A 246548-nucleotide genomic window follows, 5' to 3' on the forward strand; every position below is an offset into this window, starting at 1 on the left:
AAATACCTTAAATGCTGGAAATAAATGTAAACTAATCAATAAGCTTCAAGACTTTGGCCTCAGTACCTCTTTGTGCATTTAGATCCTTGATTTTGCAGCAACACACACAAAATGCTGGAGTTACTCAGCAGGCCAGGCAGCATATATGGAACAAAGTATGGTCGATATTTTGGGCCAAGTCCTGCCAAAGGGTCTCGGCCTGAAATGTCGACTATACTTTTTTCCCATATATTCTGCCTGACCTGCTAAGTTACTCTTGCGTTTTGTGTGTGTTGCTTGGATTTCCAGCATCTACAGATTTTCTCTTGTTTTAGATCCTTGATTTCTTCACTTGCAGACCCCAGTCATTTCGGATTGGGAACAACATCTCCATGATCTTCATCAGCACTGATGCATCAAAAGTCTGTGTGCTTGGACCCCTGCTCTACTCACTTTGCACTTATGTCTGTGTGGCTATGCACAGCTCCAATGCCATACTTAAGTTTGCTGATGACACCACCGTCATAGGGCAAATCAAAGGTGGTGACAAATCAGCATATAGAAGGGAGATTGAAAATCTGGCTGAGTGGTGCCACAATAACTACCTCTTACTCAATGTCATCAAGACCAAGGAGCTGATTATTGACTTCAGAAGGAGGAAATCAAAGGTCCATGAGCCAGTCCTCATCCAAGGGTCAGCAATTTAAATTCCTCGGTGTTATTATCTGGGAGAACCTGTCTTGGACCCAGCATGTAAGTGCAATTATGAAGAAGTTATGGCAATGTCTCTACTTCCTTAGGAGTTTGCTAAGATTTGGTACCCAAAACTTGACAGACTTCTACAGATGTGCGGTGGAGAGTATATCACAGCCTGGTCTGGAAACACTAATGCCCTTGAACAAAAAGTCCTACAAATATATAGTGGATATGGCCAAGTCCATCATGGGTGAAGCCCTCCCCACCATTGAACACATATACACAGAGCATTGTTGCAGGAAAGCACTTAGGACATGTTCTCTTCTCACTTCTGTCATCAGGTAGAAGGTACAGGGGCCCAGGACCCATGCTACCAATTTCAGGAACAGTTATTACCCCTCAACCATCAGGTTCTCAAACCAAAGGGGATAACTTCACTTTCCCCATCATTGAAATGTTCCCATAACCTATGGACTCACCTTCAAGGACTCTTCATCTCACGCTCTCGATATTTATTGCCTATTTATTTATTATTATAATTTCTTTCTTTTTGTATTTTGCACAGTCTGATATTTTGCACACTGGTTGAATGCCCAAGTTAGCCCAGTCTCTCATTGATTCTAAAGTAAGCATGCAGGTACAGCAGGCAGTGAAGAAAGCTAATGGCATGCTGGCCTTCATAACAAGGAGAATTGAGTATAGGAGCAAAGAGGACTTTCTGCATTTGTACAGGGCCCTGTTGAGACCACACCTGGAATATTGTGTACAGTTTTGGTCTCCAAATTTGAGGAAGGACATTCTAGCTATTGAGGGAGTGCAACGTAAGTTCACGAGGTTAATTCCTGGGATGGCGGGACTGTCATATGTTGAAAGATTGGAGCGACTGGGGTTGTATACACTGGAATTTAGAAGGATGAGAGGGGATCTGATTGAAACATATAAGATTATTAAGGGATTGGACATACTAGAGGCAGGAAACATGTTCCCGATGTTGGGGGAGTCCAGAACCAGAGGCCACAGTTTAAGAATAAGGGGTAGACAATTTAGAACGGAGTTAAGGAAAAGCTTTTTCACCCAGAGGGTTGTGGTTCTGTGGAATGCTCTGCCTCAGAGGACAGTGGACGCCAATTATCTGGATTCTTTCAAAAAAGAGGTAGAGCTCTTAAAAATAGCGGTGTGAAGGGATATGGGGAGAAGGCAGGAAAAGGGTATTGATTGTGGATGATCAGCCATGATCACAGTGAATGGTGGTGCTGGCTCGAAGGGCTGAATGGCCTACTCCTGCACCTATTGTCTATTGTCTATTGTCTATTATGGTTATTATTCCATTATGGAATACCCGCAAGAAAATGTTTATGGTGACATATATGTGCTTTGATAATAAATTTACTTTGAACTTTGTACTAACATTACAAGGACTTTAAGAGTGGCAAACAATGGAATACTTGGCACCACCTTGCTGAAATGGGACTTAATCACCATTCAATATGATCAGTTTGATCTTCTGCGATACCATCTCTCCCTATATTTATGTATATTGTGACTAGAAATTTATCTCAGATGTATTCAGTGACTCGGCTGATGCAGATTTCTGAGGAGAATTTCACAGCCTCAATACAATCTGAACAAAAATCTCAGATTTAAATGTCTTATCCTATATCCTAAGATTGTGCCATAACCACCCCCCATCCCAAGCAGAAAAAAAAACATCTTCCCTCCATTCAGCCTGTCAGAATTTTGTACATATGTTGCACCTCACTCTGACCATGCCTTAGCCCACCTCCCATTCTTTCTCCCTTGTACCCTACTATTTGCTTCCTTTCTTTCTTTCTTTTTGAAGGTTGTCACGGCTAGGATCTCTGACAATTCCTTATCATCTCAGATGTGGACTATCAGACTGATTTCTGACTGAAGCTCTACTGTGTTTTAGAACATCAAAAGAAATACAGTAGAGACTTTGCATTTTAGTCGGGATTTGGCTTTTTGCCTCATTCATTGTTGTGGGATGAAGTCAAGAATGTTCACATCAAAGAGGTACTGTTTCCTCCAGCATGCGTTGACTGTGTCTAAGTCCCTGATTAAGCTGACCTTTATCTTTGCCTAGTGTTGGAGTGGAGCCGTGGATATTTGGGCCTAAGAAAGGCCATTGTAAGAGTGAAAAGGCAATTCCATGTGAAGTTAGATGCATGATGGCAGTGACAGAGTTTGCATGCCATCATTTCCCATAAGGCAAAACCTAACAGCATAATTGGCTGTGATGCTTCACTCTCCTAACAATTCTCTACCTTTCTGACTTCTGGAGAACTTTCTGACTGTTTGCATCACCATCTGGTACCCAGGCTCCAATATAATGAGATGGCAAAGAGTTCATGGGTACATGCCTCTCCATCCTTGAGGGCACCTTCAAAAGGCAGTAAGTGCATCAAGAAGGCATCATCCATCATTACGTATCTTCACATTCCAGGACATGCCCTCTTCCTGTTACTACCATCAGGGAGGAGGTACAGGAGCACAACACTCAGCACACTCAACATTTTAGGAGCAGCTTTTTTTCCCTTTGCCATTAAATTTCTGAACAGAAAATGAATTCATGAACTCTGCCTAACTATTCCTCTTTTACACTATTTATTTCACTTATTGCAACTCTTTGTAATATTTATGTCTGGCATCGTACACAAAAACAACAAATTACAGGATGTATGTCGGTAATAATAAAGCTGACTTTTATTCCAATAGCATTGAAGAATGAGTGCCTGTATGAATGCCAGAGAATGGTTCATCTTCCAGGACTCTTTTAGTGATGATCCCTTGTTTAGGCTGGCAGTTTCCTGTGGGTTCCCTGCCTGCAGGTACCTGTAGATCACTACCATCGTGCCAGTGCCGAAGCATTCCACTGCCATGGGCCTGAATGACTTACATCCAGTTGCACTCACCCCCATCATTGCAAAGTGCTTTGAGAGACTTGTTTTATCACATCTGAATTCCTGTCTGCCCACTACCCTGGACCACCATCAATTTGCCTATTGCACCAACAGGTCAATAGAGGACGCCATCTCCAAGGCACTTCACTCTGCCTTGACCCACCTGGACAGCTCCAACTCTTATGTCAGAATGCTGATCATTGACTTCAGTTTGGCATTCAATACTGTGATCCCCTCCAAGCTGATCGCCAAACTTGGTATCAGCTCATCCCTCTGCAATTGGACCTTGGACTTTCTGACTAACAGACCCTAATTGGTTAAGTTAGACAACCTCTCCTCCACTCCCACCCTGAACACAGGAGTGCCTCAAGGCTGTGTGCTGAGCCCTCTTCTGTACTCCCTTTTCACCTATGAGTGCATTCCTGTACATGGTTCTAACTCCATAATCAAATTCGCAGACGACACCACAATGGTTAGCCTGATCAGAGGGGATGACGAGACGGCCTACAGGGACAAGGTCAGCACCTGGCCGCATGGTGTGCCGACAGCAACCTGGCCCCTAACACCCAGAAGACCAAGGAGATCATTGTGGACTTCAGGCATGCTAGGAGTCACACTCACGTCCCCATCTACATCAACGGAGCTGTAGTGGATCGTGTATCAGGCTTCAAATTTCTTGGTGTCCACATTTCCGAGGATCTCACCTGGTCCCTGAACTCCTCCATCCTGATCAAAAAGGCACAACAGCGCCTTTATTTCCTGCGGAGCATCAGGAAAGCTCACCTCTGTCTCAGGATACTGACGGACTTTTACACTGTACCATTGAGAGCATACTCACCAACTGCATCTCAGCGTGGTATGACAATTGTCCCATATCGGACTGCAAAGCACTCCAGCGTGTGGTGAAAACTGCACAGGGGATTATCGGCACCCAATTGCCCACCATTGAGAATATCTACCAACAACACTGCCTGGGCAGGGTGAAAAGCATTATCAAGGATGCACCTCACCCTAACCATGGACTTTTTACTCTCCTACAAGCCGGTAGGTGCTAAGGAGCCTCCGCTCCTGCATCAGCAGGCACAGGAAGAGCTCCTTCCCTGAGGCTATGACCCTGCTGAACCTCACATCATAGTGCTAAGCACTATTACATCCATATTGTACTTTTATATTTGTGTGCTGTAGCACTTAATTTTATTCGCAGTTATTTTGTAAATAACACTATTCTTTGCATTTCTGGTCAGGTGCTAACTGCATTTCATTGGTTTTATATCTGTACTCGGCACAATGACAATAAAGTTGAATCTAATGTAATCTAACTTTCATTTTCCTTGAGGAATGGTAAAGCTTTCAGTTTTTGGTTAAGTATGCCCTTGAACTTCTGTTTATTCTCATCAGACCAGTTCTAGTTCTTCTTGATAACATAGCATAAAATGTCTTAATTGATGCCAGTTATGGAGGGCTTCAGAGCAGTCCATAATATGTGGATGACCTGTGACTCCAGTTGGCTGGGAATTGACAGCCTTTCTGTAGCATCCTTCTGAGAACAGCTGCCTTTGTTGATAGCTGTCATAAACATTCTTGCAACAATATTTCTGCTGACACAAATATTTTACAGCCAGGGTGATGGAGTAGATTAGATTAGATGGTGATTACTCCATTGATAATCACTGATTGTCATGGCATTCATGATGCGAATATCTTTATAGTGTTACGTACCCCGTAACTGGGTTGCCAAACCAGCAGAAATGGATCACTCAGTTGGAGTCTGGATTACTAGATCTAAGGAAGTTTTATTAAAGAAACAAGCAACACAGTAATCGAAAGGATAATAAATGCAACAGTTCAGCAATGATAAACACATATGTGCACAGAATTAAGATAACTGGATCAATCAAGCTCTATTGTTGTCTAGGGGTAAATGACCAATTTCAAAGTGACACAAAGTCCAGTTCAATTTAGTTCAGTTCGCAGTAATCGTTGCCATGGCGATGGACAATGTGGGGGGAGGGAGAGAGAGAACAAGAACGAATGATCATTCAAAACGGCTTCCACTCACAGACCTGCGATATTGCTCACAAGCAGCTTTCGGGAGAGTCCTTTGTGATGTCACCTGAGGTCATCGACTGTGACCCCTCCTCCAGATGCGGTCGATCCTCTGCAGTGAACCTGGCACCCAAGTGAGGGTGGACACACACCGGGTTCCCGCTGATCGTACCTTTCCACCCTGTGCGTTTAAGGCTTGGTTCCGCCACCAGCCTTCCAAAACGACTCCCGCTGACTTGCGGGGGGGCACCACTTCCAGGGTCTCGTTACCTCGGGGTGTCGTGTGTGTCCTGCCTTAGCGAACCTGTCCCTTTTTATCCCCCTGCTGGAGTATCGCCTGTCCATCACTTCAAACAGTTCAGGGTTCAAAGGGGGAGCCGCTCTAGACAGCTCTCTCTCCCGTCCCTTCATTACACATCTCCAGATCGCCTGTCCATCACTTCAAACAGTTCAGGGTTCAAAGGGGGAGCCGATCTTGACAATACCCAGACTGATGTCTCCTTCATTAACATCTCCAAATGCTGCTTCATTGTGTTCCTTATCTCTCCCTCCCCTGAGGACAGGTGGCAGACCAACTGCTGATGCCACTGGTGATAGCCCAGGCCAGCAAACATCTTAATTTATGTGTATTCTCATCACAATAGTCACTGACTTAGTCAAGGCTATGCTTTGATATCTTTGTTCCTCCATGAAACAGGGTGTTTGTAATTCTAATACCATGCTCCAAGCATTTGAGTTATCCTTATTTACAGTTTCTTTGCCAATCATTCTCAGACCTTGGTGGCCATCACCCACATGCACAAACGTCGTCACAGGAGGCTATGCTTACAGCCTCCAGATTCTGATTTTGCCAATACACGTAGCAGCTAGCTTTGTCTGTGTGCCTCTCTACATTTCTGAGCCTGGCTACACCTCTAACTCCTTGTTCCAGCCTTGTTTGTCCCGCACTCCAATCTCCGACCCTGACCATAACACTGCGCGTATTCTCGACCCATCACTCTGGCCTTACACTTTGATCCCGACTCTGGCCTACTCTGACATGCACCTAAACCGCAGGGCCTTCTACACACATGGTCCAAGCTCCTGATGCCCTATCTTGAATATACTCATTCGTTGAGCCTTCACAGCCTTAGTAGGGGAGAGTGCTAACGATTTAGTACTGTCCCTGTCTGTGCCCTTACTCTGAATCTGTGATGCTTGGTTCTGTGTACAGAAGCCAGAAGAAATAGGAATTCTACATCTCCACTCTGAATGTTGTGTGTGTTCATCGTGTCGCAGATTTGGAATAGAATATATTTTAATCATATCTGAATTACTTCATGAACAATATTTAGATCTTATGTCAGCAGGTTTTGTTTGGAAAGATAGTAATTATATCTTTGAGTAAATTATTTACTATCCTTCTGAATTGTTGTAATAACTTACCAAAAGAAAAGGCTAGGGTTAAAGTAACATTATTGAACCATAAAGTTGTTATTAGAGGAAAGGCCGTTGGACTATAGCTCTCATATTGTTAGTACTGCAGATTCTTTGTCCGAAACATGCCATAAATGTAAATTCACTGTACGAAGGCCAAAATGCTGGAAACTAAATTTTAATGCATCCATATAATTCAAAATACCTGGAGTATTGTGTGCAGTTTTGGTCCCCTAATCTGAGGAAAGACATCTTTGCCATAGAGGGAGTACAAAGAAGGTTCACCAGATTGATTCCTGGGATGGCAGGTCTTTCATATGAAGAAAGACTGGATGAACTGGGCTTGTACTCGTTGGAATTTAGAAGATTGAGGGGGGATCTGATTGAAACGTATAAGATCCTAAAGGGATTGGACAGGCTAGATGCGGGAAGATTGTTCCCGATGTTGGGGAGGTCCAGAACGAGGGGTCACAGTTTGAGGATAGAGGGGAAGCCTTTTAGGACCGAGATTAGGAAAAACTTCTTCACACAGAGAGTGGTGAATCTGTGGAATTCTCTGCCACAGCAAACTGTTGAGGCCAGTTCATTAGCTATGTTTAAAAGGAAGTTAGATATGGCCCTTGTGGCTACAGGGGTCAGGGGGTATGGAGGGAAGGCTGGGTTCTGAGTTGGATGATCAGCCATGATCATAATAAATGGCGGTGCAGGCTCGAAGGGCCGAATGGCCTACTCCTGCACCTATTTTCTATGTTTCTATGTTTCTAAAAGCTAGGTTGCTAATGCACTTGCTGTCTACAATAAAATGAAAAACTTCTGAATTGTTTTCCTTTAGTTTAGTTTCTTGTTCACAAATTGTGACACATTAGTGATGTACTACTTTGATTTTCAGATAAATTTTATTATTCTTGCACCAGTAAAACAAACATTTTTTCAGATCAAAGACATTTATCGTGATATGTTGATGTTATGTTTCAGTTGTACGAGATATTATTGAACATTTGAAGGATGTTACCATGACTTGAAGGACTGAGTTATGGAGAAAGGTTAAGCAAAGTTGGATTTTATCATTGAAGCACAGGAAAATGAGGGGTGGTTTTATAGAGGTGCATTAAATTACAAACAGCATTGATAAAGTGCAGAGCTTTTTACAGGGGTTGGGAAATCAAAAACTAGGGGTGATTGTTTATTAAAATATGAATACTTGGTGATTATTTCGAGATGTATTTTGAACAAAAGTATATTGGATTTTTTAATATCCTGCAGCAATAAAATAAAGAAGGAAACATATAACATGTTTATGCACTCAAACATCCTTGGAGCTTCTAAACAAACTGCAGGAGCAATTGCCCAGAACTGTTTCAAGAATGAGAGGTTTCAGCTTTAAGGTTGGATTGGAGAGGCTGGCAAATTTCAACTTGCAGCAATGAAAGTTGAGAGAAGGTTCGAAGTATACTGAGAAGTTTAAATATAGTACATGGAGGGAAATGGTCACGTCCCCATCTACATCAACGGAACTGTAGTGGCGTGTATCAAACTTCAAATTCCTTGGTGTTCACATTTCCGAGCATCTCACCTCATCTCTGAACTCTTCCATCCTGATCAAAAAGGGGCAACAGCGCTTTTATTTCCTGCAGAGCATGAAGAAAGCTCACCTCTGTCCCAGGATACTGACAGACTTTTACCGTTGTATCATTGAGAGCATACTCACCAACTGCATCTCAGTGTGGTATGGCAATTGTCCGATATCGGACCGCAAAGCACTCCAGCATGTGGTGAAAACTGCCCAGCGGATTATCGGCACCCAATTGCCCACCATTGAGAACATCTACCATAAACGCTGCCTGGGCGGGGCGAAAAGCATTATCAGGGATGCCTCTCACTCTAACCATGGACTTTTTACTCTCCTTCCATCCAGTAGGTGCTACAGGAGCCTCCACTCCTGCACCAGCAGGCACAGGAAGATCTTCTTCCCTGAGGCTGTGATCCTGCTCAACCTCACATCACAGCACTAAGCAGTATTGCATCCGTATTATACTGTCTCAGTACTTCTATATTTGTGTGCTGTAGCACTTTTTTTATTCGCAGTTATTTTGTAAATAACACTATCCTTTGCATTTCTGGTCAGATGCTAAATGCATTTCATTGGCTTTGTATCTGTACTTGGCACAATGACAATAAAGTTGAATCTAATCTAATCTAATCTAATTAGTCAATACTTCAGAGATCAAGGGATCATATTCAAAGTGATGGACAAAACTGGAATCCACTGCCCATAAAAACATAGTCAATCAAGGGTGTTAAAAGGGAATGTAGTAGCAGTAGGTGTAAGATTTCCTGGGCAAAGCACGAAGAACAGGGACTAGAAAATGTCTGGTTCTCCAAGGAGCAGACGAGGACTCAACTGGCTATTACAATTTCTTGATAAATTGTTGAAGTTTCTATGGTGGGGAAGAATATTTCAATATCCTTATATTGTGAAAATATATTCTGTATACTATAAGAGAACATAGATAAAGAAATCTGTTTAAAACATGACTAACAAAAAACAACCTGAAATCAAAATGTAAATACTGCAAGATCTTTAAGGTGGGAAACAATGGAATATTTAACACCATATTGATGAATTGAAAAACAGGGACTTCAGCTGATATTTACTGAAAAGGATTTTTTTTTACTCCTAAAGACAAATATGTCAATAGTGTTCTGTGTTTTGGGATGGAGAGTTGAAGCTGTTTGTCCCAGTGCTATTAAAGCTTGATTGTGTATTCGAGTAGTGTAAAGGTCGCATGAAGATTATCTATTCCACAGGCAGAGTTGTTGAGACATCAGGCTGGATCATTTTTGCTGGTGGAATCTACCCCTTGATGATAGCATTTGTCTTCTAGTGTGCCTTTTCAAAAGGTTGTCGTGCTCAATGAGCAGTCAATCTCCTACCAATCAGTGGATGGCAATGTCTGTATCATGGCTTGAGACCACGGGCTTGAAAGCAGAGCAATATTCAGTCCATTCTCATGAATCTGAACAGATCTGACCATGAAAACACTCATGTCCTAGGTCCCAGTCTTCATACTGAGGAGTACAAGTTACTGCTGTGTAATTTAATGAACAATGACAACTGCAGACATGCTACCAAAAATTTGAACTTTGGTCTTTGTTCACTGGAAAGGAGGCTTATAGTGACCAGACTCTGCTACATGGACATTCATGAGTGTGCACAAGTACTTGTCAGCTCACACACAAGACAAAATGGTGTGTGCCTCAACCATTAACACCTCACTGGCCACTTATTCTCCTTCGATCCTTGTTGTTGAGTGTTGCTGACTCTTGGTGACCCTATGGATAGTGTAGTTGACCATGGGGTTTTCGTGGCAAGTTACGGAAGTAGATTGCCGGGCCTTCTATGTAGATACTGCTGCTACCCAAGATGGGACTTGGCCGGGTTTGGACTCAGCACCATCTGCCTCCAAGTCCAGTGCTGACGCGACTGCACCACCAGTTCTTACACCATTGAATCTCCGTCTATCACCACTCACAGAAACATTAAAATAGAAGCAGGAGAAAGGCACAATCCTTCAGGCCTGCATCACTATTCAATATAATCACGTTGATCTTCTATCGAAATACCATATTCATGCACTCTCCCTCTAATTACTGATACCTTTTGTGTCCAGAGATCTATCTCAAGTAGATCCAATGATTTGAACAATACAGCAGAATACGACAGGTTCACCACACTCTTCCCCTTATCACAGTTCTAAATGTCTTATTCAGTATCCCAAGACTGTGTCCTCTCCCACAACCCCCAAACCCAAGCAGGGAAACCCTGTCAGAATTTTGTATGTTGCACCCCAGTCCATCTCTCTCTCGTTTATACACACACACACACACACACACACACACACACACAACCCCCCCCCCCAAACAAAAGACAGGAGAAATATCAACTCTCTATCCGCATTCAAAATTTTGTATGTTTTCATCATGTAGCAGATATGGAAATGAATACATTTTAGTCACATCTGAATTACTTCGTGAGCAATATTCAAGTCTTACAGTCAGCAGATCATAAGCTGTATGTCAGCAGGTTTTCTTTGGAGAGATAGAAACTGCTTTCCTGAGTGAATTATTCACTATTCTTCTGAATTGTTTTAATAATTTACCAGCCAAAGGCTGAGAATACAATAACATTCTTGAACCATGAAGCTGTTATTAGAAGAATAGTTGTTGAAATATTGCTCTCTTATCGCTGGCACTGCAGATTTATGAACCAAAAATGTCAAAGTTAAATTAACTATACAAAGTTTATGATATTGAAAACTACATATTAATATGCCCATGTAACTCAACCGCCAAACAACTAACACATTTGCTGTCCACAAAATGAACGCTACTGGATTCTTAACCTTTTGTTTAGTAATTTTGTTGACACGTTGTGACACATCGGTGGTAAGATACACTACCTTCCTAGTCAAATAGTTTTTATTGTTCTTTCACCACTTAAACAACTCTTTCTTCTTCCAGATCAAAGAGGTTCCTTCTAAAAATGGTAAGTGTTATGATACCTTATCCTACTTCTTTGCAACTTATTCAAGAACATGTTGCCTTTTTAATATTTAATGTATTCATTTCTAATCCATTAATCAGAATATGAAACAGATGCTGAGGATTTGAGAGAGGACATCCCACAAATAAATGCAAGTAAGTTTTAAAAATTAGTACATCTTCGAGCATTTTTCAAGTTATGCATTTTAAATTTACTGAAAATATCCTGCTGAATTACTCTGGATTATTGTAAGTTGTATGTTCTGTTTCTTCGTGTGTCATACTTGTTCAGCATGCAGACTGTCTTATAATATGTTTTTCATATTATGTTTCTGATAGAGTCCCAGAGATTTTTGTTTCAAGGAGACATTGCAGTGGTTGTAAGTATAACAGACATTAAGTTGATTCATAATTGATTCATTTCTATTTCCATGCTTTCATCTTGCATGGACTATTGATTTCCTCAATCCATTACAGCAAGAAAGGAATGCCATTAAAAATACAACAATGAGATGGAGATTCCCTATTCCGTATATTCTGACGGATAGCCTTGGTAACATTTTGTTTATAAAATTATTGAATAATCTGAAGGTACTCAAGCTCTATGGTTAATGTCTTCATTCAAGCATATTATTGTGTCATCATTATCTTGATGCTGTACATCGTTCGAAACATGACACTTTGAAATGTTATATTGACAACTTTAATGACTTATATAGGATAAGCTATTTGAAATCAAAAGTCAAATATTGTTAAATCAACAGATGAACAGTGCATCTTTTAATTTTATGGTCATTTAACATTTATATATTCGATGTTGTTTACTGTAAGCATTTATAGTGGAATAATTGTTTGACCTAGAATGAAAAGGAACTACTAGAGTACATGCCTTAGATTAGTGGGCAATCATTTGGGTTTATTAACTGCATTTAGTTACATTGAATGATAGGATTACAACCAATCAAGCATAATATACTCATTTGAAAATTCTCCATGCTATTTTCAGGAAAGTTATTTTTTTACACGTACAACAAAACAGAGGGAGGCACACACTTTACTTTCAAAGCCTAAGTTCATCAAGTGCTGATTTTCTTTTTGTCTGATCAGATTTCCATCATGCACATGTCTATTCATTTTTTTTAGGGCTAGTATTCCTTACTAGAAGGACAGATAATCCATTGTAAGTTTGAAAACATTTGCTAATTATTAGCAACATCTATAAAAGTTATTCTAGAAATATTCCAAGAAATCTAAAGCATATGGACTTCATAATTAAAAATCAAAAATTTGGAGTCTCAACAAGAATAAAACAACACCAAAGTTTCAGTTCAGAACAATGTATCACTGCGTGGATGCTACCTGGCCTACAAGCATTTCCACCATTTATTTTGCATTCAAATTTCAGCCAGGATTCTGCATGCAGTCTCAAAAGAAAATCAGATCAAATTCAGAACATTTTTAAATAGTTGAAAACACTAAAACAAACATAAATAATTAACAAAAGAGCAGTTTACCTTATCCTTATGCTTTTCCCTAAGAGAATCAGAATCATAAACACAAGATATTCTGCAGAAGCTGGAAATCTTGAGCAACACACACAAAATGCTGGTCATTTTGCTGACTTCAGCAAATCAGGTGGTACCTATGGAGAGGAATAAACTTGATCTCCCAATGGATTCCCATTTTAATTTGATCTCGCGCCCCCGTTCCGACATGTCTGTTCATGGCCTCCTCTACTGCCATGATGAGACCAAAGTCAAGTTTGAGGAGCAAAACCTCATATTCTGCTTGGGAAGCTTCAACTGGATGGCACCAACATTGATTTTTCTAACTTCCAATCATTTCTCCCCCCTCCCTCCTTCTGTCTTTTTCCATTCCCCACTCTGGTCCCTCTCACCGCTTCACTTCTCCACACCTGCCCATCACTTCCCTCTGATTCCCCTCCTTCTTCCCTTTCTTCCATGGTCCATGGAACTCTCCTGTTAAATTTCTTCTTCTTCAGTCTTTACCTCTATCACCTATTCCCTCTTAGCTTCTTATTTTATCCCCCCTCCCCCACCTGTCCACCTTCCCACTCCCCGGGTCTCATCTATCAACTGTCAGCTTATTCATCTGCCACTCCTTCCACTTTCTTATTCTGGCTTCTGTTCCCTTCCTTTCTAGTTCTGATGAAGGGTACTGGCCTGAAATATCAACTGTTTATTCCCCTCTGTAAATGCGGCCCAGCCTGCTGAGTTCTGTGTGTGTTGCTCAGAATCAGAATCAGATTTATTATCACTGAAATATGCATTAAAATTTGTTTTCTGGCAGCAGTTCACTGAAAGACATAGGAACATAGAAACATAGAAAATCTACAGCATAATACAGCCCCTTCAGCCCACAAAGCTGTGCCGAACATGTCCTTACCTTAGAAATTACCTAGGGTTACCCATAGCCCTCTATTTTTCTGAGCTCCATATACCTGTCCAGGAGCCTCTTAAAAGATCCTATTGTATCCACCTCCACCACGGTTGCTGGCAGCCCATTCCACACACTCAGCACCCTCTGCATAAAAAACTTACCCCTGACATCTCCTCTGTACCTAATTCCAAGCACCTTAAATCTGTGCCCTCTCATGCTAGCCATTCCAGCCCTGGGAAAAAGCCTCTGACTATCCACATGATCAATGCCTCTCGACATCTTATGCACCTCCATCAGGTCACCTCTCATCCTCCGTTACTCCAAGGAGAAAAGGCCGAGTTCACTAAACCTATTCTCATAAGGCATGCTCTCCAATCCAGGCAACATCCTTGTAAATCTCCTCTGCACCCTTTCTATGGTTTCCACATCCTCCCTATAGTGAGGTGTCCAGAACTGAGCACAGTTCTCCAAGTGGGGTCTGACCAGGGTCTTAGATAGCTGCAACATTATCTCTCGGCTCCTGAACTCAATCCCATAAGACGTAAAGAAGTACTAGAGGAAGGCCTCCGTCGGTCACAGTTGACCATCAATATTGCATCCTAGCTGTCTAGATACACAAGCCTGGGTGGTATGATATGGAGAGCAAGCTTCCCCTCTCCACACATCTGATGAACCCAAAGGAACGGCAGAGACTGAGACGGTCTGATACCAGCAGTGCCGCAGGAGTTGTCAGTCAGCATTGAACTCAACGTAGGACTGCCTTAGGGACTTCAGCTCCAGATTTTTCCCCTGGGGTTTACTCCTGAAGCCTTCCCCATGAGTGGGTATAGCTGCAAGGCTGCGGAGGTTTGAGATCAGAGTTTTCCTTCTTCTGGACGAGCTGCCAGCTGAGGCTGACGAGCCATATCTGCCGGAAGCAAATGATTTTAAGGCACCAGTAACCTGCCTTTGCCCCTTCTCCTGTCTGTAGAAGTGGTTCCACCGGACTTAGTAGCTAAGCCACACGTGAAGGCCAGGAGCTGGATATGGGTGTCAGAGGCTATTTGAAGCACTTGCCACTGGGAGCATTTAATAGGGAGTGGGAGCTTGTCCCCATTACCACCCCTGGCAATAACAACCTTAAGGAACCAGAAGTACTAGAAGTTACAATAAAAATATAAATAAAAAGTGGAGAAGAGGAATAGCTAGGTAACTTTCATGAGTTCAAGGACCATTCAGAAATCTGATGACAGAGAGGAAGAAACTGTTCCTAACAGTATTAGTGTGGGTCTCAAGCTCCTGTATCTCCTCCCTGATAGACCATGAGTGGAGCAGAATAACACAATTTGGCCATCAAGTCTTCTCCTGCCTTCTCCCCATAACTTTTGATCCCCTAATCAATCAAGAACCTATCAACCTCCTCTTTAAATATACTCAGTGACTTGGACTCCACAGCCACCTGTAGCAATGAGCTCCACAGATTTACTACCCTCTGGCTAAAGCAATCCCTCCTCATCTCTGTTCTAAATGGGACGCCCCTCTGGTCTGAGCCTGTGCTCTCTGTCCCTAGACTCACTCACTATATGAAACATCTTCCCTACATCCTCTCTATCTTGATCATTCAATATTTGATATGTTTTGATGAGATCCCTCCTCATTCTTCTAACTCCAGTGAGTATAGGCCCAGAGCCATCAAATACTCCTTATATATTAACCCTTTCATTCTCAGAATTATTCTTGTGAACCTCTTCATGAACCTCTCCAATGTCAGCACATCCTTTCTCAGATAAAGTGCCCTAAATTGTTCACAATACTGTTCACAAAGTGCAGCCTAGCAAATGCCTTACAAAGTCTCACCATTACATCCTTGCTGTTATATTCTAGTCCTCTTAAAATGAATGCTAACATTGCATTTGCCCTCCTTACCACTGACTCAATGTTTAGGGAATGCTGCGCGAGGACTCCCAAGTCCCCTTGCACCTCTAAGGCTCCCTTTACTCCTACACTTTGCCTCCTGTTTGTCAGCCAATTTTCCATCCATGCTAGTATCTTTCCAGTAATACCATAGGCTGTTATCCTGTTAATTAGCCTCATGTTCAGCACCTTGTCAAAGCCCTTCTGAAAATTAGTCAAATCTGAGAGTCAATGGATAAGTAAGCACCTGCCTGTTATTTGCCTTTGTCCATCCTGCCTGTTATTTCCTCAAAGAATTCCAACAGATTTGTCAGGCAAGATTTCCCCTAAAAGAAACCACACTGACTTCAGCATATTTTATCATGTGCCTCCTACTACCTCAAAACCTCATCTTTAATAATGAACTCCAACATCTTCCCAACTGCTGAAGTCAGACTAGCTGGCCTATAATTTTCTTTCTTCTGCCTTCATAAAGAGTGGTGTGACATTTGCAATATTTCAGCCCTGCTGAACCATTCCAGAATCTAGTAATTCTTGAAAAATCATTACTAATGCCTCCACTATCTCTTTCAGAAGACTGGGTTTTAGTCCATCTAGTCTAGGTGATTTACCTTCCTTCAGACCTTTCAGATTCCCAAGTACCTTCTCCTTAGTAAAAGCAACAATATTTACTTGAGCCCCCGACATTCTTGAATTTCTTGCATTCTGCTAGTGTCCTCCATAGTGAAGACTGACACAAAATACTCAAGTTTTTCTGCCATTTCTTTGTCTCCCATTACTGCCTCAGCAGTATCATTTTGCAGCAGTCCAATATCCACTCTTGCCTCTTTGTTACTCTCATTTGAAAAAGCTTTTGGTATCCTCTTTTATATTATTGACTAGCTTCCCTTCATAGTTCATCTTTTCTCTCCTTATGGCTTTTTTTTGGTTTTTAAAAGCTTCCCAATCCCCTAACTTTCCACTAATTTTTGCTAAATTCTATGCCCCCTCGTTTGCTTTTGTGCTGTCTTTGACTTCCCTTGTCAGCCTCCTTCTGTTAAAATGCTTCTTCATCTTTGGGATGTATCTATCCTGCACCTTCTGAATTGCCTCTGGAAACTCCAGTCACTGTTGTTCTGCTGTCATCCCCGCTAGTGTCTCCTTCCAATCAACTTTAGTCAGCTTCTCTCTCATGCCTCTGTAATTCGCTTTACTCCACTGTAATACTGATACAGCTGACTTTATCTTTCCCTCTCAAACTGTGGGGTGAATTCTAACATGTTATGATCACTGCTTCCAAAGAGTTATTTTACGTTAAGCTACCAAATCAAATTTGGTTTATTACACAATACCCAATCAAGAATTGCCTTTCACACTAGTGGGCTGAACCACAAGTTGTTCTAAAATGCCATCTCATTGGCATTCTACAAATTCCCTCTGAAGCATCTTCAATAACTCCAAAAGACTGAGGTTAGGTAAAATCCCGAAAGGCTTTTATTCGCTGTACAATACGACCTCCATGGTGAGTGTCTGCCCCCGGACTGAGGGGGAGGGGCAAGGCAAAATCACCTTTATACAGGAATCTGTGGGAGGAGCCACAGGGGCAGTCAGCAGAGGGTGTCCAGACAGTTAACCCAGTTACAACACCCTCTCTTGGAATCCAGCACCAACTTGATTTTAGTAATGTACCAGCATATTGAAAATCCCTCATTACTATCATAATATTGACCCTTTACATACCTTTTGTATCTCCCATTGTAATTTGTATGCCACATGTTGGCTGCTATTTGGAGGCCTGTAAATCAGGCTCTTCTACACTTGCAGTTTCTCTACTCACGAGGATTCAACACTTTCAGATCCTATGTCACCTCTTTCTAAGGATTTGATGACATTTTTTACCTACAGAGCCACACCACTCCCTCTGCCCACCTACCTGTCCTTTTGATATAAAGTGTATTCTTGGATCCAGCTATGATCTTCTTTCAGCCACGACTCAGTGATGCCCACAACATCATACCTGCAATGTTTAATTTTAATTGATAATCTAACTGATAGTAGCAGAGGGAAGAGGGAATGTCCCAGTGGGTGAGGGTGAGGCTCAGTAAGCTTCTTTTCAGTGGCTGGGCTGCCTGCAGAGCCCAGTCCCAGAGCACAAGCAGGAATATGTTGAAAGTGGAAAAATGTCAGAGAGTTTATTTCAGCATATGCTCAGGAATCAAAAGGCACATGCCAACTGCTAGGAAAATACAGCAAAATTTTGCTCAAGATCTCATAGGCATACCATTATGCATTTTCAGGTACATTTTACATAGCTTTTAACCTCTACAAACTGAGAGATTCATAGTTCTTCATTTGGGAAATGTAATTAGTGTTGTTTTATTGTGTAAAATTATTTCAAATGAATTGTTTCAGTTTTGATTTTCAGAGCTAAATGCCAAGGGTGTCATCTTACATGCGTTTGAGCAGTATCGTTTAAAGTCATGCATTGATTTTAAACCATATGAAGGAGAGACAACTTTTCTATCTTTTAAAAAGTTAGATGGGTATGTATAAAATCAAACAATTGTACTACTTTATGAAAGTAAATAAAAAAATTTATGTACTTTATATACAATGACAAATTTATTTTGTGCACTATTAAATTGCAGATGGGAATGTTGTGCAAAATACTTGGTATTTTGCACAACAGAGATGCAAACATTATTTCTCCCATTAGTAACGCTGGAAATATGACAGATCCATAGTGTAAATTTTAAATTTCTAGCATCTGCAGCATTCCCTTGATCCTCATTGTCTTTTCCCTTAATTTAGGCCATAAGACCATAAGATATAGGAGCAGAATTGAGCCCTTAGGTGCATCAAGTCTGCTCCGCCATTTCATCATGGCTGATCTATTTCCCTCTCAGCACCAATCTTCTGCCTTCTCCCCATATCCCTACTTTCTTTGACCAATCAGGATTCTATCAACCTCTCTCTAAAATATACCCAGTGACTTGGCCTCCGCAGCCACCTGTGGTAATGAATTCCACAGATTCACCATTCTCTGGCTGAAGAAATTCCTTCTTATCTCCATTCTAAATGGACGTCCCTCTATTGTGAGACTGTCCCCTTTGGTCATAGGAAATATCCTCACTACATCCACTCAATTGAGGCTTTTCAACATTTGATAGGCTTCAATGATTTTGTCCCTCATTCTTCCGTATTCCAGTAAGTACAGGCCCAGAACCATCAAACCCTTCTCATATGACAAGCTTTTAAATCCTGAAATCATTTTCATGCATCTCCTTTTAATCCTCTCCTATATCAGCATATCCTTTCTTAAATAAGGAGCCCAAAACTGCTCACAATACTCCAAGAGAGGCATTGTCACTGCCTTATAAAGCCTCAACATTACATCCTTGCTTTTATATCCTATTGCTCTCAAAATGACTGCTAACATTGTATTTGCATTCCTCACCACTGACTCAACCTGCAAATTAAACTTTTGGGAATCCCAAGTCTGTCTGCACCTCAGAGTTTTGAATTTTCTCTCCATTTAGAAAATAGTCTATACTATTACTTCTTCCACCTAAGTGCATGGCCGTACACTTCTTGGAACTGTATTCCTTCTGCTACTTCTTCGCCCATTGTCCAAATCTTTCTGTAGCCTCCGTTTCCTCAACAGTACCTGCCCCTCCATCTGTCTTCATATCATCTGCAGACTTGGCCACAAAACTATCAATTCTGTCATCCAGGTCATTGACATATGACATAAACACAGACCCCTGTGGAACACCATGAGTCTGAAACTACATGCTTAACACTCAACTCCAATATCTTCTGAACCTTGGAGGTCAGACTAACTGGCCTATAAAATTCCTTTCTTCTGTCACTCTCCCTTCTTGAAGAGTGGAGTGACATTTGCAATCTCCAGAACCATGGCAGACTCTACAATTCTTAAAGATCAATACTTCCACAATCTCTACAGCCACCTCTTTCAAAACCCTGGTGTGTAGTCCATCTGGTCCAGGAGACTTATCTCCCCTCAGACCTTTCAGTTTCCCAAGCACCTTTTCCCTAATAATGGCAACTTCACTTCCTTCTTCCTCCTGACACTCTCAAACTGCTAGTATCTTCCACAGTGAACGCTGATGCAAAATACTTACTCAGTTCATCCACCATTTCCACATCCCCCGTTACTACATGTCCAGCATCATTTTTTAGCGGTACGATCTCCGCTCTCACCTCTCTTTTATACTTTATGTATTTGAAAAAATGATTGGTATCCTCTTCAATATTATTGGCTAGCTTGCCTTCATATTCTCTCTTTCTTCTTTATGAACTTTTTAGTTGTTATCTGTTGGTTTTCAAAAGCTTCCCAATTCTTTAACTTCCCACTAACCTTTGCTCTATTATATGCCCTCTCTTTGGCTTAGTATTACAATGAAATAAAGGGAATTACAGAGGCATGAGAGAGGAGCTTGCCCCAGTAGATTGGAGGAGGATGCTGGCAGGGATGGCAGCAGAGCAGAGATGGCTAAAGTTTCTGGGAATAGTTCACAAGGTGCAGGATAGGTATGACCCACAGAAGTAGTTTTCAAATGGCAGGGGTTGGCAACTATGGCTGACAAGGGTAGTTAAAGACCGCATAAAAGCCAAGGAATGGGCATACGAGGTAGCAAAAGTGAGTGGGAAGTTGGACCACTGTAAAATGATGCTGGCGAGGTAGTAATGGGGGACAAAGAAATGGCAGATATTCTTCATGGGTACTTTGCATCTGTCTTCATTGTGGAAGGCACTAGCAGTGTGCCAGTGGTCCGTGTGCCACAGTGGGTGCTGGGAACGGACCCAAATGTGAGACACAGACACTGAAGTACAAGGACAGGACTTGACTAGAGTAGGGATGTGACAGGATACAGACAAGGAGCAGGGACAAGAACGCAGACTTGGGCTAGGGCATGGACAAGACAGGGAACCCAGACAAGGAACAATGCACTAGGAGCCTGGGCTTGGACTATGAGCCAGAGACTGTACAAGGACCCAGAACCTGTGTCTTACCTTGGGTTCGGGCCCCAGAACCAGGTAAGGACATGACATGACTACAGGACAGGACGTGGCTGGGGTCTAGAGGCTTGGCTTCTTGGAGCTTGGCTTGGGGTCTTCGAGGCTTGGGTTTTTGGAGCAACTCCTGGGCAGGACGTGGAACTTCCCCCCATGGAGGCAAGGACAGCGAGGGATGGACCCAACTGCAGGGTAACGGCAAACAACCTGCTTACCCGACAGAGGCAAGGAACAGGAAGGGACAGGATCAACCGCAGGGTAACAGCAATCATCCTGGCTTACCCGATGGAGGCAAGGACAGGAAAGGAGCTCAATCCGGGGTGGCTCTGAGTCTCAGGGCAGCCAGAAACCTTAGCTGGCTACAGAAACAGCCAAGGCCATACCAGGATGACTGCTCCAATGAGTGGCAACAAGGCTCCATGAAGCAGTGGTCCTCCAACCAGGCCTAGAGATCACAAATGGTTTCACTAACCTTCCATCAGCAGGTTGCTCCAAGGGGGACTGACAAGACAAACCAGCAGCACACACTCCTTCTTCTTCTTTTTTGTTTTATGGTGGTTGGTAACCAGTTTTCAGGTGCATTACCGCCACCTGCTAAACTTCTTATGTTCCAACCAAATATGTCCTGGAGTTCTCTACTTTAGACAATCTAGTTCAGCCTGCAGTTCTCTATCAGCATCACTCTGTAGCTGTAATTCCTCGTGAATGCTTAATGCGCTCATTAGATAATGCCGCAAACTACTATTCTTCCCTAATTTTGTCACATTTTTTCGTGTAATTGCAGTACCTCAATTACAATGATTTCATCTACATCACCTGTAAGACTAAAATCGTCTTGTTAAAGAGTAGTAATTATTGCACGTTATACTTTTAAAATTGCTGTTTTTCCAAGTCTATCTGCTTTTTTTCAGGTTTTCCTTTTCTTGGATCGTAGCCTGCAGTTGTTTACTGAGACCTCGGAGCTTTTTTCATTTGCTTCCAAGTTTTCATTTTATAATCTGAATATAGATAATTCTACATTCTACGAAGGGGAAATCATGCTTGACTGATCTTCTGGAATTTTTTGAGCATGTAACTATGAAAATGGACAAGGGAGAGCCAGTGGATGTAGTGTACCTGGACTTTCAGAAAGCCTTTGATAAAGTCCCACATAGGAGATTAGTGGGCAAAATTAGGGCACATGGTATTGGGGGCAGAGTACTGACATGGATTGAAAATTGGCTGGCTGACAGGAAACAAAGAGTAGCGATTAACGGCTCCCTTTCGGAATGGCAGGCGGTGACCAGTGGGGTACCGCAGGGTTCAGTGCTGGGACCGCAGCTGTTTACAATATATATTAATGATTTAGATGAGGGAATTAAAAGTAACATTAGCAAATTTGCCAATGGCACAAAGCTGGGTGGCAGTGTGAAATGTGAGGAGGATGTTATGAGAATGCAGGGTGACTTGGACAGGCTGGGTGAGTGGGCAGATGTAGTTTAATGTGGATAAATGTGAGGTTATCCACTTTGTTGGTAAGAACAGGAAGGCAGATTATTATCTAATGGAATCAAGTTAGGAAAAGGGGAAGTACAACAAGATCTAGGTGTTCTTGGACATCAGTCACTGAAAGCAAGCATGCAAGTACAGCAGGCTGTGAAGAAAGCTAATGACATGCTGGCCTTCATAACAAGGGGAATTGAGTATAAAAGCAAAGAGGTCCTTCTGCAGCTGTACAGGGCCCTGGTGAGACCACACCTGGAGTACTGTGTGCAGTTTTGGTCTCCAAATTTGAGGAAGGACATTCTTGCTATTGAGGGAATGCAGCATGGGTTCACAAGATTAATTCCCGGGATGGCAGGACTGTCATATGTCGAAAGATTGGAGCGACTGGGCTTGTATACTCCAGAATTTAGAAGGCTGAGAGGGGATCTGATTGAAACATATTATTAAGTGATTGGACACGCTGCAGGCAGGAAGCATGTTCCCGCTGATGGGGGAGTCTAGAACCAGAGGCCACAGTTTAAGAATAAGGGGTAAGCCATTTAGAACGGAGTTGAGGAAAAACTTTTTCACCCAGAGAGTGGTGGATATATAGAATGCTCTGCCCCAGAAGGCTGTGGAGGCTAAGTCTCTGGATGCTTTCAAGAAAGAGATGGATAGAGCTCTTAAAGATAGTGGAATCAAAGGTAATGGGGATAAGGCAGGAACTGGATACTGATTGTGGATGATCAGCCATGATCAGAGTGAATGGCAGTGCTGGCTCGAAGGGCCTAATGGCCTACTCCTGCACCTATTGTCTATAATGCACTTTGCAACAAATTCCTTTTCCTTTTGTATCCTTGTGATAATTTCCTCGATTTTCCAATCTCTTTCCAACTCACCGTTGTTCTTGTTGGGCACTTCTATTTGTTGTTGGAGTTCCGCACATTTACCCTGGGCTTCAACCATAAAATCTGAGGATTTTCCTTAAGTTCTGAAACATTTCTTAAATTCTTGACCATTTGAGATAAATATACTGCTATTAAGATTCCATCTCCCCTTCCTGTGAACTGTTGGATTCTTCATTCAGCGTTTCTTTGACTTCTTCCCACCTAATCCCTTTAATACCAAGATACTTTTCTGCAGACTTGACGATAATTTTAATTTTCTCAGTTCTTTTACTTGTTTGCACTGAACAATTAATTGCATCCACCATAAAAAGCACAAACTCCTTTCTACTCATTAATAGTGTATCCTTATTTTTCATATTACAGCTCTCACAATTCACCAGTTTATTATTCCCTGTATTTGTTTGCTTGACAGCCTTTTTTCCATCAACTTCTTTCACTACCTCTGCATAACTGATTCCTTGAGTTACTTTTACATATTGTATCTCAGCCGCCTTCTTGCTATAAATGCACCCTCGATAAGCTGCGCTGTGTTCCTCGCCACAATTGCAGCATTTCAGCCTAGCTCCCGCTTCACATTTCCCATATTCACGTTCTCCAGCACATCTCCCACATCGTTGTTTTCCTCTGCAGACCACTGCAATGTGCCCGAATTTCTGACGGTTATAGCATCTTAAAGGCGGTGGTATATATATTCTAACCACATAACACATATACCCTAAGTAAACATTAGTCAGCAATCTCTCTTCATCAAAGTTAATCATTACCGATAAACTATCACACTTTTTCCCATTTCTTGTAACTTTCAAACGTTTGGCCTCAATAATTTTTGCTTCTTTTATGTTCTGTTTAATCTCATCCATAGTAACTTCTGTTGATATCCCCGAAATAACTCCTCTAGTCCACTTTCTATTGTTGGTTATTGAGCATTGTACTTCTTTGCCATCTATTTTACTTAATCTTATCACTTTGCCTTGCTGAGAACTATCCCGACAAATCACTAATAACGATCCATTTCGTAAAATCTTTGTTCCTTTAATCTTGCCTAGAATTTTGTTGAGCATCTTCATCAAACAAATCAGGTTCCAATCACCAAATAACACCCCATCTTCACTTAGTTTTATAATTGCTTTAATTTCATCTTCTTTCCATTGTTTTGCTGTCCTGTTTTGATCATCCACTGATTCCTCAGAGTTTGATATCCCATACCTCTGCTTTCTTTTCTACCTCTTTCCATTCTGTTCCTCTTTCCCACCGATCTCCAACTCTAGTTCACTTCCACTCTCGCCAAAAACTTCCTTCAACAGCTTGGTTCTTTCCTTGATGTTCTCTCTCTCTGCCATTTTCCAGTCACAACTCAACTCAACTCAACTACAGTTCACCCCTCACCCCTCACCCCTCACCCCTCACCCCTCACCCCTCACCCCTGCCTCTATCCCCACAAAACCTGGATCAGCCCTTCCAAAAACACAGCCCACACTCAATCCCCAAGGCTACTTATATTCTAAGCTCCAAGATGGGAATCAGGTGCCTATGCTTAACTCAATCAAAAAAAGGGACAGCTGGAAGACCTGGAGTCCTGAGTCCATGGACCGGACCGGACCATGAACCAGAATGTGGACTTCATGGACTGGACCATGACACTGTGAGTGTCAGGGAGCAGGAGGGAGTGCCATTGCAATTACAAAGGAAAAAGTACTAGGCATGCTCAAAGGTCTAGCAGTGACTAGTGGGGTACCGCAAGGCTCAGTGCTGGGACCCCAGTTGTTTACAATATATATTAATGACTTAGACGAAGGAATTAAATGCAGCATCTCCAAGTTTGGGGATGACACGAAGCTGGGCGGCAGTGTTAGCTGTGAGGAGGATGCTAAGGGGATGCAGGGTGACTTGGATAGGTTAGGTGAGTGGGCAAATACATGCCAGATGCAATTTAATGTGGATGAATGTGAGGTTATCCACTTTGGTGGCAAGAACAGGAAAACAGATTATTATCTGAATGGTGGCCGATTAGGAAAAGGGGAGGTGCAACGAGACCTGGGTGTCATTGTACACCAGTCATTGAAAGTGGGCATGCAGGTACAGCAGGCGGTGAAAAAGGCGAATGGTGTGCTGGCATTCATAGCGAGAGGATTCGAGTACAGGAGCAGGGAGGTTCTACTGCAGTTGTACAAGGCCTTGGTGAGACTACACCTGGAGTATTGTGTGCAGTTTTGGTCCCCTAATCTGAGGAAAGACATTCTTGCCATAGAGGGAGTACAAAGAAGGTTCACCAGATTGATTCCTGGGATGGCAGGACTTTCATATGAAGAAAGACTGGATTGAATAGGCTTATGCTCGCTGGAATTTAGAAGATTGAGCGGGGACCTGATTGAAATGTATAAAATTCTAAAGAGATTGGATAGGCTAGGTGCAGGAAGATTGTTCCCGATGTTGGGGAAGTCCAGAACGAGTGGTCACAGTTTAAGGATAAAGGGGAAGCCTTTTAGGACTGAGATGAGGAAAAACTTCTTCACACGAGAGCGGTGAATCTGTGGAATTCTCTGCCACAGGAAACAGTTGAGGCCAGTTCATTGGTTATATTTAAGAGGGAGTTAGATATGGCCCTTGTGACTAAAGGGATCGGGGGTATGGAGAGAAGGCAGGTACAGGGTTCTGAGTTGGATGATCAGCCATGATCATACTGAATGGCGGTGCAGGCTTGAAGGGCCGAATGGCCTACTCCATCTATTTTCTATGTTTCTATGTCTTAAGGTGGATAAGTCACCTGGACCATATGGACTACATCCCAGAGTCCTGAGAGAGATTGCTGAAGAGATAATGGATGCATTGTTCATAATCTTTCAAGAATCACTTGATTCCAACATAGTCCCAGAGGACTGGAAAATTGCAAATGTCACTCTGCTCTTTAAGAAGGGAGGAAGGCAAAAGAAAGGAAATTACAGGCCAGTTAGCCTAACCTCAGTGTTTGGGAAAGTGTTCATTATTAAGGATGAGGTTTTGGAGACTAATGATAAAATAAGTCAAAGTCAGCATGGTTTTTGTGAAGGGAAATCTTGCCTGACAAATCTGTTTGAGTTCTTTGAGGAAGTAACAAAGGAGAGGCGATGGATGCCATTTACTTGGATTTTCAGAAGGCATTTGATAATGTGCCACAAATGAGACTGCTTAACAAGATAAAATCCTATGGCATTTCAGGAAAGATACATGGATAGACGGGAAGGAAGCAGTGAATGGGAATAATGGGGGCCTTTTCTGGTTGGCTGCCAGTGTCTACTGATGTTCCTCAGGCGTAGGTATTGGGACCGCTACTTTTCACATTGTTTGTCAGTAATTTAGATAATGGAATTGATGGCTTTGTGGCAAAGTTTGCAGATGATTCAAAGATAGGTGGAGGGGTAGGGAGTGCTGAGGAAGCAATGCAATTGCAGCAGGATTTAGACAAATTGGAAGAATGGCAAAAAGGTGGCAGATGGAATACAGTGTTGGGAAATGTATGATAATGCATTTTGGTAAAAGGAATAATAGTGTCTTTTGTTATCTAAATGGGGAGAAAATTCAAACATCAGAGGTGCAAAGGGACTTAGGGACTTGTGCAAGTCAAGTCCAATTTATTTATAAAGCACATTTAAAAACAACCCATGTTGACCAAAGTGCTGTACAAACCATATCAGGTAGCTAAAATCACATATACAAAAAACACAGATATAAACAACAAGGCACACAGCTTATAGGCACAAAATAAACAACACGTGAGCGTAGGCACAAGCCAAAAATCAGCCACATCAGGAAGATTCAAATGTTAGATCTGATAGGGAGGGGAATGCTGTTCCACAGTCTAGAGGCTACAACAGCAAAGGCGTGGTCACCCCGAACTTAAACTTAGATCGCAGGACAGCCAGGAGCCCGAAGTCTGCCAACCTAAGGGACCTGGAATTAGAATAAGGTGTTAGAAGGTCTGTGATATAGGAGGGGGCCAGCCCATTTAGGGCTTTATAGACAAAGAGGAGAACCTTAAAATTAATTCTAAACCGTACTGGTAGCCAGTAGAGAGAGGCCAGGATAAAAGTAATATGGTCCCTCTTCCGGGCACCTGCCAGGAGCCTGGCTGCAGCATTCTGGACCAGTTGCAGGTGGGACAGGGACGAAGGTTAATTTGCATGTTGAGTAAAGAAGGCAAATATAATATTGGTATTTATTTCAAGGGGAATAGAATATAAAAGCAAGGAGATAATTTTGAGGCTTTAGAAGACACTGGTCAGGCCACACTTGGAGTATTACCAACAGTTTTGGGCCCCGTTTCTTAGAAAGGATGTGTTGTTATTGGTGAGAGTCCAGAGGAGGTTCATGAGGATGGTTCCGAGAATGAGGGGTTACCTTATGAGGAGCATTTAGTAGCTTTTGGCCTGTACTCACTGGAATTCAGCAGGATGTAGGGGCGATCTCATTGAAGCCTACTGAAGGTTGAAAGGACTAGATGAGGCGGATGTGGAGAGGATGTTTCCTACGGTGAGGGTATCCAGAACTAGAGGGCACAGCCTTAAAATTGAGGGGCAACCTTTTAGAGGTAAGGAGGAATTGTTTTTAGCCAGAGAGTAGTGAATCTGTGGAATGCTCTGCCACAGACTACGGTGGAGGCCCAAGTTCATGGGTATATTTAAAGTAGAAGTTGATAGTTTCCTGATTGATCAGGGCATCAAAGAATATGGTGAGGTATATGGGGTTGAGAAAGATCTGGGATCAGCCATGATGGAACGGCATAGCACACTCGATGGGCTGAATGTCTTATGTCTTGTGGTTTTCGGGACTTCTCTTGTAGCCTTGGTTGCATCATCCTATCTTTCAAATATTTCTTCTTCTTTGGGATGTATCTATCCTGTGTCTTCTGAATACCTCCCAGACACTCCAACCATTACTGCTCTGCCATCATCCCTGCTAGTGTCCCCTTCCAATCAACTTCTCTCATGCCTTTGTAATTCTCTTTACTCCATTGTACTGATACTGATACATCTGATTTTAGCTTCTCCTTCTCAGAATTCACCCTGCAATACATCATATTGTGATCACTGTCTTTTACGAGTTCCTTTACCTTAAGCTTTGTAATCAATTCTGCTTCATTGTGCAACACCCAATCCCAGAATAGCTGCTCTAAAAAGCTATCTCATGAGCATTCCAGGAATTCACCCTCTTGGGATTCAGCACTGACCTAATTTTTCTAGTCTACCTGCATATTGAAATCACCCATGACTATCGTAATGTTGTCCTTTTGACATGCATTTTCTATCTCCCATTGTAATTTGTAGACTATTTCTTTACTACTGTTCGGACTTAGAAACATAGAAACATAGAAAATAGGTGCAGGAGTAGGCCATTTGGCCCTTCGAGCCTGCACCGCCATTCAGTATGATCATGGCTGATCATCCAACTCAGAACCCTGCACCAAACTTCCCTCCATACCCCCTGATCCCTTTAGCCACAAGGGCCATATCTAACTCCCTCTTAAATATAGTCAATGAACTGGCCTCAACTGTTTCCTGTGGCAGAGAATTCCACAGATTCACCACTCTCTGTGTGAAGAAGTTTTTCCTAATCTTGGTCCTAAAAGGCTTCCCCTTTATCCTCAAACTGGGACCCCTCGTTCTGGACTTCCCCAACATTGGGAACAATCTTCCTACATATACCCTGTCCAATCCCTTTAGGATTTTATACGTTTCAATCAGATCCCCCCTCAATCTTTTAAATTCCAACGAGTATAAGCCCAGTTCATCCAGTCTTTCATCATATGAAAGTCCTGCTATCCCAGGAAACAATCTGGTGAACCTTATTTGTACTCCCTCTATGGCAAGGATGTCTTTCCTCAGATTAGGGGACCAAAACTGCACATAATACTCCAGGTGTGGTCTCACCAAGGCCTTGTACAACTGCAGTAGTACCTCCCTGCTCCTGTACTCGAATCCTCTTGCTATAAATGCCAGCATACCATCCTTTTTCACCGCCTGCTGTACCTGCATGCCAACTTTCAATGACTGGTGTATAATGACACCCAGGTCTCGTTGCACCTCCCCTTTTCCTAATCGGCCACCATTCAGATAATAATCTGTTTTCCTGTTTTTGCCACCAAAGTGGATAACTTCACATTTATCCACATTAAATTGCATCTGCCATGAATTCGTCCACTCACCTAACCTATCCAAGTCACCCTGCATCCTCTTAGCATCCTCCTCACAGCTAACACTGCCGCCCAGCTTCATGTCATCTGCAAACTTGGAGATGCTGCATTTAATTCCCTCATCCAAGTCATTAATATATATTGTAAACAACTGGGGTCCCAGCACTGAGCCTTGCGGTACCCCACTAGTCACTGCCTGCCATTCTCAAAAGGTCCCGTTTATTCCCACTCTTTGCTTCCTGTCTGCCAACCAATTCTCTATCCACATCAATACCTTACCCCCAATACCGTGTGCTTTAAGTTTGCACACTAATCTCCTGTGTGGGACCTTGTCAAAAGCCATTTGAAAATCCAAATATACCACATCCACTGGTTCTCCCCTATCCACTCTACTAGTTACATCCTCAAAAAATTCTATGAGATTCGTCAGACATGATTTTCCTTTCACAAATCCATGCTGACTTTGTCCGATGATTTCACCGCTTTCCAAATGTGCTGTTATCACATCTTTGATAACTGACTCTAGCAGTTTCCTCACCACCGATGTTAGGCTAACCGGTCTATAATTCCCTGGTTTCTCTCTCCCTCCTTTTTTAAAAAGTGGGGTTACATTAGCCACCCTCCAATCCTCAAGAACTAGTCCAGAATCTAAAGAGTTTTGAAAAATTATCACTAATGCATCCATTATTTCTTGGGCTACTTCCTTAAGCCCTCTGGGATGCAGACCATCTGGCCCTGGGGATTTATCTGCCTTTAATCCCTTCAGTTTACCTAACACCACTTCCCTACTAACATGTATTTCCCTCAGTTCCTCCATCTCACTGGACCCTCTGTCCCCTACTATTTCCAGAAGATTATTTATGTCCTCCTTAGTGAAGACAGAACCAAAGTAATTATTCAATTGGTCTGCCATGTCCTTGCTCCCCATAATCAATTCACCTGTTTCTGTCTGTAGGGGACCTACATTTGTCTTAACCAATCTTTTTCTTTTCACATATCTATAAAAGCTTTTACAGTCAGTTTTTATGTTCCCTGCCAGTTTTCTCCCATGATCTTTTTTCTCCTTCCTAATTAAGCCCTTTGTCCTCCTCTGCTGAACGCTGAATTTCTCCCAGTCCTCAGGTGAGCCACTTTTTCTGGCTAATTTGTATGCGTCTTCTTTGGAATTGATACTATCCCTAATTTCCCTTGTCAGCCGCGGGTGCACTACCTTCCTTGATTTATTCTTTTGCCAAACTGGGATGAACAATTGTTGTAGTTCATCCATGCGATCTTTAAATGCTTGCCATTGCATATCCACCGTCAACCCTTTAAGTGTCATTTGCCAGTCTATCTTAGCTAATTCACGTCTCATACCTTCAAAGTTACCCCTCTTTAAGTTCAGAACCTTTGTTTCTGAATTAACTATGTCACTCTCCATTTTAATGAAGAATTCCACCATATTATGGTCACTCTTACCCAAGGGGCCTCTCACGACAAGATTGCTAATTAACCCTTCCTCATTGCTCAATACCCAGTCTAGAATAGCCTGCTCTCTAGTTGGTTCCTCGACATGTTGGTTCAAAAACCATCCCGCATACATTCCAAGAAATCCTCTTCTTCAGCACCCTTACCAATTTGGTTCACCCAATCTACGTGTAGATTGAAGTCACCCATTATAACTGCTGTTCCGTTATTGCACACATTTCTAATTTCCTGTTTAATACCATCCCCAACCTCACTACTACTGTTAGGTGGCCTGTACACAACTTCCACCAGCGTTTTCTGCCCCTTAGTGTTAAGCAGCTCTACCCATATCGATTCCACATCTTCCCGGCTTATGTCCTTCCTTTCTATTGCGTTAATCTCCTCTCTAACCAGCAACGCCACCCACCTCCTTTTCTTTCATGTCTATCGCTCCTGAATATTGAATATCCCTGAATGTTGAACTCCCATCCTTGGTCACCCTGGAGCCATGTCTCTGTGATCCCAACTATATCATATTCATTAATAACAATCTGCACTTTTAATTCATCCACCTTGTTACGAATGCTCCTTGCATTGACACACAAAGCCTTCAGGCGTGCTTTTACAACTCTCTTAGCCCTTATACGATTATGTTGAAAAATGGCCCTTTTTGATGCTTGCCCTGGATTTGTCGGCCTGCCACTTTTACTTTTCACCTTACTACTTCTTGCTTCTACCCTCATTTTACACCCCTCTGTCTCTCTGCACTGGTTCCCATCCCCCTGTTGTGAACTAACCTCCTCTCACTTAGCCTCTTTAATTTGATTCCCACCCCCCAACCATTCTAGTTTAAAGTCATCTCAGTAGCCCTCGCTAATCTCCCTGCCAGGATATTGTTCCCCCTAGGATTCAAGTGTAACCTGTCCTTTTTGTACAGGTCACGCCTGCTCCAAAGGAGTCCCAATGATCCAAAAACTTGAATCCCTGCCCCCCTGCTCCAATCCTTCAGCCACGCATTTATCCTCCACCTCATTGCATTCCTACTCTCACTGTCGCGTGGCACAGGCAGTAATCCCGAGATTACTATCTTTGCGGTCCTTTTTCTCAACTCCCTTCCTAGCTCCCTATATTCTCCTTTCAGGACCTCTTCCCTTTTCCTACCTATGTCATTGGTACCTATATGTACCACGACCTCTGGCTCCTCACCCTCCCACTTCAGGATATCTTGGACACGATCAGAAATATCCCAGACCCTGGCACCAGGGAGGCAAACTACCATCCGGGTCTCTGGACTGCGTCCACAGAATCGCCTATCTGACCCCCTTACTATCGAGTCCCCTATCACAACTGCCCTCCTCTTCCTTTCCCTACCCTTCTGAGCTACAGGGTCGGACTCTGTGCTGGAGGCACGGCCACTGTCGCTTCCCCCGGGTAAGCTGTCCCCCCCCCAAACAGGAGTACCTATTGTCAAGGGACACAGCCACCGGGGTAGTCTCTATTACCTGACTCTTCCCCTTCCCCCTCCTAACCGTGACCCACTGTGACTTCTATATATAACACCCATCAGGGTCTTTTTACCCTTCCAGATTCTAAGCTCTACCCACAACAAACCTATGTCACCCCTTTCTAACAATTTGCTTTCATTTTTTGCCAACAGAATTACTCCATCCCTCAGGCTACCTGCCTGCCCTTTCGATGCAATGTGGATCCTTGGACATTAAGCTCCCAACTATAGTCTTCTTTCACCCATGATTCAATGATACCCACGGCATCATACCTGCCAATCTGTAACTGTGCTACAAGTTTATCTACCTTATTCTGTATACTGTGTGCATTCGAATATAACACCTTCAGTCCTGTATTCATCACCTTTTTCAGTTTGTCCCCCCTTTACATTACAACTCATCCCATTGACCACAATTTTGCCTTAAAATCAGCCAGTCCTTTCTAACAGTCTCACGACACACTGCATTTATTTGTACACTAACTACCCCAGCCTCAGCTCTATCACTCTGGTTGCCATTCTCCTGCCAAATTAGTTTAAACCCTCCTGAACAGCTCTAGCAAACCTGACCGCATGGATATTGGTCCCCCTTGGGATCAGGTGTAACCCATCGCGCTTATGCAGGTTGTACCCTCCCCAGAAGGAATCCCAATGATCCAGAAAAATGAATCTCTGCCAAAGGCACCAGTTCCTCAGCCAGGCATTTATCTGCAATATCATCCTGTTATCTTCACAAGGTTGCATTCTTAATTATCCTAAATTTAAATTACTGCATGTTTATCTCTCAGGAACAGACCCTTCAACTAGTATAGTGCTAATCACACTGAAATTCTCTTCTCAACCACTTAAATCTAGTCTATGTATCTAACTCTTTGTGTCACCTTTTCTAACTTTTTTAAATGATTAGTTGTTAGGAGATATATGAGTTACATTTCTTCTTACTGCTCTCTATGCTTTGATGAGCTTTCTATGTTAAAGTTGGCATATAACAAAAGAATTCTGTTGAAATTGCTGAAAAGAAACAACAACTTACTTTTAAACTTTTTATCTAAATGTTAGGGAAAAGCTGATTTACTCTTTGGAAAACCTCTGGGAAATATTTGAGGTATCATGTTATGGAGAAAGGGGATGGGCTCTGAGAGAGAAATAGAAAGATCTGACATACCACCACTATTAATATCACTCAGTCTCTCCTGGCCTACAGCAAGTCTCAGACCTTTCCTTAATTTTCCTTATCCTCATTTTTTCCATATCCTCATTTTTTCCATAACATAAGGTATAATGTGGTTTGTAACATGATTTGCCTACACCAAGATCTGGAAGAAGATCCCTGTACTCCACTTCAAGCTTGGAGGTTCTTCTTTTTAACATTGTATAGTATATATTGTCAGTCAAATGAAGTATGTGAGCTATAGCTGAGTTTCTGGCTGTTCTGATGGTACCTGGAAAGAATCCTTGCATATTTCTGCAAGTCATTTTAATCATGAATTTGGTGTGCAAACTATTTATGAATGACATAACAACAACCAAAAAATTTGATCTTATTTTAATATTGGCATTATATGGAAATATGTTTTGTACATTGCTACAGTGACCATATTTCAAAAATAGCTACTAGATTCTTAGCTATATTTTTTTCTTTGTATGTAATTGTCGAAATACTGTCTTCATTGAACAGGTGCTGGTCTTTTGTTGGTGATAATCAGAATGGCCAAGATTTGTCCATTGGTACATGGTGTGACACAAAAGCTGTTGTTGAGCATGAAATTCTGCATGCACTGGGATTTTACCACGAGCAATCAAGAACAGACCGTGATGACTACATTAATATTTGGTGGAATGAAATTATTCCTGGTAAGAATTCAAATTAACAATCTCATAGATATATTGCTCCAGTTGAGCAGATTGAGACAAATTTGAAGGGATCTGGAATTGATGCTGTCTGTGCGGAGTTTGCATGATTTCTCCATGAACACATGGGCTTCCTCCCACATGGTAAAAACTTGCTGGTAAAGTAATTAGCTCATTCCAATGACTTCTGAGTGTAGGGTGGAGGCAAAAAGAATCAAAGGACAAATGATGAGCATGTGTATGGGGAATACGTATCAGGAAAATAGAGAGGAGATGGGACTATTGGGATAACTATACTGGGAGCCAATGGGCCAAATGGCATCCTTCAGTATCAATTTATACTTAATATATCAAAGTTCTTTTCAAATGATCCTTTAATACCTGAAAATTGTAAGAGAAGAATTGAATTGCTTGGTTGCTGGTATAATGACTAAGGTGTTGTTTCAACAAAATTGTAATCTAATGAAATAAATTTGACTTCTAATCTAATTTTGAAATAAATTGTCCTTCACTGCAGCTGAATGTCAAATGTTGTTCTCTTATTCAGGTGAAGAGCATAATTTTGTTGAGTATGCTGATGACTACATTACTGACCAGAATACCCCATATGATTATGAATCTCTGATGCATTATGCACCATTCTCCTTCAACAAAAACAATAGTGTGCGAACCATCACTGCAAAGATACCAGCATTTAATGACATTATTGGACAGCGATTAGACTTCAGTGCTCTTGATCTGCTAAGGTTAAATCGAATGTATAATTGCAGTAAGTTCAGTTTTTATTTTTCCATTTATGATAGTGGCCTCTTCTGGAGGTTCAGTATTGATTAATTAAATTGATTTTTACTTAAACATTTTTGTAGCTTCCACTCTCACACTGTTGGACCAATGTGCATTTGAGTTCAATAACATCTGTGGCATGATCCAGGGAGAACAGGATGCTACCGACTGGGTTCATGTGAAGAGCAGTCCTGGAAATGAAGATCATACTACAAGCGGAAAATGCAGAGGTGAGAGTGAACCATCAAGTTCTTTCAATTTCCCATGATCACCTAATCCACCATTCCGATCCTTGAGCTTGTTCTGTCATCTGGGAAGATCACGGCTGACCTGGATTTACCTGCCTTGTTTGCATAACCTCAAATAAACTTAACTAAAGAAGTCTCAGTTGTGTCTTATCAGATTGGCCTACTCCTCAAAAGTAGTTTAAGAAAGAGTTTTAGATTTATGATACCTTTAGTGTGATGAAGAGCTTTCTGATATTACAACCAAGTAGGCGAACTTTCATTTCTTCTTAGTTCTGGATTTCTTGGTGGAAACCTCAATATCTCTTTACCTGTACTATAAAAAATCCTTTAATTGCCTAGACATTTTATCTATGAATGCATTTTACTTTGAGAACTATGGTTGCATATTAGTTATAATTTTAATTATTTGATACTGAACACATTACAACAATCACAGAGATAAAGGCTGAATTTTGTAAAACATGGATTTGGTTCAATGTGAAGCCATCATTATGATTGTGCCCATACACCAAAATGATAAGGTTGTGTCAAATTATCTTGCATGATTACAAATGACATCTAGACCAGATATGAATAGAAGATAGAGAAAATCCAGAATACTGATAAATAAGTATTTTGTCAATTATAGATAAAAAGGTTAGCAAAAGACTAAAGAATTGTTCTATGTTAAAATAAAAACTATGAAAGTTCTGAAATAGAAACATAGAAACATAGAAAATAGGTGCAGGAGTAGGCCATTCGGCCCTTCGAGCCTGCACCGCCATTTATTATGATCATGGCTGATCATCCAACTCAGAACCCAGCCTTCCCTCCATACCCCCTGACCCCTGTAGCCACAAGGGCCATATCTAACTTCCTCTTAAACACAGCCAATGAACCGGCCTCAACAGTTTGCTGTGGCAGAGAATTCCACAGATTCACCACTCTCTGTGTGAAGAAGTTTTTCCTAATCTCGGTCCTAAAAGGCTTCCCCTCTATCCTCAAACTGTGACCCCTCGTTCTGGACCTCCCCAACATCGGGAACAATCTTCCCGCATCTAGCCTGTCCAATCCCTTTAGGATCTTATACGTTTCAATCAGATCCCCCCTCAATCTTCTAAATTCCAACGAGTACAAGCCCAGTTCATCCAGTCTTTCTTCATATGAAAGACCTGCCATCCCAGGAATCAATCTGGTGAACCTTCTTTGTACTCCCTCTATGGCAAAGATGTCTTTCCTCAGATTAGGGGACCAAAACTGCACACAATACTCCAGGTGTGGTCTCACCAAGGCCTTGTACAACTGCAGTAGTACCTCCCTGCTCCTGTACTCGAATCCTCTCGCTATAAATGCCAGCATACCGTTCGCCTTTTTCACCGCCTGCTGTACCTGCATGCCCACTTTCAATGACTGGTGTATAATGACACCCAGGTCTCGTTGCACCTCCCCTTTTCCTAATCGGCCACCATTCAGATAATAATCTGTTTTCCTATTTTTGCCACCAAAGTGGATAACTTCACATTTATCCACATTAAATTGCATCTGCCATGAGTTTGCCCACTCACCCAACCTATCCAAGTCACCCTGCATCCTCTTAGCATCCTCCTCACTGCTAACACTGCCACCCAGCTTCGTGTCATCCGCAAACTTGGAGATGCTGCATTTAATTCCCTCATCCAAGTCATTAATATATATTGTAAACAACTGGGGTCCCAGCACTGAGCCTTGCGGTACCCCACTAGTCACCGCCTGCCATTCTGAAAAGGTCCCGTTTATTCCCACTTTTTGCTTCCTGTCTGCTAACCAATTCTCCACCCACACCAATACCTTACCCCCAATACCGTGTGCTTTAAGTTTGCACACTAATCTCCTGTGTGGGACCTTGTCAAAAGCCTTTTGAAAATCCAAATATACCACATCCACTGGTTCTCCCCTATCCACTCTACTAGTTACATCCTCAAAAAATTCTATGAGATTCGTCAGACATGATTTTCCTTTCACAAATCCATGCTGACTTTGTCCGATCATTTCACCGCTTTCCAAATGTGCTGTTATCGCATCCTTGATAACTGACTCCAGCAGTTTCCCCACCACCGACGTTAGGCTAACCGGCCTATAATTCCCCGGTTTCTCTCTCCCTCCTTTTTTAAAAAGTGGGGTTACATTAGCCACCCTCCAATCCTCAGGAACTAGTCCAGAATCTAACGAGTTTTGAAAAATTATCACTAATGCATCCACTATTTCTTGGGCTACTTCCTTAAGCACTCTGGGATGCAGACCATCTGGCCCTGGGGATTTATCTGCCTTCAATCCCTTCAATTTACCTAACACCACTTCCCTACTAACATGTATTTCACTCAGTTCCTCCATCTCACTGGACCCTCTGTCCCTTACTATTTCTGGAAGATTATTTATGTCCTCCTTAGTGAAGACAGAACCAAAGTAATTATTCAATTGGTCTGCCATGTCCTTGCTCCCCATAATCAATTCACCTGTTTCTGTCTGCAGGGGACCTACATTTGTCTTTATCAGTCTTTTCCTTTTTACATATCTATAAAAGCTTTTACAGTCCGTTTTTATGTTCTCTGCCAGTTTTCTCTCATAATCTTTTTTCCCCTTCCTAATTAAGCCCTTTGTCCTCCTCTGCTGAACTCTGAATTTCTCCCAGTCCTCAGGTGAGCCACTTTCTCTGGCTAATTTGTATGCTACTTCTTTGGAATTGATACTATCCCTAATTTCTCTTGTCAGCCACGGGTGCACTACCTTCCTTGATTTATTCTTTTGCCAAACTGGGATGAACAATTGTTGTAGTTCATCCATGCAACCTTTAAATGCCTGCCATTGCATATCCACCGTCAATCCTTTAAGTGTCATTTGCCAGTCTATCTTAGCTAATTCACGACTCATACCTTCAAAGTTACCCCTCTTTAAGTTCAGAACCTTTGTTTCTGAATTAACTATGTCACTCTCCATGTTAATGAAGAATTCCACCATATTATGGTCACTCTTACCCAAGGGGCCTCTCACGACAAGATCGCTAATTAACCCTTCCTCATTGCTCAAAACCCAGTCCAGAATAGCCTGCTCTCTAGTCGGTTCCTCGACATGTTGGTTCAAAAAACCATCCCGCATACATTCCAAGAAATCCTCTTCCTCAGCACCTTTACCAATTTGGTTCACCCAGTCTACATGTAGATTGAAGTCACCCATTATAACTGCTGTTCCTTTATTGCACACATTTCTAATTTCCTGTTTAATACCATCTCCGACCTCACTACTACTGTTAGGTGGCCTGTACACAACTCCCACCAGCGTCTTCTGCCCCTTAGTGTTACGCAGCTCTACCCATATCGATTCCACATCTTCCCGGCTTATGTCCTTCCTTTCTATTGCGTTAATCTCTTCTTTAACCAGCAACGCCACCCCACCTCCCCTTCCTTCATGTCTATCCCTCCTGAATATTGAATATCCTTGAATGTTGAGCTCCCATCCCTGGTCACCCTGGAGCCATGTCTCTGTGATCCCAACTATATCATAATCATTAATAACAATCTGCACTTTCAATTCATCCACCTTATTACGAATGCTCCTTGCATTGACACATAAAGCCTTCAGGCGCTCTTTTACAACTCTCTTAGCCCTTTTTAATGCTTGCCCTGGATTTGTCGGCCTGCCACTTTTACTTTTCCCCTTTGTACTTTTTGCTTCTACGCTCACTTTACACCCCTCTGTCTCTCTGCACTGGTTCCCATCCCTCTGTTGTGAACTAACCTCCTCACACCTAGCCTCTTTAATTTGATTCCCACCCCCCAACCATTCTAGTTTAAAGTCACCTCAGTAGCCCGCGCTAATCTCCCTGCCAGGATATTGGTCCCCCTAGGATTTAAGTGTAACCCGTCCTTTTTGTACAGGTCACGCCTGCACCAATAGAGGTCCCAATGATCCAAAAACTTGAATCCCTGCCCCCTGCTCCAATCCCTCAGCCACGCATTTATCCTCCACCTCATCGCATTCCTACTCTCACTGTCGCGTGGCACAGGCAGTAATCCCGAAATGTGGTTGTATTTTCAACCACTTATAATTAAAGTAAAACAAAAATAGTTTACTCATTAACTTTGTTGAATTATGTTAATCTTTTAAAAGATCCTTGAACCTTGTACTTACAAGTCAGCATTTTATTTGGTTCATCCTCCCAAACATCAGATCTCTGAACCTCACATGGGGAAGACTGGGTCATTGATATACTTTGTCAACAATATAAAGACTACCTGGATGGTTTTTTATTTTTAATGATGAGCTGAGGGTATTGGGTTAACTCTGTTTAATTGCTGACTTATTTTAAATGGACATCAATTAGAAGAAAAATCTTTTATCTATTTTGTGAGTACATCTGTGAGCCTATACACTCAGCACTATTGGAAAGTGTACTGAACATTCTGGGGTAAATCTTATGATGGCAAATTCCTGTGTTCACCAGTTGCAGGACATTTGGAGCACACAGTTTATTCCAGTTGCTGCTGAGTTCCAATTGGAGATGACTTCCAGCAGATTAGAGAAACAGGTCATTTCTGACCAGGGGTCGATGTTGGGGCTGCTTCTTTTTACAATGTATATCGATGATTTAGATTATGGATTAAATGGTTTTGTGGCTAAGTTTGCGGATGACACCAAGACAGGTGGAGGAGCAGGAAGTGTTGAAGAAACAGAAAGGTTGCAGAGAGCCTTGGTCAGTTTAGGAGAGTGGGCAAAGAAATGGCAGATGAGATACAATGTTGAGAAATGTACAGTTGTACATTTTGGAAGAAGAAATAATTGGGCAGATTATTATTTAGATAGGGAGAAAATTCAAAAATCAGAAGTGCAAGGGGACTTAGGGGTCCTCGTGCAGCATACCCTAAAGGTTAACCACCAAGTTGGATTGGCGGTAAGGAAAGCGAATGCTATGTTGGCATTCATTTCAAGAGGAATAGTGTATAAGAGTAAGGAGGTGTTGATGAGGCTCTATGGGGCATTGGTGAGACCCATTTGGAATACTGTGTGCAGTTTTGGGCACCCTACCTCAGAAGGGATATACTGATGTTGGAGAGAGTTCAGAGAAGATTTACAAGGATGATTCCTGGAATGCAGGGGCTAACATATGAGGACTGTTTGTCGGCTCTTGGACTGCATTCATTCGAGTATAGAAGAATCAAAGGGGATCTCACAGAAACATTTCGAATGTTGAAAGAGTTGGACAGAGTAGATGTGGAAAAGCTGTTTCTCTTGGTGGGTGAGTCCAGAACAAGAGGCCACAGTCTTAGAATTAGAAGGTACCCAGTTAAAACAGAGATGAGGAGAAATTTTTTTAGCCAATGGTCGTGGATTTGTGGAATTCATTGCCACATATGGCTGTGGAGGCCCGATCATTGAGGGTGTTTAAGGAGGAGATTGATAGGTATCTAATTAGTCAGGGTATCAAGGGATATGGGGAAAAATCTGGAAATTGGAACTAGATGGGAGAATAGTTTAGCGCATGGGGGAGTTGCGGAACAGACCCGATGGGCCGAATGGCCTACTTCTGCTCCTTTGTCTTGTGATCTTGTGATCTTGTGATCTTGTGACCTTAAGTGGCTGGCCTTACTCCCAAATAGCCAGTGAGCTGACCCCATATCCTGGGTCTGAAGCTTGTCACTTTCTGACTTAGAATTGTATTTTCTGTTGATTGATTTCCTGCTGAAGTGATTTTTTTTATTTGAAAGAAAAATAGTGAAGTTGTAATGTATTGCATAGTTGTCCTTTCATTATACATAATTCATGTGTCCTCTTTGGACCCTTTCTTACTTGGAGACAATCATATAACCATTTAACCATATAACAATTACAGCATGGAAACAGGCCATCTCGGCCCTTCTAGGCTGTGTCGAACGCTTACTCTCACCTAGTCCCATCTACCTGTACTCAGCCCATAACCCTCCATTCCTTCCCTGTCCATATACCTATCCGACTTTTTTTTTAAATGACAAAATTGAACCTGCCTCTACCACTTCCACTGGAAGCTCATTCCACACAGCTACCACTCCCTGAGTAGAGAAGTTTCCCCTCGAGTTACCCCTAAACTTTTACCCTTTAACTCTCAACTCATGTCCTCTTGTTTGAACTCCCCTACTCTCAATGGTAAAAGCCTATCCACGTCAACTCTATCTATCCCCCATCATAATTTTAAATACCTCTATCAAGTTCCCCCTTAACCTTCTATGCTCCAAAGGATAAAGACCTAACTTGTTCAACCTTTCACTGTAACTTAGGTGCTGAAACCCAGGTAACATTCTAGTAAATCTCCTCTATTTTGTTGACATCTTTCCTATAATTCAGTGACCAGAACTGTACACAATACTCCAATTTTGGCCTCACCAATGCCTTGTACGATTTTAACATTACATCCCAACTCCTATACTCAATGCTCTGATTTATGAAGGCCAGCATACCAAAAGCTTTCTTCACCACCCTATCCAAAATGAGATTCCACCCTCAGGGAACTATGCACTATTATTTCTAGATCCCTCTGTTCTACTGCATTCCTCAGTGCCCTACCATTTACCATGTATGTCCTATTTTGATTAGTCCTACCAAAATGTAGCACCTCACACTTATAAAGAATATTTGTGACATTGACTAAGCTTGAATCTGCTGCTGAGTTAGTCGATTTGTTCCAATTTTACTGAAGGATCTGAGGTATTCTTTTAACTGAGTACTCAGCATTTGGCGAGGTGCAAAGGCAGGACATGAAGAATAAATCCCGGAGCTGCATGAAGTTTGAGCCCAGATAGCCCAGGTCAAGCCAGGAGCAGCACAGTGAAGGCCAAATGGACAGATTGAGGTTACAGTCCATGAGCCAGTAGGGTTGGTCAGTACCATCTGAGGGGAATAATGCTCATAGTGATTTTTGACAAGGTATACATCTCTGGAGTTAGGAAATATGCACCAGTGGTAGCTATATTACTTCAAACAAGTAATCAGTTTTTGTATATAGTCATAGTCATAGTCATATTTTATTGATCCCGGGGGAAATTGGTTTTCATTACAGTTGCAGCATAAATAATAAATAGTAATAAAACCATAAATAGTTAAATAGTAATATGTAAATTATGCCAGTAAATTATGAAATAAGTCCAGGACCAGCCTATTGGCTCAGGGTGTCTGACCCTCCAAGGGAGGAGTTGTAAAGTTAGATGGCCACAGGCAGGAATAACTTCCTATGATGCTCTGTGTTGCATCTTGGAGGAATGAGTCTCTGGCTGATATATATTCCATATTAACATCAGTACAGCAGAAAATGTTACCCCACCCCCCAAAAGGTAAAAAACCTCATAGAAACATAGAAACATAGAAACATAGAAAATAGGTGCAGGAGTAGGCCATTCGGCCCTTCGAGCCTGCGCCGCCATTTATTATGATCATGGCTGATCATCCAACTCAGAACCCCGCCCCAGCCTTCCCTCCATACCCCCTGACCCCCGTAGCCACAAGGGCCATATCTAACTCCCTCTTAAATATAGCCAATGAACTGGCCTCAACAGTTTCCCGTGGCAGAGAATTCCACAGATTCACCACTCTCTGTGTGAAGAAGTTTTTCCTAATCTTGGTCCTAAAAGGCTTCCCCTCTATCCTCAAACTGTGACCCCTCGTTCTGGACTTCCCCAACATCGGGAACAATCTTCCTGCATCTAGCCTGTCCAATCCCTTTAGGATCTTATACGTTTCAATCAGATCCCCCCTCAATCTTCTAAATTCCAACGAGTACAAGCCCAGTTCATCCAGTCTTTCTTCATACGAAAGTCCTGCCATCCCAGGAATCAATCTGGTGAACCTTCTTTGTACTCCCTCTATGGCAAAGATGTCTTTCCTCAGATTAGGGGACCAAAACTGCACACAATACTCCAGGTGTGGTCTCACCAAGGCCTTGTACAACTGCAGTAGTACCTCCCTGCTCCTGTACTCGAATCCTCTCGCTATAAATGCCAGCATACCGTTCGCCTTTTTCACCGCCTGCTGTACCTGCATGCCCACTTTCAATGACTGGTGTATAATGACACCCAGGTCTCGTTGCACCTCCCCTTTTCCTAATCGGCCACCATTCAGATAATAATCTGTTTTCCTATTTTTGCCACCAAAGTGGATAACTTCACATTTATCCACATTAAATTGCATCTGCCATGAGTTTGCCCACTCACCCAACCTATCCAAGTCACCCTGCATCCTCTTAGCATCCTCCTCACTGCTAACACTGCCACCCAGCTTCGTGTCATCCGCAAACTTGGAGATGCTGCATTTAATTCCCTCATCCAAGTCATTAATATATATTGTAAACAACTGGGGTCCCAGCACTGAGCCTTGCGGTACCCCACTAGTCACCGCCTGCCATTCTGAAAAGGTCCCGTTTATTCCCACTCTTTGCTTCCTGTCTGCTAACCAATTCTCCACCCACACCAATACCTTACCCCCAATACCGTGTGCTTTAAGTTTGCACACTAATCTCCTGTGTGGGACCTTGTCAAAAGCCTTTTGAAAATCCAAATATACCACATCCACTGGTTCTCCCCTATCCACTCTACTAGTTACATCCTCAAAAAATTCTATGAGATTCGTCAGACATGATTTTCCTTTCACAAATCCATGCTGACTTTGTCCGATCATTTCACCGCTTTCCAAATGTGCTGTTATCACATCCTTGATAACTGACTCCAGCAGTTTCCCCACCACCGACGTTAGGCTAACCGGCCTATAATTCCCCGGTTTCTGTCTCCCTCCTTTTTTAAAAAGTGGGGTTACATTAGCCACCCTCCAATCCTCAGGAACTAGTCCAGAATCTAATGAGTTTTGAAAAATTAACACTAATGCATCCACTATTTCTTGGGCTACTTCCTTAAGCACTCTAGGATGCAGACCATCTGGCCCTGGGGATTTATCTGCCTTCAATCCCTTCAATTTACCTAACACCACTTCCCTACTAACATGTATTTCACTCAGTTCCTCCATCTCACTGGACCCTCTGTCCCTTACTATTTCTGGAAGATTATTTATGTCCTCCTTAGTGAAGACAGAACCAAAGTAATTATTCAATTGGTCTGCCATGTCCTTGCTCCCCATAATCAATTCACCTGTTTCTGTCTGCAGGGGACCTACATTTGTCTTTACCAGTCTTTTCCTTTTTACATATCTATAAAAGCTTTTACAGTCCGTTTTTATGTTCCCCGCCAGTTTTCTCTCATAATCTTTTTTCCCCTTCCTAATTAAGCCTTTTGTCTTCCTCTGCTGAACTCTGAATTTCTCCCAGTCCTCAGGTGAGCCACTTTCTCTGGCTAATTTGTATGCTACTTCTTTGGAATTGATACTATCCCTAATTTCTCTTGTCAGCCACGGGTGCACTACCTTCCTTGATTTATTCTTTTGCCAAACTGGGATGAACAATTGTTGTAGTTCATCCATGCAACCTTTAAATGCTTGCCATTGCATATCCACCGTCAATCCTTTAAGTGTCATTTGCCAGTCTATCTTAGCTAATTCACGTCTCATACCTTCAAAGTTACCCCTCTTTAAGTTCAGAACCTTTGTTTCTGAATTAACTATGTCACTCTCCATATTAATGAAGAATTCCACCATATTATGGTCACTCTTACCCAATGGGCCTCTCACGACAAGATCGCTAATTAACCCTTCTTCATTGCTCAAAACCCAGTCCAGAATAGCCTGCTCTCTAGTTGGTTCCTCGACATGTTGGTTCAAAAAACCATCCTGCATACATTCCAAGAAATCCTCTTCCTCAGCACCTTTACCAATTTGGTTCACCCAGTCTACATGTTGTTACGTACCCCGTAACTGGGTTGCCAAACCAGCAGAAATGGATCACTCAGTTGGAGTCTGGAGTACTAGAACTAAGAAAGTTTTATTAAAGAAACAAGCAACACAGTAATCGACAGGATAATAAATGCAACAGTTCAGCGATGATAAACACACATGTGCACAGAATTAAGATAACAGCATCAATCAAGCTCTATCGTTGTCTAGGGGTAAATGACCAAATTTCAACGTGACTCAAAGTTCAGTTCGCAGTAATCGTTGCCATGGCGATGGACAACGTGGGGGAAGAGAGAGATAGAACAGGAACAACTGATCATTCAGAACGGCTTCACTCACAGACCGGCGATATTGCTCACAAGCAACTTTTGGGCGCGTCCTTGGTGATGTCACCTGAGGTCACCGACTGTGACCCCTCCTCCAGATGCGGTCGATCCTCTGCAGTGAACCCGGCACCCAGGCAAGGGCGGACACACACCGGGTTCCCGCTGATCATACCTTTCCACCCTGGTCGTTGTCTGCTACTTCTCACCCACTCGTGAGAGGCGCACCGCTTCCAGGGTCTCGTTACCTCGTGGTGTCGTGTGTGTCCTGCCTCAGTGAACCTGTCCCTTTTTATCCCCCTGCTGGGGTATCGCCCGTCCATCACTTCAAACAGTTCAAGGTTCAAAGGGGGGAGCCGCTCCAGACAGCTCTCTCTCCCCCACGTCCCTTCATTACACATCTCCAGACGCTACTCCATTGTTCCTTATCTCTCCTTCCCCTGAGGGCAGGTGGCAGACCAACTGCTGATGCCACTGATGCTAGCCCAGGCCAGCAAACATCTTAATTTTATGTGTATTCTCGTCACAATGTAGATTGAAGTCACCCATTATAACTGCTGTTCCTTTATTGCACACATTTCTAATTTCCTGTTTAATACCATCTCCGACCTCACTACTACTGTTAGGTGACCTGTACACAACTCCCACCAGCGTCTTCTGCCCCTTAGTGTTACGCAGCTCTACCCATATTGATTCCACATCTTCCCGGCTTATGTCCTTCCTTTCTATTGCGTTAATCTCTTCTTTAACCAGCAACGTCACCCCACCTCCCCTTCCTTCATGTCTATCCCTCCTGAATATTGAATATCCCTGAACGTTGAGCTCCCATCCCTGGTCACCCTGGAGCCATGTCTCTGTGATCCCAACTATATCATAATCATTAATAACAATCTGCACTTTCAATTCATCCACCTTATTACGAATGCTCCTTGCATTGACACATAAAGCCTTCAGGCGCTCTTTTACAACTCTCTTAGCCCTTATACAATTATGTTGAAAAGTGGCCCTTTTTAATGCTTGCCCTGGGTTTGTCGGCCTGCCACGTTTACTTTTCTCATTTGGAGAGATTTCTGGAGTTTTATCCATGTCATGATATTTTTCATATTGTATCAAATCAAAACTATCTTAAGTTTTTGTCATAGCATATAGAATTACAGTACAATAACTCAAATGTGGTGTTCCACACGGCCATAACCTAGGCCCCATTTGGTTGTAAAATGAATATATTTAATTAAAGACTGCTTTCCATACTTTGTTTTCCATATTTTCATAACCTATTAAAAATCATAATAATTTTCCGAGTCTTCCACGTCTTCCACATATTCATCTGAACTTTCCACACTCTCTGAGGTGGATGCCTGGTTCTCATAGTCTGCCAGTCTACACATGTCAGTACACCTGAGGGCATTTGCAACACACATACATCTTGGGACTGAACATTTTTTGGACAGTTACAGGCCAGTAGATCCAGGATGGCATCGGGTGCTGGCTGGCCTTCCATCCAGTGCACCACCAACTGTTCAGCTTCCTCTTCTCTCTCCATCTTCCATCCTCTGCCAACAGGGCTTGGCACCTGTGTGTCCTTTTCCAAACATCTTCTCCATATACCAGCCTGGTAGCTGGCTTGCTGTGCATGTTTTGTTAAGCAGTCCTTGCATGGTGGGAGTTGATGACTTTTGATTTCACCTTTTTTGGCACAGAAAAGGTGATACCTGAGCTCATTGACCTTGGTGGTCGATACTTTTGTGGCATACAGGAGACATGTAAATGCCTCCAGTTTGTCCATCAGTTCTGGAGAGAGGTCCTATTTCTGACGCAATTCTAAGAATGTGTCCTGAGTTTCCCTGCTGCTGGTCAGAAGTTTTAGGGCACTTGTCTTCCCCTTGCCCTGCAAAAGCACTTACAGTGTCACATCCTGTATATGCGTGCAACCCGATGAGAGCCCTACAAACCTCTATGCCAACAGTGACAACAAACTTCCTGATATCTACAAGCCTTGTATGGGTTCTAGTGCCACACTTCTGGAACAATGGGGCCTCAATCTTGTCACAAAATGCTGAACACATGATAAGACATCCGTGTCTTCTGAGCAGATTACTACAGATTGATATCCCTCTCTTGTGGCATGGGCAGCATGGAGAAGTAGGCAGCCATCTGCTTCTTCTTGTTGACACTGAAGAGCTGACACCTCCTCACTGCCTTGAGATGTGATTCTGTAACATTTGTCATTCACAGTTGCATACAAAATCTTCTCCATTAGCTTTGCTCTGTACTCTGCCTTCCTCCATTCATGGACGATGAAGCTAACGAGACTATTTTTGTTACTGACTTTGGTCAAGAAGCACCTCCACTGCCTCACCATCTGTGTGCCCGTGGTACCTTGCAACTCATGACCAGTCTCTTCACCTCATAGAGATCTTTTACTATTATTGATAGAGTTCTCCTTGTACGTGTCGAACACAACATCTATTCTACTACTCAGACTGGCTTCCCTCAGAGCCATATCCAGAATTGTTGTGGCAACATCTCTGAAAGTAACTTGATCACCTTTCACTCTTTGGACCAAGTTCATTCCATCAACCACTGTAGCAGAGTTTCCTAGGAGTTGCTCTTCTACTGCTACATTTTTCTGCAAGGATGTGGCTGAAGTAGCTTTATTTGTCTTTCTCAGCGATCCGTGTTTGGATTACCAGCAGCAGTGGCCATCCACAGATCAAATGGTTGGAAAGAGCAATGCAATGTTGAGGTCCAGGGAAAGCTCTACAATGAACATGGAACATAGAATAGTACAGCACAGTACAGGCCCTTCGGCCCACATTGTTGTGCCGACCCTTAAACCCTGCCTCCCATATACCCCTCCACCTTAAATTCCTCCATATACCTGTCTAGTAGTCTCTTAAATTTCACTAATGTATCTGCCTCCACCACTGACTCAGGCAGTGCATTCCACACACCAACCACTCTCTGAGTGAAAACCTTTCCTCTAATATCCCCCTTGAACTTTCCACCCCTTACCTTAAAGCCATGTCCTCTTGTATTGAGCAATGGTGCCCTGGGGAAGAGGCACTGGCTGTCCACTCTATCTATTAGCCCTAGCTCCCTTAATCTCTGATCATGATGCATTCTTCAACTTCCTCACAGACAGGACTCAGGCTGTAAACATAGGGGACAAGCTCTCCTCTACAATCACTCTGAGCACCGGTGCCCCACAAGGCTGTGTACTCAGCCCCCTGCTCTACTCACTGTACACCCATCATTGTGTAGCCAAGTTTCCATCAAATTCAATATATAAGTTTGCTGATGACACAACAATTGTTCTCAGGTAATGATGAGTTTGAGTACCGAGAGGAAATTAAGAACCTTGTGGCATGGTGCGAAGACAATAACCTATCCCTCAACGTCAGCAAGACGAAGGAATTGGTTGTTGACTTCAGAAGGAGTAGCGGACCGCACGACCCAATTTACATCGGTGGTGCGCAAGTGGAACAGGTCAAAAGCTTTAAGTTTTTCGGGGTCAATATCACAAATGACCTGACTTGGTCCAACCAAGCAGAGTCCACTGCCAAGAAGGCCCACCAGTGCCTTTACTTCCTGAGAAAACTAAAGAAATTTGGCCTGTCCCCTAAAACCCTCACATATTTTTATAGATGCACCGTAGAAAGCATTCTTCTAGGGTGCATCACAATCTGGTATGGAAGTTGTCCTGTCCAAGACTGAAAGAAGCTGCAGAAGATCGTGAACACGGTGCAGCACATCACACAAACCAATCTTCCGTCCTTGGACTCACTTTACACCGCACGCTGTCAGAGCAGTGCTGCCAGGATAATCAAGGACACGACCCACCCAGCCAACACACTTTTCGTCCCTCTTCCCTCCGGGAGAAGGTTCAGGAGCTTGAAGACTCGTACGGCCAGTTTTGGGAACAGCTTCTTTCCAACTGTGATGAGACTGCTGAATGGATCCTGACCCGGATCTGGGCCGTACCCTCCAAATATCCGGACCTGCCTCTCGTTTTTTTTGCACTACCTTACTTCCCATTTTTTGATTTTCTATTTATGATTTATAATTTAAATTTTAATACTTATTAATTTTTACTATTTTAAATATTTTTAATATTTAATATTTGTAATCCAGGGAGTGGGAAGTGCAGAATCAAATATCGCTGTGATGATTTTACGTTCTAGTATCAATTGTTTGGCAACAATAAAGTAAAGTAAAGTAAAGTAAAGTACTCTTTAAACCAGGCAGCATCCTGGTAAATCTCCTCTGTACCCTTTCCAATGCTTCCATATCCTTCCTATAGTGAGACGATCAGAACTGGACACAGTTCTCCAAGTGTGGCCTAACCAGAGTTTTATAGAGCTGCATCATTACCCTGTGACTCTTAAACTCTATCCCTCGACTTATGAAATCTATCACTCCATAAGCTTTCTTAACTACCCTATCTACCTGTGAGGCAACTTTCAGGGATCTGTGGACATGTACCCCCAGATCCCTCTGCTCCTTCACACTACCAAGTATCCTGCCATTTACTTTGTACTCTGCCTTGGAGTTTGTCCTCCAAAGTGTACCACCTCACGCTTCTCCGGGTTGAACTCCATCTGCCACTTCTGCATCCTATCAATGTCTCTCTGCAATCTTCGAGAATCTTCTACACTATCCACAACACCACCAACCTTTATGTCGTCTGCAAACTTGCCAACCCACCCTTCTACCCCCACATCTAGGTTGTTAATAAAAATCACGAAAACTAGAGGTCCCAGAACTGATTCTTGTGGGACACCACTAGTCACAACCCTCCAACCCAAATGTACTCCCTCCACCACAGCCCTCTGCTTTCTGCAGGCAAGCCAATTCTGAATCCACCTGGCCAAACTTCCCTAGATCCCATGCCTTCTGACTTTCTGAATAAGACTACTGTGTGGAACCTTGTTAAATGCCTTACCAAAATCAATGTGGATCACATCCACGGCAATACCCTCATCTACATACCTGGTCACTTCCTCAAAGAACTCTATCAGGCTTGTTTGACACAATATGCCCTTCAAAAAGCCATGTTGACTGTCCCTGATCAGACTATGATTCTCTAAATGCCCATAGATCCTATCTCTAACAATCTTTTCCAACAGCTTTCCCACCACAGATGTAAGGCTCTCTGGTCTATAATTACCCAGACTATCCCTACTACCTTTTTTGAACAAGGGGACAACATTCGCGTCCCTCCAATCCTCCGGTACCATTCCCGTGGACAACGAGGACATCAAGATCCTAGCCAGAGGCTCAGCAATCTCTTCCCTCGCGTCATGGAGCAGCCAGGGGAATATTCCATCAGGCCCTGGGGACTTATCCGTCCTAATGTATTTTAACAACTCCAACACCTCCTCTCCCTTAATATCAATATGCTCCAGAACGTCAACCTCACTCATATTGCCCTCACTGTCATCAAGTTCCCTCTCATTGGTGAATACCGAAGAGAAGTATTCATTGAGGACCTTGCTCACTTCCACAGCCTCCAGGCACACCTTCCCACCTTTATCTCTAATTGGTCCTATCTTCACTCCTGTCATCCTTTTTTTCTTCACATAATTGAAGAATGCCTTGGGGTTTTCCTTTACCCTACTCATCAAGGCCTTCTCATGCCCCCTTGTTGCTCTTCTCAGCCCCTTCTTAAGCTCCTTTCTTGCTTCTCTATATTCCTCAATAGACCCATCTGGTTCTTGCTTCCTGAACCTCATGTATGCTGCCTTCTTCCACCTGACTAGATTCTCCACCTCACTTATTACCCATGGTTCCTTCATCCTACCATTCTTTATCTTCCTCACCAATATTATCTTCCTCTTCCAGTATTAGGGAAGTTAAAGTTACCCATGATAACAACCCTGTTATTTTTGCACCTTTCCAAAATCTGCCTCCCAATCTGCTCCTCAGTATCTCTGCTGCTATCAGGGGGCCTGTAGAATACTCCCAATAGAGTAACTGCTCCCTTCCTGTTCCTGACTTCTACCCATACTGACTCAAAAGAGGATCCTGCTACATTACCCACACTTTCTGTAACTGCAATAGTATCCCTGACCAGTAATGCCACCCCTCCCCTTCCCCCCCCCTTCTCTATCCCTTTTGAAGCACTGAAATCCATGAATTTTGAGAATCCATTCCTGCCCTGGTGCCAGCCAAGTCTCTGTAACGGGCACTAGATCATAATTCCATGTATGTATCCAAGCTCCCAGTTCATCACCTTTGTTCCTGGTGCTTCTTGCATTGAAGTACATGCACTTTAGCTCCTCTACCTTACTACCTTTACACCCTTTATTCTGCTTCTCTTTCCTCAAAGCCTCTTTATCTGTTGGATCTGGCTTTACTCTGTGCACTATACTTGTAGTTCTCGCATGACCTTTATCCTCCTCCACCTCACTATCTGCTCTAACACTCTGATTCCCCTCCCCCTGCAAATCTAGTTTAAACTCCCCAGAGCAGCACTAGCAAACCTTCCCACAAGGATGTTAGTCCTCCACTAGTTCAGATGCAATCCGTCCCATCTTCCCCAGAACGAGGCCCAATTGTCCAGAAACATGAAGCCCTCCCTCCTGCACCAACTCCTTAGCCACATATTTAGCTTCATTATCTTCCTATTTCTAGCCTCACTAGCATGTGGCATGGGTAGCAATCCTGATATTGCAACTCTGTAGGTCCTGTCCTTCAACTTTGCACCTAACTCCCTAAATTCTCTTTGCAGGACCTCCTCCTTCTTCCTATCCATGTCACTGGTCCCTACATGGACCACGACATCTGGCAGCTCACCCTCTCTCTTGAGAATACTGAGAACCTGATCTGAGACATTACGGACCCTGGCACCAGGGAGGCAACAGACCATCCAGGATTCCCGATTTCTTCCACAGAACATCTTATCTGTCCCCCTAATTATTGAATCCCCTATCACTACTGCCCTCCTCTTTTCCCTCCTTCCCTTCTGAGCTGAGGGTCCAGTCTCGGTGCCAGAGACGCAACCACTACAACTTGTCCCTGGTAGGTCGTCCCCACCAACAGTATCCAAAATGGTATACTTATTATTGATGGGAACGGCCACAGAGGTGCTCTGCTCATTTTGTCTATTCCCCTTCCCTCTCCTGACAGTCACCCAGCTTCCTGTCTCCTGACTTTTAGGGGTGACTATCTCCCTGAAACTGCTGTCTATTTCTGCCTCTGCCTCACGAATGATCCGAAGTTCATCCAGCTCCAGCTCCAGTTCCCTAACTCAGTTTGTCAGGAGCTGCAGCTGGATGAACAGGTGTAGTTATCAGGGACAATTGTGCTCGCCCTGACTTCCCACATACTGCAAACGGAGCACTCAACTGCCCTAACTGCTGCCTCCATTACCTACTTCTAAGTTAATTAGATTAATTAAAGGAACTTACCTGGCCTTACCTCACTGGGAGCAAGCTCGTCCTCAGCCTCTGCTCGCCGAAGCCTCTTGAGCCAAAACCTTCCTACTCTGTCGCCCACTCCCACGATGCCCGCTCTGTTAATCTGTTTGCTTTTTAAAGTCTCCCGCTGTCTCACAGGCTGACCTTCACGCGCTTGCACAGTCGTGCCCCGTTCAAACTGCCGAAGAAATGAACTTCCCCTTTGCAGCAGAATCAGAATCAGAATCAGAATCAGGTTTATTATCACCGGCATGTGTCGTGAAATTTGTTAACTTAGCAGCAGCAGTTCAATGCAATACATAATATAGAAGAGAAAAAAAAGACAAATAAAATAATAATAAAAAATAAACAAGTAAATCAATTACGTATATTGAATAGATTTAAAAATGTGCAAAAACAGAAATACTGTATATTAAAAAAAGTGAGGTAGTGTCCAAAGGTTCAATGTCCATTTAGGAATCGGATGGCAGAGAAGAAGAAGCTGTTCCTGAATCAGTGAGTGTGTGCCTTCAGGCTTCTGTATCTCCTACCTGATGGTAACAGTGAGAAAAGGGCATGCCCTGGGTGCTCAAGGTCCTTAATAATGGACGCTGCCTTTCTGAGACACCGCTCCCTACAGATGTCCTGGGAACTTTGTAGGCTAGTGCCCAAGATGGAGCTGACTAGATTTACAACCCTCTGCAGCTTCTTTCAGTCCTGTGCAGTAGCCCCCCCGCCCCCCCCCCCCATGCCAGACAGTGATGCAGCCTGTCAGAATGCTCTCCACGGTACATCTATAGAAGATTTTGAGTGTATTTGTTGACATGCCAAATCTCTTCAAACTCCTAATGAATCACATTATTCTCCTTAGGCACTGGTATAATTGTTGCCTTTTTGAAACAAGTGGGAACTTCTGCCCGTAGCAGTGAGAAGTTGAGCATAGAACTCCACTGGATTATTGAGTGGCTGAATAAAATATAGGAAGAGTGTCACCTATCCCTGTTGGCCTGGTTTGAAAAAAAAAGTAAAGAATTAACAGGGCGGCTCTAAAGGGGATTGATTGCATTGCTGGAGAAAGAAAGAAAGAGAGAAAGAAGGAAAGAGAGAAAAGAGAGAGAGAGAAAGAGGAAGTGAGAGAAAGAAAGAGAAAGAGAGAAAGAAAGAAAGAAAGACAGACTTGCTTGCAGTGGCATATCAATGGACAAAACAGGAGTGGAACTAAGATATAACTGGTATGCAAACACTTATATCAGTATTGATCTAACATTGGCAGTCCCTAAATGGTCAACCGATTGCTAATAGGCATTTGCCACATTTTTAAAGTTATATAAATATTACTAACTTAAGCAGAGCTCCTGTTTTATCCAGTTCTATCCAGTGAGAAACAACTAATCAGTATAGTCTTCAATTGTTTATTTAATTGCTTAATTTGAAACATGTTTCAACCTCAAACTTGATTTGATTTAGATGTGTGAAACTAAAAATTACCCTTTTTCCTGTTATTTGCACTTTGTACATCTTAATTCATCAAATTGCTGCAGATTCGTCAAATTGAGTTTTTTTTTACTACATTCAAAATAATTCCACATTCTCCAGTTTCTAACAAATTATTGAAATTCTAGATGCTGGATACTTCATGTATCTTGATACTAAGGATGGCAAGACAGGTCAAAGTGCTGTTCTGGAGTCCAGGATCCTGTACCCCAGAAGGGATGAGCAGTGTCTTCAGTTTTTCTACAAAATGACAGGCAGTCCAATGGATAAGCTCGTTATATGGATGAAAATGGATGACGGAACTGGAAATATTCGAAAACTAGTTAAAATTCATACATTACAAGGTATGAACTTTTGAGGTTAATAAGAATGCAATCTTTTACTTCATCACTATTTCCCGACACCAACCTCACAGTTAGAGACTTAGAGAAATACAAAAAGGAAACAGGCTGCTCATGGTGCTTTCCAATTTAGTTCTATTTGCCTGCATTTGGCCCATAACCCTCTAAATACCCCCATCTATGTAGTTAACTTAGTGTCTGAATGTTTATTATCTAACTGTCTATTAATCTCTGACTTGAATATACTCATGGACTGAGCTGAATTTTACTACACCCAGGTAAAGAAAATTCTCCTCATTTCTGGCCCGTCTGGCCAAATAGTTATTTTAAAATTATTACCTTTGGTTCTAGATATCCCAGCCAGGGGAAATATCTTTCCAACATCTACCTAGTCAAGTTCTATGCTTCTTAATGTCGTCACTCTCAATTATTGGTCTAGTCTTCTTAATCTCTCATTAAATGCCAAATCTGGTGAACTTTTATTCCTCTTGCTTTGTCACAGATCTGTACATAATATTTCAAATGTAGTCTCACCAGGGTCAATGTAATCAGAGCAAAACCCCTCCATTCTTGTATTCTACTCCACTTACAATTAAAGGCAATGCACTGTCTACCTTCCTAGTTGTTTGTTGTACCTGTATGTTAATTTTCAGAGTCTAAGGATAAGGATGCCCAGATCCCCCTTAACACCAACCAATTTTCAATCTCTCACCACTTAAAAAAGGACACTTTAGCTTTCTGTTTTCCCTTCCAAACTAATTGATCTCATACATTTCCATAATATTTTCCACCTGACATGTCTAATTCAATCTGTCACCTTTTCTATATCCCTCTACATTTTCATTGCATCCACCTGACAGCCCACACTGCCACCTAGCTTTGTATCATCACCAAACTGGTTATATTACACTTATAGCCTTCATCTGTTTCATTGGTATACAGTACATTGTGAACATCTGGAGGCACAGCAGCATTCCCTGTGGTAACCCACTCCCCACAGCATTTTAAGCTAGAAAGTAATCTGTTCACCATTGATGAAGTAATCCTCAACCCGTGCAAGCTATTATTCCCACGTGCATTCGCTTTCATTTTGTTTAATTATCTCCTAATGTGGCAGCCTATTTAGCCTATTAATGCATTGCATTAGCTAGCTTGTTCTTACTTATTTTGGTAACTCCCATCTCAAATAGCTCTAACAGATTAATCAAACGTGTTTTATCTGTCATAAGTTTATCTTGATTCCAGCCACATCTATTTTCTAAGTACCTTGTGAACACTAAGCAGGTTTCTTCCCCGCTGCCATTAGGTTCTTTAACAGACCATTACCTTGGATTAAATTTATTTTATCCCTCATCTCGTCCAGCATTTCCAGCATTTTTTCTACTTTCTGATATTAGATTAATTGACATATTGTTCCTTGTCTTCTCTTTCACTTTGTAGCTACTAGGAAACAATTTACATTTGCTATCTTCTTATCTGTGGAAACCATTCCCAAGTGTACAGAATTTTCCATAGCCACAAGTTTCTAAACCCAAAGTTGCAGATCTTTATGTCTTGGGAGCCTATAGCCATTCAGCCCCCAGAAAATCAACAATAATAATTTTTACTGATGATTAACTTGCTAATAATGTCCCTGAGTTTCTCATTTAATCTGGATCAGCAGTTCTACAAATTTCAGAGAAATTTCCTCTTCTTCTGTTAAGATAGCTGTGAAGTATTTATCTAATTTCTCTTTAATTCCCTTATTCCTCTCTCAGTCAGTGAGGACTTTACATTAATTTTGATTGATCTTATTATTTATTTCCATAGCTTAGTTATAGCTCAGTTGGCTAAATGGAAAATAAGACAGATTGTGAAATGAATAAGTAGACAATTTTTTTTGTCCAATGGATGCAATATATTTGAGAATAAGGAAAAAGACTATCAATAAAAGGCAGAATACCAACCACGGTACTGTTGTGGATGAAACCGTCCAATGGGAAGGAAGTGCCAAGCAACAAGTTACTGTTTATTGGATATTTCTTTATTACATGTTTAGACGCAATTATCAGTTGTCAGAATTGAAAGCCCTGAAAGGGAAAGGATTGTGAGGAAGGTTGGCCTGAATGTCCATTCAGATTTGGGGAGGGGCATCCGGAAATTAGAGAAAAAGAATCTGGAATTGGAAAGAGGCATTCAATTGTCGTTCTAAATTTTGGTAATAATAGGAAAGGAAAGGTACATCGCATCCGGAGATTCTCCGGTTAGCGGGCGATTTCCCTTCACGCCTCTCTGACGTAGTGGGGATCCACGTAATAATAGGAAAGGAGAATTGGGGGAAGAGGTTCAAGTCAAAGAAATCAAGGGCTTCATATTAAATTGAAGAAATGGATTTATTTTGGTTGTACATTATTTTGACTATACAACCAAAATAAATCCATTTCTTCAATTTAATATGAAGGTTTCTTGAGGCTATTACACAAATCTGTGGGAATTGGCATTGGAAAGAAAAGATCATAAAAGGCAGTATGTGAGTAAAGAAGTGGTGTAGAAACAACAATTTCATAGGATATTTGCATCCAGCCAGGGACTGGAGAAGAACTGGATTGCAACAGGACCAGGCAAACCCCTGGGAGAGGGTGAAAAGGGCGACTAGGTCTGTAAATCATGTGTTACACTGATAACAGCTTGAAATGGAACTACAAGAAACTATTAGCCTGACAAATTCTCTGGATAGGAGTCCAAAGCACAAATTAAAGGAATAAATAAGAACAACTTAGAAAACCAAAAGTTACAGACATTAAAGGTATTATAATTACTAAAAGAGTTAAGCTTTTGTGAAAAGCATTGTTGAACTTAACAGCATTTACATGACATCTAGAGTCCTTTAAAACTACTAAAATCGAAAAATACATTGAAGTTCTTGAAAACATTTAGAAATAATTAAAACTTTAAGGCAATGCATAGCTAAAAGAAAAGTAAACATTAAACCCAAGACTAGAATCCCTAATTGAAACAAAAGAAATTTAACTTCCTGTGCTAAATCTGACCTCTCAGTGGACTGGAGCAATGATTCCTAGTTGTGGAGTCTTAGATTTGAAGAGTTATACACCACAAACAAAGCTTTTCACATATATAGGACATATTTATCATGTCCATGTACAGTGTATGTATGCCGTTCACTAACTGGGTAGCCTTTGAAACCTAGTGTAACACTGGAGAATCCCAGAGTTTGTTGATAGATTCAGCCCCTTATACCACTGAGAAAGCCCCAGACTCCCAGCATATCCACTTAAATCTGGGATTTAATGGTAAAAGGCTGAATGCCAGTGGTTCTAACTTGGACTGCAGGTATCAGCTGGCAAGATTCAGTCGAATGTATTTAGGAAGAGGAGAAAAGGGAAGAAGGGGAATGGAAATATAGTGTCCTTTGTAGCCTCCAGAAAATAATTTTCATATCACAGTCAAATTCAATTATGTAACTGGAAACTCCATTGATTTTTCATGCGCTAATTTCCTTGATGATATCACTTATACTGAGTTATAAAACTAATGTAAACTACAATAAACAGCTAAATACAGAAAGGGAAAAAAGGACATATAATTTTACAGTGGATCCAAAATTTGTTTCTGTCACTTGGCAGGTAAGCTGTCTGACTACGTACATGACTATGGGATGTTATTAAGACAAGAAATCTAAGGAATTGATGGGGTAACTAAAGGAGGTAAACTGGAAAAAAACTGGGAAAAGTAAGGAGACTGTAGGAAATTATGAAAAGATAATCACTTGAATTCAGGAAAACTCAGGAAAAATTAAATTCAATTAAAGCAACTTTAAAAATAAGCAACTTTATTATAGGGCAACATTGATAAGTTTGGAAGTGGTACCGCACTATAGGTAGCAGGGGCAAGGTTGACATGGAAGCTGGTTGCATGTAAAGTGCGGACAAAGAGAAAACTCTCGCAGAATTAGGAGAATGTATCAAATGCAGAGGTGCAGTGAATATATTGGATGCAGCTAAAGATCTGTTCATTAAGAATAATCATTGATGAAGGAAAGGTGAAGCCAAATCAGAAGCACAGATGTGGAAAGTAGCAGAATTGGAGCTGATAGGACAAAGATGGAGAGAATGGAAAATGAATATTGTCCATTAAGTAAACTGGGGTGAAAGAAAGTGTAGTCAAGGCAACTATGGGATTGTTGGCTTTTCCTGAATGTTGAATACAAGTCTATCTCTAAAGTGGAGAAGGGGAAATTGAAGAAGGGAAAGGAAGAACCTGATGTGTGCTCTGTAAAAATGAGGGCAGAGTGGAAATTACTGGCTAACCTGATGTAGTTTTTCATTTTGGAATCTGACCAGAAAATGGCAGCAATATTGATCAATGTGTTGGGAGGGAGATTAGGGAGGAACTTAATACCACTGGATAAGAGAATTTTCTGCAAAAATAGAATTCATATGAGTTTCCAAGGCTCCTTTGATCTGGAGGGCGAGGGAAATTTTACAATGTAATAACAGAAGCCATCCAAGTAGAGTATACGTTAAGTTTCTTACTCGATAAATAATCCCAATTAAAATAATACTCTGAGCATATGCTTAAGAGCTGGTTGGAAATAATATTTTTAAGTTTTGTTGTTTAGGAGTCATGAAGCTATTTATTTTCAGAGTGGTACATTAACTTTCACTTCATATCATCTGAGCATGTTTTACTCCTTCGAATTTTCAACAACATTAAGTTCCATGCCTTCAGCTCTATTGTATGATAAATAATTCTGATTGTTAAAACTTTGACAAATATTTAATGTTTTTATCATTTATTTCTTTCTCTACAGCGGATGGCAGCCATTCATGGAACATTGCCCATGTGACCATCCCTGCGACAGCCAAGTTTCGTTATGTTTTCCAAGGAATAATTGGTAACTCCAGTGATTCTTCAGGTGGTATTTTCCTGGATGATGTCACACTTACCGAGACCAAGTGTCCTTATGGTGTCTGGCACCTGAGGAACTTCACCGAAATGCTTCAAAACAATTATAGCAAGGACATACTTAGTCCATGTTTCTATAGCCCGGAAGGATATCGATATGGTTTAAAATTAAGACCTTATTCTCGTTATGAAAATTATACAGGGATCTTTTTCCACCTGTGCAGTGGTGAAAATGATGATATGCTTGAATGGCCGGCTGGGAACAGACAAGTTACCATTTCAGTAATGGACCAGCATCCTGATGTGAAACTCAGAATGTCGTCTACTCTAAGCTTCACTACAGATGGAAGTTTTGTTATATCAGGTGAATAAATAAATGCACATTCTCTGTTACAACTTAAGCATCTGTTTGAAACGGATTCAAAAAGAAAGAGCTTGAACTTTGGTCAAACTGTTTCTCCTTGATTTCAGTTAGTATGAAATGTATGCATAATGGACACTAGGTGAGTAAACAAAAGATGAATTTGGTGCTTCCTGAGTGAAAATAATCAGACAACACCGGGAAATATGAAACAAAATAACTTTTGTGCTTGTTTCACAAAGCATCTGAATTTTCCCCCGTTCTCCAGCTTTAAACCTCAGCGCCATACACACACCATGTTCCTAGTTTCTATGGGTCTTATCTCTATCTTCCTTAACGTATTTCCCAAACTATTCTTGTTATTTATTCAGTCTCTTTATTTATTTATTTATTTATTTATTCTCTTCTTGTTATTTATTTGTTAACAAACTCCGGGAGGGCGCCATCTATTGCCCATCTGTACATACACACTGAATCAAACACTGCTATGGCATTGAATCAGAATCAGGTTTAATTGCCCTGTCATATGTCATGAAATTTGTTGTAACGCGACAGTAGTACATTGTAATACATAATAATAAAAACTGTGAATTACAGTAAATATGTATATAGTTAAATAAGTAGTACAGAAAATTAGTGAGGTAGTGTTCATGGGTTCAATGTCCATTCAGAAATCTGATGGCAGATGGGAAGAGGGGTGAATCGTTCAGTGTATATCTGCAGGCTCCTGTACCTCTTCCCTGATGGTAGCAAAGAGAAGAGGGCATATTCCGAGTCATGAGGGTCCTTAATGATGGATGCCGCCTTTTTGAGGCATCACTCCTTTTTTAAAAATACTTTAATTTCAAAATTTTCAAAAAACAATAAAATCAACAAGAACAAGAACAAGAATTAGGGATAGTATCAATTCCAAAGAAGAAGCATACAAATTAGCCAGAGAAAATGGCTCACCTGAGGACTGGGAGAAATTCAGAGTTCAGCAGAGGAGGACAAAGGGCTTAATTAGGAAGGGGAAAAAAGATTATGAGAGAAAACTGGCAGGGAACATAAAAACGGACTGTAAAAGCTTTTATAGATATGTAAAAAGGAAAAGACTGGTAAAGACAAATGTAGGTCCCCTGCAGACAGAAACAGGTGAATTGATTATGGGGAGCAAGGACATGGCAGACCAATTGAATAATTACTTTGGTTCTGTCTTCACTAAGGAGGACATAAATAATCTTCCAGAAATAGTAGGGGACAGAGGGTCCAGTGGGATGGAGAAACTGAGCGAAATACATGTTAGTAGGGAAGTGGTGTTAGGTAAATTGAAGGGATTGAAGGCAGATAAATCTCCAGGGCCAGATGGTCTGCATCCTAGAGTGCTTAAGGAAGTAGCCCAAGAAATAGTGGATGCATTAGTGATAATTTTTCAAAACCCGTTAGATTCTGGACTAGTTCCTGAGGATTGGAGGGTGGCTAATGTAACTCCACTTTTTAAAAAAGGAGGGAGAGAGAAACCGGGGAATTATAGACCGGTTAGCCTAACGTCGGTGGTGGGGAAACTACTGGAGTCAGTTATCAAGGATGTGATAACAGCACATTTGGAAAGCGGTGAAATCATCGGACAAAGTCAGCATGGATTTGTGAAAGGAAAATCATGTCTGACGAATCTCATAGGATTTTTTGAGGATGTAACTAGTAGAGTGGATAGGGGAGAACCAGTAGATGTGGTATATTTGGATTTTCAAAAGGCTTTTGACAAGGTCCCACACAGGAGATTAGTGTGCAAACTTAAAGCACACGGTATTGGGGGTAAGATATTGGTGTGGGTGGAGAATTGGTTAGCAGACAGGAAGCAAAGAGTGGGAATAAACGGGACCTTTTCAGAATGGCAGGCAGTGACAAGTGGGGTACCGCAAGGCTCAGTGCTGGGACCCCAGTTGTTTACAATATATATTAATGACTTGGATGAGGGAATTAAATGCAGCATCTCCAAGTTTGCGGATGACACGAAGCTGGGTGGCAGTGTTAGCTGTGAGGAGGATGCTAAGAGGATGCAGGGTGACTTGGATAGGTTGGGTGAGTGGGCAAATTCATGGCAGATGCAATTTAATGTGGATAAATATGAAGTTATCCATTTTGGTGGCAAAAATAGGAAAACAGATTATTATCTGAATGGTGGCCGATTAGGAAAAGGGGAGGTGCAACGAGACCTGGGTGTCATTATACACCAGTCATTGAAAGTGGGCATGCAGGTACAGCATGCAGTGAAAAAGGCGAATGGTATGCTGGCATTTATAGCGAGAGGATTCGAGTACAGGAGCAGGGAGGTACTACTGCAGTTGTACAAGGCCTTGGTGAGACCACACCTGGAGTATTGTGTGCAGATTTGGTCCCCTAATCTGAGGAAAGACATCCTTGCCATAGAGGGAGTACAAAGAAGGTTCACCAGATTGATTCCTGGGATGGCAGGACTTTCATATGAAGAAAGACTGGATGAACTGGGCTTGTACTCGTTGGAATTTAGAAGATTGAGGGGGGATCTGATTGAAACATATAAGATCCTAAAGGGATTGGACAGGCTAGATGCAGGAAGATTGTTCCCGATGTTGGGGAAGTCCAGAACGAGGGGTCACAGTTTAAGGATAAAGGGGAAGCCTTTTAGGACCGAGATGAGGAAAAACTTCTTCACACAGTGAGTGGTGAATCTGTGGAATTCTCTGCCACATGAAACAGTTGAGGCCAGTTCATTGGCTATATTTAAGAGGGAGTTAGATATGGCCCTTGTGGTTACGGGGGTCAGGGGGTATGGAGGGAAGGCTGGGGCGGGGTTCTGAGTTGGAGGATCAGCCATGATCATAATAAATGGCGGTGCAGGCTCGAAGGGCCGAATGGCCTACTCCTGCACCTATTTTCTATGTTTCTATGTAACATATAAGCTCAGACATGTATAAAAATAAAATAAGCAAAAAAAAAGTAAAAAAGGGACATAACATTAGAGGGATGCCTGTTGTACAGAGTGCTCAAAAATGCTAAACATTAAGTCTCGAATGAAAGCCATGAGAGATTAGCTGGGGGAAAATTGTTCATCTGCCCCTGGCCTCGTCTAGCTAGACAAGAAATGGATCCCAGATAGCCAAAAATCACTCCTTGAAGGTGCCCTGGTTGCTGGGGAGGCTGGTGCCCTTGATGGCACTGACTGACTTTACAACTTTCTGCAGCTTACTTTGATCCTGTGCACACAAAATACTCTGCAGATGCTGGGGTTAAAGCAACACACACAACACGCTGGAGGAACTCAGCAGGTCGGGCAGCATCCTTGGAAAAGATCGCTCGACGTTTTGGGCCGGACGAAGGGTTCCGGCCCGAAACGTTGACCGATCTTTTCCACGGATGCTGCCCGACCTGCTGAGTTTCTCCAGCGTTTTGTGTGTGTTGCTTTGATCCTGTGCAGTGCCCCACCTCCCCCACATAGCAGACAGTGATGCAGCCAGTTGCTACATTTGCTTCTAATTTCATGCAAATAAGATTCTCCATTTTGCTATAATGCTTAAGGTAGCATGAAACTGATTTACAATGTATAATGTTGTGTGAATTTAATTACAGACAGAAATGATACATTCTTTTGGGACAAGCCTACATTAACTGGATACTACGATGATGCGTGCGACTGTTACCGGAGTCCCTCCTGGGGATGGGCAGGATTCATATCACACACACAGCTCCACCGCAGAAGTTTCTTAAAAAATGATGACCTCATTATTTTTATTGAGTTCAATGGTAAAGTTTCTTCACTTATTTTCTCTTAGTTTGGCTGTTAAATTTCCTTCCCGATGTCAAAGCTCAGGTCTGTGCTTCATTGTTAACAGTGGGAAATCACTCATTTGATCTAAAGTTGTTTAGAGATTCTTGCAGAGAAATTTGGTGCATATGAAACTAATAAATGTTATTGGTTAATAAGGTGATGCAGTCAGACTGATAAAGGAATCTCTTGCCAGGAACACATGAATGAGAAACTTGGGTAAATTTTGTAAAGCAAATGGTATTGTCAGATGGAAGTATGGATTGAAGAACTGCTTTATTAAAATAAATGAATGCAAAATTACAAGCACTGACATTGACCTTCAATTCTCCCATTGGCCATCAGGATTCAGTGACAATGGGAAGCCTTGCAAATTTAGCTTCTTATTAAAATGGCAAATAATTTAATATTCTATGCTATCATTATTCTCTCATAACCTAGAGAGGGAAATGTGTGAATGTCTACTTCCAATTAATACTTTTATATGTGGTGATTTGAATATGCTTTATATATTTTTAGTTTAAAAGCAGCTGACCTATTTAACAAGTTCAATTATGAATCTGGACTGGGATTAAGCCACTGGTTTCCCCAGGTGGGGTAATTAACTTCAAATTCGCACTCCTATGTACTCACAAAAATCTTTCATTCTTGAGCTTTCCAAGAATCTATTTATTTGTGCCTTAAAAAATATTAAAAGTGTTGACTTCTACCCTGTCGGGAAGAGAATTCCAAAGACATAATCATTTGAGAGAAAGCTATTTGCCTTATCTCTGCCTTAAATTGTACCCTTCATTTTTAAACAGCGACTCCTAGTTCTGTAGTTCTCCGCAAGGAGAAACACCCTCTCATCCTCCAACTTATCAAGATTACTCAGAGTGTCATACAGCACAGCTACAGCCCTTCACCTGAACTCATCAATGCCAACTAAGATACACATCTAACTAAGTCTTATTTGACCACATTTGGTCCTATCCACGTATGTATTGAAATGCCTCTTAAATATTGTTGTACCTACCTCAACCACTTCCTCTGGCAGTTCCTTCCATATACATATGACTCTCTGTGTAAAAGAAGGTTTTATAGGTTCCTATGAAACCTTTTTCCCTCTCACTTTAAACCTATGTCCTCTAGTTCATGATTCTCCAATGCTGGAAGAAAGACACCTCTGTGTGTCCTCCTGATTTGTTACATGCTTGATTGTTATGTTTCAATCACATCTTCTCTCACTCTTCTAAATTTCTAAGGATACCGAGCCACTTGTCCTATCATTGTCCATTTGTCTAGGAAAGGTTCTTTGAACTGCTTCCAACACATTAATATCCTTCTTTGAAAACAGACACTAATACTGTACATAGTGTTCCAGGTGTCATTTCACCAATTATTATATAGCTGACGATAAGCTCTCAACATCTGTATTCAGTTTCCCTACCAATAAATGATGACATTCTGCCAATCTTTCTAATTATTTGCAATTCCTCCATTCTTGCCTTTCACAAATCAGGATCCCATGGCAACTCAGTTGTTTATCTCCTTGTTTTTATTTCAATTTTTGTTTCTGGGCATCAATTGCTGAGCCATTATTTATTGCCATTCTTCGTTGCTCTTGAGGAAGTGATGATGATCCATCTTCATGAACCACTGTAGTATTTTTGGTGAAGGTACTCCCACCGTACTGTTCATAGGAAGTTTCTGGATTTAGACTGAATAACTAGGAAAGAGTATGAACATATTTCTGAATCAGGATGGCATGTATCTTATCTAGAAATGAGTAGTTAGTGATGTTCCCATGCAACTGGTGCTCTTGTCCTTCCTGGAGATAGAATTTGCAGATTGGAGAATTGTTTTCAAGGTTTCCTAGATAAATGACAGTAATGTAGGATGCCAATAAAATGACCAGTTTTCTAATTGCCACCAATGACATTATGGTAAATTCTGATACCCCTAAATGAGCAAGGATATGTAAGTATTATTTTTTCATCAGATGAAAATAGTCAATGAGTAAAAGAACTTGCATTGCCAAGAATCCAAGCACCTGTATGTGTTGTCACTTTCACTACATTAGAAAGTTTCTAAATGATTTACAGCCAATTAAGTATTTTTGAAATCCAGCCACTTTCATTAGATCTAATGATGAAGAAACGCAGAGCGTTCCAGAGAAGCAAATGGCGCACAGCTCTCTGTGATTTGGTCGTGGAGCCTGCCTAAATTCTTTGTGAAGTAATTTATTCAAAGATGTTGCCTAATAAATATTAGTAGGTAGATATTTTACTAAGTTATTACCAACATTGTAATTAACTAACATTGTTAGTGTGTTAAGAATCCAATCCTTTAGTTAGCTTTTGACCTAAATTGACTCCTAAGTCTCAGACAATCTTCAGTTATGAAAATTAAAAATGAAGAACAACAATCTGTGTGAGGTGTGAACCCAACTATGACTGAGGAGTAGAGATATTGAAGAGAAAAGCAGGGTCAAATAGGAACAAGAGCTTAGAAAACTGGCAGCACGTTTCCTTAAAGAAACAATCCCTCAAAGTTACGAATTTCATTAATGTAGCCTTGAAAGATACTGAGCACATTTTAAGATGCATTAACACTAGTTGTTAAACCATTTGCCTGTTTTGTGCAATATTTTTTATTATGCTACATTCTTTTTCAGTCACAAAACTTGCACAAGTGATATCAACAATAAAGTAATTGTCAAAATTATTTCAGAGAAATTTTCACCCACTGTTTGAAATGGAAAGTGCTGTTCACTCAGTGAAGAACTAACTTTTTCTGAAGCTGAAGATTCTTTATAGTTTCAATCAAACCAAATTGTAATTATAATCAGTTTGCTGCATACAATGATCTTTGACTCTGCTTTGAAACACTTTATGCCAACCAAAGATCACCCATTTTATCTTGACTCACAATCTTCTTGCAGCAACACACACAAAATATTCGAAGAATTCAGTGCGTCAGGCATCATCTACAGAGGGTAAATGATCAGTCAACATTTCAGGCTGAGACTCTTCATCAGGACTGAAAAGAAAGAGGGTAGACACCAGAATAAAAGGGTGTTGGGGCATGGCGAATGTCAGCTCTATTTCCCTGCATAGATGCTGCTTATCCTGTTGGGTTTCTCTAGCATTTTGTGTGTGTTGCTCCAAATTTCCAGAATATGCAGTCTCTCTCGTGTCACCAATCCTCTTCATTGATGACATGAAGATAAGAGATGTCTCAACAGACCATAGGGAAATCTTTGCTCCTTCATATTCAATCCTTTCAGGACTTCTACTACCTCTGAGGTGGCTAATGAGATAACAGGGAGCTACAGACATGTGAGACAGCAGGTGGCTGATGGGGAGTGGTTCAGTTTGTAGTATTATTTGGTTCTTCCTCTTCTTACGCCAGGACTGTTGTGTACTCCTCATACAAGACTTTAAAGCTCTGTTTACAATCCTCAATGCACCCTCTCCTCTTTGTCATGGCTCAGGAGTCAACAGGAATGTTGTACTTCTTCAAAGAAATTTTGATGTTATAATACATAATTAAAAAACAGCTCTTACTGAAAATCTATAAGTGGAACAGAACATGATTGAAACTCTCATCATGTCAGTGGAGAGAGAAGCAGGATTAACATTGTAGATCAAAAACCATTTGTCAGAATGCGGTGTTGGCTGCTCAGGGCTGTGAGACCTCCCCAAAGGGAAGTCATTCTAGCTGCAGGCAATGGGATCCAGGATCCCCTAAAGATCTCTGTCAGTAATTCGAGAGCAGGTTTCCCACCCTCAGGAGTCAATGGTGCAGTCATGGTGAGGTGAGCAATGGTCTTCTAATCTGGAAGAGTAATTACCTGACAGACTAAGTCTGCCAGTAAGGTCTAACTGATGAGTTCTTACTGCAAATCTAAATGCTGGCAGGAGTGAGAAGTTTGACCAGTGATGTGTACTGTTCCTGGGCAGTGTTGCATTGTGTACAACAGCTCAACAACGTTATTTTTCAATTCCTAATGAATTTCACAATTTTTAGGAGCTTTTTGAGACAGTATCAGGGAGTCAACATATAAATGCTCTAAAACTATCATTGATGAATGTGTAGACCATTGTTTGTAATATGTGAAGCAAACATTATCACCTGTGGGAAGCATATTCTGTAAAAAGTTCTAATTCTGTACTAATTAATAACATTAAATGGACATATCCCGATGCAGGATTTCGACCCAAAAACCTTCACAATTCCTTTCCTCCCACAGGAGCTGCTCCATCTGCTGAGTGTCTCCAAAAGAGCAGTTTATTGCATCTAAAGACCGTAGTTCAACACAATTACCAAATTGTTGCATGAAAAGCAACACCAAAACAGAGGCATACAGGCATAAGCTAATGAATAAAGTCTTTTGAAGAGACCAGTATAAGCAAATAATGATAAAGATGCAACACTCAGAAGGGAATTCGTGAATGTTGTCCCCACCACAAGCTGCATCCGTAAAGCAAACAGCATTATGAAGGATCCCACGCACCCCTCATACAAACTCTTCTCCCTCCTGCCATCTGGCAAAAGGCACCGAAGTATTCGGGCTGTCACGACCAGACTATGTAACAGATTCTTCCCCCAAGCCATCAGACTCCTCAATACCGAGAGCCTGGACTGACACCAACCTACTGCCCTCTACTGTACCTATTGTCTTGTTTATTATTTATTGTAATGCCTGCACTGTTTTGTAAACTTTATGCAGTCCTGGGTAGGTCTGTAGTCTAGTGTAGTTTTGTGTTGTTTTACGTAATTCAGTGTAGTTTCTGTATTGTTCATGTAGCACCATGGTCCTGAAAAACATTGTCTTGTTTTTACTGTGTACTGTACCAGCAGTTATGGTCGAAATGACAATAAAAAGTGACTTGACTTCACTTGACTTGACTTGAGATTGTAATGGCACAATACACAAACTTGTTTGTTCTGGATTGTTGCTATTGGCAAGCAATGTCATAGCCAGTAAAATAAAGGAAAATAGGATCCTGTAAATCCTGACACTGAAATTAGTTACAGTTAAAAATGTAATCCTATGAAATTTTCATCATGCAGTCTTGATTGTTGACTCTCATGTCTGGAAATTCAATTGCATAATACTGCTATTTTCAGCATAAAATAAAGTAATTTTTTTCCCAAAATGAAACAGTAACAACCATTTCCAGGGCTTCGTACAGCATTGAGAGTTTGACTGAGTGCTAATGTTGTTTGCCAAACTTGCAACCATATGGTTTTTGCATCAGAGGCATTGGCAGCAAAAATTGCCATATGTGATGTAGCCTTGCAAACCATGGAACAGAGGACATGTGCACCTCTGTGTGTTTGCTGAACTTTTCCTAGGATGGGGAGGGATGGATTAGGCACAGTTGATAATTCTCACTCTCCTGATGGGTTCGCATATTGTTTAATGGCAGAGTAATGCTTGGATGTGATGCATGCCATACTTGCACGTGCAATTGGCTTTCCATACCCTAATTTGATGCTTGAAGAAGACACTGGAGAGAGGCTATGAATGATTGAGAGAAAGCCAAAGAGATGAACTCAGAGAGCAGTGAAGGAAACAGGAAAGGGGAACAATTATCAAAATGCATAAATCAACCATTGAACTTAACTAATCTTGTTTTTTGAAAGATCTGACTCCACTGATTTATACAGAAGTGCCGATTCATCCTATAAGCTCTCCCTTAAGGCATCGGCGAGCAGTGGAAGAGTCTGGAATCTCAGCAGAACATCAGCCACAAGATCTCCTCAGAGAGGAGTGCAGTCCCGGCTATTGTCTGAATGGTGGAATATGTGTTATTGTGAATGGGAAAGCAAGTTGCAGGTAGGTGAAGCTTCTGCAACTCATGTGTGGGTACTTACCATCTCACTGGAGTGTAGTGCATTGGTTAATTTACAGTGTTTATTGAAGCAACTCAGTTACTACTTTTGTCTCAGTATGCGGTTTAGTATTTGACACTCTGACATGGTATACAGAGCCATTGAGGATACAATTATTGCTTAGATCTGATCTGCTCTTTACTGAATCACAAACTATTTCTTGTTGAATATACTGCACCTGATGCCAAATTAATTAAATAAAATAGCCATGCAGGATCAGGTGATACGTTGTGCCTGCATGATATGGGAGCTGGCAGACCCCACTGCTGTTCCTGGTGACCATAGTAGCAGCAAGTGCTGGCTGCTTGAGGAAGTCCGGTTCAAAGCTGATGACCTGGAATCTGCGCTTCAAACACTGCGCTGCACCAGACAGGGGGAGAGTTTCCTGGACACGGTGCTTCAGGAATAGTACACCCGTTTAGAGTTGGGAATATGGGGACCAAATTCTGTCTGTGGACAGTGACAAGAGGGTATGACTGTGAGTGAGGCAGGTAGGGGGATCTAGGAGGTAGTATCAGAGGAGTTTCAACCTTTGAGCTTGCCCAGCAGTTCTGAGATTGTTACTCCCAGTGAGGATGAGAGTGGGGGCTGTAGGAAGGACGAGCAAGAAAACCATGGCACAGTGGTTTAGGGATCCATTCAACAGGGTGGAGGGAAAGAAGAGAAATGTAGTTGTAATTGGAGGTAGTGTAGTTAGGGGAATAGACACAATTCTCTGTCAGAAGGATCGGGAGAACTGAGAGCTGTGTTGTCTGCCTGGTGTCTGGGTTTGGAACAACTCAGCAGAGAAATTTGGAGTTGGGTGGGGTGGATGGGGGGGGGGAGGAAGATCTAGATGTCGTGATCCATGTGGGTACCAATGACTTAGGAAGAACAAGGAAAGAGGTTCTGCTGAGGAAATTTGAGCAGCTAGGAACTAAATTAAAACACAGATCCAAAAAGGTAATAATCTCTGGATTGTTACTGAGCCACATGCAAACTGGCACAGAGTTAAAAGCCAGGCTCAAAGATCAGTGTGGGAGAAGTGGGTTTGAATTTATGGGACTCTGGCATGAATAATGGGAAAAAGACAGCTATAAGATAATAAGACCAAAACACATAGGAGCAGAATTAGGCCATTCAGTCCATCATTTCTGCTGCACCATTTGACCATGGCTGATTATTATCCCTCTCAATTTCATTCTCCTCTGATGACCTTACACAGTTCCCTACACAGTATTCCATCTGCCACTTCTTTGCCCACTCATCTAATCTGCCCAAGTCCATCTGCAGATTCCCTGCTTCCTCAGCATTTCCTCCCCCTCCACCAATCTTTGTATCATTCAGAAATTTAGCCACAGCACGATCAATTCCATCATCCAAATGTCCGTTTGAACACTGTAATGATGCCTCCTCCCCTCAACCATCCCGTCTCCAGGAAAAGCAGTCCTGGCCGACTCAATCTTTCCTTATAACTTAAGCCCTCCAGTACAGGCAACATTCCTCTGAATCTTTTTGGCACTCTCTCTAACTTAGTTGCATACTCCCTACAGCGTGGCAATGAAAACTGATGATTTTCCTAGTTATGATTATGCATGGATATTGAATGGAGTCCAGGCATATTTTTATGGGACAGTTGGAGAAAAATAAAATACACGTTTAATGGAGTCAGTGATCCAACTGTTCCAAAAGGAGGCCTTTAACTTGCTTCATAGGAATTGGTATATTGCTCCTTTACTGCTTGGATATCTTGAGAGAGAAAAAACCAATATAGCATTACTCACATTCCTTAGCCAATCAGACTGGAAATGCATTCAGGAAGAAAATTCTTATGTGTGCGTTTAAGATGGGAAGATTGATGGGTGAGTAGAGGTAGCTGGAGGATGGAAATTCATGATACTCTCGTAGGAGTCATAAATGTGCTAAACCTAATTATTGACATTATTAACATGATTTTAGGATTGTAATGATGCCAGGTTTATCATAAATGTTGTAATCTATATAAAAACATACAAATGCATGAAACTGTTGAAGAATGAATACAGATAGTTATCACACCTGCCTTACATTCATCATGGTAGTGTTAGTTTAACTTCATTGATAGATATTGGCTCTCTGATTCATTAGTCCATTGCAACCATTTCCAACACAGTGTCATCTTTAGGGAGAAGTATTACTCACAGCCATAAATAAATACCACATTTGGTTGCTGAAAGCTCACAGTTTTATTGGCAATATCAAAACATTCATACATGTCTTTTTCCTGCCCCACCATTACCCTGCACACTTTGGAAACTGGTGAATAACATAAGGATAGATAGTCCAGAATTTTCCATATAATTTGTGTTTGATAGAATATGGACAAGATCCATTTTGGTTCCATAGTCTCCCCTTCCCAAATAACCATTCTCCCTGCTGCCCTATATTCCTTTCCAGTTTCATCCTCAACTTCAAACAAGATGCAGAATATGAAAATGAGTATGATCAAAAATAATTAATTGTAACTTCAGAAGTTGCTCTTATAGATCAGGGCCACTGGGTGAACTGCTCCTGACAACTTATCCTGGCCATTATCTGATGACATATTCTCAGACTTGCTTGTTACGGCTCTACATAGTTTGCACTGTTAGTATAGTAGAGAACTGTTGGGAAACCTAGGTAAGTACATGAAGATTGTAGAATAGGTGTGTTAGTGAATTTGGATGCTGTTAGATGGGGGGATCTGTATGGAACATACTGTAACCACCAGCATTAAACTGTTGGACAGAAAGGCTGTTGTTTGTGCAATATTGTTATGTCATACTCTGTAATGTTGTTCCATTTTAGGTGTGCGTCAACTCAAATACACCAGCACTTTGGTGATCGCTGTGAGAGAGCACAGGTTCATGGCACAGTCCTGGGAGTACTGGTTGGTGCAATTGCAGGTGTGCTGGTGTTGACTATTGCTATTATTAACATGATTGCCAGAAAACGAATTTAAAACCTAACAAAGCATTATAAAGCCTTGATCTTTTCCACTTATTTACAAATGTTTTAAAGTTTGGCAAGAACTTGCTGGGAAACAATAAGTTTTGCATTTTATGGTAATTCCCTGAAGTTCGAATGTATTTTGCATCTAATCACATTAAACACTACTATATTTTCTCACTGTAGTATTGATCATAAAAGATAATTGTGTCAATTTGTTAACCACACTGTGGTTTGCAGTGTTGTTTGTAGAGGCTTTATAATAAATCATCATGCCTGACTGCAGTTCCTGTACTTTGTGTGTTTTTCATTCAGCAGCCTACCTCCACTGCAGAGTTAACAGACAAACCGGACATCAAGGATGGTTAACTAGGTGAATCCTGGACTATAGAAAGTCAGTTTAGCTGAGCTGAGGAATTGTGTAAGAAGTCAATCTAGAAGCCACCAAACAGGAAATCGGATTTAAAAAAAATAGATGCAAAAGGAACTTGTATAAAGTGGCAGATTAGCTGTATGCCAGATATATGGAAAGATCAATAAGTGCAAAAGGAATAATGAAGCAGTCAGTACTTGCTTGAGGCCTTATGGAAAGTAAGTGAAGACAGGAGATTAGCAATCTGCAGAGGGCTAGATCTGTGGCATTCAAGGATGGCAATCCAGTGCTTTACAAGAAGTCAAGCTACAGCCTACAGAAAGCCATCATGAGAGCAAAAAGGCTGAAGTTAGTATGAAGTTAGTGACACAGTCAGCTGTGTTAGGGACTATGTTGGAGATATGTGAATATAGCAGATAATAATTCAAACAAGAACCAGTCTTCAGTTCTTAATGTAAATTGTAAATTGCATGCAGTAAACAAGTTAAAAGCATGCTTTTTGCAAATAAACAATATTGTCTGTAGAGCACAGGCTAGTCCACAGTAGGGGGATGGGTGCTCAAGGGACGCAACGTAAGACAATGGGGTTATGTCAATTGGCCTGCATCAAACCAGACAACAGGGGCTAAGATATTTGCACCACTGTAAACAAGTTCAAGCAAGCTTGAGGATCAGGCTGATATTGTCACTTAGCACATCAAAGAGCTGACCTATCAGTAGTTGGGAGATTTGTGTACTCAGAGAGTCAGCCCAAGCTTCTTTACCTCTGTACCTCCCCCTACAATTGGATCCTTGACTTCCTAACCAGAAAACCACAGTCTGTGCGGATTGGTGATAACATCTCCTCCTTGCTGATGATCAACACTGGTGCACCTCAGAGGTGTGTGCTTAGCCCACTGCTCTACTCTCTCTATACCCATGACTGTGTGGCTAGGCATAGCTCAAGTACCATCTATAAACTTGCTGACAATACAACCATTGTTGGTAGAATCTCAGGTGGTGACGAGAGGGCGTACAGGAGTGAGATATGCCAACTAATGGAGTGGTGCTGCAGCAACAACCTGGAATTCAACATCAGTAAGGCGAAAGAGCTGATTGTGGACTTCAGGAAGGGTAAGACGAAGGAACACATACCAATCCTCATAGAGGGATCAGAAGTGGAGAGAGTGAGCAGTTTCAAATTCCTGCGTGTCAAGGTCTTTGAGGATCTAACCTGGTCGAACATATTGATGCAGTTATAAAGAAGGCAAGGCAGTGGCTAGATTAGGAGTTTGAAGAGATTTGGTATGTCAACAAGTGCACTCAAAAACTTATATAGTTGTACCATGGAGAGCATTCTGACAGGCTGCATCACTGTCTGGTATGGGGGGTGGGGGGGCTACTGCACAGGACTGAAAGAAGCTGCAGAAGGTTGTAAATCTAGTCAGCTCCATCTTGGGTACTAGCCTACAAAGTTCCCAGGACATCTTCAAGGAGCGGTGTCTTAGGAAGGCATCTTGAGCACCCGAGGCATGCCCTTTACTCACTGTTACCATCAGGTAGGAGGTACAGAAGCCTGAAGGCACACACTCAGCAATTCAGGAACAGCTTCTTCCCTTCTGCCACCCGAGTCCTAAATGGGCATTGAACCCTGGGATATAGTATTTCTGTTTTTTGCACAATTTTTAATCTATTTAATATACGTATGCTGTATAAAATATACTGAATAAGATTTATTTATTTATTTATTTATTTATTATTTTACTCTTCTGTATTATACATTTCATTGAATGCTACTGCTAAGTTAACAAATTTCACATCACATGCTGGTGATAATAAACCTGATTATGTACTTTTGGGTGCCTGGGATCCTTGTCCCCAGTTTTTGGACTATTTGTGTCAATTACTTTGTCCCAACAAAAGTTTTGAACATTCAGAGGTGTATGTCACTGTACATACGTAACTTAAAGGAAGCATTGTCAATCAAATATATTGAAATGAATAATGTTGTAACTATTGAAATTGTATTGAATCACCTACTGTTACCTTTGATCTAAGGGTATAAAAATGTGATGTACTTTGAGCTTGTGGCACCCTACCGAGAGGGTCTCCAGAAGAATCCTACTTGTTGTGATGAGTGAAAACTTCTATAGCACCAGCTTCAGTATCTGTCCGGTGATCTTGATCAGTCACACGAGGATGCACAACAGCTGTGGCCGAACTAGGCCATCTGGCCCATAGAGACTGCTCCACCATTCAATCATGGCTGGTCCTTTATTCTCCTCCTCCATAACCTTTGATTTTGTGTCCAGCTAAGGACCTGGCTACTGTACAGTGACCTGAATACAACTCCTATCAAAGTCTTTTTATCCTTACAATTTTAAAACTCTACCACAAGGATTCTACATCTCCTGATCCTATGTCATCTCTTTCTAAGGATTTGATTTCATTTTCTACAAACAAAACCACCCCATCCCTTCTGCTTCATTACAATGTGTATCTTTGGATGTTAAGCACCCAGCTATGATCTTCTTTCAGCTACATCTCAGTGATGTTAACAACATCATACCTGCCAAACTCTGAGGTGCTACAAGGCCATAAAAATTATTCTGTGTACAGCTTGCATTCAAATATCACACCTTGAGCCCTGTATTCATCCCCCTTTTCGATTTTGCCCCCATGTTACACTTCAACTCATCCCACAGACTGCAATTTTACCCAATCATCTGCCTATCCTTCCTCACAGTCTCACAACACACTGCATCAACTTCTATACCAACTGCTCCATCCTTAGTCCTGTCACTTTGGTTCCCATCCCCTGTCAACTTAGTTTAAACTCTTCCTAAAAGCTCTAGCAGCAGTGTAGAGGCATCCCCACTGGACTTCGAGGCGAGTATTCCGAGGTGTGAATTCGGCCTGCTCCTTGCATGCTTTCCATCCCTGCTGGGTTGAGTATCAAGCTAGCAACATGGCCTCATAAAAAGCAGACAAAAGTGCTAAAGAAAAGTGAGGAATGCTGCTCCAATCTGCTAATTAAACTTGCTGAGGATGCTACACTGATTGACCTAATCTCAAATAATAACGAGGCAGCCTACAGAGAAGAAATTATCATCCTGACACAGTGGTGTCAAGAAAACAACCTCTCCCTTAATGTGGCAAAAACAAAGGAGCTGGTTGTGGACTACAAGAGGAACGGAGACAGGCTGACCCCTATTGATATCAATGGATCTGGGGTTGAGAGGGTGAACAGCTTTAAATTCCTTGGCATACACATCACTGAGGATCTCATGTGGTCTGTACATACTGGCCGTGTGGTGAAAAAAGCACAGCAGCACCTCTTTCACCTCAGATGGTTGAAGAAGTTTAGTATGGGTCCCTAAATCCTAAGAACTTTCTACAGGGGCACAATTGAGAGCATCCTGTCTGGTTGCATCACTGCCTGGTATGGGAACTGTACCTCCCTTAATCGCAGGACTCTGCAGAGAGTGGTGCAGACAGCCCAGCGCATCTGTAGATGTGAACTTCCCACTATTTTGGACATTTACAAAGGCACATGTGCAAAAAGGGCTCGAAGGATCATTGGGGACCCGAGCCACCCCAACCACAAACTGATCCAACTGCTGCCATCCGGGAAATGGTACTGCAGCATAAAAGCCAGGACCAACAGGCTCTGAGACAGCTTCTTCCACCAGGCCATCAGACTGATTAATTCACGCTGACACAACTGTATTTCTATGTTATATTGACTGTCCTGTTGTACATACTGTTTATTACAAATTACTATAAATTGCACATTGCACATTTAGACAGAGACGTAACATAAAGATTTTTACTCCTCATGTATATGAAGGATATAAGTAATAAAAGTCAATTCAATGCGCCACAAGGTGCGGAAAGGAACAACAACAAAAGTTCTAGCGACCCTGCCTCGATGTGTATCTACCTTGAGTTCAGATGTAACCTGTCCTTTTTGTACAGGTCATACCTTCCCCAGAAGAGATCCCAATGATCCATATATCTGAAACCCTGCGCCCTGCACCAGTTTGTCGGCCACTCATTCATCTCCACTGTCATCCTATTCCTACACTGACTAGAATGAAATGCTGGGAGTAATCCAGAAATAACTGTACTGGAAGTTCTTTTCTTCAGCCTCAACCCTAACTCCCTCTACTCATTGCACAAGACCTTTTCCCCCTTTCTATCTATGTCATTGTGTCATGACCTCTGGCTGCTCACCCTTCCTCTTGCGAATCTTCTCCAGCCACTCTGAGACATCTTGGACCCTGGGAGTCAACACACCATCCTGGCTTCTCTTTCATGGTCACAGAACCTGCTGTCCATTTCCCCAACTATCAAGTCTCCTATCAATACCCTCTGCTTACCCTTCCCTGCTGAGCCTCAGAGCTGGCCACAGTGCCACTGTTCTGGCTGTGGCTGTTGTACTCTGATGGTTCTCTAACCCCCTCCCCCAGCAGTATCCAGAGGGGCATACTTGTTGCTGAGGGGAATGACCATCAGGAGCCCTGCACTGACTGCTTGCTCCCTTACTTCCCCTGGTAGTCACCCATCTACTATCCGAACCCAGCACGCTGGGTGTGACCACCTCAGTAAAAGACGCACCTGTGAAGTTTTTAGCCCCCAGATGGTCCTGAGTTCATCCAGGTACAGCTCTAGTTCCTTGACCTTTTTCCTTTAGGACCTGAAGTTGTGTACACTTCCCGCAGAGGTAGGTAGTCATCAGGGAGACCGTTAGGTACCCTGAAATCCCACATCTCACAGGAGGAGCATTCCACTGCCTGAACTACCATCATGCTTACACTTGTTATACTTCTAATTTCTCAAGCTTAAGTTCTGGCCTGCGCTTCTTCTTGCCCAAGCCTGTTAAGCCAAAGTCTGACCACTCTAACACTGTCCACTAACAGAATGGCCACTCCAATAATGGCTGCTCTGTTTAAACCCCACTTCCTTGCCATAGAGGGAGTACAAAGAAAGTTCACCAGATTGATTCCTGGGATGGCAGGACTTTCATATGAAGAAAGACTGGATGAACTGGGCTTGTACTCGTTTGAATTTAGAAGATTGAGGGGGGATCTGATTGAAAAGTATAAAATCCTAAAGGGATTGGACAGACTAGATGCAGGAAGATTGTTCCCGATGTTGGGGAAGTCCAGAATGAGGGGTCACAGTTTGAGGATAAAGGGGAAGCCTTTTAGGACCGAGATTAGGAAAAACTTCTTCACACAGAGAGTGGTGAATCTGTGGAATTCTCTGCCACATGAAACAGTTGAGGCCAGTTCATTGGCTATATTTAAGAGGGAGTTAGATATGGCCCTTGTGGCTATGGGGATCAGGGGTATGGAGGGAAGGCTGGGGCAGGGTTCTGAGTTGGATGGTCAGCCATGATCATAATAAATGGCGGTGCAGGCTTGAAGGGCCGAATGGCCTACTCCTGCACCTATTTTCTATGTTTCTATGTTTCTATGTTTCTCTTTATTAACCCTTGCTAACTTACCCTAGTTACTATTAACTCAAGCAATCTCCCACACCACAGACACGTCTCAACAAGCCCTGCTCACATTTTAAAACTGGCATGTAGAGTCCACAAGGAGCTGACTCCAACTCTCTCTGTGACCTCCCACACTGCAGACAAGTCCTGACAGGCTCCGCTCGCTTTTTAAAACTGGTGCGTACAGTCCACACAGTGCTGACTCCAACTCTCTCTGTGAACTCCTGATCCACAAACTATAGTGTGATGAAAAGGCATAATATCCTTTCCTATAAAGTGCAACACACAGTTTGCACAACACACTGTGCTCTAGTCGCTGTTATAGAAAGTTGTACCCTAACTTCCTTTTTTTACAGTTAATTCCTCAGCTAATAAAAGCAAGAATTAACTGCCTACTTACCTGTGTTGCCAACTTCAGGGAACTTTTGACAGGTGCACTTATTATGCCTCTGTTCCTTTAAACTTCCTGACGTCCTATGTATAACTATCCTTATTAGTTCCTAAGCTGGATCCTTTTAACCACACATTTCTCCCAATTACACTCTGCAATCAGGACTGAGTTTCTATCCTGTATTGGACTGTACCTTCCCATCTGCCACACCATTGTATAAGCACTGTGAGTGTCATTCCTCTGCCAAATTAGTTTAAAACCTCCTTAAAAGGATGAACATAGGTGGCCTTAAGCATCTGGGGGCCCCTTTCAAGAGTTAATGTGGGGCCCTACCCCGACTTCCCAAAAAAAAAGAAAGAAAGAAAGCAAATATTCAAGTTGGTTTGCATCAATACAGGTGTCCACCGCTTTTTGAACGTTTGCTTTACGAAACCTCACTGTTATGAAAGACCTATATTAGTTCCCTGTTTTCGCTTTCAGAAGGTGTTTTCATGGTTATGAAAAAAATCAGCGCGTGCCCCAAGCAGCCGCTCTCCCCTGGATTCGGAACGGCATTCTTGCCGGCATTGCTTAAACATGTGCCTGTGAGCAGCTGTTAGCAAGATGAGTTCTAAGGTATCGGAAAAGCCTAAAAGAGCTCGTAAGGGTGTTACACTTAGCGTAAAACTAGACATAATTAAGCGTTTCGATCGTGGTGAACGAAGTAAGGACAAAGTGAGTTTGGCTTGTGGAAGGTGACGAAGATAATGTTGAAGAGGTTTTTGGCATCCCATGACCAAGAACTGATAGATGAAGAGCTGATGCAATTGGAAGAGGAAAGGATAACAATCGAAACCGAATGCAGTATCGAACGGACTGAAAGTGACTACGTGAGATTTTCACTGCAATGATAAAGTATGACTTTAATTTTGAAAGGGTACGTTGGTTTAGGGGATATTTGCAAGATGGTTTGAGTCCTTGCAAAGAACTGTATGATAGAAAAATGCGTGAGGCTCAGCAGTCAAGCAAGCCTTCCACATCAGCCACAGTAGACGATGAACCTCGACCTTCGACATCGAGGCGGGCAGTCATAGGAGAAGATGAGCTGCCTGCCCTAATGAAAACAGACGATGATGAGCTGACACCCCAATGTCCCACCACCCCAGTCCCCAGGCTGCGGACAAATACTGATTCGCGGAGAACGCATCGGTAGCCAGAAGGCACACAGCACATCTTTAAGAAAAAAGCCGAAATAAACATGCTAATTAATTAGGTGCCACCCGACACGTAATTGTTGGCCCAGATCAGAGGCGACACACCCTCTTCTGCACCCCACTATTTTTCCCCTGCATATTACTCCCGATATCATATGCCTGCCACCTGCATTTTGAGATATCTAATCCTAACTTCTCCATATGCGTTAAGAAAACGTCGGTTGGGGCTGTACCTGTTGTGTCAAGCACTGGTAGGAAACCGACAAAATACTCACTAACAATAGCTCCGACATTTACTTGGCATGTGACACTGCGCAGTGTCACAGAGAGCTGCTCTATGTGCACAGCATCAGTGGTGCAGTCCATTATCACTGAGTAGTAACGTGATTGTTTTACTCTCTCTATTATCGCTTCCAGTGTCTTGTCTCCAATAAGTGTGATTAACTTATTTTGTATGGTTTTCCCCATGTAGTGGTCAGCAATCTCTTTTTTCTCTGCTCGTCTGACATGTTCACTCATCACTGGGCTGAACTCAGCAAGCAGCTCCACCAGACCTAGAAAGTTCCCATTATTTGGTTCATGTAGGGTGGAATTGTGGCCACAGAAAGCAAGGTTTCGTTCTGAAAGGTGACAGACTATGGCAATGAACCTCTTCATGGCATCATTCCAGTGTTTTTTTTCCAGCATTTGCATTTCTTGGTACATGCTGTCAATGGCACTGTGCGTTCTTAAGCGTGTTTCCAGCTCGCACCAGCTATCCATGTTGGCATGGTGTGCATTTGACTTCTCATGATCCTGGAGTGTGAGAGTGAGTCGCTCCCACACTTTGAAACCTCTGCGAGTGAGACTGTGATTTCGCTTGCCAAATAGGGTACAGCAGAAACAGAAGATTGAATCAGATGATTCTGAGCACACTAACCATGACCTACGAATGGTTTCTCCATTTTCCATCTTCATAAGATATCTGTCCTTGGTAAAACGATGACGTGATTTGCTCTGTGGAAAGTTACTGTCCTCTAACTGAACAGGACCTCTCCTAACAATGTCGATCCATTGGTTTCTGGTAATATGTGTTGGCCAATGTGCCGGATCAGTCTCTGTGAATGTTAATGGGGCTTCCTCTCCGTCTGGTGTGCTGATGGCAGCATCTCCCTCACCTGTCTCAGTTGTAGGACTGTCATCATGCTGTGGTGCTTGTTCATCAAACGAAGTTTGGTCATCATTATCACCATCTGTTTGAGTAGAATTGTTCTTCTCATTTTCATTGCTCTGATTATCAACATCTCCTGTACTACCTACACCGTCACTTGGCACTGCAGCCCCATGGTCCCATGCTGTGACGGTGGTGCAGCAACAACTGCAGTCGGCGGGCCTTTTACAGATGCTGGACCAAAGAAAGATGTAACTTTTGGGAGACTATTTAGACGTTTTGTTTTGTTGTCTAATATTTTCCATTTTTCAGCACCACTAGGATAGGAGCATTTCATTTTCTTCTCATTGAAAAGTAGCCTTCTTTGCTAGGAGCAATGTTTACGAGTGAAGTAAATATTTTAATGTATTTTCTCAGATGTCAGCGAGCGCCCACTGGTGGTTCGGCTGGCAATAGCAGAGAATATTGTGGCGTCTGGGAGCTGTGCATTGAATTTTTGCATGTCAGTCGGGGGCCCCTGGGAGGGTGGGGCCCGTTTCAGTTGAAACGGGTGAAACATTGCTAAGGCCGCCTATGAGGATGAGGAAATGTTCACACAAGGGTGAAGACTCATTCCAGTTTAGGTGCAAACCATCCAACATTTTGCTTCTCAAACTGATAAGTCAATTATAAGACCATAAGACCATAAACTGTAGGAGTAGAATCAGGCCATCTGGCCCATTGAGTCTGCTCCACCCTTTCATCATGGCTGATCTTTTTTTTTCCCCAGCTCAGCCTCAATCTCCTGCCTTCCTGTATCACTTCATGCCTTCACTAATCAAAAGTCTATCAACCTCTTCCTTAAATATACAAAAAGACTTGGCTTCCAAACCTGCCTGTGGCAATGAATTCCGTAGATTCACCACGCTCTGGCTAAACAATTTCCTCCTTATCCCCGTTCTAAAAGGACACTCCTCTATTCTGAGGCTGTGCCTTCTGGTCTTAGATTCTTGCACTACAGGAAACATCCTCTCCACATCCACTCTATCAAGGCCCCACCATTTTCCATAATGCTTTGTTCTGTAACTCCAAAACATTAAACTAATGAGGCAATAATGAGGAAATAGGAAGACAATGCAGCTAAGTACATGGCTAAGGATTTGGTGCTGGAGGGAGGGCTTCATGTTTCTGGACAATTGGGCCTTGTTCCAGGGAAGGTGGGACTTGTTCCGACAGGACAGGTTGCACCTGAACTGGAGCGGGACTAACATCCTTGCAGGAAGGTTTCCTAGTGCTGCTCTGGGGGGTTTAAACTAGATTTACAGGGGGAGGGGAACCAGAGTGTTAGAGTAGATAGTGAGGTGGAGGAGGATAAAGGTCATGCAAGAACTGCAAGTATAGTGCATGGAGTAAAGCCAGATCTAACATATAAAGAGGCTTTGAGGAAAGAGAAGCAGAATAAAGGGTGTAAAGGTAGTAAGGTAGAAGGGCTAAAGTGCATGTACTTCAATGGAAGAAGCATCAAGAACAAAGGTGATGAACTGAGAACTTGAATACATAAATGAAATTATGATGTAGTGGCCATTACAGAGACTTGGCTGGCACCAGGGCAGGAATGGATTCTCAATATTCCTGGATTTCAGTGCTCTAAAAGGGATAGAGAGGGGGGAAAAGGGGAGGAGGGGTGGCATTACTGGTCAGGGATACTATTACAGCTACAGAAAGGGTGTGTAATGTAGCAGGATCCTCTTTTGAGGAAAATAACAGGGTTGTTATCATGGGTGTCTTTAACTTCCCTAATATTGATTGGCACCTGATTAGTTCCAATGGTTTAGATGAGGCAGAGTTTGTTAAGTGTGTCCAGGATGGATTCCTGTCACAGTATGTTGACAGGCCAACTAGGGGGAATGCCATACTAGATCTAGTATTAGGTAACGAACTGGGTCTGGTCACAGATCTCTCAGTGGGTGAGCATCTGGGGGACAGTGACCACCACTCCCTGGCCTTTAACATTATCATGGAAAAGGTTAGAATCAGAGAGAAAGGGAAATTTTTAATTGGGGAAGGGCAAATTATGAGGCTAGAAGACTAGAACTTGCAGGTGTGAATTGGGACGACGTTTTTGCAGGGAAATGTACTATGGACAAGTGGTCGATGTTTAGGGATCTCTTGTGGGATGTAAGGGTTAAATTTGTTCCGGTGAGGAAGATAAAGAATGGTAGGGTGAAGGAACCATGGGGGACAAGTGAGGTGGAAAATCTAGTCAGGTGGAAGAAGGCAGCATACATGAGGTTCAGGAAGCAAGGATCAGATGGGTCTATTGAGGAATATAGGGTAGCAAGAAAGGAGCTTAAGAAGGGGCCGAGAAGAACAAGAAGGGGGCATGAGAAGGCCTTGGTGAGTAGGGTAAAGGAAAACTCCAAGGCATTCTTCAATTATGTGAAGAACAAAATGATGACAGGAGTGAAGGTAGGACTAATTAGGGATAAAGGTGGGAAGATGTGCCTGGAGATCCTCAATGAATATTTCTCTTCGGTATTCACCAATCAGAGAGAACTTGATGAAGGTGAGGACAATATGAGTGAGGTTGATGTTCTGGAGCATGTTGATATTAAGGGAGAGGAGGTGTTGGAGTTGTTAATATATGTTAGGACGGATAAGTCCCTGGGGCCTGATGGAATATTCCCCAGGCTGCTCCAGGAGGTGAGGGAAGAGATTGCTGAGCCTCTGGCTAGGATCTTCATGTCCTCGTTGTCCATGGGAATGGTACTGAAGGATTGGAGGGAGGTGAATGTTGTCCCCTTGTTCAAAAAAGGTAGTAGGGATAGACCGGGTAATTATAGACCAGTGAGCCTTATGTCTGTAGTGGGAAAGCTGTTGAAAAAGATTCTTAGAGATAGGATCGATGGGCATTTAGAGAATCATGGTCTGATCAGGGACAGTCAGCATGGATTTGTGAAGGGCAGATCGTCTCTAACAAGCTTGATATAGTTCTTTGAGGAGGTGACCAGGCATATAGATGAGGGTAGTGCAGTGGATGTGATCTACATGGATTTTAGTAAGGCATTTGGCAAGGTTCCACACAGTAGCCTTATTCAGAAAGTCAGAAGGCATGGGATCCAGGGAAGTTTGTCCAGGTGGATTCAGAATTGGCTTGCCTGCAGAAGGCAGAGGGTCATGGTGGAGGGAGTACATTTGGATTGGAGGATTATGACTGGTGGTGTCCCACAAGGATCGGTTCTGGAACCTCTGCTTTTCATGATTTTTATAAACGACCTGGATATGGGGGTAGAAGGGTGGGTTGGCAAGTTTGCAGACAACACAAAGGTTGGTGGTGTTGTGGATAGTGTAGAGGATTGTCGAAGATTGCAGACAGACATTGATAGGATGCAGAAGTGGGCTGAGAAGTGACAGATGGAGTTCAACCCGGAGAAGTGTGAGTTGGTACACTTTGGAAGGACAAACTCCAAGGCAGAGTACAAAGGAAATGGTAGGATACTTGTTAGTGTGGAGGAGCAGAGGGATCTGGGGGTACATGTCAATAGATCCCTGAAAGTTGCCTCACAGGTAGATAGAGTGGTTAAAGAAGCTTATCGGGTGTTAGCCTTCATAAATTGAGGAATAGAGTTTAAGAGTCGCACTGTAATGATGCAGCTCTATAAAACTCTGGTTAGGGCACACTTGGAGTACTGTGTCCTGTTCTAGTCGCCTCACTATAGGAAGAATGTGGAAGCATTGGAAAGGGTACAGAGGAGAATTACCAGGATGCTGCCTGGTTTAGAGAGTATGCATTATAGTCAGAGATTAAGGGAGCTAGGGCTTTACTCTTTGGAGAGAAAGAGGTTGAGAGGAGACATGATAGAGGCATACAAGGTATTAAGAGCAATAGATAGAGTGGACAGCCAGCGCCTCTTCCCCAGGGCACCACTGCTCAGTACAAGAGGACATGGCTTTAAGGTAAGGGGTGGGAAGTTCAAGGGGGATATTAGAGGAAGGTTTTTTACTCAGAGAGTGGTTGGTGCGTGGAATGCACTGCCTGAGTCAGTGGTGGAGGCAGATACACTAGTGAAATTTAAGAGACTGCTAGACAGGTATATGGAGGAATTTAAGGTGGGGGGTTATATGGGAGGCAGTGTTTGAGGGTCGGCTCAACATTGTGGGCCAAAGGGCCTGTACTGTGCTGTACTATTCTATGTTCTATGTTCTAATTGAAAGGAAAAGACAGGATTGCTACTCTAACTTTGTTTTTACTTTAAGGGAAGCACGCGTGTATGACGTGGTAGCATAATGACATATGCCATTTACGTTCTTTTACATATGAAATACCCTGGTTTCCTTGGCTATGTTAGACTAGGGAAGACACTCTCATGTCCCGCTAAACTTTTGAGATTGAGACGGCTCGTCCCACCCCAAACCATGGTTTGTGTGGATGCTGTGTAATTTGCTACCCTGTTACAAATTAGTGCCATGAAATAACAGACAGTACACAATGTACGATTAAAGGAATTATATTTGTGAATCTTAGCTAAAGGGTTAGTAAAGAATAACAAAAAGGAGAGGACCTATTCTAATTAAACAGTCAAATGTGCTGTAGCTCATCTAGAACTTCTCTGTCACTCACGGGCTGGGCCCTCTGTCAGCGTGAATGCTCACACCACTTTCCGAACGCCGCTCGCAATCCATCACAAACAGACGGGATCTCCCACGGGATCATATCTTACAACTGCTTCTCCTCAGCGCCTTCTCTCTCCATCTCCCACCGAACACCAGACCAAGACCAACCTTAATATCCTTCACCAGAGAAACCTCCCCATAATTCAACCATCCTAATTGGATGGCACACCTTTCTCCTAATCTCGTATCTTCAACAGTAAACTAAACAAGCTGAAAACAGAACAGACCGCTCTTACCATAAGACAAAAGAGCAGAAGTCGGCCATTCGGCCCATCGAGTCTGCTCTGCCATTTTATCATGAGCTGATCCAGTCTCCCATTTAGTCCCACTCCCCCGCCTTCTCATCATAACCTTTGATGCCCTGGCTACTCAGATACCTATCAATCTCTGCCTTAAATACACCCAGTGACTTGGCCTCCACTGCTGCCCATGGCAACAAATTCCATAGATTCACCACCCTCTGACTAAAAAAATTTCTTCGCATTTCTGTTCTAAATGGGCACCCTTCAATCCTTAAGTCATGCCCTCTTGTACTAGCCTCCCCCATTATGGGAAACAACTTTGCCACATCCACTCTGTCCATGCTTTTCAACATTCTAAATGTTTCTATGAGGTCTCCCCTCATTCTTCTAAACTCCAAGGAATACAGTCCAAGAACGGACAACGTTCCTCATATGATAACCCTCTCATTCCCGGAATCATTCTGGTGAATCTTCTCTGTACCCTCTCCAACGTCAGCACATCCTTTCTTAAATAAGGAGACCAAAACTGCCCACAGTACTCCAAGTGAGGTCTCACCAGTGCCTTATAGAGCCTCAACATCACATCTCTGCTCCTATACTCTATTCCTCTAGAAATAAATGCCAGCATTGCATTCACCTTCTTCACCAACGACTCAACCCGGAGGTTAACCTTAGGGGTATCCTGTACGAGGACTCCCAAGTCCCGTTGCATCTCAGAACTTTGAATTCTTTCCCCACTTAAATAATAGTCTGCCTGTTTATTCCTTCTGCCAAAGTGCATAACCATACACTTTCCAATATTGTATTTCATTTGCTACTTCTTTGCCATTTGTTCCAATTTATCCAAGTCTCTCTGCAGACTCTCCATTTCCTCAGCACTACCGGCCCCTCCACCTATCTTCGTATCGTCAGCAAACTTAGCCACAAGGCCACCTATTCTATAATCTGAATCGTTGATGTACAATGTAAAAAGAAGCGGCCCCAACACGGACCCCTGTGGAACACCACTAGTAACTGGCAGCCAACCAGAATAGGATCCCTTTATTCCCACTCTCTGTTTCCTGCCAATCAACCAACACTCTATCCACCTATGTAACTTTCCCGTAATTCCATGGGCTCTTATCTTGTTAAGTAGCCTCATGTGTGGCACCTTGTCAAAGGCCTTCTGAAAATCCAAGTATACAACATCCACTGCATCTCTCTTGTCTAGCCTATTGGTAATTTCCTCAAATAATTGTAATAGGTTTGTCAGGCAGGATTTTCCTTTAAGGGATCCATGCTGAGTTCTGCCTATCTTGTCATATGCCTCCAGGTTCTCTGTAACCTCATCCCTGACAATCGACTCCAACAACTTCCCAACCACCGATGTGAAGCTAACAGGTCTATAATTTTCTTTTTGCTTCCTTGACCCCTTCTTAAATAGAGGAGTGACATTTGCAATCTTCTAGTCCTCTGGAACCATGCCAGAATCTATCGACTTTTGAAAGATCATTGCTAATGCCTCCGCAATCTCCACAGCTACTTCCTTCAGAACATGTGGGTGCATTCCATCTGGTCCGGGAGATTTATCTACCTTTAGACTATTCAGCTTCCTGAGTACTTTCTCTGTCGTAATTGTGACTGCGCACACTTCTCTTCCCTGCCACCCTTGAGTGGCCGGTATACGGCTGATGTCTTCCTCAGTGAAGACCGATGCAAAATACTCGTTCAGTTCCTCTGCCATCTCCTTATCTCCCATTACAATTTCTCCAGCATCATTTTCTATCGGTCCTATATCTACTGTCACCTGTCTTTTACTCTTTATATACTTGAAAAAGCTTCTATTATCCTCTTTGATATTATTTGCTAGCTTCCTTTCACAGTTTATATTTTCCCTCTTAATGACCTTCTTAGTTTCCTTTTGTACGGTTTTAAAAACTTCCCAATCCTCTGTCTTCCCACTAATTTTTGCTTCCTTGTATGCCCTCTCCTTTGCTTTAACTTTGGCTTTGACTTCTCTTGTCAACCACGGTTACATCATTTTTCCATTTGAAAATTTCTTCTTTTTTGGAATATACCTGTCTTGCACCTTCCTCACTCCTCGCATAAACTCCATCCACTGCTGCTGTGCTGTCTTTCCCGCCAGTGTCCCTTTCCAGTCAACTTTGGCCAGTTCCTCTCTCATACCACTGTAATTTCTTTTACTCCACTGAAATACTGACGCATCAGATTTTGGCTTCTCTTTTTCAAATTTCACAGTGAGCTCAATCATGTTATGATCACTGTCTCCTAAGGGTTCCTTCACCTCAATCTCTCTAATCACCTGCGGTTCATTACACAATACCCAATCCAGTACAGCTGATCCCCTAGTGGGCTCAACAATAAGCTGTTCTAAAAAGTCATCTCGCAGATATTCCACAAATTTTCTCTCTTGAAATCCAGTGCTGACTTGATTTTCCCAATCCACTCGCATGTTAAAATCCCTCACAATTATCATAACACTGCCCTTCTGACAAGCCTTTTCTATTTCCAGTTGTAATTTGTAGTCCACATCCCTGCAGCTGTTTGGAGGCCTATAAATAACTGCCATCAGGGTCCTTTTACCCCTGCTATTTCTTTGCTCAGCCCATAAAGATTCTGCACCTTCCGATCCTATATCATCTCTTTCTAATGATTTAATATCATTTCTTACAGATAAAGCCACACCTCCCCCTCTGCCTACCTTCCTATCCTTCCCATACACCGTGTATCCTCAGACGTTCAGCTCCCAGAGACATGCATCCTTTAGCCACGTCTCAGTGATGGCCACAATATCATACCTGCCAATCTGTAGCTGTATGACAAGATCATCCACCTTATTCCTTATGCTGCATGCATTTAAGTATAACACCTTAAGACCAGTATTTGGTACTTTTCGCTTTGATTTCACTGCAACTTTATTGCACTGCAACTCAAGCCAATGGCTACAAATTTGCTCCATCACCTTTCCTGACATCTTTACTGCTCACAATCTTAGATTTATTTCTGTTTTCCCTCTCCTCCACTCTGTCATTCCAGTTCCCATCCCCCTGCCAAATTAGTTTAAATCCTCCCTAACAGCTCTATTAAACTTTCCTACCAGGATATTGGTCCCCTTCGGGTTCAGGTGTAACCTGTCCTTTTTGAACAGGTTATACTTCCCCCAGAATAGATCTCAACTATCCAAGAATCTGAAGCCCTGCCCCCTGCAGCAGTCTCTCAGCCAGGCATTCATCTGCCTGATCCTACTATTCTTGCCCTCGCTAGCACGTGGCACAGGTAGCAATCCCGAGATTACTACCCTGGAGGTCCTGCTTCTCAGCTTCCTTCCTAACTCCTGGAAATCTCTCTTCAGGACCTCCTCCTTTGTCCTATCTATGTCATTGGTACCAACATGTACCAAGACAACTGGCTGCTCACCCTCCCCCTTTAGAATATTCAGGACCCGATCCGAGACATCCCGTACCCTGGCACCTGGGAGGCAACACACCATGCGGGTATCTCTATCAGGCTCACAGAATCTCCTGTCCGTTCCCCTGACTATGGAATCCCCTATGACTACCGCATTTCTCTTCTCCCTCCTTCTCTCCTGCACAACAGCGCCAGGCTTCGTGCCAGAGACCCGGTCACCATGGGCATCCTCTGTCAGGTCATCACCCTCAACAGCATCCAGAACAAGATATTTGTTGCTAAGGGGGACAGCCACAGGTGTGCTCTCCACTATCCGGGCATTTCCCTTCCCTCTCTTGACAGTGACCCAGTTTTCTGACCCCTGTAGCCTAGGGATGACTACCTCCCTGTAGCTCCTGTCTATCACCTCTTCACTTTCCCTGATAAGCAGTAGGTCATCAAGCTGCAGCTCCAGATCCCTAACACGGTCTCTGAGGAGCTGCATCTGGGTGCACCTTGCGCAGATGTGGCCATCAGGGAGGCTGGAGGTCTCCCAGGATTCCCACATTTGACACCCTGAACAAAGCACTAACCCTGCAGGCATGCTATCTAATTCTACAGGAATGAAACAGGAAAAATAAGTGTACTCACCCACTTACCTCGCCAAACAGATGAATTTATTAAACCGTTAGCTCGTACCGTTAGCTGTGAGAGCCCTGCTGTTCCTGTCTGTCCAGGCCGATTAGCGAAGGTGGGGGGGGGGAAAAATAGTTGGTGCTTTGCTCTCACCTCTTCGCATTTACCGCCGAAGTCCGTTGAAGCCAAAGCCCTACACTCTGCTACTGCTCACTCCGCTACCCGCTGTATAGGGTAGTCTCCTGTTTAATCTCTCCATGCTGTCCTGTTGACGTCACGTGCCTGTGCAGTCTCGTCCTTCTTGCACTCGAAGAAGTTTTTAAAAAAACTGCCTTCCTTCAGAATTCAGCTCCCACGCCTCTCTGTAGTTCCAATCCAAAAGAAACTTTACAGAACTGCTAAGTGAAATACATACAGCATAACAGTAAAAATATGAACAAGGACATTACAGATATAACCTGCAGTGCATTATGCAATCAACAAAGAATGCTTAATCAAACAATATTACTCAAATATTACTGAAATATTAAATACACAAAACACCTCCCTGCTTAGCTATAACTCTAACTCAATATAGAATGCATTTCAACTCACATGGAATCAGAATCAGGTTTAATATCACTGGCCTGTGTCTTTGTAGCAGCAGTACATTGCAATACATAATAATTAAAATGGTAAATTACAATAAGAAATAAAAAATATTAATGATGTTAAATAAGTAGTGCAAAAAGAGAATAAAAACTATATATATTTAATATACTGTATATGGTATTCTATATAAAGCAACTATTATACAGACATCCACAGCATAGTACATTTTAAATTGTCCAAATCAGGCCTAAAGATTTAATCACTTTGGAGGATTTCTTCCAAAATGCTTTCCACCCTGAGGCCCAGAATCTGGCACCAACACCTGGTTGCCCTCTGTTGGGCAATGGTTCATGATGTACAACATGGAGATGGTTTTGACATGATTCAGTTCCTTTCTTAATTCGCTGTTATTTACAGGAGATGTGGCATGAAACATATCGATGCTATAAAGAAGGCAAAACAGCAGCTATATTCCATTTGGAGTTTGAACAGATTTGGCTTGTCACCGAAAACACTCTGGAGAGCATTCTGACAGGATGCATCACTGTCTGGGGATGGGAGGGCGGGGTGGAGGGTGGGGGTGCGTGGGAGGAACTCTACTGCACATGATGGAAAGAAGCTACAAAAAGTTGTAAAATTAGTCAGATCCATCTTGGGTACTATCCTTCGTACTATCAAAGACACCCTCAAGGAACGGTGTCTAATAAAGGCTGCATCCTTTATTAAGGACCTGCATCACCCAGGACAAACGCCCTTCTCATTTTTACCATCAGCAAGGAGGTACAGAAGCCTGAAGACTTACACTCAGCGATTCACAAACAGCTTCTTCCCCTCTGCCATCCAATTCCTATATGGATATTGAACCTGTGAACACCACCTCACTTTTATTATTTCTGTTTTTGCACTACTTTTAATTTAACTATTTAAATACACACACACACACACAAATAGTAATATATATAGTAATAAGTAAATCAATTACAGTACTGACTGTAGTTTATTTATTTATTTTCTTTCTGTATTATCATGCATTGCATTGTACTGCTGCTGCTACTGCTAAGTTAACAAATTCAGAAACTTGCAGTTGATAGTAAACCTGATTCTGAAATGGTGGATGGATCTCCAATCAAGTTCTAGTTGGATCAGGCAATCACACCCTCACAATGCTGACTCTATGTTTACCACATAAATGTCCAATGTGGCTTGTTGGTTATTGTATTTCACTGTTATGAATGTCATTCCCACAGGTGTGATCTTTTCTCTGGTATAAGTTCTTAGTTGGATAGCTGCAGGCTTCAGTTCAGTATCTTTGAAATGCTGTTCAAATTCATCTTGTGGAATGACTGAAAGAGTTGAGTCAGTGTCCAATTCCATTTTAATTAATTTGCCGTTCACTTCTGCTGTCAGCCATATAACTGGCAAATGTTAGTTTACACATTGTAAATCTTAAGACTACACAATCCTGTGTCACTCTCATCATTATCAGATTTTTCAATGACAGCAGGCAGATTGTGTTCTTCTTAAAACTGCAACTTGACTTTCTAGCTTTTTCTCTACCATGTGTGGTCCATTTATTTTTGTCTGCCCAACATGCCCTTGGTATGTGTCCTGCTTGTTGCATTTTCTGCCCATTTCACCTTTAAACCTGCATTGGTCTGATGTATTTGAGTCTCTGCCACAATGGTAACACTAGGTATTTGGCCAGGCCACTTTCTTTTTAGATGTGGCAATTTTGTTCATGTTCACTTTCATTCCTGACTACAACTCAATTGCATCTCTGTCTGCTGTTTCCATTGATACAGTTACTTCAATAGCTGTTTTAAATGTAAATTGTGCTTCAGTTATGAGCCGTTTTTGAATGCTTTCTTGTAAGATTCCACAAATTGTATGAGCTCTCTTTTATATAAGCCTTTCATTGAGTTGACAATGCTTAGACAAACTTCTCAATTCAGCAACATATACTGAAAGGCTTCCTTTTGATTCCTCTTATGGAATATGAAGTGTTCTGCAATTAACAATGGTTTCGGTTCAAAATATTCCTACATTATTTTCACGATATCAGCAGAGCTCATTTTGGTTGGCTTGGATGGAGTAATTAAACTTAGAAGTAAACTGTGTGCCTTTAAACCCAATGCACTCAGCAAAACTGACACTTGTTTCTTATTAGCTATTTCTTGTGCTTTAAAATATTTCTCAATGAGCTCATAATACATATCCCAGTTATCTTTGTGATGAAGCCAGCCATTTCTGATCTTTTTTTTTTACAGTTATCACTGTTATATGTCATTGTTTCTGAACCTGTGAATCTGTCCATTTTCTGTCTCTTTTTAAAGCCGTCCCTTTAAAAGAAGCATGTTGCACTGTTTTCTATAGTCAACTATTTCTTGCTGTGATTTTTATTAAACTTGAGTGTCTTGCTGCTCTTCAACAGGGAGGCAGAAATTGCAAGTTTGTTTAAAACTTCCTTGTCACCCTTATTGTGTTTCAAAACTCCAAAACATTAAATTAATTGGAAGGAAAAGATCAGAATGCTAGTCTAACTTCATTTTTACTTTGTGAGGTGTGCATGAATGATGTGGTGGTGTAATGACTATGCCATTTACATAATTTTACATATAATCTGCAATGTATTATGTAAATAACAAAGAATCCTTAATCAAACAATATCTTTACATATTAATCAAATATTAAGTGCACAACACATAGGGAGATGTGTTTGGAAGAAGGTGCATTACCTATCTCCTGTCTTCCATTTGGAAGTCACCCGTTCCTTCTGAACCATGCTTCACACATGACTTGCAACATTACCAGGTGCAGATCCTGCACAAAGGGTCGTGTGACCCGAGCATGGAGCATTTAGACTTGGGGGGGGGTGCAACTGGACTCTGATGCACTAGGCAGTGGGAGTCCCAATGAGAATTACTCCTTACCCAAAATTACTCTGAAACTCCAAGGATACTTTTTAAAATTCCACACTCCTTCAATTGTTGGAATAACAGTTCCCGCTTCCCTCCTTGTTTTGTCAAATTTGCTTGGAAGGTTATTTGTATTGTTTTTTATCTCTCGCTCCCTTTAGAAAGATACATTCTGCTTCGCGGATGTCTTTCAAGATATATAGCACTTCACACCCACACTGTGATACAGATATAGATGTAAATTTCAATAGCTTCAATAGGTACATTTAATGTCAGAGAAATGTATGCAATATACATAATGAAATTCTTTTTCTTTGCGAACATCCACAAAATCAGAGGAGTGCCCCAAAGAATGAATGACAGTTAAATAGTAGAACCTCAAAGCCCCCTCCAACTTCCCCCTCCCACGCATAAGCAGCAGCAAAGCAAAGACCCCCTCTCCCACCAACAAAAAAGCAACGGCACCTCGCACCGAGCACTCAAGTGTGCAGCAAAGCATCAATAAAGACACAGACTTGCCGTACCCCAAAGACTACTCGTTCACCCAATTTTCAACATACCATGGGCTCTCTCTCTCCCTAATAAGGGAAGAAGACATGTCCATGTTTCACAGCGAGAGGGGAGACATAACAAGACAACTTGCTGATTTATGGTGTTGTAAGTCTGTTCCGTCGCTTTTACTGAGCAAAGAACTTGGGTTTCTGGGCACGCAGCCAGCAGCCAGCTTGCTGCTTCTGATCTTCCATGTACTCCCACGACACATCAGGCTGCAACACCGGCTTTGAATCCACCTGCCTCCACAGCCATGAAAATCCGGCACTCTGAAGATGCGCTAGTCTTCCAGCCACGTTCGTGGCATATTGAAAAGTGACCGGTTGTCAGGTCCTGAGAGTGGGTCCCATTTCCGCAAAGAACTGAAGTCAGCATGTAACTCCAGCTTAGGGTCTTCAAAAGAACCTTGAAAAAGAAAAAGAAGAAATATCAAAGAAGTAGAGCTGTTTCCGAAGATACAAGCAAAGGAGTTGCCACCAGGCGCCATCCTTCTAGTTTCCCTCTAGTTTCAAAATTTCACATTGAATCTGCCGCCCAGAATGAAGATAAATGTTCCAACTGCACATAAGAAGACTTGAAATTTTCAGTTAGCCTAATCAACCACTCCAGGTATTTGTCAAAGTCTATATGAAATAATGTTTTCCATTCAATATAATTTGGAAGTGTTGTAAATAATGTCTTTTAAATCAATATCATCTTGTATTTAATCAGTGGAAATATTCAAATATTTCGCCCTTTTCCTTCGAACTAAATACTCTGTCAATTGTTTTACTTTGCATTGTTTGCTAATTTTTGTCAGTAATCAAATCTCTACGGTTGGATGTCAGGCTGGCAGACCAGAGTAGACAAGGGCTGGTGACTCCCCACCCCACCCCAACCTGCAGAGATAGTGAGTTGTCGGAGGGATTCGGAGTTAATGAGTTGTCGGAGGGATCAGGAGATAGTGAGTTGTTGGAGGGATCCAGAGATAGTGAGCTGTCGGAGGGATTTGGAGTTAGTGAGCTGTCGGAGGGATTTGGAGTTAGTGAGTTGTCGGAGGGATTTGGAAATAGCGAGACGTCGGAGGGATCCAGAGATAATGAGTTGTCAGAGGGATCGGGAGTTCGTGAGTTGTCGGAGGGATCCAGAGATAGTGAGTTGTCGGAGGGATTCGGGGTTAGTGAGTTGTTGGAGGGATCCAGAGATAGTGAGTTGTCGGAGGGATTCGGGGTTAGTGAGTTGTCGGAGGGATCCAGAGATAGTGAGTTGTCTGAGGGATCGGGAGTTAGTGAGTTGTCGGAAGGAATCGGAGTTAGTGAGCTGTCGGAGGGATTCGGAGTTAGTCAGTTGTTGGAGGGATTCGGAGTTAGTGAGTTGTTGGAGGGATTCGGAGTTAGTGAGTTGTTGGAGGGATTAGGAGTTAGTGAACTGTCGGAGGGATTTGGGGTTAGTGAGTTGTCGGAGGGATCCAGAGATAGTGAGTTGTCTGAGGGAACGGGAGTTAGTGAGTTGTCGGAAGGAATCGGAGTTAGTGAGCTGTCGGAGGGATTGGGAGTTCGTGAGTTGTCTGAGGGATCCAGAGATAGTGAGCTGTCGGAGGGATTAGGAGTTAGTGAGCTGTCAGAAGGATCAGGAGTTAATGAGTTGTCGGAGGGATCGGGAGATAGTGAGCTGTCGGAGGGATTCGGAGTTAGTGAGTTGTCAGAAGGATCAGGAGTTAGTGAGTTGTCTGAGGGATCGGGAGTTCGTGAGTTGCTGGAGGGATTCAGAGTTAGTGAGTTGTCTGAGGAATCCAGAGATAGTGAGTTGTCGGAGGGATTCAGAGATAGTGAGCTGTCGGAGGGGTTCGGAGTTAGTGAGCTGTTGGAAGGATCAGGAGTTAGTGAGCTGTCGTAGGGTGGGGGTTAGTGAATTGTCGGATGGATCTGGAGATACCCTAATACGTACCCCGTAACTGGGTTGCCAAACCAGCAGAAATGGATCACTCAGTTGGAGTCTGGATTACTAGAACTAAGAAAGTTTTATTAAAGAAACAAGCAACACAGTAATCGAAAGGATAATAAATGCAACAGTTCAGCAATGATAAACACACATGTGCACAGAATTCAGATAACAGGATCAACCAAGCTCTATCGTTGTCTAGGGGTAAATGACCAATTTCAAAGTGACACAAAGTCCAGTTCAATTTAGTTCAGTTCGCAGTAATCGTTGCCATGGCGATGGACAATGTGGGGGGAAGGAGAGAGAGAACAAGAACGAATGATCATTCAAAACGGCTTCCACTCACAGACCTGCGATATTGCTCACAAGCAGCTTTCGGGAGAGTCCTTTGTGATGTCACCTGAGGTCACCGACTGTGACCCCTCCTCCAGATGCGGTCGATCCTCTGCAGTGAACCCGGCACCCAAACAAGGGCGGACACACACCGGGTTCCCGCTGATCGTACCTTTCCACCCTGTGCGTCTAAGGCTGATCCCGTGATCAGCCATCCAAGAGCTTCCCACCGACTTGTGAGAGGCGCACTGCTTCCAGGGTCTCGTTACCTCGGGGTGTCGTGTGTGTGCTGCCTCAGCGAACCTGTCCCTTTTTATCCCCCTGCTGGGGTATCACTTGTCCATCACTTCAAACAGTTCAGGGTTCAAAGGGGGAGCCGCTCTAGACAGCTCTCTCTCCCGTCCCTTCATTACACATCTCCAAATCGCCTGTCCATCACTTCAAACAGTTCAGGGTTCAAAGGGGGAGCCAATCTTGACAATTCCCAGACTGATGTCTCCTTCATTAACATCTCCAAATGCTGCTTCATTGTGTTCCTTATCTCTCCCTCCCCTGAGGACAGGTGGCAGACCAACTGCTGATGCCACTGGTGCTAGCCCAGGCCAGCAAACATCTTAATTTATGTGTATTCTCGTCACACTTCCCCCCTTTAAGGATTTTTACCGGGGTAAAAATTACAAACATGAGTACATTATTTGATACACACAAATATACATCTTTATCAGCTATTTGGCTAATACAGCGAATTTGAAGTTGTCAGCACCTTGACAGACAGTCAGCAATCACATTTTCCGTGCCTTTTATATGTGTTATTAATAATCCCTTAGACCAGGCTCCAACTTAGCAAACTTCATAGTGGCCAAAAACACTGATGAATTGCGATCAATGTAACCTCTCATTTGGTTTTGTCCCGGACCACAATAACAAGGGTCGTCCCATTCCGACTTAGTTTTCTCTCGCAAGGGCTTAGTAGGAGGGGGAGGGGTAGTGACTGCAGAGTTATTGCAAAACTTCCTACAGTACCCCACCATCTCCAAGAGCCTTCTGAGGGCCCTCTTGTCTGTCGGGGTTGGGAGGTCAGCGATAGCCTGCACTGTAGCTTGCATCGCTGCCAGCTGCCCCTGTGTCACCACAATTCCCAGGTAAGTGACCCTCGTGTGGCCGGATTCATTTTTTTCAAGGTTCACTATCAAGCTGGCTTCAGACAGCCGTATTAAATTGCCAATACACACCTCTGTGTTCGTCAGCCCTTTAGGCACTGATTACTCATTCTATATCGATGTTGCTTACTAGGCTCACCTATTGTAACAGACATCACCCAACGTCCCAGTTCTTTGCATCGCCTCGGGACAATCAAACACACAGGTGCAAGTCTTTTAATTACTTCTCCTAAAGAGTCGTTTTGTTCGGGGTTTAAGGGAGAGACCTTATCAGCAGACCTGGCCAAAACAATAGCCTTCTCCCATCTGGTCGATACCATACTCATCTTTTCAAAATGGTTTTTCTCTCTTATCGGGGGGACCCTAGCTTCATTGATTTCCACGCTAACCCCGACTAGGTTTGTTAGCATATCAAAAGCCTGTGACTGTCTCAGTTCGCGTTGGTCATAATCAATAACATCCTCCCCCCTGAGCAGCCGGTAAACCTCTTTCATGATTCCACCAACTGTTCCCTCCAGTACCGCAAAATGTCCACCGAGGGGTACCTCGTGGGCCAGGTTAAAAACCTCATCCCCATAACTCTTCTGCACCACCCCCCACTCCTCATCTGCGGGCACGGTACTTGGTCTCCCTTGCTTCCTTAGCACTTCCTCCCCCACACAATAGCCTACTAGTTCCCTTGTCAAGTCTGTGTCAGAGAGAGCTGTCTCTGCCAAAACCATCAGCCCCTCGTCTTGCTCCCGCGTCTGCACAAATTCTTTCCTGGCTATTGCTACGTCTGTCCCAGCTCCCTCACTACCTCTTGCCTCACTACACTCCTTCTTTTCACTTTCTACCCCCTTCCCGTACAAGACCGGCAGAGACGTCTCAGCTAAATTTACTACCGCGGTCCCGTGATGAACCTGTGAGTCCATGGGCGGGGCCTCAATGCTGGCAGGCTGACCTGTCAATCTCACGACTGGGAACACGATTTCCCCGGCGATGTCTTTACCGAGCAAGACTTCCACGCCTTTCATCGGTAATTCGGACCTCACCCCGATCGTGACGAGTCCAGAGACCAGGTTGCTTTGTAAGTGTATCTGGTGCAAAGGGACTGACTCTGTCCCTTCCCCAACACCTTTGACCTCTACTTCCCCAGTCTGGGTCTCTGAGCTAAACTCTAATACACTCTTCAGTATCAGTGACTGACACGCTCCCGTGTCTCTCCAGATCCGCACTGGAACTGGTTTTAACCCCTCCTTCACTGACACCAATCCGGCCGAGATAAACTTCTCGCGCCCTTCCTGAACTTTGGCAGACCTATCCTGTCCTAGCGGTTCACTTACCAGCTCGATACAGCCAGTCAAAATCGCTGTTTTCTCTTTTCCCGTCTCCTTCTTTGGGACAAAGCACCTGGACGCAAAGTGTCCGACTTTCCCGCAATTATAACAGACGACCCCAGGAGACTTCCTACCAGACTGCTCCCGGTCTACCTTATCCTTCTCACTAGTCCCCGGCTTACTTTCTGACTTTTCTGGTGGACTCTCCCCGCTGTCCTGACTACCCTTCTGGTAGCCTTTACTCGGGGCAAACTTCATTTTATGCGTCAACGCATACTCATCCGCTAACTTAGCAGTTGCGGCAAACGTGGCTGCCTCTTTCTCATCTAGGTAGGGTCTCATACCCTCAGGGACACAACCTTTAAACTGCTCAATCAGGATCAGCTGCAGCAGTCTGTCATAATCCCCCTCTACCCCCTTCGAGGCGCACCAACGCTCACAAGATGTCTGCATCTCACGGGCAAACTCTAAATACGTGCGGTCCCACTGCTTCCTCGCATTCCGGAACCTCTGCCGGTATGCCTCCGGGACCAACTCATAAATCCTGAGGATGGCCTCTTTCACCACCTCATACCTCTGGGCATCCTCCGCGGACAAAGCTGAGTAAGCTTTTTGGGCTTTCCCTTTCAGCACACTCTGAAGTAAAACAGCCCACTTATCCCTCGGCCAGTCCTGACTTATAGCCACTTTTTCGAAATGGAGAAAGTACCGATCCACGTCGGTAACGTCAAATGGGGGAACCAGCCTAACCTCTTGGGTCGCCCGGAACCCTCCACCTTGGTTCAGCACGAGCCCCTGCTCTGCCCTTAACCTTAACTTCTCCAGCTCGAATTCCCTTTCCCTCTGTTTCTCCAACTGCCTCTCTTCTCGCTCCAACTGCCTTTCTCTCTCTCTTGCCTTTCTAACTCTCTCTCCTGCTCTTCTCACTGTAACTGTCTGTCCCTCTCTTTCTCTTCTCGCTCCAACTGCCGTACCCGGAACTCGTGCTCGAGTCTCAGTTTTTCAAGCTGCACCTGTACCGCGTCTCCAGCAGGTTTTTCAATAGACACCGCCTCCAGCTCGCCTTGGGGAAACACACCTTTAGATACATAGTGCTCTACGATAGCTCTGTGTATCTCCTCTCTCCTCATTGTCGACTTCCCCTTAGCAAGATTCAACCGTTTGGCCACAGCTACCAATTCCGATTTCCTGGCATCCTCTAATGCCTCCAAAGTCGGCGCCTTTATAAATTCCTCAGCCTCCATTTCTGCTGTTTGTCTTTTCTTTCTTTCGGGAATTTTGACCCAATCAATTTACTCCGTCCCAAATTTAGCATTCAAAATCGCGGACGAGAACCCCACTTATGTTACGTACCCCGTAACTGGGTTGCCAAACCAGCAGAAATGGATCACTCAGTTGGAGTCTGGATTACTAGAACTAAGAAAGTTTTATTAAAGAAACAGGCAACACAGTAATCGAAAGGATAATAAATGCAACAGTTCAGCAATGATAAATACACATGTGCACAGAATTCAGATAACAGGATCAACCAAGCTCTATCGTTGTCTAGGGGTAAATGACCAATTTCAAAGTGACACAAAGTCCAGTTCAATTTAGTTCAGTTCGCAGTAATCGTTGCCATGGCGATGGACAATGTGGGGGGAGGGAGAGAGAGAGAACAAGAACGACTGATCATTCAAAACGGCTTCCACTCACCGACCTGCGATATTGCTCACAAGCAGCTTTCGGGAGAGTCCTTTGTGATGTCACCTGAGGTCACCGACTGTGACCCCTCCTCCAGATGCGGTCGATCCTCTGCAGTGAACCCGGCACCCAAGCAAGGGCGGACACACACTGGGTTCCCGCTGATCGTACCTTTCCACCCTGTGCGTCTAAGGCTGATCCCGCGATCAGCCATCCAAGAGCTTCCCACCGACGTGAGAGGCGCACCGCTTCCAGGGTCTCGTTACCTCGTGGTGTCGTGTGTGTCCTGCCTCAGCGAACCTGTCCCTTTTTATCCCCCTGCTGGGGTATCGCCTGTCCATCACTTCAAACAGTTCAGGGTTCAAAGGGGGAGCCAATCTTGACAATACCCAGACTGATGTCTCCTTCATTAACATCTCCAAATGCTGCTTCATTGTGTTCCTTATCTCTCCCTCCCCTGAGGACAGGTGGCAGACCAACTGCTGATGCCACTGGTGATAGCCCAGGCCAGCAAACATCTTAATTTATGTGTATTCTCGTCACAGTGAGTTGTCAGAAGGATCAGGAGTTAATGAGTTGTCTGAGGGATCGGGAGTTCGTGAGTTGCTGGAGGGATTCAGAGTTAGTGAGTTGTCGGAGGGATCCAGAGATAGTGAGTTGTCAAAAGGATTCAGAGATAGTGAGCTGTCGGAGGGATTCGGGGTTAGTGAGCTGTCGGAGGGATTAGGAGTTAGTGAGCTGTTGGAAGGATCAGGAGTTAGTGAGCTGTCGTAGGGATGGGGGTTAGTGAATTGTCGGAGGGATCTGGAGATAGTGAGTTGTCTGAGGGATCAGGAGATAGTGAGTTGTCAGAGGGATGGGGAGATAGTGAGCTGTCGGAGGGATCAGGAGTTAGTGAGCTGTTGGAGGATTCGGAATTAGTAAGTTGTCGGAGGGATCAGAAGTTGGAATTCCATGCAGGCTGGAGGAACAAGGTCTAATGACAACCTGTGTTTGCGAATGGGTGAGAAAGGAGCTCAAGGTCCAGCTTTTGTGTTCCCGCCATCAGCCAGTGCAGAGCTCGAGAGCTACAATTTGGTGACTAATAGATCCTGGGCTCAGTGCAAAGGACTGGGGCCCAAAGGTTGCAATGGAAGACCAGAAGTTGAGGCCCATTGGCCAGAGCCGGAATCTGCAGATCTCTGTGAGTACACTGAGGAAGTTGGGGGCCCAATGTCTGTGAGTTCGAGCCCAAGTTCACTGGAGGCTGGAAGCTGAAGCTGGCCTGTGCTGTGGATGAAAGACTGTGCATGTGTGTACGTGTATGGGTGGGAGACAGGAATGGGGCTTGTTTCACTGTTTTTGCTGTTTTGTTTCCTGTTGAGTTCTGTGTTGTCCTGCTGAGCATTGGGGGCATGCTATGTTGATGCCAAAATGTTGTGGTGACTCTTGCAGGCTGCCTACCAGACCCTTGTGTATGTTGGTTGTTAACACAAATGACACCTTTCACTGTATATTTTTGATGTATGTGCATGCGATAAATAAATTTGAATCATGAATCTTCAGGACTTAAGGTGGGATTATGGTTTTGGTGTGTGTAGTTGTGCAGGCCATGCAAAACTATTTAAATGTTCTTCTAAGTAAAATTAAAGTTTCTTGAAGTGTAAGTAGTTGCTTAAATTATTATATATATATATATATATCTAAAAGCATTTATCAAAATATTTTATTTACTGTCTATTTAGGGCAGACAATATTCCAGGCCGAGTATTCAAGGAGTGTGCACACCAGCTAATTGACAATCTTGTGGACATCTTCAACACTTCATTCATCTGGGCTGCTGTCTCCACGTGCTTCAAATCAGCCGCCATCATCCCTGTACCAAAGAACTCTAAACCTTCAGAGCTAAATGATTGCTACCCAGTGGCACTGACACAAATTATCACAAAGTACTTTGAATAGCTGATAATGGTATATATCAAAAAATCTATTTCTATCACATTGGACAGTCACCAATATGCTTAACGACGGGTTCAGAGGCAGAATCGTAAAAATTGTTAACGTAGCAGTGGCATTACAATGCAATACATGAGAATATAGAAATCAATCAATCAATCATGGGTCGCAGCTATGCCTGCTATTTTGTCAGCTATGTTTCAAGCCTACACATGTGTCTGTTCCCCACTTTTCCTACGCTACATTGACGACTGCATTGGCGCTGCTTCCTGCACCCATGTAGAACTCGTTGACTTCATCAACTTTGCCTCCAACTTCCACCTTGCTCTCAAATTTACCTGGTCCATTTCCAACACCTTCCTCCCCTTTCCCGGTCTCACTGTATCTACCTCTGGAGACGGCTTATCTACTGAAGTCTATTATAAACCCAAGGACTCTCATAGATACCTGGGCTATATTTCCTCCCTCCCGTTCCTTGTAAAACGCTCTCTCAATACCTCCATCTCCACCGTATCTGTTCTCAGGATGAGGCTTTTCATTCAAGAATGAAGAAGATGTCCTCCTGTTTCAAAGAAAGGAGTTACCCTTTCTCCACCATCAATGCTGCCCTCAACTGCATCTCTTCCATTTCATGCACGTCTGCTCTCACCCCATCCTGTCGCCACCCTACCAGGAATAGGGTTCCTCTTGTCCTCACCTATTACACCACCAGCCTCTGTGTCCAACAAATAATTCTCCAGAACGTCCACCATCTCCAATGAGATCTCACCACCAAGCACATCTTTCCCTCCCCCCCACTTTCTACTTTCTTCAGGATCAGTCTCCATGTGACTCCCTTGTCTATTTGTCCCTCCCCACTGCAAGCGGAACAATTGCTACACTTGTCCCTACACCTTCAATACTAATACTTCAATACTATTTAGGGCCCCAAACAGTCCTTCACCTGTCAGACTGTTGGGTGTCATATATTGTGTCCGGTGCTCCTGGTGTGGCCTCCTGTATATCGGTGAGACCTGACAAAGATTGGGAGATCACTTCGCTGAGCACCTGCACACCGTCTGCATGAAGAAGCAGGATCTCCCTGAGGCCACACACTCAGGTTGGAGGAACAACACCTTATATTCAGTCTGGGTAGCCTCCAACCTAAAGGCATGAACATTGATTTCTCAAAGTTCTGTTAATGCCTCCACACCCCATACTTCATCATTCACCATCCCCTTTTCTCTCTCTCACCTTATCTTCTTGTCTGCCCATTGCCTCCCTCTGGTGCTCCTCCCCATTTTCTTTCTTCCATGGCCTTCTGTCCTCTCCTATAAGATACCCCTTTCTCTAGCCCTGCATCTCTCCAGCCAGTTTCCCAGCTCTTTACTTCATCCCTCCCCCTTCTGGTCTCACATATCATCTTGTATTTATCTCTCCCCCACCCCCCACCTTTTAAATCTACTCCACATCTTTTTTTCTCCAGTCCTTCTGAAAGGTCTCGGCCTAAAATATCAACTGTACTTTTTCCATTAGGTGTTGCTTGGCCTGCTGAGTTCCTCCAGCATTTTGTGTGTGTGACTAACAATTACTTCATTCTCCTTACACTTGTGTACAGGAAATGACATTAAATAATTTTGACTCTCATGTTTGCGATGATTGAAGTTTACATCTTCTTCAGTGAAAACACAAAATACTGGAGAAACTCAGCAGGTCAGGTAGCATCTATGGAAACAAAGAAACAGTTAAAAGGTCCTGAAGAAGAGTCTCGGCCTGAAATGTCGACAGTTTATTCATTTCCATAGATGCTGACCTGCTGAGTTCCTCCAACATTTTGTGCGTTTTGCCTTGATTTTCCAATACCTGCAGATTTTCTCGTGGTTTTGATCTTCTTCAGCCAACCATAAAAGGATTGGATTAATCTTTGAAAGTCAATGGCAGCTGAGAAAAATAGAAAGATTTCATTATTAAGGAAATAATATTACGGAACTAGCCTAATGGGCCAGGTCATACTTCTGTACAGAAATGCACACATCAGCACCTACTGGATTAGTGTGTCTGTACATTATAGAGCAAGTGTAATTGTGAAAAGTATGTGGACCTTTGAACTTCTTGCAAAATCAGATGTGAAACATTCAGCTTGATGGAAATTGTATTCACAAATCCTCTAAGTGGCACTTCCTAACAGTAATAAACATTGAAAAAGTCCCAAAATAATCAGAACTAATTATTCATTTTAAATATACATTGTTAAAAATTCCCTTTTGTTTGCAGAACAGAGTAAGATGGTTCCAATGATACACGATACAGATGAAGAGTGGGGAAGTCAGAGTGAAAGTGAAATGGCTGAAAGAATCGAAGTTGCCAATAAGAAAAGCATCATTGCATATTTGGCTTCATTTAAGCCAAAAAAATCTTCATGATATTCATGAAGTGCCTAAGAAAGGAAAATTGCTAAAAATAAAAAAAGATTAATTTGAATTGACTTTATTACTTACATCCTTCATCTCAATGAAGAGAAAAAATATTTTCGTTATGTCTCTGTCTAAATGTGCAATGTGCCATTTATAATAAATATTATGTACAACAAGATAGTCAGTAGAATATAGAAATACATTTGTGTCAGCACGGGTTAAGCAGTTTGATGGCCTGGTGGAAGAAACTGTTCCGGAGCTGTTAGTCCTGGCTTTTATGCTGTGGTACCGTTTCCCGGATGGTAGCAGCTGAAACAGTTTGTGGTTGAGGTGACTCAGGTACCTAATGATCCTTTGGGCCCTTTTTACACACCTGTGTAAGTGTCCTGAGTAGTGGGAAGTTCTCATCTGCGGACGCGCTGGGCTGTCTGCACCTCTCTCTGCAGAGTCCTGTGATTGAGGGAAGTACAGTTCCCATACCAGACAGTGATGCAGCCAGTCAGGATGCTCTCAATTGTGCCCCTATAGAAATTTCTTAGGCTTTGGGGGCACATACCAAATTTCTTCAACTGTCTGAGGTAAAAGAGGTGCTGTTGTGCCTTTTTCACCACACAGCTGGAATGTACAGACCACGTGAGAACCTTGGTGATGCTTATGCAGTGGAACTTAAAACTGTTCACCCTCTTGACCCCAGATCCATTGATGTCAGGAGGGGTTAACCTGTCTCCATTCCTCCTGTAGTCCACAATCAGCTCCTTTGTTTTTGCAACATTGAGTTGTTTTCTTGAAATCACTGTGTCAGGGTCTTGCCAAAGAGAAGTAAAATAATCAGATCGGAAAAATATGCAACCTGATTGCCTGAAATTGCTTAAAGTGATTGTTCTTGAATCAATACAAATCAAAGAATGTTCAAGGCACAGATTTTATATTCCTGCAGAAACACATTCTTACCCTAATAACATTTGCACTAAAACTGTGCAGCTTGACATCAGCCTGGAATTTTCTAGAAATTTTTATTAACCAGCTAAACGATGCTGCAATGTTAGTTCCTTCAATGGAATTTTGCATAGAACATATCTTTGCAAGCATTGGTACTTCATTGCTGATTCTAAGAAATGGAAGCCAATTACATGATTTTGCCCTCTTACAAAAGACCAGCTCTCAATATTCCAGGATTCTCTTATAGAAACATAGAAACATAGAATCATAGAAAATAGGTGCAGGAGTAGGCTATTCGGCCCTTCGAGCCTGCACCGCCATTTATTATGAATATGGCTGAACATCCAACTCAGAACCCCGCCCCAGCCTTCCCTCCATACCCCCTACTCCCCATAGCCACAAGGGCCATATCCAACTCCCTCTTAAATATAGCCAATGAACTGGCCTCAACTGTTTCCTGTGGCAGAGAATTCCACAGATTCACCACTCTCTGTGTGAAGAAGTTTTTCCTAATCTCAGTCCTAAAGGCTTCCCCTCTATCCTCAAACTGTGACCCCTTGTTCTGGACTTCCCCAACATCGGGAACAATCTTCCTGCATCTAGCCTGTCCAATCCCTTTAGGATTTTATACGTTTCAATCAGATCCCCCCTCAATCTTCTAAATTCCGACGAGTACAAGCCTAGTTCATCCAGTCTTTCTTCATATAAAAGTCCTGCCATCCCAGGAATCAATTTGGTGAAACTTCTTTGTACTCCCTCTATTGCAAGAATGTCTTTCCTCAGATTAGGGGACCAAAACTGCACACAATACTCCAGGTGTGGTCTCACCAAGGCCTTGTACAACTGCAGTAGTACCTCCCTGCTCCTGTACTCGAATCTTCTTGCTATAAATGCCAGCATACCATTCGCCTTTTTCACCACCTGCTGTACCTGCATGCCCACTTTCAATAACTGGTGTACAATGACACCCAGGTCTCGTTGCACCTCCCCTTTTCCTAATTGGCCACCATTCAGATAATAATCTGTTTTCCTATTTTTGCCACCAAAGTGGATAACTTCACATTTATCCACATTAAATTGCATCTGCCATGAGTTTGCCCACTCACCCAACCTATCCAAGTCACCCTGCATCCTCTTAGCATCCTCCTCACTGCTAACACTGCCACCCAGCTTTGTGTCATCCGCAAACTTGGAGATGCTGCATTTAATTCCCTCATCCAAGTCATTAATATATATTGTAAACAACTGGGGTCCCAGCACTGAGCATTGCGGTTCCCCACTAGTCACTGCCTGCCATTCTGAAAAGGTCCCATTTATTCCCACTCTTTGCTTCCTGTCTGCTAACCAATTCTCTATCCACATCAATACCTTACCCCCAATACCGTGTGCTTTAAGTTTGCACACTAATCTCCTGTGTGGGACCTTGTCAAAAGCCTTTTGAAAATCCAAATATACCACATCCACTGGTTCTCCCCTATCCACTCTACTAGTTACATCCTCAAAAAATTCTATGAGATTCGTCAGACATGATTTTCCTTTCACAAATCCATGCTGACTTTGTCCAATGATTTTACCGCTTTCCAAATGTGCTGTTATCACATCTTTGATAACTGACTCCAGCAGTTTCCCCACCACCGACATTAGGCTAACTGGTCTGTAATTCCCCGGTTTCTCTCTCCCTCCTTTTTAAAAAAGTGGGGTTACATTAGCCACCCTCCAATCCTCAGGACTTATATATTGGACCTGCGTACATTTGCACTAGGAACTAACATGTGGTTCAAAACCAAGTGATATTCATACAAATGTGATCTTGGTAAAGGCATAGAATTTGTCATTTCTTAAATATAAATGAACGCGTGCTCCGTACCTAGCTAAATTTGATCCCTGATATACTGTACTTGCAGAACAACTGGATGGGCCTCAGCAACAGGAGACCATGAATTTATAGTCAGTGGCAACTTCATTAGGTAGAGGAGGTACCTAATAAAGTGACTACTGAGAAGAGTACTGTGCATATGAATCTGTATTTAGTTGATAATTTTGATTAGTGAAGACTTTAATGGTGACAAGTTGTTCCAGGTAATTGGGATAGGCTGCACATCTCCCTATGTTCCTTAGTCTGGTTCTCAGTACGTCTGATTACATTCCCATCTCATTCTGGTTAAACAGCTGAACCCAAGTCCCAGAAAGGCAACTGACCCACTGTCTTGACCCCTGCCTCCGGCCACAAGACTGCTCACGTTCCAGACTACTGACTCTGCCCTTACACCTGATTCACTGCATTCCTGTCTCCTGGCTTCCGTGACAAATTTATTCATGCTCCTAAACCCAGAGCTGACTACACACTTGACCCGAGCCCCTGATCACCATCTTGCATCTTGTCAGGCACGGAGCACACGTACTCTTAGGAGTATAGAATACTAAAGAATCAATACCTTCTGGGTGAAGAAATTTATTCCTATCTCTCCCTGTGTACTTACTTTGAAGTTCATAGAAATATCAACCCTGCATCTCAACTCCAAATTTTATATGTTTTCATTAAGTAGCAGATATGGTATCTTATTTGTATTACTTCATGAACAATATTTAAGCCTGCATCAGCAGATTTTCTTTGGAGATATAGTAGTTAAGTTTAAGTGAATTATTCACTATCCTTCTGAATTGTCTTAATAACTTACCAAAAAAATGCAAGGCTAGGAATACAGTAACATTCTTGTACCATGAAGCTGTTATTAGAAGAAAGGATGTTGGACTATTGCACTCATCTTCCCCGTGGTGTAGATTTATGTCCCAAACATGCTATAAATGTCAAGATGGTGAAAACTGAATGTTAGTGTGTCCATATATCGACAGCCAACGCATTTGCTGAGTGGAACAAAATGCACTCATCCGCATTGTATTCCTTTTCTTTAGTAGTTTTGTTGGCATATTGTGAAACTTTGGTGGTAAGATGCACTATGTTCATTTGAAAATTATTTTGATTATACTTTTACCATTTAAAATCAAATATTTCTTTTTCCAGATCAGAAAGGGTCCTTTTGAAAATTGTAAGTGTTGCTTTTCTCTGTTACTCGTTTTAAAAACCTTTCACACAATATCTTTCTTAATGTTTAATGCATTCATTTCTAATTCTTCATTAATTAGATTATGAAGTGGATGTTAGCAATTTAAAAGAGGATATCCAACAAATAAATTCAGGTAATTTATGAGACTTAGAACAAAGAATGCATTCTCTACTATCTTGAAAGTTAAGTCTCTTAAATTTGCTAGTATATCCTTCTAAATTTCTCTGGATTATTGAAAATTCTCACAGCATCTTTGATCAACATGTAGAATTTCTTATAGTATGTTTTTCCGATTACCTTTCTGATAGAATCCCAAAGGTTTTTGTATCAGGGAGACATTGCAGTACTTGTAAGTATGATACACAATCTGTTGATTCATAATAGATTCATTTGTTGTACCATGCTGTCATCTTTCATGGAATATTGATTTCCTTACTTTGTTTCAGCGAGAACGGAATGCTCATAAAGACCCAACAACGAGATGGACATTCCCAATTCCATACATTCTAACAGATAGTCTTGGTAAAATTTTATTTATAAATTATTGATAATATGGAGGTCTTCACACTCATTATTAATGTCCTTATTTAAGTATCTAATATTATATGAATGTATAATGTGCACATTTGAAATTTCTCAGTAGTATTTTGCAGGAGAGTGGTCAATCTTGTCCAAACAGGGAAATTTGAAATGTTTACCTTGACAGCTTTAGAGACTTATTGAAGATAAGCAATCAGAATTCAAAAGTGAAATATTGCTAAATGAACAGAGCACTTTTTCACTTTTATGTTGATTAACAAATTTATTCACTGTTGTTATTCATTGTAAAATAAATCAAAGCAGAATAATTTTTGACCCAGAATGATAGGCAATTTCTAGTGCACATGTTGTAGCCCAGAGGATGATCATTTTGCTTCATTAACTGTATATACTTTCCTGAAGTTAAATCATGGGACAGGAAAAGATGAATGCATAACGTGCATATCTGAAATTTCTCCATATTATTTTGCAGAAGAGGGGTCAATCTTGCCAGAATTCTGAATGATGTTTTAATAGAGAACAAAGTTGATTCTTCAAAACATTTTAAATAGTTGAAAACATGAAAATAAACATAAATAATAATAAAAAAATCAAATTAAGATATTGTTACTTCTTTCTCTAACAGAAGCACAAAAAAAACTCTAATTAATAGTTTGCAAACATGAGGAAATCTGCAGATGCTGGAAATTCAAGCAACGCACACACAAAATGCTGGTGAATGCAGCAGGCCAGGTAGCATCTACAGGAAGAGGTACAGTTGACGTCAGGACTCCTGATGAAGGGTCTCGGCCAGAAACATTGACTATAACTCTTCCTATAACAGCTGCCTGGCCTGTTGCATTCACCAGCATTTTTTGTGTGTGTTGCTCAAATTAATTGTTCCTGGAACGTGATTCCTAGGGACTCTGAGCAAATTTCTACTCAGTGGCTGGGCTCCATGCAGAGCCCATTCACAGAGCACAACAGAAACATGTCAGTGAGCATATGCTCAGGAGTTGAAAGACATAGTGGCACTTACACTGAGAATTTCCAGAAAAATCCATTCTCATCATCTCATAAGCATGAAGTAGAGGTATTTGGGTATCATTTTAAATCATATTTTAATTAGCTTTTGACCATTACAACTGAAGAGATTTATGGTCAAACTTCTTCATTTGTTATATTTACCTAGCATTGGTTTATTGTGTAAAAATACTTCAAATGAATTGCTTAAATTCTGATTTTCAGAGTTAAATGCCAAGGGCATCATCTTGCATGTGTTTGAGCAGTTTCGCTTAAAGTCGTGCGTTGATTTTAAACCATATGAAGGAGAAAAATCTTTCCTATCTTTTAAACGCTTAGATGGGTATGTATAAAACTGTACAGTTTGATAATTATTTTTTGCATATAGACTGCACCAAAGGTTCTTAGTTTCATAAAAAGGTATTGGTGTGGGTGGAGAATTGGTTAGCAGACAGGAAGCAAAGAGTGGGAATAAACGGGACCTTTTCAGAATGGCAGGCGGTGACTAGTGGGGTACCGCAAGGCTCAGTGCTGGGACCCCAGTTGTTTACAATATATATTAATGACTTGGATGAGGGAATTAAATGCAGCATCTCCAAGTTTGCGGATGACACAAAGCTGGGTGGCAGTGTTAGCAGTGAGGAGGATGCTAAGAGGATGCAGGGTGACTTGGATAGGTTGGGTGAGTGGGCAAACTCATGGCAGATGCAATTTAATGTGGATAAATGTGAAGTTATCCACTTTGGTGGCAAAAATAGGAAAACAGATTATTATCTGAATGGTGGCCGATTAGGAAAAGGGGAGGTGCAACGAGACCTGGGTGTCATTATACACCAGTCATTGAAAGTGGGCATGCAGGTACAGCAGGCGGTGAAAAAGGCGAACGGTATGCTGGCATTTATAGCGAGAGGATTCGAGTACAGGAGCAGGGAGGTACTACTGCAGTTGTACAAGGCCTTGGTGAGACCACACCTGGAGTATTGTGTGCAGTTTTGGTCCCCTAATCTGAGGAAAGACATCTTTGCCATAGAGGGAGTACAAAGAAGGTTCACCAGATTGATTCCTGGGATGGCAGGTCTTTCATATGAAGAAAGACTGGATGAACTGGGCTTGTACACGTTGGAATTTAGAAGATTGAGGGGGGATCTGATTGAAACGTATAAGATCCTAAAGGGATTGGACAGGCTAGATGCGGGAAGATTGTTCCCGATGTTGGGGAGGTCTAGAACGAGGGGTCACAGTTTGAGGATAGAGGGGAAGCCTTTTAGGACCGAGGTTAGGAAAAACTTCTTCACACAGAGAGTGGTGAATCTGTGGAATTCTCTGCCACAGCAAACTGTTGAGGCCAGTTCATTAGCTATGTTTAAAAGGAAGTTAGATATGGCCCTTGTGGCTACAGGGGTCAGGGGGTATGGAGGGAAGGCTGGGTTCTGAGTTGGATGATCAGCCATGATCATAATAAATGGCGGTGCAGGCTCGAAGGGCCGAATGGCCTACTCCTGCACCTATTTTCTATGTTTCTATGTTTCTATGTTTTGACTGTGAAAGAAGAGAGCCAAGTATTATTTATCTCCTTTCAGGTACTCTGCAAGTATTAAACAATATAGCAGGTTCATGCTGTAAATATTGACTAGTGCTTTAGATTTCTAGCATCTGTAGTAGTTTGATTTACCCTTGCTCCACCTTTTCTATTAACTTAACTTTCTACGTTTGCATTCTTAATTTTCCCAAATTTATCTTCTGCATATTCATCTCTATCTTTCATTAAAAGAGTCCTCATCTGATCACTCTGAAATTCTCTTCGCAACTATTTAAACCTAAAATCTGTATTTAATTCTCTATGATTAATTGATGGTAGATATGTGAGTTATCTTTCTTCCTATCCCTCTCCATATATTGATGGGCCTTGGTGCATTAAGCATGATGTACAAAGAAGAAATATTGTTGATATTGTTCAAAAGAGACAGCAATATACTTTTAAAAATCTTCTCCAATTGTAGAGACAAAAACTAAATTAATCTTCAGAAAATCTCTGGGAAATTTTAGAAAGAAATTATGTTTTAAGTTGAAAAAAAAGAGAAGAGAGACTGAGAGAGAAATAGGAAAGATCTGAAACACCACTACTACTAATCTCATTCAGTCTCTCCTGGCCTACACCATGTCCCAGCCCTTCCCTTTATACTCCCTGTGCTGCTCATCTTTTCCGTAACGTAAGGTATAGCGTGGTTCGTAACTTGATTTGCCTACACCAGGATCAGGAAGAAGATCTCCGCACTCCATTTCAAGCTACCTTTGGAGATGGTTGGAGGCTCGTCTTTTTAATATTGTGCAGTGTACATTGACAGTCGAATTAAATATTTGAGCTATAGCTGAGTTTGTGCCTTTCTGCAGGTACCTGGAAAGAATCCTTTCATATTCCTGCAGCTTATTTTAATCATGAACTTGGTGTGCATACTACTTATGATTGACATCACAACAACAACAACACCAAAGATCTGATGCTATTTTAATAACAGCATTGCAGTTCAATAATTCCATTTAATATCAGAGATGAAATCTCTGAAATTCTTGAAATCCTTTTTCTTTGCAGACATCCACGAAGACAGAAGGGAGCCCCAAAGAATGAATGGCAGTTAAAAAGTTAGAAACCCAAAGCCCCCCCCCATTCCCCTCCCATACACAAGCAGCAGCAAGGCAATTATCCTCCTCCACCCCTACCCATCTCTACAAAAATAAACATCAGCACCCTCCACTTGCTGAGTACACAGCTTCTGACAGCTGATTTGTGTTCCTGATGCTTCATTCTTTCCTGCGACATTTCAGTCAGTGGTACTGGCTTAGAATCAGCCCATCCTCAGGGCTGCAAAACCTCACAACCTTGAAAGCGTGCTCGTTTTCTGGGCCGTGTCTGTGAGGTATCGAAAAGCGGCCGGTTGTGATCTCCTGGGAGCAGTTCCCACCACAGCAAAGAACCGAGGTCTGAGTGTAACTTCAGGTCAGGCTCTTTAATAGAACCCCAGCCACCCTGAAAGGGAAAAGGAGAGACATCAAAGGTAGAAATTAAGCTGTTTTCATAGATGAACACAAAGGAGTCACATTTTAGCACCAACATGACTCCTCCTCGGCTATGTCATGGAAATATGGAAATATGTCCTGTACGTTGCTAAAATTACCATAATTCAAGGATATCTACTGGATTCTAAACAACTATATTTTTTCTTCTTTGTATGTAATTGTCAAAATACTGTCTTCATTGAACAGGTGCTGGTCTTTTATTGGTGATAGCCACAAAGGCCAAGATTTGTCCATTGGTACATTGTGTGACACAAAAGGTACTGTTGAGCATGAAATTCTGCATGCACTAGGATTTTACCATGAGCACTCAAGACCAGACCGTGATGACTACATTAATATTTTGTGGAATGAAATTCGGCCTGGTAAGGTTTCAAGTTAACAATCTCATAGGTATATTGGTTTAGTTGAGCATACTGACACAGATCTGAAAGGATCTGGGCTTGACCCTGTCCTGCGATGCTGTCTGTGTAGAGTTTGCATGATTTCTCCATGAACACATGGGCTTCCTCCCACATGGTAAAAACTTGCTGGTAAAGTAATTAGCTCATTCCAATGACTTCTGAGTGTAGGGTGGAGGCAAAAAGAATCAAAGGACAAATGATGAGCATGTGTATGGGGAATAAGTATCAGGGAAATAGAGAGGAGATGGGACTATTGGGATAACTATACTGGGAGCCAATGGGCCAAATGACATCCTTCAGTATCAATTTATACATCAGTTATTTGTAATTCCTCTCAAATGATACTTTAATACCTTTTGGTTGCAACAGAATGATAGGATTGCTTGGTTGTTGGTATAAAACGTGTAATTTTAATTAAATAAATTTGATATTTAATCTAATTTTGAAAATAAATTACCTTTAACTGCTGCTGAAGGTCAATGTTGTACTTTTATTCAGAGAAGAAGGTAAATTTTGCACCGTTTGGCGATGACATCATTACTGACCAGAATATTCCATATGATTATGAATCTCTGATGCATTTTACACCATTCTCGTTCACCAAAAACAATAGTGTGCGAACCATCACTGCAAAGATACCAGCGTTTAATGACATTATTGGACAGCGATTAGACTTCAGTGCTCTTGATCTGCTGAGGTTAAATCGAATGTATAAATGCAGTAAGTTCAGTTTTCAATTCATTTCCTTGATGACTATGGTCCTCTTCAGGGATATTGATTAACTTTGATTTTCACATAAACCTTTATCTCAGATGCCACTCTCACACTGTTGGACCAATGTGCATTTGAGTTTCTTAATATCTGTGGCATGATCCAGGGAGAACAGGATGTTGCTGATTGGGTTCACGTGAAGAGCAGTCCTGGAAATGAAGATCATTCTATAAATGGAAAATGCAGAGGTGAGTGTGAACCATCAAGTTCTTTCAATTTCCCATGATCACCTAATCCACCATTCCGATCCTTGCGCCTGTTCTGTCATGGGGAAAGATCATGGCTGATCTGGATCTGAACAACATTTACCTGCCTTGTTTGCATAACCTCAAATAAACTTGACTAAGGAAATCTCAGTTGTGACATTTCAGATTGGCCTACTCCTCAAAAGAAGTCTGAGAAAGAGTTTCAGATATATAATACCTTTAGTGTGATGAAAAACTTTCTGATATTACAGCCAAATATCAGAAAGCTCTCATTTAACAATTTTCCTCTTAGTTCTGGACTTCTTTGTGAAAACCTTGATATCTCTTGACCTAACCTATCAAATGTTTTAATTCCCTAAAACTCTTATCTTTGACTGAGTTTTATTTAAGAACTGCTGTTGCATATTAGTTATCATTTTATAATGAGCATGTAATAACATTCATAATGATACAATCTGGATCTTATTAAATATGAATTTGATTCCAGGTGAAGCCACAATATTATTAAATGCCGATACACTAAAATAATAGGGTAACATTAATTTGGCTTGCCTGGTATCAAATGACATCTGGTCTTCAGATATGAATGGCAGAGAAAACCAGTATTTTGATTTGTCCAAATATGACTAAAAGGGTTGCGGAAGTGTGAGGAATTGTTTCTTTCTTGCTTTCTCAATCTTTTTTATTAAGTTTCCAAATATTAAACATAATAATGATAATAATACAAAGAGATCGGGATTACATTAATAACAGTTAACGTATACAAACACAGACTCCGAGTTACATATGTAACTTAAGCCTCCCAATCACTTAATAACTGAACATGGAAAAGATTCAAAAAAATTTATAGAAAGAAAAAGTCCACCTACACTAAAAAAAACAAAAAAAAAACAAAACAAAACGAAGGCTGGGCTGCCATGTTTCATCAGTTAAGATCATTATTTGTCATTAACTCTGCTCCTCTATACACAAACAAAAAGTTATTGAAAAGGATTCAGAAAAGGTCAGTTTACATCATATGAAAATGTTGAATAAATGGCCTCCAAGTTTCTTCAAATTTAACCGATGGATCAATAATACCACTCCTAAAATTTTTTTCAAGTTTAAACATGTTATAGTTTGGGAAAGCCATTGAAATGTGCTAGGGGGAATTAGAATCTTTCCATTTAAATAAAATGGATCTTCTGGCTATTAATGTAACAAATGCAATCAAATGGCAAGCTGAAGGGGATAAATGACTAGAGTCTATCACTGGTAATCCAAAAATTGCAGTAATAGGATGCGGTTGTAAATCAATATGTAAAAATACTGAAATAATACCAAAAATGTCTTTCCAATATTTCTCCAAAAGAGCGCAAGACCAGAACATATGTATCAAGGAAGCTATCTCAGAATTACATCTGTCATAGACAGGATTTATATGGCAATAAAAAGGAGCTAATTTAGCCTTAGACATAAGGGCCCTATGAACCACCTTAAATTATATCAAAGCATGTCTAGCACATATTGAAGAAGTGTTAACTAGTTGGAGAAGTTTCTCCCATTTTTCTTTAGGTAAAGATACCTGAAGTTCTCTTTCCCATTCATTTTTAATTTTAACAGAAGTACCGAGATTTATTTTCGTAATTAAATCATAAACAATTGCTATTAAACTCATTCTGATAAGGGTTTAAAGCTAAAACTTTTTCTGTAATTTCAGTTTGTTGTGGTATTGGAAAAGTAGGTAAAATTACATTCAAAAAGTTTATAATCTGTAAATATCTGAAAAAATGTGATATTAATGCAAATTATATTTATTTGACAACTGTTCAAAGGACATGAGACAATTATCCATAAATAAATCACGAAAACATGTTTTTCCCTTTGTTTTCCATAAAAGAAAAGCTTGATCAGTTCTGGATGGTTGGAAGAAAAAATTGGGTATAATAGGATTTGATAGGGTAAATCATTAACCTCCTAACATTAACATAACAAATAACGATTTTCAATAAATCCTGTCTGGTCGAGAGAGGCAATTTGTGGCAATACATTTTCCAATCTAATTGCTAATATTTTGGAAAAGATTTTGGAGTCCACATTCAACAAGGATATAGGTCTATATGATACACATTCAGTAGGGCCTTTATCTTTTTTAGGAATTAAAGAAATAGATGCTTCATAAAAGGATTGTGGTAATTTACTTACAAATAAGGCATCCTTAAAGATTCTACATAACCAAGGAGAAAGTAGATTTGAAAAAGATTTTTCAGACCAGGTGCTTTACCAGAATTAATCGAAGAAATTGTTTTCTTCACTTCTTCTTCCGTAATGGATGCATCTAGTGCTAAACATTCATTGAATAGTAATTTTGGAATATTCAATTTCAATAGACAATAGACAATAGGTGCAGGAGTAGGCCATTCGGCCCTTCGAGCCAGCACCGCCATTCACTGAATCATGGCTGATCATCCACAATCAGTATCCAGTTCCTGCCTTATCCCCATAACCTTTGATTCCACTACCTTTAAGAGCTCTATCCATCTCTTTCTTGAAACATCCAGAGACTTGGCCTCCACTGCCTTCTGGAGCAGCGCATTCCATAAATCCACCACTCCCTGGGTGAAAAACTTTTTCCTCAACTCCGTTCTAAATGGCCTACCCCTTATTCTTAAACTGTGGCCTCTGGTTCTGGACTCACCCATCAGCGGGAACATGCTTCCTGCCTCCAGCGTGTCTAATCCCTTAATAATCTTATATGTTTCAATAAGATCTCCTCTCAGCCTTCTAAATTCCAGAGTATACAAGCCCAGTCGCTCCAATCTTTCGACCTATGACAGTCCTGCCATCCCAGGAATTAACCTTGTGAACCTACGCTGCACTCCCTCAATAGCAAGAATGTCCTTCCTCAAATTTGGAGACCAAAACTGCACACAATACTCCAGGTATGGTCTCACCAGGGCCCTGTACAGCTGCAGAAGGACCTCTTTGCTCTTATACTCAATTCCCCTTGTTATGAAGGCCAGCATGCCATTAGCTTTCTTCACTGCCTGCTGTACTTGCATGCTTGCTTTCAGTGACTGATGTACAAGAACACTTAGATCTCATTGTGCTTCCCCTTTTCCTAACTTGACTCCATTTAGATAATAATCTAATATACAGTAATAATAATAATAATATAATAATAATCTGCCTTCCCATGTATATAAAATTGATTCTTAGTTTTAAATAATTAATTTTCAATCGGGGATGTTAATAATAAACTGTGTTGCATCTGAAGTTCAACTGTCTTTTTATAAAGCTCCAGATTAGGAGCAGCAGAATATTTTTTATCAATTTCTTTAATCTTAACAACCAATATACATATTTCATTATTAATTTGTTTTTTCAATCCAGCAGAATATGAAATAATTTGCCCATGGACATATACTTTAAAAGTATTCCATAATATCCTACAGGAAATTTCTTCAGTAAAGTTAGTTGAAAAGAAAAAGGCAATCTGTTCTTTAATAAAGTTAACGAAGTTTAAGTGCTGAAGCAGAGTAGAACTGAACCGCCATTGTTGAGTGCTGAAAGTTACATCAGTTAATTTGATTGATAGTTTCAAGGCCGCAGGATCAGAGACGGCCATTGAATCGTACTCACAGGCAGTAACAGACGAAACTAACGGAGCGTGCATAAAAAAGTAATCAATTCTAGAGTAATTATGATACACATGAGAAAAGAATGAGAACTCTTTATCTTTAAGATTTAAAAGCCTCCAAACTTCTAAAATTCTGGAATCAACTGAAAAGGAATTAATAAAAATAGTGGATTTGTTTGGAAGTACCTGATTGGGTGCAGACCTGTCCATTGACGGATTCAGGCAACAGTTAAAATCTCTGCTCATTATCAACGTATATTCATTTAAATTAGGAAGAGATGCAAATAAATGCTTAAAGAATTCAGGATAGTCGGTATTTGATGCATAGATATTAACCATAACAACTTTTTGGTTATAAAGTAAACCAGTAATTAACAAAAATCTACCATTCAGGTGTGAAATTGTTTCATAGTGAACAAATGAAATCGAGGAATCTATAAAAGTAGGGACTCCTTTCACCTTATCCTGTGAGTTGGAGTGAAATTGTTTGTCTTTCCAAGACCTAAAAAACCGCCGATTATCTTCCTTCCTCACATGAGTTTCCTGGGCAAAGATAATCCAAGCATTCAATCTATGAAAAACTTTAAAAATCTTCTTCCATTTAATTGGGTGATTCAAACCATTCATATTCCATGAAACAAAGTTAATAATATTATCCATTTTACTTGAATAAGCCATATGGTATGTAAAGGGTTAACCTTACTGCATTGGAAACTCATAAATCAGGAAGAGGGAAAAAGGTTTAAAGGGGAACCGGAAGTTACAACAATTCAGACATATTTGTAGTTTCAGATCAACCCAGATGAAAAAAACTAAATTAAAAATAGCCCCACTTCCCATCCACAAAAGCCTGAAAACTGGCCAACTAGCCAGAAAGCTATCTAGAAACTCCCCTACCCCCACCTCTCTTGAAGGCCAATCTCCAAAATTGAAAAGAATGCAAAATACCACCCACAGTCAAAACATTGAGAAAAGAATGCCATAAAAAACACCAAATAAATGTTAAAAAGAACAGCCGTTTACGAAACATTTTGAAAGGCGAGATCATGGAAAGTGAAACAGAATACAATCTTACTAATATTTCAAGAAAAAACCCATCAATCACCAAATCAGATTCTCAATTATTTTCAAAAACGAACAATTGAAAAAATAAAATAATAAAGGGGAAAAAAAGGAACTTTAACATAAAAGCATGATAAACATCCATACTCCAAAACAAAGTACGAGTATTATCAAACCAAGAGCAAAATACTTCAAACTTTAAAAGTCCAGATCTATGAACTGGTTATTAACTTATAAACCAGATGAGTACAGACATGAAGAAACAGTAAATTTATTAGACTGCTGAGATCGAACATTGATCCTCAAGGAATTGATGAGCTTCGTCCATAGATTTAAACCATTCACGTGATTTATCAGGCAGAACAACCTTTAGGTGAGCTGGAAATAGCAGAGCTGGTTGGAACTTTCTTTGACAGAGCTCAGACATCACCCGTTTAAAAGCGCTCTTTCTTGCATTACCTCAGGACTGTAGTCCTCAACCAGACAAAAGTTGAGGTCTCCGTGTTCAATAACCCCTTTCCGATGGGCAATTCGAATTACATGCTCCTTGCTATGCACATAGTGGAATCGGAGTATAACAGGTCAAGGCTTCAACTCTTTAGGAGGTTTTGCTCTTAAAGCCTGCTGAACATGATCAAGTATAGGAGGAGTAGAAAAAAAAATTGATCAGAGCCGAACACGTCCATTAAAAATTGAGAAAGGAATTTAGTAAGGTCACCACTCTCAACGTCTTCACGGTGTCCTATTACTCGCAAATTCTGTCTATGACTGCTACTTTCCAGGTCAATAATCTTGACTTTATACTGTTCCAGTGTTTGAGTGATCGAAGTTAATTTCTCTTCCAACAAATCCAATCTATGATATCTCTGTCTACCAGCTTCATCGAGTTCAGAAATTTGCCACTGTTGTTTTTCAATCTCCCGCTTAAGTGCTCCCAGTCTACCTTCAATCTCCTTTAACAATACTTCCAAAGTAGAAAATCTTTTATTGAATTTATCATCCAGGAGCTTTGACATAGCTTCCAAAGTGAGTTGAGACTGTTTAGGCTGTTTAAAATCACCTTCTCTCCTTCCATTTCCATAACCAGCTTCCTTGCCTTCGGCTGATGCCTTTTTCCCTCTGGTATCCATTCCAGTGATTAAAAATCAAAGTTCAAGCATATAAAAGTGTTATAAACACTTTAATATAGATAGTAAAAGTGTGGTAAAAAGATTGAAAAATGAATGGAGCAAAGCCAAAATGCAACTTACTCCATCTAGTGCCCAAAGAGAACTTAAGAATTGTTTCGTTGTACAAAAAAACCATAACAGTTCTGAGGTGCTGCGTTTTTAACTATTTTTATCTATGTTCAAAAAGAATTGAAATCAAAGAACAGAGAACTCTACGGCATTGTGACTTAGAATTCTATTTACGATGGATGGCTTTCCTGCTGATAAGAAAAGTTTTTGACCTTGTAATAAATAATTAAAGCGGTAATAAGACCACAAGACCATAAGATATAGGAGCAGAATTAGGCCATTTGGCCGAATGAGTCTGCTCCACCATTTTATCTTGGCTGATCCATTTTCCCCCTCAGCCCCAGACTTCCGCCTCCCCCCCCAATATACCTTCATGTCCTGACCAACCACAAATCTGTCAACCTCTGCCTGAAATATACATAAAGATTTGGCTTCCACAGCGGCCTATGGCAATGAATTCCACAGATTCACCTCTCTCTGGCTAAAGAAATTCCTCCTCATCTCCATTCTAAATGGATGCTCCTCTATTTTGAGGCTGTGTCGTCTGGTCTTAAACTCATCCACTACAGAAAATATCCTCTCCACATCCACTCACCATGGCCTTTCACCATTTGATAGGTTTCAATGAGGTTGTGTCTCATTCTTCAAAATTCTAATGACTACAGGTCCAGAGCCATCACATGTTCTTCATCTAACAAGCTGTTTAAACCAGGAGCCTGAATGGAAATTAGGAAGAATATGACCTGTACCTGTTGCCATTGCTTCCAATAAGTTTGACAAAAAGGTTGGGAGTGCTGTGGATAGTGTGGAGGGCTGCGAGATGTTATAGCGGGACATCGATAGGATGCAAAACTGGGCGGAGAAGTGGCAGATTGAGTTCAACCCAGATGAGTGTGAGGTGGCTCATTTGGTAGGTCAAATATGATGGCAGAATATAGTGTTAATGGTAAGACTCTTGGCAGCGTGGAGGATCAGAAGGATATTGGGATCCAAGTCCATAGGACACTCAAAGCTGCTGCGCAGGTTGACTCTGTGGTTAAGAAAGCATACGATGCATTGGCCTTCGTCAAGTACGGGATTAAGTTCAAGAGCAGAGAGGTAATGTTGCAGCTATATAGGACCCTGGTCAGACCCCACTTGGAGTATTGTGCTCAGTGCTGGTCAGCTCACTACAGGAAGGATGTAGAAACTATAGAAAGGGTGCAGAGGAGCTTTATAAGGATGTTCCCTGGATTGGGGAACATGCCTTATGAGAATAGGTTGAGCAAACTTGACCTTTTCTCCTTGGAGCAATGGAGGATGAGAGGTGACCTTATAGAGGTGTATAAGATGATGAGAGGCATTGATCGTGCAGATAGGCAGAGGTTTTTTCCCATGGCTGAAATAGCTAACATGAGAGGGCACAGTGTTAAGGTGTTTGGAACTAGGTACAGAGGACATGTCCGGGGTAAGATATTTATGCAGAGAGTGGTGAGTGCGTGGAATGGGCTGCTGGTGACAGTGATGGAGACGGATACAATAGGGTATTTTAAGGGACTCCTGGATAGGTATATGGAGCTTAGAAAAGTGGAGGGCGATTGGTAATCCTAGGTAATTTCTAAAGTAAGGACATGTTTGACACAGCATTGTGGGCTGAAAGGCCTGTATTGTGCTGTAGGTTTTCTGTGTTTCTATGTTAATAAGGAAACTTGGCAAATGTGAAAAGCTACACAAGTAACTCCTGACAGGCGATAGCATGAATGATCTATTGAAAAAAATGAAAGGAATATACAGGATGATGCCAAAGGGGATTGATTGCATTGTTGGCACAAGGAAGAAACAAAAATTTACGATCAATGACGTATCAATGGACAAACTGGGACTGGAACAAAATATATTTGCACATCAGAAGCTTATTTTAGGAATGCTGTATAATCAGTAGCCCCTAAACTGCTAGCAATTGCCTACAGACATCTACTACATTTTTACACTCAGTTATGTAAATATCAACTTAATCAATGATCCTGTTTTGTTTTATCCAATTAGAAATAAATGGTTATCATATCTTCAATTGCTTCTTTAATTTCAGATTAAGAGTTTGATTTGAAGCATGCTTCATCCTGAAGTCTATCATTTGATATAGATGTGTAAAACTAAAATTATTCTTTCTCTTGTCACCAATAATTTCTGCATCTTAATTTGTTCCATAGTTGTAAAACAATGAATGAATCTGAGGCTTTTTTTTACTACGTACAAAAATAGTTCCACTTTCTCCAGTTTCTAACAAATTATTGAAATTCTAGATGCTGGATACTTCATGTACCTTGATACTAAGAATGGCAAGGCAGGTCGAAGTGCTATTCTGGAGTCCAGGATCCTTTACCCCAGAAAGGATGAGCAGTGTCTTCAGTTTTTCTACAAAATGACAGGCAGTCCAATGGATAAGCTCGTTATATGGATGAAAATGGATGATGGAACTGGAACTATTCGAAAACTAGTTAAAATTCATACATTACAAGGTATGATCTTTTTAGACTGATAACCTATTACTTCATTTGTCTATGTTTGTCCATTTCTCTCTAAATCTGCAAGATGGCACAGGTGAATCATGGCAACATTCTGCGGGCTACATACAACCTGTTGGTGCAGTCTTTCATTGATTCTGTTATGCTTATCAGATTTATTTAGTATGCCTGCAAGAAAATGTATCTCAGGATTGTATATAGTGACAAATAACTTCTTTGATAGTAAACAAGGAAGAAGCTGCAGACGCTGGAAATCCGAGCAACACACACAAAATGCTAGAAAATTTCAGCAGGCCAGGTAGCATCTATGGAAAAAAGTACAGTCGATGATTTGGGCCAAAACCCTTCATCAGGACTGGAGAAAAGAAGATGAGGATTAGATTGCAGGAGTAAAGATAGGAGTAATTTACTCCTCATCTATTTTTCTCCAGTCCTGCTGAAGGGTCTTGGCCTGAAATGTCGACTGTACTTTTGTCCATAGATGCTGCCTGGCCTGTTGAGTTCCTCCAGCATTTTGAGTGTGTTACTTTGATAATCAATTTACTTTGAACTCAAATCTCTCCTATGCATAATATTTGTCCAAAAGTCTAATATCGATATCAAAGAATCTACTAATCTCTGTCTTGAATATGCTTAGGGATTGAGCCAAATATTCAGTACATCCAGGTGAAGAATTTTCTTCTCACTTCTATCCAGTCTGGCCAGCATTTATTTTAAAATTATGACCTTTGGTCTAGATATCCCAACTAGGGGAAATATCTATCCCACATCTACCCAGTCAAGTACCCTACTTCTTAATGACGACCCTCTCAATTCTTGGTCCAGTCTCCTTAATCTCTCATCAAATGCCAAGCTAGCACTCACTTTCGCCACAGACCTGTTCACAATATTTTAAATGTAGTTTCATCAATGATGTATATAATCAGAGCTAATGCTCTCTACTCCTCTCTTTTACTCTAGTCTGACTACAGTAAAACCCAATGCACTGTTTGCCTTCCTAGTTGCTTGCTGTACCTGTACGCTAATTTTCAATGTTTCATGCATTAGGATGCCCAGATCCCGCCCCCTTAACATCAGCAACTTTCAATCTCTTACCATTTAAAAAAAAACTCTACCTTTCTGTTTTCCCTACCAAACCATTTGATCTCATACATTTACACAATATGTTCCATCTGACATGTGTGATCCAATCTGTCAACTTTTCTGTATCCCTTTACAGCTTCATTACATTGTCCTGACAGCTCATACTGCTAGTGAGCTTTGTATCATCACCAAACTGGAAACATTACACTTATTACACAAAATGCTGGATGAACTCAGCAGGCCAGGCAGCATCTATGGAAAAGTGTAAGCATTGCCGTTTCAGGCCGAGACCATTCCTCAGGACTCATCAAGTCCTGAAGAAGCATTTTGGGGTATTAAGGGGTTCATATGTTTAGTGGTGGTGCCACACTATAGGTGGAAGTGATAGTGTTAATTGCGGAGTTGATGATTATGGAAAGTGAAGACAATGATTAAATGGGGAAACGGAGATTCTCTAGATGCCAGAAATGTTAAGCAACTCAAGCAGAATGGAGGGAAATGTGCAGACAAGTTTTCAGGTTGAGACCCTTCACAAGGCCTGATCTTGAGTCCTGATGAAGAGTCTTAGCCCAAAATGTTGACCTTTCATTCCTCTTCAGGCAGATTGCCGCTCTTGCTGAGTCCATTGAGAATTTTGTGTGTTTTCCACGAAGAGTGGGTTCAGGAGAGTATCAAGTGGAGAAGTGCAGTGAATGGGGTGGATGCAGCTGAAGATCTGCTCATTAAGGATAATCACTGATGAAGGAAACCAGAAGCAAAGGTGTGGGAAGTAACATTATTGAAGTAGATATAACAAAGATAGAGGAAACCGGAAACTAGCACTGTCCTTTCAGGAACTGGCGAGAGAGGGAGTGTGGCCAAGAAAGTTATGGGTTTGTTGGTTTTTCATAAATGTTGAATACCTATCTATTCCTGAAATGGAGAAGGGAAAACTAATGTAGGGAAAGGAAGAACCTGATTTGAACAGTGTGTAAATTAGGACAGAGTAGAAATTGCCAGTGAAACTGATGTAAATTTCCATTTCAGGGTGTGAGCAGGAAATAGCACTGACAGTGATCAGTGTGAGGAACTTGAGTATCATTGGCTAAGAGAACTTTCTGCAAAATTAGCATCCATAACAATTCCTTATTCCATAGCGACACCTTTGATCTGGAGGGTTGGTGAGCTTTAAAATCTAATAACAGAAACTATCCAAGTAGTCTAGAAACCAAAGTTTTCACTATTTTCAATAAATAATTACAATAAAATAATACTCTGAGCATATGTTGATGTGCTGGTTAGAAAGAATACTTTTATATTTAGTTATTCCAGTCATGAAACTACTCATTGTCAGATTGGTACATTTTGTTTCACTTCACTTCATCTGAACGTGCTTTACTCCTGGTACTCCTGGAGATTTCATCAACCAAATTAAATTCCATGCCTTGTATGATAAATCATTCTGATTGTTAAAACTTTGACAAATATTTCATGTTTTTATCATTTGTTTCTTTCTCTACAGCGGATGGCAGCGATTCATGGAACATTGCCCATGTGACGCTCCATGCGACAGCCAAGTTTCGTTATGTTTTCCAAGGAATAATTGGTAACCCCAGTGGTTCTTCAGGTGGTATTTTCCTGGATGATGTCACGCTTACCGAGACCAAGTGTCCTTATAGTGTCTGGCATGTAAGGGACTTCGCCAAATATATTCAAAAGAATGATGGGACCTCCATATACAGTCCATGTTTCGAGAGCCCCGAAGGATATAGATATGGTATATATTTAAGACCTATTTCTTATTATCAAAATTATACAGGGATCTTTTTCCACCTGTGCAGTAGTGAAAATGATGATATGCTTGAATGGCCAGTTGGGAACAGACAAGTTACCATTACAGTACTGGACCAGCATCCTGATGTGAAACTCAGAATGTCGTCTACTCTAAGCTTCACTACAAATGGAAGTTATCATTTACCAGGTGAGAAAATAAATGCAATATCTCTGTTACAATTTTAGTATCTGTTTGAAATGGATTCTATAAGAAAGAGCTTGAACTTTGGTCAAAATGTTTCTCCTTGTTTTCAGTTAGTATAAAACAGGGGTCCTCAACCTTTTTTGCACTGCAGACCAGTTTAATATTGACAATATTCTTGCGGACCGGCGACCGGGGGTCGGGGGTAGGGTTGCCAACGGAGAAGAGTAGCAGTCAAATGCGTTGTTTACCTCGAGAAAGACTACAATGACCAGGAAGCCTTGCGCGGGCACCAGTGCACATGCGTGAACGTGCCGGTTTTTTTAACAAATCGTTTTTGGCGATTCTGATCGGGTGGGGGTGGGGTGTTAATCACGACCTGAATATAGGTGATAAGTGGCTAATACACTCAATTTCATTTCTCAAAGGGTTTATCTAATGAATTTAATATTAAACACACAGCGCATATTTTCCTTGCATGAATACAGTGGTAAGTCAATTATCAGGGGAGCTTGAAGTTAGTGTTGAATGAACTTATGAACTTCCAGTAGAAGTGGTAGAGGCAGGTTCGATATTATCATTTAAAGAAAAATTGGATAGGTATATGGACAGGAAAGGAATGGGGGGTTATGGGCTGAGCGCAGGTCCGTGGGACTGGGTGAGAGTAGCGTTCGGCACGGACAAGAAAGGCCGAGATTGCCTGTTTCCGTGCTGTAATTGTTATATGGTTATATAAGTCAATACCATCATAACATTTTAAGTAACGTTTGGATATTAAACACACAGCACATATTTTCCCCGTATGAACATATAAAATCATTGCAACACACCAATACTGCTGAATCAGTGGGAGTCCTGGGCTTGTTTCCCTGCAACATCGAGGGGTGATGGGAGACAGCGATACCCGAAGGGGTTTCCTTATGTCCAGTCTATTCCGCAGTTTAGTTTTTGTTGCATTCGTTGCAGAGATATGTTGGAAATGGAAGCAATGTTTTCAGTGCTTTCGTGGCTATCTCAGGATATTTAGCCTTGACTTTGATCCAGAATGCCAGCAGAGGTGTAATGTCAAACATACTTTTCAGCCTGCCGTCATTTGCAAGCTCGAGGAGCTAATTTCCTTCCCGCACTGACATGGATGACGCGAGGGTAATGACCTCGCGTGCGTTCATGCTAACAGTGGCCGTGACAGGGAATGAGGAAAGATGCAGCTGACTCATGTCACCAAATCATATCGTTTCCTCGCGGCCCGGTAGCACATGCTTTGTGGCCCGGCACCTGTCCGCAGCCCGGTGGTTGGGGAGAGCTGGTATAAAACATACACATAATGGACACAGGTGAATAAATATGAGTGAAAATAATCAGACACCGGGAAATATGAAACACAAATATTTTTTTGTGCTTGTTTCACAGAGAATCTGAATTTTCCTTCATTCTCTAGTTTTAAATCTCTCAGTGCCATACACACACCATGTTTATAGTTTCTATGGGTCTTATCTCCATCTTCCTTAACCTAGTTCCCAAACTATTAACCACTTAGTGGTGTCTCCTTGTTATTTGCTTACAAGCTCTGCGAGGGCGCCAGCTATTGGCCGTCTGTACTTACACACTGAATCACACACTTTGCTATGGGACTGAAGTCCTCTAGAATGCAAGCCAGGGTAAGAATTGGTTTCACTTTCCCAGATGGGCCTTAATGAAGTAGGTGAGTATTTATTAACAATCAAATAACTTCACAATCACTAGTAATGTTTGTTTTCAGTACTGTTCTCCTCTTGAAACCTGGGAATTTACATTTAGATTATGAGGACATGCAGTCCTCTTTTGTTGTCATTTAGTAATGCATGCATTAAGAAATGATACAATATTTTCTCTGGTGTGATATCACAAAACACAGGATAGACCAGGATTAAAAAACTAACAAAACCACATAATTATAACATATAGTTACAACAATGCAACAATACCATAACTTAATGAAGAACAGTCCATGAGCACAGTAAAAAGTTCAAAGTCTCTCAAATGTCCCACATCTCATGCAGACGGGAGAAGGAAGAAAAACTCTCCCTGCCATGCCCAACCACAGTCCGACTGAGTCGTCCTAAAACTTCGAGCCTCCGATCAGCTCTCCGACACTGAGTACCAAGCACCATCTCTATTTGAACGATTCAGCCTCAATCTGGGTCGCCAACAGCAGGCAAATCTGGGGAATTTGAGGCCTTCCCTCCGGAAGATGCTCGATTGTGCAGTAACAACAGCAGCAAACTTGCGTTTCAGAAATTTCACCAGATATTCCTCTGTGCTTTCACATCTGTCTCCATCAAATCAAAATTGTCCGCGGCCCCTATTTAATGGATACGATATCATTTTCACCGGAGGGCTGCGCACACGTGACGCGCTGCTATCTCTTCTAAAAATTATTTACAGTTTTAACCACCCTTTCCTTCTTTCAATGAATCTCAAAGTGGCATATGGTGACATACAGCTCAGGTACATTGGTAATAAATTTACTTTGAACTTTCATTTTTCCTTCTGTCTTCCTTCTGTCTCTAAAGCCACAGACTAAACTTTGCCACGTGCCTTCGTTATTGCACTATATAGTGAAGTCTTGTGCAGCCTTCCTAAATAGGGGTGGCTGGGAGTTACAGAGGTCCATTGGACAGGTGCCTGGATAAGGTGCGGATTTCGGGGCAGCACCATTGGAGAATCAAAATTGAGTTTGAGGAGATATTGTTAAAGATCATACAGTTGGTGTTGCACATTTAGTAAATTGGGGCAAGTGAAAAAGGATGGGGATTAGAGGGACCTGATGATCAAAATATCATGGCAGAGAGTGGAGATCACGACATGCATAGAAATACTGATTGGTGGGGTCGAGGTTATTAGGCTATTTAGGAAATTTGTTCTCAGTGATCAGGAAGTGCGACAATAGCTGGGTCTGGAGAGAAGTCCAAGGAATAGAACTGCAGGTGGTACATCACTGAAAATTCAGTACGTCTTGGTTTTAATCAGACACCCAAAATATGTTTCTTCATCCTGCTCCTGATCTCCATGAGGAGACAGCAGTGGACTGTAATGTTGCTGATTCACTGCTGGATTTGACATTGCTTTGATTTCGTTGGAGATCCCAGGGGAAAGGAGTGGAAGGACATTGAAAGATAAATTCCTTTAGTTTTAATATTTCCTTATAATATTACAAACTAATTAAATATTTTAAATGTATCGAACCATTTAATTGTTTTTTTTTATAATTTAGCACTTACAATGAAAATATAATTTTTTGCAATTGAGATCACACTAGTAGGCTCAGGGATATGGAGAATTATTGTGACTGGATTTCATATCTGGACTATGGATGTCATAAAAGATAAAATACCAAATTGAATTAAAATATTCTTTTTCTAAGAATATGCTGATTAATTTCACTTACTATTTCTCTATAATAGGTTATGGACAGAAGACTAAAATGTACTGCTATCAATTCAATAATGTTCTTGAATCTGTAGATCACGAACAACCATTATTGAAGAATCTAATAATTCAGTATATTTTTCATTCCAAAATTTAGATAAGACTTTTTAATAATGAAAAACCCGGTGAAATCCATTGAAGAGTTTGTTTCTGGCGCGAATTGACTCTAAACTCAGAAATGACCGGGATTCCCTTCAGTTTGCCTATTGCCACCACAGGTCAACAACAGATGCTATTTAAGCAAGACAAATCAGATGCTATTTCATTAGGTCATCACTTAGAGCAAGATCATCTGGACAACAGTCATGTACATGTTAGTATGCTGTTGTTTGACTAAAGTTTTGTAAAAAAGCTCCTAGATCTGGGCTTCTGTACATTCTTTTGCAACTGGATCCTTGACTTCCTCATCAGCAGATCCCAATCAGTATGCTAACAGTATCTCCTCTTTGTTGATCATCAAGACAGATACATCTCAAGACTGCATTCTTCGCCCCCTGCACCATTTTCTTTACATCTATAACTTCATCTCTAAGCACAGATCCAATACCATTGATAAATTCGCCAATGGCACAACTACTGTTGGCCGGATCACTTGTGGCGATGAGTAAATATACAGGAGTGAAATAAAGTATCTAGTTGAGTGGGGCCACTATGACAACCTCATGGTCAACATCAACCAAACCAAAGCGGATGATAAGAAGCCTGAAGTCCCACACCACAGGTTTAGGAACAGCTTCTTTCCTACAACCATCAGGCTCTTGAATATACCTGCACAATCCTAACCCTATCTCAGCAATGGAACACCATAGATTACTTCTTGCATTGCCATGGATTTCTATTGCACCTTTGCTTTTTGATATTACAGTCTTGCTTTAACAAACATGGTTTAATTAGATTTGTAACATATATGGAATTTTTATTCTGTGTTTATTTAAACCTTTGTACTGGTGATGATGTTGCAAGGAGTTTTTCATTCTATCTGTATCTCACTGTCCTTCTGAACCTGATAATAAACCCAACTGGAATTGTTAAATTTGAGATTGTTACACTATTAAGTTGTTAGATTTGCTTCATATTTCCTACAGATATGATTCTGCACTCTGCTTTAATACTTAAGGTAGCATTAAATGACCTAATATGTATGACACTGTTCAATTACAGGCAGAGATAACAACTTTTGGGACAAGCCCACATTAACTGGATACTACAATGGGGCATGCGATTGTTACCGGACTTCCTCCTGGGGATGGTCAGAATTCATACCACACAGGGATCTCCACCGCAAAAATTTCATAAAAAATGATGACCTCATTATTATTACTGAGTTCAATGGTAAAGTTTCTTCTCATGTTTTCTCTTGGTGTGGTTGTTACTTTTCCATCACAGACTGAAAGTCGGGTTTAGAAAGCTGAGTTCTGTGCTTCATTGTTAACTTCATGTGATTTGAAGTTGTTTAGGGATTTTTGCAGTGAAATTAGTTACTTGTGCAAGTAATAAATATTATTGGTCAACAAGTTGATAACAGTCAGTTATAAGGAGAGCTCATGGCAGGGACACATGAATGAGAAACTTGGCTAAATTTTGCAAAGCAAATGGTATTGTTGATGGGTGTATGGTTTGAAGAACTGGAGGGGGAAATATGTGAGAGTCTACCTCCAGTTTCTACTTTTATATGTGGTAATTTGACATGCTGCTTTTTCAAACACACTATGGAAGACTGAAGGGGTACGGTACACTGCACATTCTGTTCTTCTTAATGGTGAAGAAAAATGATTGAAGCTTATTTCTCCAATAAACCAGGGGTCAAAAAATACAAAGGTTTATGCACTGTTAGTTAAAAAAAACAGTTGACACACCTAACAACTACGAATTATGGATCTGGAGTGGGATTAGTTTACTGGTTATCCCTCAGGCGGGATAATTTAATCAGGTAGCACTTCCTCTGGCCTCTCATTCCATATTGCATGCTGCTCTGTGTAACATAAAATAGCTTCCATAGTTCCGATTAAATATTTTCCCTCTCACTTTAAACCTAAGACTTCTAGTTTTTGGTTCCCCAGCACTGCAAAGAATATGCTATGTATACACTCATAATAAGTTTATATGTTTCATCAAGTCTCCTCTTGCTCTTCTAAGTTCCAATGGATACAGAGCCACTTATTAAATGCATCAAACAAACTACTGTGAGATTGTCCCTTCAAAGCTTCTTCTCTGGTGTGGATTCTGAGGCAATGAATGAGCGAATGTGAGAACCGCAGACACCTCATGTGGGGCAGCAGAGAGCTAATGGGAGAGGAGTTTGGTTTTGTGAGGTGGTATGATTCTGCCCCTACTTACACCGGGACGTTTGTGTGCTCTCAATACATGACCTCAGGACTCTCAATATGACCCTGAAAGCAACCTCTCCACTCAATATTGCTCAATGCAATGTGCTATTTTGAAGCATTGCCACTTTTTAAGGAACATACTGTTCCTATTTGGCCGTGCTGTTCCCCTCCCTTTCTCTACCTCTCAGACATTGTTAGACTCACACCTAACACAGATTGTCGCCCTTCATTGTAAATGGTAACAATAACTTCCAGGATTTTTTGAACTACACTGAGAATTTCATTGGCTGCTAATCTTGCAACCATGTGGTTCCTGAATCAGGGCCACTGGGGTGACATTAGCAGCAACAATTGCCATATGCAACGTAGCATAGTCTTTGAACTATGGACTAGGGGGCACATACACCCTCAGGTGGTTTTTGCACTTGTCCAAGGTTGGAAAGGGATGGATTAGACTCAAATCATGATTCTCACACTCATGAATGACCTGCATAATGGATAATGGATAATGGCACAGAAATGGTTGGATGTGGTTCATGCCATACTTTCCGTATCCAGAGTCTTGTCTAATTTGATGCTTGAAGAAGACACTGGAGAGAAGCTCTGGATGATTGAGAGAAGACCAAGGGAATTAACCCAGAGATTATAGAAGAAAACAGGAAAGAAACAATTATCAAAATGCAAAAATCAATCGCTGAACTTAACTAATCTTTTTTTCAAAGATCTGACTCCACTGATTTATACAGAAGTGCCAATTCAGCCCAAGGGTCCTCCATTAAGGCATCGGCGAGCAGTAGAACATCAGCTCTACTCAGCAGAGCATCAGCTACAAAGTCCCTTCAGAGAGCAGTGCAGTCCTGGCTATTGTCTGAATGGTGGAATATGTGTTATTGTGAATGGGAAAGCAAGTTGCAGGTAGGTGAAGCTTCTGCAACTCATGTGTGGGTACATTGAAGGAGCAAAATAGTTATTTTGCAGGGTTTACTTAGAAAATTTTGATGACCTTTTGTCTCAGTTTGCACTATGAAATCTGATTTCTCTGATTCCAGAACCACAGATGTCCATTTGTTCCAAAGATCTGATCTACCCTTTTCTGAAATGCAAATTACTTTTGTTGAAAGCCAATCTCAACAATATTTGAATTTGCTACAGCACATGACAATAGGACACATGTCCTACTAAGTTGATAGAGTTATTTGATATCAAATAGTCCATACAGCTCAACTTGTCTATGCTAACCAAGTTGCACATCTAAGGTAATGCTATTTGCCTGCATTTGTCTCTTTTCCCTCATCATTTTGTTTCCATGTAGCTGTGTGAATACCTTTTTAAACATTGTAAGTATACCTGTAATAATGGCATGATTATAAACGTTGTAGCAAAAAAAAGTATACAAATATATGACACTGCTGGGCAAGAGAATATTGATGATCATCAAGACCACGTTGTATTCCCCATGCTAGCATTAGTTCAACTTTATTGATAGATATTGCCTATCTGACCCATTAGTCCCATGCAACAATCTTTAACACAGTATAATCTTTAGGGACATGTGCAGCTCCGAGCGAGAATAGAATTTTCCCTATATTTGTGTTTGATAGAAGATGGGCAAGATTCAAACACGATAAAGCCTGCAGAGGTTGGAAATCCAAACAACACACACAACATGCTGGAGGAATACAGCAGGTCAGGTCGCATCTGTGGAAAAGAGCGAAATGGGAGGACTAAGCAATCCATTTTGTTTGGATAGCCCTCGCAGCCTAAACTACCATTCTCCCTAATGCCCTATATCTCTTTCCAGTTTCATCGTCAAGTTCAAACAAAGTGCAGAACATGAAATTAGTATGACCAGAAATAATTAATTGTAACTTCAGAAGTTGCTCTTATAGATCAGGGCCACTGGGTAAACTGCTCCTTACAACTTATCCTGGCCATTATCTGATGACACATTCTCAGAGTTGCTTGTTACGGCTCTACATAGTTTGCATTATTGGTATAGTAGAGAACTATTGCTCACTGGGAAACCTAGGTAAGCACATGAAGACTGTAGAAAAGATGTGTTAGTGAACTTGGAAGCTGTTAGATGGGGGGATCTGTATGGAACATACTGTAGGCACCAGCATTAAACTGTTGGACATAAAGGCTGTTGTTTGTGCGATATTGTTATGTCATACTCTGTAATGTTGTTCTGTTTTAGGTGTGCGTCAACTCAAATACACCAGCACTTTGGTGATCGCTGTGAGAGAGCACAGGTTCATGGCACAGTCCTGGGAGTACTGGTTGGGGCAATTGCAGGTGTGCTGGTGTTGACTATTGCTATTATTAACATAATTGCCAGAAAACGAAATTAAATCATCATAATGCTCATAGGTGGATTATAAATTGAAATTTTCACTAATTTACAAATCTTTTAATGTCTTGCAAGAACTTGCACGAGTTTTGTGTTCAATGGTAATTTCATGAAATTTGGCTGTATTTGCATCTCCTCACATTAGACATTACTATTTTTTCTAATTGTATTATGGATAATAAAGCATGTAATAAGTAATTGAGTCAAACTGTTAAGCACTGCTTTGCTTTGCAGAGCTTTTACAATAAATCATTATGCCTGTTCACATTTCCTGAAGCTTGTGTGTGAATTTATTCTTTAACATAACTCAGAGTTAAAGCAGACAACAAGGCTGGTTGAGCAAGGGAGTCCTGGTCTATAGAAAGTGAGTTCAGATGAGATGACGAACTGTGTAAGAAAACAATTTAGTAGCTACCTTACAAGGAATCTGATTTAAAGGGGAGTGGATGCAAAAAGAACTTGTGTAAAATGGTTGATCATCAATATACTAGACACATTGTAAAGATCAATGAGCATAGGAAGATCTAGGAAGTATTCAGCACTGATTTAGAGCACTGTGGAAGTGTTCTTTTGTGCCAGGGACATCTTAGGAGGAAATGATAATCAAACATATAAGGTGCAAAAAAAGATAAATGGGTTTGAAGTCTCATGCATCTTTAGTTAATTTAATGCCACCAAGTAGGAGAGTTAGTGTTCTATTTGAAGAGAGGTGTTGAGAATTTACGCAGTAGCTTTAATTGAACATCTCCAGCGATTTCTGGAAGTTATAAATTTGCCACGTGTGAAAGAGGCAGATCACCATCGTCATCATCAGCATCTGGCGCCGTGTCATATGATGTGCACGATCGTGGTCTATGACCATGATTTTTCTTGGAAAATTCTCCAGAAGTGGTTTGTCACTGCTTTCTTCTGGCCAGTGTCTTTACAACATGGGTGACCGCAGCCATTATCAGTACTCTTAAGAGATTGTCCGCCTGGCGTCAGTGGTTGCATAACCAGGATTTCTTATGTTCTTATATACCAGCTACTCATACAGTGATGCACCACCTGCTCCCATGTGACCCTGATCGGCGGGGGAGGGGGTGGGTAAGCAGGTGCTACACCTTGCCCAAGGGTGACCTGCAGGGAAGCAGCATCTTACACCTTCCTTGATAGAGACATATCTCCACTCTGCCACTGAAGATCAGTGATCACATTAGTAAATTAAAGCATGCACTGTACCAGTAAACTTTCTGTAGTCTTTGCAAGTTGCATGTGTTCGTTGATAATGTATTTAAGCAAAGTTTCTTAATACACCACAATATGACTTTGAAAGTATATACACAACTGGAGATGCCTCAAGGAATGCAATAGAAATTTGGGGTGTGGGGATTCAGGGAAGAATGATTTGTTTTAGGCCAATCAGTGCAAAAAGTACATTGGCTGAAAATTCTTGGGAGCCAGGGAGGGGGATGGGTGAGAAAATTTGATAACATTGTAAGGTTGCTATGTCACCCAATCTAGCTCATTTAGAACAAATGGCTTTTCTAACTTAACAACAATATGCAATAAGAGTTTGCCTGCAAGTCACAACAGCAGCAGGTACAAACTTCTCTATTCCCCTTGAAATAAATGCCAACATTGCATTTGCCTTCTTTACCAGAGCCTCAACTTGGGAGTCTTGCACGAGGTCTCTTAAACATAGAAACATAGGAAATAGGTGCAGGAGTAGGCCATGTGGCTCTTTGAGCCTGCACCGCTATTCAGTATGATCATGGCTGATCATCCAACTCAGAACCCTGTACCTGCCTTCTCTCCATACCCCCTGATCCTTTTAGCCACAAGGGCCATATCTAACACCCTCTTAAATATAGCTAATGAACTGGCCTCAACTGTTTCCTGTGGCAGAGAATTCCACAGATTCACCACTCTCTGTGTGAAGAAGTTTCTCATCATCTCGGTCATAAAAGGTTTCCCCTTCATCCTCAAACTGTGACCCCTCGTTCTGGACTTCCCCAACATCGGGAACAATCTTCCTGCATCTAGCCTGTCCAATCCCTTTAGAATTTTATATGTTTCAATCAGATCCCCCCTCAATCATCTAAATTGCAGAGAGTACAAGCCTAGTCGATCCAGTCTTTCATCATATGAAAGTCCTGCCATCCCAGGAATCAATCTGGTGAACCTTCTTTGTACTCCCTCTATGGCAAAGATGTCTTTCCTCAGATTAGGGGACCAAAACTGCACACAATACTCCAGGTGTGGTCTCACCAAGGCCTTGTACAACTGCAGTAGTACCTCCCTGCTCCTGTACTCGAATCCTCTCGCTATAAATGCCAGCATACCATTCGCCTTTTTCACCGCCTGCTGTACCTGCATGCCCACTTTCAATGACTGGTGTACAATGACACCCAGGTCTCGTTGCACCTCCCCTTTTCAGCATTGGCCACTATTCAGATAATAACGCCCTTTGCACCTCTGATGTTTGAATTTTCTCCCCATTTAGATAATAATCTGCACTATTATTCCTTTCACCAAAATACATTATCATACAATTCCCAACACTGTATTCCATCTGCCATGTTTTCGCCCATTCTTCCAATTTGCTTAAGTCCTGCTGCAATCACATTGCTTCCTCAGCATCACCTCCCACATTTTTCATATCTTCTGCAAACTTTGCCACAAAGCCATCAACTCAATTATCTAAATCACTGGCAAACAATGTGAAAAGTAGCAGTCCCAATACTGACCCCTGAGGAACACCATATGTCACTGGCAGCCAAACAGAAAAGGCCCCCTTTATTCCCACTCACTGCGTACTGCCTGGCAGCCATTCTTCTATCCATGTCAGTATCTTTCTTGTAACACCATAGGATTTTATCTTGTTAAACAGCCTCCTGTGAGGTACCTTATCAAATGCCTTCTGAAAATCCAAGTAAATAACATCCGCTGCCTCTCCTTTGACCACCCCGCCCATTACTTCCTGGAAGAACTATAACAGATTTGTCAGGTAAGATTTTCCTTTATAGAAACCATGTACCTATCCAAATTTCTCTTAAAGGTTGAAATTGAGCTCGTATGTACTTGTATCGGCAACTCGTTCCACAATCTCATGATCCTCTCAGTGAACATTTCCTCTCATGTTCCCCTTAAATTTTTCACCTTTTAATTTTAACCCTGACCCATAGTTGTCGTCCCACCCAACCTCAGGGGAATAAGCCTGCTTGTATTTACCCTATCCATACCCCTCATAATTTTGTAGACCTCGATCAAATCTCCCCTGCTCGACCAAAGAAGATCTTATTTTATTACAGACAGGTATCAAACAAAACTCTGTCAATCGCCCAGCATATTTCTCAGTCTTTTTCACCGCTTTGCCCAATAAGATTTCCCCTGAAGTGGATCTATTCTGCAGGACAAAGGGAAAAGTGTTTAATCTACAAACCCCATTTCCAGAAAAGTTGGGATATTTTCCAAAATGCAATAAAAACAAAAATCTGTGATATGTTAATTCACGTGAACCTTTACTTAACTGACAAAAGTACAAAGAAAAGATTTTTAATAGTTTTACTGACCAACTCAATTGTATTTTGTAAACAAACATAAATTTAGAATTTGATGGCTGCAATGCACTCAACAAAAGTTGGGACAGAGGCATGTTTACCATTGTGTTACATTACCTTTCCTTTTAATAACACTTGTTAATCGTTTTGGAACTGAGGATACTAATTGTAGTAGATTTGCAATTGGAAATTTTGTCCATTCTTGCTTGATATAAGACTTCAGCTGCTCAACAGTCCGTGGTCTCCGTTGTCTGATTCTCCTCTTCATGATGCGCCATACATTTTCAATAGGAGATAGATCTGGACTGGCAGCAGGCCAGTCAAGCACACGCACTCTGTGTCTACAAAGCCACGCTGTTGTAGCCCGTGCAGAATGTGGTCTGGCATTGTCCTGCTGAAATAAACATGGACGTCCCAGGAAGAGACGTCGCCTTGATGGCAACATATGTCTCTCTAAAATCCTAATATACGCCTCAGAGTCAATGGTACCTTCACATACATGCAACTCACCCATGCCGTGGGCACTGATGCACCCCCATACCATCACAGATGCTGGCTTTTGCACCTTTCGCTGATAACAATCTGGATGGTCGTTTTCATCTTTGACACAGAGAACTCGACGCCTATTTTTTCCGAAAACTAATGTGGACTCATCTGACCACAGCACACGGTTCCACAGTCTTTTGGTCCATCTGAGATGAGCTCGGGCCTAGAGAACTTGCCAGCGTTTCTGCCTAGAGTTGATGTATGGATTCCTCCTTGCGTAATACAGTTTCAAGTTGCATTTCTGGATGCAGCGACAGACTGTGTTGAGTGACAATGGTTTTCTGAAGTACTCCCGAGCCCAGGTGGTTGTAATTGTTGCAGTAGCATGACGGTTTCTTAGGCAGTGCCGCCTGAGGGCTCGAAGATCACGCGCATCCAACACTGGTTTCCGACCTTGCCCTTTACGCACTGAGATGTCTCTGAATTCTCTGAATCTTTTCACATTATTATGTACTGTAGATGTTGAAAGACCTAAATTCTCTGCAATCTTGCATTGAGAAATGTTCCTTTTGAACTGACTAACAATCGTCTATGAATTTTGGCACAAAGGGGTGAGCACAACCCATCCTTGCTTGCAAAGACTGAGCCTTTGATGGACGCTACTTTTATACCCAGTCATGATACCTCACCTGCTACCAATTAGCCTGCTTAATATGGAATCTTCCAAACCTGTGTTACTTGAATATTCTGTGCACTTTTCAATCTTATTTTAACTCTGTCCCAACTTTTGTTGAGTGTGTTGCAGCCATCAATTTCTAAATTTGTGTTTGTTTACAAAATACAATTAAGTTGGTCAGTAAAACTATTGAAAATCTTTTCTTTGTACTTCTGTCAGTTAAATAAAGGTTCACGTGAATTAACATATCACAGATTTTTGTTTTTATTGCATTTTGGAAAATATCCCAACTTTTCTGGAAATGGGACTCGTATATCACCTTCACTTCAGAAGCAAGTTTATGCCAACTTTAGTCATCGAGTTGCAGTACACAGGCAATCTTGCATGTTCACACATTTGCAGCTCCAAATTATCAATGAAGCAATTTCTAAAGCATACTAAAGGACAAGCCCCAGGGGTGGCACTAAGGTGGTGCTAGCTGGGGCTATAGCCCCAGCAGAAATTGCAATAACACCACATAGCACCACCAAGAAATTAACTGCAGCTGCTTTGCTTTCTCTGTATAGTTTTGAATACAGCTTTTTTCTCCAGTTGATCTAGTGAAACTGTGCCCCCAATTACCATTGCACTCATGCAGCAATTGTTACATGCTCAAGGAGATGTGTTTTTTTTTTGTGAGAATGATGTAATGGTCTTTTGGGGGTCACCTCATGTAATTTTCCTGCCAATGTGCAGTCACGTGATGACAATGTGCAACATGGCTATATAACGGTCGACCCAGGTGACGCAGTTGGCTTTTAGTTTGTAGATTTCCAGGTAGAACGTGCTGTGTCTTCGTTTCTGTTGCGTGTTTGTTTTTGTGATGCAGTTTCATTTTTAAAATGGAGAATTGTGTTCTATTGCAAGATACCATATTATTGGACTGGAAATTTTTGCTAGACGTGTTGATTTATTCAATTCCAACAGTAGAAGGGAGAGTGAAGTATTTAACGAAGTACAGGACCGAAGGATCGAGAGGAGTTGGCATCATTTGGCAGTTTAGTAAAGGATCGACCTTATTGAGTCTTTGTTGGAGGAGTAGCTACCTGCATCGAGGATAACTCTTGCCAAAAAGAGCAAAGAGTTCATGCAAAGGTTTGCTCTCTCTCTCTAAAAGAATTTAAGGTCAGTTGGTTTAAACTGTTTATTTACCGCCACGTGAATTCTGTGGACAGGAACCAGCAGGAAAGTTGCGTCTGTGAAGAAATCCTTCTCCAGAGAAGTCTCTCCCCAATTGAACGCATAAATCTGTTGGATTTTCAAATTTATCGCTTTAAGAACTATATCTGACTGTACCGCTTTAAGAACTGTTTTCGCATTTAGCGCTTTAAGAAACCAGTGCTGAGTGACGAGTTGTTTGAATGGCTGCATAGCGGTTAACTTCCGGTTAAAGTTTTTGTTTGTTTTTTTCCCTATCGTTTATCTATGTTTAATAAATGTTTGGTTGTTTTTATATAACCTGTCTCGATTGATGTTCATTGTTGCCGGTTACGTAACACATAGTCATTGTCATACTTTATTGATCCTGGTGGAAATTGGTTTTCGTTATACTTTATTGACAACACAATAAAGTTATAAACTCTGTCTACACTTCTGCTTATTCATTCGCTGTCAATGTCTTGCCGTTGCTGTCCTCAGATCAGTTAAGCTGATCTAAGATCACTTAGGGTGGTGATGTCACTCACTGTCACTCATGCGAGAGATTGATAGTGTACATCCAGGCGCAGATCCGTGGTCTCGCGAGACTATCGGATGCCACACGTGCACATTGTGCTTTTACAAGCGAACGTGGGCCTGGCTCGTGCATTATTTTGGCCGGTGTGAAAAATGGATCGATTTTTAGTCAGAATACAACCTCATCCAGAGGAATCAGTTGTGCCTCAGCCTGAGCCTGTCTGAATTGAAAGTGACATGCAGAAAGAAGTAAGTCGGGATGAGGACGACAGCAGTTCATTGAAAGAGTGTGAGGGCGAAATAGAGGAACAAGAAATGGAGCGGGATTTGGAAGAGAACGTGGATGAAGCTGCTCTTAGTGCGAGTGGGAATACTGTTGGGGATGATAGCCAGCAGCCTGAGGAAGGACCCCGTCGGCCAGCATTGAAAAAATACCCTTCGCAACAGTTTGGCAATCAGCAAAGGAGTATTCGTGGCTGGTTTGACCTGTACTCCTGGCTGGAATATTCAATCACAAAAGATTCTACATTCTGCTTTGCATGCAAGCATTTCCTGTGTGGAGGACATGGGTTCCATTCTGAGTCTACTTTCACTGTCACCAGGTTACTGCAACTGGTGGAAAGCTACAACAGCTTTCAAAAGCCACCATGTAAATGCAGCCCATAAGTTTGCTATGGAGGCATGGGCTGAATTCAGATTGAGAAAACAAGATGGTTCAAGATTGGGAAATATGCTTGATAAAGGACATGCAAAGATTGTCCAAGAAATTCCTGAGTATATGAGAGCAGTGGTTGAGTCTCTATGCTATACTGTGTGCCAAGGCATTGCCCAGCAAGGACACCTGGAGGATGATGGATCTGGCAATAGGGGAAACTTTGTTGAGTTGCTCAGTGTAATTGGAAAATTTGATAAGACTGCAGCTAAAAAAATAGAGGACAATCCTAGAAATGCAAAAAACACCCATCATGAATTCCAAATTGAAATTATGGGTATTATGGCAGATATGGTCAGACGTCAAATAAGTGCAGAAATCAAGGAGGCTGGATATTTTGCCATCATGGTGGATGGAAGTAAAGACTTGAGTAAAAAGGAGCAAATATCAGTGGTGGTGCGGTATTTGAATAACAAAACAGTGCTTGAAGAATTCTTGCACTTCACTCCAGCAGAAGGGTTGGACGCAGAGTCGCTTCTTAAAAGCATTGAACAGAAACTCGCCCAGTGTGTTATTGATAAGAACGCGTGTATAGGTCAGTGTTATGACGGGGCGGCAGTGATGTCCGGGTGCGATAACGGGGTACAAGAGAGCTTCAGGAAAGAGGTCCCGTGGGCATTATATATACGCACTGCCATGCTCACAGACTTAACCTTGTTTTAGTGGATGTTGTGAGCAATGTACCACAAGCGGGTGAGTTTTTTGAAACTGTGCAGCTGCTTTACAACTTCTTTTCAAACTCTGTTGCCCACGATCTTTTCATGAAGAAACAGAGAGAACTGGAATCAACTGCACAGCCGTGGAGTTGAAGAAATTGTCAGATACACACTGGGCATGGCAGTATACAGCTTTGAGGGCTACAGGGAAATCACTCCCTGCCATTCTAGCTACACTACAGGATATTATGGGTCAACCAAATGCACGGAGGAAAACGAAGGCCAGAGCTGTAAATGGACTGATTGACGAGCAGTTTGCTTTACTTCTCACTCTGCTTGAGGATTTATTCTGAGTCACAAAGTTCATGTCAGACCAGCTACAATCTCCCAGTTTGGATCTTTCATCCGCTGTGGACTTGGCTCAGTCTGTTACCGATGCACTCTCAGCAAAACGGGGAGAGGAATCATGGAGTGAAATTCAGACAAGAGATAGGGACCTGTGCGTCAAGGCCGGTATACAGAGCAGACCACATGAAATGAGACAGGCCCAGCCACCCCGCCGCCTACATGATTTTGTTGTTGAGGCCCAAACTCAACACACACCTGTCACATCCTCTGATGACCTTTGCAACCACTGTTTCTATCCAGTTATAGACAGACTTCTGACTGAAATGAAAAGACGGTTCTTAATTGAGACTGGGGATGTTCTGAGTGGAGTCTCAGCATTGAGTCCCAAACACAAGCTCTTCCTAGACAAGAATTGTCTTTGGCCAATGGCCCAATACTATGGAGTGACTGAAGTGAACCTGACTGCAGAGCTACATCAGGTTCGGCGTCTGCTGGAAACAAAACAAAAGCAAGGACAGACAGTGAATGACACAGTGGAATTTCTAGCTCTAATAAGACCCTACCGCGATGCATTTATAGATTTATACAAACTAATCTGCATATCACTGACTCTGCCTGTTACTTCTGCCTCATGTGAACGGAGTTTCTCTTGCCTCAGACGCGTCAAAAACTACTTAAGGAATAGCAGCGGCCATGCTCGGAACAGCAACTTGGCCATAAATAGCCGGAGGACCAAAGCACTTGACATCCAGAAAATCATTGTTGCTTTCGCCACCAATCACAACAACAGACAGATTGTGCTTCTCTGAAAACATTAATGGTGAGTGCAGTTGATTTTTTAAAAATTTGGGCCAAGACTAATGCTGATTATTATTATTATTTTGTGGTGGATACCCCATAGTTCTTATGTTTCCTGCAAATCCTAAAATACTGCATTTACTGCTATTCAGCCTACTGGTTTTGCTTAGACTTCCAAGCGGTGATTCTGTTGATTTTTGTTTTAAATTCAATAGCTGAATTAATTAAGGTATTGCACGGTCAGAGAACGATTTGTCCAACTCCTGGTAAAGCCTTGCATCTGTTGTTTGCCTTATTTGACTTTAATAACGGTGTATCTTTTGGCATTGCTGTCTATATAATACGAATAGCAGTAGTCCTGACGAAGGGTCTCGGCCTGAAACGTCGACTGCGCCTCTTCCTATAGATGCTGCTTGGCCTGCTGCGTTCACCAGCAACTTTGATGTATGTTGCGTGGGTTTGTTTTGTGTTTTTCAGTTGAAAAACATAGAACATAGAACATAGAATAGTACAGCAAAGTACAGGCCCTTCGGCCCACAATGTTGTGCCGACCCTCAAACCCTGCCTCCCATATAAGCCCCCACCTTAGATTCCTCCATATACCTGTCTAGTAGTCTCTTAAACTTCACTAGTGTATCTGCCTCCACCAGTGACTCAGGCAGTGCATTCCACGCACCAACCACTCTCTGAGTAAAAAACCTTCCTCTAATATCCCCCTTGAACTTCCCACCACTTACCTTAAAGCTATGTCCTCTTGTATTGAGCAGTGGTGCCCTGGGGAAGAGGCACTGACTACCCACTCTATCTACTCCTCTTATTATCTTGTACACCTCTATCATGTCTCCTCTCATCCTCCTTCTCTCCAAAGAGTAAAGCCCTAGCTCCCTTAATCTCTGATCATAATGCATACTTTCTAAACTAGGCAGCATCCTGGTAAATCTCCTCTATACCCTTTCCAATGATTCCACATCCTTCCTATAGTGAGGTGACCAGAACCGGACACAATAGTGTGGCCTAACCAGAGTTTTATAGAGCTGCATCATTACATCGCGACCCTTAAACTCTATCCCTTGACTTATGAAAGCTAACACCCCATAAGCTTTCTTAACTACCCTATCCACCTGTGAGGCAACTTTCAGGGATCTGTGGACATGTACCCCGAGATCCCTCTGCTCCTCCACACTACCGAGTATCCTGCCATTTACTTGTACTCTGCCTTGGAGTTTGTCCTTCCAAAGTGTACCACCTCACACTTCTCCGGGTTGAACTCCATCTGCCACTTCTCAGCCCACTTCTGCATCCTATCAATGTCTCTTTGCAATCTTTGACAATCCTCTACACTATCTACAACACCACCAACCTTTGTGTCGTCTGCAAACTTGCCAACCCACCCTTCTACCCCCACAACCAGGTCGTTAATAAAAATCACGAAAAGTAGAGGTCCCAGTACAGATCCTTGTGGGACACCACTAGTCACAATCCTCCAATCTGAATGTCCTCCCTCCACCACCACCCTCTGCCTTCTGCAGGCAAGCCAATTCTGAATCCACCTGGCCAAACTTCCCTGGATCCCATGCCTTCTAACTTTCTGAATAAGCCTACCATGTGGAACCTTGTCAAGTGCCTTACTAAAATCCATATAGATCACATCCACTGCACTACCCTCATCTATATGCCTGGTCACCTCCTCAAAGAACTCTATCAGGCTTGTTAGACACGATCTGCAAAGCCATGCTGACTGTCCCTGATCAGACCATGATTCTCTAAATGCCTATAGATCCTATCTCTAAGAATCTTTTCCAACAGCTTTCCCACCACAGACATAAGGCTCACTGGTCTATAATTACCCGGACTATCCCTACTACCTTTTTTGAACAAGGGAACAACATTCGCCTCCCTCCAATCCTCCGGTACCATTCCCGTGGACAACGAGGACATAAAGATCCTAGCCAGAGGCTCAGCAATCTCTTCTCTCGCCTCACATTTGATGCTGATTGCGGGATTGGTGCGTGATTCACGTTGTCCGCTGTTGCTAGGATGCTCTGTTTGTCTTTTTTTTTTGTTTATGCTCCGTGTAGCCCAGGTTGTCTCCGATGCTGTTGACACTGTAACAGTTCACTTCTATGTTAGATCTATCAGTTGCTGTTGCTTGTGAATCAACAGAGGCATTTGTAGTAGGCACATAATGCTTGAAACTGACTTTTTAATGCCACGCGTCTGGCCTTGCATTCGCATATTCGCATATTACCATACAGTGCATCCCTCAGCACCATCACTGAATCATTCAGCCCCTCCGTAGCACCAGCAAGAAAAAATCTCTGGTGCTGCCACTGACAAGCCTTGCACTTAAAAGCTACCAATCAAAAGTTTATAGCACTTAAAAAAATAGTTGAACAAAAGTCCTTTACGTCAAATTGTACAACACATCTTGACAAAAACGGTTCTTGTGAGATTCTTGGAAACATGGAACACTTCCCATTCCATGGGAGCCACTTTAAAACAATGGGTACACAGTGTTGATGAGCACACCATTTCTTCAATTGATTAGCACAGCATTTGGAGGTCCAAAGGAAGGATCAATATCTTAAAGGTGGAAAAAAGCTTATAATCTACGAGAGAACAGGGATCCTTGTGCTTCTGTGCACATGGTTAATTTACAGGAGGTACCTCAAAGCAATGGAAAGTTACCACTAACATCCTTTCTACAAATCTTCCAAATTAGTTAGCAGTATAAGCACACCAATGGCAGCATCATTTTCCAAGTTAACAGCCCCAACATAGAGGCCCAATTTAGATCCAACAGGTAGGCCACTTTACTTGCATGAATAATGTTACATAGCTGAATCAGACACCCTACTCAAGGTTAGAGATTTGAAATTCAAAGTTCTAAGAAAATTTATGAACAATGTACACATATGTCACCACACCATATACAAACCTGAGATTATTTTTAAAATGGATTTATTGAGAATGTAGTTATACTCAATAAATCCATTAAAAATAATCTCAAGATTGTGTATGGTGACATATACATACTAGGATAACAAATTTACCTTGAACTTCGAACTTTAAATCTGGAATTTTGAATCTTGAATGGGGTGTCTCATATTTATCACGTGTATGTAGAAACACACAGTGAAATGCATAATTTGTGTTAACAACCAACAATACCCAAGGGTATGCAGGGAGCACACCATGCGGTGTCCAGTGTCACCATACATTCTGGCACCAACGTAGCATCCCCACAACGCTCAGCCGGACAACATGGAACACAACAGAACAGAACATAACAAGCAACAAATGAACAACAGCAAACCAGGCCCCATTCCTCCCTCCCTCCCACCCACACACATACACAGTTGTCCTACTCCAGGACAGGCTGTCTTCAGCCTCCAGCGGACGTGATCTTGCAGTCATTGGACCTTCTGTTTTGTTTGGCTGTATTCATGTATGGTTGAAAGATTTGAACTTCAACTTCAACTTCCTCACTGGCTCACAGAGATTCATAGACTTGGGTACTGGCCAATGTTCCTCAATTTACAGACTTGCGATTTGACTGTCAGGCCTTCAAATGTGGAGCGGGGGATTAGACTCTGGCCTTACAGCCAACTTCCCCCTCATCATTAACCTGACCCCACTCCTCTCTGTCCCCAAAACCATCTGAAATAAAGAATGAAATCTGAGCTGCGAGCTTGATGGAGACCACGTGTCATTACCATCCAAGCACTTTCATGGGAAGAAATACTTAGATATTCTTAAAGCCTGTTTGAAAAATGTGGAACATCCTCAACAACTTGTCAAAATCCCTAGCCCATGACAACTCAAAATTTAGGAGTGTTCAGGACTGCACTGAACTCCACTGATGCATTTATCGAGAGCACAGCAATGTCCAGTTTAAACTACAAGTGAAACATACCACTGTCCCAATTACTCATTTGCCAGATGTCTCTTGTACCTGTAGCATAGCCTGTGCATCCACATAGGCTTCAATAGTAATCTTTATTCCTGAGGGGCTGCTTATGATGAAGGAGTCAACAGGACATGAAGAATCTACAAAGAGAAATGACACAGGGCACCCAAAAGAAATCCCTGTGAAAGTGGATATATACAGTAAATGAACGTATACCATCACAACAGCAGACATGGAAGAGATTGGAAAGGCACATGACAGGGTTAAATCTGTAATGATATTATGTGTATCATGATTTTCTGCCACACAAGTTCCTTTTACCCGTTAAACCCCATGCTATAAGTGAAGATGCATTCTTATGGAAACTTTTTGTTTCATATTAAACTTTTATTTCAGTGATGACAAAGTGACCCACTGCTGATACCTGACAACTGAGACCAACATTAGACTAGGGGAATGGGCAAGGCTTGTACAATATGAACAAGATATTTTATCAATCTTTAATTTTTAGTCCCTAATGACCTGGGACAATAAGATTTGGAAATGATGTCACTGCGTCAATTGCGTTGGCAGTCGGAAGAGAGATGTGACTGCTCCAGTCTGATGATACGTGAACAGCCATCTCAAAGTGCAGTGATGCCATCTTCTTCATTTCCAAGGCCATTTAAAAAATGCGCCTCATCCTGGTTCCCCATTCCTTTGTTGCCACCAAAGGGCTGAATTGTTTTGGTAAAGAGTTTTGTGCTATATCCCCATGGTTACAGCACTAGGTAAATTGTACTGTAATTGTTACTTCTACTTTGTAAAATGCTGGAATTCCTCCAGCATTTTGTATGTATTTCTCATGACTTCCTGCGTCTGTAGAACCACTTGTGTTCATCATTTGCCAAATAATGGTCACCTTTACAGGTAGAGGCCAGAATGCATAACATGGCAATAACAAGTTGGATGAATGAGAGATGAAACTTCAGACCAAGACTCTGATCCTGACCTTGATTTCAAGTTAATATTGTCCCCTGCCACAATTCTTCCTGATTTTCCACATTGTCAAAGTACTACGTTAATTTGCAAGAGGAAGATTATGTCATGTGGAAAGATTGGAACAATTCTGCTATAATGCAACAAGGAATGACTCCCAATATTGGATACAATGTCATGTTTAGAGGTGCTATTGTGAATGGCGTGAGGGGAGCATTTAATTACAGATAAAATAGTTGTTTGATAAGATAGTCAAAGCTGTGGCAACTATATTTGACTATATGAAAAGAATTTTCATGGCATGTATGCGGAGGTGATTAGAACTGGTGGGACAGTTCCCGAATTCTGCAGTATGATCAGGAAAAGACAAATTTCTCCCCAGAGTATATTCTTTTGTTATTTTATTTGCTTAAGATGTTAGATAATAGGCTGATTTCTGTAAAGGTATAATTATTACATGACTGAAAATATTCCTTCAGCTATAGTAAGGTAGGGTAGAGAAAGATGACAGCTTTTGGAAGAAATTACTGACATAGTTCTCTTTGCAACTGTTTTTTAAAATTGATATATTGCATATAAATGGAACTTTCTGCTCAATGCATAATACTAGTAAAAGCAATACAGAGTAAGTTTATTATCTCACAAAGTTACTTGTTTATTTTTAGCATCTATGTCAAGAATGAAGCGTTACATTTTGAATAAAAGATATTTTCTTTGAAAATTAATAACAACCAAAACAACTCCACACTATTACATATGGCATTTATATCAGTCACAAGTAATCCTATTCCTATTCAATCTAAAAGTACACAAAAGCGTTTTATGTTTTTACTTATATAAAATAGAAAATGTTCAAGCAGCCAATTTCCATTTGCAGCAAAACTCAGTGTAGGCTCGCAAGTGATTGAATTTTTAGTAGACCTCAAATGCTCCTTTGAGATCAGAAATGGAAGTCCTTATTGAAGTTTGGCTGAACTTGAGGATGAACTGCAATTTGAATGGATTTCTAGTTTTTTTAATTAGTTTTTCATCACTGGTGTATTGTTGATTTAAAATCCATATCTCCATTTAAAGCCTAATGGGGAAAGCTACCAAGTTGTGTATTGGAAGAAAGCTATTGGTAATTTTTTGTGGTAATTTTGAATTAGATGCTGGTACAACATTGCACATTTCAATAATCATTACTCTTCACCACAACCTTGTTCTCCACTCTTTTCCTCTAAAAGGTAAAGAGCCAAATATCTAATCCTATTATCAGACAAATAAATATAAAGTAAATAATCAAAAGATAATTCCTAACTCTAGAAAATGTTTATAGATTAATACAGCTTTAACTAGTCAAAACTAATGTAAAGAGTTTTGTTTCAATCTGCATGATTAAGGAGTCATCACCAAATTCTCAGGTGCATTCTAGTGTGGGGAATAAATGTATCCACAGACACCAATAATGTAATTAAAGTCATTTTATGCTTCTATTCTCAATGAGTTATAACAGTTAAATATACAATATGATGAAAGATAAACAAAACAACAATTTCAATGTCATCTTGGAAACAATACTTAAATAATCCAAAGTTAACTAACGCTTGACATTTTGTTTCATTCCTAGTTTTGAAATAGTATATAGTTAACAAAAACCATATTAGAAGGTTGGTACATACAGAAGCTAAAAATTTTATTAAGAACAGTACTAAGATAATCATCAAAGACATGAGTAAATGATTTGCTGCAGAATTTCTTGTTTTCCATTCTTCATTATCTGTTGGGGATGTAATTCATTTAAATTAATAATAGTAATGCATTTTAAGATATAAAGTAATATATTAATACACCATTTAGCACATCTGCGAGGAGCACTGCCACAAGTAAGCAGCACGCAGGCCATGGTCTCTTCTCACTGTTAGTATTGGGATGGAGGTACAGAAGCCTTAGGTCCCACATTATCAGAATCATCAACAGTTATTACCCTTCAACTATCAAGCACTTGAACTAGTGTAGATAATTTCCCTCGCCTCAACACTGAACTGATTCCACAACCTATAGAGGTACTTTCAAAGACTCTACAACTCATGTTCTCAGTAGTATGTACGTATGTACATATGTATGTATATATATATATTTATTTATTTATATTTGCACTGTTTGTCTTCTTTCACACAGTGGCTGTCAGTTTTTGTTTGTGTGTAGTTTTTCATTGATTCTATTGTATTTCTTAGTTCTACTGTGAATGCCTGCAAGAAAATCAATTTCAGAGTGGTATATGGTGACACACGTGCACTTTGATAATAAATTTACTTTGAACTTTGAATTCATAAGTCTTAGAGAAAATTGTAACTTGCAAGAGGTAATCTTAGAAATTGGATTAGAGAAAACTTAATTTCTTCCATATTTATTGATAAATTTTGCATGACTATGATTCTGGGAATGTTGTGAAGTATATTTTCTTGGCTGAATGGCAGATGAGTAGGAAAAGCTGAACTCAAACAACAGGAATTCTGCAGATGCTGGAAATTCAAGCAACACACATCAAAATTGCTGGTGAACGCAGCAGGCCAGGCAGCATCTCTAGGAAGAGGTACAGTCGACATTTCAGGCTGAGACCCTTGTCAGGACGAAGGGTCTCGGCCTGAAACTTCGACTGTACCTCTTCCTAGAGATGCTGCCTGGTCTGCTGTGTTCACCAGCAACTTTGATGAAAGCTGAACTCAATTGCCTGCATTATTAACATTCTGTTCAACAAGGGACATTTCATGCCAAAAGTCTTGAATCAAACATGATTTAGAGAGACATTAGTAGTGAGTGACATTAATTATATACTGTTAGTAATATCCTAATATCATTAGGATATTGTTTATATAATTATAAAGCATACACTTTTTGCTCAGTGATCTTCATTGCATTAAAAATGTCAGCTGCCTATGCCAGGAGGTGCAGACACTACCCCTGACTGAATTGTGATACTTTCTCCTATTTGGCCTACTTTCATAAGGTATTGAACATCTAATCATGACTCCCTATGTCCCCACCAAATTTCACCCACCCCCTGCTTTCTATCCCTTCAGCTCCCCACCCCAGCTCTATTTTATTCCACAACCCTTCTTAATCTCACCGGCCCTGACTCTTTCTTCCTGCCTCAGCCCTTCATCCTATTTTTTCCCACTTCCCTGACAGTTATCTTACCTTTACTCCTTCGTAACTATTATTGTTTCAAAGGGTATAACTTTATACATCCATTTGACTGACCTATTCAACTAACACACTCAAAATGCTGGAGGAACTCAGCAGGCCAGGCAGCATCTATGGAAAAGAGTGAACAGCTGATGTTTCAGGCTGAGACTCTTCATCAGGACCAATCTAATTTCGGTTTTCATGACTCCCATTATCTTGCAATATTGACCCTTGATCCTTTTTTTAAGGTTTTCTTGTGATATTGCTTTTCTGTTCTGTAAACGTTTTAGCTTACATCATATCATGTCCTTTCTTTCCATGTTTTCTCCATTTAGTTCAGTGAACCTGTTTCCTTCTGATCCCGCTGATGTGGCCATCATTTTCATGCAATGTCCTCAAACCTACATTTTTCATTAAAAGCAGAATTCACCCCAAATGGGTTTGCTGCTGTACGTATGGTAGATTGACAAACTGAGGAACAACTCTGACAGAGCAAATGGTCGTCTCTTGATCAATGCACCTTTCCTCACCAATTTCACTTATACTTTGTGGCTGATTGAAAGGATTGCTTTGTTGAGACGTTCTCGGATGTACTTCAGGAGACCTGAAAGAAAAATGGAATCTTGTTATTTGTTCTAAAAAATCATTTTTAGAAAGCAGATTACCAGGTCATTTCTGTAGCTTTGATTATCCAGACCCTGTATATTACTAAGAACTCACTTTGTGATTTTATTCTATTGAAACATACAGTTTCTAATCCTCCCTCAGCAACAGAAAACATCAGACCATCTCTTGCATGACCATGGACTTGTCTCTGAGCACTTTATCTTGTTCTGTACAGTCTTTTTTGCACTTAACTGTTTTGTATAATTTATGCATAAAGGCTTCAAAGTTTCAAACGTACATTTAATGTCAGAGAAATGTATATAATATACATCCTGAAATGCTTTTTCTTCACAAGCATTCTTGAAAACAGAGAAGTGCCCCTGAAGAATGAATGACAGTTAAATTTAAGAACCCCAAAGACTTCTCCCCAGCTCCCCTCCCTCCCGCACATATGCGGAAGCAAGCAATGATCCCTCCTCCCCCCACCAGCAAAATAAACGCATTGGCACCATCACCGAGCACTCAAGTGTGCAGCAAAGCAACAGCAAAAACATAGACTTGCAGTACCCCAAGGACTACTCGTTCACCTGCTATTCAACGTAACACAGGCTCTCTCTCTCCGTAAGAAGGGAGAAAGGGGTGTCTCCATTTCACAGAATTTACAGTATGTTCTGTATTTTGTCTGAATCTATGTGTCTGTGATGCTGAAATATAAGGGTACTGATTTTCATTGCACCTGTACCTTACGTGCGCATATGATAATAAACACAACTTGACTTAAAACTTCAACACTGTTTCTTTATTTCTAATCCATTTATAATATTTATTTTCTGGACACGTCTTAGACATTATCTTCCTGTTTTACACTCCAGTGTATTTTCAGTTCTTTTAAGAGCATACATAAAAGCATTTCAAATAGGACCGGGATAGCTAGTCTTCCACTCAACCCTGCTGTTCCAGTCATGTCTAATATATTGTTATTATTTAAATGGTAAAAAATTGTAGCATGCTGCTGTGCAGAAGGACTTGGGAGTGCTTGTGCATGAAAAGTTGGTTTTCAGATGCAGCAGGCTATCAATAAGGCAAATGTTGGTTTTCATTGCTGGAGGGATTGAATTTAAGAGCAGGGAGGTTATGCTGCAACTTTACAGGGTACTGGTGAGGCCGCACCTGGAGTACTGCATAAAGTTCTGGTCTCTGTACTTGAGGAAGGACATACTGGATTTGGAGGCAGTGCAGAGGAGGTTGAGCAGGTTGATTTCAGAGATGAGGGGGTTAGACTGTGAGGAGAGATTCAGTCACCTGGAACTGTACTCGGTGCAATTCAGGAGAATGAAAGGAGATCTTATGGCAACAATTAAAATTATGAAAGGGCCAGGAATTCCTGGTCCTATTTCAAATAAGATAGAGGCAGGGAGGTTGTTTTCACTGGTCTGTGAGACTAGAATTAGGGGACATTGCCTCAAGATTCAGGGGAGTAGATCTGGGAAGGAGATGAGGAAGAACTGCTCCTCCCAGAGTGGTGAATCTATGGAATTCTCTGTCCAATGAAGCAGTGGAGGCTCCCTCAGTAAATATATTTAAGACAAAGTTGGATAGATTTTTGTATAGTAGGGGAATTAAGGGTTATTGGCAAATGGCAGATAGGTGGAGATGAGTCCATGGCCAGATGAGACATGATCTTATTGAATGGTGGAGCAGGCTCAATGAGCTAGATGGCCAACTCTTGCTCCTATTTTTTTATGATCTTATGTTCTTATGTAACTTGGTTTCAGCGTGAGATTACTGTGTTCTCTCTTTGTCCCTTGACCACCTTATAGATCAAACATTTGTCAAACCCTGCTTTGAATATGTTCAATGATTTGTGTTCCAGTATAAAAAGAATATATTACTGCCTCTCCGCTCATTCACAAAGCCAGCTGATATGGCTGAAAAATCACTTTAAAAAAAGACTAGCAAAAGGTGGCAAAGGGAGGTAACTGTAGTAAGCTTTTGAGACTGTTAATAACTGCAGCCTTGTCTACTCATTTTCTAGGGTGTTTTTTTCATGTTCCAGCCTGGGCAGCAGACATTTTGAAGCCTTTCCTTGGGTCCTGCTTCAGGAGGGTACTGAATATTTGCTTTCAAACTTAATATAGGACTACGAGCAGCATATATCTCACCAACAGAAAAAAAAGATTGCTCTGCCAGCAAAACAAATTTTAATTACTTTTCCTCTGGTGGGTTCAACAGCTGGTATTGTTAGATTCTGTCCTACCTCCAATACCAACATTTTATCCCAGAAAACCCAGACCACATTATGTTCAGCAGCAGGCAATTGTTTTTGTGACTTGGATAAGAGCATATGGGATAAAACTTATGCGTTAGGTGTTTCAATGTATGCGGATACTGAAACTGGTCATTGAGGAGAACATATTCAGCCGAGAAAAATGTACAGTTGAGAAACAAGTGTAATTTACTACAGAGAAATGTGAAGAGATGCATTCTGGCAAAAGGAATGAAGAGATTATAGTACAAGAACAGTATAAACTAAATGGGAGCAGCTCTAAAGGAACTGAGGGCTCTCGATCTATGTTTACAAATCATTATATGTTGCAGGGAATGTTGAAGGAAAAACTCGTAAAGAAATATGTTCATAGACTCTGTAAATAGTCATTGAATATAAATGCATGGAAGTTATATTGCAACTTTACAAAACAGTGGTATAGGCTAAAAATGTGAACTTGTAAATCGGACGATTGCTTTTAATGAAAGTTGTGGAGATGCTGGGCAATGTCCAGGACATTGGATGGAACGATTCTAAGGATGACGCCTTCCATCTGTGGCTGGACTGGAGAAGCTGGGGCTGTTCTTCTTCAAGCAAAGAATATTGCGAGGAGATACGATGGAGGTGTATTTGATTATGTTTGGCAAATTGAGAAATGCTAAGCTATAGGTGGTTTGTTTGAGGAGCAGGGAACACCAATTAAAATTGATAAGCTAGAATGAGGGGGAATGTAAGGAAAAACCTTTTTGTGCGATGTAGTTACGAACTGAAACTCATACTATAAGTACTGCAAGTATTGACATTCAGAAGCTAATTGCAATTTGATCATTTGTAGGGCATTGGGGAAAATAGAATTAATCGTACTGCACGGATCTGGCATGGACTCAGTGGGCTAAGTAGCAGTGTTTCAAGAATTCTATGAGTTGTACAAGAGTGTCATTTTCTTTGAAACCTCTCATTAGAGAAGGCTGTGTGGCATTTAATGCTTCTGCTGAACCTAGATATTTTTCTGACCTTGGGTGTGTCTGTAGGCAGTCTGCCCATTCTCCCTGTGACTGCACAGGTTTCTTGTGGCTGCTCCAGGTGTCTCCCACATCCTAATGGCTTGCTGGTAGCATGACTGGCTGGAGAAAATTACCTCTGTAGCCAAATAATCTCACAGCATAAGTGGCTGGTTCCATCAACAAATTATGACAGCCTATGAGACACTGGCGCGAGGCTCAGTAGATAAAATATATTTGCGGAAGACTTTGAATTTCATAAGCATTTAAAATTATTGGGACCTTGTTTACAAATATGTTAAATAAAAATAAAGAAAACCTTAAGTCTAAAACTGCAAATAGACGTAAAGTGTTAACATTTAAACTATTTTAACTAAATCCAATGGGAATTTTTACATAATTATCTCCCAGCAGTTTATCTTGTTATTATTTTGGGAGATGGAGGAGAATCAGTATGTCATCAGTGACTTACAACTTTCCATAAACGTGCAGTGGAGAGCAATACAACAGCTGCATCACAGCCGAGTACGGAGGTTCTGGTGCACAGACTGCAAGAGGGTGCAGAGGGTTATAAACGATGCCAGCTTCATCGTGGGCACCATCAAGGACATCCTCAAGAGATGGTGCCTCAAGAATGTGGCATCTATCACTAATGACCCCCCCCCCCACCCACCATTCCAGATGTGCCCTCTTCTCATCGCTACCATCAGAGGGGAGGTAAAGGAGCTGAGAGAACTACACTCAACAATTCAGAATCCCCTCTGCCATCAGATTTCCGAACATGACCTTATTATTGATTTCTTTGTATTATTTATGTTTGCTTTTCTAACTGTAATTTTATGCTTTGCACTATACATACAACATGTCATGCATGCCAGGGATAATAAACCTGATTCTCGTTCTCTCCGTTCATTGAATGGAGATGTTCTTCTTCAGGTATGTTAATCTGTTACAGGTCCAGCAGACAAATTACCTTGCCTGAGAGGTGTGAAATCTCCAGAAGGTTGTTTTGTCTTGCTGAGTTCCACTTGCATCATTCCTGTAAAATTTGGGTATCCTTTATGATTTTCTTGAGAGAGGGAGAGAGGGAGAGAGAGAGAGAGAGAGAGATGCGGTTGGTTTCAGGCAAACCTTTCGATGCCTGCTGATCCAGCTGTGGTCACCGACTGTGACCCCTCGGTTCCGGATGCAATCGTTCTTCCGTGGTGAACCCGGCACCCAGGCAAGGGCGGACACAGACCAGGTTCCCACTGATCGTACTTCCACACCCTGTGAGCCTCTGACCGATTCCCATGAATCGGTCCTCCAAACTCCCACCAACTTGTGGGGCATAGTGCTCTTTCCAGAATCTTGTGGCATGTGTGTTGTGCCTTAGCAAACCCGCTATTTTTATCACCCTGATGAGGTATCACCTGTCCATCAAACTTCAAACAGTTCAGGTTCAAAACAAACTGTCTGTGGCAGACGCCAACATCTGAATTATGTGTCTCTTTCTCGTTAATCTCTCTCTTCTCTCTTATTAGCATTTTGAATGGTTCTCCATTGTCTCTCGTTATCTCTCTCACACATGACACTGATAACAGGCTTATTTATTGATAGATCTTATGGGGCCACAATGGATATTTTTCTCCAATAATATTGCAAGTAAGTCTTATTGTCCGCAATGTAACTTTATATTTAGAAACATACTCACCATTGATCTGAAATGTTTAAAGAATGCTTCCCGCATCTAAATATGATGAAATAAGTAAGTTATAAAAACAGTTGGGTACAAAAGCAGGAACAAATGCTTAAATTTTTGAAATCTTTTTCAAAGGGTTCACCTTTGCCTCTGTGAGTCCAGCAGTTACTAACTTAAAGAAGCCGTTGAAGAGAAATGAATACAATGCATTAGGATGCATTTGTCAAGTTTCAGACGCCCTCCTGTCCCTTCCTGAAATGGACTTACTAAGTTCTCCAAAAGGACTAAAGAGGTCCTAAAAAAGAATACAGGGAGTTGGGAAGGAAGCTGAGGAGCAGGACCTCAAAGGTAGTAATCTCGGGATTGCTGCCAGTGCCACACAACAGGGGATAGGAATAGAATAATGTGGCAGAAAAATGTGTGCTGAAAAATTGGAGCAGAGGGCAGGGATTCAGAATTCTGTATAATTGTGACCTATTCTGGGGCAGGTGTGATCTCTTGCACTTCAATCCGAGGGGATCAATATTCTTGTGGGCAGGTTTACCAGAGCTGTTGGGAGTAGTTGAAACTAATATGGCAGGCGGATGGGAAATAGCGTGATAGAGCTGAGGATGAGCCAACAGGTTTACAAGTAGATGCTGGGTGTAACATGAATGTAAGGAAGGACAAGCCAATCAAATGCAGACAGAGCAAAGAGTTAAAATTCAAAAGGGAGAATGCAGGACTGAAGGTGCTGTATTTAAATGTGTGTAGCATTCAGAATAAGCTGGATAAACTCATGGATAAACTCAATCAATGGCTGATTTGATGTTGTGGGCATCACTGATTGTGGCTGAAAGAAGACCATAATTGGGAGCTTAACATGAAAGATGATACTTTGTATCAAAAGGAAAGGCAAGAAGGCATAGATGGCGGTGTGGCTTTGTTGGTAAGAGATGGAATTACATCCTTAGAAAGAAGTGACATAGGGTCAGAGAATGTTGAACCTTTGTGGGTGGATTTAAGAAACTGCAAGTGTGAAAAAAACATTATGGGAATCATATATAGGCTTCCAAATAGTAACCAGCATGTGTGCTTGAGATTGCGAAGGTAGCTGGAAAGGGCATGTAATAAGGGTAAAGACACAATTGTAATGAGGGAATTCAATATGCAAGGGGATTGGGAAAAAAAGGCTGGTGTCAGATTGCAAGAGAGGGAGTTTGTTGAATGCCTACAAGATGGCTTTTTAGAGCAGCTTGTGTTTGAGCCTAATCGGGGAAAAGCCATCTTAGACTGGGTTTTGTGTCATAACACAGAACTTATGAAGGAGCTTAACATGAAGAAACCCTGAGGAGGCAATGATCATAATATGATTGAATTCATACTGCAATTTGAGAGGGAGCATAAGTCACGTCTATCAGTATCGCAATGGTATAAAGGGAATTCCAGAGGCATGAGAGAGGAGCTTGCCCGATTGGATTGGAGGAGGATATTGGCTGGGATAAAGGCAGAGCGGAGATCACGGAAGTTTCTGGGAACAGTTCACAAGCACAGGATAGATATGTCCACAGAGGAAGAAGTCCTCAAATGTCAGGGGGAGGCAACTGTGGCTGATAAAGGACTGCATAAAAACCAAGGGAAGGGCATATAAGGTAGCAAAAATGAGTGGGAAGCTGGATGATTGGGAAGCTTTTAAAATCTAATGAAAGGCAACTGAAAAAGCTATAAGAAGGGAAAAGATGAAATATGAGGGCAGACTAGCCAATAATGTAAAGTAGGGTACCAAAAGTTTTTTCAGATATATGAAGAGGTGGGAGTTGGTATTGGACCACTGGAAGATGATGCTGGTGAGATATAATGGGGGACAAAGACATGCAGATGAACTTAATGAGTACTTTGCATCAGTCTTCATCGTAGAAGACACTAGCAGTGTGCCAGACGTCCGTGAGTGTCAGGGAGTAGAAACAAATGCGATTGCTATTACAAAGGAAAAAGTGCTAGGCAAACTCAAAGGTCTTAAGGTGGATAAGTCACCTGGGCCAGATGGACTACATCCTAGAGTCCTGAGGGAGGTGGCTGAAGAGATAACATATGCATTGGTCATGATCTTTCAAGAATCACTTGAGTCTGGCATTTTCCCAGAGGACTGGAAAATTGCAAATGTCAATTCCTTTAAGAAGGGAAGAAGGCAAAAGAAGGGAAATTATAGTCCAGTTAGCCTAACCGCAGTGGCTGGGAAAGTGTTGGAGTCTATTATTAAGGTTGGAGTCTATTATTAAGGTTTTGGGTTAGTTGGAGACTAATGCTAAAATAAGTCAAAGTCAGCATAGTTTCTGTAAAGGAAATACTTGCCTGACAAATCTGTTAGAGCTCTTCAAGGATGTAACAAGCAGGGTGGACAAAGGAGAGGCGGTGGATGTCATTTACTTGGATTTTCAAAAGGTTTTTGATAAGTTGACACATACGAGGCTGCTTAAGATAAAATGCAATGGCGTTACGGCAAAGATACTGGAATGGTTAGTGTAATGACTGATGGCAGGAGACAGTGAGTGGAAATAAAAGGGGCCTTTTCTACATAGCTGCCAGTGACCAGTGGAGTTCCTCAGGGGTCAGTATTGGGACCACTGCTTTTCACCTTGTTTGTCACTGATTTAGATAATGGGATTGATAGCTTTGTGGCAAAATTTGCAGATGGTATGAAGATAGCCGGAGGTGTAGGTGCAGGTGTAGCTGGAGATTGCAGCAGGACTTAGACAAATTGTAAGAATGGGCAAAAACTTGGCTGAACTAGAGGTCACAGCCTCAAAGTTGAGGCGTGCCCCTTTAGAACAGAGGTAAAGAGGTATTTTTTTAGCTAGAAAGCAGTGAATCTGTGGAATGCTCTGCCATAGACTGCAATGGAGACCAAGTGAATCTGTGGAACCTCCATGATGGAATGGTCAAGCAGACAAAAATGGGCTGAATGGCCTAATTCTGCTCCTATGTCTTATGATCTTATGGTTTAATGCCCTGTTTCCAAGCAAGCATGATTTTAAAAAAAGTAAGCCAAGAAATTGGTTTGGTTTACAGCCAGACTGCAATGTGTGGAAATCACATTGCTTGGATTTTTATACCAATTCCACTTCAAAACCTACTACTGGGAAACAGAACCAGAACAAAGCAGTGTATTTGGTTCCAACACCATTCACACTCTAAACATTCCTTCCCTTGTCCACCACTGTGACCAGAGTGTATACCCTCTACAAAATCCTCTGCAGTTACTTTTCAATTTAGTCTGATAGCAGCTGTCATACCTTAAATCTCTACCACAAAGAAAGGCAAGGGTGTTACGTACATGGGAGCACTGCCTTACGGTGCCCCTCCTTGTCACCATCCTGACTTTGAATTAATTCACCAAACTTTCATCTAAAATCGGGATCTTCACTGGGATGATTGCAACAATTCAAAAAGTAACCAATCCTTTTCAATCAAAATTATTAATATCAATCAAATAAAGTATTTGCCAGTAATTTCTTTGCATTTTCTAAAGAGATATTGAACTACTCTCTTTATACTGAGACACAGACAGGCATTCAAATAATGAACTCAACAGAATGTTTCATTTGGATTTTTATTTGAAATTTTGATTTTTATTAGAATTTTTATTCTTAAAAATGAAAGTAAATTACTTACTTTAAGATTTTGGCTAGAAATTCGCAGTAAAACGCACAACCGTTTTAAAAATGAAACTGCGTTATAAAAACAAACACGCAACAGAAACGGAAACACGACACGTTCTACCTGGAAATCTACAAAGTAAAAAACCCATTGCATCACCTGGGTCGACCCTTATATGGTCATGGGTCACATGTCATCACGTGACCTCACATCAGCAGGAAAATCACATCAGGTGACCTCCAAAAGACCATTACATCATTCTCACAAAACAAAACACAGATCTCCTTGGGCATATAACACCTCTGTCCAAAAAAAAAAAATTTGGTCTCTTGAAGAACAAAATTTTAACAATGTATACAAAAAAATACAAAGGTATAAAATTTACAAAATACACAATATACACAATCTTATCTTTCAGCCCTTTACAAACTAATATACAGTAGAAGTGTTACAAATGTTAAAATACCACTCCAAAAAAACAAATTTTCATTGTATATTTAACATCTAGACAAACAATCAGTGATCACATTGTCTTTACCCTTAATATGCGTGATCAAAATATTGTATTCCTGTAACATTAGACTGTGGTATTAAATTGGAGTTTAATTTCCTTAACCCTTTCCCTTAACTGTCACAGTGGCATGCCCAAATTCACTTTCAGTTAAGTTAATAGTTAAGTTAGCCTTTGAAAGTCTCACAAATAATTTTTCCACTGCCGTAATATGAGCTTTCCATGTATTATTCCCCGTAACCAAATCTTCAATCTTCAATCTGTATCTTTTAATCCCTGAATCACGCCATTAAACATCCTCTGAAAAGTACCTGGTGCATTCTTCATCCCAAATGGAAAAGCATTCTATTCATATAACCCAGATGGGGTTACAAATGCTGAAATCTCTCTACCTCTATCCGTCAATGGAACACACCAATACCTTTTAACAAATTAATTGTTGTAAAGAATTTGGCCTGTCCAACTTTGTCCACACAATCATCTACCCCAGGGATTCATTATGCATCAGTTTTTGTCACAGAATTCACCTTTCTGTAATCCGTATAAAACCTAAGACTATGTTCTGGCTTAGGCACCATAACACACAATGGACACCAATTCGAATTAGAATGTCTAATAATATCATTCTCTAACATATACTTAATTTCTTGTTCAGCCAGTTCACATTTTTCCCTGTTCGTTCGATATGGATGTTGTTTTATGGGTTTTGCATCTCTCACATCTACATCATGCGTAGCTACGGTGGTTCTTCTAGTGACATCTGGAAATATATCTCTATATTTAAAAATTAACAGTTTCATCTGCTCTCTCTGCTCTGGCTGTAAATGAGCTAATTTTTCATCAATATTTTCCAGAATTTTTGAATTTGGTAACCTGGCTGAAATAATGTTAGGTTTAAAATGAGGTTCAGATGAATCCTCTATTAAGTACTCATCAAGATCAGACTCATTATTGATCACAACAGTCATAGTAGCAACTTCTCTCTCATAATACAGTTTTATCATATTTATATGACACAGCTGTGTTGTCTTCCTCTGATCTGGGGTTTTTACCACATAATCCACATTAATTACTTTAGATTTAATCTCATAAGGACCATGGAATTTGGCTTGTAATGGGTTCGTTTGCACTGGGAAAAGAACCAACACCGTATCTCCATGCTTAAATGACCTCATCTTAGATTTCTTATCATACCACATCTTCATCTTCTCTTGAGCCAACTTTAAATTTTCCTTGGCCAAGCTACAAGTTTTGTACAATCTGTCTTTAAATTTCAAAACATAATCTAGCAAACTAGTGTGTACTTCTTTATTAATCCACTGTTCCTTCAACAAAGCCAAAGGTCCTCGAACTCTACGTCCAAACACAATTTCAAAAGGACTAAAACCTAATGATTCCTGCACCGCCTCTCTTACTGCAAAAAGTAGTAAATGTATACCTTCATCCCTTCCTTTACATTTCCCACAGAATATGTTCTAATCATAGCTTTTAGTGCGGAATGAAATCTCTCCAAGTCTCCTTGTGATTCTGGATGATAGGCTGAGGAAATAATCTGTTTTGCTCCCAGTTTATATACTATCTGCTGAAGCAACACAGACATAAAATTACTATCTTGATCTGATTGTATTTCCTTAGGCAACCCAAAATAAGTAAATAATTTTATAACAGCCTTTGTCACAGTTTTAGCTGTTATATTCCTAAGAGGTACTGCCTCTGGAAACCTAGATGCTGTGCACATAATAGTTAAAAAATATTGATATTCAGTTTTAGTTTTTGGCAAAGGACCTACACAGTCTACAATGATTTTTGAGAATGGCTCACCAAATACAGGAATTGGTTGCAGTGGGGCCACTGGAGTAACCTGATTAGATTTACCAACAATTTGATACGTGTGACACGTTCCACAAAATGTTGCCACATCTTTTCTTAAACTAGGACAATAAAAATGTTTAGAAACTTTGTTCATAGTTTTCTTTATCCCTAAATGACCACCCAAAGGAATACTATGAGCCATAGTCAATATCTCATGTCGGTAAATTTTAGGAACTACTACCTGATGATTAACTTCCCATTCCTCACTAGCAGGAATTGTAGGCAATCTCCACTTTCTCATTAATACCCTCTTTCAGAATAATATCCAACTGGTACTTTTTCAATCTCACTATCTGGAAGAGCTTGTTCTTTTAATTTAACTATCTCAGGATCTCTACCCTGCTCTGCTATCATCTCCTTTTGAGATAAAGACAAATCCTCCTGATCAGACTTACCATCAAAATCCTGATTAAATAATGTAGGCAAGAAAGTTTCTGATACATCCTCAAAATTCGAATCTTGATTTGAACTGTCATGGGTAACAACCTCACCCTTTACATCAGTCTTTTTAGCCATAGCTCTTGTTACAACACAGGAAGAATCTGTGTTAGAATTCCTCTGTGGTGCCTCAGAATTTGAATTTATTGTCAAATGCGCTTCAGGAAAAACTTGTCCACCTGCTAAATCATTCCCTAACAAAAGAGAAACATCATTCACAGGTAAACTGGATTGTAGTCCTACATTAACAACCCCTGTAACTAATCCTGACCTTAAATTTACTCTATGGAAATATACTGGCATAAGGGCACTCCCAACTCCTCTTATATACTTTACCTCACCAATGTCAGACTCATCACTAAACCTTAGCACACTGTCTAATATTAGTGATTGCAAAGCTCCAGTATCTCTAAGTATCCTTATTGATATCGAATTGGATCCCACTTTCAAGGATACAAATCCTTCTGTTATAAAAGCTTCATATCTCTTCTTAACTTGGTCAGACTCTGACACATCTCCATTAATATTTTCTAAACCCTGTGGCTTTACAGGTTTTTCAATATGCTGCACACAAACATCTGGGACCACTTCTTTCCCTTTCCGTTTCAATTGGAAGCAATTAGATATTACATGTCCAGGTTTCTTACAATAATTACAAATAATACCAAAATGTCTTTCCTTCACATGTCTCCCTTCATCCTTACTTTTCTCACTAACTTCAAATTTAATTTCTGACTTTCCTTGACTCTCTGTGCTGTTTTCACTTTTAAAAATTATACCCGGAGAAAATTTATTCTTCTGAATTAAAACATACTCATCAGCCAATTTAGCAATCTCCTGCAATGTAGCAGTGTTCCGTTCATTTAAGTATGTTCTCACTTCAACAGGAATGCTTCTTTTAAATTCCTCCTGCAAAATCAGCTCTTTTAATTTATTACACTCCCCATTCACAATTTTAGAGGAAACCCATCTCTCAAAACACACAGATTTCTCATTGGCAAATTCCACATTAGTTTTTTCCACCGATTTCTTCTGTGACGCCAAACCAAGCTATGGGACAATTGATGCTAATGAGAGAGATAAGAGAGACAATGGAGAAACATTCAAAATGCTAATAAGAGAGGAGAGAGGGATTAAAGGAAAAGAAACACAATTCAGAATATTGACAGACCGGTTGCTTTGAACCTGAACTGTTTGAAGTTTGATGGACAGGTGATACCCCAGCAGGGGGATAAAAAGAACAGGTTCGCTAAGGCACAGTACACCACGAGACCATGAGACAACGAGACCCTGGAAAGAGCGGTGTGCCCCCACAAGTGGTGGGAGTTTGGAGTTCCAGTTCGCGGGAACCCGACCATAGGCTCACAGGGTGTAAAGGTCTGATCGGTGGGGTGCCGGGTTCACTGCGGAAGAACGATCGTATCCGGAATGGAGGGGTCACAGTTGATGACCACAGCGGGATAGAAGACATCAAAAAGGGTCTGCCCGAAACCAACTGCGAAGACATCAAAGGTCAGCCTGAACCAAAATGCATCCCCCGCACTCTCTCCAACGGTACAACAGCGATTACTGCGAACTGCACTAAGCTGAAATGAACTCTGTGTCACTGTAAGACTGATCATTTTACTCCTAGACTGCAATTGAGCTTGGTTGATTACCCTAGTACTGTGTATAGGTGTGTATTATCATTGCTAACCTGTTACATTTATATCCTTACGATTAGAGCACTATATTATTTGTTTCTTTAATAAAACTTTAGTAGTTCCTAGTAATCCAGACTCCAACGAGTGTTCCATTTCTACTGTTTTGGCAACCCAGTTACGGAGTACGTAACACTTCAAACTTCTAAATCTTTCTCTATACGCTTCCGGAACCATCTCGTATGCCTTTAATAATTGCTGCTTAACAATATCATAATCCAGTGCTTGCTCAGCATTTAAAGCTGTATAAACTTGTTGTGCCTTGCCTTTAATTACACTTTGTAACATCACTGGCCATTGGTCTTTCGGCCACTTTAAACTCAGAGTAACTATTTCGAAATGTTGGAAATAGGTTTCTACATCAGTTTCATTAAATGGAGGAGCCCAAATAACCTCACAACTAGCAAAACTAACTGTTTCGTAGAACCAGAAGACTGACTCCCGGACCTTAATTTCTGCATCTCTAGCTCGAATTTCCTCTGCTTATCAGCTTCTCTTTCTTTAAATTCCCTTAATTTAATAGCCTCCATAGCCTCCAATTCCTTCTGTTTATTTACAGCTTCTAACCGACTCTTTTCCAAATCAGCTTCTAATTGCTTTAACTTTATTTGTTCAAGATGTAACTGCATTTACAGATTACTCATTGAAAACTTATCTAACACCTCCTCATCAAAAAAATTCAAAGTAATATAATGTTCAGCGATTTTTCTTTGTATGGAAGCCTTGGTGGAATTTCTCATAATTCCTTTAATATCCAACTTCCTAGCAATCTCCAATACCTCAGGTTTCCTCACATTCTCTAAAGATCTCGAGTCAGGCGTCTTCAAAAACCCATCAATATCCATTGCTGCCGGATACAACACACACGCCAATCAAACCAAAAGAAATCCGGTATTTCCCTTTTCCAAATCAAAATGACAATTACGAGCTCTTAAACTCAAAATCCGAACATATCCCGGACGAGCCCCCACAGTTTATGTTACGTAACCGGCAACAATGAATATCAATGGAGACAGGTTATGAAAAAACAACCAAACATTCATTAAACATGGATAAATGATAAGGAAAAAAAAACAAACAAAAACTTTAAGCGGAAGTTAACAGATATGCAGCCGTTCACCAACTCGCCACTCAGCTCAGGTTCTGAAAGCATTGAATGCGAAAACAGTTCTTAAAGCGATATAGTCAGATATAGTTCTTCAAGCAATAACTTCAAAAGCCCAACAGATTTACACATTCAATTGGGAGAGACTTCTCTGGAGAAAGATTTCTTCACAGACGCAACTTTCCTGCTGGTTCTGTCCACAGGATTCATGATGCCGAAAATAAACAGTTTATATCAACTAACCTTAAATTCCTCTAGAGAGAGAGAGCACCTTTTCGCATGAACTCCTTTCTCTTTTTGGCAAGAGTTATCTCCGATGCAGGTAGCTACTCCTCCAACGAAGCCTCAATAAGGTCGATCCTTTATTAAACTGCCAAATGATGCCAACTCCTCTCAATCCTTCAATCCTGTACTTTGATAAATTCTTCACCCTCCCTTCTATTGTTGGAATTGGGTAAATCAACACATCTAGCAAAAATTTCCAGTCCAATAATATGGAATCTCGCAACAAAACGCACAACCGCTTTAAAAATGAAACTGTGTCATAAAAACAAACACGCAACAGAAACCGAAACACAGCACGTTCTACCTGGAAATCTACAAACTCAAAAAACCACTGCATCACCTGGGTCGACCCTTATATAGTCATGGGTCACATGTCACCACATGACCTCACATCGGCACGAAAATCACATCAGGTGACCTCCAAAAGACCATTACATCATTCTCACAAAAATAAAAACACAAACCTCCTTGAACATGTAACACTACCAGACAGGTATAAGGGGGAATTGAAGGTGGGAGTTATATGGGAAGCAGAGTTTGAGGGTCAGCACAACAATGGTGGCTGAAGGGCCTGTACTGTGCAGTACTATTCTATGGTGAGTTGTTGGAGGGATTTGGAGCTTGTGAGCTGTCAGAGGGATCAGGAGATAGTCAGTTGTCAGAGGAATTAGGAGATAGTGAGTTGTTGGAAGGATTCGGGGTTAGTGAGCTGTCAGAGTGATTCGGAGTTAGTGAGTTGTTGGAGGGATTCGGAGTTAGTGAGTTGTCGGAGGGATCTGGAGTTAATGAGTTGTTGGAGGGATTCGGAGTTACTGAACTGTTGGAGGGATTCAGAGTTAGTGAGTTGTCAGAGGGATCAGGAGTTAGTGAGTTGTTGGAGGGATCAGGAGTTAGTGAGTTGTTGGAGGATTCGGAATTAGTAAGTTGTCGGAGGGATCAGGAGTTGGAATTCCATGCAGGCTGGAGGAACAAGGTCTAATGACAACCTGTGTTTGCGAATGGGTGAGAAAGGAGCTCAAGGTCCAGCTTTCGTGTTCCCACCATCAGCCAGTGCAGAGCTCGAGAGCTACAGTTTGGTGACTAATAGATCCTGGGCTCAATGTGAAGGACTGGGGCCCAAAGGTTGAAATGGAAGACCAGAAGTTGAGGCCCATTGGCCAGAGCCGGAATCTGCAGATCTCTGTGAGTACACTGAGGAAGTTGGGGGCCCAGTGTCTGTGAGTTCGAGCCCAAGTTCACTGGAGGCTGGAAGCTGAAGCTGGCCTGTGCTGTGGATGAAAGACTGTGCATGTGTGTACGTGTATGGGTGGGAGACAGGAATGGGGCTTGTTTCACTGTTTTTGCTGTTTTGTTTCCTGTTGAGTTCTGTGTTGTCCTGCTGAGCATTGGGGGCATGCTATGTTGATGCCAGAATGTTGTGGTGACTCTTGCAGGCTGCCTACCAGACCCTTGTGTATGTTGGTTGTTAACACAAATGACACCTTTCACTGTGTATTTTTGATGTATGTGCATGTGATAAATAAATGTGAATCTTGAATCTTGAGGTGGGATTACGGTTTTGGTGGGTGTTATTGTGCAGGCCATGCAAAGCTATTTAAGTGTTCTTCCAAGTAAAATTTAAGTTTCTTGAAGTGTAAGTAGTTGCTTAAAATATTATATTTATATCTAAAAGTATTCATAAAAATATTTTATTTACAGTCTATTTAAGACAGACAACATTCCAGGCCGAGTATTCAAGGAGTGTGCACACCAGCTAATTGATAATCTTGTGGACATCTTCAACACTTCATTCATCTGGGCTGCTGTCTCCACATGCTTCAAATCAGCCGCCATCATCCCTGTACCAAAGAACTCTAAACCTTCAGAGCTAAATGATTGCCACCCAGTGGCACTGACACGAATCACCACAAAGTACTTTGAATAGCTGATAATGGTATATATCTATAGGCATCCATTAGTCTCATGAGACCATGGATTTGCGCCTTGGAAGGTTTCCAGGATGCAGGCCTGGGCAAGGGTGTATGGAAGACCAGCAGATGCCTATGCTGCAAGTATCCCCTCTCCACGCCACCGATGTTGTCCAAGGGAAGGGCACTAGGGGCCGATACAGCTTGGCACCGGTGTTGTCGCAGGGCAATGTGTGGTTAAGTGCCTTGCTCAAGAACACAACACGCTGCCTCAGCTGAGGCTCGAACTATCGACCGACAGATCACCAGACCAATGCCTTAACCACTTGGCCACGTGCCAATGGTATATATCAAAAAATCCGTTTCTGTCACATTGGACAGTCACCAATATGATTAACGACAGGTTCAGAGGCAGAATCGTAAAAATTGTTAACGTAGCAGTGGCATTACAATGCAATACATGAGAATATAGAAATCAATCAATCAATCATGGGTCGCAGCTATGCCTGCTATTTTGTCAGCTATGTTTCAACCCTACACACGTGTCTGTTCCCCACTTTTCCTACGCTACATTGACGACTGCATTGGCGCTGCTTCCTGCACCCATGTGGAACTTGTTGACTTCATCAACTTTGCCTCCAACTTCCACCTTACTCTCAAATTTACCTGGTCCATTTCCAACACCTTCCTCCCCTTTCCCGGTCTCACTGTATCTACCTCTGGAGACGACTTATCTACTGAGGTCTATTATAAACCCAGGGACTCTCACAGATACCGGGACTATATTTCCTCCCACCCGTTACTTGTAAAAACGCCATTCCCTTCTCTCAATTCCTCCATCTCCATCATATCTGTTCTCAGGATGAGGCTTTTCATTCTAGAATGAAGAAGATGTCCTCCTGTTTCAAAGAAAGGAGTTACCCTTTCTCCACCATCAATGCTGCCCTCAACTGCATCTCTTCCATTTCATGGACGTCTGCTCTCACCCCATCCTGTCGCCACTCTACCAGGAGTAGGGTTCCTCTTGTCCTCACCTATCACACCACCAGCCTCTGTGTCCAGCAAATAATTCTCCAGAACGTCCACCATCTCCAATGAGATCTCACCACCAAGCACATCTTTCCCTCCCCCACACTTTCTACTTTCTGCAGGGATCAGTCTCCATGTGACTCCCTTGTCTATTCGTCTCTCCCCACTGCAAGCTGAACAATTGCTACACTTGTCCCTGCACCTTCAATACTAATACTTCAATACTATTCAGGGCCCCAAACAGCCCTTCCAGGTGAGGTCCCTACACCTTCAATACTAATCAGGGCCCCAAACCGTCCTTCACCTGTCAGACTGTTGGGTGTCATATACTGTGTCCGGTGCTCCTGGTGTGGCCTCCTGTATATCGGTGAGACTTGACATAGATTGGGAGATCACTTCACTGAGCACCTGCACACCGTCTGCATGAAGAAGCAGGATCTCCCTGAGCCACACATTTTAATTTTACTTCCCATTCCCATTCCAATATGTCAATCCATGGCCTCCTCTACTGTCACAATGAGGCCACACTCAGGTTGGAGGAACAACACCTTATATCCCTCTGGATAGCCTCCAACCTAAAGGCAGGGACATTGATTTCTCGAAGTTCTGTTCATGCCCCCACACCCAATACATCTTCATTCCCCATCCTCTTTTCCCTCTCTTACCTTATCTTCTTGTCTGCCCATTGCCTCCCTCTGGTGCTCCTCCCTATTTTCTTTCTTCCGTGGCCTTCTGTCCTCTCCTATAAGATACCCCTTTCTCCAGCCCGGCATCTCTTTCCAGCTTCCCAGCTCTTTACTTCATCCCTCCCCCTTCCGGCCTCACTTATCACCTTGTATTTATCTCTCACCCACCCCTCACCTTTTAAATCTACTCCACATCTTTTTTTCTCCAGTCCTTCTGAAAGGTCTCGGTCTAAAATATCAACTGTAGTTTTTCCATTAGATGTTGCTTGGCCTGCTGAGTTCCTCCAACATTTTGTGTGTGTGACTAACAATTACTTCATTCTCCTTACACTTGTGTACAGGAAATGACATTAAATAATTTTGACTCTCATGTTTGCGATGATTGAAGTTTACATCTTCTTCAGTGAAAACACAAAATACTGGAGAAACTCAGCAGGTCAGGTAACATCTATGGAAATGAAGCAACAGTCAAAAGGTCCTGAAGAAGAGTCTTGGCCTGAAATGTCGACAGTTTATTCATTTCCATAGATGCTGACCTGCTGAGTTCCTCCAACATTTTGTGTGTTTTGCCTTGATTTTCCAGTACCTGCAGATTTTCTCATGGTTTTGATCTTCTTCAGCCAACCATAAAAGGATTGGATTAATCTTTGAAAGTCAATGGCAGATGAGAAAAATAGAAAGTTTCATTATCAAGGAAATAATATTACTGAACTAGCCTAATGGGCCAGGTCATACTTCTGTACAGAAATGCACACATCAGCACCTACTGGATTAGTGTGTCTGTACATTATAGAGCAAGTGTAATTGTGAAAAGTATGTGGACCTTTGAACTTCTTGCAAAATCAGATGTGAAACATTGAGCTTGTTGGAAATTGTATTCACAAATCCTCTAAGTGGCACTTCCTAACAGGAATAAACATTGAAAAAGTCCCAAAATAATTAGAACTAATTATTCATTTTAAATATACATTGTTAAAAATTCCCTTTTGTTTGCAGAACAGAGTAAGATGGTTCCAATGATACACGATACAGATGAAGAGTGGGGAAGTCAGAGTGAAAGTGAAATGGCTGAAAGAAGCGAAGTTGCCAATAAGAAAAGCATCATTGCATATTTGGCTTCATTTAAGCCAAAAAAATCTTCATGATATTCATGAAGTGCCTAGGAAAGGAAAATTGCTAAAAATAAAAAAAAGATTAATTTGAATAGACTTTATTACTTACATCCTTCATCTCAATGAAGAGAAAAATACTTTCGTTATGTCTCTGTCTAAATGTGCAATGTTGCATTTATAATAAATATTATGTACAACAAGATAGTCAGTAGAATATAGAAATACATTTGTGTCAGCATGGGTTAAGCAGTTTGATGGCCTGGTGGAAGAAACTGTTCCGGAGCTGTTAGTCCTGGCTTTTATGCTGTTGTACCGTTTCCCGGATGGTAGCAGCTGAAACAGTTTGTGGTTGGGGTGACTCAGGTACCTAATGATCCTTTGGGCCCTTTCTACACACCTGTGTAAGTGTCCTGAATCGTGGGAAGTTCTCATCTGCGGATGCACTGGGCTGTCTGCACCTCTCTCTACGGTAGTGGTCATTAACCTTTTTAAGCCCAAAATCCCCTACCTCAACCTCAGTGTAAGGCAAGATCTACCGACTAAATCGTTTAGAGAAAAAACAGCTCAGATTGTACTTCCAGTTTGAGGCCTTTTATTTGGGTGAATTGTATTTGAATTATACAGAATACTTTTGTCAAACTTTCAAATGAATTCAAACAAGAAAACACTGTAACTAGCATATCAAACAGGCCATAGCTGTCTTTCTTTAAGAATATTACAATACTTCACACCTTTATTTCTAAGTTTCATTATTTAATTTTATTTCAACACGAAAAATTAATCTATATGGGAAATTTTTTTGCGTGTTCCTAGACCCAAAAAAAACCTACCAAATCATACCAAATAACACATAAAACCTAAAATAGCATTAACATATAGTAAAAGCAGGAATGAGATGATAAATACACAGCCTATATAAAGTAGAAATAATGAAGATTGAGCCAAAACCGATTCATGGGGTTAAAAAAAAATTCGGCACATCACGCATGCGCACAGAGGTGCTCGTGCAAGGCTTCATGGTCATGGTAGTCTTTCTCGGGGTAAACACAAATGTCCCGGGATTTGACTGTTACTTTTGTCCCTTATTTGGGAGTGAGACAGTTGGCAACCCTAGTGAGGTGTCTGTCAGTAAATCAGCTCCTGTACTTAGATTTAATAATTTTCATCTGTTAAAATGCAACTTCACATTGATAAGTTAACCCGAGGTAGGCACTTTCAGTGCTATAAAACTGATGGACACACCCAGCATTGCTTGGCCCCATCAGTAGTAATTCCCACCCGTTTATGAATGGGGATATCATTTTCACGGACATAATTTTTAAAACTCATTGTAAATATCCTCACCTCTCGTTCTTTCCTTTAATTGAAAAAGAGTGAGGAAGTCCTCCTTTGTTGTAAAATCCTGGAAAGCCATTGTGACAAATACAACAAGCTGAGCTGTTTGCATTACATCCAGGGATTCATCGAACTGTAGTGAAAAATATTCACATCCTCTGACGGTGACTCTACCCTCCTTGTCACTGTTGCAGGGCCAAGCAGTATATTATGTATTACGGTTGTGATGCCATTTTTATTTTTAAAGTCATTAAAAACAGTCTCTGCGGTAATGACCATTGCTTCCTTGAATAAATCGCCATCTGTAAAAGGCTTCTTGTGTTCAGCCATAAGGTGACTTACACGAAATGATGCTTCAATAGCAGCCTTATTTTGAGCAGCTTGTTTTGTGGAAAACGACTGCTGGGCCTTCAACCCCAATTTCAGCTCAACTTTCCAGGCATGAATTGCGCTCTTTGGGGGGTAGGTTTCTTTAAATTCCTGGTGGTTGGTGTTGCGGTGCTGCTCCAGATTCCCTCTTATAGACAGTGCTTGTGTTTGGTGGCACAACATACATACTTGTCTTTCACCAAGGTAAATAGAAATTCCTCTTCCCATTCTGGATGGAATTTGTATGTTTTCGCCTTCTTTCGTGGAGCCTCCACTATGCTATCAGGATATCACGATTGCCGATTGCGTCACCTCTGATCTGAGCCGACATTTACGTGCCAGGCAGCACCCAATTAATTAGCTTGTTTATTTCAGCTTTTTTCTTAAAAATGTGCTGTGTGCGTCCCGACTACCGCTGTACCCCTGCCTGCTTCGCGGCCCGGAGGTTGGGGACGATGCCGTATATTGATGTTTGCGACAGTCTGTACTCTTATCTAATCTGATTGGTCACTTTGATACAGCACAGGCTACACTGAAAACGCGGTGCATGGCGGGGAAAATACACACATGCGCACTGGGCAGAAAGTACGGAACTAAACTCCCGCAACCCGGAAACAATCTCTCTTTACAAACAGCTTTTAGCGAAAATATTGCTGTATTACCATTATCCTAATCAGTATTACTTATTTTTATAATGCTCACATTACAACAGTATTTGTGTATTTATTTCTGATTTTTCATCGGGATCTACTGGGACAGTCTCAAAGATCGACCGGTTGGCGACCCTACTCTGCAGAGTCCTGTGATTGAGAGAAACACAGTGCCCATACCAGACAGTGATGCAGCCAGTCAGGATGCTCTCAATTGTGCCCCTGTAGAAAGATCGTAGGCTTTGGGGGCACATAACAAATTTCTTCAACGGTCTGAGGTAAAAGAGGTGCTGTTGTTCCTTTTTCACCACACAGCCTATATGTGCAGGCCACATGAGACATTCGGTGATGCTTATGCAGTGGAACTTAAAGTTGTTCACCCTCTTAGTCCCAGGTCCATTGATGTCAGTAGGGGCTAGCCTGTCTCCATTCCTCCTGTAGTCCACAATCAGCTCACATTGAGGGAGAAGTTGTTTTCTTGAAACCACTGTGTCAGGGTGTTGCCAAAGAGAATTAAAATGATCAGATCAGAAAAATATGCAACCTGATTGCCTGAGTTTGCTTAAAGTGATTGTTCTTGAGTCAATACATATCAAAGAATGTTCAAGGCATAGATTTTATATTCCTGCAGAAACACATTCTTATCTTAATAAAATTTGCACTAAAACTGTGCAGCTTGACATCAGCCTGGAATTTTCTAGACATCTTTATTAACCAGCAAAACGATGCTGCAATGTTAGTTCCTTCAGTGGAATTTTGCATAGAACATATCTTTGCAAGCATTGGTACTTCATTGCTGATTCTAAGAAATGGAAGCCAATTACATGATTTTGCCCTCTTACAAAAGACTGGCTCTCAACATTCTAGGATTCTCTTATATACTGGACCTGTGTACATTTGCACTAGGAACTTGCATGTGGTTCAAAACCAAGTGATATTAATACAAATGTGATCTTGGTAAAGGCATAGAATTTGTCTTTTCTTAAATATAAGTGAAAGCTGCTCCGTACCTAGCTAAATTTGACCCCTGATATACTGTACTTGCAGAAGAACTGGATGGGCCTCAGCAGCAGGAGACCGTGAATGTATAGTCAGTGGCAACTTCATTAGGTAGAGGAGGTACCTAATAAAGTGACTACTGAGAAGAGTACCGTGCATATGAATCTGTATTTAGATGATCATTTTGATTAGAGAAGACCTTAATGGTGACAAGTTGTTCCAGGTAATGGGGTTTGGCCACACATCTCTCTATGATCCTTAGCCTGGTTCTCAGTACGTCTGATTACATTCCCATCTCACTCTGGTTAACCATCTGAACCCAAGTCCCAGCAAGGCACCTGACCCACTATCCTGACCCCTGCCTCTGGCCATGAGACTGCTCACGTTCCAGACTATTGACAAGCCCTTCCACCTGATTCACCGCATTCCTGTCTCCTGGCTTCCATGACAAATTTATTCATGCTCCTAAACCCAGAGCTGACTATACACTTGACCCGAGCCCCTGATCACCCGTCTTAAATCTTGTCAGGCACGGAGCACACGTACTCTTAGGAGTATAGAATGCTAAAGAATCAATACCTTCTGGGTGAAGAAATTTATTCCTATCTCTCCCTGTGTACTTACTTTGAAGTTCATAGAAATATCAACCCTGCATCTCAACTCCAAATTTTATATGTTTTCATTAAGTAGCAGATATGGTATCTTATTTGTATTACTTCATGAACAATATTTAAGCCTGCATCAGCAGACTTTCTTTGGAGAGATAGTAATTAAGTTTAAGTGAATTATTCACTATCCTTCTGAATTGTCTTAATAACTTACCAAAAAAATGCAAGGCTGGGAATACAGTAACATTCTTGTACCATGAAGCTGTTATTAGAAGAAAGGACGTTGGACTATTGCACTCATCTTCCCCGTGGTGCAGATTTATGTCCCAAACATGCTATAAATGTGAAGATAGTGAAAACTGAATGTTAGTGTGTCCATATATCGACAGCCAATGCATTTGCTAAGTGGAACAAAATGCACTCATCCGCATTGTATTCCTTTTCTTTAGTAGTTTTGTTGGCATATTGTGAAACTTTGGTGGTAAGATGCACTATGTTCATTTGCAAATTATTTTGATTATACTTTTACCATTTAAAATCAAATATTTTTTTTCCAGATCAGAAAGGGTCCGTTTGAAAATTGTAAGTGTTGCTTTTCTCTGTTACTTGTTTTAAAAGCCTTTCACACAATATCTTTCTTAATGTTTAATGCATTCATTTCTAATTCTTCATTAATTAGATTATGAAGTGGATGTTAGCAATTTAAAAGAGGATATCCCACAGATAAATGCAGGTAATTTATAAGACTTAGAACAAAGAATGCATTCTCTACTATCTTGAAAGTTAAGTCTCTTAAATTTACTAGTATATCCTTCTAAATTTCTCTGGATTATTGAAAATTCTCACAGCATCTTTGATCAACATGTAGAATTTCTTATAATATGTTTTTCGGATTACCTTTCTGATAGAATTCCAAAGGTTTTTGCTTCAGGGAGACATTGCAGTAGTTGTAAGTATGATATGCATTATGTTGATTCATAATAGATTCATTTGTTGTACCATGTTGTCATCTTTCATGGAATATTGATTTCCTTAATTTGTTTCAGCGAGAACGGAATGCTCGTAAAGACCCAACAAAGAGATGGACATTCCCAATTCCATACATTCTAACAGATAGTCTTGGTAACATTTTATTTATAAATTATTGATAATATGGAGGTCTTCATACTCATTATTCATGTCCTGATTTAAGCATCTAATATTATATGAATGTTTAATGTGCACATTTGAAATTTCTCAATAGTATTTTGCAGGAGAGTGGTCAATCTTGTCCAAACAGGGAAATTTGAACTGTTTACATTGACAACTTGAGGGACTTATTGAAGATAAGCAATCAGAATTCAAAAGTGAAATATTGCTAAATGGACAGAGCACTTTTTCACTTTTGTGTTGATTAACAAATTTATTCACTGTTGTTGTTCATTGTAAAATAAATCAAAGCCAAATCATTTTTGACGCAGAATGATAGGCAATTTCTACTGCCCAGAGGATGATCATTTCGCTTCATTAACTGTATATGCTTTCCTCAAGTTAAATCATGGGACAGCAAAAGATGAACGCATAACGTGCATATCTGAAATTTCTCCATATTATTTTGCAGAAGAGGGGTCAATCTTGCCAGAATTCTGAATGATGTTTGAACAGAAAACAAAGTTGATTCTTCAAAACATTTTAAATAGTTGAAAACATGAAAATAAATGTAAACAATAATAAAAATATCAAATTAAGATATTGTTACTTCTTTCTCTAACAGAAGCACAAAAAAAAAACTAATTAATAGTTTGCAACCACGAGGAAATCTGCAGATGCTGGAAATTCAAGCAACGCACACACAAAATGCTGGTGAAAGCAGCAGGCCAGGTAGCATCTACAGGAAGAGGTACAGTTGACGTCAGGACTCCTGATGAAGGGTCTCGGCCTGAAACATTGACTGTACCTCTTCCTATAGATGCTGCCTGGTCTGTTGCATTCACCAGCATTTTTTGTGTGTGTTGCTCAAATTAATTGTTTCCTGGAACATGATTCCTAGGGACTCTGAGCAAGTTTCTACTCAGTGGCTGGGCTCCATGCAGAGCCCATTCACAGAGCACAACAGAAACATGTCAGTGAGCATATGCTCAGGAGTTGAAAGACATAGTGGCACTTACACTGAGAATTTCCAGAAAAATCCATTCTCATCATCTCATAAGCATGAAGTAGCGGTATTTGGGTATCATTTTAAATCATATTTTAAGTAGCTTTTGACCATTACAAGTGAAGAGATTTATGGTCAAACTCCTTCATTTGTTATATTTACCTAGCGTTGGTTTATTGTGTAAAAATACTTCAAATGAATTGCTTAAATTCTGATTTTCAGAGTTAAATGCCAAGGGCATCATCTTGGATGTGTTTGAACAGTTTCGCTTAAAGTCGTGCATTGATTTTAAACCATACGAAGGAGAGAAATCTTTCCTATCTTTTAAAAAGTTATATGGGTATGTATAAAACTATACAGTTTGATAATTATTTTTTGCATATAGACTGCACCAAAGATTCTCAGTTTCATAAAATAGTACAAACTGTGTGCTGTTTTGACTGTGAAAGAAGAGAGCCAAGTATTATTTATCTCCTTTCAGGTACTCTGCAAGTATTAAACAATATAGCAGGTTCATGCTGTAAATATTGACCAGTGCTTTAGATTTCTAGCATCTGTAGTAGTTTGATTTACCCTTGCTCCACCTTTTCTATTAACTTAACTTTCTACATTTGCATTCTTAATTTTCCCAAATTTATCTTCTGCATATTCATCTCTATCTCTCATTAAAAGAGTCCTCATCTGATCACTCTGAAATTCTCTTCGCAACTATTTAAACCTAAAATCTGTATTTAATTCTCTATGATTAATTGATGGTAGATATGTGAGTTATCTTTCTTCCTATCCCTCTCCATATATTGATGGGCCTTGGTCATTAAGCATGATGTACAAAGAAGAAATATTGTTGATATTGTTCAAAAGAGACAGCAATATACTTTTAAAAATCTTCTCTAAATGTAGAGACAAAAACTAAATTAATCTTCAGAAAATCTCTGGGAAATTTTAGAAAGAAATTATGTTTTAAGTTGAAAAAAAGAGAAGAGAGACTGGGAGAGAAATAGGAAAGATCTGAAACACAACCACTACTAATCTCATTCAGTCTCTCCCGGCCTACACCATGTCCCAGCCCTTCCCTTTATTCTCCGTGTCCTGCTCATCTTTTCCATAACGTAAGGTATAGCGTGGTTCATAACTTGATTTGCCTACACCAGGATCAGGAAGAAGATCTCTGCACTCCATTTCAAGCTACCTTTGGAGATGGTTGGATGCTTGTCTTTTTAATATTGTGCAGTGTACGTTGACAGTCGAATTAAATATTTGAGCTATAGCTGAGTTTGTGGCTCTCTGCAGCTACCTGGAAAGAATCCTTGCATATTCCTGCAGCTTATTTTAATCATGAACTTGGCGTGCATACTATTTATGATTGACATCACAACAACAACACCAAAGATCTGATGCTATTTTAATAACAGCAATGCAGTTCAACTATCAGAGATGAAATCTCTGAAATTCTTGAAACTCTTTTTCTCTGCAGACATCAACGAAGACAGAAGGGAGCCCCAAAGAATGAGTGGCAGTTAAAAAGTTATAACCTCAAAGCACCCCCCATTCCCCTCCCACGCACAAGCAGCAGCAAGGCAATTATCCTCCCCCACCCCTACCCATCTCTACAAAAATAAACATCAGCACCCTCCACTCGCTGAGTACACAGCTTCTGACAGTTGATCTGTGCTCCTGATGCTTCATTCTTTCCTGCGACATTTCAGTCAGTGGCACTGGCTTAGAATCAGCTCATCCTCAGGGCTGCAAAACCTCACAACCTTGAAAGCGTGCTCGTTTTCTGGGCCGCGTCTGTGAGGTATCGAAACGCGGCCGGTTGTGAGCTCCTGGGAGCAGTTCCCACCACAGCAAAGAAACGAGGTCTGAGTGTAACTTCAGGTCGGGGTCTTCAATAGAACCCCAGCCACCCTGAAAGGGAAAAGGAGAGACATCAAAGTTAGAAATTAAACTGTTTTCATAGATGAACACAAAGGAGTCACATTTTAGCACCAACATGACTCCTCCTCGGCTATGTCATGGAAATATGGAAATATGTCCTGTACGTTGCTAAAATGACCATATTTCAAGTGTATTTACTGGATTCTAAACAACTATATTTTTTCTTCTTTGTATGTAATTGTCAAAATACTGTCTTCATTGAACAGGTGCTGGTCTTTTATTGGTAATAACCACAAAGGCCAAGATTTGTCCATTGGTAAAGATTGTGACAGTAAACCTCTTATTGAGCATGAAATTCTGCATGCACTAGGATTTTACCACGAGCACTCAAGACCAGACCGTGATGACTACGTTAGTATTTGGTGGAATGAAATTCAGCCTGGTAAGGTTTCAAGTTAACAATCTCATAGGTATATTGGTTTAGTTGAGCATACTGACACAGATCTGAAAGGATCTGGGCTTGACCCTGTCCTGCGATGCTGTCTGTGTAGAGTTTGCATGATTTCTCCATGAACACATGGGCTTCCTCCCACATGGTAAAAACTTGCTGGTAAAGTAATTAGCTCATTCCAATGACTTCTGAGTGTAGGGTGGAGGCAAAAAGAATCAAAGGACAAATGATGAGCATGTGTATGGGGAATAAGTATCAGGGAAATAGAGAGGAGATGGGACTATTGGGATAACTATACTGGGAGCCAATGGGCCAAATGACATCCTTCAGTATCAATTTATACATCAGGTATTTGTAATTTCTTTCAAATGATACTTTAATACCTCTAAGTTGCAAAAGAATAATAGGATTGCTTGGTTATTGGTATAAAATCTGTAATTCTAATTAAATAAATTTGATATTTAATCTAATTTTGAAAATAAATTACCCTTAACTGCTGCTGAATGTCAATGTTGTACTTTTATTCAGGTTATGAGAGTGATTTTGATGTGTATGGCGATGACATGATTACTGACCACAACACTCCATATGATTATGAATCTGTGATGCATTATCCACCATTGTCCTACAACAAAAACAGAAATGTGCCAACCATCACTACAAAGATACCGGCGTTTAATGACATTATTGGACAGCGATTAGACTTCAGTGCTCTTGATCTGCTGAGGTTAAATCGAATGTATAAATGCAGTAAGTTCAGTTTTCAATTCATTTTCTTGATGACTATGGTCCTCTTCAGGGATATTGATTAATTTTGATTTTCACATAAAACTTTATCTCAGATGCCACTCTCACACTGTTGGACCAATGTGCATTTGTGTTTCTTAACATCTGTGGCATGATCCAGGGAGAACAGGATGCTACCGACTGGGTTCATGTGAAGAACAGTCCTGGAAATGAAGATCATACTATAAGTGGAAAATGCAGAGGTGAGTGTGAACCATCGAGTTCTTTCAATTTCCCATGATCACCTAATCCACCATTCCGATCCTTGCGCCTGTTCTGTCATGGAAAAGGATCATGGCTGACCTGGATCTGATCAACATTTACCTGCGTTGTTTGCATAACCTCAAATAAACTTGACTAAAGAAATCTCAGTTGTGACATTTCAGATTGGCCTAAACAATTGCTATTAAATTCATTCTGATAAGGGTTTAAAGCTAAATTTTTTCTGTAATTTCAGTTTGATGTGGTATCGGAAAAGTAGGTAAAATAACATTTAAATACTTTCTAATCTGTAAATATCTGAAAAAATGTGATATTAATGCAAATTATATTTATTAGATGACTGTTCAAAAGACATGAGACAATTATCCATAAATAAGTCACGAAAACATGTTTTCCCTTTGTCTTCCATGAAAGAAAAGCTTGATCAGTTCTGGATGGTTGGAAGAAAAAAATGCATATAATAGGACTTGATAGGGTAAATTTATTCAATCCAAAAAATTTCTGAAATAGAAATCATATTCGTATTGTTTGTTTAGTTATTGGATTAATCATTTGTTTATTCAGTTTAATAAGTGCAAAGGGAAGCGAAGCCCCTAAAATAGAAGCCAATGAGAACCCCTGTACAGAGTCGCACTCGAGGTTCACCCATCGTGGACATTGAATTTCATCCCAATCTTCTGTCCAGAACGTTAGATATCGAATATTAATTGCCCAATAATAGATAAGGCCCAATAAGGTTCGGCAATGCCAAACCGCCATCCTTTTTTGATTTCTGTAAATATTTCTGACTTAATGTAGGATTTTTATTCTGCCATATATATGAAGAAATTTTAAAATCAATAATATCAAAAAATGATTTGGAGATGAAGATTGGTACCGCCTGAAATAGATACAGAAATTTAGGTAAAATAATCATCTTAGTAGCATTAATTCGACTAATCAATGATAGGGACAATGAGGACCATTTAGTAAGCAGTTGTTTAACATGAAAAATTAAGTGTAAAAAGTTAACTTTAAATCCATCCTTATGCTTCTGAGTAATTTTAACACCCAAATAAGTAAAATAATCAGTAGCCAGTCTAAATGGTGATTGTCTATAAATTGGAACTTGCATATTTAATAGGAAATGCTCACTCTTATTAAGATTCAATTTATAACCAGAAAAACTACTAAACTGAGCAAAGAATGATATTACTGCAGGGATGGATTTCTCTGGGTTAGGGATATATAGTAACAGGTCATCTGTATCTAGTGATACCATATGCATCCCATTCCCACGAATAATGCCAAATATATTGGGTGAATCACGAAGAGCGATTGCCAAGGGTTCCAAGGCAATATCAAGTAGTAAAGGGTTTAAAGGACAGCCCTGTCTAGTACCTCGACAAAGCCTAAAAAAGGGGGATCTCTGATTATTACTAAGTACAGAAGCCAAAGGTGTATGATATATCAATTTAATCCAAGATATGAATTTTGGGCTAAAATTAAATTTCTCAAGCATATTAAATAAATATTCCCATTCAACTCTATCAAACGCCTTCTCGGTGTCAAGCAAAATAATACATTCTAGAGTTTTAGATGAAGAAGTATATACAATGTTCATTAACCTCCTAACATTAATATACAAATAACGATTTTTAATAAATCCTGTCTGGTCGTCAGAGACAATTTGTGGCAATACATTTTCCAATCTAATTGCTAATATTTTGGAAAAGATTTTGGAGTCCACATTCAACAAGGATATAGATCTATATGATACACATTCAGTGGGGCCTTTATCTTTTTTAGGAATTCAAGAAATAGATGCTTCAGAAAAGGATTGTGATAATTTTCCTACAAATAAGGCATCCTTAAAGATTCTACATAACCAAGGAGAAAGTAGATTTGAAAGAGATTTTTAAAATTCTACTTTATACCCATCCAGACCGGGTGCTCTACCAGAATTAATGGAAGAAATTGCTTTCTTTACTTCTTCCGTAATGGATGCATTTAGTGTTAAACATTCATTAAATGGTAATTTTGGAATATTCGATTTCCTTAAAAATTCATGCATTATGGCAGAATCATCAGGAAATTCTGATTGGTATAAAGAGGTATAGAATTCCTGAAAAGATTGATTAATTTCGTCTTGGTCAACCATCAAAATACCATCCTGTTTACGAACGTTAATAATCTGACGTTTAGCCGAAGCAGCTTTCAGTTGGTTGGCCAGTAATTTACCTGATTTATCAGCATGTATATAAAACTGACTCTTAGTTTTAAGTAATTGATTTTCAGTCGGGGATGTTAATAATAAACTGTGTTGCATCTGAAGTTCAACTGTCTTTTTATAAAGCTCAAGATTAGGAGCAGCAGAATTTTTTTTATCAATTTCTTTAATCATAATCAACCAATGTACATATTTCATTATTAATTCATTTTTCAATCCAGCAGAATATGAAATAATTTGTCCACTGATGTATACTTTAAAAGTATTCCATAATATCCTGCTGGAAATTTCTTCCGTGAAGTTAGTTGAAAAGAGAAAGGTAATCTGTTCTTCAATAAAGTTAACGAAGTTTAAGTGCTGAAGCAGAGTAGAACTGAACCGCCATTGTTGAGCGCTGAAAGTTACATCAGTTAATTTGATTGATAGCTTCAAGGCTGCAGGATCAGAGACGGCCATTGAATCGTACTCACAGGCAGTAACAGACGAAACTAACGGAGCGTGCATAAAAAAGTAATCCATTCAAGAGTAATTATGATACACATGAGAAAATAATGAGAACTCTTTATCGTTAAGATTTAAAAACCTCCAAATTTCTAAAATTCTGGAGTCAACTAAAAAGGAATTAATAAAAATAGTGGATTTGTTTGGAAGTACCTGATTGTGCGCAGATCTGATCATTGAGGGATTCAGGCAACAGTTAAAATCTCTGTCCATTATCAACGTATATTCATTTAAATTAGGAAGAGATGCAAATAAATGCTTAAAGAATTCAGGATAGTCGGTATTTGATGCATAGATATTAACCATAACAACTGTTTGGTTATAAAGTAAACCAGCAATTAACTCATAAATCAGGAAGATGGAAAAAGGTTTAAAGGAGAACCGGCAGTTATGACAATTCAGACATATTTGTAGTTTCAGATCAGCCCAGATGAAAAAAACTAAACTAAAAATAGCCCCACTTCCCATCCACAAAAGCCCGAAAATTGGCCAATAGACAGCCAGAAAGCTATCTAGAAACTCCCCTACCCCCATCTCTCTTGAAGGCAAATCCCCAAAATTGAAAAGAATGCAAAATACAACCCACACTCAAAACATTGAGAAAAGAATGCCATAAAAAACACCAAATAAATGTTAAAAAGAACAGCTGTTTGCAAAACATTTTGAAAGGCGAGATCTTGTAAAGTGAAACAGAATACAATCTTATTACTATTTCAGGAAAAAAAAACATCAATCACCAAATCAGATTCTCAATTATTTTCAAAAACGAACAATTGAAAAAATAAAATAAAATAATGAAGGGGGAAAAAAGCAACATTAACATAAAAGCGTGATAAACATTCATACTTCAAAACAAAGTACGAGTATTATCAAACCAAGGGCAAAATCCTTCAAACTTTGATAGTCCAGTTCAATGAACTGGTTATTAACTTAGAAACCAAATGAGTAGAGATATGAAGAAACAGTAAATTTATTAGACTGCTGAGATTGAACATTGATCCTCAAGGAACTGATGAGTTTCGTCCATGGATATAAACCATTTACGTGATTTATCAGGCAGAACAACCCTTAGGTGAGCTGGAAATAGCAGAGCTGATTGGAACTTTCTTTGATAGAGCTCTGACATCACCGGTTTAAAAAGCGCTCTTTCTGGCATTACCTCAGGACTGTAGTCTTCAACCAGACAAAAATTGAGGTCTCCGTGTTCAATAACCCATTCCCGATAGGCAATTCGAATTAAATGCTCCTTGCTATGCAGATAATGGAATCGGAGTAAACAGGTCAAGGCTTCAACTCTTTAGGAGGCTTTGCTCTTAAAGCCTGCTGAACATGATCAAGTATAGGAGGAGTAGAAAAAAAAATTGATCAGAGCCAAACACGTTCAGAGCCGAACACGTCCATTAAAAATTGAGAAAGGAATTTATTAAGGTCACCACTCTCAACGTCTTCACGGTGTCCTATTTCTCGTAAATTCTGTCTATGACCGCTACTTTCCAGGTCAATAATCTTGACTTTATACTGTTCCATTGTTTGAGTGATCGAAGTTAATTTCTTTTCCAACAAATCCAATCTATGATATCTCTGTCTACCAGCTTCATCGAGTTCAGAAATTTGCCGCTGTTGTTTTACTCTCCTGCTTAAGTGCTCCCAGTCTACCTTCAATCTCCTTTAACAATACTTCCAAAGTAGAAAATCTTTTATCGAATTTATCATCCAGGAGCTTTGACATAGCTTCCAAAGTGAGTTGAGACTGTTTAGGCTGCTTAAAATCACCTTCTCTCCTTCCATTTCCATTACCTGCTTCCTTGCCTTCGGCTGATGCCTTTTTCCCTCTGGTATCCATTCCAGTGATTAAAAGTCAATGTTCAAGCATATAAAAGTGTTATAAACACTTTAATATAGATAGTAAAAGTGTGGTAAAAAGATTGAAAAATGAATGGAGCAAAGCCAAAATGCAACTTACTCCATCTAGTGCCCCAAGAGAACTTAAGAATTGTTTTGTTGTACAAAAAAAACGATAACAGTTCTGAGGTGCTGCGTTTTTAACTATTTTTATCTAAGTATGTCCAATAAGAATTGAAATCAAAGAACAGAGAATTCTACAGCATTGTGACTTAGAATTCTATTTACGATGGATGGCTTTCCTGCTGATAAGAAAAGTTTTGGACCTTGTAATAAATGATGCAAAGCAGTAATAAGACCACAAGACCATAAGATATAGGAGCAGAATTAGGCCATTTGACCGAATGAGTCTGCTCCACCATTTCATCTTGGCTCATCCATTTTCTCCCTCAGCCCCAGACTTCCGCCTCCCCCGCCCCAATATACCTTCATGTCCTGACCAATCACAAATCTATCAACCTCTGCCTGAAATATACATAAAGATTTGGCTTCCACAGCTGCCTATGGCAATGAATTCCACAGATTCACCTCTCTCTGGCTAAAGAAATTCCTCTTCATCTCCATTCTAAATGGATGCTCCTCTATTTTGAGGCTGTGTCCTCTGGTCTTAGACTCATCCACCACAGGAAATATCCTCTCCACATCCACTCACCATGGCCTTTCACTATTGGATAGGTTTCAATGTGGTTATGTCTCATTCTTCAAAATTCTCGTGACTACAGGCCCAGAGCCATCACACATTCTTCATCGAACAAGCTGTTCAATCCAGGAGCCTGAATGGAAATTAGGAAGAATATGACCTGTACCTGTTGCCATAGCTTCCAATAAGTTTGACAAAAAGGTTGGGGGTGCTGTGGATAGTGTGGAGGGCTGCGAGATGTTATAGCAGAACATCGTTAGGATGCAAAACTGGGCTGAGAGTGGCAGATTGAGTTCAACCCAGATGAGTGTGAGGTGGCTCATTTTGGTAGGTCAAATATGATGGCAGAATGTAGTGTTAATAGTAAGACTCTTGGCAGCGTGGAGGATCAGAAGGATATTGGGGTCCAAGTCCATAGGACACTCAAAGCTGTTGCGCAGGTTGACTCTGTGGTTAAGAAGGCATACGGTGTATTGGCCTTCATCAATTGTGGGATTGAGTTTAGGAACAAAGAGATAATGTTGCAGCTATATAGGACCCTGATCAGACCCCACTTGGAGTACTGTGCTCAGTTCTGGTCAGCTCACTACAGGAAGGATGTGGAAACTATTGAAGTGGTGCAGAGGAGCTTTACAAGGATTTTCCCTGGATTGGGGAATATGCCTTATGAGAATAGGTTGAGCAAACTTGACATTTTCTCCTTGGAGCAATGGAGGATGAGAGGTGACCTGATAGAGGTGTATAAGATGATGAGAGGCATTGATCGTGCGGATAGGCAGAGGCTTTTTCCCATGGCTGAAATAGCTAACACAAGAGGGCACAGTTTTAAGGTGTTTGGAACTAGGTACAGAGGACATGTCAGGGGTAAGATTTTTATGCAGAGAGTGGTGAGTGCGTGGAATGGGCTGCCAGTGATGGTGATGGAGGTGGATACAATAGGGTCTTTTAAGGGACTCTTGGATAGGTACATGGAGCTTAGAAAAGTGGAGGGTGATTGGTAATCCTAGGTAATTTCTAAAGTAAGGACATGTTTGACACAGCATTGTGGGCTGAAGGGCCTGTATTGTGCTGTAGGTTTTCTATGTTTCTGTGTTAATAAGGAAACTTGGCAAATGTAAAAATCTACATAAGTAACTTCTGACAGGCGATAGCATGAATGATCTATCGAAAAAAATGAAAGGAATATACAGGATGATGCCAAAGGGGATTGATTGCATTGTTGGCAGAAGGAAGAAACAAAAACTTACGATCAATGACATAACAATGGACAAACTAGGACTGGAACAAAATATAATTGCACATCAGAAGCTTATTTTAGGAATGCTGTATAATCAGTAGCCCCTAAACTGCTGAGCAATCGCCTACAGACATCTACTACATTTTTACACTCAGTTATGTAAATATCAACTTAATCAATGATTCTGTTTTGTTTTATTCAATTAGAAATAAATGGTTATCATATCTTCAATTGCTTCTTTAATTTCAGATTAAGAGTTTGATTTGAAACATGCTTCATCCTGACGTCTATCATTTGATATAGATTTGTAAAACTAAAATTATTCTTTCTCTTGTCACCAATAATTTCTGCATCTTAATTTGTTCCATAGTTGTAAAACAATGAATGAATCTGAGGCTTTTTTTTTACTATGTACAAAGAGAGTTCCACTTTCTCCAGTTTCTAACAAATTATTGAAATTCTAGATGCTGGATACTTCATGTACCTTGATACTAAGAATGGCAAGGCAGGTCAAAATGCTGTTCTGGAGTCCAGGATCCTGTACCCCAGAAGGGATGAGCAGTGTCTTCAGTTTTTCTACAAAATGACAGGCAGTCCAATGGATAAGCTCGTTATATGGATGAAAATGGATGATAGAACTGGAACTGTTCGAAAACTGATTAAAATTCATACATTACAAGGTATGATCTTTTTAGACTGATAACCTATTACTTCATTTGTCTATGTTTGTCCATTTCTCTCTAAATCTGCAAGATGGCACAGGTGAATCATGGCACCATTCTGCGGGCTACATACGACCCGTTGGTGCAGTCTTTCATTGATTGTGTTATGCTTATCAGATTTATTTAGTATGCCTGCAAGAAAATGTATCTCAGGATTGTATATAGTGACAAATAAGTTCTTTGATAATAAACAAGGAAGAAGCTGCAGATGCTGGAAATCCGAGCAACACACAGAAAATGCTAGAAAATCTCAGCGGGCCAGGTAGCATCTATGGAAAAAAGTACAGTCGATGTTTTGGGCCAAAACCCTTCATCAGGACTGGAGAAAAGAAGATGAGGATTAGATTGCAGGAGTAAAGATTGGAGTAATTTACTCCTCATCTATTTTTCTCAGTCCTGCTGAAGGGTCTTGGCCTGAAATGTCAACTGTACTTTTGTCCATAGATGCTGCCTGGCCTGTTGAGTTCCTCCAGCATTTTGAGTGTGTTACTTTGATAATCAATTTACTTTGAACTCAAATCTCTCCTATGCATAATATTTGTCCAAAAGTCTAATATCGATATCAAAGATTCTACTAATCTCTGTCTTGAATATGCTTAGGGATTGAGCCAAATATTCAGTACATCCAGGTGAAGAATTTCCTTCTCACTTCTATCCAGTCTGGCCAGCATTTATTTTAAAATTATTACCTTTGGTCTAGATATCCCAACCAGGGGAAATATCTATCCCACATCTACCCAGTCAAGTACCCTACTTCTTAATGGCGACCCTCTCAATTCTTGGTCCAGTCTCCTTAATCTCTCATCAAATGCCAAGCTGGCACTCACTTTCGCCACAGACCTGTTCACAATATTTTAAATGTAGTTTCATCAATGATGTATATAATCAGAGCTAATGCTCTCTACTCCTCTCTTTTACTCTAGTCTGCCTACAGTAAAACCCAATGCACTGTTTGCCTTCCTAGTTGCTTGCTGTACCTGTACACTAATTTTCAATGTTTCATGCATTAGGATGCCCAGATCCCGCCCCCTTAACATCAGCAACTTTCAATCTCTTACCATTTAAAAAAACACTCTACCTTTCTGTTTTCCCTACCAAACCATTTGATCTCATATATTTACACAATATGTTCCATCTGACATGTGTGATCCAATCTGTCAACTTTTCTGTATCCCTTTACAGCTTCATTACATCGTCCTGACAGCTCAAACAGAATGGAGGGAAATGCGCAGACAAGTTTTCAGGTTGAGACCCTTCACAAGGCCTGATCTTGAGTCCTGATGAAGAGTCTTAGCCCAAAATGTTGACCTTTCATTCCTCTTCAGGCAGATTGCCGCTCTTGCTGAGTTCATTGAGAATTTTGTATGTTTTCCACGAAGAGTGGGTTCAGGAGAGTATCAAATGGAGAAGTGCAGTGAATGGGGTGGATGCAGCTGAAGATCTGCTCATTAAGGATAATCACTGATGAAGGAAATCAGAAGCAAAGGTGTGGGAAGTAACATTATTGAAGTAGATATAACGAAGATAGAGGAAACCGGAAACCAGCATTGTCCTTTCAGGAACTGGCGAGAGAGGGAGTGTGGCCAAGAAAGTTATGGGTTTGTTGGTTTTTCATAAATGTTGAATACCTATCTATCCCTGAAATAGAGAAGGGAAAACTAATGTAGGGAAAGGAAGAACCTGATTTGAACTGTGTGTAAATTAGGACAGAGTAGAAATTGCCAGTGAAACTGATATAAATTTCCATTTCAGGGTGTGAGCAGGAAATAGCAGTGATAGTGATCAGGGTGAGGAACTTGAGTATCATTGGCTAAGAGAATGTCTGCAAAATTAGCATCCATAACAATTCCTTATTCCATAGCGACACCTTTGATCTGGAGGGTTGGTGAGCTTTAAAATCTAATAACAGAAACTATCAAAGTAACCTAGAAACCAAATTTTTCACTACTTTCAATAAATAATTACAATAAAATAATACTCTGAGCATATGTTGATGTGCTGGCTAGAAAGAATACTTTTATGTTTAGTTATTCCAGTCATGAAACTACTCATTTTCAGATTGGTACATTTTGTTTCACTTCACTTCATCTGAACGTGCTTTACTCCCGGTACTCCTGGAGATTTCATCAACCACATTAAATTCTATGCCTTGTATGATAAATCATTCTGATTGTTAAAACTTTGACAAATATTTCATGTTTTTATCATTTATTTCTTTCTCTACAGCGGATGGCATCCATTCATGGAACATTGCCCATGTGAAATTCAATGCGACAGCCAAGTTTCATTATGTCTTCGAAGGAATAATTGGTAACTCCAGTGATTCTTCAGGTGGTATTTTCCTGGATGATGTCACACTTACCGAGACCGAATGTCGTTATAGTGTCTGGCATGTAAGGAACTTCACCAAAAAGCTTCAAAACAATTATAGCAGGGCCATAACCAGTCCATGTTTCTATAGCCCGGAAGGATATCGATACGGTTTAACTTTAAGACCTCATTCTCGTTATGAAAATTATACAGGGATCTTTTTCCACCTGTGCAGTGGTGAAAATGATGATATGCTTGAATGGCCAGTTGGGAACAGACAAGTTACCATTACAGTACTGGACCAGCATCCTGATGTGAAACTCAGAATGTGGTCTACTCGAAGCTTCACTACAGATGGAAGTTATCTTCTACCCGGTGAGAAAATAAATGCAATATCTCTGTTACAATTTTAGCATCTATTTGAAATGGATTCTGTAAGAAAGAGCTTGAACTTTGGTCAAACTGTTTCTCCTTGTTTTCAGTTAGTATAAAACAGGGGTCCCCAACAGTTTTTGCACTGCAGACCAGTTTAATATTGACAATATTCTTGCGGACCGGCGACCGGAGGTGGGGGGTAGGGTTGCCAACGGAGAAGAGTAGCAGTCAAATGCATTGTTTACCCCGAGAAAGACTACAATGACAATGAAGCCTTGCGCGGGCACCAGTGCACATGCGTGAACGTGCCGATTTTTTTCACAAATCGTTTTTGGTGATTCTGATCGGGTGGGGGTGGAGTGTTAATCACGACCGCAATATGGGTGATAAGTGGCTAATACACTCAATTTCATTTCTAAAAGGGTTTATCTAATGAATTTAATATTAAACACAGCGCATATTTTCCTCGCATGAATACAGTGATAAGTCAATTATCAGGAGAGCTTGAAGTAAGTGTTGAACAGACTTACGAACTTCCAGTAGAAGTGGTAGAGGCAGGTTCGATATTATCATTTGAAGAAAGATTGGACAGCTATATGGGCAGGAAAGGAATGGAGAGTTATGGGCTGAGTGCAGGTCGGTGGGACGAGGTGAGAGTAGCGTTCGGCACAAACTAAAAGGGTCTAGGTGGCCAGTTTCCGTGCTGTAATTGTTATATGGTTATATAAGTCACTTATAAGTCAATAGTATCATAACATTTTAAGTAATGTTTGGATATTAAACACACAGCACATATTTTCCCCGTATGAACATATAAAATCATTGCAACACACCAATACTGCTGAATCAGTGGGAGCCCTGGGCTTGTTTCCCTGAAACATCGAGGGGTGACGGGAGACAGCGATACCCGAAGGGGGTTCCTTATGTCCAGTCTATTCCGCAGTTTAGTTTTTGTTGCATTCATTGCAGAGATATGTTGGAAATGGAAGCAACGTTTTCAGTGCTTTTGTGGCTATCTCAGGATATTTAGCCTTGACTTTGATCCAGAATGCCGGCAGAGGTGTACTGTCAAACATACTTTTCAGCCTGCCGTCATTTGCAAGCTCGAGGAGTTGATCTCCTTCCCGCACTGACATGGATGACGCGAGGGTAATGACCTCGCGTGCGTTCATGCTCAACAGTGGCCGTGACAGGGAATGAGGAAAGATGCAGCTGACTCATGTCACCAAATCATATCGTTTCCTCGCGGCCCAGTAGCACATGCTTTGTGGGCCGGCACCTGTCCGCAGCCCGGTGGTTGGGGAGAGCTGGTATAAAACATACACATAATGGACACAGGTGAATAAATATGAGTGAAAATAATCAGACACCGGGAAATATGAAACACAAATATTTTTTTGTGCTTGTTTCACAGAGAATCTGAATTTTCCTTCATTCTCTCGTTTTAAATCTCTCAGTGCCATACACACACCATGTTCATAGTTTCTATGGGTCTTATCTCCATCTTCCTTAACCTAGTTCCCAAACTATTAACCACTTAGTGGTGTCTCCTTGTTATTTGTTTACAAACTCTGTGAGGGCGGCATCTTTTGGCAATCTGTACTTACACACTGAATCACACACTTTGCTATGGGACTGAAGTCCTCTAGAATGTAGGCCAGGTTAAGAATTGGTTTCACTTTCCCAGATGGGCCTTAATGAAGTAGGTGAGTATTTATTAACAATCAAATAACTTCACAATCACTAGTAATGTTTTTTTTCAGTACTGTTCTCCTCTTGAAACCTGGGAATTTAGATTTAGATTTAGATTATGAAGACACGCAGTCCTCTTTCATTGCCATTTAGTAATGCATGCATTAAGAAATGATACAATATTTCCCCTGGTGTGATATCACAAAACACAGGACAGACCAAGAGTGAAAATCTAACAAAACCACATAATTGTAACATATAGTTACAACAATGCAACAATACGATAGCTTAATGAAGAACAGTCCATGAGCAGAGTAAAAAGTTCAAAGTCTCTCAAATGTCCCACATCTCATGCAGATGGGAGAAGGAAGAAAAACTCTCCCTGCCATGCTCAATCACAGTCCGACTGAGTCGTCCTAAAACTTTGAGCCTTCGATCAGCCTCCAACACCGAGTACCGAGTATCATCTCTATCCGAACGATTCGACCTCAATCTCGGTTGCCAACAGCAGGCAAAGCCGGGGATTTTGAGGCCGTCCCGCCGGAAGATTCTCGATCGCACAGTAACAACAGCAGTGAACGTGTGTTTCAGAAATTTCACCATATGTTCCTCTGTGCTTTCACGTCTGTCTCCATCAAATCAGAATTGTCCACGGCCCCTATTTAACGGATAAGAATCACTTTCACCGGAGGGCTGCGCACACGTGACGTGCTGCTATCTCTTCTAAAAATTATTTACAGTTTGAACTTCATCCTTTCCTTCTTTCAATGAATCTCAACTTGGTATATGGTGGCATACAGCTCAGGTACATTGGTATTAAATTTACTTTGAACTTTAACTTTTCCTTCTGTCTCTAAAGCCACAGACTAAACTTCACCACGTGCCTTCGTTATTTCACTATATAGTGAAGTCTTGAGCAGCCTTCCTAATTAGGGGTGGCTGGGAGTTACAGAGGTCCATTGGACAGGTGCCTGGATAAGGTGCGGATTTCGGGGCAGCACCATCAGAGAATCAAAACTGAGTTTGAGGAGATATTGTTAAAGATCATACAGTTGGTGTGGCACATTTAGTAAATTGGGGCAAGTGAAAAAGGATGGGGATTAGAGGGACCTGATGATCAAAATATCATGGCAGAGAGTGGAGATCACGAGAGTGGAATACTGATTGGTGGGGTCGAGGTTATTAGGGTATTTAGGAAATTTGTTCTCAGTGATCAGGAAGTGCGACAATAGCTGGGTCTGAATAGAAGTCCAAGGAATAGAACTGCAGGTGGTACATTACTGAAAATTCAGTACATCTTGGTTTTAATCAGACACCCAAAATATGTTTCTTCATCCTGCTCCTGATCTCCATGAGGAGACAGCAGTGGACTGCAATGTTGCTGATTCACTACTGGATTTGACATTGCTTTGATTTTGTTGGAGATCCCAGGGGAAAGGAGTGGAAGGGCATTGAAAGATAAATTCCTTTAGTTTTAATATTTCCCTATAATATTACAAACTACTTAAATATTTTAAATGTATCAAACCACTTAATTGTTTTTTTTATAATTTCGCACTTAAAATGAAAATATAATTTTTTGCAATTGAGATCACACTAGTCGGCTCAGGGATATAGAGAATTATTGTGACTGGATCCCATATCTGGACTATGTAAACATGGATGTCATAAAAGATAAAATACCAAATTGAATTAAAATATTCTTTTTCTAAGAATGTGCTGATTAATTTCACCTACTATTTCTCTATAATAGTTTATGGACAGAAGACTAAAATGTACTGCTATCGATGCAATAATGTTCTTGAATGTAGATCACGAATAACCATTATTGAAGAACCTAATAGTTCAGTATATTTTTCATTCCAAAGTTTAGATAAGACTTTTTAATAATGAAAAACCCAGGTGAAATCCATTGAAGAGCTTGTTTCTGGTGCGAATCGACTCTAAACTCAGAAATGACTGTGATTCCCTTCAGTTTGCCTATTGCCACAACAGGTCAACAACAGATGCTATTTCATTAGGTCATCACTTAGAGCAAGATCATCTGGACAACAGTCATGCACATAATAATATGCTGTCGTTTGACTACAGTTTGGTGTTCAACACCTTCATCCTCCCCAAACTGATCAGCAAGCTCCTAGATCTGGGCTTCTGTACATTCTTTTGCAACTGGATCCTTGACTTCCTCATCAGCAGATCCCAATCAGTATGCTAAGAGTATCTCCTCTTTGTTGATCATCAAGACAGATACATCTCAAGACTGTATCTACCTCTGGAGACGGCTTATCTGCTGAAGTCTATTATAAACCCAAGGACTCTCACAGATACCTGGGCTATATTCCCTCCCACCCGTTACTTGTAAAAACGCCATTCCCTTCTCTCAATTCCTCCATCTCCACCATATCTGTTCTCAGGATGAGGCTTTTCATTCTAGAATGAAGAAGATGTCCTCCTGTTTCAAAGAAAGGAGTTACCCTTTCTCCACCATCAATGCTGCCCTCAACTGCATCTCTTCCATTTCATGGACGTCTGCTCTCACCCCATCCTGTCGCCACCCTACCAGGAATAGGGTTCCTCTTGTCCTCACCTATTACACCACCAGCCTCTGTGTCCAGCAAATAATTCTCCAGAACGTCCACCATCTCCAATGAGATCTCACCACCAAGCACATCCTTCCCTCCCCCACACTTTCTACTTTCTGCCGGGATCAGTCTCCATGTGACTCCCTTGTCTATTCGTCCCTCCTCACTGCCAGTGGAACAATTGCTACACTTGTCCCTACACCTTCAATACTAATACTTCAATACTATTCAGGGCCCCAAACAGTCCTTCCAGGTGAGGTCCCTACACCTTCAATACTAATCAGGGCCCCAAACAGTCCTTCACCTGTCAGACGTTTGGTTGGATGTCATATACTGTGTCCGGTGCTCCTGGTGTGGCCTCCTGTATATCGGTGAGACCTGACATAGGTTGGGAGATCACTTCACTGAGCACCTGCACACCGTCTGCATGAAGAAGCAGGATCTCCCTGAGCCACACATTTTAATTTTACTTCCCATTCCCATTCCAATATGTCAATCCATGGCCTCCTCTACTGTCACAATGAGGCCACACTCAGGTTGGAGGAACAACACCTCTGGAATGCCTCCAACCTAAAGGCAGGGACATTGATTTCTCGAAGTTCTGTTAATATCCCCACACCCAATACTTCTTCATTCCCCATCCTCTTTTCCCTCTCTTACCTTATCTTCTTGTCTGCCCATTGCCTCCCTCTGGTGCTCCTCCCCATTTTCTTTCTTCCGTGGCCTTCTGTCCTCTCCTATAAGATACCCCTTTCTCCAGCCCGGCATCTCTTTCCAGCTTCCCAGCTCTTTACTTCATCCCTCCCCCTTCCGGCCTCACCTATCACCTTGTATTTATCTCTCCCCCACCCCTCACCTTTTAAATCTACTCCACATCTTTTTTTCTCCAGTCCCTCTGAAAGGTCTCGGTCTAAAATATCAACTGTAGTTTTTCCATTAGATGTTGCTTGGCCTGCTGAGTTCCTCCAGCATTTTGTGTGTGTGACTAACAATTACTTCATTCTCCTTACACTTGTGTACAGGAAATGACATTAAATAATTTTGACTCTCATGTTTGCGATGATTGAAGTTTACATCTTCTTCAGTGAAAACTCAAAATACTGGAGGAACTCAGCAGGTCAGGTAACATCTATGGAAATGAAGCAACAGTCAAAAGGTCCTGAAGAAGAGTCTCGGCCTGAAATGTCGACAGTTTATTCATTTCCATAGTTGCTGACCTGCTGAGTTCCTCCAACATTTTGTGTGTTTTGCCTTGATTTTCCAATACCTGCAGATTTTCTCGTGGTTTTGATCTTCTTCAGCCAACCATAAAAGGATTGGATTAATCTTTGAAAGTCAATGGCAGATGAGCAAAATAGAAAGATTTCATTATCAAGGAAATAATATTACGGAACTAGCCTAATGGGCTAGGTCATACTTCTGTACAGAAATGCACACATCAGCACCTACTGGATTAGTGTGTCTGTACATTATAGAGCAAGTGTAATTGTGAAAGGTATGTGGACCTTTGAACTTCTTGCAAAATCAGATGTGAAACATTCAGCTTGATGGAAATTGTATTCAGAAATCCTCTAAGTGGCACTTCCTAACAGTAATAAACATTGAAAAAGTCCCAAAATAATTAGAACTAATTATTCATTTTAAATATACATTGTTAAAAATTCCCTTTTGTTTGCAGAACAGAGTAAGATGGTTCCAATGATACACGATACAGATGAAGAGTGGGGAAGTCAGAGTGAAAGTGAAATAGCTGAAAGAAGCGAAGTTGCCAATAAGAAAAGCATCATTGCATATTTGGCTTCATTTAAGCCAAAAAAAACTTCATGATATTCGTGAAGTGCCTAGGAAAGGAAAATTGCTAAAAATAAAAAAAAGATTAATTTGAATTGACTTTATTACTTACATCCTTCATCTCAATGAAGAGAAAAATATTTTCGTTATGTCTCTGTCTAAATGTGCAATGTGCCATTTATAATAAATATTATGTACAACAAGATAGTCAGTAGAATATAGAAATACATTTGTGTCAGCATGGGTTAAGCAGTTTGATGGCCTGGTGGAAGAAACTGTTCTGGAGCTGTTAGTCCTGGCTTTTATGCTGTTGTACCGTTTCCCGGATGGTAGCAGCTGAAACAGTTTGTGGTTGGGGTGACTCAGGTACCTAATGATCCTTTGGGCCCTTATTACACACCTGTGTAAGTGTCCTGAATAGTGGGAAGTTCTCATCTGCGGATGCACTGGGCTGTCTGCACCTCTCTCTACGGTAGTGGTCATTAACCTTTTTAAGCCCAAGATCCCCTACCTCAACCTCAGTGAAAGGCAAGATCTACCGACTAAATCGTTTAGAGAAAAAACAGCTCAGATTGTCTGATTGCCTGTCTCCATTCCTCCTGTAGTCCACAATCAGCTCCTTTGTTTTTGCAACATTGAGGGAGAAGTTGGTTTCTTGAAACCACTGTGTCAGGGTGTTGCCAAAGAGAAGTAAAATAATCAGATCAGAAAAATATGCAACCTGATTGCCTGAGTTTGCTTAAAGTGATTGTTCTTGAGTCAATACATATCAAAGAATGTTCAAGGCATAGATTTTATATTCCTGCAGAAACACATTCTTATCTTAATAAAATTTGCACTGAAACTCTGCAGCTTGACATCAGCCTGGAATTTTCTAGAAATCTTTATTAACCAGCAAAACGATGCTGCAATGTTAGTTCCTTCAGTGGAATTTTGCATAGAACATATTTTTGCAAACATTGGTACTTCATTGCTGATTCTAAGAAATGAAAGCCAATTACATGATTTTGCCCTCTTACAAAAGACCAGCTCTCAACATTCCAGGAATCTCTTATATACTGGACCTGTGTACATTTGCACTAGGAACTTGCATGTGGTTCAAAACCAAGTCATATTCATACAAATGTGATCTTGGTAAAGGCATAGAATTTGTCTTTTCTTAAATATAAATGAACGCCTGCTCCGTAGCTAGCTAAATTTGACCCCTGATATACTGTCCTTGCAGAAGAACTGGATGGGCCTCAGCAGCAGGAGACCGTGAATGTATAGTCAGTGGCAACTTCATTAGGTAGAGGAGGTACCTAATAAAGTGACTACTGAGAAGAGTACTGTGCATATGAATCTCTATTTAGTTGATCATTTTGATTAGTGAAGACTTTAATGGTGACAAGTTGTTCCAGGTAATGGGGTTTGGCTACACATCTCCCTATGATCCTTAGCCTGGTTCTCAGTACGTCTGATTACATTCCCATCTCACTCTGGTTAACCATTTGAACCCAAGTCCCAGCAAGGCACCTGACCCACTATCCTGACCGTTGCCTCTGGCCACGAGACTGCTCACGTTCCAGACTATTGACTCTGCCCTTACACCTGATTCACTGCATTCCTGTCTCCTGGCTTCTGTGACAAATTTATTCATGCTCCTATACCCAGAGCTGACTACACACTTGACCTTAGCCCCTGATCACCCGTCTTGCATCTTGTCAGGCACGGAGCACACGTACTCTTAGGAGTATAGAATGCTAAAGAATCAATACCTTCTGGGTGTAGAAATTTATTCCTATCTCTCCCTGTGTACTTACTTTGAAGTTCATAGAAATATCAACCCTGCATCTCAACTCCAAATTTTATATGTTTTCATTAAGTAGCAGATATGGTATCTTATTTGTATTACTTCATGAACAATATTTAAGCCTGCATCAGCAGACTTTCTTTGGAGAGATAGTAATTAAGTTTAAGTGAATTATTCACTATCATTCTGAATTGTCTTAATAACTTACCAAGAAAACGCAAGGCTAGGAATACAGTAACATTCTTGTACCATGAAGCTGTTATTAGAAGAAAGGACGTTGGACTATTGCACTCATCTTCCCCGTGGTGTAGATTTATGTCCCAAACATGCTATAAATGTGAAGATAGTGAAAACTGAATGTTATTGTGTCCATATATCGACAGCCAACGCATTTGCTGACTGGAACAAAATGCACTCATCCGCATTGTATTCCTTTTCTTTAGTAGTTTTGTTGGCATATTGTGAAACTTTGGTGGTAAGATGCACTATGTTCATTTGCAAATTATTTTGATTATACTTTTACCATTTAAAATCAAATTTTTTTTTCCAGATCAGAAAGGGTCCTTTTGAAAATTGTAAGTGTTGCTTTTCTCTGTTACTTGTTTTAAAAGCCTTTCACACAATATCTTTCTTAATGTTTAATGCATTCATTTCTAACTCTTCATTAATTAGATTATGAAGTGGACGTTAGCAATTTAAAAGAGGATATCCCACAGATAAATGCAGGTAATTTATAAGACTTATAACAAAGAATGCATTCTCTGCTATCTTGAAAGTTAAGTCTCTTAAATTTGCTAGTATATCCTTCTAAGTTTCTCTGGATTATTGAAAATTCTCACAGCATCTTTGATCAACATGTAGAATTTCTTATAATATGTTTTTCCGATTACCTTTGTGATAGAATCCCAAAGGTTTTTGCTTCAGGGACACATTGAAGTAGTTGTAAGTATGATATGCATTATGTTGATTCATAATAGATTCATTTCTTGTACCATGCTGTCATCTTTCACGGAATATTGATTTTCTTACTTTGTTTCAGCGAGAATGGAATGCTCGTAAAGACCCAACAACGAGATGGAAATTCCCAATTCCATACATTCTAACAGATAGTCTTGGTAAAATTTTATTTATAAATTATTGATAATATGGTCTTCACACTCATTATTAATGTCCTGATTTAAGCATCTAATATTATATGAATGTTTAATGTGCACATTTGTAATTTCTCAATAGTATTTTGCAGGAGAGTGGTCAATCTTGTCCAAACAGGGAAATTTGAAATGTTTACATTGACAACTTGAGGGACTTATTGAAGATAAGCAATCAGAATTCAAAAGTGAAATATTGCTAAATGGACAGAGCACTTTTTCACTTTTGTGTTGATTAACAAATTTATTCACTTGTTGTTCATTGTAAAATAAATCAAAGCCGAATCATTTTTAACCCAGAATGATAGGCAATTTCTACTGCCCAGAGGATGATCATTTCGCTTCATTAACTGTATATGCTTTCCTCAAGTTAAATCATGGGACAGCAAAAGATGAACGCATAACGTGCATATCTGAAATTTCTCCATATTATTTTGCAGAAGAGGGGTCAATCTTGCCAGAATTCTGAATGATGTTTGAACAGAAAACAAAGTTGATTCTTCAAAACATTTTAAATAGTTGAAAACATGAAAATAAACGTAAACAATAATAAAAATATCAAATTAAGATATTGTTACTTCTTTCTCTAACAGAAGCACAAAAAAAAACTCTAATTAATGGTTTGCAACCACGAGGAAATCTGCAGATGCTGGAAATTCAAGCAACGCACACACAAAATGCTGTTGAATGCAGCAGGCCAGGTAGCATCTACAGGAAGAGGTACAGTTGACGTCAGGACTCCTGATGAAGGGTCTCGGCCCGAAACATTGACTGTACCTCTTCCTATAGATGCTGCCTGGTCTGTTGCATTCACCAGCATTTTTTGTGTGTGTTGCTCAAATTAATTGTTTCCTGGAACATGATTCCAAGGGACTCTGAGCAAGTTTCTACTCAGTGGCTGGGCTCCATGCAGAGCCCATTCACAGAGCACAACAGAAACATGTCAGTGAGCATATGCTCACGAGTCGAAAGACATAGTGGCACTTACACTGAGAATTTCCAGAAAAATCCATTCTCATCATCTCATAAGCATGAAGTAGCGGTATTTGGGTATCATTTTAAATCATATTTTAAGTAGCTTTTGACCATTACAAGTGAAGAGATTTATGGTCAAACTCCTTCATTTGTTATATTTACCTAGCGTTGGTTTATTGTGTAAAAATACTTCAAATGAATTGCTTAAATTCTGATTTTCAGAGTTAAATGCCAAGGGCATCATCTTGGATGTGTTTGAACAGTTTCGCTTAAAGTCGTGCATTGATTTTAAACCATACGAAGGAGAGAAATCTTTCCTATCTTTTAAAAAGTTATATGGGTATGTATAAAACTATACAGTTTGATAATTATTTTTTGCATATAGACTGCACCAAAGATTCTCAGTTTCATAAAATAGTACAAACTGTGTGCTGTTTTGACGGTGAAAGAAGAGAGCCAAGTATTATTTATCTCCTTTCAGGTAATCTGCAAGTATTAAACAATATAGCAGGTTCATGCTGTAAATATTGACCAGTGCTTTAGATTTCTAGCATCTGTAGTAGTTTGATTTACCCTTGCTCCACCTTTTCTATTAACTTAACTTCCTACGTTTGCATTCTTAATTTTCCCAAATTTATCTTCTGCATATTCATCTCTATCTCTCATTAAAAGAGTCCAAATCTGATCACTCTGAAATTCTCTTCGCAACTATTTAAACCTAAAATCTGTATTTAATTCTCTATGATTAATTGATGGTAGATATGTGAGTTATCTTTCTTCCTATCCCTCTCCATATATTGATGGGCCTTGGTCATTAAGCATGATGTACAAAGAAGAAATATTGTTGATATGGTTCAAAAGAGACAGCAATATACTTTTAAAAATCTTCTCTAAACGTAGAGACAAAAACTAAATTAATCTTCAGAAAATCTTTGGGAAATTTTAGCAAGAAATTATGTTTTAAGTTGAAAAAAAAGAGAAGAGAGACTGGGAGAGAAATAGGAAAGATGTGAAACACAACCACTACTAATCTCATTTAGTCTCTCCTGGCCTACACCATGTCCCAGCCCTTCCCTTTATTCTCCGTGTCCTGCTCATCTTTTCCATAATGTAAGGTATAGCGTGGTTCGTAACTTGATTTGCCTACACCAGGATCAGGAAGAAGATCTCTGCACTCCATTTCAAGCTACCTTTGGAGATGGTTGGATGCTCGTCTTTTTAATATTGTGCAGTGTACGTTGACAGTCGAATTAAATATTTGAGCTATAGCTGAGTTTGTGGCTCTCTGCAGCTACCTGGAAAGAATCCTTGCGTATTCCTGCAGCTTATTTTAATCATGAACTTGGCGTGCATACTATTTATGATTGACATCACAACAACAACACCAAAGATCTGATGCTATTTTAATATCAGCATTACAGTTCAATAATTCCATTTAATATCAGAGATGAAATCTCTGAAATTCTTGAAATTCTTTTTCTTTGCAGACATCGACAAAGACAGAAGAAAGCCCCAAAGAATGAGTGACAGTTAAAAAGTTAGAACCCCAAAGCCCCCCCCCGTTCCCCCTCCCACGCACAAGCAGCAGGAAGGCAATTATCCTCCCCCACCCCTACCCATCTCTACAAAAATAAACATCAGCACCCTCCACTCGCTGAGTACACAGCTTCTGACAGCTGATCTGTGTTCCCGATGCTTCATTCTTTCCTGTGACATTTCAGTCAGTGGCACTGGCTTAGAATCAGCCCATCCTCAGGGCTGGAAAACCTCACAACCTTGAAAGCGTGCTCGTTTTCTGGGCCGCGTCTGTGAGGTATCGAAAAGCGGCCGGTTGTGAGCTCCTCGGAGCAGTTCCCACCACAGCAAAGAAACGAGGTCTGAGTGTAACTTCAGGTCGGGGCCTTTAACAGAACCCCAGCCACCCTGAAAGGGAAAAGGAGAGACATCAAAGTTAGAAATTAAACTGTTTTCATAGATGAACACAAAGGAGTCACATTTTAGCACCAACATGACTCCTCCTCGGCTATGTCATGGAAATATGGAAATATGTCCTGTACGTTGCTAAAATGACCATATTTCAAGTGTATTTACTGGATTCTAAACAACTATATTTTTTCTTCTTTGTATGTAATTGTCAAAATACTGTCTTCATTGAACAGGTGCTGGTCTTTTATTGGTAATAACCACAATGGCCAAGTTTTGTCCATTGGTCAAAATTGTGACAGTAAACCTCTTGTTGAGCATAAAATTCTGCATGCACTAGGATTTTACCACGAGCGCTCAAAACCAGACCGTTATAACTACGTTAATATTCGGTGGAATGAAATTCAGCCTGGTAAGGTTTCAAGTTAACAATCTCATAGGTATATTGGTTTAGTTGAGCATACTGACACAGATCTGAAAGGATCTGGGCTTGACCCTGTCCTGCGATGCTGTCTGTGTAGAGTTTGCATGATTTCTCCATGAACACATGGGCTTCCTCCCACATGTAAAAACTTGCTGGTAAAGTAATTAGCTCATTCCAACGACTTCTGAGTGTAGGCTGGAGGTAAAAAGAATCAAAGGACAAATGATGAGCATGTGTATGGGGAATAAGTATCAGAGAAATAGAGAGGAGATGGGACTATTGGGATAACTATACTGGGAGCCAATGGGCCAAATGACATCCTTCAGTATCAATTTATACATCAGGTATTTGTAATTTCTTTCAAATGATACTTTAATACCTCTAAGTTGCAAAAGAATAATAGGATTGCTTGGTTATTGGTATAAAATCTGTAATTCTAATTAAATAAATTTGATATTTAATCTAATTTTGAAAATAAATTACCCTTAACTGCTGCTGAATGTCAATGTTGTACTTTTATTCAGGTGATGAGATAGGTTTTAAAGTGTATGGCGATGACATCATTACTGACCAGAATACTCCATATGATTATGAATCTCTGATGCATTATCCACAATTCTCCTTCACCAAAAACAATAGTGTGCGAACCATCACTGCAAAGATACCAGCGTTTAATGACATTATTGGACAGCGATTAGACTTCAGTGCTCTTGATCTGCTGAGGTTAAATCGAATGTATAAATGCAGTAAGTTCAGTTTTCAGTTCATTTTCTTGATGACTATCGTCCTCTTCAGGGATATTGATTAATTTTGATTTTCACATAAAACTTTATCTCAGATGCCACTCTCACACTGCTGGACCAATGTGCATTTGAGTTTCTTAATATCTGTGGCATGATCCAGGGAGAACAGGATGCTACCGACTGGGTTCATGTGAAGAACAGTCCTGGAAATGAAGATCATACTATAAGTGGAAAATGCAGAGGTGAGTGTGAACCATCGAGTTCTTTCAATTTCCCATGATCACCTAATCCACCATTCCGATCCTTGCGCCTGTTCTGTCATGGAAAAGGATCATGGCTGACCTGGATCTGATCAACATTTACCTGCGTTGTTTGCATAACCTCAAATAACCTTGACTAAAGAAATCTCAGTTGTGACATTTCAGATTGGCCTAAACAATTGCTATTAAATTCATTCTGATAAGGGTTTAAAGCTAAATTTTTTCTGTAATTTCAGTTTGATGTGGTATCGGAAAAGTAGGTAAAATAACATTTAAATACTTTCTAATCTGTAAATATCTGAAAAAATGTGATATTAATGCAAATTATATTTATTAGATGACTGTTCAAAAGACATGAGACAATTATCCATAAATAAGTCACGAAAACATGTTTTCCCTTTGTCTTCCATGAAAGAAAAGCTTGATCAGTTCTGGATGGTTGGAAGAAAAAAATGCATATAATAGGACTTGATAGGGTAAATTTATTCAATCCAAAAAATTTCTGAAATAGAAATCATATTCGTATTGTTTGTTTAGTTATTGGATTAATCATTTGTTTATTCAGTTTAATAAGTGCAAAGGGAAGTGAAGCCCCTAAAATAGAAGCCAATGAGAACCCCTGTACGGAGTCGCACTCGAGGTTCACCCATCGTGGACATTGAATTTCATCCCAATCTTCTGTCCAGAACGTTAGATATCGAATATTAATTGCCCAATAATAGATAAGGCCCAATAAGGTTCGGCAATGCCAAACCGCCATCCTTTTTTGATTTCTGTAAATATTTCTGACTTAATGTAGGATTTTTATTCTGCCATATATATGAAGAAATTTTAAAATCAATAATGTCAAAAAATGATTTGGAGATGAAGATTGGTACCGCCTGAAATAGATACAGAAATTTAGGTAAAATAATCATCTTAGTAGCATTAATTCGACTAATCAATGATAGGGACAATGAGGACCATTTAGTAAGCAGTTGTTTAACATGAAAAATTAAGTGTAAAAAGTTAACTTTAAATCCATCCTTATGCTTCTGAGTAATTTTAACACCCAAATAAGTAAAATAATCAGTAGCCAGTCTAAATGGTGATTGTCTATAAATTGGAACTTGCATATTTAATAGGAAATGCTCACTCTTATTAAGATTCAATTTATAACCAGAAAAACTACTGAACTGAGCAAAGAATGATATTACTGCAGGGATGGATTTCTCTGGGTTAGGGATATATGGTAACAGGTCATCTGTATCTAGTGATACCATATGCATCCCATTCCCACGAATAATGCCAAATATATTGTGTGAATCACGAAGAGCGATTGCCAAGGGCTCCAAGGCAATATCAGGTAGTAAAGGGTTTAAAGGACAGTCCTGTCTAGTACCTCGACAAAGCCTAAAAAAGGGGGATCTCTGATTATTACTAAGTACAGAAGCCAAAGGTGTATGATATATCAATTTAATCCAAGATATGAATTTTGGGCTAAAATTAAATTTCTCAAGCATATTAAATAAATATTCCCATTCAACTCTATCAAACGCCTTCTCAATGTCAAGCAAAATAATACATTCTAGAGTTTTAGATGAAGAAGTATATACAATGTTCATTAACCTCCTAACATTAATATACAAATAACGATTTTTAATAAATCCTGTCTGGTCGTCAGAGACAATTTGTGGCAATACATTTTCCAATCTAATTGCTAATATTTTGGAAAAGATTTTGGAGTCCACATTCAACAAGGATATAGATCTATATGATACACATTCAGTGGGGCCTTTATCTTTTTTAGGAATTCAAGAAATAGATGCTTCAGAAAAGGATTGTGATAATTTTCCTACAAATAAGGCATCCTTAAAGATTCTACATAACCAAGGAGAAAGTAGATTTGAAAGAGATTTTTAAAATTCTACTTTATACCCATCCAGACCGGGTGCTTTACCAGAATTAATGGAAGAAATTGCTTTCTTTACTTCTTCCGTAATGGATGCATCTAGTGTTAAACATTCATTAAATGGTAATTTTGGAATATTCAATTTCCTTAAAAATTCATGCATTATGGCAGAATCATCAGGAAATTCTGATTGGTATAAAGAGGTATAGAATTCCTGAAAAGATTGATTAATTTCGTCATGGTCAACCATCAAAATACCATCCTGTTTACGAACGTTAATAATCTGACGTTTAGCTGAAGCAGCTTTCAGTTGGTTGGCCAGTAATTTACCTGATTTATCAGCATGTATATAAAATTGACTCTTAGTTTTAAGTAATTGATTTGCAGTCGGGGATGTTAATAATAAACTGTGTTGCATCTGAAGTTCAACTGTCTTTTTATAAAGCTCAAGATTAGGAGCAGCAGAATTTTTTTTTATCAATTTCTTTAATCATAATCAACCAATGTACATGTTTCATTATTAATTCATTTTTCAATCCAGCAGAATATGAAATAATTTGTCCACTGATGTATACTTTAAAAGTATTCCATAATATCCTGCTGGAAATTTCTTCCGTGAAGTTAGTTGAAAAGAGAAAGGTAATCTGTTCTTCAATAAAGTTAACGAAGTTTAAGTGCTGAAGCAGAGTAGAACTGAACCGCCATTGTTGAGCGCTGAAAGTTACATCAGTTAATTTGATTGATAGCTTCAAGGCTGCAGGATCAGAGACGGCCATTGAATCGTACTCACAGGCAGTAACAGACGAAACTAACGGAGCGTGCATAAAAAAGTAATCCATTCAAGAGTAATTATGATACACATGAGAAAATAATGAGAACTCTTTATCGTTAAGATTTAAAAACCTCCAAATTTCTAAAATTCTGGAGTCAACTAAAAAGGAATTAATAAAAATAGTGGATTTGTTTGGAAGTACCTGATTGGGCGCAGATCTGTCCATTGAGGGATTCAGGCAACAGTTAAAATCTCTGTCCATTATCAACGTATATTCATTTAAATTAGGAAGAGATGCAAATAAGTGCTTAAAGAATTCAGGATAGTCGGTATTTGATGCATAGATATTAACCTGAACAACTTTTTGGTTATAAAGTAAACCAGTAATTAACAAAAATCTACCATTCAGGTGTGAACTTGTTTCATAGTGAACAAATGAAATTGAGGAATCTATGAAAGTAGAGACTCCTTTCACCTTATCCTGTGAGTTGGAGTGAAATTGTTTGACTTTCCAAGACCTAAAAAACCACCGATTATCCTCCTTCCTCACATGAGTTTCCTGGGCAAAGATAATCTGAGCATTCAATGCATGAAAAACTTTAAAGATCTACTTCCGTTTAATCAGATGATTCAAACCATTAATGTTTCATGAAACGAAGTTAATGATATTATCCATTTTACTTGAATAAGCCATATGGTATGTGAAGGATTAACTTTAATGCATTGGAAACTCATAAATCAGGAAGATGGAAAAAGGTTTAAAGGGGAACCGGAAATTATGACAATTAGGAAGAGATGCAAATAAGTGCTTAAAGAATTCAGGATAGTCGGTATTTGATGCATAGATATTAACCATAACAACTGTTTGGTTATAAAGTAAACCAGTAATTAACTCATAAATCAGGAAGATGGAAAAAGGTTTAAAGGAGAACCGGCAGTTATGACAATTCAGACATATTTGTAGTTTCAGATCAGCCCAGATGAAAAAACTAAACTAAAAATAGCCCCACTTCCCATCCACAAAAGCCCGAAAATTGGCCAATAGACAGCCAGAAAGCTATCTAGAAACTCCCCTACCCCCATCTCTCTTGAAGGCAAATCCCCAAAATTGAAAAGAATGCAAAATACAACCCACACTCAAAACATTGAGAAAAGAATGCCATAAAAAACAGCACATAAATGTTAAAAAGAACAGGTGTTTGCAAAACATTTTGAAAGGCGAGATCTTGGAAAGCGAAACAGAATACAATCTTATTACTATTTCAGGATAAAAAAACATCAATCACCAAATCAGATTCTCAATTATTTTCAAAAACGAACAATTGAAAAAATAAAATAAAATAATAAAGGGGGAAAAAAGCAACATTAACATAAAAGCGTGATAAACATTCATACTTCAAAACAAAGTACGAGTATTATCAAACCAAGGGCAAAATCCTTCAAACTTTGATAGTCCAGTTCAATGAACTGGTTATTAACTTAGAAAACCAAATGAGTAGAGATATGAAGAAACAGTAAATTTATTAGACTGCTGAGATTAAACATTGATCCTCAAGGAACTGATGAGTTTCGTCCATGGATATAAACCATTTACGTGATTTATCAGGCAGAACAACCCTTAGGTGAGCTGGAAATAGCAGAGCTGGTTGGAACTTTCTTTGATAGAGCTCTGACATCCCCGATTCAAAAAGCGCTCTTTCTGGCATTACCTCAGGACTGTAGTCTTCAACCAGACAAAAATTGAGGTCTCCGTGTTCAATAACCCATTTCCGATGGGCAATTCGAATTAAATGCTCCTTGCTATGCAGATAATGGAATCGGAGTAAACAGGTCAAGGCTTCAACTCTTTAGGAGGCTTTGCTCTTAAAGCCTGCTGAACATGATCAAGTATAGGAGGAGTAGAAAAAAAAATTGATCAGAGCCAAACACGTTCAGAGCCGAACACGTCCATTAAAAATTGAGAAAGGAATTTATTAAGGTCACCACTCTCAACGTCTTCACGGTGTCCTATTTCTCGTAAATTCTGTCTATGACTGCTACTTTCCAGGTCAATAATCTTGACTTTATACTGTTCCATTGTTTGAGTGATCGAAGTTAATTTCTTTTCCAACAAATCCAATCTACGATATCTCTGTCTACCAGCTTCATCGAGTTCTGAAATTTGCCGCTGTTGTTTTACTCTCCTGCTTAAGTGCTCCCAGTCTACCTTCAATCTCCTTTAACAATACTTCCAAAGTAGAAAATCTTTTATTGAATTTATCATCCAGGAGCTTCGACATAGCTTCCAAAGTGAGTTGAGACTGTTTAGGCTGTTTAAAATCACCTTCTCTCCTTCCATTTCCATAGCCAGCTTCCTTGCCTTCGGTTGATGCCTTTTTCCCTCTGGTATCCATTCCAGTGATTAAAAGTCAATGTTCAAGCATATAAAAGTGTTATAAACACTTTAATATAGATAGTAAAAGTGTGGTAAAAGGATTGAAAAATGAATGGAGCAAAGCCAAAATGCAACTTACTCCATCTAGTGCCCCAAGAGAACTTAAGAATTGTTTTGTTGTACAAAAAAAACGATAACAGTTCTGAGGTGCTGCGTTTTTAACTATTTTTATCTAAGTATGTCCAATAAGAATTGAAATCAAAGAACAGAGAATTCTACAGCATTGTGACTTAGAATTCTATTTACGATGGATGGCTTTCCTGCTGATAAGAAAAGTTTTGGACCTTGTAATAAATGATGCAAAGCAGTAATAAGACCACAAGACCATAAGATATAGGAGCAGAATTAGGCCATTTGACCGAATGAGTCTGCTCCACCATTTCATCTTGGCTCATCCATTTTCTCCCTCAGCCCCAGACTTCCACCTCCCCCGCCCCAATATACCTTCATGTCCTGACCAATCACAAATCTATCAACCTCTGCCTGAAATATACATAAAGATTTGGCTTCCACAGCTGCCTATGGCAATGAATTCCACAGATTCACCTCTCTCTGGCTAAAGAAATTCCTCCTCATCTCCATTCTAAATGGATGCTCCTCTATTTTGAGGCTGTGTCCTCTGGTCTTAGACTCACCCACCACAGGAAATATCCTCTCCACATCCACTCACCATGGCCTTTCACTATTGGATAGGTTTCAATGTGGTTATGTCTCATTCTTCAAAATTCTAGTGACTACAGGCCCAGAGCCATCACACATTCTTCATCGAACAAGCTGTTCAATCCAGGAGCCTGAATGGAAATTAGGAAGAATATGACCTGTACCTGTTGCCATAGCTTCCAATAAGTTTGACAAAAAGGTTGGGGGTGCTGTGGATAGTGTGGAGGGCTGCGAGATGTTATAGCGGGACATCGATAGGATGCAAAACTGGGCTGAGAGTGGCAGATGGAGTTCAACCCAGATGAGTGTGAGGTGGCTCATTTTGGTAGGTCAAATATGATGGCAGAATGTAGTGTTAATAGTAAGACTCTTGGCAGCGTGGAGGATCAGAAGGATATTGGGGTCCAAGTCCATAGGACACTCAAAGCTGCTGCGCAGGTTGACTCTGTGGTTAAGAAGGCATACAGTGTATTGGCCTTCATCAATTGTGGGATTGAGTTTAGGAACAAAGAGATAATGTTGCAGCTATATAGGACCCTGATCAGACCCCACTTGGAGTACTGTGCTCAGTTCTGGTCAGCTCTCTACAGGAAGGATGTGGAAACTATTGAAGTGGTGCAGAGGAGCTTTACAAGGATTTTCCCTGGATTGGGGAATATGCCTTATGAGAATAGGTTGAGCAAACTTGACATTTTCTCCTTGGAGCAATGGAGGATGAGAGGTGACCTGATAGAGGTGTATAAGAGGATGAGAGGCATTGATCGTGCGGATAGGCAGAGGCTTTTTCCCATGGCTGAAATAGCTAACACAAGAGGGCACAGTTTTAAGGTGTTTGGTACTAGGTACAGAGGACATGTCAGGGGTAAGATTTTTATGCAGAGAGTGGTGAGTGCGTGGAATGGGCTGCCAGTGATGGTGATGGAGGTGGATACAATAGGGTCTTTTAAGGGACTCTTGGATAGGTACATGGAGCTTAGAAAAGTGGAGGGTGATTGGTAATCCTAGGTAATTTCTAAAGTAAGGACATGTTTGACACAGCATTGTGGGCTGAAGGGCCTGTATTGTGCTGTAGGTTTTCTATGTTTCTGTGTTAATAAGGAAACTTGGCAAATGTAAAAATCTACATAAGTAACTTCTGACAGGCGATAGCATGAATGATCTATCGAAAAAAATGAAAGGAATATACAGGATGATGCCAAAGGGGATTGATTGCATTGTTGGCAGAAGGAAGAAACAAAAACTTACGATCAATGACATAACAATGGACAAACTAGGACTGGAACAAAATATAATTGCACATCAGAAGCTTATTTTAGGAATGCTGTATAATCAGTAGCCCCTAAACTGCTGAGCAATCGCCTACAGACATCTACTACATTTTTACACTCAGTTATGTAAATATCAACTTAATCAATGATTCTGTTTTGTTTTATTCAATTAGAAATAAATGGTTATCATATCTTCAATTGCTTCTTTAATTTCAGATTAAGAGTTTGATTTGAAACATGCTTCATCCTGACGTCTATCATTTGATATAGATTTGTAAAACTAAAATTATTCTTTCTCTTGTCACCAATAATTTCTGCATCTTAATTTGTTCCATAGTTGTAAAACAATGAATGAATCTGAGGCTTTTTTTTTACTATGTACAAAGAGAGTTCCACTTTCTCCAGTTTCTAACAAATTATTGAAATTCTAGATGCTGGATACTTCATGTACCTTGATACTAAGAATGGCAAGGCAGGTCAAAATGCTGTTCTGGAGTCCAGGATCCTTTACCCCAGAAGGGATGAGCAGTGTCTTCAGTTTTTCTACAAAATGACAGGCAGTCCAATGGATAAGCTCGTTATATGGATGAAAATGGATGATAGAACTGGAACTGTTCGAAAACTGATTAAAATTCATACATTACAAGGTATGATCTTTTTAGACTGATAACCTATTACTTCATTTGTCTATGTTTGTCCATTTCTCTCTAAATCTGCAAGATGGCACAGGTGAATCATGGCACCATTCTGCGGGCTACATACGACCTGTTGGTGCAGTCTTTCATTGATTGTGTTATGCTTATCAGATTTATTTAGTATGCCTGCAAGAAAATGTATCTCAGGATTGTATATAGTGACAAATGAGTTCTTTGATAATAAACAAGGAAGAAGCTGCAGATGCTGGAAATCCGAGCAACACACAGAAAATGCTAGAAAATCTCAGCAGGCCAGGTAACATCTATGGAAAAAAGTACAGTCGATGTTTTGGGCCAAAACCCTTCATCAGGACTGGAGAAAAAAAGATGAGGATTAGATTGCAGGAGTAAAGATTGGAGTAATTTACTCCTCATCTATTTTTCTCCAGTCATTAGATTCTGGACTAGTTCCTGAGGATTGGAGGGTGGCTAATGTAACCCCACTTTTTAAAAAAGGAGGGAGAGAGAAACCGGGGAATTATAGACCAGTTAGCCTAACGTCGGTGGTGTGGAAACTGCTGGAGTCAGTTATCAAGGATGTGATAACAGCACATTTGGAAAGCGGTGAAATGATCGGACAAAGTCAGCATGGATTTCTGAAAGGAAAATCATGTCTGACGAATCTCATAGAATTTTTTGAGGATGTAACTAGTAGAGTGGATAGGGGAGAACCAGTGGATGTGGTATATTTGGATTTTCAAAAGGCTTTTGACAAGGTCCCACACAGGAGATTAGTGTGCAAACTTAAAGCACACGGTATTGGGGGTAAGGTATTGGTGTGGGTGGAGAATTGGTTAGCAGACAGGAAGCAAAGAGTGGGAATAAACGGGACCTTTTCAGAATGGCAGGCGGTGACTAGTGGGGTACCGCAAGGCTCAGTGCTGGGACCCCAGTTGTTTACAATATATATTAATGACTTGGATGAGGGAAGTAAATGCAGCATCTGCAAGTTTGCGGATGACACGAAGCTGGGTGGCAGTGTTGGCTGTGAGGAGGATGCTAAGAGGATGCAGGGTGACTTGGATAGGTTGGGTGAGCGGGCAAATTCATGGCAGATGCAATTTAATGTGGATAAATGTGAAGTTATCCACTTTGGTGGCAAAAATAGGAAAACAGATTATTATCTGAATGGTGGCCGATCAGGAAAAGGGGAGGTGCAACGAGACCTGGGTGTCATTATACACCAGTCATTGAAAGTGGGCATGCAGGTACAGCAGGCGGTGAAAAAGGCGAATGGTATGCTGGCAGTTATAGCGAGAGGATTCGAGTCCAGGAGCAGGGAGGTACTACTGCAGTTGTACAAGGCCTTGGTGAGACCACATCTGGAGTATTGTGTGCAGTTTTGGTCCCCTAATCTGAGGAAAGACATCTTTGCCATAGAGGGAGTACAAAGAAGGTTCACCAGATTGATTCCTGGGATGGCAGGACTTTCATATGAAGAAAGACTGGATGAACTGGGCTTGTACTCGTTGAAATTTAGAAGATTGAGGGGCGATCTGATTGAAACGTATAAGATCCTAAAGGGATTAGTCAGGCTAGATGCAGGAAGATTGTTCCCGATGTTGGGGAAGTCCAGAACGAGGGGTCACAGTTTGAGGATAGAGGGGAAGCCTTTTAGGACCGAGATTAGGAAAAACTTCTTCACACAGAGAGTGGTGAATCTGTGGAATTCTCTGCCACAGGAAACTGTTGAGGCCAGTTCATTGGCTATATTTAAGAGGGAGTTAGATATGGCCCTTGTGGCTACGGGGGTCAGAGGGTATGGAGGGAAGGCTGGGGCGGGGTTCTGAGTTGGATGATCAGCCATGATCATAATAAATGGTGGTGCAGGCTCGAAAGGCCGAATGGCCGACTCCTGCACCTATTTTCTATGTTTCTATGTTTCTATGTTACTTTGATAATCAATTTACTTTGAACTCAAATCTCTCCTATGCATAATATTTGTTCAAAAGTCTAATATCGATATCAAAGAATCTACTAATCTCTGTCTTGAATATGCTTAGGGATTGAGCCAAATATTCAGTACACCCAGGTGAAGAATTTCCTTCTCACTTCTATCCAGTCTGGCCAGCATTTATTTTAAAATTATGACCTTTGGTCTAGATATCCCAACCAGGGGAAATATCTATCCCACATCAAGTACCCTACTTCTTACTTCTCAAACAGAATGGAGGGAAATGCGCAGCCAAGTTTTCAGGCTGAGACCCTTCACAAGGCCTGATCTTGAGTCCTGATGAAGAGTCTTAGCCCAAAATGTTGACCTTTCATTCCTCTTCAGGTAGGTTGCCGCTCTTGCTGAGTTCATTGAGAATTTTGTGTGTTTTCCACGAAGAGTGGGTTCAGGAGAGTATCAAATGGAGAAGTGCAGTGAATGGGGTGGATGCAGCTGAAGATCTGCTCATTAAGGATAATCACTGATGAAGGAAACCAGAACCAAAGGTGTGGGAAGTAACATTATTGAAGTCGATATAACAAAGATAGAGGAAACCGGAAACTAGCATTGTCCTTTCAGGAACTGGCGAGAGAGGGAGTGTGGCCAAGAAAGTTATGGGTTTGTTGGTTTTTCATAAATGTTGAATATCTATCTATCCCTGAAATAGAGAAGGGGAAACTAATGTAGGGAAAGGAAGAACCTGATTTGAACAGTGTGTAAATTAGTACAGAGTAGAAATTGCCAGTGAAACTGATGTAAATTTCCATTTCAGGGTGTGAGCAGGAAATAGCAGTGATAGTGATCAGGGTGAGGAACTTGAGTATCATTGGCTAAGAGAATGTCTGAAATTTTAGCATCCATAACAATTCCTTATTCCATAGCGACACCTTTGATCTGGAGGGCTGGTGAGCTTTAAAATCTGATAACAGAAACTATCAAAGTAACCTAGAAACCAAATTTTTCACTACTTTCAATAACTAATTACAATAAAATAATACTCTGAGCATATGTTGATGTGCTGGTTAGAAAGAATACTTTTATGTTTAGTTATTCCAGTCATGAAACTACTCATTTTCAGATTGGTACATTTTGTTTCACTTCACTTCATCTGAACGTGCTTTACTCCCGGTACTCCTGGAGATTTCATCAACCACATTAAATTCTATGCCTTGTATGATAAATCATTCTGATTGTTAAAACTTTGACAAATATTTCATGTTTTTATCATTTATTTCTTTCTCTACAGCGGATGGCAGCCATTCATGGAACATTGCCCATGTAAAATTCAATGCGACAGCCAAGTTTCATTATGTTTTCGAAGGAATAATTGGTAACCCCAGTGATTCTTCAGGTGGTATTTTCCTGGATGATGTCACACTTACCGAGACCAAATGACCTTATGGTGTCTGGCATGTAAGGAACTTCACCGAAAAGCTTCAAAACAATTATAGGAGGGCCATAACCAGTCCATGTTTCTATAGCCCGGAAGGATATCGATACAGTTTAACTTTAAAACCTCATTCTCGTTATGAAAATTATACAGGGATCTTTTTCCACCTGTGCAGTGGTGAAAATGATGATATGCTTGAATGGCCAGTTGGGAACAGACAAGTTACCATTACAGTACTGGACCAGCATCCTGATGTGAAACTCAGAATGTGGTCTACTCGAAGCTTCACTACAGATGGAAGTTATCTTCTACCCGGTGAGAAAATAAATGCAATATCTCTGTTACAATTTTAGCATCTGTTTGAAATGGATTCTATAAGAAAGAGCTTGAACTTTGGTCAAACTGTTTCTCCTTGTTTTCAGTTAGTATAAAACAGGGGTCCCCAACAGTTTTTGCACTGCAGACCAGTTTAATGTTGACAATATTCTTGCGGACCGGCAACCGGAGGTGGGGGGGTAGGGTTGCCAATGGAGAAGAGTAGCAGTCAAATGCGTATTTACCCCGAGAAAGACTACAATGACAATGAAGCCTTGCGCGGGCACCAGTCCACATGCGTGAACGTGCCGATTTTTTTCACAAATCGTTTTTGGCGATTCAGATCGGGTGGGGGTGGGGTGTTAATCACGACCGCAATATGGGTGATAAGTGGCTAATACACTCAATTTCATTTCTAAAAGGGTTTATCTAATGAATTTAATATTAAACACACAGCGCATATTTTCCTCACATGAATACAGTGATAAGTCAATTATCAGGGGAGCTTGAAGTAAGTGTTGAATGGACTTACGAACTTCCAGTAGAAGTGGTAGAGGCAGGTTCAATATTATCATTTGAAGAAAGATTGGACAGTTATATGGGCAGGAAAGGAATGGAGGGTTATGGGCTGAGTGCAGGTCGATGGGACTAGGTGAGAGTAGCGTTCGGCACAAACTAAAAGGGTCTAGGTGGCCAGTTTCCATGCTGTAATTGTTATATGGTTATATAAATCACTTATAAGTCAATAGTATCATAACATTTTAAGTAATGTTTGGATATTAAACACACAGCACATATTTTCCCCATATGAACATATAAAATCATTGCAACACACCAATACTGCTGAATCAGTGGGAGCCCTGGGCTTGTTTCCCTGCAACATCGAGGGGTGACGGGAGACAGCGATACCCGAAGGGGGTTCCTTATGTCCAGTCTATTCCGCAGTTTAGTTTTTGTTGCATTCATTGCAGAGATATGTTGGAAATGGAAGCAACGTTTTCTGTGCTTTCGTGGCTATCTCAGGATATTTAGCCTTGACTTTGATCCAGAATGCCAGCAGAGGTGTAATGTCAAACATACTTTTCAGCCCGCCGTCACTTGCAAGCTCGAGGAGCTAATCTCCTTCCCGCACTGACATGGATGACGCGAGGGTAATGACCTCGCGTGCGTTCATGCTCAACAGTGGCCGTGACAGGGAATGAGGAAAGATGCAGCTGACTCATGTCACCAAATCATGTCGTTTCCTCACGGCCCGGTAGCACATGCTTTGTGGCCCGGCACCTGTCCGCAGCCCGGTGGTTGGGGAAAGCTGGTATAAAACATACACATAATGGACACAGGTGAATAAATATGAGTGAAAATAATCAGACACCGGGAAATATGAAACAAAAATATTTTTTGTGCTTGTTTCACAGAGAATCTGAATTTTCCTTCATTTTCTAGTTTTAAATCTCTCACTGCCATACACACACCATGTTCATAGTTTCTATGGGTCTTATCTCCATCTTCCTTAACCTAGTTCCCAAACTATTAACCACTTAGTTATGTCTCCTTGTTATTTGTTTACAAACTCTGCGAGGGCGGCATCTATTGGCCATCTGTACTTACACACTGAATCACACACTTTGCTATGGGACTGAAGTCCTCTAGAATGCAAGCCAGGGTAAGAATTGGTTTCACTTTCCCAGATGGGCCTTAATGAAATTAACAATCAAATAACTTCACAATCACTAGTAATGTTTGTTTTCAGTACTGTTCTCCTCTTGAAACCTGGGAATTTAGATTTAGATTTAGATTATGAAGACACGCAGTCCTCTTTCATTGTCATTTAGTAATGCATGCATTAAGAAATGATACAATATTCCCCCTGGTGTGATATCACAAAACACAGGCAGACCAAGAGTGAAAATCTAACAAAACCACATAATTATACATATAGTTACAACAATGCAACAATACGATAACTTAATGAAGAACAGTCCATGAGCAGAGTAAAAAGTTCAAAGTCTCTCAAATGTCCCACATCTCATGCAGATGGGAGAAGGAAGAAAAACTCTCCCTGCCATGCCCGACCACAGTCCGACTGAGTCGTCCTAAAACTTTGAGCCTCCGATCAGCCTCCAACACCGAGTACCGAGTATCATCTCTATCCGAACGATTCGACCTCAATCTCGGTTGCCAACAGCAGGCAAAGCCGGGGATTTTGAGGCCGTCCCTCCGGAAGATTCTCGATCGCACAGTAACAACAGAACTGAATATGTGTTTCAGAAATTTCCCCATATGTTCCTCTGTGCTTTCATGTCTGTCTCCATCAAATCAGAATTGAGCACGGCCCCTATTTAATGGATAAGGTATCACTTTCACTGGAGGGCTGCGCACACGCGACGCGCTGCTATGTCTTCTAAAAATTATTTACAGTTTGAACTTCATCCTTTCCTTCTTTCAATGAATCTCAACTTGGTATATGGTGACATACAGCTCAGGTACATTGGTAATAAATTTACTTTGAACTTTCACTTTTCCTTCTGTCTCTAAAGCCACAGACTAAACTTCACCACGTACCTTCGTTATTTCACTATATAGTGAAGTCTTGAGCAGCCTTCCTAATTAGGGGTGGCTGGGAGTTACAGAGGTCCATTGGACAGGTGCCTGGATAAGGTGCGGATTTCGGGGCAGCATCATCAGAGAAACAAAGTTGAGTTTGAGGAGATATTGTTAAAGATCATACAGTTGGTGTGACATATTTAGTAAATTGGGGCAAGTGAAAAAGGATGGGGATTAGAGGGACCTGATGATCAAAATATCATGGCAGAGAGTGGAGATCCAGACATGCATAGAAATACTGATTGGTGGGGTCGAGGTTATTAGGGTATTTAGGAAATTTGTTCTCAGTGATCAGGAAGTGCGACAATAGCTGGGTCTGGATAGAAGTCCAAGGAATAGAACTGCAGGTAGTACATCACTGAAAATTCAGTACGTCTTGGTTTTAATCAGACACCCAAAATATGTTTCTTCATCCTGCTCCTGATCTCCATGAGGAGACAGCAGTGGACTGCAATGTTGCTGATTCACTGCTGGATTTGACATTGCTTTGATTTCGTTGGAGATCCCAGGGGAAAGGAGTGGAAGGGCATTGAAAGATAAATTCCTTCAGTTTTAATATTTCCTTATAATATTACAAACGACTTAAATATTTTAAATGTATCTAACCATTTAATTTTTTTTTATAATTTAGCACTTACAATGAAAATATAATTTTTTGCAATTGAGATCACACTAGTCGGCTCAGGGATATGGAGAACTATTGTGACTGGATCCCATATCTGGACTAAGTAAACATAGATGTCATAAGAGATAAAATACCAAATTGAATTAAAATATTCTTTTTCTAAGAATGTGCTGATTAATTTCACCTACTATTTCTCTATAATAGTTTATGGACAGAAGACTAAAATGTACTGCTATCGATGCAATAATGTTCTTGAATGTAGATCATGAATAACCATTATTGAAGAACCTAATAGTTCAGTATATTTTTCATTCCAAAGTTTAGATAAGACTTTTTAATAATGAAATACCCAGGTGAAATCCATTGAAGAGTTTGTTTCTGGCACGAATCGACTCTAAACTCAGAAATGACTGTGATTCCCTTCAGTTTGCCTATTGCCACAACAGGTCAACAACAGATGCTATTTCATTAGGTCATCACTTAGAGCAAGATCATCTGGACAACAGTCATGCACATGATAATATGCTGTCGTTTGACTACAGTTTGGTGTTCAACACCTTCATCCTCCCCAAACTGATCAGCAAGCTCCTAGATCTGGGCTTCTGTACATTCTTTTGCAACTGGATCCTTGACTTCCTCATCAGCAGATCCCAATCAGTATGCTAACAGTATTTCCTCTTTGTTGATCATCAAGACAGATACATCTCAAGACTGCATTCTTCGCCCCCTGCACCATTTTCTTTACATCTATAACTTCATCTCTAAGCACAGATCCAATACCATTGATAAATTCGCCAATGGCACAACTACTGTTGGCCAGATCACTTGTGGCGATGAGTGAATATACAGGAGTGAGATAAAGCATCTAGTTGAGTGGGGCCACTATGACAACCTCATGGTCAACATCAACCAAATCAAAGCAGATGATAAGAAGCCTGAAGTCCCACACCACAGGTTTAGGAACAGCTTCTTTCCTACAACCATCAGGCTCTTGAATATACCTGCACAATCCTAACCCTATCTCAGCAATGGAACACCATAGATTACTTCTTGCATTGCCATGGATTTCTATTGCACCTTTGCTTTTTGATATTACAGTCTTGCTTTAACAAACATTGTATAATTAGATTTGTAACATATATGGAATTTTTATTCTGTGTTTATTTAAACCTTTGTACTGGTGATGATGTTGCAAGGAGTTTTTCATTCTATCTGTATCTCACTGTCCTTCTGAACCTGATAATAAACTCAACTGGAATTGTTAAATTTGAGATTATTACACTATTAAGTTGTTAGATTTGCTTCATATTTCCTACCAATATGATTCTGCACTCTGCTTTAGTATTTAAGGTAGCATTACATGACCTAATATGTATGACACTGTTTAATTACAGAGAGAAATAACACCTTCTATTGGGACAAGCCCACATTAACTGGAGACTACGATGTTGCATGCAACTGTTACCAAAGTTCCACCTGGGGATGGGCAAGATTCATATTACACAGCGATCTCCACCGCAAAAGTTTCTTAAGAAATAATGACCTCATTATTTTTACAAAGTTCAATGGTAAAGTTTCTTCTCATGTTTTCTCTTGGTGTGGTTGTCACTTTTCCATCGCAGACTGAAAGTCGGGTTTAGAAAGCTGAGTTCTGTGCTTCATTGTTAACTTCATGTGATTTGAAGTTGTTTAGGGATTTTTGCAGAGAAGTTAGTTACTTGTGCAAGTAATAAATATTATTGGTCAACAAGGTGATAACAGTCAGTTATAAGGAGAACTCATGGCAGGGACACATGAATGAGAAACTAGGCTAAATTTTGTAAAGCAAATGGTATTGTTGATGGGTGTATGGTTTGAAGAACTGGAGGGGGAAATATGTGAGAGTCTATCTCCAGTTGCTACTTTTATATGTGGTAATTTGACATGCTGCTTTTTCAAACACACTATGGAAGACTGAAGGGGTACGGTACACTGCACATTCTGTTCTTCTTAATGGTGAAGAAAAATGATTGAAGCTTATTTCTCCAATAAACCAGGGGTCAGAAAATACAAAGGTTTATGCACTGTTAGTTAAAAAAACAGCTGACACACCTAACAACTACGAATTATGGATCTGGAGTGGGATTAGTTTACTGGTTATCCCTCAGGTGGGATAATTTAATCAGCTAGCACTTCCTCTGGCCTCTCATTCCATATTGCATGCTGCTCTGTGTAACATAAAATAGCTTCCATAGTTCCTATTAAATATTTTCCCCCTCACTTTAAACCCAAGACTTCTATGTTTTGGTTCCCCAGCACTGCAAAGAATATGCTATCTATACACTCATAATGAGTTTATATGTTTCATCAAGTCTCCTCTTGCTCTTCTAAGTTCCAATGGATACAGAGTCACTTATTAAATGCATCAAACAAACTACTGTGAGATCGTCCCTTCAAAGCTTCTTCTCTGGTGTGGCTTCTGAGGCAATGAATGAGCGAATGTGAGAATCGCAGACTCCACATGTGGGGCAGTAGAGAGCTAATGGGAGAGGAGTTTGGATTTGTGAGGTGGTGTGATTCTGCCCCTACTTACACCGGGACGTTTGTGTGCTCTCAATACATGACCTCAGGACTCTGAATATGACCCTGAAAGCAACCTCTCCACTCAATATTGCTCAATGCAATGTGCTATTTTGAAGCATTGCCACTTTTTAAGAACATACTGTTCCTATTTGGCCGTGCTGTTCCCCTCCCTTTCTCTACCTCTTAGTCATTGTTAGACTCACACCTAACACAGATTGTTGCCCTTCATTGTAAATGGTAACAATAACTTCCATGATTTTTTGAATTACACTGAGAATTTCATTGGGTGCTAAACTTGCAACCATGTGGTTCCTGAATCAGGGCCACTGGGGTGACATTAGCAGCAACAATTGCCATATGCAACGTAGCATGGTCTTTGAACTATGGACTAGGGGGCACATACACCCTAAGGTGGTTTTTGCACCTGTCCAAGGTTGGAAAGGGATGGATTAGACTCAATTCATGATTCTCACACTCATGAATGACCTGCATAATGGATAATGGATAATGGCACAGAAATGGTTATATATGGTTCATGCCATACTTTCCGTATCCAGAGTCTTGTCTAATTTGATGCTTGAAGAAGACACTGGAGAGAAGCTCTGGATGATTGAGAGAAGACCAAGGGAATTAACCCAGAGATTATAGAAGAAAACAGGAAAGAAACAATTATCAAAATGCAAAAATCAATCGCTGAACTTAACTAATCTTTTTTTCAAAGATCTGACTCCACTGATTCATACAGAAGTGCCAATTCATCCCAGGGGTCCTCCATTAAGGCATCGGCGAGCAGTAGAACATCAGCAACAAAGTCCCTTCAGAGAGCAGTGCAGTCCTGGCTATTGTCTGAATGGTGGAATATGTGTTATTGTGAATGGGAAAACAAGTTGCAGGTAGGTGAAGCTTCTGCAACTCATGTGTGGGTACTTTGAAGGAGGAAAATAGTTATTTTGCAGGGTTTACTTAGAAAATTTTGATGACCTTTTGTTTCAGTTTGCACTATGAAATCTGATTTCTCTGATTCCAGAACCACAGATGTCCATTTGTTACAAAGATCTGATCTACCCTTTTCTGAAATGCAAATTACTTTTGTTGAAAGCCAATCTCAACAATATTTGAATTTGCTACACCACATGACAATAGGACACATGTCCTAGTGAGTTGATAGAGTTATTTGATATCAAATAGTCCGTACAGCTGAACTTGTCTATGCTAACCAAGTTGCACATTTAAGCTAATGTTATTTGCCTGCATTTGTCTCTTTTCCCTCATCATTTTGTTTCCATCTAGCTGTGTGAATACCTTTTTAAACATTGTAAGTATACCTGTAATAATGGCATGATTATAAAAGTTATAGCAAAACAAAGTATACAAATATATGACACTGCTGGGCAAGAGAATATTGATGATCATCAAGACCACGTTGTATTCCCCATGCTAGCATTAGTTCAACTTTATTGATAAATATTGCCTATCTAACCCATTAGTCCCATGCAACAATCTTTAACACAGTATAATCTTTAGGGAGACGTGCTGCTCCGAGCGAGAATAGAATTTTCCCTATATTTGTGTTTGATAGAAGATGGGCAAGATTCAAACAGGATAAAGCCTGCAGAGGTTGGAAATCCAAACAACACACACAACATGCTGGAGGAATACAGCAGGTCAGGTCGCATCTGTGGAAAAGAGTGAAATGGGAGGACTAAGCAATCCATTTTGTTTGGATAGCCCTCGCAGCCCAAACTACCATTCTCCCTAATGCCCTATATCTCTTTCCAGTTTCATCAAACAAAATGCAGAACATGAAATTAGTATGACCAAAAACAATTAATTGTAACTTCAGAAGATGCTCTTATAGATCAGGGCCACTGGGTAAACTGCTCCTTACAACTTATCCTGGCCATTATCTGATGACACATTCTCAGAGTTGCTTGTTACGGCTCTACATAGTTTGCATTATTGGTATAGTAGAGAACTATTGCTCACTGGGAAACCTAGGTAAGCACATGAAGACTGTAGAAAAGATGTGTTAGTGAACTTGGAAGCTGTTAGATGGGGGGATCTGTATGGAACATACTGTAGGCACCAGCATTAAACTGTTGGACAGAAAGGCTGTTGTTTGTGCGATATTGTTATGTCATACTCTGTAATGTTGTTCCGTTTTAGGTGTGCGTCAACTCAAATACACCAGCACTTTGGTGATCGCTGTGAGAGAGCACAGGTTCATGGCACAGTCCTGGGAGTACTGGTTGGTGCAATTGCAGGTGTACTGGTGTTGACTATTGCTATTATTAACATAATTGCCAGAAAACAAAATTAAATCATCATAATGCTCATAGATGGATTATAAATTGAAATTTTCACTAATTTACAAATCTTTTAATGTCTTGCAAGAACTTGCATGAATTTTGTGTTCAATGGTAATTTCATGAAATTTGGTTGAATTTGCATTTCCTCACATTAGACATTACTATTTTTTCTCATTGTATTATGGATAATAAAGCATGTAATAAGTAATTGAGTCAAACTGTTAAGCACTGCTTTGCTTTGTAAAGCTTTTACAATAAATCATTATGCCTGTTCGCATTTCCTGAAGCTTGTGTGTGAATTTATTCTTTAACATAATTCAGAGTTAAAGCAGACAACAAGGCTGGTTGAGCAAGGGAGTCCTGGTCTATAGAAAGTGAGTTCAGATGAGATGAGGAGCTGTGTAAGAAAACAATTTAGTAGCTACCTTACAAGGAATCTGATTTAAAGGGGAGTGGATGCAAAAAGAACTTGTGTAAAATGGTTGATCATCAATATACTAGACACATTGTAAAGATCAATGAGCATAGGAAGATCCAGGAAGTATTCAGCACTGATTTAGAGCACTGTGGAAGTGTTCTTTTGTGCCAGGGACATCTTAGGAGGAAATGATAATCAAACATATAAGGTGCAAAAAAAGATAAACGGGTTTGAAGTCTTATACATCTTTAGTTAATTTAATGCCACAAAGTAGGTCAGTTAGCGTTCTATTTTAACAGAGGTGTTGAGAATTTACACAGTAACTTTAATTGAACATCTCCAGCGATTTCTGGAAGTTATAAATTTGCCACGTGTGAAAGAGGCAGATCACCATCGTCATCATCAGCATCTTGCGCCGTGTCATATGATGTGCACGATCGTGGTCTATGACCCTTATTGTTCTTGGAAAATTCTCCAGAAGTGGTTTGTCACTGCTTTCTTCTGGCCAGTGTCTTTACAACATGGGTGACCGCAGCCATTATCAGTACTCTTAAGAGATTGTCCGCCTGGCGTCAGTGGTTGCATAACCAGGATTTCTTATGTTCTTATATACCAGCTACTCATACAGTGATGCACCACCTGCTCCCATGTGACCCTGATCGGCGGGGGAGGGGGTGGGTAAGCAGGTGCTACACCTTGCCCAAGGGTGACCTGCAGGGAAGCAGCATCTTACACCTACCTTGATAGAGACGTATCTCTACTCTGCCACCGAAGATCATAGAAACCATAGAAACCATAGAAACTACAGCACAGAAACAGGCCTTTTGGCCCTTCTTGGCTGTGCCGAACCATTTTCTGCCTAGTTCCACTGACCTGCACACGGACCATATCCCTCCATACACCTACCATCCATGTATCTATCTACTTTATTCTTAAATGTAATAAAAGAACCCACATTTACCACCTCGTCTGGCAGCCCATTCCATACTCCCACCACTCTCTGTGTGAAGAAGCCCTCCCTAATGTTCCCTTTAAATTTTTCCCCCTCACCCTTAACCCATGTCCTCTGATTTTTTTCTCCCCTTGCCTCAGTGGAAAAAGCCTGCTTGCATTCACTCTATCTACACCCATCATAAATTTATATAACTCTATCAAATCTCCCCTCATTCTTCTACGTTCCAGGGAATAAAGCCCTGACCTATTCAACCTTTCTCTGTAACTGAGTTTCTCAAGTCCCGGCAACATCCTTGTAAACCTTCTCTGCACTCTTTCAACCTTATTTATATCCTTCCTGTAATTTAGTGACCAAAACTGAACACAATACTCCAGATTCGGCCTCACCACTGCCTTATACAACCTCATCATAACATTCCAGCTTTTATACTCAATACTTTGATTAATACAGGCCAATGTACCAAAAGCTCTGTTTATGACCCTATCTACCCGTGACGCCACTTTTAGGGAATTTTGTATCTGTATTCCCAGATCCCTCTGTTCTACTGCACTCCTCAGTGCCTTACCATTAACCCTATATGTTCTACCTTGGTTTGTCCTTCCAACGTGCAATACCTCACACTTGTCTGTATTAAACTCCATCTGCCATTTTTCAGCCCATTTTTCCAGCTGGTCCAAGTCCCTCTGCAGGCTCTGAAAATATTCCTCACTGTCTACTATACCTCCGATCTTTACATCATCAGCAAATTTGCTGATCCAATTTCCCATATTATCATCCAGATCATTGATATAGATGACAAATAACAATGGACCCAGCACTGATACCTGGTGATCAGTTCTCTCTTTGTCCCTTGAGCACCTTATAGATCAAAAATTTGTCAAACTCTGCTTCGAATATGTTCAATGATATGTGTTCCAGTATAAAAAGAATATATCACTGCCTCTCCGCTCATTCACAAAGCCAGCTGATATGGCTGAAAAATCACTTTAAAAAAAGACTAGCAAAAGGTGGCAAAGGGAGGTAACTGTAGTAAGCTTTTGAGACTGTTAATAACTGCAGCCTTGTGTACTCATTTTCTAAGGTGTTTTTTTCATGTTCCAGCCCGGGCAGCAGACATTTTGAAGCCTTTCCTTGGGTCCTGCTTCAGGAGGGTACTGAATATTTGCTTTCAAACTTAATATAGGACTACGAACAGCACATATCTCACCAACAGAAAAAAAAGATTGCTCTGCCAGCAAAACAAATCTTAATTACTTTTCCTCTGGTGTGTTCAACAGCTGGTATTGTTAGATTCTGTCCTACCTCCTATACCAACATTTTATCCCAGAAAACCCAGATCACATAATGTTCAGCAGCAGGCAATTGTTTTAGTGACTTGGATAAGAGCATGTGGGATAAAATTTATGCGTTAGGTGTTTCAATGTATGCAGATACTGAAACTGGTCACTGAGGAGAACATACTCTGCCAAGAAAAATGTACAGTTGAGAAACAAGTGTAATTTACTACAGAGAAATGTGAAGAGATGCATTCTGGCAAAAGGAATGAAGAGATTATAGTACAAGAACAGTATAAACTAAATGGGAGCAGCTCTAAAGGAACTGAAGGCCTTCGATCTATGTTTACAAATCATTATATGTTGCAGGGAATGTTGAAGGAAAAACTTGTAAAGAAATATGTTCAGAGACTCTATAAATAGTCATTGAATATAAATGCATGGAAGTTATATTGCAACTTTACAAAACAGTGGTATAGGCTAAAAATGTGAACTTGTAAATCAGGCGATTGCTTTTAATGAAAGTTGTGGAGATGCTGGGCAATGTTCAGGACATTGGATGGAATGATTCTAAGGATGATGCCTTTCATCTGTGGCTGGACTGGAGAAGCTGGGGCTGTTCTTCTTCAAGCAAAGAAGATTGCGAGGAGATACGATGGAGGTGTATTTGATTATGTTTGGCAGATTGAGAAGTGCTAAGCTATAGGTAGTTTGTTTGAGGAGCAGGGAACACCTATTAAAATTGATAAGCTAGAATGAGGGGGATTGTAAGGAAAAACCTTTTTGTGCGATGTAGTTATGACCTGAAACTCATACTATAAGTACTGCAAGTATTGACATTCAGAAGCTAATTGCAATTTGATCATTTGTAGGGCATTGGGGAAAATAGAATTAATCGTACTGCAAGGATCTGGCATGGACTCAGTGGGCTAAGTAGCAGTGTTTCAAGAATTCTATGAGTTGTACAAGAGTGGGAATTTTTACATAATTATCTCCCAGCAATTCATCTTGTTATTATTTCGGGAGATGGAGGAGAATCAGTATGTCATCAGTGACTTACAACTTCTATAAACGTGCAGTGGAGAGCAATACAACAGCTGCATCACAGCCGAGTACGGAGGTTCTGGTGCACAGACTGCAAGAGGCTGCAGAGGGTTATAAACGATGCCAGCTTCATCGTGGGCACCATCAAGGACATCCTCAAGAGATGGTGCCTCAAGAATGTGGCATCTATCACTAATGACACCCCCCCCACCCACCATTCCAGATGTGTCCTCTTCTCATCGCTACCATCAGAGGGGAGGTAAAGGAGCTGAAAGAACTACACTCAACAATTCAGAATCCCCTCTGCCATCAGATTTCTGAACATGACCTTATTATTGATTTCTTTGTATTATTTACGTTTGCTTTTCTAACTGTAATTTTATGCTTTTCACTATACATACAACATGTCATGCATGCCAGGGATAATAAACCTGATTCTCGTCCTCTCCGTTCATTGAATGGAGATGTTCTTCTTCAGGTATGTTAATCTGTTACAGGTCCAGCAGACAAATTTCCCTGCCTGAGAGCTGTGAAATCTCCAGAAGGTTGTTTTGGCTTGCTGAGTTCCAATTGCATCGTTCTTGTAAAATTTGGGTATCCTTTATGATTTTCTTGAGAGAGGGAGAGAGGGAGAGAGAGAAAGAGAGAGAGAGAGAGCGATATAGAGAGAGAGAGAGTGATAGAGAGCGAGAGAGAGAGAGAGAGAGTGAGAGAGAGATGCAGTTGGTTTCAGGCAAACCTTTCGATGCCTGCTGATCCAGCTGTGGTCACTGACTGTGACCCCTCGGTTCTGGATGCGATTGTTCTTCCGTGGTGAACCCGGCACCCAGGCAAAGGCAACACAGACCAGGTTCCCACTGATCGTACTTCTACACCCTGTGAGGCTCTGACCGATTCCCATGAATCAGTCCTCCAAACTCCCACCAACTTGTGGAGCACAGTGCTCTTTCCAGGGTCTTGTGGTATGTGTGTTGTGCCTTAGCAAACGCGCTATTTTTATCACCCTGATGAGGTATCACCTGTCCATCAAACTTCAAACAGTTCAGGTTCAAAACAAACTGTCTGTGGCAGACGCCAACATCTGAATTATGTGTCTCTTGCTCGTTAATCTCTCTCTTCTCTCTTATTAGCATTTTGAATGGTTCTCCATTGTCTCTCGTTATCTCTCTCACACATGACACTGATAACAGGCTTATTTATTGATAGATCTTATGGGGCCACAATGGATATTTTTCTCCAATAATAGTGCAAGTAAATCTTATTGTCCGCAATGTAACTTTATATTTAGAAACATACTCACCATTGACCTGAAATGTTTAAAGAATGCTTCCCGCATCTAAATATGATGAAATAAGTAAGTTATAAAAACAGTTGGGTACAAAAGCAGCAACAAATGCTTAAATTTTTGAAACGTTTTTCCAAAGGTTTCACCTTTGCCTCTGTGAGTCCAGCAGTTACTAACTTAAAGAAGCCGTTGAAGAGAAATGAATACAATGCATTAGGATGCATATGTCAAGTTTCAGACGCCCTCCTGTCCCTTCCTGAAGTGGACTAACTAAGTTCTCCAAAAGGACTAAAGAGGTCCTAAAAAAGAATACAGGGAGTTGGGAAGGAAGCTGAGGAGCAGGACTTCAAAGGTAGTAATCTCGGGATTGCTGCCAGTGCCACACAACGCTGAGGATAGGAATAGAATAAGGTGGCAGAAAAAAATGTGTGCTGAAAAATTGGAGCAGAGGGCAGGGATTCAGAATTCTGTATAATTGTGACCTATTCTGGGGCAGGTGTGATCTCTTGCACCTCAATCCGAGAGGATCAATATTCTTGTGGGCAGATTTACCAGAGCTGTTGGGAGTGGTTGAAACTAATATGGCAGGCGGATGGGAAATAGCGTGATAGAGCTGAGGATGAGCCAACAGGTTTACAAGTAGATGATGGGTGTAACATGAATGTAAGGAAGGACAAGCCAATCAAATGCAGACAGAGCAAAGAGTTAAAATTCAAAAGGGAGAACGTAGGACTGAAGGTGCTGTATTTAGATGTGTGTAGCATTCAGAATAAGCTGGATAAACTCATGGATAAACTCAATCAATGGCTGATTTGATGTTGTGGGCTTCACTGATTGTGGCTGAAAGAAGACCATAATTGGGAGCTTAACATGAAAGAATATACTTTGTATCAAAAGGAAAGGCAAGAATGCATAGATGGCGGTGTGGCTTTGTTGGTAAGAGATGGAATTACATCCTTAGAAAGAAGTGACATAGGGTCAGAGAATGTTGAACCTTTGTGGGTGGATTTAAGAAACTGCAAGTGTGAAAAAAACATTATGGGAATCATATATAGGCTTCCAAATAGTAACCAGCATGTGGGCTTGAGATTGCGAAGGTAGCTGGAAAGGGCATGTAATAAGGGTAAAGACACAATTGTAATGAGGGAATTCAATATGCAAGGGGATTGGGAAAAAAAGGCTGGTGTCAGATTGCAAGAGAGGGAGTTTGTTGAATGCCTACAAGATGGCTTTTTAGAGCAGCTTGTGTTTGAGCCTAATCGGGGAAAAGCCATCTTAGATTGGGTTTTGTGTCTAACACAGAACTTATGAAGGAGCTTAACATGAAGAAACCCTGAGGAGGCAATGATCATAATATGATTGAATTCATACTGCAATTTGAGAGGGAGCATAAGTCACGTCTATCAGTATCACAATGGTATAAAGGGAATTACAGAGGCATGAGAGAGGAGCTTGCCCAATTGAATTGGAGGAGGATATTGGCTGGGATAAAGGCAGAGCGGAGATCACGGAAGTTTCTGGGAACAGTTCATGAGCACAGGATAGATATGTCCACAGAGGAAGAAGTCCTCAAATGGCAGGGGGAGGCAACTGTGGCTGATAAAGGACTGCATAAAAACCAAGGGAAGGGCATATAAGGTAGCAAAAATGAGTGGGAAGCTGGATGATTGGGAAGCTTTTAAAATCTAACGAAAGGCAACTAAAAAAGCTATAAGAAGGGAAAAGATGAAATATGAGGGCAGACTAGCCAATAATGTAAAGTAGGATACCAAAAGTTTTTTCAGATATATAAAGAGGTGGGAGTTGGTATTGGACCACTGGAAGATGATGCTGGTGAGATATAATGGGGGACAAAGACATGCAGATGAACTTAATGAGTACTTTGCATCAGTCTTTATTGTGGAAGACACTGGCAGTGTGCCAGACGTCCGTGAGTGTCAGGGAGTGGAAGCAAATGCCATTGCTATTACAAAGGAAAAAGTGCTAGGCAAACTCAAAGGTCTTAAGGTGGATAAGACACCTGGGCCAGATGGGCTACATCCTAGAGTCCTGAGGGAGGTGGCTGAAGAGATAACATATGCATTGGTCATGATCTTTCTAGAATCACTTGATTTTGGCATTTTCCCAGAGGACTGGAAAATTGCAAATGTCAATTCCTTTAAGAAGGGAAGAAGGCAAAAGAAGAGAAATTATAGGCCAGTTAGCCTAACCGCAGTGGCTGGGAAAGTGTTGGAGTCTATTATTTGTTTGCTGGCCTGGGTTAGCATCAGTGACATCAGCAAGTGGTCTGCCACCTGCCCTCAGGGGAAGGAGAGATAAGAAACAATGGAGCAGCGTCTGGAGATGTGTAATGAAGGGACGGGGGAGAGAGAGCTGTCTGGAGCGGCTCCCCCTTTGAACCCTGAACTGTTTGATGTGATGGACAGGCGATACCCCAGCAGGGGGATAAAAAGGGAAAGGTTCACTAAGGCAGAACACACACGCCACCCGAGGTAACGAGACCCTGGAAGCGGTGTGCCTCTCACGAGTCGGTGGGAAGTATCAGACAACGCCCAGGGTGGAAAGGTACGATCAGCGGGAACCCGGTGTGTGTCCACCCTTGCCTGGGTGCCGGGTTCACTGCAGAGGATCGACCCCATCTGGAGGAGGGGTCACAGTCGGTGACCTCAGGTGACATCACCAAGAACCTGCCCAAAAGTTGCTTGTGAGCCATATCGCCGGTCTGTGAGTGAAGCCGTGTCTGAATGATCAGTTGTTCCCGTTCTCTCTCTCTCTCCCCCCACGTTGTCCATCGCCATGGCAACAATTACTGCGAACTGAACTACTAAATTGGACTGAACTTTGAGTCACTGAAATTTGGTCATTTACCCCTAGACAACGATAGAGCTTGATTGATGCTGTTATCTTAATTCTGTGCACATGTGTGTTTATCATTGCTGAACTGTTGCATTTATTATCCTTTCGATTACTGGGTTGTTTGTTTCTTTAATAAAACTTCCTTAGTTCTAGTACTCCAGACTCCAACTGAGTGATCCATTTCTGCTGATTTGGCAACCCAGTTATGGGGTACGTAACAGGAAGAAGGCAAAATAAGGGAAATTATAGGCCAGTTAGCCTAACCGCAGTGGCTGGGAAAGTGTTGGAGTCTATTATTAAGGTTGGAGTCTATTATTAAGGTTTTGGGCTAGTTGGAGACTAATGCTAAAATAAGTCAAAGTCAGCATAGTTTCTGTAAAGGAAATCCTTGCCTGACAAATCTGTTAGAGCTCTTCAAGGATGTAACAAGCAGGGTGGACAAAGGAGAGGCGGTGGATGTCATTTACTTGGATTTTCAAAAGGTTTTTGATAAGTTGACACATACGAGGCTGCTTAAGATAAAATGCAATGGCATTACGGCAAAGATACTGGCATGGTTAGTGTAATGACTGATGGCAGGAGACAGTGAGTGGAAATAAAAGGGGCCTTTTCTACATAGCTGCCAGTGACCAGTGGAGTTCCTCAGGGGTCAGTATTGGGACCACTGCTTTTCACCTTGTTTGTCACTGATTTAGATAATGGGATTGATAGCTTTGTGGAAAAATTTGCAGATGGTATGAAGATAGCTGGAGGTGTAGGTGTAGGTGTAGCTGGAGATTGCAGCAGGACTTAGACAAATTGGAAGAATGAGCAAAAACTTGACTGAAATAGAAGTCAGAGCCTCAAAATTGAGGGGTGACCCTTTAGAGCAGAGGTAAAGAGGTATTTTTTTAGCTAGAAAGTGGTGAATCTGTGGAATGCTCTGCCATAGACTGTAATGGAGACCAAGTGAATCTGTGGAACCTCCATGATGGAATGGTGGAGCAGACAAAAATGGGCTGAATGGCCTAATTCTGCTCCTATGTCTTATGATCTTATGGTTTAATGCCCTGTTTCCAAGCAAGCATGATTTTAAAAAAAGTAAGCCAAGAAATTAGTTTGGTTTACAGCCAGACTGCAATGTGTGGAAATCACATTGCTTGGATTTTTATACCAATTCCACTGCAACTCCTACTACTGGGAAACAGAACCAGAACAAAGCAGAGTATTTGATTCCAACACCATTCACACTCTAAACATTCATTCCCTCCTCCACTACTGTGACCACAGTGTATACCCTCTATAAATCTTCTGCAGTTACTTTTCAATTTAGTCTGATAGCAGCTGTCATACCTTAAATCTCTACCACAAAGAAAGGCAAGGGTGTTACGTACATGGGAGCACTGCCTTACGGTGCCCCTCCTTGTCACCATCCTGACTTTTGAATTAATTCACCAAGCTTTCATCTAAAATCAGGATCGTCACTGGGATGACTGCAACAATTCAAAAAGTAACCAATCCTTTTCAGTCAAAATTATTAATATCAATCAAATAATGTATTTGCCAGTAGATTTCTTTGCATTTTCTAAAGAGATATTGAACTACTCTCTTTATACTGGGACACAGGCAGGCATTCAAATAATGAACTCAGTACAATGTTTCATCTGGATTTTTATTTCCGTTTAAATTATTCATTAATCCTGTCAGCACTTCTGTCACATTACCACGTCCTTCCTTGATCTCCTGAGAGGTAACACAAACCACTGAAATTAGATTCTTTTTAAGCCACTGTCTATTGGTCCACATTCTAGTTTATCCCTTTTTGTTTGAAGATCTGTTTTAGAATTTCTAAGGGTGATTTTTTTTAGACAGTTTGAGTATGAATTTCATGTCCAAGATCACAAGAGAGTCAATGGTTTGCTGTGAGCAATTAAGTAAAACTTCATTTTCTTTAATGGATTTTAAAAAATGTCTTCAGTAAGTAAATTCTAATATTCTTCGAAAGTAAGTAGTCTGTATTGAACTGACAGAGGAGGTCTGGGATGAGTGTTTTAAGAATATACATGTTTGTTCGGTCAACTTCAGACACAGACTTATACAGTTTAAAACAATACATAGACTTCATTATTCCAAAGAAAAGTTGCACAGTTTCTACCCTGATGTTTCACCAGTTTGTAATAGATGTAAATCTGTGAACAGTAACTTGTCACATTCATTCTGGTCATGTTGTAAGCTTTATGCATACTGGAAAAGTATTTTTCACTGTTTCTCTGAGGTTTTTGGGAAGCGGTGGGAACCAGACCCGCTCATAGCCATCCTTGGAGCAACCAGCTCCCTATCTTCAGCCAATAAGTATGAAAAAAAGGCTGTATTGTTTGGAACGGTGATTGCTAAGAAGTTAATCCTGCAAGTGTGGAAAATGGACTCTGTGCCTAAGTACGATCTGTGGCTGAGAGAACTGGCAAATACTTTACATTTGGAGAGACAGAGACTATGTAATGAGGACAGAGGGGACATCATTGAAAGGATATGGGGCCCTGTATTGGACTTTCTTACGGGGTGAGGACTGAGGTTTTGTGGTGTGGTGCACCTCTGCTGTGTATGTTTACCTTTGCCTTTATATTTTTCTCCCTTTTGCTGCTCAATATTTAAATAGATTTTGTTAAGCTCATGGTTTTTGTAGATGTGCTTTTCTTTTGTCTTGTTTTTTTGTTTGGTAATAAAAAAAATAAAAAGAATATGAAAACAAAACAAAAAAAATATAGTTGATGCCTCTAGTATACAACCTTGGCATCAATACCAAGCACAATAATCCAGTTGAAAGATAAAATACAATTAGTCTCAATGAAGTGAATAGATGAAATAATAAGGAAAGCGGGAGAGGAACAAAAAGGATCATGGAGAAATTGAGGTGACAAAGGGATGCAAGGCTAGGAGAAGAAGAATTATTAAAAAGGAGGAGCAGCATGAAGGAACAATGACACAGGCATGAGGAAGGAAAATGGATAAGAAGTGCAGATGGAGAGAGAAGCAGAAATTATATCCAGAATCATGTCTAATTATTGGCAGAAAGTATCAGGAAAATCAATTGCATCCAGAAGCAATAAATTGTCTATTCACTAGGATACTGGAAGGGATTAGATTGAATTCCTGAGAATGGCCAGATGAACTTGATTTAGACTTCGTTAACTTCGATGTCAGAGGCATCAGCGGCAGCAGAAGGCAAGTGGAGCAGCCATTGTTGGAGAGGCCATCATCAGTGTGGGGGCTAGAGTCAGAATGGGAACCTCGAGGCTTTGACTCAAGAGGCTTAATTGAGAAGAGGCTGAGGCCAAAGAAAGATAAGAAAGGTAGGTTCTTCCTTTCGTTATTACTGATCGGTCTTGGTTGCCCAGAGAACAGTACAGGCAGGATGACAGTAGAATGTTCCTCCTGTATAATGTGGGAAATCATTGAATCTGATGGTCTCCTTGATGACTACACCTGCGGGAAATGCAGCCAACCACACCTCCTGAAAGACCACATTAAGGAACTGGAACTGGAGTTGGATGAATTTAGGATAATCTGGGAGGCAGAGCAATTGATAAATAAGGATGTTAGGGATAAATTTATCTCGGTGAGGAAGATAAAGAATGGCAGGGTGAAGGAACCATGGGTGACAAGTGAGGTGGAAAACCTAGTCAGGTGGAATAAGGTAGCATACATGAGGTTCAGGAAGCAAGGATCAGATGGGTCTATTGAGGAATATAGGGTAGCAAGAAAGGAGCTTAAGAAGGTAGCATGAGAAGGCTTTGTTGAGCAGTGTAGAAGATTGTCGAAGATTGCGGAGGGACATTGATAGGATGCAGAAGTGGGCTCAGAAGTGGCAGATGGAGTTCAACCCGGAGAAGTGTGAGGTGGTACACTTCGGAAGGACAAACTCCAAGGCAGAGTACAAAGTAAAAGGCAGGATACTTGGTAGTGTGGAGGAGCAGAGGGATCTGGGGGTACTTGTCCACAAATCCCTGAAAGTTGCCTCACAGGTAGACAGGGTAATTAAGAAAGCTTATAGGGTGTTAGCTTTCATAAGATGAGGGATAGAGTTTAAGAGTCATGAGAATGATGCAGCTCTATAAAACTCTGGTTAGGCCACACTTGGAGTACTGTGTCCAGTTCTGGTCACCTCATTATAGGAAGGAAGGAGGGATGTGGAAACATTGAAAAGGGTACAGAGGAGATTTACCAGGATGCTGCCTGGTTTAGAGGGTATGGATTATGATCAGAGATTAGGGGAGCTAGGGCTTTACTCTTTGGAGAGAAGGAGGATGAGAGGGGACATGATAGAGGTATACAAGATATTAAGAGGAGTAGATAGAGTGGATACCCAGAGCCTCTTCCCCAGGGCACCACTGCTCAATAGAAGAGGACATGGCTTTAAGGTAAGGGGTGGGAAGTTCAAAAGGGGATATTAGAGGAGGGATATTTACTCAGAGTTGTTGGTGTATGGAATACACTGCCTGAGGCAGATATACTAGTTAAATTTAAGAGACCCCTGTTACGTAACTGGCAACAATGAATATCAATTGAGACAGTTTATTTAAAAAAAAACATTTATTGAACACGGATAAATGATAAAAAAAAACAAACGAAAACTTTAAGCGGAAGTTAACACATATGCAGCCGTTCACCTACTCGCCACTCAGCTCAGGTTCTGAAAGCATTAAATGCGAAAACAGCTCTTAAAGCGATACAGTCAGATATGGTTCTTAAAGCGATAACTTCGGAAGTCCAACAGATTTATACGTTCATTTGGGTGAGACTTCTCTGGAGAAGAATTTCTTCACATACGCAACTTTGCTGCTGGTTCTGTCCACACGATTCACGATGCCGAAAATAAACAGTTTAAATCAACTGACCTTAAATTCCTTTAGAGAGAGAGAGCACCTTTTTGCATGAACTCCTTGCTCTTTTTGGCAAGAGTTCTCTTCGATGCAGGTAGCTACTCCTCCAATGAAGCCTCAATAGGGTAAACTTTATTAAACTGCCAAACGATGCCGACTTCTCTCGATCCTTCGATTCTGTACTTCGATAAATTCTTCACTCTCCCTTCCACTGTTGGAATTGGGTAAATCAACACATCTAGCAAAAATTTCCAGTCCAATAATATGGAATCTCGCAGCAAACCGCACAACTGTTTTAAAAATGAAACAGCATTATAAAAACAAACATGCAACAGAAACGGAAACACAGCACGTTCTACCTGGAAATCTACAAACTAAAAAACCCACTGCATCACCTGGGTCGACCCTTATATAGGCATGGGTCACATGTCATCACGTGACCTCACATCGGCAGAAAAATCACATCAGGTGACCTCCAAAAGACCATTACATCATTCTCACAAAAAAAAAACACAGATCTCCTTGAGCATGTAACACCCCCGTCCAAAAAAAAATTTGGTCTCTTGAAGAACAAAATTTTAACAATTTATACAAAAAAATACAAAGGTATAAAATTTACAAAATACACAATATATACAATCTTATCTTTCAGCCCTTTACAAACTAATGTACAGTTGGAGTGTTACAAATGTTAAAATACCACTCCAGAAAAACAAATTTTCATTGTATATTTAACATCGAGACAATCAGTCATCACATTGTCTTTACCCTTAATATGAGTGATCAAAATATTGTACTCCTGTAACATTAGACTGTGGTATTAAATTGGAGTCTAATTTCCTTAACCCTTTTCCTGAACTGTCACAGTGGCATGCCCAAATTCACTTTTAGTTAAGTTAATAGTTAAGACAGCTTTTGAAAATCTCTCAAATAATTTCTCCACTGTCGTAATATGTGCTTTCCATGTATTATTCCCTGTAACCAAATCTTCAATCTTCAATCTGTATCTTTTAATCCCTGAATCACGCCATTAAACATCCTCTGAAAAGTACCTGGTGCATTCTTCATCCCAAATGGAAAAGCATTCTATTTATATAACCCAGATGGGGTTACAAATGCTGAAATCTCTCTACCTCTATCTGTCAATGGAACACACAAATAATCTTTTAACAAATCAATTTTTGTAAGGAATTTGACCTGTCTAACTTTGTCCACACAATCATCTACCCCAGTGATTGGATACGTATCAGTTTTTGTCACAGAATTCACCTTTCTGTAATCCGTATAAAAGCTAATACTATGGTCTGGTTTAGGCACCATAACCACAATGAACACCAATTCGAATTAGAATGTCTAATACTATCATCCTCTAACATATACTTAATTTCTTGTTCAGCCAGTTCACATTTTTCCCTGTTCATTCGATATGGATGTTGTTTTATGGGTTTTGCATCTCCCACATCTACATCATGCGTAGCTACGGTGGTTCTTCTGGTGACGTCTGGAAATAAATCTCTATATTCAAAAATTAACAGTTTCATCTGCTCTCTCTGCTCTGGCTGTAAATGAGCTAATTTTTCATCAATATTTTCCAGAATTTTTGAATTTGGTAACCTGGCTGAAATAATGTTAGGTTTAAAATGAGTTTCAGATGAATCCTCTATTAAGTACTCATCAAGATCAGACTCATTATTAATCACAACAGTCATAGTAGCAACTTCTCTCTCATAACACAGTTTTATCATATTTATATGACACAGTTGTGTTGTCTTCCTCTGATCTGGGGTTTTTACCACATAATCTACATTATTTACTTTTGATTTAATCTCATAAGGACCATGGAATTTGGCTTGTAATGGGTTCGTTTGCACTGGGAAAAGAACCAACAACTAATCTCCATGCTTAAATGACCTCATCCTAGCTTCCTTATCATACCACATCTTCATCTCCACTTGAGCCAACTTTAAATTTTCCTTGGCCAAGCTACAAGCTTTGTACAATCTGTCTTTAAATTTCAAAACATAATCTAGCAAACTAGTGTGTACTTCTTTATTAATCAACTGTTCCTTCAACAAAGCCAAAGGTCCTTGAACTCTACGTCCAAACACAAGTTCAAAAGGACTAAAACCTAATGATTCCTGCACTGCATCTCTTACTGCAAAAAGTAGTAAATGTATACCTTCATCCCTTCCTTTACATTTTCCACACAATATGTCCTAATCATAGCTTTTAGTGCAGAATGAAATCTCTCCAAGGCTCCTTGTGATTCTGGATGATAAGCTGAGGAAATAATCTGTTTTGCTCCCAGTTTATAAACTATCTGCTAAAACAACCCAGAGATAAATTTACTACCTTGATCTGATTGTATTTCCTTAGGCAACCCAAAATAAGTAAATAATTTTATAAGAGCCTTTGTCACAGTTTTAGCTGTTATATTCCCAAGAGGTACTGCCTCTGGAAACCTAGACGCTGTGCACATAATAGTTAATAAATATTGATGTCCAATTTTAGTGTTTGACAAAGGACCTACACAGTCTACAATGATTTTTGAGAACGGCTCACCAAATACAGGAATTGGTTGCAGTGGGGCCACTGGAGTAACCTGATTAGGATAAACAACACTTTGATACATGTGACACGTTCTACAAAATGTTGCCATATCTTGTCTTAAACTAGGCCAATAAAAATATTTAGAAACTTTATTCATAGTTTACCCCTAAATGACCACCCAAAGGAATAATATCTCATGTCAGTAAATTTTAGGAACTACCAGCTGATGATTAACTTCCCATTCCTCACTAGCAGCAATTGTAGGTGATCTCCACTTTCTCATTAATACCTTCTATTCAAAATAATATCCAACTGGTACTTTTTCAATCTCACTATCTGGAAGAGCTTGTTCTTTTAATTTAACTATCTCAGGATCTCTACCCTGCTCTGCTATCATCTCCTTCTGAGATAAAGACAAATCTTCCTGATCAGACTTAACATCAAAATCCTGATCAAATAATGTAGGCAAGGAAGTTTCTGATACATCCTCAAAATTCAAATCTTGATTTGAACTGTCATGGGTAACAACCTCACCCTTTACATCAGTCTTTTTAGCCATAACTCTTGTTACAACACAGGAAGAACCTGTGTTAGAATTCCTCTGTGGTTCCTGAGAATTTGAATTTATTGTCAAATGTGCTTCAGGAAAAACTTGTCCACCTGCTAAATCATTCCCTAACAAAAGAGAAACATCATTCACAGGTAAACTGGATTGTAGTCCTACATTAACAACCCCTGTAACTAATCCTCACCTTAAATTTACTCTATGTAAATGTACTGGCATAAGGGCACTCCCAACTCCTCTTATATACTTTACCTCAGCAATGTCAGACTCATCACTAAACCTTAGCACACTGTCTAATATTAGTAATTGCGAAGCTCCAGTATCTTTAAGTATCCTTATTGGTACTGAATTGGATTCCTCTTTCAAGGATACAAATCCTTCTGTTATAAAAGCTTCATATCTCTACTTAACTTGGTCAGACTCTGACACATCTCCATTAATATTTTCTAAACCCTGTGGCTTTACAGGTTTTTCAATATGCTGCACACAAACATCTGGGACCACTTCTTTCCCTTTCCGTTTCAATTGGAAGCAATTAGCTATTACATGTCCAGGTTTCTTACAATAATTACAAATAATACCAAAATGTTTTTCCTTCACGTGTCTCCCTTCATCCTTACTTTTCTCACTAACTTCAGATTTAATTTCTGACTTACCTTGACTCTCTGTGCTGTTTTCCCTTTTAAAAATTATACCTGGAGAAAATTTATTCTTGTGAATTAAAACGTACTCATCAGCCAATTTAGCAATCTCCTGCAATGTAGCAGTGTTCCGTTCACTTAAGTATGTTCTCACTTTAACAGGAATGCTTCTTTTAAATTCCTCCTGCAAATTCAGCTCTTTTAATTTATTATACTCCCCATTCACATTTTTAGAGGAAACCCATCTCTCAAAATACACAGATTTCTCATTGGCAAATTCCACATAATTTTTTTCCACCGATTTCTTCTGTGACGCCAAACCAAGCTATGGGACAAATGATGCTAATGAGAGAGATAAGAGAGACAATGGAGAAACATTCAAAATGCTAATACGAGAGGTGAGAGGGATTAACAGAAAAGAAATACAATTCAGAATATTGACAGACCGGTTGCTTTGAACCTGAACTGTTTGAAGTTTGATGGACAGGTGATACCCCAGCAGGGGGATAAAAAGAGCCGGTTCGCTAAGGCACAGGACACCACGAGACCACGAGACAACGAGACCCTGGAAAGAGCGGTGTGCCCCCACAAGTTGTGAAAGTTTGGAGGTCCGGTATTTGGGGACTTACCATAGGCTCACAGGGTGTAAAGGTATGATCGGTGGGAACCTGGTGTGTGTGTCCGCCCTTGCCTGGGTGCTGGGATCATCGTGGAAGAACGATCGTATCCGGAACGGAGGAGTCACAGTTGGTGACCACAGCAGGATAGAAGACACCAAAAAAGGTCTGCTCGAAACCAAATGTGAAGACATCAAAGGTCTGCCTGAACCGAATTTCATCCCCCCCACTCTCTCTCTCCAACAGTACAACAGCGATTACTGCGAACTGCACTAGCTGAAATAAACTCTGCATCACTGTAAGACTGATAATTTTACCCCTAGACTGCAATAGAGCTTGGTTGATTCCTATTACCCTAGTTCTGTGTATAGGTGTGTATTATCACTGTTAACCTGTTACATTTATATCCTTACGATTAGAGCAGTGTATTATTTGTTTCTTTAATAAAACTTTATTAGTTCCTAGTAATCCAGACTCCAATGAGTGTTCCATTTCTGCTGGTTTGGCAACCCAGTTACGGAGTACGTAACACTTCAAACTTCTAAATCTTCCTCAATACGCTTCCGGAACCATCTCGTATGCCTTTAATAATTGCTGCTTAACAATATCACAATCCAGTGCTTGCTCAGCATTTAAAGCTGTATGAACTTGTTGTGCCTTGCCTTTAATTACACTTTGAAACATCACTGGCCATTGGTCTTTCGGCCACTTTAAACTCAGAGCAACTATTTCGAAATGTTGGAAATATGTTTCTACATCAGCTTCATTAAATGGAGGAGCCCAAACAACCTCACGACTAGCAATAAACTGTTTCATAGAACCAGAAGACTGACTCCTGGACCTTAATTTCTGCATCTCTAGCTCGAATTTCCTCTGCTTATTAGCTTCTCTTTCTTTAAATTCCCTTAACTTAATAGCCTCCATAGCCTCGAATTCCTTCTGTTTATTTATAGCTTCTAACCGACTCTTTTCCAAATCAGCTTCTAATTGCTTTAACTTTATTTGTTCAAGATGTAACTGCATTTCCAGACTACTCATTGAAAACTTATCTAACACCTCCTCATCAAATAAATTCAAAGTAATATAATGTTCAGCGATTTTTCTTTGTATGAAAGCCTTGGTGGAATTCCTCATGATTCCTTTAATATCCAACTTCCTAGCAACCTCCAATACCTCAGGTTTCCTCACATTCTCTAAAGATCACGAGTCAGGCGTCTTCAAAAACCCATCAATATCCATTGTTGCCGAATACAACACACAGACCAATCAAACCAAAAAAAAAATCCGGTATTTCCCTTTTCCAGATCAAAATGACAATTACGAGCACTTAAACTCAAAATCCGAACATATCCCGGATGAGTTTATGTTACGTAACCAGCAACAATGAATATCAATAGAGACAGGTTATAAAAAAACAACCAAACATTCATTAAACATGGATGAACGATAAGGAAAAAAAAACAAACAAAAACTTTAAGCGGCAGTTAACAGATATGCAACCGTTCACCAATTCGCCACTTGGCTCTGGTTCTTAAAGCGTTAAATGCAAAAACAGTTCTTAAAGCCATACAGTCAGATATAGTCTTAAAGCGATAACTTCAAAAGCCCAACAGATTTACACATTCAATTGGGAGAGACTTCTCTGGAGAAGGATTTCTTCACAGACGTAACTTTCCTGCTGATTCTGTCCACAGGATTCACGATGCCGAAAATAAACAGTTTAAATCAACTGACCTTAAATTCCTCTAGAGAGAGAGAGAGAACACCTTTTCGCATGAACTCCTTTCTCTTTTTGGCAAGAGTTATTTCCGATGCAGGTAGCTACTCCTCCAACGAAGTCTCAATATGGTCGATCCTTTATTAAACTGCCAAATGATGCCGACTTCTTTCGATTCTTCGATCCTGTACTTTGATAAATTCTTCACCCTCCCTTCTATTGTTGGAATTGGGTAAATCAACACATCTAGCAAAAATTTCCGGTCCAATAATATGGAATCTCGCAACAAAACGCACAACCGCTTTAAAAATGAAACTGCGTCATAAAAACAAACACGCAACAGAAATAGAAATACAGCACGTTCTACCTGGAAATCTACAAACTCAAAAACCCACTGCATCACCTGGGTCGACCCTTATATAGTCATGGGTCACATGTCACCACGTGACCTCACATTGGCAGGAAAATCACATCAGGTGACCTCCAAAAGAACATTACATCATTCTCACAAAAATAAAAACACAGATCTCCTTGAACATGTCACACTACCAGACAGATATATGGGGGAATTGAAGGTGGGGGTTATATGGGAAGCAGAGTTTGAGGATCTGCACAACAATGGTGGCTGAAGGGCCTGTACTGTGCAGTACTATTCTATGGTGAGTTGTCGGAGGGATTAGGAGATAGTGAGTTGTCAGAGGGATCAGGAGTTAGTGAGTTGTTGGAGGGATCCAGAGTTAATGAGTTGTTGGAGGGATTCCGAGTTAGTGAGTTGTTGGAGGGATTCGGAGTTAGTGAGTTGTTGGAGGGATTCGGAGTTAGTGAGCTGCTGGAGGATTCGGAGTTAGTAAGTTGTTGGAGGGATCAGGAGTTGGAATTCCATGCAGGCTGGAGGAACAAGGTCTAATGACAATCTGTGGTTGCGAATGGGTGAGAAAGGAGCTCAAGGTCCAGCTTTCGTGTTCCCACCATCAGCCAGTGCAGAGCTCGAGAGCTACAGTTTGGTGACTAATAGATCCTGGGCTCAATGTTAAGGACTGGGGACCAAAGGTTGAAATGGAAGACCAGAAGTCGAGGCCCATTGGCCAGAGCCGGAATCTGCAGATCTCTGTGAGTACACTGAGGAAGTTGGGGGCCCAGTGTCTGTGAGTTCGAGCCCAAGTTCACTGGAGGCTGGAAGCTGAAGCTGGCCTGTGCTGTGGATGAAAGACTGTGCATGTGTGTACGTGTATGGGTGGGAGACAGGAATGGGGCTTGTTTCACTGTTTTTGCTGTTTTGTTTCCTGTTGAGTTCTGTGTTGTCCTGCTGAGCATTGGGGGCATGCTATGCTGATGCCAGAATGTTGTGGTGACTCTTGCAGGCTGCCTACCAGACCCTTGTGTATGTTGGTTGTTAACACAAATGACACCTTTCACTGTGTATTTTTGATGTATGTGCATGTGATAAATAAATTTGAATCTTGAATCTTGAGGTGGGATTACGGTTTTGGTGGGTGTTATTGTGCAGGCCATGCAAAGCTATTTAAGTGTTTTTCCAAGTAAAATTTAAGTTTCTTGAAGTGTAAGTTGTTGCTTAAAATATTATATTTATATCTAAAAGTATTTATAAAAATATTTTATTTACAGTCTATTTAAGACAGACAACATTCCAGGCCGAGTATTCAAGGAGTGTGCACACCAGCTAATTGACAATCTTGTAGACATCTTCAACACTTCATTCATTTGGGCTGCTGTCTCCACGTGCTTCGAATCAGCCGCCAACATCCCTGTACCAAAGAACTCTAAACCTTCAGAGCTAAATGATTGCCACCCAGTGGCACTGACACGAATTATCACAAAGTACTTTGAATAGCTGATAATGGTATATATCTATAGGCATCCATTAGTCTCATGAGACCATAGATTTGTGCCTTGGAAGGTTTCCAGGATGCAGGCCTGGGCAAGGGTGTATGGAAGACCGGCAGTTGCCTATGCTGCAAGTCTCCCCTCTCCACGCCACCGATGCTGTCCAAGGGAAGGGCACTAGGGGCCGATACAGCTTCGCACCGGTGTTGTCGCAGGGCAATGTGTGGTTAAGTGCCTTGCTCAAGAACACAACACGCTGCCTCAGCTGAGGCTCGAACTAGCGACCTTCAGATGACTAGACCAATGCCTTAACCACTTTGCCACGTGCCAATGGTATATATCAAAAAATCTATTTCCATCACATTGGACAGTCACCAATATGATTAACAACAGGTTCAGAGGCAGAATCGTAAAAATTGTTAACGTAGCAGTGGCATTACAATGCAATACATGAGAATATAGAAATCAATCAGTCAATCATGGGTCGCAGCTCTGCCTGCTATTTTGTCAGCTATGTTTCAAGCCTACACACGTGTCTGTTCCCCACTTTTCCTACGCTACATTGACGACTGCATTGGCGCTGCTTCCTGCACCCATGTGGAACTCGTTGACTTCATCAACTTTGCCTCCAACTTCCACCTTGCTCTCAAATTTACCTGGTCCATTTCCAACACCCTCTTCCCCTTTCTGGATCTCACTGTATCTACCTCTGGAGACGGCTTATCTGCTGAAGTCTATTATAAACCCAAGGACTCTCACAGATACCGGGACTATATTTCCTCCCACCCGTTACTTGTAAAAACGCCATTCCCTTCTCTCAATTCCTCCATCTCCACCATATCTGTTCTCAGGATGAAGCTTTTCATTCTAGAATGAAGAAGATGTCCTCCTGTTTCAAAGAAAGGAGTTACCCTTTCTCCACCATCAACGCTGCCCTCAACTGCATCTCTTCCATTTCATGCACGCCTGCTCTCACCCCATCCTGTCGCCACCCTACCAGGAATAGGGTTCCTCTTGTCCTCACCTATCACACCACCAGCCTCTGTGTCCAGCAAATAATTCTCCAGAACGTCCACCATCTCCAATGAGATCTCACCACCAAGCACATCTTTCCCTCCCCCACACTTTCTACTTTCTGCAGGATCAATCTCCATGTGACTCCCTTGTCTATTCGTCTCTCCCCACTGCAAGCGGAACAATTGCTACACCTGTCCCTACACCTTCAATACTAATACTTCAATACTATTCAGGGCCCCAAACAGTCCTTCCAGGTGAGGTCCCTACACCTTCAATACTAATCAGGGCCCCAAACTGTCCTTCACCTGTCAGACTGTTGGGTGTCATATACTGTGTCCGGTTCTCCTGGTGTGGCCTCCTGTATATCGGTGAGACCTGACATAGATTGGGAGATCACTTCACTGAGCACCTGCACACCGTCTGGCTGAAGAAGCAGGATCTCCCTGAGCCACACATTTTAATTTTACTTCCCATTCCCATTCCAATATGTCAATCCATGGCCTCCTCTATTGTCACAATGAGGCCACACTCAGGTTGGAGGAACAACACCTTATATCCCTCTTGATTGCCTCCAGCCTAAAGGCAGGGACATTGATTTCTCGAAGTTCTGTTAATGCCCCCACACCCTATACTTCTTCATTCCCCATCTCTTTTCCCTCTCTCACCTTATCTTCTTGTCTGCCCATTGCCTCCCTCTGGTGCTCCTCCCCATTTTCTTTCTTCCGTGGCCTTCTGTCCTCTCCTATAAGATACCCCTTTCTCCAGCCCTGCATCTCTTTCCAGCTTCCCAGCTCTTTACTTCATCCCTCCCCCTTCCGGTCTCACCTATCACCTTGAATTTATCTCTCCCCCACCCCTCACCTTTTAAGTCTACTCCACATCTTTCTTTCTCCAGTTCTTCTGAAAGGTCTCGGTCTAAAATATCAACTGTTGTTTTTCCATTAGATGTTGCTTGGCCTGCTGAGTTCCTCCAACATTTTGTGTGTGTGACTAACAATTACTTCATTCTCCTTACACTTGTGTACAGGAAATGACATTAAATAATTTTGAATCTCATGTTTGCGATGATTGAAGTTTACATCTTCTTCAGTGAAAACACAAAATACTGGAGGAACTCAGCAGGTCAGGTAACATCTATGGAAATGAAGCAACATTTGGGTGAATTGTATTTGAATTACACAAAATACTTTTGTCAAACTTTCAAATGAATTCAAACAAGAAAACACTGCAGCTAGCATATCAAACAGGCCATAGCTGTCTTCCTTTAAGAATATTACAATAGTTCACACCTTTAATTCTAAGTTTCATTATTTAATTTTATTTCAACACGAAAAATAAATGAGTAAAAATTGACTGTTTTACTCAGTGTGATGACTGGGGCTGAACACTTTCTGCTAGTTCCCTGAAATTTGGCTCATAACTACAGACAGTCAGTCTGAGACAGTCTGTGAGGTGTAGGGTTGCCAACTGTCCTGTATTCCCCCCGCTAAGGTAGAACGCTCCTATGAAACGTTTCGTGC

General features: G+C 40.8%; 3 protein-coding genes across 9 annotated transcripts; all 3 read left to right on the top strand.

Annotated features, from left to right (window-relative positions):
• Window positions 1-11252: 11252 nt before the first annotated feature.
• LOC134340157 (meprin A subunit alpha-like) lies at window positions 11253-134422 on the top strand. Of its 3 annotated transcripts, none has more exons than XM_063037070.1 (15): window positions 11253-11504; window positions 11580-11604; window positions 11703-11756; window positions 11940-11980; window positions 12078-12153; window positions 18298-18415; window positions 34079-34254; window positions 34799-35020; window positions 35118-35264; window positions 54441-54656; window positions 59464-59922; window positions 63508-63681; window positions 69338-69530; window positions 72392-72489; window positions 134295-134422. In XM_063037070.1, the coding sequence occupies exons 1-15, from the start codon at window positions 11439-11441 to the stop codon at window positions 134405-134407; spliced, it is 2178 nt and encodes a 725-aa protein (XP_062893140.1). In that variant the 5' UTR covers window positions 11253-11438; the 3' UTR covers window positions 134408-134422. The 3 variants fall into 3 exon arrangements, with proteins under 3 accessions (XP_062893140.1, XP_062893152.1, XP_062893160.1); XM_063037082.1 differs by lacking the exon at window positions 134295-134422 and adding an exon at window positions 72848-77126; XM_063037090.1 differs by lacking the exon at window positions 134295-134422 and adding an exon at window positions 72851-77126.
• Window positions 134423-175618: 41196 nt separating this feature from the next.
• LOC134340180 (meprin A subunit alpha-like) lies at window positions 175619-197405 on the top strand. Of its 3 annotated transcripts, XR_010016492.1 has the most exons (13): window positions 175619-175711; window positions 175788-175812; window positions 175910-175963; window positions 176139-176179; window positions 176277-176352; window positions 177587-177704; window positions 179509-179684; window positions 180222-180443; window positions 180536-180682; window positions 187655-187870; window positions 190139-190305; window positions 190436-190597; window positions 196550-196660. XR_010016492.1 is itself a non-coding variant. In XM_063037125.1 (12 exons), the coding sequence occupies exons 1-12, from the start codon at window positions 175646-175648 to the stop codon at window positions 196696-196698; spliced, it is 1749 nt and encodes a 582-aa protein (XP_062893195.1). In that variant the 5' UTR covers window positions 175619-175645; the 3' UTR covers window positions 196699-197405. The 3 variants fall into 3 exon arrangements, 2 of the variants coding, with proteins under 2 accessions (XP_062893195.1, XP_062893209.1); XM_063037125.1 differs by having other exon boundaries at window positions 190139-190597; window positions 196550-197405; XM_063037139.1 differs by lacking the exon at window positions 196550-196660 and having other exon boundaries at window positions 190458-190576.
• A 1284-nt stretch (window positions 197406-198689) lies between these two features.
• Window positions 198690-223666, top strand: LOC134340184 (meprin A subunit alpha-like). 3 transcript variants are annotated; one of them, XM_063037153.1, is made up of 14 exons: window positions 198690-198929; window positions 199005-199029; window positions 199127-199180; window positions 199356-199396; window positions 199494-199569; window positions 200800-200917; window positions 202737-202912; window positions 203449-203670; window positions 203763-203909; window positions 211384-211599; window positions 214827-215285; window positions 219909-220082; window positions 221798-221969; window positions 223243-223666. In XM_063037153.1, the coding sequence occupies exons 1-11, from the start codon at window positions 198705-198707 to the stop codon at window positions 214973-214975; spliced, it is 1449 nt and encodes a 482-aa protein (XP_062893223.1). In that variant the 5' UTR covers window positions 198690-198704; the 3' UTR covers window positions 214976-215285; window positions 219909-220082; window positions 221798-221969; window positions 223243-223666. The 3 variants fall into 3 exon arrangements, with proteins under 3 accessions (XP_062893223.1, XP_062893231.1, XP_062893240.1); XM_063037161.1 differs by lacking the exons at window positions 219909-220082; window positions 221798-221969; window positions 223243-223666 and adding an exon at window positions 206363-206457 and having other exon boundaries at window positions 214827-214963; XM_063037170.1 differs by lacking the exons at window positions 211384-211599; window positions 214827-215285; window positions 219909-220082; window positions 221798-221969; window positions 223243-223666 and adding an exon at window positions 205717-206353.
• Window positions 223667-246548: the final 22882 nt, after the last annotated feature.

The sequence above is a fragment of the Mobula hypostoma genome, chromosome 2 (genome assembly GCF_963921235.1).
Source record: "Mobula hypostoma chromosome 2, sMobHyp1.1, whole genome shotgun sequence".
Classification (NCBI taxonomy): domain Eukaryota; kingdom Metazoa; phylum Chordata; class Chondrichthyes; order Myliobatiformes; family Myliobatidae; genus Mobula; species Mobula hypostoma.

What these genes read in the sequence shown, in the direction of transcription:
- LOC134340157 (XM_063037070.1), top strand. Translation starts at nt 11,439, where the DNA reads ATGAACGCTACTGGATTCTTAACCTTTTGTTTAGTAATTTTGTTGACA. An exon ending in TAAAATTCATACATTACAAG is followed by an intron (nt 54,657 to 59,463) that starts GTATGAACTTTT and finishes CTTTCTCTACAG; the next exon opens with CGGATGGCAGCCATTCATGG. An exon ending in TATTTTTATTGAGTTCAATG is followed by an intron (nt 63,682 to 69,337) that starts GTAAAGTTTCTT and finishes GTTTTTTGAAAG; the next exon opens with ATCTGACTCCACTGATTTAT.
- LOC134340180 (XM_063037125.1), top strand. Translation starts at nt 175,646, where the DNA reads ATGCACTCATCCGCATTGTATTCCTTTTCTTTAGTAGTTTTGTTGGCA. An exon ending in AAAGGGTCCGTTTGAAAATT is followed by an intron (nt 175,813 to 175,909) that starts GTAAGTGTTGCT and finishes TTCATTAATTAG; the next exon opens with ATTATGAAGTGGATGTTAGC. An exon ending in AGGGAGACATTGCAGTAGTT is followed by an intron (nt 176,180 to 176,276) that starts GTAAGTATGATA and finishes AATTTGTTTCAG; the next exon opens with CGAGAACGGAATGCTCGTAA.
- LOC134340184 (XM_063037153.1), top strand. Translation starts at nt 198,705, where the DNA reads ATGAAGCTGTTATTAGAAGAAAGGACGTTGGACTATTGCACTCATCTT. An exon ending in CATTCTAACAGATAGTCTTG is followed by an intron (nt 199,570 to 200,799) that starts GTAAAATTTTAT and finishes TCTGATTTTCAG; the next exon opens with AGTTAAATGCCAAGGGCATC. An exon ending in GTGGAATGAAATTCAGCCTG is followed by an intron (nt 202,913 to 203,448) that starts GTAAGGTTTCAA and finishes ACTTTTATTCAG; the next exon opens with GTGATGAGATAGGTTTTAAA.